Raw genomic sequence first — 216,359 nt, 5'->3', positions numbered from 1 at the left:
CTTTCTGTCATTGAATAGACTTCTCTTCCTGTTCTCCCAGCTCCCAAAATATAAGTGACTCCCCAAGGTCTACATGAGGTGTGTTTTCTCTCGCTGCATTCTCTTCCATAATACTTTCATTCATCCACATGCCACCATTGTCATCTCAGTGAGGCTGGTTCCCAAATGATACTCCAGTTTCAATCTCTCCAGAGCCTCAGTCTATATTTCAAAGTGTCTCCCGGACATTTCCATCTCATCCTACCATCGATAAGCCAAATCCAGCCTGTCTAAATATGAAGCATAGCAGGATCATAATCATAGATATTCACATTGAAACGAGCTGTAGAGATGATCAAATCCAGACGTGCCCAACAAGGGAGTGATGGTACCACCAGTGCACAGTGAATGGTGTGGGTGGGTTCATATCCCTCGGAGAGGCTGGGGCCTCTGGACCAGTTACCTGTTCATTACGGCCTCATCCTCTGATGACCCTAAGAGAGGGGGTCTGATAGTGAGCAAGAGGCCACTGTTGCCAGCCAGATGCAGGGTACACCACGGTATGCGTGGAGATGCTGGACGAGTGTGTGTCCCTGGGGCCCAAGGAGTATGAGGAACAATCCAATGGGTAGGGAGGTGTGAGTGAGTGAGTGTGAGTGTGTGTGTGTGGTGGGGGTTCTGGTACAGGCAGCTTGGAAACTCGACACATACTTTTTATATTGGATAATTTTGTCTGTTTGTAGCAGCTGTGCCACAAATGATGTCCAAACTGGGAGGCGATTGTTCTAATAATGCCTGTGTGTTCTATCAATTAGGGGTTCATCATTACTTTGAAATATTAGCTATGAAAAAGTTCGATTAGATCTAAAATCCACAAGGAAATTTATAAGCACATTTGTCAATGAAAGAAAAAGAAGAGCTTTAAATATAACTTCAGTATAATTTCTACAGTTGTAAATGTTCGAATGGTTGTGAAAGATGGTTGAAAACTTTTTTATCACCTACTGCTGCAGAGTTTCTTGTCACTTAAAGAGATCATTGTTTAAAAGTCTCGATCAAAAGAAGTCTCAATCAGGAATTACATGAGCCATTTGAAACACAAACCTGAGAATATAATGTTAGGTACCAGGATTCAAGTTTAAGTTTCTCATTTAATAAAAAAGGAATTTTTCGGTGTTACAAATTCACTATTTAATATCTTTGCTAATGCTATATATATTTTATTTTAATTTTTTTTTCTTTTTGTCTAGGAGGCGCAGCTCAGTGACCCACACGGGATGGAACCGGCAACCTTGGTGCTACCAGCACCACGCTTTAACCAACTGAGCTAACCGGCCACCCCTTTATGATAGTTACATTCCATAAAGAAAACATTTTATTTTTACCACATGTAATAGGCCCCTCTAATTATTTCCCTGGTTTTCATTGGGTGCTATAAGGTGAAAGGGTTAGAAAATACAGCTCTGACCCAACTCCCTTAAGTTATTCGTGAGGAAACTGGGGCTCAGTCAGGGTTGGGTGACCTGACTAAGGTCACAGAGCTAATCACTTCCTTCCTAAACCAGCTCTCGTGGTGACTATCTGAGTCTTAACTGCAGGTCTGTGATCTATCACTCTCCAAGTTAGCCAAGTCCAAGTCGACTCATGTTGACTTCCCTCTCTGTGTGTTGTATCCCATCCGATCTAATCCCCTCAGATTGAAGGAATCCTCCACGTGATGGGAGCTGAACGCCAGGTATTCACCATCCTGATCTTCCCTGCAGCTCGACCCTGTACTCAGGCAATCCCCTTCAGCCTTCGAACTGGAAGCTAGCAGTGCTATGGAGCAGTGCCCAGTACCCAGGGGGGTGATGCTGCCAGGACAGGCTGGGCCTTGTGCCAGGCAGCAACAGTGTGCTGTCGTCGCTAGTTCTGTAATCTGATTTTGGACACTTCCTGGTTGCAAGCCTCAGAGCCTGGTTTTGGGGCACTCCCAGAGATCCTGTGAGCTTAAAGGACTCAGCATGGGTTTCTGTGGCTTGCAACCAAGAACCAAACTGATACAGAAATTGGAACCAGAGTGGTTGTAGGCCATAGGTCTCAGGGAAATGGGGTGGGGGTGGTCTGTGACTGTCTCGTCTTTTGAGGGTGATGGTAGAGAAAATGCATCTAGTGTTGAGGTATGAGACTTAAACACCCTATATCAACTAGTGACAAAACAATTCAATGAAACACCCGTGTCATTTGGAATTAAAGGCAAGTCTTTAGAAGAGTGAGTGGCTGTAAGCCATAACACTATACTGGATGTGAGGAATTCAAGGACTGTGGGGTGCGGTGGTTTGTGACTGTGCTGGATACTTGGCAGCTCTCTTTGGATTTAGAAGACTACATATACCACATTGGTATGTGCTGCTTTAACCCATTTTCCAAGTGACCTGAAAGCTTGCTAACGTTGAGCCACAGTACAGAGCAGGAGAAGCTTCTTTAGCAGGTCCAGGCTGCAGTGCAAGGTGCTCTGCTGATTGGTCCCCAGGATGCAGTGTATCCAGTGCTCGGTGTGCAGCCACATGCTGGGATGCAGTACAAAGCCCATGGCAAGCCCCCCAAAGAGCATCACTATGATTGTACTTAGGGTTTCAGAGCAAAGCTTTGCTCTCTTTGGCTAATAACCACTCTTCTTGTTATAAACTGTTCTGAAATTGCTCCTGGGCCTGGACAAAGATGGGAGCCCTGACCACAGATGACCAGGTGACCATGTAACTTAGTTGGCTTATTATGAACTGGCTTATTATTTTATTAAGTATCTGTCCCACTTAGCCATAAAATGCCCTGTAGCAATCCCTTCCCCAAGAAGACATGGAATATATAAGAGCAGCTCTGAGTAGGTCCTGGAGAAGGCACAGGCGTGCAACTCCCAGTATGTTCACTCTCATTTTACTGGCACCCCTCCCTCAATTCACGTTATGGAAAACTCCCATGACCAAGTGACTAAGGAAGACATTTGAGCTTGGTTTACAGATAGTATCAGCTGGGAGTGGACTTCTAAGGTGTTATAGCTACACTTGCAAGTGGCCTTGCAAGGGCTGTGGGAAAAGAAAAACTTCCCAGTGGGCAGAGCTTCGAGTTGTTCTCTTACGGTTCTTTTCACCTCAAGAAAGACTAGACCAGTTCATGGGCGAGGTGGTCAGGAACTTAGTTTGGTGAAAAGGAGTTTTGGGCAGGGATGTAGGTGAAACTCTCAGAACAGACCTGGAAAGTGAGAGCAGCTGTGTCCTGTGTGAATACTTACCCTAATGTTCCCACTGCTAAAGATTAATGTTAGGGGACAAGGCCCATCCTATGGAAGTAGGTCCAGCTCCTTCCCTGGTCAGGCCAGTGCCTGCTTACTGGGGTTGTGAACTGATGACGATCACGGGCTTCCCTTGGCAAGGCTGACCTGGCTATTGCCACTGCTGAGTGCCCATTTTGGAATTCATCATTATAGTGGCTCCTCGCTCTCCTGGTGGATACAGTGAATCAACCTCATTGGGAAGAGGTTTTGCTTTTCCCACAAGCCATGCTTTTCCCACCATCCTATGTGAGTTTACTGAATACCTTGTTTGCCATCATGGTATTTTAGACATGGCATCTGTCTCAATCAGTTCAGGCTGCTATAACAAATTATCCTAGCCTGGATAGCTTATAAACATTAGATATGTATTTGCTACAACAAATTACCATAGACTGGATCTTTCAAACAGACATTTCTTTCTCACAGTTCTGGAGGCTGGAAGTCTGAAATCAGGGTGCCAGCATGGTCGGGTTCTGATGAGAGCCCTCATGTGTGTTGCAAAGGGCCAACTTCTCACTGTACAATCATATGGCAGAGAGCAGGGATGGAAGGCAAGCTCCAAGCAAGCTCTCTCCTGTTCTAAGGGCATTAATCCCATCATGAGGGCTCCACCCTCATGACCTCATCTAACCCTAATTATTTCCCAAAGGCCCTACCTCCTAGTACCACCACATTGGGGAGTAGGGTTTCAACATAGGAATCTGGTGAGGGACACAAACATTCAGTCCATCGGACCACAGGACTAACTTTAGTGAAAGAAGAAATTGGCTGTACTAGCAGATTCACTAGCCCCATTGTGGACCCCAATAACCAGAAGCAGCTCACTTTACGGAAAAGGAGAATGGCCCACGGAATACACAGCTCTTGAGCCAGGAGAAGACAACAGCTGGAGAGCTTGGATCCCCTTTATTGTTGGAATCAGCAATTCTGGAGGTGTCCGTATCCTTCTCATGAGTTTCTTTTCTGTTTAGATGAGCCAGGGTCACTTTCTGTTGCTTGCAATTAGAAACTCCAATATACCTTTCATTGTGCCATCTATCATAATTTTTTTTGATAAACAGGTTCCTCCACTATTAGTTTGTGAAGGCAGAAGGCTGTCACCATTTCTTTCTAGTATCTTCCCTATAGTACACGGCACTACATAGTGTAGGATACAGGTTTTGCAAACTTGTAGACTCTGGGCCATATATTTGAACTGCATTTATTTTGATCAATCCGTAGTGTTTATAAAAAATTGACTTAATGGCCAACACTTAAAAACCGTGAGATTTCATTTGCAATGCACATTTCCACCTTCTCTTGAAAAATTTGACAATCTGGCTATTTTAGGCCTACATTCCCACAACTTCCGTCTTAAAACAAAACACAGGCACTTCCATTTGACAAAGTTTTCACCCACTTCATGAAATTTCATTACTTACCTGGTCCCTGAAGGCATATGTTTGTCACCTTTGATGAAATATATGGAATAAATTAATTTAGCAATTAATGCCTGTATTTTCATTTCACACATGCAGAGTCCTTTCTTTCTAATGACTGTAATAAGCCACTTAGTGAGAGGAAAGAAACTTTGGTAGTCGCCTATATCAACAAATATTGTTTATGAAACCTTTCATATCTAGAGTTATCCTTGACCATGGCGAGCTGAGTCCCCCGGGTTCGGTGAGGGGATGGCTAAAATTTCCTCGTCTTGATCCGTCCCCTGGGCTAAGCCGAGACCTGATGATTTGTCAGGTAAAAAAAATTACTTCCTGATAACACAAACATGCATGTTGAAGTAGGTTTTAGGCAAGTAGTCACCCTTTCCACTACTGCAAACGAGAAATCGGGAGTTGTTGCTGTGGTGGCCGACTTTCCAGCGGGGGTACCGGGAAAGGTGGGAGGAGACTGGAACGTAGCTGGCGTTCCGGAGTTTATCCGAGGCTTTTCGGGCGGGGATTCTAAACCAAGGCGTCTCAGAGGGACTCCCTCTGGGTCTGGCGGCCCAGGGCGTGGTTCCTGGCACAGCCCTCAAGCAGTTGTCAATGGCATCAATTTCAGGACTCCAGAATCAAGCCTCCGGAGTTTCACGTTTCTGGGGGCTCGTCTCCCCGTCCCCCTTAATTTCCCTCCGTCGCAGGAGCTGCCCTATCCCCCTCGGTCCCTCGAGTTGCCCCCCCGTCCCCCCGCAATACCCTCTCTGGCTCTTTCAGCATCAGTTCCCCATGGGGGCGGGAGGGGGATACATTTGGGGGTTCCCCTTCCCTCCTCTCCGAGTCGGAGACGGGGGAAGACGCGGGAAGGAGGCCCTGCTGAATTGAGGCTCCAGCGGGGCTCCGTGGAGGCAGTCGTCACCGAGGCCTTTGGCGCGGGACACTTCGCGCGGGGGAGCGACCCTCTGGTCCGTGCCGCCTGCGTCTGTGGTGCAGCCGCACGGCGCGGAGGCGTCCCGGGCTCCCCACCCCCGATCCGGCGCTCCCGCGCTCCCCCTAGCGGCCGCCGCGCGGCCTCGCTCCGTCCCAGGCTCGTCGGCGGCGCAGCTCACGTGACCGCGCTCCGGGCCTGCGGCCGCTGTCGGTTCCCCCAGTCACCGAGCGAGAGGGAAGAAACAAGATGGCGGCTGAAGGCGATCCGGAGTGGGGCCCCAGCAATTCGGATTGAGCCTTCTCCCTCCACCCGCTTCCGCCGGCCGGGCCCCTCCCGCCCGGCCCCGCGGGCCTCCCCACCCGGCCCCGGCGCCCCCCACCGCCACCCCTCCGCCCGCCCCTCCCCCTCCGCTTTCCCTTCTCCCCCCGCCTGGGCTCCAACATGAGGGGCCGGCGGGGCAGGCCGCCCAAGCAGCCCGCGGCTCCCGCTGCGGAGCGCTGCGCCCCGGCCCCGCCGCCGCCGCCTCCGCCGCCGCCCACGTCCGGACCCATCGGGGGGCTGCGCTCGCGGCACCGCGGCAGCAGTCGGGGCAGGTGGGCCGCCGCCCAGGCTGAGGTGGCGCCCAAGACGCGGCTGAGCTCGCCCAGGGGGGGCAGCAGTAGCCGGAGGAAGCCGCCGCCGCCGCCGCCGCCGGCCCCCCCCAGCACCAGCGCCCCGGGCCGGGGGGGGCGAGGAGGCGGGGGCGGCAGGACGGGGGGCGGGGGCGGCCACCTGGCCCGGACCACCCCGGCCCGGAGGGCCGTCAACAAAGTGGTGTACGATGACCACGAGAGCGAGGAGGAGGAGGAGGAGGACATGGTCTCCGAGGAGGAGGAGGAGGACGGCGACGCCGAGGAGACCCAGGATTCGGAGGACGACGAGGAAGATGAGATGGAAGAGGACGACGATGACTCCGATTATCCGGAGGAGATGGAAGACGACGACGACGACGCCAGTTATTGCACGGAAAGCAGCTTCAGGAGCCATAGCACCTACAGCAGCACTCCAGGTACCCACCCAGCCCAGTTGCTGCAGACTCCTTCCCCACCTCCTCTACCCTCCCCCTCTACTCACTCCCTCTCTGGTCTCCCCCACCCGCACCTCCCCCCCAGCAGAGGGGAAATGCGACGGCACATCCAGTGGCAAAAAACGAGATTTACCAGAGGATAGAGGCGCATTGTTCAAAATGGAGATTGCATTGTTGCAGTTTGCAGGCCACACACTCGCTTGCTCTCTTTCTCTACCCCCAACCCCCTCATTTTCCTCTTCAAAATTTGTGCCAGTGCAGTGTCTCCATCGGGCAGGATTGAAACTTTGGCACACATACCCATTGCATTCATTTTTCTCCCCCTTGTTTTGGTTTGGTTTTTTGGGGGGATGAAAGAAGCCTCTTGTTTTGCAAACCTCTTTGCATTTCTAATGTGGTTTCTTTTAGATTTTTATTCTATATCTGTTCCTTAAAAGGGAATTGAGGATTTAGACAGGTTGTGGCACCCGGACACACACATACAACTTGTTTCACTTCACACCCCTAGCACACCGTGTGGTTTTAAAATCGTGTTGAGGAAATGGATCAGTTTGGGTTAGTAGGGGACCCTTATCTGGTCCTGTGTGTTTGTTTTTATTGAGTGCTAATGGGCTCGTGCAACAGTTGCTGGTAAATGGCTGATTAAAAAGCAAAGCAGAAAACCAAACAAAACCAAAACAAACGTGGTAATTCACCCCATTCAAAGTCATTTTGGGAAAATCCAAAATAAAAGTAAGAAACCACCGGAACATGTGTCTTAATTAAGTTTGATCCCTTTGCTTTGCTTGGGAAATGCAGTTTTGAGTCACCTGTTGCAGGAGATGTACAGTTGATCATGCAGACACAATTGCCGAAGATGAACTTTTGGACCAACTTCTAAGTCACACCGCAGAAGTAGGGGGATTTATTAGAAAATGAATTTTTCTTCTCATTCCTTTTTGAAGGATAAAAATCCTCCCTGGATCTGTAATGAATTTCCCCATGGTGACTCCTCCCCTGTTTTCTCACAGAAAGTTTCTCTAGGCTGGTGGTGAGATGCGTTTTTATTTTTTAAGCCACGATTGCTGCTTTGTGTTAAATACATGGTTGAATCTTACAAAATTGTGAAAAAGGCATAACTTGTAGCAATAACCTACAAGATTTTTTTCCTTTATATTTTTGTTTATCTGGATTAACTAAATTAGAACCCAGTTTTAAGAGCATTTACAAAGTAAAGTTTATGAGGAAACAGGATCTTAAGGTGTGTCATTTGTTTTTTTTTAAAGAGACTACGTAGAAGTATAGCTTCTCATGCAGGCAATTTAAATGTTTCCATTTTCTATAAATGATTAAATATTTATTGGCAGAGTATGATGATTAAGCCAGGTGTAGTTCCATTTAGATTGTCTTAACAGCAAATGAAAAAGGTAATTTCTTTTGCCAGACAGTAAGAATATCTGCCTGTCTGTGGGGTGGGGGTGTTGGCAGGAGAATGAAGGGAATGAATCAAGTGTCAACTTTTTTTGTCTTGTCTGTAGCAGGGACGATGCCACTTTTCATTTCTTGCCAATGTAATTTTTGTATGTCTTTTATAGTAATAATTTTTACTTTAAGAAATCACATGTGGTCTTCTCTACCAAGAACCCAGAATTGAAACCCCTGGAAACTGAATTACATTATCCCAGGCAGGTTTTTTTTCAGGTTAGACAGATGTAAGGTGTTTTAGCAGGGCAGTTCAGCTAACATTAACTTCTCTTTGAAGGCCTAGCAAATTTAGGATTGGTAGCTATATATATGCTGAATTAAATTACAATTTGTGTTTCCTTTTTAAAAAAATACTTGTATATTTGTGTACTTACATGACATTTTTTTCTTAAGGACATTTATACTTTATCTTGTGTATACTTGTCCTATCTTTACATGAAATTAAAGATTATACATCCTTATATTAACCTTACATCTCCTACATTTCCTGGCTCAGTGTCTTGGCATGTAGCGGATGCTCATCAAAGATTGGTTGGATAAATGATTGTTAGTAGGTGAGAACTTGTGACAGATGAAGTTTTGATAATGCTACAGTGGATACCATAACTCCAAAATGTTTTGGATTTGGGAAACTGAAAATTGGTCAATTAGATTTTGATAGTTTGAACGGTGAATGTTTTTGTAGCAGAGTTAGTGTGTTTTGAGCTGCTATTTCATATCGCTTGCCAGGCATTTTCCTTCCTTTATTGGATATGATGTTAACTTGTTGGATGTTTTACTTTTTGAGACATTATTTCTCAAGATTACAGTAGAAGGGATGATACATTTTGTGTTTTAAACTTTTAGAATGTATCCACTTTCCTACAGTGAGTAACAATGCATAACAGTTGTTTTGGCAAAGCACTAATTTCATTAGTTTTTTTGTCTGTACTTCCAGACAATAAAGGCTGAGAAGAAGGCTGTCAGTAATGTGTATCTGTATGTATGCTTTGGAAGCAAAAAACGTTCTAGGGCTGGTGTAAGATATCCCAAGAGTGCATAAAGAAGTAGGATTGGTGGATTTGAATCCTGTTGTACGGTCAAGGCTAAAAGAGGAGTATACTTTATTGGTAATTTAGATTAATTTTTGTAGACTAGAATGCTGGCTTAAGTACTAGCAAATTAGTATGAGAAATAACTCATTCATCTGTTGAGTACTTTGTAGGTAATAATAACTGTTGATGATGCAAAAACATTGGTTGATATTAGTAGCTTAATTTTCTAAAATCATAGATTTGAAAAGGTTTATTCACTGGAGATTATATGTTTTCCTTTTATGGAGAAAAGTTTAAGTAAGTATATAAGGTACTCACATGACATGTTACTGTAGGAATGGCAATTTGTTAGCACAAAATTGAAATCATCTAGTTTTGCTTAATCTAAGCATTTGGCTGCATAAAGCTTTTTAAAATTTTTATTGTTAAAATTTAAAGTTATTTCAGCCTATAGGTTTCATGACATGTATTTGGCCAATATTTTGAGAAGTATTGTATAGAAAATCTATTTTGAAGAGGCATTTGGTAAAGTTCTGACAGCACCTTGAAATAAAGTATTTGTTAATTAAACAAATGTAAATTATAGTTGAAATAGAATAGTTCTTGCATTTAACTTGTGTGGGACTTCCTAGAACGTTTAGCTGGAATTTTGACATTTGTACCTCTGATGTCTTCGGAAAGCAAAAGCTCTGGTGTTGCCGTGGGAGAGTTAGTGGTACATGTCCTCTAAGGATTGTGACAGTGGAGATCCGTGGTATAGATACCATGAATGAACTGTAGATTATCTGAAGCAGAATTTGTTACTGGTTTGGCAATATTTATTCCCATCTGTGTGAACCAAATGTCTTTTCAGTATATTCGTAAATCCTGATTACTACAAGTGAGGTACAGAGGGCAGTGGAGATTTAAAGGAGGGCGAGATCATACCCTATTGGGGGAGTTAGTGGGGGTGTATGGACAGTGTATGCTTCCTGGATGGGCATATGGACAGTGTGGATGGACGGGTGGGGGGAGGAAGCAGCATGAACTAAGGCACAGATTTTAAAGTGTGGGCAGTCGCAAGTAATCTGGTTTAGTAAGAGCCTGAGTATTTGAATAGGAAATAAACTGTAAAGCTCCATTGTTGGGCACTACCTAGAGAACCAGGCCTGTCGCGTTTGTACTTTTCTTCCCTCATCGGTGGGGTAAGGGTTGGGCTAGATAGATCCTCAGTCATTTTTCACTCCTGGAACATCCAAGGAATATGTTGGATTCCCATCAGCACCATGCAAGAGCATGAGACAAAACCAAATCAAATCACGATATGTTAAACCACCAGTGCAGCCAGCTCTTTACCCCCAAAATTGAGAGAATGACTGGAGGAGATGGGTTTTGGAGAATCTGCCTGCCAGTCGATTTCAAATCTATTTCATTTGTTGGTTTGGGGGATCAGTCAGGAAATCTGGAAGTGAGACATGATTTCAGTGGGACATTAGGAAGTTTAGCATAGCTTCTGTTCTCCAGGATGGATTGGAAGAGGACAAGATAGCTGGTGGGGACCTGGATGGGTTTTGTAGCCCCGAATAGAAGATCAATTCAACTTAGAATTCTCTAGGCCTCGGCAACATCTAACGTCTAAACACACGAATGCATCAAGTACGCTTCTGTAAGACTGTTAGTGCTTTCAGTAGCAGTAGGGATTCAGGATTATAAGGGAAATTAATGAGATCTGATTTCAGATATCAGTACCTGAAGAAGTTAAACGTGAGAATTAAAAGAAAGAAAATGAGAGCCCAAAGAGTTATTAGAAAGTTGGGCAACATGATGGGTGCGTAGTAAAGAGGTGTGTCTGAGGTATGCAGTAATGCACTGTCCTGTGTACAGTTCACGCTCATCTCTTCTGATGTAGCTTTGGAAATGGAACTATGTATTGAAATGTGTGTGTGCAGCAGGATTTGGGGATTTTAAAGCCAGGAGCTCTGGTCTCTTGTTAGGTCTCCTTTTCTCACTCCTCTCTAGACCCTGTATCCTCCCTGTAACTGCAAATCCTTGGGAGGTGGGGAGAAGACATGCAGGGAGCGAGACGTAGATGGTAGTGGTGGAGGACCAGTAATCTGGGTGACCCATACAGACAGGAGCAAATCTTAGATGCCCTCTTTGCATTGGACAGATGGTTCCCTCCCTGCTCCTTAGCTAGGCTCCAATCCCACTTCCCGGAGAAGTCTTCCCAGAGTACTGCTGCTCACCTTGGTCTCTCCTTTCTCTGAATGTCTGCTATAGCAGTGATAGCCTCAGCTTCATAAGTTAGCACTGGCCCTCATTATCCTGATTTTTTCCCCCCATGCTTTCGGTTCTTTAAATGATAAGCCTCCACAGGCAGAATATTTCTTAAAAAAAAAAAAAAGCAACTTATACTTGCAAAATACACTTTAAGAGATTGAGAGAAAAATCATACAGAAAGAATTAAATGCATAAAAGTGAATATAATTATAATGTTTTAATTGTTTTGTCTACTGGTTTATATCAATTTTTTTTAATTAAAGTTTATTGGGATGACAATTGTTAGTAAAGTTACATAGATTTCAGATGTACAATTCTGTATTACATCATCTATAAATCCCATTGTGTGTTCATCACCCAGAGTTAGTTCTCCTTCCATCACTATATATTTGATCCCCTTTACCCTCATCTACCACCCCCCCTCAAATTTTATATATATTGTTAGATATTAAGTTATATTACTCAAATATTTTTTGAGTGCTGAATGATTTTTAAAAATAGTAACAGTAATAGTTACCATTTATTGGACTTCTAAATTGCTGAAAAATTTTCAATCCATATTTAATAAAATTTCATTTTTAAAATAGCAACTTTATTGAGATGATAGACACACCATAAAATTCATACTTTTTAAAGTGTATAATTAAAGTGTATAATTCAGTGGTTTTTAGTATATTTGCAGGGTTGTGCAACCATCACCAATACCTAATTCCAGGACATTACTTTTTTTTTTTTTTTTTTAAACTTTTTATTTATTTTAAGTGTATGTTTCCAGGACCCATCAACTCCAAGTTAAGTAGCTGTTTCAATCTAGTTGTGGAGGGCGCAGCCCACAGTGGCCCATGCGGGAATCGACCGGGGAAACCTTGTTGTTAAGAGCACCGTGCTCTAACCAACTGAGCCAATCGGCCTTACGAACCCTAAAAAGAAACCTATAGTCCGTTCTCTCCCTCCCCCTTTCCATCACCTGGCAGCCATTACTTTCATTGTCTGTTGATTTCTCTCTTCTGAACATTTTATATAAATGGAATCATTTAAAATTTGTGGTTTCTTAACATAATGTTTTCAAGGCCCATGCATGTTATAGCATGTACTGCTCTGTTATATGGATAGACCATATTTTGCTTCTCCATTCATGAGTTCATGGACATTGGAATTGTATCTACTTTTTGGCTATTATAAATAATGCTCCTGGGAACATTCCTGTGTAGAATTTTGTACAATATGTTTTTGTTTCTCTTGGATATAGCCAAGGATTGGAATTGCTAGCTCATTACAAATACAATTTTAATAGAATCATCTTAACCAGACTTATTTTGTTTGTTATAATAATTTTAAAACCAAGTTCTCTTAGGATGAAAGAGAGCTGGATTACAAGTTGTTAGAAATATCTAAGATTTTTGGATTGTCTTAGGTCGGCTTGGAGAATGAATTCCACGAGGATCTGTCAGGGAAGGACCAGTGTAAGTGGAGTCATACCATTGATTTCCGCACACTGCCAGTGTGAGGAGTGTGGCATGTAAGGCCACCACAACATTTTAGGCTATCATGATGTATGAGAATCTGAGGATTCTAGATAAACGTAGCACGTACCATGTTTCTCCGAAAATAAGACCGGGTCTTTTATTAAGTTTTGCTCCAAAAGACTCATTAGGGCTTATGTTCAGGGGATGTCATCCTGAAAAATCATGCTAGGGCTTATTTTCCGGTTAGGTCTTAATTTTCAGGGAAACACAGTAGCATAAAGATTTAAAGAACGAAGACTCTGATACCAGACTTCATGGGTTTGAATCTGGGCTCTGTGATGATGGGTAGTTTTGCTTAATTCGTTGTGCCTCACTTTCCTCATTTGTAAAATGGAGATCTCATAATACTTAATTCAAGGTGTTGTGAGAGTTAAGTGAGTTAACATATGAAATGCCTAGAACAGTGCCTGGCACGTGGGAAAGATTCAGTAAAAATTAGCTGCTATTTGTTCCTGAACTGAAGATGGAGGGATCTTACTTCCAGTGTGGTGAGGTTGTATTTTATTCTATCGAAAGCTATCAACTGACTCATAAGATATAAACATATTTCCAGGACCACGTTTAAGAAAAAATGTACATTAAATCAGAACTTTATTTAAGATATGTTAAATGTTTAACTTACCCATTTTAAAAATTTCGTTTATCTAACATCTTTAGTCCACCAACTAGAATAAATAACACATTTACTTATTTACGATGGTTAAAGTAGAGAAAGCACTGTTGATACTTCTAGCTCTTTGGTCATTCCAGCTCTTTGGTCATTCCACCATGCCATCTTTCTCTGCCTGTTCCTTTAAACACCAGTTTTCCAGGTTTTTAAACCAGCCATGGCCCTCTTACTGTTTCTCTCCTTTCCCTGATATCTAGTCTCAAGTTGTTTTTAAAAATTGCAATGAAAAATCATAAAAATAGTGTAGAGTTACTCTTTTGGGAAAATAACATGTAATACATAGATGGAAATGGAAAATCCTACCAACTAAAGAGAACCACTGGAAATGTTTTTATGTATTTTTAAAATACCATTTTCTATACCATGTTTTTATCTACATATTTAACAGAAGATAATAGGATCATATTAAACAAACTGATTTTTTTTATTTGCTATATACAGTAAGGTTTTCCCATATAATTGGGTCTTTATCAAAGTAGTACATGAGCAGTGATAAAATGAAATAGTATTAAAGACCCGTAGTGAACAAAAGCAGTTCCCTACTGTACCTCTTTCCACCTGAGACCTCTCCAGAGGCAAGTGCTTTCAATTCTTATAGCTCCCCCCCCCCATAATTACCACAGTATTTTAAAATAATGTGCTTATATTTGATTTATCAATTTTAAACATTTCTCTCTTGACTTTGTTGTCGTAGGTAAGAATTCAGCCCTATTATAATTACCCTGACTTTCTCTGCTCATTATAGTTACTGCATGGTTTTTTGATCAATCATGAGGAATTGGTTACTCTGTTATGACTGTTATTCACGGTTGAATCAAATAATGTGCTATGGTTATTACTTTTTTTGTAACTATTTCCCTGGAATTATTGCCTTATTTTTTCACTTGCTTGTTAGTCTTCTGTGTACTTAGCCCAGTGCACTATCACTTACTGAGAAATATCCCTTACTATTTTCCAAACTCTCAAATGGAGCAATTCCCGTTTTTCCTTGTTGCTCTCCCTTCTGCAGCCCTCAGCATGTCTGCTCTCACCTGAACTGGTTGCCCTGTAGGTCTGGTGAACGTCACACTGGAGCTTCTTTTTGTTGCTCTCCCATGTTGATTCTGTTTTTTGCGTCCTGCATCTTTCTTGGTTTACTTTTTTCAGTACAACTTCTACTTGCTTCCTAAGAATGGGTGCATGAGAAATAATACTCCCCGCCCCCCCCATTTTTTTTCATTACATGAGAATGCCCTTTTCAACCCTAATACTTGATAGTTTGGCTAGGTATAGGATCCTAAATTAAAAAATTAGTACTTGAAAGATTCGTTTTATTGTGTTCCCGCAGCTAGTGTTGCTATTGAGAAGTCTAGGGTCATTCTGATGATTTCCATTATGTCTAGTCAGTTTTTCTTTCTTTCTAAAGCTTTTAGGCTTGTTTCACTGTCTCCAATGTGCTGAGGTTTTACAGAGATAAATCCCTTGATGTAACTTTTCTTCATTCATTGTGCTCTGGGTACTTGGTGTGGGCCCTTTGAATCTGGAGACTCGTGTGCTTTAGTTCTAGGAAAATGTCTTCTATTATTTGCTAATTTTCCCCCAGGTTTGCTTGGTTCTCTTCTTGAACTCCTAGTTAGTTAGATGTTGGATCTTCTAGACTAATCTTACTAAGTTTTTTTGTTTTTTGTTTTTTTTAAATTCTTTTTGTCTGTCCTTTTGGTCTGCTTTCTGGGAGAATTCTTTTTCATTCTCTTCCAAGCCTTCTATTAAATCAGTTTTTATTTCAGCTATCAGATATTTAATTACAAAACTTGTTGTCTCTATTCCTTTTTTATAGGCTCCTGTTCATTTATACATATCTTCTTATATTTCTCATTAATGATAATTTAAAATTTATTTAAAGTACAACTTACATATATAATAAAATTCACCCTTTTTAGTGTACAGTTTTGACTCTTAAGTTTTGGCAAATACATACAGTCATGTAATCACTACCATCATGATATATAGAACAGTTCATCACTCCCCCAAATTTCCCTTATGCTCCTTTAGTCAACCCTTTTCCCTCCTCCTCCTGCCAAACTGTTTTCCAAGGTGGATTTACCATTTTGCATTCCCACCAGCAATGGGTGAGGCTTCCTGTGATCCTGATAGGTGGTATGTTTCATTATGGTTGCGATTGCATTTTCCTAGTGAGCAGTGCTGTTGATCTGTCTGTGAAGCAAATCTTTGGTGAAGTGTCTGTTTAAATATTTTGCCCAGTTTTTATTTGTTACTGAATTTTCTTTCCTTGTTATTGAATTTGGAAAGTTCAGCTAACATAATAATTATTTACGATACACAATTTCCTAAAGCTCTTTTCTTTGTTCCTTTTTCAGAGCATCCTCTTCTTGGGTGCAGCATCCTCTCTTATCTCTTTTAAGTTTGCTTCTGTTTCTTTTGTTTCCTCAGATTCTATTCTTCTGTTTTCTCTCTTTCTTACTGGAGGCCTTTTTCAAATGCCTGATGAGCCTTAGCTGTTCATATTTGGGAGGGAGGCATTGGATAGTGCTTGGTGGGTAGCCGTGGTTTGTCAACAGGTGGGTTTCATGCACAGTAATTTGGCAGTGAGCCAACATTTTTTTGGTGGAACCCCAGATATCAGTATTTGTTTTGTTTCTGTTTATATTTTATTGTTTTCTCTTTCACTCTTTTATTTTTCTCCTAAGAGTCTGTTTGTTTCCTTAAGGGAAGGTTTCTTTAATTTCTTATGTGGGGCTGGGAGTAGGGGTCTGCGACGGGGAATGTATGCCTGATGTCCCAGGGAGCTGGATGAGGGAAGGTGTGGAATCACACTTTACAGTACGCACACTTTACTAAAATGTCTTGTTAGGAACCCTGAGCCACCTTCTATTTATTTTTTAAAAATTGAGATGTAATTGACATGTAATATTGTATTTGTTTCAGATATACAACATGATTCAATAAATGTATACATAAGTCTAGTTAACATCTGTCACATACATAGTTACAAGAACTTCTTTTCTTGTAATGAGAACTTTTAAGATTTACTTTCTTAGCAACTTTCAGATATAGTCAGTATGGCATTATTAACTGTAGTTGCCATGCTGTACATTATATCCCCATGACTTACTTATTTTATAACTGGAATTTTGTATCTTTTGACCCCCTTCACCCATTTCTTCCACCTGCACCCCTTCCTCTGGCAAATCTATTCTCTGTAGCTGTGAACTTGGTTTTGTTTTAGATTCCACATATAAGTGAGATCATACGGTATTTGTCTTTTCTTTGTCTGACTTATTTCACTTAGCATAACGCCTTCAAGGTCGGTCTTACTGTCACAAATAGCAGGATTTCCTTTTTTTATGGCTGAATAATATTGATGTGTTTGTGTGTGTTTGTGAATCTATCACATTTTCTTTATCCATTCATCTGTTGATGGACACTTAGGTTGTGTCCGTGTCTTGGTTATTGTAAATAATGCTGCAATGAAGATGGGGGTGTAGATATCTATTTGAGATAGTGATTTCTTTTCCTTTGGGTATATACCCAGAAGTGGAATTGCTGGATCATATGGTAGTTCTGTTTTTAATTTTTTGAGGAACCTGCATACTATTTTCCATCGTGGCTGCACCAATTTACATTTCTACCTATAGGCCACAAGGGTTCCCTTTTTTCCACATCCTCACCAACACTTGTTATTTCTTGTGTTTTTGATAACAGCCATTCTAACAGGTGTGAAGTGATATCTCGTTGTGGTTCTTTTCTCTTTGTTCTAACATGTTTTTACTTTTTGTATTTCTTTGCTGTCAATTTACCAAGTGTTGAGAGGAAAAAGTATTTGTAACTCATGTTACAAATTTGTCATATATAAACAGAAGTCTCATTTAAATATTTCTTTATAATGTGATTAAAACATTAACAAAATAATTTGTCTAATACTTATAAAGTGTGCAATATACTGTTAAAAGCTTCAGAGAGATGCAGAGATGGATAAAATGGTCCCTGCTCTTAGGACCTTTATTCTTTAGAAGGAATAAATAACACAATGCATAAATAACTATAACACAGGGCAGACAATGATTAAGTGTTTTATAGGAAAAACCGAATTAGGGAGAGAGGTCACATTCTATTGGGAGATCAGAAACGGTGTCAAGAATAAGGTTGAATTTTAGATACACTTTGAAGGTTGGATAGGATTTCTTTAGGAGAATGTTGAACAGGAAGGATTGCAAAATGTAACATATGACAGAAAGATGCATGTTTAGGGACTACATACTTGTGGTTTGAGTGACAAGGAGATAAGACCAGAGAAATGGAGATTATAATTTGGTCCAATTTGAATAAATGCCAGCCTGAGGAATTTGTACTTGTAGGCAGTAGGGAGTCATTGAATGTTTTTAAACTGGAATATGTCATGATGAATCTGAGCTTCTTGAACAATTATCTGGCCTTGGTGGATAGAATTTATTGGAATGAGAGGGGGCTGACATAGTATGACTTTTAATACTACGTAAGATTCCATCCTAAGGCTTTACCAAATAGTTAAGCTATACTGTTATGATTACTTTTAGTGACCATCCTTTCAGATAAATCTTGGTTCACATCCCTGATTTTGTTTTAAGGCTTTCAATACATATTACTAATATGTTATTAATATAAATGTTATATAAGACATGTGTTATGTAATATATAATAATGTATACATTATAATACATATGATAGATCATTATATTACAAATATAATAAATATACTTCCACCAGCAGTGTGTGAAAGTGCCCATTTCTCCAGCACTGGTTTTTTTATAAACCATCTTTGCATTCAGTGGGTTAAAAGTTCTGTTTGAATTTGCATTTCTTTGACTAATAAAATTTAATTCTCCCATGGCCTCTGATACCCAAATCTCTGTTTGTAGTTACGATTTCTTTCCTGTGTTTTAACTCACCAATGGAGGGATACTTCTTGAACCCTTCCACTTAGATGTCCTATAGGCACATCAAATTCAACATGTTGCAAATAGAACTCATGCTGCAGTGACCACTCCCAACCTCCCATTTCCTTCCCCAAGTCAGAAGAGGGGAAGTAACAAACTCCTCCCTATGCCTCACTCTCCAGGTGCAGGCTTGTCACCAGGTCCTGTTCAGTTTACACCTTATATCTCTCTTAAGTACCTTTCAGCTCACGTGTCCATCTGTGCTGATGGCTCCCTAAATCAGGCCCTCTTCATCCCTCACTTGGCTTCCTGAAGGAACAAGCCTGCCTGCCTGGCCTCCCTGTGTTCATTCATTTCTCTCACATCCATCCTTCTACACACTGCTCTGCTCTAAGACGGTTTTGACCACATTGGGCCCTTTCTTAAAAATCTTCAGTGGAAAAATGATTGTGTGCTTTAGTGTATGTGGATAGTCTGTGAATTGGCTTTGAATTCCCTTCAGCCTCATCCTTTGTTGCTTCATTGATTCGTTCATTTATTCAAAAAATACCTATTGAGCACCTGCTGTGTTTCAGGCACTTTCTGGGATGTAGCCACAAATAAATCAGATATGGCCCCTGCCCTGGTGTAGCAGGGAAGGTGGCCTGGGTATCAATGAGAGAAATGTTTCGAAAGAGGGCAAGTAAATTCGACCTGGTCGGGTGGTAGGGGGGGAGTCAGAGAAGACTCCCTGAAGAGGTGACAATTAAGCTCAAAATTAAAGTAGCCAGCTGAAGGGCGGGGAAGGAGGATTCTAGGCCGCAGGATCACCATGTGCAATGGACTGGAGGGAAAACTAGGAGGGATTTTAAGTAGGAGTGATGTGATCAGATTTGTGTGTTTTTTTAAAAAGTCCCTCTGGTTATAGAATAGAGAACAAATTAGAGTGGGATAAGAATTGATGAAGGGAATTAGACTATTGAAGTAGCCCAGGTAACATCTTTTATTAGGTTAGTATCCCTGGGGATGGAGAGAATAAGTCAAAAAATGATTTAGGACTTAGAGTGACACGTTTTAGTGATTGGTTAGATAGGGGGTGAGGGAAAGGGTCAAGGATGAGTCAATTTCTAAATTTCTTTTAGTCATAACTTGTCTTCACCTTGAATTTGATGGTCAAGTAATACTGAATTCTTTGTAGTTCCCCTCACACACTTTATAGTTACTTACTGCTGTGATGATTAACTCCGAGTCATCCATTTATCACTTTCCGCGGCTTGCTTTGGTCACCATTCCCTTTCCCTAGGTGGTGCTAAGTCCCTTTACTTCTCCCCTCCCCCTCAGGACCTGTGCATTTATTTGTATGTTGTTTAGTTTCCAAATATTTGGGGGTTTTCTAAGTCTCTTTCTGTTACTGATTTCTAATTTTGTTTCATTATGTTGCATAACTTTAATTTTATTAAAAAAAAAATTTGAAGTTTGGTTTTGTGCCCCAAAATGTTGTGTGTGTAAGTGAAGATTCCAGGTGTACTTGGAAAGAAGGTGTATTCTCCTGTTGGGTGGAGTGTTCCATAAGTGTCAGTTAAGTCAAGTTGTTTGCAGTGATAAGGACTGTATCCGTGCTGATTCTCCATCTGCTTGTTCTGTTGATTACTAAGAAGTCTACAAGTATTGTTACAGATGTGCCTATTTCTCTTTGGAGTTCTGTCACCCTTCATGTGTTTTGAGGCTCCGTTACTGTTAAACACTTAGGAAGGATTATTTGCCCTCTTTGTCATTGTACCTTTATTTGTTAAGACGTTGTACTGAAATGGACTGTTAGTTATCTGGCAGTCCCCTTCACTAGAACCTACGTTAGGGCAGGGAGGGTTCATTCATCTTCTTAGCGCCTGGCTCCGTCTCTGGTCTGCAGTAGGCAGCACAGGAAATTGTTGAACTGAGTGTACTAGTCAAAGAAAGTCTCTGGATTCTTTTCTGCGCTGTCCAGTGTGGCAGCCATTAGCCACAGGTGGCTACTTACATTTAAATAAATAAGGTGCAAACTTGAGTTCTTCGGTGGCACTAATTACGTTTCAAGTGCCCAGTAGCCACGTGTGGCTAGTGGCTCCTGTGTCGCACCACGTAGATGTAGAACACCTGGGTCATTTCATATCATCACAGAACAGTCTCTCGGACTGACCGTGCTGTTGTAGTCAGTCTGCTTCTGCTAGACGGAGAATTTACCTCGCAGTGCTTTTCCTCAGGCCTTTTATGTTCTCCAAATCCTGCACAGCCTGGGTGGCCGCAGCAGTTTGGCTCTGGTCCTCCTTTGTTGAGATGTCGTTGGCCCAGTGTCATTTATGTATATGATGGCATTGAATTTCTGCACCAAGTCTTGAGATCATCTTCGAGAGGACTGACCTCATTTATGGTTCTTGTGGTCGGGGGAGGAGGTGGGCAGTTAACACTTGGTTTTAGAAAATCTGCCACAGTCCAGATAAAGTTAAGCTAGGAATCACAGATGTCGGACAGAAGGGAAAGAAGGATTAAAACTCAGAGACTTTTGGTTGAGAAATTTAATTTGATAATTTAGAGAGTTCCTATGTTGTAAAAGTTTAAAAGTTGGTCTGTGAGCTGAATTGTGACATACTGGTGTGTCCCAGTGTGTCTGGGTTCTCCTATCTAAAACCTTTTCAGGGCAGATAATTTATTTTTAATTTATAATTTAATAATTATAATTTATTATAATATAAATAAGTAATTTATTATAAATTATCTGGCCAGATAATGTAGCTTATAATTTTCAAGGAAAATTCATTGCTTTTTTTGAGCGGAATTCTTTTGTTACTTAAGTGAGGTTAAATGCCAACTCTGGAACCTCTGGAGAGCTGCTAAGAAAATTAATGTTTAGACTCCTCTCTAGTCATGGATGTGTTCTAGAATTCACACACTTGGGAGACTGCACGGCCAAGTGATTCTTACTGAATGGCCATGTTCAGTAGGTGCAGTTTCTTCTGTATTTTACTGTCATGGCTTCCTGCTTGATTTCAGTGTGTTAACATTGCCTCTTTGAGGTCTGTCTGTTTATAGTATATTCTATTTATGGAACTTAAAAAGTATTTCAGAAATGCACAGATTAATCTGTGCGGAATTTCTCTTCTTGTCCTTTTCCTTCTAATGCTAGTATAGCTATATTGAGACTTGTCTCAGGAAATAGTCCAACATTTAAAATTGCTAATCCTATCAGCATAGTTCTCCATTCTTCTAGACATCAAAATTATTTCACACGCTCCTTGAAGCATAACTCAGTAAGTTACTCTTTTCTCCACCTTATGTTCTTTTCCTCAAGCCTTCCTCTACGTTCAAAGTGTTAATGCAAATAAGAAAAAAATTAAAAAGCAGTTTTACTGTAATTTCAAATACATTTGAACTCTTCAGTCTGAATTATCTGGGTGAATGCCTCAGATTTTTGATCATCTGTAAACTTGGAAGATTGCCTTATTACCTAAATAGCTTAGTTAAGAATCTTCCCTGTGTTTTGGAAGAAACCTAATAGTGGAGATGTTTATGGCCGGTGTCACAAACTTAAATGCCAACAGGGTCCAAGTATGTAAGGTAAAGACCTGAAGTGGTCCCCCCCCATTAATACATAACTGCATTTTCTGTTAATGTTTGCCTTGAAAAAGTAGCCCTGTTGAAATTTTAGTCTCTTTCTGCTTTTACAAATGGTGCTATTCTAAATGTGCTAGATACATCTTAGGTCACCTGGACCGGTTTTTCTATAATGTAGATTGTAGGAGTGGGATTGTTGGGTTACATTTAATAGGCAATTATAAATGAATGGCAAATGTCTTAGGCTGAAGCAGGTTATACACCCATCACTTAATTCTTAAACCTTCCTTAATCTGTGCTTATGTGGCTTTTAAATTAGCTTTTTCTAGACTACCAAGGTTTACTCAGACCTTTAGCAGGCGTTCTTGGATACAGATTAGGCCCAAAGTCCTTTTCCTCATCAATTTATTGGTAAACATACTTATTCACTTGTGATATGAGAATCTGAGGTTTAGCTCTCAAACTGGGGGAAGTGGGTACGGCAATGTCTGTTTTGAGAATTTTCTGGCTAGGTGAGAATGGAATTGTGCGTTGCTCCTTAGTTTGAGTTTGATCTTAGAGAAGTCATTCCTCTACAGGTGTCAATTTACTCATTTGTAAAGTATAAACTGGAGTAGATTATTTAATGGGCCAGAGATTGGCAAACTTTCTCTAAAAGTGCCAAATAGTAAATAGTTTAGGTTTTGAGGGTCTGGTGGTCACTACTCAACTCTGCCATTGTAGCATGAAAGCATCTGTAGTCAATAATGAATAAAACTTCATGTACAAAACCAGGCTGTGGTGGGCCATAGTTTGCCCATTCCCCTTTTTAGCTCTTGCACTCTTGACATCTGTGATTTGGATAATTAGGAAAAAAGCTTTGAATTTTAAAAACAACACTTCTGAAAATCTAGTAAGAACTTTAAATTTTGTTTTTGCTTTTTGCACTTACCTGGAAAGAAATACAGAAAATTTAGAAAGCTCAGAAGATAGTAATATTTTGGTTACTCTCCTTAGGTTACAATCTTTGTGTGAATATGTGTGTATGCATATAAGTGAGTACTCACATGTGTAGAAACATTTTTTAATACAATTGGATAATACATAATTGATTTTGTAAATCTTTTCGCTTATACTATGAAATCTTACTATATGTTTAAAGAACTTGTCTACAAAAATATCTGCTGTCATGGAGCTTCTAGTGGAGACGTCATGGATTTTAAAAGTTAATTTGGATTTAACCACTTATTTTTCCTAATTGTTTCTAATAGCTTATTTGTTGATTGGGTTGGATTTTCTAGGAATAAAATTGTATGATTGGCAAACATGAATCATATGCACGTGCCTTTTTTTATATCTCCTTTTTTTCTTTTCAAATTGCATTGCCTACCACCCCAAAACTGTGTTAAATATTAGTTGTAATGATAGGCATCTTATTAGTGTGCTTTCTCAATTTCATGGAACTGATGTTACTATTTCACTGTTAATTCTTAGGCTGGCTTTTAGTTTTAGACCTTAAATTGTGTTGAGTATATTCACCTATATCTGTTTGCTTGCTTTCTTTTTCTCCCCCCCTTCTTCCACCCCCCCGCCCCCCACCCTCTGGTTCAAGCTGTTGTTTCTCAGTCTAGTTGTGTAGGACACAGCTCCCTGGCCCATGCTGGTATTAGGAGCCTTGCGCTCCCCCCCGGCTGAGGCAGTCTGTCACCAGTCGTCGGTCGGCCACCAGTCGTCGGTTGGCCGCTCACAGCAGCTCACGCTGGCTGCCGGCCACTCATGGTGGCACACGGTAGCCCACCGGCAGCTCACGCCAATCTCCGGCTGCTCATGGCAGCCCAGCTCCAGGGAGAGCTGTTGTTCACAATCTTAGCTGTGGAGGACGCAGCTCACTGGCCCATGTGGGAATCAAACTGGCTACCTGGGCGTTAGGAGCACCGTGCTCCAACCACCTGGGCCACTGGGCCGGCTGGATTTCTTTCTGAATTTTCCTTCCCCCCATCCCCCAGTGTTCTAGCATTTTACTAAATCAGGTAAGAATCTCCACGTTGTCACACACATAGTTTTTTTTTTTTTTATTCATATGTGGCTATTTATTTCATCAGATGTATTCCTAGATTCTTTTGAGGTGATCATACAATTTTTCTCCTATGTTAATTAGTAGAATTATATTAGATTTCATAATATTGCCTAATCCTTAGCGTAAACGTTTGCATAATGGTGTTTGTATGAACAAGTTTTCATTTCTTTTAGGTAAATACCAGGAGTTGGGTTTCTCTGAGTTATATGTTTATAAGAACCTGCCAGACTGTTTTCCAAAGTAGCTACACCATTTTGCATTTTCACCAGCAAATGTATGAGAGTTCCAGTTGCTCCACGTCTTCCTTAGCACTTGATATTGTTAGTTGCTTTATTTATTTATCATTACATTTTAGCTACCCTAATAGGTGTGTAGGGGTATATCATTGTAGTTTTAATTTGCTTATCCCTAATGACTAAAGGAGCTTAAAATCTTTTCATGTGCATCTTTTAATTTCCCATTTATATAGCATCTTTGGTGGAAAGATAAATGAAATCTTTGTTGAAGATGTTTTAACTGGGTTGCTGACTTATTGAGTAGTAAGAATTCTTTATACATTTTGGATATAAGTACTTTGTAATGCCTGTGTGATGTGCGTATATTTTCTCTGTGTCTGTGGTTTGTGTTTCATGCTCTAAACAGTGTCTTTCCAAGAGCAAAAGTTTTCCATTTTGGTTGCAGTCTGTTGGAACTGTGCCATTGTAGCAAGAAAGCAGCAGAAACAATATATAAACGAATGAGAAGGGCTGTATTCCAGTAAAACTTGATGGATATGCAATTTGAATTTCACCTTATTTTCACATCACCAAATATTCTTTGGATTATTTTTTCCAAACATTTATCTCTCGTGGGTTATAGTTTCGCTGATCCCTGGCCAAACTAACCCTAGGTCACAAAGATTTTCTTGGATTTCTTCTAGAAATGTTACAGGTTTCATATTTAGGTGTACAATTCATTTTGAGTTAATTTTTGTATAAGGTGTGAAATAGGAGTTGAGCTTCTGTTTTCTGGCATATGGATGTCCAATTGTTCCATTACCATTTGTTGAAATAAAATCCTTTCTCCGTTGCTTATCCTTCGCATCTTTGTAAAAATACAATTGACCATATTTGTGTGAGTCTATTTTTGGACTCTGTTCCAATGATCTCTGTGTCTGTCCTTTTGCTGCAAGTAATCAAGATTACTTGATTACTGTCTTGTTTACAGTAGCTTTAGTTAACTCTTAAAATAAGGTAGTATGAGTTAGTTGTCCAACTTTCTTTTTTTCAAAATTATTTTGGTTATTCTAGTTCCTGTGTCTTTCTGTTTATATTTTTGAATTAGCTTATCAATATGTATAAAATATCCTCTTGGGATTTTGATGGGGATTGTGTTGAATCTCTTATTTAATTTGGGGAAAATTGACATCTTAACAATAGTGAATCTTCCAATCCATGAGTACATTCTCTCTCTCCATTAATTTAGGTCTTTGATCTTTCATCAGTGTTTTATCGTTTTCAGCATACTGGTCCTGCATGTACTGTTACCTAAGTATTTCACGATTTTTGGTGCTATTATAATTGGTACTTTTTAAAATTTGAGTTTCCAAGTTTATTGTTACAATAGAAATACAGTAGATTTTTGTGTATTGGTCTTTTTGGCCTTGCTAAACTCACGTTGTTCTAGTAACTTCATTTATTTATTTATTTATTTATTTTATGGTAGATTTCTTGGAATTTTCTACATAGGTAAATCATATTGCCTGGCAAATAGAGATGGTTTTTGTTTTTTTGGTAGCAGTTCTCAAAAATAAGTCTTATTTCATTTAAATGTCCACTTTGAGTAGCAAATCCCAGAAGAAAATGCGATTTTTAGGGACACATTCAACTGAAAAAGCTCATGTTTTTTGTTTTGTTTTGTTTTTTTAAATATTTTATTGGGGAAGGGGAACAGGACTTTAGTGGGGAACAATAAAGTTGTGGAGGGCGCAGCTCAGCTCCAGGTCCAGTTGCCGTTGTTAGTTTTAGGGGGCGCTGCCCACCATCCCTTGCGGGAGTCGAGGAATCGAACTGGCAACCTTGTTGTTGAGAGCCCACTGGCCCATGTGGGAATCGAACCGGCAGCCTTCGGAGTTAGGAGCATGGAGCTCCAACCGCCTGAGCCACCGGGCCGGCCCTGGTATCTTTCTCATATACCATTTGCAAATAGGTGGGCAATATTACATTTTCCCCTTTAGAAGCACACGTTGTATGTAGAGTTCTGGGGTCTAAAAGTCTGAAAACACTCTGTAAATACTCTTTTTGGAATTAATACAATAAAAATGTAAAGGCCAAAATGAAAAATCTACAGTGGCATCTGGGTTTTAATCTTGGCATGAACTCAACCCTGGACCTCCACCCTCTGCAGGTAGTTTCTGCTTTTGGGTGTCATCAGTTGAACAAATACCTTTCAGTTACTATAATAACTAACACGTGGTCTGTGCTCTAAAGAAGTTAACAAATGAGCTGGGGGTACATGAATAATTGCCTGTAATATAAATGTGCTCACACTCTAATGGAGAGCTGTACCAAGTGTCAGAGAAGCACAGTGCCAGGAGGCGCAGGAGAGACAGAAGAGGTGACATTTGATCAGGGCCTTGGAAAAGGTCTAGGATTTCTTGCGACTTCAGCAAATTAAGGCAATATCTGTTTAAAATGTAGAGAAGTTTTTTTTTGTTGTTAAAACAAATACAGATCATGCGCACAGTGCATATTTTAAAAACTCAGGCATGTAGAAAAGGACCTCAAGCAATGGTTAACACTTGGTGAGTATTGACCAGTTCTTCCAAAGAGTTCAGAGAGCGTCCCTGTAGGCCTTATTAAGTAGACTTCTTTCTATTATGGAATACAAAAGATGGAAAGTTTTGCCTCAACAACTGCCAGGTCATTTAAATAAAGTATCTGGACATAGTAACATAATTCTCTGTTAAGGTAATAACCTATCAGAATCTTTGTTACTCAGTCAAGAAATTCTCTCCCTTAACCTAGACGATGCTAGAAATTCATTGACAAATTCTTGTTCTTTGGTTCTCTTTATTTTCCCCCAGAATTCAGGCAGACCAATTTCCATCCTTAGCATTTTCTTTTTTGTAGGCTTATTAATGTCTTTGATTAGGCTTCAGCTTCCTTTCACATCATTTCTATTCTAATTACGCCTCCTGAGGCAACCTCTTAGTTTTGTTGCTTGAGTTTCCACAAAAGTCTCTGCTTGGTTGGGGGAATATCCAGTTTCTGTAAAGCAGTATTCAAACTTGGCTGCATATCAGAATTATCTGGAGAGAAAGAAAAAAAAAACAAAACAGAGTACTGAGCTTCACTATGGGTTTTTGTAAATTTGGGTTGCATTTTGACACTACTCTTAACAGCTTGCCGTGTGATTTTGCTGCACCTCCAGTTTTAGGATGGACTGTTTTAAGGCAGCTTCTCAAACTTTAATGAGTATGTGAATCACCTGAAAAATTTGATGAACTGCAAATCCTAATTTAGTAGGCTTGGGGTGAGGCCTGAGATTCTGAATTTCTCTCAAGCATTGTAGGTAATACCAGTCACATTTTGAGTAGTAAGGCTTGAAGGTAACTTCTGAAATTAGTGAATTTCTTCTGATGTGAATTAATTTTTACTCATCTAGATTTCAGAGGAGTAACTTTTCTAATTTCTAGGGCAGTGGTTCTCAAAGCGTGGACTTCAGACCAGCACAATTAGTAGCACCTTGTTAGAATGCAAATTCTGAGATTCTATCCTAGACCTAATGAATCGGAAGCAATTTTAATCAGAATCAGCTTCTGATGTACAGAGTTTGAGGACCACACATTTGTAACATCTACAAATAATGTAAAGACATCATTTTCTTGTGTAATTGCATGGGCTAGCACTTCAAAACAACTATTTCTTTCAACAAATGTACCTTACTGTATGCCAGTCACTCTTCACAGCAATAAGCAACATAGACACAACTCCCTGCCCTTAAGTGGTGATGTTAACTGCCAGTTTTCTCTCTCTCTCTCTCTCTCTCTCTCTCTCTCTCTCTCTCACACACACACACACACACCCATAGCAATAAACTCTCTTGCATGGTTTCCAATTGTTTATCCTTGTGTAACAATTTTTTTGTTTATTTCCTGGTGTTTTTATATTTTAGGATTGATCCACGCTGACATATCTAGTCCTGGATTACTCAGGATTGCTTTTTAGAGTTCTGTCAAATAAATGAATGTTCCACAATTTAACCATTCCCTTGTTGATGCACGTTTTGGTTGTTTGCAGCTTGATTGACTGCTTTTCTGAACAATATTGAATGGTCTGCATATGCATAAGGAAAGCCTCTCTAGAGAAATGTTTTTCAAATTGTGGGCTGCATGTTTTTTTTTGTGTGTTTTTTTTTTTTAAAGATTTTATTGGGGAAGGGGAACAGGACTTTATTGGGGGAACAGTGTGTACTTCCAAGTCAAGTTGTTGTCCTTTCAGTCTTAGTTGTGGAGGGCACAGCTCAACTCCAGGTCCAGTTGCCGTTGCTAGTTGCAGGGGGCACAGCCCACCATCCCTTGCAGGACTCAAGGAATTGAACTGGCAACCTTGTGGTTGAGAGCCCACTGGCCCATGTGGGAATCGAACCGGCAGCCTTCGGCGTTAGGAGCATGGAGCTCTAACCGCCTGAGCCACCGGGCCGGCGGCTGCATGTTTTAAAAGCAGAAAGAGAATAGACGGTATTAGACTAGGATAGAAAATAAATAAGATATTAATATAGTAAGGCACATAGTAAAAGTAGTGTTTCTGTAGAACTTTATTTTTGGATGTATGTGTACTGGATTGAGATGTAAAATGTATATCTTACTTTGGGTCATGGATAAAAAGTTTGCACACTGTCTCAGGATTCCATATACAGCCTTAACCTGTCTCTGACTTGCTCTACAAAGTGGTGGTACCAGTTCATAGTCCCACTGATGGTATACTGGTGTATCTGCTTTTTTCCATTCTTCCCCAAACTTTGTTTTGTTGGACTTTTAAATTTTTGTCCATCAATGAGTATGCAACAGTATCTCATTGTGGTTTTACTTTGCCTTTTCCCGATAACTGGTGAGATTAACGTTAATCCTTTTTTTAAATACAGAAAAATTAATTTATCTGCTAGATATTAGATAAGTGTTGAAAATGGTAATGAGCGTAATCGTCAATGGCATATTAAATATATTTCCATGAATGGTTGAAATTACTTACTTAAACACTAATGATTGACAGTTGAGGCTTAAGTGGTTTAATTTTGAGGTTTCTCTCTACACGATAATCTGTGCTCAGTTCTAGACACTTGAATCTTTGAATTTGGCGTAATGATCTTATATTTGTATTCATACAAGACCATCAGTAGCCGTTAGTACCAGCATCATTTTATTGACTTGAATATTAACCTTTTAATGTTTGATAGATACCTGACCCATATTTTTATTTTAAAATATCATAAGATATATACATGTGATATTAAGAAATTAGTCTTCTTTTCCTGTTCCCCAGTTCTCCTCCCCAGAAGCAACCACTTTAAAAGATTTATATGACCTTTTAGACATACATACTTTATCATTGCTCCTTTTTCTTTTGTTTCTAATTTTTTTCTCAAATGGTATTCTAGTCATTGTTCGGTAGCTGTCTTTTCCCTCCACTTAATAATGTATCTTAAAGATTTTTAATTTAGCACATATGAATTTTACTTCGTTTTTTTTCAACTACTGGATTGGATTCCATTGTTAAGTATTGACGTATATTTAGGTTCAAAGAAAAATACAACACACAAAACTAAAGCTTTTATGAACTGTTGCATTAAGTATTTTTGTACTTAAATTCATGTGTGTGTATATCTGTAGGATAAATTTCAGGAGGTAGAATTGCTGTATCAAAGTGATATTCAGATGGATTTTTGCCAGTTGCTTTCTAAAAAACTGAACCAATTTATACTCTCCCAGTAATGCTTCAGAATGAACTGACCAGTATTTTTGTTATCGTTCAAACGTACTCACATTGTTCAGTATGTACATAGTAATCGTTCGAATAGAAGCTATTTTATGGTTTCCAGCTAGATCATATAGAATGTTTCCAGCTAGATAATATAAAATACAGAATTTTTACTTTTCTTTTTACCTCTGAAACCAACAGAAAACTAACAGATATAAAGCTGAATGAAATGTTAAAAAGTCAGACTACAATGGTTACCCCAAATCTTTCAGAATGTATGAAAGTTGATTGTTTAAAATTAAACATTAAATGAAGTTAGACAATATTCGTGCTACTCCCTTACAAATACAGAGGGTGCCAAAAAGAGTATACACATTTTAAGAAAGGAAAAAACTGTATTAAAGTTGTAATAACATATACCGACAACAAAAGATGAATACATGTCACGTTTGACTTCTGCAATTACAAGAGGTGCTCAGAGTGGTTACCATCAGTGTGATTTTAATACAGTCCTTTCCTTTTCTTAAAATATGTATACTTTTTTTGGCACCCTCTGTAGATATCTATTTTTAAACATTAACTGTTCTCATTGATAGTCTTTAAATAGTAATTTATTGTGTTTCTCGTTATAAAAAGTCTACTCTGTGCAGTGTCAGATACTGTTTTAATCAGTATTCTTATTTGCAAGGAGCAGAAAACTGACATGTTCACTTAAGCAAAAGGGAAATGGTTTTGGTTTATGTGACTGGAAAATTCAAAGGACAAAGGGAAATGGTTTTGGTTTATGTGTCTGGGAAATTCAAAGGACAGGTTCCACCAGGACACGAGTTATCAGTACTTACCTCTCACTTTTGCTTCTGTCACCCTCATTCCCTTTTTCATGAGAGAGGTAAAGGTGGGTTAGTCATCAATAGCTTCTGGCCACCTTCATGGAAAGAAAGTGCTTCAGAGCACTTCTCGGTCAGTGCCTAATAGAAAGTCCCAGGCAGACTCGCTTGTCCACCCTGGGTCATGCCTCTACTCAAGTGATCAGGAGATGGAATACTCACATGGTGAGAAGAAAGGGAAATTGTCTAAAGGCCATGATACTGGGCGAAGCCTTTTGATAAGAGAAATATGTCAAATTTTCTTTGGCATAAGAGTTGGGTGTTCAGCTGGGGAAATGCGGTGGATACTATGAAAACATAACTTATAAGGTAACATATGCTTCAAAGAAGGCTGCAAGAATTCAGAAGTATCATGGCGCGGGGGTCGGGGAGGTGGGCGCGGTTATAATAATCTTTTGAAGGAAAAGGTATAGTTAAATCTCCAGGTGGTAGTTGTGGTATATTTCATACCAGTTGATTTCTTCATAAGTTTACTTTTCTCTTTCTCTCTCTCTCTCTCTCTCTCTCTCTCTCTCTCTCTCTCTCTCTCTCTCTCTCTCTCTCTTTTGTTCTCACAGACATACTCTGAATCCAGATACTTATCTTCCGGGTAATTGTAGAAGATGCTGTGCCTCTGATCTGTTCCCCTGGTCCCAGTCATTCTAGAACATTCTACGCAGTCCCTGCCCTGCTCAGAAAATCTGTGCCAACCCTTATTACTTCCAGAATAAAGTACTGTACAAACTCCTAAACCTAACATTTGAGGACCTCTGTATTCTCTCTCTCTCTTTCCCCTTCTTTTTTTTTAAGGAGGGCGCAGCTCACAGTGGCCCATGCGGTGATCGAACTGGCAACCTTGGTGTTATTAGCACCACGCTCTAACCAACTGAGCTAACCGGCTATCCCAGGACCTCTGCATTCTGATCCTGGAACTGCTTTTCTCCTGCCTTTCTTTTTGTAGTCTTTTATTTGGATTCTCTTTGACAGTGTTTTGCATAAACAGCTGAGAGGAACATGGGGACTGTGTCTATAAGCAGTTTTGTCTCATTGGCTGACTTACGTTTCTTCTGCTCTCTTTGAGGGTTTTCCTTTAGTTTAGTCTTCTCTTATACCTCTTTTCTGATTTACTTCATTTATACTTATGCAGAAGAATCCCATAATTTCCAGAAAACAGTGAAATGGGCTGGATTACCCATCATGAGGCTTACTAGTATGGTAATTTGGTGATTTGGTGATTTAATTGAATGTGTGAAAACTGCACCTGTGTAGATGGTGTCACTTTTGTGAAGTTTACTGAAATGGAGGAGGCTTCTTTTTCACTATGTAGGCTCACCAGCAGTGTCTGGCAGAGTGATCCCTTGGACTTTTTTGTACAAAAAGTAATGGGTATGTGCTTATTTGAGAAATCTACTTCCCAGTGAACGAGTAGTTGAGGTGCATTGTGTAAATTAAAAGATCTTGACCTTTTATATATTCTTTAGCATGCTTTCTTCTCCTGGTACTATGTACCCTTTTAATTTGTCCATGAGAGTAAGGAGAGTGAGTTGGAGGGCAGGGAGAAGGTACCGCATTGAGGGACAGGGAGGAGACAGTTACGATGGTACCAGTGACTCAAAATCATGGTTAATAAAACTTAATGCACAAAAATTAACTTAATGTTAGTTGATCTCATTAAAATTTCTGATATTTAAAAACACATCTCCTATACTGTAAACGTTAGGAGAAACTTGTTTCTTTCAATAAGTTTTCTTATTTATACAGTAGGGCTTATTATACTATCTGATAGACTTGTTCCGACGATTAAATGAGATAATGTGCTTGTTATAAACTAAGCTCTCAAATGCTATATATATACACACACACATATATATATTACTGGGCATCACGTCTCATAAATTGGGGAACAGGTGTCCAAAGTTGCTTAACTGACTGCTAATAAATGTAGACTGTTGTCTGCTTCCTAGGTGAGGCCCCCAACCCCCCTTTCTTCTCCCAGTGTTAGAACTCTATTTCTCTCTTCCTTCCTCCTCCTCACTTCTTCCATTCTGTTTCACCCCTAACTTTTTGCTTCACGGTGCAACTCCCCGTTTGGCTCTTAGGAAGCACTTCTGGCAGAAAAAAAGGGGTGCTACACCAGAGGGCTTTTTGTGGGGTTGTTGAGAGGCATTTCTGACACAGTGTGAGATCTACTGTGCCTGTTATCTTACATGGAGATGTTTTTTCTCATTTACATTCTTGTCAGATCTTTCACAGATGTGTTTTTTTTTGTTGTTTTTTTTAAATCATGGTTACCAGTAAGCCAGTTAACCTCTCTAGGTAATTGAGAGCTGATTATAATTAAAATTTTTGTTTACTTCTAGTTTGGAATGTAATGGGAAAACTTTGAATTTAGATTTTTCTATAGACTAAAAAGATAAAGCTAAATCATTGCTTCTTGGTATTATTTTAACTTGACAGTTATTAGAAAAATAGAGGTATGCTTTTTTATTTTTTGAGGCATGTATCCAAATAGGAAAAACTGGAAAACCCTTCACTTGTAGAAATAATGTATTGATTTGTAATTATACCATTTTTTTATTTACAGGTAGGCGAAAACCAAGAGTTCATCGGCCTCGTTCTCCAATATTGGAAGAAAAAGACATCCCACCCCTTGAATTTCCCAAGTCCTCTGAGGATTTAATGGTGCCTAATGAGCATATAATGAATGTTATTGCCATTTATGAGGTACTGCGGAACTTTGGCACTGTTTTAAGGTTATCTCCTTTTCGCTTTGAGGACTTTTGTGCAGCCTTGGTGAGTCAAGAGCAGTGTACACTTATGGCGGAGATGCACGTTGTGCTTTTGAAAGCAGTGTTGCGGGAAGAAGATACTTCCAATACTACCTTTGGACCTGCTGACCTGAAAGACAGCGTGAATTCCACGCTGTACTTCATTGATGGGATGACGTGGCCGGAGGTACTGCGGGTGTACTGTGAGAGTGACCGGGAGTACCATCACGTTCTTCCTTACCAAGAAGCAGATGACTACCCTTACGGACCAGTGGAGAACAAAATCAAAGTTCTGCAGTTCTTAGTCGATCAGTTTCTCACCACAAATATTGCTCGGGAGGAGTTGATGTCTGAAGGGGTGATCCAGTATGATGACCATTGTAGGGTTTGTCACAAACTTGGGGATTTGCTTTGCTGTGAGACATGTTCAGCAGTGTACCATTTGGAATGTGTGAAACCACCTCTCGAGGAGGTGCCAGAGGATGAATGGCAGTGTGAAGTCTGTGTGGCACATAAGGTGCCTGGTGTGACTGACTGTGTTGCTGAAATCCAAAAAAACAAACCATATATTCGACACGAACCTATTGGATATGACAGAAGTCGGAGGAAATACTGGTTCTTAAACCGAAGACTCATAATGTAAGTAAATCTGGTCTTAATTTTTGTATGTAGTTAAAATTAAGCCAGTTTGCTTCGTGATTGATGTAGCAGAGTTACGCTGCTGATGGGTGCTAAACCTCGTGACTTCATGCGTTGTAGAGTTAAATAATTTCTAACTTGAAGGAATATGTACATTAAAACAGTTTTTAAAATTGTAAAGAAAGAAGAGTATGAAAAAAGCAAAACAGACAGCATTGTATTAAGTATCTAGAATAGAAAGTAGAACGTCAGTAGGCAGAATACCACCATGGTCCTTCCTGGGTTATACAACCTACAGTCCGTCCTGAGGTAATCGCCACCCTCGCTTTGGTGTTAGGATTTTCTTGCTTCTCTTTTTAGTTTTACTAAATCTGTATGTAAAATGGAGCAAAAAAAACAAACCAGCTGTCTAAGGAGAGATCAGTTCTCCCAGTATTGGTTGCAGTCTCCCAGGAGAAGATAAGCCCAGCAGATGCATAGTCATAGTCTGGCTTCTGCTTTCCTGCGAGTTTTCAAGAGGCTCTTCCAGGCAGGTCAGTGGGAGGGTTGGGAGGCGGGTTGGGAAAGTAGAGGGTTTACCTCCGTCAGGGTGTTGGACAGTGTTGTGGTGTGGACTTGGTTTTGGACATCCTGTGAAAATTGGACCAGAGGCAGTGGACTACTTTGTGTTTCCAGCTAGCTTCTAATATTTTCCAAGTCGTCTTCTACCAGCTCAGAATTAGGTCAAATCAGAAAATCTGTGGTGGGATGAAAGGAATGTCAGAGCAGGACATGGAGGAGAGCGAGAGCAGGAACTTCATCTGTACGTGGTCAAGCCAAGCCAGGTATGGTAGCCAGGCTCACCCTTGGTTTTATAAAGATGGTACAGAGTAAGCAGACAGCTTCAGAATTTTGGGCAGTTGTCTTCTTGCAGCTGCTATTGAGAAATTTGAATCCATTCATTGATTCTTTGTATATGACTAGTTTGGACTTATATACAGAGGGTGCCAAAAAGTTTGTACACATTTTAAGAAAGGAAAGCAGTATTAAAATTGTAATACTCAGTATATACCAATAACAAAAGATGAATACAAGTCACGTTTGACTTCTGCAATAACAAGATGTGCTCAAAGTGGTTACTATCAGCGTCCAGACACTTCTGATTATGGTGAATTGTTGCTTGAGCAACGTCGACCAAAGTGTCCAGTTGTATACATTTTTTTTTGCCACCCCCGGTATATGGAAGCTTATAGAATCTTCTCTTTGCCCCCGACGTTCTGCTGTTTTTGAGTGATAGTGTGTGGGTCTGTTTTAATCCACTGGATATTTGGTAAGCACTTCCAATCTGGTAGTTGAGTCCTTTGCTTCTGAGAACTTCTCTTGAGGACTTCTTCCTCTCCTTTTCCCTGTTATATTTATCTTGAGCTATTATTTTATTGAATGTTGGACTTCCTATTTTGGTCTTCTGATTTTCTTATCTTTTCTCTCCAGTTTTCCTCTGTGTCATTTTTCCTCTTTGTGTGTGTGTGTGTTACTATTTTTCTAGAAGATTTCCTTATCTTGATCTTCCAGACTTACTATTTAGTTTTTCTTTTCCGCTATCATTTTTAAAAAAATTTTCTAAGAGCTCTTTTGTTCTTAGAATCTTCCTCCTTTTTAAAAATAATAAAATAAAATCTTGTTTTTGTTTCATTGGATATAAATTTTTTTCTAAGGACACTACTGATGGCTTTTTGTGTTTTTTTCTATCTGTGCATAATCTCTATTTCTTGTAAATTGCTTCTCCCTGATGTTTGTTTTGGTCTGTCTCTTTCTCCCTCAGATGTCCATTAATCCTTAATTTTCTGCTCCTGGTTAATGTGGGGTTATACAGGAGATTGGAAGCTCTGAGCAAGTGGGTAGGCCTTACGAATTTTGAGCTTAACTGTTGGGTTTTCCTAATCTGTTGGGAATCCCTGGTGTCACTCTCCCTGGTGTCCTTCTTGAGCTGGTCAGAAGGCCTAGAGAGGTCTTTTCTGGTGACCTACTTGGAGCATGAGGGTCTGGCTGGCTGAATGGTGGAAGTGGGCTGCACTTAACGTTCATACAGCATGTACTGTATGTATAGCCACTCAGTGCCTTGCTTTTACAGAAAACCAACAAATAGTACCTTTGTTCACACCTGTGTCTTGTGTACCCTGGTCCAGAGAACCTCAGTTTTATCTCCACTAGAGACTAAACCTTTAATGGCTTGAAGAGGATAGGTGGTCTTGGGATCTGCTCCTTAAACAGCTTTCAAGCAGTTCTCTGCTGTACGTGCTGCTCTCATTTTCAGTGCTTTTTGAGGAGTGTGTCAGTTCTCAGCTTCACCTTTTTGGTTTGGGATTGGGCTTTCTTGGCTCTCCGAAGGCAGTTAGTTACCACTTGTCCGTCTGCTTTTCTGCTTCCCAAAATTTTTTGTTGTCTGTCCAATTTTCTCTTTGTGAGTTTATATCTTTAAAATTATGAGGTGTGATAAAAAAACTACAGTGAATGTTGCTGCTGAGTGCTATCCAATGGAAAGGCAGGGATCTTCAACATGGGAAGTGGCACATTGAACCTTAGTTACAGTGTGTGACAAGTTTCAACTTGTTTGGTGCAGTTGGGTGTGAGCTACGGTTCAGAGAAGGTGTTTTAAAGTGTGCTGAAAATCATAGATCACGAATAATGCGTTAACATGAAATGGGCAAATGGTTTCATCCTCAATCAGTATAATGCTCAATCAGTGTGTCACACATCACTTCTGGTATAGGGCAATTTCTGTCAAATAAAAACATTACGGTGTGTCCTCATCCACCTCATTCACCATTTCTGGCACCATGCAACTTCTAGCTCTTCCCCAAAGGCAAAATTACCCTGAAAGGTAAATCGATTCAGGACATCGAGGCAGCCATGACAGTGTAACTAAAGATATTCACGAAAGAGGACTTCCAGAATTGCTTCAGAAAGTGGCAAGAACTATGAGATAAGTATGTTTGAAGCGAGGGGGAATATTTTGACGGGGATTCATGGCAAGGCATCTTTTACTGTAATAAATTTTTTTAAAAATTTGAACATTCACCGTATTTTTTTTATCACACCGCATATTTGTTTAGCAATTTTAAGAGGGTTTCAGGAGGGAGCAGAATTAGATGTGTGGATTCAGTCTATGACCTAAATCCAGAAACTGGTATGAGAAACAGCGTATAAAGTTTTATATACAGTTGGTTGGAATCAGTTACGAGTATTTAAAAATTTTTTGTGTTAATTTCTTTCCTTGCCCCTCACCTCACAAATACCTGGTCATATTGTGTGTGTTTTTTTCTTTTTTCTTTTTTTCCTTTTGACATCTTGCTATGGAGGTGGTAGCATGGAAACTTTTGTTGGCAGAGTCATTACAAATGGTGAGGTAACTATAACCACATTTTGGTTTGAAGTTTAATGCTGTATTTCGTTTTAAGTGAAAAGTCATTGACACTGCCTGTCAGGGAACCTTTTGCTTGTAATTGCTATAGATAGTCAGCAGTTAACACACCACGTTCACTGAGTCTCAAATCCCCTCCCAAATGGGCTCAGAGTAATCAGGATTGCTGTGAACAAATTAGGAAGTAAATGAAATTTATTCCATGCTGTTGTTCTCCCATTCCTATGCTTCCCTTCCCTATCCTGCCTTTCCTTTGGATGTTCATTCTCGCTGCATCTCACTTCCTGTGCTACCCTTTCTGGCTGGACAGAGGCCAAAGGTGATTTATGCACATATAGATAGGCCTTGGCATCTGTAAGGTTTATTACACAATAATCAATGGTGAAGGCCTTGGTTTTAGAGTTTTAGACCAAGGTGGAACTAGTTGGTGATGGGTTAGTATAACTAGCCAACAGCAACATTTATTGGGCACTTAATATGTGCCTCACAAGTGTTAAAAACTATTTTTTAAATTAAATTTAGTGGGGTGACATTGCTTAATAAAATTATATAGGTTTCAAATGTACAATTCTATAATACATCATCTGTATATTGCTTTGTGTACTCACCACCTGAAGTCAGATCTCCTTCCATCACCATATATTTGACTCCCTTTACCCTTTTCTACCTCCTCCTTCCCCCCCTTTTTCCTCTGGTAACTACTAAATTGTCTGTGTTTATGAGTTTTTGTTTATCTTGTTTGTTTGTTGCTTTCAATTTTATATCCCACAAGTGAGTGAAGTCATATAGTTCTCGACTTTTTCTCTCTGGCTTCTTTCGTTCAGCATGATAATATCAAGGTCCATCCGTGTTGTTGCAAGTGGCACTGTTTCATCTTTTCTCATGGCAAAATAGTATTCTATTGTGTATATACCACATCTTCTTTATCCAATCATCTGTTGAAGGACACTTGGGTTGTTTCCATGTCTTGGCCACCATAAATAAAGCTGCAATGAATATAGGGGTGTATATGTCTTTACGGAAAAATATGTTCAGATTTTTTGGGTAGATACCCAGAAGAGGGATTGCTGGGTCATATGGTAATTCTATTCTTAATTTTTTGAGGAACATCCATACTGTTTTCCATAGTGGCTGTACCAATTTATATTTCCACCAGCAGTGTATGAGGGTTCCTTTCTCCCACAACCTCTCCAACACTTGTTACTACTTGTCTTGTTAACAACCATTCTAACAGGTGTGAGGTGGTATCTCACTGGTTTTCATTTGCATTTCCCTGATAGCTAGTGAAGCTGAGCATTTTTTCATATATCTGTTGGCCGTTTGTATATCTTCTTGGGAGAAGTGTAAGTTCAGGTTCTGCCTATTTTTTAATTGGGTTGTTGGATTTTTTTTTTTGTTGAGTTGTATGAGTTTTTTATATATTTTGGATATTAGCTCCTTATCGGAGGTGTTGTTTGCAAATATCTTCTCCCATTTGGTTGGTTCGTTTTGTTGATGGTTTCTCCTTCCTTCCTTCCTTCCTTCCTTCCTTCCTTCCTTCCTTCCTTCCTTCCTTCCTTCCTTCCTTCCTTCCTTTTCGCAGCTCACAGTGGCCCATGTAGGGATCGAACTGGCAACCTCGGTGTTATTAGCACCACGCTCTAACCAACTGAGCTAACTGGCTGCCCTGTTGATGGTTTCTTTTGCTGTGCAGAAGCTTTTTAGTTTGATATAGTCCCATTCATTTATTTTTGCTTTTACTTCCCTTGCCTTTGAGGTCAAATTCATAAGACCAAGGTCCATAAGTTTAGTACCTGTTTTATTTATGTTCTTTCATTAATCCTCACAAGAACCCAGTAATATAGGTACTATTTTTGTCTGCATTTTATAGATGAAGAGACTAAAGCTCAGAGGTTAAATAACTTGTCTTGGGACTTGCCCAAGACTCTATGGCTGTTAGAAAGTGGGACCTGGACTTTTTTTTCAGAACCTGTTCATAAAAATATTTTCAATAACTAATTTTATACAGTAGTGGTTTCCAAGCCATTATCTTGAGAAGTCTACAACTTGCAGTGTTTTAGCTGTTAATATCAGTGCTTATAACTGGGGAGGCAGGGAGATAGTATAATGGTTTTTGCTGTATCTGGGCTGGGTATTTCTGAGATGTTTAAAATTTTGAGACAAAGGCATTTTTAGAAACTATAAAATAAGTCATGTGCCAAAAAAGTTTTGTTTTCTGATAAGTCAGGATCAGTATATAAAACAACACTCAGACAAAGATCTTTTGAATGTGGTTAAGTACAAACCTTTGAAATTACATGAGTCAGAGAACTTAGGAAGTTACCTTTGAAGCACCTGTGGATGGATTTGTGCTACGTTATTGATGAAATGAAATAATCTACTTTTCTAAATTCAACAGTAAAACTCTTTAAGTTATATGTTTGGCAGTGAAACTATTTAAATGTATTTGCTTTAAAATGTTTAATCATAGTGCCTCAAATTGCTTTTCTAAATGCATAATAAAGTACACAAAGTTTAATGAAGATTTCAGACAAATAAGGATATCTTTTTTCATGCTTTGACATTTTGATTATTTTCTTTGTCACGTCAAATGTGAAACTTTAAATATCTTTGTTAGTGATAATTAAGTATTCCTTGTCAATAATTTGAGTAAATCTGAAAGATGTTAACATCTTTATAAAGTTACATTAGAACAGTTTCAGTTTAAGTGCCCCCTTGTGGTAGATTATACGTATACTTCTGGTGAAAGTTTGGAAGCCACGTAAACTGCTCCGTTCATGGTATGTGGAGATTTGGTATAGGCTCTTCCTGGAAGCCCAGAAGCTTCAAAGGATGAATTATGTTCCTGGGGGACGTGCCTGAAACAGTCTTGGGCAGGGCACAATTTTTAATTGTATTGCTGGTAGTTTGTAGAAATTAAGTTTTTCCATTACTGGTTTTGTTTAATATTCACTTAAAAATATGTTTTTTTGTGTAAGTTAGTGAAACATATAATAAAAGAAAGGTTATTTATAGTTTATACTCCATCTGAGGAAACAGAATATTGGATAAACAATTTAGAGATTGATTTTAATCCAATATGTAAGAGAGCCAATCTTTCTTAAATATTGCTTTCATCTTGTCAACGTTTTGCTCTGAAATTGGGACTTTTAGTAAAATAGGAATTGCCAAATTAGATTAGCACCTTTTTCTCTCACTCTCCATTCTGAAGAAAAGTACCTTAGATACGTCATTTTAAAACTGTATTGTTTTCATTTTCCAAGTGAACTAAATCACACTTTTTAACCCACACAGCTTTCTACGTGCCTCTCCCCATCCTAACTGGAAGCTGCCTATTTATTTGCTGGCTTACTTGCCATCACACGTAACCCTTCTGCCCATGTCCAGTTCAGTATGTCCAGCAGCCTCCTGGACATGTCCACACAGCAGGCAGCTCAAACACAACATGCCTAAGTTGGGACTCACCACTTCCCCACTTCCCCCATTTCCTACCCTTCATCCGCTGTTCCCATCTTACGGGTGGTAAATGGGACCATCCTACCCGCTGCTAAAGCTGGAAATCTGACAGTAGTCTTTTGTCCTATATTGTTTGTTATGCCTTTTAATTACCTCTTAAATACTGAATCATTTCTTCTCCATTCTCGCTGTCCCTGCCATAATACAAGCTGACATCATTACGATTAGACTAGATTAGTGGCCTCCAGAGTGATCTGTATATAACTCCCTGTTACCCAATTCTATTTTGTGTTCCATAGCTGGAAGATTTTTGAAATAGCAGTTCTGATCATGTCTCCTTTCCCCCCAAGTTGAGAAACTTCTCAATTATTCCCATTTGCTCTTAACAGATAGTTCACAGGCCCCTGACTTTGTACGTTTAATTATCTTGCTTCCCACCACCCAAAAACAAAATAAAAAGCAAACTAAAACACCAAAAAATCCTTTTGGCTTTTTAACATACCCTTCAAGTCTTGGCCTATTTATTGCCATTTTCTCGGGCTTTCTTTCTGTGAACCTGTCTCCCTCTTGCTCCCTGAAAGACTTCTACTTTTTTTTTCACACCAGTCCTACTTGTAATTATTTGTCTTAAGGAAGAGATCACATACTTCATAAGATGAGGAAAATAATAGCAATTCTGTATATTGCACCCACGAGGGGCTGGTAGTGTTCTGAGTACTTTACATATTTTAACTCAACCCTTCCCAACCGCATTTTATAGAAGCACTGTCACCCATTTTTCAGATGGAGAAGTTGTGGCACGGAGAGGTTAAGTCATTTATCCCATATCACACAACTAGTAAGTGATGGAATGCGGCTTCCGTCCAGACACTCTGGATCCAGAATGTGTGCTCCTGACCTCCTTGGGCTGCCTGACCTAGTAGCTGTTGTCTTTCCTTGCTGAATCCCTAGCTGCGTTAGTTTCCTGTGGCTGCTACAACAAAATACCACAAAGTGGGTGGCAGAAATTTATTCTCGCACAGTTCTGGAGGCTAGAAGCCTAAAATCAAGGTGTCAGCGCGGCTGTGCTCCCTCCAGAGGCTCTAGGAACAAATACTTTCTTGCATTGTCCAGCTTCTGGTGCCCCAAGTGTGCCTCGGCTTGTTGGCAGCATAACCTCTACCTACCTCTCTACCTACCTCCCTACCTACCTCTACCTACCTCTCTCTCCCCAAGGCAGTCTAATCCTTTTCCATCAAGTACCTTACAGTCTTCCAGCCTTTCCCCATTACTCAATTCCAAAGCCACTTCCACATTTTTAGGTGTTTTGTTAGAACAACATTCTATTTCCTGGCACCAACATCTGTATTAGTTTCCTAGGGCGGCCATAACAAATTACCATAAACTGAGTCATTTAAAACAACAAGACTTTATTCTCTCACGAGTCTGGTAGCCAGAAGTCCGAAATCAGGGTCAAAGGATTGGTTCTTTCGGGAGGCTCTCAGGGGACCGTTCCATGCCTCCTCCCTCCTAGCTTCTGGTGGTTGCTGGCGCTCCTCGGTGTTTCTTGGCTCGTACACAGATGCATCCCTGCAATCTGCCTCCGTCTTTACATCGGTGTGTCTCTCTGTGTCCTCTCTTGTAAGGACAGTAGGCATTGAGTTTACGGCTTACATTAAATCCAGAATGATTTCATCTCACGATCCTTAGCTCATTACCTCTGCAAAGACCCTCTTTCCAAATAAGGTCACAGGCTAAGGTTTCAGGTGGACATGACTTTGGGGGACCTACTGTTCAACCCAGTACACTGGTGTTCCTCATTCTTAGTTTCTGTGGGTTTGTTTAGTAACAAAACTCAAAACTTACTGTTAGTCATCAACCTCTTGCTTATATCATGTGAAAGTAAAAGCCAGACTTTAAAATGTAGACATACGTATGTTTGCTCAAAAGTTTATTTTTGGACAAATGTTTTCATGCCAACCTGTCCTTTCCTGCCATCCAATGGGCTCCTTGCGCTGATCAGTATCTGTAGGGAAGCCATGCCAGTTTGGGTGTGCACATGGGACGTTGTAAGCACAGAGCTTCTGTGGAAACCACATTCTAACCCCAAAACCAAATATACGTACAAATCCATGTATATTTATATGAGAAAGCTGCTGTCATCACTTTTACAATTAGAACAAATAATTTTCATTAAGTAAACTGTAAATGTGCCCACGTGCATAAGGATTCAGACAACTTTTCTTTGAAAGCATTAGCAGTTATTGCTCACTTTTTTCTACTTTATGCTTTTAAAAAATTCATCCTTTTACATGTAGCTTCAAGAAGAAAAACAAATGTCAGTGTTAAGTATTACCTTTGAAGAGGAGAATAAAAAATAGTTTTTGCTTGTCACATTTTTAGAGGGACATGGACAAACTGTACATTTGGGGGAAGAATATGAGGGTAACGAAGAATTGGAAAACATGTTGCATGAGGAATGATTCAAGTATTTGAGCATCTTTGACCTGCAAAGGAAACAGTACAATTACAGAAGTTGTGAAGGATTGGAAGGACTGTGTGTGCAGGTGTTAGGTTTATTTCATGTAACTCCAGCAGCCGGACCACGACTAGTGGGTGGGTGTGTTAGGTTTGCACCATCTCATTAAAAAGAAAAACTTCCCAAAAGAGCAGTTCCAGTCTAGAGCAGACTGCCATGTGAAGCAGTGAGTTCTCTGTTAAGATGTAAATTAAGATTAAAATTAAAAGTAACTGTTCTTGGGGTGGCCAGTTAGCTCAGTTGGTTAGTACATGGTGCCAGTAACACCAAGGTCACTGTCCCATCCCCGCATGGGCCACTGTGAGCTGCGCCCTCCTTAAAAAAAATAAATAACTATTCTCTGTTAAGATGGAAATTCTGTAGATGCCAGCATGGACTAAGTCATTCAGCTGTTAGGGACCCTTTCGATAGTCTGTGAGTTGTTTGGAAAAAAAGGGACAAAATGTCCATTAAATTACATTTGTTCCCGTAGCATCTCATTTTCATGTTGATAATCATATGCTTGTAAACTATGTTTTCTACCCAAAAAACATTTTTACGTAGAATGTTTCTCTTGTTCCATTGAAATTTGTAGATATTTCTGAATAAAGAAGAAAAAGCAAACAGTTAAAGAATTCAACATCTTTATAAAAGGGGAAATCCTAAAGATTGATTCTTTAGAACATAAAGAATCAGGCTGTGCTATGACTCTTATAGCTCAGTCAGGGCTCACTAAGTACTTGCTGATTTGATATTGTCACTTAATTAGATTTTTGATTTGGTGTTGCCTTTTGAAAGCTTTTTATTAATTTTTGGATTAGAAGACTCTGACTTCTTTAACACTGTCAATTGGAATAAGACTATTGTCATCACTCAGAAAAGTCAGTAGAAATATCCATTATAGAGTGAAATCTAGAGCTGATTTAAACAACAATTCTCAGAAATTGTAAAAAGCTTTTAACAGAAATTTCCTAACCTCGTATGCCAGCAGATGCTGATCTGAAAGAGAAAAGCTAATGAAGGAACCCTTTATTAATCTTCCTTTCTTTAAAATTTTTGACAATTTTGTTACCGTTTTATTTATCCATGTTTAATATATCCCTTCTTTCTTCGGGATTGCTTAAGGACTCATTCCTGGAATTCTGCTAAATTTTTATTTATTTACTACCTTAATATAATAGGGTATTTTTATTGATCACCAATGATGTGCCCAGGCACTAGGATAGATGTCTTCTTACAATCGCTGTCATCGTTCCGGTTGCCCTGAAGACAGGTACATAAAGTGGCCCAGAGGCTCAGAGAGGTTGTGGCGTGTCCACGCTCTAATATCTCATGAGTGACCGAGCCCATTTAAAGCCACATCTTTCTTGAAGTCCAGTTCCTTCAACTCCATGAGTTTGCCTTTGAGTAGGTGGGAAAGTTAGACTCTTTCTCATCAAGTACCTCACACACACTCCTGAATTCCTTGTGAATGAGAGAAGAAATACCATCACATGTGTTTCTCTAAGTCTGGCCCTAGCCATTAATTTGTCTTGTGTTTTTTATAATAGTTAGTGACTGTCCATCCCTGTTGAAGTCTGTACCTCTGTTCCAGGGTGAATGGGACCCACTGGAGAGACTTAAGTGGAAAAGGAAGCTTCTCTCCAGTCTGAGCTTTGATTGTCCATCAGAAAATACGAAAGATGAGACATTCTCTCTCCATTGAGATAACGCCTTCAAGGACCAGAGCTTAGAGCCTTTATACCATTTTTATGGAAGTGTTTCTCACCTTTATTGTAATGTGGATGGGCCACGTACTGAATATAGTTGAACATTTCTGGTTAAAATTCTGCTCATAGGGGTGGCCAGTTAGCTCAGTTGGGGAGCGTGGTGCTAATAACACCAAGGTTGCCGTTTCATCTCTGCATGGGCCACTGTGAGCTACGCCCTCCTTTAAAAAAAAAAAAATCGTTATAAATTCTGCTCATCACATTGTTCCAGTGGTGATCTGGAAGTTGATTGAAGTGTAACCAAGACTGTCTGCCACCAAGTACTAATGCTCAGAAGCTTGAGGTCCTGTTTTCTGTGTTACGTTTTTAGATATCCTTTGCTGCTGTACTAGTTTCTTTCCCCACTACTACTCATAATTATTTTATCCCAAGCTGCTGTGGGATAGGAAATCAAAATAATTAGAGGTTGTTCAAATGAAATAAGAGTAAGTTGCGTTTGAATGAGACTTGAGGGGATCTCTTGTCTCATATATTGAGCAAATACATTGAGCTTTAGTGCACAAACTTTGTGTTACATATTTTAACTTGCATCGAACAGGTAAAATTGCCAGATAAGTTGCCATTGTGTCTAACATAGCAAGTGTTCCTGTACTTTTTTTAAACAGAGAAGAAGATACAGAAAATGAAAATGAAAAGAAAATTTGGTACTACAGCACAAAGGTCCAGCTTGCAGAATTAATTGACTGTCTCGACAAAGATTACTGGGAAGCAGAACTGTGCAAAGTTCTGGAAGAAATGCGGGAGGAAATCCACAGGCACATGGACATCACCGAGGACCTGACCAACAAGGCGCGGGGCAGTAACAAGTCCTTCCTGGCGGCAGCTAACGGTGAGGGGATGTTCTTGTTTTACTTCTTGTTCTATTTGACATAAACTCTTGGTATGAAATCACTACAAAATATGAACATTATGATCACGTGTGTATATTTTACTTGAATTCTCTGTATTTTGTTTTGCTGAGAGAAGCTGTTCATCCTAATACGAATTAGAGATGCTATTCGTTTTAGTGTATTGGATCTTGGCCTGGTCATTACTAATAGTCCCCAAGTGGTTTGTTTTTAATCCAAGTATCTTTTTAAGCCTGTTTGGGAATCCTGTTTTTAATTATGAGAAATGGTATTGTTTTAAAGTTTACTCTTTGCTTCGTTATTTTGAATAAAACTTTTATTTTTAGAATAGTGTGAGTTACAGAAAAGTTGCTAAGACAGTACAGAGAGTTCCATATACCCTGCCCCAGGTTTCCCGTTATTAGCATCTTACTTTACTGCAGTACATTTGTCATAGCTGATGAACCAATATTGGTATGTTGTAATAAATTAAGTCTATACTTTATTCAGATTTCCTTAGTTTTTATCGAATGGCACTTTTTCTGTCTCGTGACCCCGTCCAGGACATCACATTGTAGTCATCATGTCTCTTTAGGTTCCTCTAGATTGGCACAGTTTCTCACGCTTTCCTTATTTTGGATGACCTTGACAGGTTTGAGGAGTACTGGTCAGGTATTTAGTAGAATGCCCTAAATATGGGTTTGTCTCAGGTTCTTCTCAGTCAGCCTGGGGTTACGCAGTTTGGGGAGGAAGACCACAGAGGGGACGTGCCATTCTCATCATCATATCAAGAGTGTGTGCTGTGAGCATGACTTACACTGACCATGTTAACTTGGCTCCTCTGGTTGAGGTAGTGTTTGTCAGGTTTCTCCATTATAAAATTATCCCTCCCACCCATTCTTTGTTTTTGGGAAGAAAGTCACTGCACAGACCACACTTAGGGGTTGGGGTGTTATGCCCACCTCCTTGAGGGAACAGTTATCTACATAAATTATTTGGGATTTTTCTACACAGGAGGTAAATAAATAAGTTCTCCATTTATTTATTCAGTCATTTATTTATATTAGTATAGACTCAGTGAAAAATAAATCTGTGATCTTCATAATCAGTTTCACCTTCTTTTTTCCAGAGACAACCATTATTGCCATTTAAAAAAATCCTGCCAGATATGCTCTGTGCATGTTTAATAAGTATCATCTGTATTTTCTTCTTTTATTTCACCCCCCTTTCTTCTGCCTCCCACCCCCCACTTCAGTTCAAGCCATTGTTTCTCAGTCTAGTTGTGTAGGACACAGCTCCCTGGCCCACGCTAGTATTATGAGCATTGTGCTCCCCCGGCTGAGGCAGTCGGTCGCTGGTGGGCCTCTCACAGCAGCTCGTGGCAGCTCTCGCCGGCTGCTGGCCGCTGATGATGGCTCCCGGCCACTCATGGCCACCCGCCACTCACGGCCACACATGGTAGCCCGCGGCAGGACACAGCAGCCCACGGCTGCTCACGCTGGCCACCAGCCACTCACGCTGGCCACCAGCCACTCCTGGCAGCACATGGCAGCCCACGGCAGCACTCAGCAGCCCACAGCAGCACATGGTAGCCCACTGGCAGCTCATGCCAACCTCCGGCTGCTCACGGCAGCCCAGCTCCAGGGAGAGCCATTGTTCACAATCTTAGCTGTAGAGAGCGCAGGTCACTGACCCATGTGGGAATCGAATCAGCGACCTGGGCGTTAGGAGCAAGGCGCTCCAAACTGAGCCACCAGGCTGTCCCTGCATTTTCTAATAGTGCCTTTAAATCTTAACTTAGATGAAATGATTAGGTATGACTTTGAAAGTTTAACTGCCTGTTTCTGCTCTTTTACTGCATATATTGTCTGCTAAGCAGATATGCCTTAATTTTCCCCATTCTCCTTTTACTGAAAGATGTCTCCATTTTCTGTTTTCTTAAAGTAGAATGTTTATATTTAAAATAAATATATTTAGCTCATCTATATACAAGCTGATTCTCACACACTGCACCAATTCTTTTGAATTCATTCATATTTATGGAGAGGGAGTTTTATTAATTTCAGAAAGGTTACTTCCCCTCTTAATTTCCTTTCATGAATTATGGTGTCGAAATTGACAAACCCCTTTTTGCTGTCTTACGTTCTCAGCTTTTAGTACCATAATAAAGATCTATGTCCAGTCCCCTAAACAAAGCAACGTGAAGTGTATTTTCATCAAGTATGTTGAATTAGAAATATTTTCTAGAGTGTTTTGTCTGTTTCCAAATTGTATACATAGTATCATCTTAATAAAGAACAAACCCAAAATAGAATGGATAATCAGTGTTTACTGGTCTGATTTAGGGTAATGTAAAAAAATGAAAAAAATGTCCAAAAAAGAGGAATTCATTAATTCCATTATGGATTATCATGTGATAGAACACTGTACATTGGAGAATTATATAAGATACTGTGCAAAAACAGTAGCTGGGTCATTGAGGTACTTACCATGTTTCCCTGAAAATAAGACCTAGCTGGACAATCAGCTCTAATGCATCTTTTGGAACAAAATTAATGTAAGACCCAGTCTTATTTTACTATACTATAAGACCGGGTATAATATAATATAATGTAATACTGGGTCTTATATTAATTTTTGCTCCAAAAGGCGCATTAGAGCTGATTGTCCAGCTAGGTCATATTTTCGGGGAAACACGGTAAATTCTCTTCTTCTTAATAACCAGTTGGATAAATAGACCAGATTTAGAAAACAACCAGTTAGCATAGTAGGATTATAGTTGGTTTCCTTTTTATATTTTTCAGATTTCCTACAGTGAGCGTGTTATATTTCAGTGTAATTCAGCATGTAATGTACTTCTAAATATTAGTTAAACCTTTGTAGTAATCGAAAACAGCAGACAGAGCTTTGAGTGTTAGGCCACAATACAGTCTTAGAAAGTTAGGTGGCCAAAGCTTGTGTGCTGTGAGATCGCCTTGTTTCCTGCAGTTACCCTCTTAATACAGCGTGGAGGTCATTTAAATAAGGTAAACTGCCCCTTGGATTTAATGGTGAGATCTATACAAAAAGTGACTGACCAACTTCCTTCCTTCTTCCTTCTTTCTTTTTTCCTTCCTTCCTTCCTTCCTTCCTTCCTTCCTTCCTTCCTTCCTTCCTTCCCTCCCTCCCTCCCTCCCTCCCTCCCTCCTCCTTTTTTTTCTTTTTTTTTTTGCTCAGTGCAACCAACCTGGTACTAGAGGAGGAGGGATTCACAAGAATTGAAAATTGATGGGAAACAGAAGGGGAAACTAACATTTTTGAGTACCTACTGTGGGCCAGGTGTTCACCTAGATGTTTTACAAGCCTTTAATTCTGTCAACAATTTTGTAAGGAGTGTATTGGTAATGAATTAGACGTTCATATAGAAGAATTCCCCCATTAAAACACTAGGCTGCTACTGTTAACCTTTATTTGCTCTCTCTGGGAACCAAAGTCTTGGCTATGATAGTCAGTTTAGGAGCATCCAGTCCAGGTAAATACCCAAAATAATATCTAGTGGTGTTCTTTAACTTGGGATTTTATGAGATGAAAACAGTAGAAATTACTGGGGTTCTGAAATAGCCAAGAATAAGTTTCAGTGTCATAATTTCAGAATCACAGTCTGTCTTAATGACTTGATATTTTTAACCTCTCAAACAGCATAAATTCTTTGAAATTTAGAACCCTCTGGTTTTTATATACCTACATGTCCGCTTTAGAAGAGTTTAATTCTATTTTTGGTGGATGAATTTTTTCCCCCTAATATTTTATGAAAATTTTCAAATATACAGAAAGGTCAAAAGAATTGTACAGTAAACACCCATATACTCATCATTTAGATTCTACAATTTACATATATTTGTAACTGTAAATGGTTTACTAAATTTGTTTTATCATATACCTTTATGGTAATTGTGTTTAATAATGCTTTATTTTGCTTGTTTGAGGGAAGTTTATCTTTAGAATAACTTTTTTTTCTAAGTAGAGATTTTTTTTTTAAATCTGGTAGGTTAGTTCTTTCAGTTTAGTTTTGAAATATTCCTGCAAAGCATAAGACAAACATGTGCATAGACTATACATGTTATAGATTAGATATAATCTAAACTGATTATTTTTTCTTTCATCCTTTAATGTTTTTCTCTCCTTTTGACTTTTTGGTCTGGTTTTCTCATGGTTATGGGTACCATAGTTTTTTAAACCTAAAACAAGCACATCTAAACTTATAAATATATGTATGCTTGATAGAGTAGTAACAAATAGGATATTTGAAATTACAACCTTTTTAGAAAATCAGAGACCTGTGGTCATAAATCTGGCAGTGGAAGATCAGGGTGGAGCTATGTTTGAAAGTGAGAAATCATCTGGCTCTAAGAAAAGTAGGTAATTTTTTTCTAAATAAAAAGTTCTTTTAAAAAGAGTGATTTGAGATACTTCCGTTGGTAAGTCTGGTGTACTTAGCAAGAGTAAATGCAGCTAGGGTAGATCAGAACTGAAAGCAGGAATGTGAGGAAATAATGTCAGAAAGGATCCTGGGATGACTTGGATGATGAGAACAGAAAATATGCCAGTTGGAATTACCTTCCACTTGAAATTGTTGTCCTGTAGGTGTCTTAGATGTTCGTTGGCTCTAAATTCTTATAGGAATAAGTAGAGAAGGTGAGAGCGAGTGTGAGGAATTAACTCCAGTCAGCTCAGACGTAATCACTTTACCAGAAAGGTATTTTCCAGTGATGACTTTACAAGGTTTTTCTAATCCTGGGAAACATTCTAGACACCTGCAATTTAAGAAATAGTGACGAAAATGAAGTTAAAGAACACTTAAACAAAGGAAATTAAAAAATCCAAAAAGTACCATGAGTACCTGGTTTTAAAAATGTTTCTTGTTCACAAACATTGTCTCTAGTTGGTAAATACAGAAGGGTATACAGTTTATCAATTTTGAAACTACTATGTATACTAATATTGATCAAATAGGTATATTGTAGATAATGAGAACCAGGTTTCTTTTGTCAGAGAAGTAGTTACAAAGAAGCAACAGGGTAGTGAACCACAGACACATAGATATAGAAATAACGTAGATGTATCTATACACGTGGGTCAGTGTACATACATACTTTCCTCGCTCTGTAGGATGAGAGAATGCAGAAGCAGTGATACCCCAGTAGTTACAAGTACACCTAGCACCCAGATCATGGCTTCTAAGTATCATACGCCAATAAAAAAGAACCAAGACTCCTTAGAGTGGATTCTAGGGCTGGGACAGGGAAAACACAAGGGGAGTCTGGGGAGCCTGGAGCACCTTGTAGTACTGGAAAGTAAGGAAGTGCTGAATGAATGAATGGATGAGATCTGTTTAAAGGACACAGGACTCACCTGAAAAATCTCCCAATGGCCAAAGCTTGGACAATTTGAGCAACAAAATAAAAAGTGGTCGTATTGGATCATAACCCAAAGAATAATCTTGTGGTCTATCATTGTATCACTACCCATGTTGAAAGAGGATTAGAGCCCTTAGAGATTTAGTGATTTGCAGAACAGTTCTGGAACTTCAAAGAAAAATGTTTCCAAATGAGCCTCTGTTGTTTCGTTTTACAGTGGACTGAAGGTTAAGTAGCTTGCCCAGGGTCACACAAGTAATTCAAACCTGATCTGCATAGTTTGTGGGGCTCTGGGTTTTGGTCAGTGTACCATGCTGCCCACACGGTGGGCCTCTGTCATGTGGCAGAGCATGTGACAGTCATCTATAATCAAGTCTCAATTTCATAAAGTAGACTAGGTTTTTCTTCCTTTAAAAAAAAAAAGAGCCTATAATTTGCATGTATTTTCTAGAAATGAAGATATCCAAATTGGTTGAGTTCTCTAAACATCAGAATTATACTGATAATCTTGATCCTTATTTCATGGTTCTAATGCTTTTAACATATTTAACTTTAATAACTTGAATTGAAACTCTTAAAAGTGGCATTTGTAGTACTTTTATATTTGGTATGTATGGAAACAAAATTTTTTATTTGTTTTTATTATAGAAGAAATTTTGGAATCCATAAGAGCCAAAAAGGGAGAGATTGATATTGTTAAAAGCCCAGAAGAAATAGAAAAGGACAACAGTGAGACTGAGAATAACTCCAAAGATGCTGAGAAAAGCAGGGAGGAGTTTGAAGACCAGTCCCTTGAAAAAGAAAATGAGGATAAAACACCAGACGATGATCCTGAGCAAGGAAAATCTGAGGGTAAAAAAATTACTTGGTTAAAAAGAAATTTCATCAGTGTTATTTATGAAATCTCCAACTTTACTTGCAAATGGAAATGAATCTTTTTTATTATAAGCAACTACTTAAATAATTTTACATTTCTAAAGAGATAAAGATGCCTTTTCCCCTTGTAACATAGTCACTGTAATGAGTTTTATATATTGATGGATTTACTATAATGTTATACCCAGATCTCTATTTATACGTCCTAATAAGGTACCATTTCCCTGTAAGGTTTGTTGGTGAAAAAAACACTTTTTATACCAGAATATCCACTTTTGTATATGATAAAATATGTTTATTTTATATTAATTACTTAAACATTCTTAATATGTTAAATATTCTGAAATACTCTTTGGGTTACCTACTGCAGAAATATTTCAGAATCTAATTGCTTCAAGATGGCCATCAAATAAAAGCGGGATTTTTTTGGTGATCTTTCATTTTTAGTAGTTGATTGAATGTGGCCATATGTCCTAAAGCAATTCTGAAGGATATCTTTAAAGTTTTATTGTGCATTTTACTGTAGAGCCAACAGAAGTTGGGGATAAAGGTAACTCTGTATCAGCAAATCTTGACGACAACACAACAAATGCTTCTTCAGAAGAGACTAGTCCCTCTGAAGGGAGGAGTCCTGTGGGGTGTCTCTCAGAAACCCATGATAGCAGCAACATGGCAGAGAAGAAGGTGGCATCTGAGCTCCCCCAGGACGTGCCAGGTACAGAGGGCAGTGTATCAATGCCTCTGTAATGGGGGGAATCCTTCCCTTTTGTAGTAAAAGCTGAATGTCACCTAAAACTTAAAGTATATGTTCATTCATGCTGCTTGCTTACATAAGTGCCATCCCTGATTGCTAAATTGTCACCTAACATTTGGAGTTTGACACATGTTCTTGCAGTTAGTGCTTGAAACTCATCATAATCATGCTTTTGAAAGTTCATTTAGCTGTTTTTGTGTATTAGACTTAATTGTATATTTTATCACCAGACCATAGTGGCAGATGTTTTTGGTTTTGAGTACTTACATACTAATGGCTCAGTGTTGAATGATTTGACCATTCCAGTTCTGTATGTGCTAACAGATTAATTTTATGTTTGCATGTGCTCATGTAGTTTTTTAAATAACATTTCAAACCGTAATATAATAGAGAACCATCATCACAGAACATTTTTGTACGCTATATTTGATATAAAAATGTAAGTTAATCAGTAATGCATATTTTAAGCTTTTAAAAGTTAAAATTATGCTCAAAATAAGTTATATCACACCTATAATATGATTATGCCTTTCTTTGTGCCATTTTTAAAATGAAAAAGAACTTTTATTATAGGAGCTACATGTATTTTTCAAAAAACAAATTAGAAAATTTAGATGAGCAAAATAAGAAAAAAAAACAATGGTAATTCCATTAAAGGTAAAGAATTATGGTTAATACTTGGATGAAAATCATGAAAGACTTTTTCTATGTGTTATAAGAACATCATGTAATCCGCCCCCCGCCCCCCACCCAATCTTTATTTTAGCTCTTCTGGTAGGAATGTAGGGATAACTTATTTTGGTTTGAGCTTGCAGTTCCCTGGTGACTAAGGATGTTGAGCACCTTTTCGTGTGTGTATGTATGCATGCATATGTGTATATGTGCATATAGGTCATGTGGATATCTTCTTTTCTGAAGTGCCTGTGGGTTCCTTTGTTCATTTTCTATTAAGTTGTCTCTTTTTTTGTTTGTGGTTGTTTCATGGGAGAGGGTAAATCCAGTCCCTCTATCTTGACTGGAAGCAGTTTCTACGTGTGTTTTTTTTAAGTGTTAACCGAATCTCATATCCTGAAGTAAGTATAATACAACTTGGTCATGATTTGTATTTTCGTTCTTAAATATTGTTGTATACAGTTTATTAATATTTTGTTTAGGATTTTTGCAACTACTTCCATGAGTGATATTGGCTTAGAGTTTTCCTTCTAGGATAATGCCCATGTCAGACCTTTGTGTCAAGTTCTCATTTCTCCTCTTGTCTGCAGTAGTTTCTGTGGCTTGGTGTTATTTATTCCTTAAATGTTTGCTGAAGCCATCTGGTCCTGGAGTTTCCATTGTAGAGAAGTTATTAATTATATTCCATTTCTTTGGTAGTGAGCTATTCATATTTTCTGTTTTCTTGTATCAGTTTTAATACGTTGCATTTTTCTAGGAATCACCCATTTCATTTCAATTTTAAATTTTATTGGCATAATAACATCCTGTGTTTGTAATGTCTATAGGGTCTGTAGTCATGTTTTGTTTTTTTTCAACTCAGAAATTGGTTATCTGTCCTCTCTTAATCTTCTGACAGTACTGTTAGCAATTTTTATCAGACTTTTTAAAAAGTAACTTTCGTGTTGATCCTCTCTCTGTTGTATGTTTTTTCTAGTGTATTTGTCATCTTCATTATTTCCTTCCTGTTTTCTTTACATTTTTTGTAGATTTCACCAACCCCCCCCCCCCCCAAATTTTTAAAAATCAGTTTGTTGAGGTATAAGACATACAAAACGCTGTACATATTTAATATATACAACTTGATGGTTTTGGACATAAATATACACCATAATGTATGGCATAAATATATCCGTCACCTCCAAAAGTCTTAAACACTCTGTTATTTTTTCTCCTAGCTTTTTAAGATGGATGCTTTGATGATTTTTAGTTTTTCTTTTTTCTATGTCTGCTATCAAGGCTGTATGTTTCCCTCTATGTACTGCTGTAGTTGCATCTCACAGACTTTTATATGTTATATTGTCTTTATCATTCAGTTTTAAATATTTTCTAATTTCCATTATGATGTGTGTTTTTTTAACCCATCACTTAATATAGAAGTACATTGTTTTATACTCAAACATTTGGAGATTTTCCAATTGTCTTTTTGTTATATATTTCTAGTTTAACCCACTGTAGTCAGAGTATATTCTGGTGCATGATTTATGTCCTTTAAGATTTGTTTAGGCTTTTTAAATGGTCCAACGTATTGTTAATGTTGATAAATAGCCCATGTACACTAGAAGAGGATATCTATTTTTAGTTATTGGTTGTAGTATAGGACAATTAGGTCAAAGTTTCTTTTTTTTTTTTTAATGGACGCACTGTTGTTGTTTTTTTTAAAGATTTTTTTTTTTTAATTTGGGGAAGGGGAACAGGACTTTATTGGGGAACAGTGTGTATTTCGAGGCCTTTTTTTTTTTTCCCCCAACTCAAGTTGTTGTCCTTTCAATCTTAGTTGTGGAGGGCGCAGCTCAGCTCCAGGTCCAGTTGCCGTTGCTAGTTGCAGGGGGCACAGCCCACCATCCCTTGCGGGAGTTGAACCGGCAACCTTGTGGTTGAGAGAACGCGCTCCAACCAACTGAGCCATCCGGGAGCTCAGCGGCAGCTCAGCGCAAGGTGCCATGTTCAATTTTAGTTGCAGGGGGCGCTGCCCACCATCCCTTGCGGGAATCGAGAAATTGAACTGGCAACCTTGTGGTTGAGAGCCCACTGGCCCATGTGGAGATCGAACCGGCAGCCTTCGGAGTTAGGAGCACGGAGCTCTAACCGCCTGAGCCACCGGGCCGGCCCCCTGTTTTTTTTGTTTTTTATTGGGGCCCATCTCCAGGTTATTTATTTTACCTCACTTTTTTCCTTCTTAAAAATTTCCCTTTTACTGTCAGGTGGAAAAATTACTTTTTTCTCTAAAGTAGTTTTTTGCTTAGAATTTTGTGGGGTTTTTTGTTTTTGTTTTTTAGGCTTTGGTGTTTATGTTCAGACATTGAAGATCAAGATCTATATGTAATTTTGGTTTGAGGGATAATTACAAAAATTTCCCTGTTTTTAGTCATTTACAGTGTCATGACCAATGAAAATAGTATTGTAAATATCAAAACTATACTATTTGCTGTAGGACTAGAACTTACCGACTGTGAGGATTAAAATGTACATGTTGGTAGGTGATACCTTTGTGGTGTTTTGAAGGAAATGCTTGAGATTTTCTTAATCCTATAATCTAATGAAGTAAGGAGGTGAAGAGTTCTAGAAGCATTATTTTAAAAACCCAGAATCGGTGTTCTCAGCCAAATTGGAGGAAAACACTATTTTCCACTTGGGACAAGTTAACAGAAAAGCTATGCATCATGAGTTTCTGGTAGTCCTCAGCTCATTAACACCTTAAAAGTTTAAAAGGATAGAATTGAACTCAGTTTGCTTTCAGTGGATTAATGGTTTGTTTAGATTAGAATACTTGGGTAGGGGACTTATTGACTGTTCTTTTATGAAATACCATTAGCTCCCTGATAGCAGAGAGCACTTTCTATAAAGTGTTTTAAGAGATATATTTATAGACAAAAGCTCTTAAGTTCCTATCCCAAAATTATTTTTCTTGATTAAAATCATACTTGGGTATATATTATGTGGGTAGTTTTTGTGGGCTGGCCTAGAACCTAATCACTTTCTCTTATATTTCTATGAGAAAACGCATTATGAACTCTGAGCTCATAAATGAGGGGATATCTTTACATACTATTTCATTATTTGAGAAAATGATTTTTAGGCAATTATAAATTAGGTATACTGCACTCTACAAAACTAGATCCATAGCTGTAAAAGGAATGATTAGTGAGGAATCTGATGTTATTTGTGTGAGCCACTTCTTTTCTTCCAGTTATATGCATTTTTCCCATAAGAGTTAGTTGATTGTAGTACTGGTTTGTAGCTTTGTAGTTGTCACATTTTAAATTTGCCATTTCTATCTCTCATAAATTTTTTTAATGAAAAATTTCAAACATAAAGTTAAGAGAATAGTATAATAGATCCCTTCCTCATATAGCTAACACTTAGATTAAAACATTATCAAGATTTAGTCATACTTGCTTCACCCATGCTTTTTTTTTTTTTTTTTTTTTTTAAACTCCTTTTTTGTTTTCTTATTTTGGCTCAAATTAAAAACATTTTCTGGGCCTGCTCTGTGGCTCAGGTGATTGGAATGCCCTGCTCCTAACGCTGAGGTCATCGGTTCGAGTCCCACATGGGCCAGTAAGCTGCGCCCTCTACAGCTAAGATTGTGAACAACAGCTCTCCCTGAAGCTGGGCTGTCGTGATCTGCCATGGGCTGCCAGGAGTGGCGAAGAACTGCTGAGAGCTGCCAAGCTGCTGTGAGCGACCCACCCACCGACTGCCTCAGCCGGTGGGAGTGCAAGGCTCATAATACCAGCATGGGCCAGGGAGCTGTGTCTTAAACACAGCTAGACTGAGAAACAACGGCTTGAACCTGAGTTGGGAGGGGTGGCAGAAGGGGGGGGTTTCCCCTTTGGTCCCACGGGTGCAATATTAGATAAATCATAATCTTTAGTTAATTGCATTGGTCATTGTGTAATCCCTCTTAATTTATTCATACAGGTTTAAAATTATCGTTAATAAGGGTGGCCAGTTAGCTCAGTTGGTTAGAGCATGGGGCTAATAACACCAAGGTTGCTGGTTGATCCCCGCATGAGCCACTGTGAGCTGCACCCTCCCTAAATAAATAAATAAATAAATAAATAAATAAATTTATCATTAATAAATAAACCCCAGGAACCTATCACCCAAAACTAAAAGCTACATCCTGCTTTGAAACTAACCTGCATCTAACCATCTCCCAGTCCCATCCCCTGTTCACCTCTCCCCTACCTGAAGTGATTGTCACCCTGGATCCTTTATTCACCAGTAACTTTTTTCCTTCTTCTAAGGGAAACCCAGTAGAATTAACACTGTTGATACCTGAGGGCCAAGTGATGTGTAACCCACATAATCTTGTTTCATTGAGTTCATCTACATTATTTGCTAAAAACTGTACATTTCCATTTTTGTTATTTTAAACTTCATAGCAAGTGTATTGTGTTAAGTATATTTTATTAAGTGTATTGTGTTAAGTGTAACTTTGGAACTTAATTTTTTCACTTTATGTTATGTTACTAATGTTGTATGATGCTGACGTTCTTTCATATTAACTGCATTATAGTACTCCTCTGTGTAACTATATCACAGTTTGTTTATCCCTTTTCTGTTGAGGTGTTTTTGTGTTCTTTCCTACTGCCGTATTTTAAAGCAAATTGCAAACATCATGTTGTATCAGCCCTAGCTAATCCAGTGATCTCTAAAGAATATGGACATTTTCTTACATAATTACACTGCCATGATCATCTCAATAAAATTGACAATTCCTTAATATCCAGTCAATTTAAATTTCCTCACTAAAAAATGTTTTTTTGTTATTTACATTTGCTGTATCTGAAATAACTCCGAATGAGGTCTCCATATGACATAACATTTGTTTTTATATCTCCTGAGTCTCTTAATCTAAAGCACTCCCCCTTTCCCCGACTTTTTTCTTTCCCATGCTGTTGACTTGTTGAAGAATCCTAGTGTGTCCTTTTATGGAATGTCCCACATCCAGGATTTATCTGTTTCCTTCCTTTTGGTGGTGTTTAATTTGTTTCTGAAGGCATGATTAAATTCATTTTCAAGTATTTTTGGCAAAAATACTTCATAATTATGTGCTGAATACTTCATATATCGCATCAAAAGGCTCATAATGTCTGTTCTGCCTTTACAAATGCTAAGATTAATCAGTGAGTTTAGGTGGTAACATTGTAAAGTTCCTTTCAGTCATTAATGATCTTTTCAGAATCAGTAATCTATTTAGAGGTTAGATGGTGATTTCTAATTCTGTAATTTTTTTATATTTTTTTTACCTGGAATTCTTCTGTAAAGAATTTTCCCTTATTAACCAAGGCTATTTGAATACCTTGAAATATAGTTAGAGCAAGAATAAATGCTTAATTATTTCTCTTAAATTCTAATTTTCAGAGTCAGGAGTTGGTGTCCAGTTACCTTCAGTGGTGATTCATGAGTTATATGGACTTTGGGGGGAAGGATGTGGCTTTCTCATTTTAGGTATCCATTTTGAACTCTGGGGTCTTCATGTTCAATTTGGTTCAGTCAGTTATAGTTACCCATTTTGCTTATGTTTACAGTGGAAGCCCATTCGTGTTAGTTTTTGAGTCCTTTTACTATAGCTTCTTTGCTTTTGGGCAGAATAAGATGTCTGAAGTTTATCTTACACATTTCCTATCCCAGACCTGGAATCAGTCATTCTTCCAAGAAGCCCTGGTTTCTTTAGTGTGGAATGATATTTAGAGGCCATAATCTGCGCCTAGGAGTACTTACTGCTCTTGGGCTCTCACTGCCTCCATGCTTTTTGGGTGGGTAGTGTTAAGAAATACTTACTTTTAAAAAGAAAAAGACCATCAATTCATGTGAACATTTCACATTCAGATTGAGGTTTGCATAGTTTCTTTGTTTTAACACTTGTATCTCTTTTCCCTTACATTGAAAGCTTTAGTTCCTAACAACAGTAACTTAATTATTTTTTTGCTTTATACTGATATAGATGTCCATTAATAATAATATATTATTATTATTAATATCCTGACGTCATTAAAATAGTAATAAGATGATTTTATAGATTGTAGTAATTTCAGTATTACTGCTGATAATAAGACTACTGAAAGGCATTTAAGATTTTTTTTGTGGTTCTTTATACGATATTTCCAGTAAGGATGTACAGTGGAAATATTGTGTTCCAGAAATAATTTTTTTCTCTGTGTGGTTATGCCAACAACTTGATATATGGTTAGATTTGTTTTAGTTTGTTTTCAATTTTTAAGGGTTGCATTTTAATTCTTTTAAAAAGTAAAACATTTACATGATTCCAAGATCAAACTATGTAACTGTGTATATGCAGAGAACTTTTACTTTCATCCCTTTCTAGGTAACCAGATCCCTCCCTTTCCTGATAGGTTGTCATTTTTATTAACGTTAGGGTGTTTTCTGTAAATAAAAGCAAAATATATCCATAAATGTATATGTCTCTCCCCTTCTTAAACAGAAGTTAGCACACTGTAAGCCCTGTTCTGCACCTTTCTTTTTACATTTAATCTTGAGATCATTTCATATGTGAACGTAGTGATTTCCTTATTATGATGCGTGATATTTCATCGTGTGCATCATCCTTTATACTACCAGTGCCCGATTGATGGACATTGTATTTGTTTCTGATCATTTGCCATTGTAAATAGTGCTACAACAAATAGCTCTGTAAATGAGTAATTTAGTACTTTTGCCAGTGTATTTGGGATGGGTTTCTGGACATGGATTGCTAGGTTAAGAGTAAATGCATGTGTAATTTTTCTGGATACTGTCAGTTCCCTTTTTATCCTTTTTGCACCATTTTGCATTCCATTCCCACAGCAGTGTGTGGGAGTGCCTGTTAACCCGCTGCCTCTTCACCTGAGTGTGTTGTGAGACTTGAACTTTTGCCAATCTGATAGCTGGGAAGTAGTTTCTCTGTATACCGTATTTTGCCGTGTATATTGCACACTTTTTTTGCCCAAATTTGTGAGGGAAAAATAAGAAGTACATTATACATGGGTAGTACTAACTCCGTTTCCCTGAAAATTTGGGCCAAAATCATGGGTACGCATTATACACTGCAAAATATGGTAGTTTGACTTCACGTTTCCCTGAGTTTGAATTAAGTGAGCATATTTCCATATGTTTTAAGGCCATTTCCATTTCTTTTGTGACAATTCATATAGTTCCCCATTTTTCTATCAGGTTGTTTGTTTTTTTCCCTCAAAAGAAATTTAGGAGCTCATTATACATTAGAGATAGCCTTTGTGATATACTGTCACCCACTTCTTAATTTAGGTGATTGATTTTTAAAGAGTATCTTATTAGTGACAGTAAAATACAGAGGGAGGCTCTCAATTTCTGAACTACCATGGGAAGACCTAGGCTCTCAGTTTATGGTAGTGTTCATTTTGATACTCTTAGGAACTATACTCTTAGAGATACTATTAAATTGTCCTTAAAATTAATAATCAGGCATTACCTTCTAGTTAATTTGGAGGCATAGAATTCAGGCAGAAAACTTTATAGATAAAGAATCCTATTTAATTCTATTTCTAATGCTGCTTGAATACTTTTAGAAAAGTAAGAATATAAATTTCAGATTTTGAGGTATTGTCTCAACATTACTTCTGCAGTATCTGGTACACTGTAAGTTTTCTGAGACAGTTACATCATTTTATTATTCTTTAGCTCTGGGGTATCCGAAAAATTATCTGTTTTTACTATAGACTGAGATGATAAGAGTTTGAGTTAATAGACAGGGAGACTTAAAAAATAACTCACAGGATGTTGATTACAATTTTTTTCATACATTGCATTATTCATACATGAGCAACTTTTCTTTTTTAAAATCTAGCTTTGTAATACAATTGTAAAACAATAAAATGTCTCTTCTGACAATTATTTATTTTTGATGTGATTTCCAATTTAAAAATCAGGTATTCTATTTTTCTAGAAGAACCTAACAAGACATGTGACAGCAGTAACACTAGTGCTACCACTACCTCCATGCAGCCTAATCTGGAAAACAGTAACAGCAGCAGTGAACTAAATTCTTCCCAGAGTGAATCTGCTAAGGCAGCTGATGATCCTGAAAATGGAGAAAGAGAGTCTCATACACCTGTCTCTATTCAAGAAGAGATAGGTAAGATTACACTTCATACATTAAAATGAGCTTTTTACTTTTTTTAATTTTTAATTTTTTAAATTCAAGTTTGATGGGGGTGGGAAGATTCGGATTTCCTTTTCCTTTTTTTTTTTTTTTTTTTTTTTTTTTTAACACATTGCTTTTGTTCAAAAAAATACAAAAGCACACAGGAAAAATAGATCTTTTTCACATGCGCTCCCCGAAGGTAACCACCATCAACAGTTTGGTGTGTAACATTTTATATCTTTCTCCATGCAGTTACATTAATGTATGTATGTGTACAAAAAGTTTTGTTTTTGTTTTTTTAATTTAAACAGGATCATTTTGCATGTAGTGTTCTGCATCTTGCTTTTATTCACTCAGTAATATATGTAGCGAATCTTTTCATGTTATAAATTGAATTCATTCTTCTTAACTGCTGCATGGTATTCCACAGTATGGATGAACCATAATTCATTTACTATTTCTTTATGAATGGACTTTTAGGCTGTTAACAGTTTTTTCATTATTACAAATAGTGTTGCTTTTTCACATTCTCAACATGTATTTTCGTGTACTTATGCAAGTATTTCTAGCAATATAGAAACAGTAAGAATTGTGGGGTCGAATGATAGGCACATTTTAAAAATAGTGATGGCTACTGCTTCATTGTGTGTTAAAAGGGATTTATGCCAATAATTTATATACATATGTATTTCTTCATACTCTCACCTAAATTCAGCATCATCAATTTCTTACATTTTTGCCAATGGTGAAAGTATTTTATTTAAAAATTTGTATATTCCTGCTTACTAAATGTGGTTGAGTTTTTTTTCATGTTTGTTCAACTTTCTGTGAGTTGCTTCTTCATATCATTTGCTCATTTTTTCCTATTGAGCTTTGATGCTTTTCCTTAATGAGTTTTAGGAATGCTTTATGTATTATGGCTATTAATCTTTGATTTTACATATATATGTGTATATCTATGTGTATATCTATGTGTATATATGTGTATATATATATATATGTGTGTGTGTGTGTGTGTGTGTGTGTGTACTTATATAGCTTGTTTTTAACTCTGTTACCTTGGACAGAAATTTTTACACTTCATGTAGTTAAACTTATCAATCTTTTTCTTTAGGGTTTCTCTGGATTTTGTGTCTTACTAAGGAAGACCATCCCTATCCCGAGACTATATACATGTATTTCACAGTAATTTTGCATAATACTTCTATAGCTTTGTTTCTAATCCCTCTGGAGTGTAATTTTGTGTATGAGATAGAGATCTGTTTTAATTAGGACTTTTTCAGTTGCAAGTGACCGAACCAGCTTAAAGTAGCTTAAGTAGAAAGAAAATTTAATTACTCATGTAATTGGGAAGTCCAAGCCATCATCAGGCATAACAGGACCCCGGATATCCAAACTCTTTCTGCCTTCTCCTCTTTGTCTCTCACCTTTTGGATCTGCATGTGTTTGTTTGTTAACTTCATTCTCTCCTAATACAGACAGGCTTTTTCCAAGTGGCAGGGAAGATGGCATCAGCGGTTAATAGTCATATCTTTCCAAGGTCAAAGACCAAGCCCCTACTCCTGCTCCAAATCCAAAGCCCTTGAGGAAGGAATTTGAGTGGCTAATCTTGGACATATTGTTCACACCCCCGTGGCCAGGGCAGGCAAGGTATTATGATTGATGGCTCCAGCAAAAAGATATGATTGGAGTGTGTAGGAATGGTTTTCCAAAGAAAGAGGGATGCTGCAAAATTAAAAAACAGTAAAGAACCACCCTTTGGTAACTCAGCACAAGCTTGTATATTCAAATTCAAAAATGCGTCTGCCTAATGTAGTGCAAAGATCTCACCCACCACTGAAATTTTCAAAAACTTCTTTGCCAAAAGTACATCTAGTAATTGTAATTGTATCTAGGAATTCTGTGTATTTTGTATTATTTTTTATTAAGTCTGGATGTGGCTTATCTTGATCTCACAATCTATGAGTGTTACTACGTATAACACTCGTTACCCTGATTGTGGAGAGCATTCTTTGATAAATCTGCCTACCGTTAGTTTTCTAGGAGGATGGCTGTGGCCGAGAAGTGGGAAGCATATGGGAAGATCTCCCTTTTGGAGGCTGTTCTGCTTCAGCAGCCTAATTCTGGCTGGCAGTTGTCAGGGATGGATTGCTGGGGATTGCTGTAGGTTTGAATAATCATAACTCCTAGTTTGGCAGGTTTGGAGTTTTTTCTAGCAGTAGCATTCCCATATAGATTACCTGGGCACCCAGCGAGTGCCAAATGCCCAGCAACTTGGTTCAGGGTTCCTGAAGGTAAACCCCTTTACTTGCCTACTTTGTCTGCTTAGTAGACCAGTAGCCCTAGTCCTCAGGTGAATAAAGTCTGTCTAGGAGCTCCAGAAGCTGGGGTAAATCTACATCCAGGCTGCATCGAAGTGCTTCACTCCTTTATAATAAGGCCTTTGGGCAGGGGTATTAGATAAGGACGTCCACTCTCAGCCTAGTTCCCTTTCAAGTCTTACCCCTAGGGATGAATGTTCTGCTTCCTTTCCCTTATTTGCACTTAACTTAGCAAAGGATTGACTCTCAGCAATGTTGTGTTATGGGCTCTAAGTTGAAGGATTTCTTTTTAAAAACACTGTGCCATTCCCTTTGTGCTTTTTAGGAAGTCTAGCCTACCTAGACCAAACAATGTCTAAAAAGTCTTTATTGTAGGATTTTATAAATGGTCCCAAGAAGTAGCCGTCATAGTACAGCACTTGGCGTTAAAAACTCCAGCGTGGGTAGACTCATGGTCTTGGGACCCAAGGGAAAATTGCTTAGGGTCTAACCAACTGCTTTGTTCCTACACATCGTAGATTTACTAGTTTTCCAGCCTGGGATGGCAAGATACCCAGCATCCCTACCGCATCTTGATTTAATCAGTGTCATATTTTGGGATCAGAATCTTAAAATACTCTTGTATTATTCAGAATTTATTGATTATAAGTGACAGATCCACTACACTTGGCTTAAAACCGAAAGGGAATTTTGTTGGCTTGTACAGTTGAGAAGTCCAGTGGTGATGATAGTGTCAGGTGCGTTATTGGACCCAGGGGGCCAAAGGAGGTTCTCCCTGGTCTTCCTGTCTTATTCAAACTCCCCACTCCCTATGGCAGGCTTATTGTCTCTTATTATTGGAAGTTTTCTCCATGTTGTGGGGTAAAAGTAGCCAACGTTTAATTTATACCCTTTCTGCTCACTAATACAAAAAGCAAAAGACCCTTTCCCCATCTCCAGATTTTTAAAACTGGAGTAGGGTGCTGAATGGCTTGGGCCACATAAGCAGTTCTGAGACAGTCACTGTGGCCAGCCAGTGAAGTGCTGTCCGGCTAAGCTGGGTGACATTTCTCACCCTGTAGGGCAACATACCTGTTTGCAGCCCTGGCACAATCATATGACTGAAGTGGCGGAAAGCATCTCCTCAAAGGAAAGGAAGAGTGTTGAACACACAAAGTTAACAAATGTGTACTGAATTGTTTTAACTTTTATATTTTTCGGAATGAATAGCCCGTTTTCCCAATCCAATTGTTTTCCCTACTACAAATGCCATATTTAAAAAAAAATTATTGCTCTTTTATTTAATTTCAAGTGTGCATTTCTGTAATACATTATCTATATATTGCATTGTATTCACTACCCAGAGACAGTTCTCCTTCTATCACCATAATATTTGACGCCCCCTTACCCTCTTACCAACCCCCAAATGCCATCTAGATAATATATGTAAATTTTCTGTTTTATTTTTCATTTGCCAGTGCCACACTGTCTTAACCTTAAAAAGCTTCAAGTTAAAAAAGAAAAATGAGGTCTTGTTCAACCATCTAGCCAGTGGAAATTTGATAGTGATGCAGTCGTTTCAGAATGTGTAGAAATTTTCAGCGAAAGTGGGATTCGTGGGAAAGTAGAATTGCTCCTTGACAGTTAAATCTGTCACTTTTTAAAATTAAGTTACTATGAAAATGTGAGAGGCCTTTATTATATTAGAAACAACTGGTTTAGTTGATTTTCACATGTATGATTATCTGCGTATACAGGTAATTACCCAGATTCTTTAGGAGAAAATTCACTCGGCATTTATATTTATAAGGTTTCAACTATTAGGTATTTAAACAATTTCAATAAATTCAATTAATTTCTAAAAATTAATTATATCCTTTACTTTTTGTATAGAAATCCATATTTAATACATACAGCAACATTTTGTTACAGCATTTTGAGTTATTATGTTTGTTACTTGTAAACTTGTAGCACCCCTTCCTGTTTTCTAGATGAGCTTTGAAACAGATAACCTGCCATGTTTGAATTTTCTGTAAAATAATAAATGACTCACAGTAAAATTCTGACATACTTTTCTTTTTAAGTAAAACTTGTAAAAATTAATGCATTTGCTTTGGCTCTTCAAGGACTTTTTTCTGTTTACTTTCTGGATCTTAGATATGCACCGGTTATGAGTTTTGGATAAATAGGGTGTTATTATATATAATTTACTCACTGTTAAAAATTGCATTTGGCTTCTCATTTGACAACAGGTGATTTCAAATCAGAGAAGTCTAATGGGGACATAAGTGAGTCTCCTGGAGGTGGAAGAGGAACCTCTGGCTCAACTCGAATCATCACCAGGTTACGGAATCCTGACAGCAAACTTAGTCAGTTGAAGAACCAACAGGTGGCAGCTGCAGCCCATGAAGCAAACAAATTATTTAAGGAGGGCAAAGAGGTAAAAACAAAAATCTCTGGAATGTAAAATAATTTTCATTTGTAGATCTACTTTGGAATTGTATGTTCTCTACTTCTAAGACTGTAGTGGCTAACTGGAATTAAAGTGTTAGTTTTATACTATGAGAAATATAGTTGTGCACCAAATTTCAGTCCATGCGTAGAAATCCCGTAAATGGGTGGTATACTTTTTGACTATATGGTTAGTTTGCTATTCGCAGGCTTTATTAAGCTGTAGATGATTTAATGCTCAGATTTAGCTGTAATCATGTCATGTGAACCTGCAGCTAAAGAATAGGACTTAGCCCTTGATAGCACAGTGAAATGCATAGAACAGCACAGCATCTCAGCTCTGATTCTGAACAAAAATACTAAGGCTAGGACTCAGTATTTTGCCCCCCAGCCAGCCATAGTGAAGGAATAATGGCCACAACTTGGTCTCCCAGATCTGAGAGGCATTTGCAGGGTAGGTGAGCCAGAACGTATGATGTCCTTTTCTTAACATCATAGGAATTGTTTTCAAGCAACGGCTTTCTAGCTTCTTTTTCACTCTGACCCTCAGTGAGACATTTTCCATAGCAGCCCAGTACACACAAGTTTCCTGAAATAGTATTTTGCCTTACTATGTGGGACACACTCCGGTATTTTCTCTTCTAGGCTAGTCTATTGTATTATATTTCATTTTTTTTAAAAAGAGCTGAATAAGGCCCATTATTGATTTCACAGTCCACTAAATGATTGCAATCAGCTCCTTGAAAATACTATGTTAGAGTAGCCACGGACTCTTGTACTAAAGCTGAAATTGGTAAAAGGAGCAGAAAGAGAGGTATTTTTAGGAATATATTTTTTGGGGAATAATACATATAATGCCCTCTTTTTCTCCCTAACCTATATATTGTAGTCCTGAAATAATGATTGGTGAATGATTTACACAGAAGTTTTGTGTGTATATTTGAGATACCTTAAAGTACTTGATAATGTCTGACATATGACAGGCACTTAATAGAAGTTAGTTTTCTTTCTTTTTGCGGGTATATATTGCTTGTTTAATTATAATCAATTAGCTTTAGCTTTTAAACTTCAAAAGTTCGGTCATACGATGTATCTAAACTTATTTGGAATGTAAAGACAGTCGATCACATTTGCATGTTTGATATGAATAATGGAGTCTTTTTATTTTCTTGGTCAGGTACTGGTAGTTAACTCTCAAGGAGAAATATCACGGCTGAGCACCAAAAAGGAAGTGGTCATGAAAGGAAATATCAACAATTATTTTAAGTTGGGTCAAGAAGGGAAGTATCGTGTCTACCACAATCAATACTCCACCAATTCATTTGCTCTGAATAAGCACCAGCACAGAGAAGACCATGACAAGAGAAGGCATCTTGCACATAAGTTCTGTCTGACTCCAGCAGGAGAGTTCAAATGGAATGGTTCTGTCCATGGCTCCAAAGTTCTCACAATATCTACCCTGAGACTGACTATCACCCAACTGGAAAACAATATCCCTTCATCCTTTCTTCATCCCAACTGGGCTTCACACAGGTAAAGGAAACTGAGGTTCATTTATACTGTGAATATACTGAATGTTCACAAAATGATTATTGCAGGTGCATACTTTAAACAGTCATTAACCAATGAATTGAATGAAGTCAGCAAAACACTGAGGACATAAGGGATATGAGTGTACGTCTAAGTTACTGAAGCAATGCTAACGTTTGGGAGATTTCTGGAAAGCAGAGTCTTTATCCCTGCAATCAAGTGGAGGCCAGACAAAGTTCCAGCACACTGTAGAAGATTTAAGAAGTTGGAGGGCAAATTAACCTCTGGGATTCCTTCCAGTATTCAAAATTTATGATCCTGTGAGGGAGAAACTTCCAGTAGTGGTGTATTTACACCTGCTTAGCCTAGAAACATACGCCCTATAAGATAGAGGCATCATAAATTACAGCTCTTGTGCTTATAATTTAAGGTCAACGAAGTGAAATAATTTTTTTTCCCTTCTGAAATGTAGGGCAAATTGGATCAAGGCAGTTCAGATGTGTAGCAAACCCAGAGAATTTGCATTGGCTTTAGCAATTTTGGAGTGTGCAGTTAAACCAGTTGTGATGCTACCAATATGGCGGGAATCTTTAGGACATACCAGGTAAGTGAATTCTGAGCTTTGTAAATGGTGTGTTAGATTCCTTTTTGGAAGATTACTCTGTTAAGAATGAAAGTAAATGTATTTAAAAGGCCATATTAAAGACTTAACTTCTTGGCCTCATTTTCCTCCTATGTAAGATGGAAACATGAATGAACATTAGTTCTTACTTATGATATAGGATTATATGAAAATCAAGAGATCAAGTTTATGAAAATTTAAAATATTGTCTAAAGTAAGAAGCATTTTTAATGAATGCACTCATAGTTTTGTTTGTTTTTTTGTTTTGTTTTGTTTTTAGTATTTTTTCCTCCTTCCTTTTTTCGCCTCTCTTCCCCGCCCCACTCCGGTTCAGGCCATTGTTCCTCAGTCTAGTTGTGTAGGACACAGCCCCCTGGCCCATGCTGGTATTATGAGCCTTGTGCTCCCCCCCAGTTGAGGCAATCAGTTGTCATTCACGGCAGCTCTTAGCCCATGGCAGCACACAGCTGGCCACTCACGCTGGTCGCTGGCCTTCTTACAGCATAGCCCGGGGTATCACTCAGCAGCTGAGGCAGCTCACGCCAACCTCCGGCTGCGCATGGCAGCCCAGCTCCAGGGAGAGCTGTTGTTCACAATGTTAGCTGTAGATGGCGCACCTCAGTTGCCCATGTGGGAATCGAACCGGTGACCTCGGCATTAGGAGCACAGCTCCAACCACCTGAGCCACCAGGCCAGCCTGTAAAGTTTTAAGAGAAGTCTAAATATCTAACTGTTGCATAATGTTTTTAAAATAATAAATTAGGATCTTTTAGGATAAAATTATAGTCTTTGTTTAAAAAAATTTAAAATATACCTAAATAAATGGAAATATATCTCATGTTCATATATATAAAGATACGGTGTCTTGACAATGTCAGTTTTCCTCATGTTACTATAGAAATTAATTTCAATAACATTGATAATTATAGTTGGGCTTTCTGTAGAATTTGCAAGATGATTAGAAAATTTATATGGAAAGGGGCAATAATAGAAAAGGTAAATTTGAAGGACAAGGTGGAAAGACTTGACCTACCAGGTAACAAAACTGATACTGTCATAGAGATGCAAAGATAAACAAATAGACCAGTGGTATAGAATAAACAGTCCAGAAAGAAACCAGTTCACGTATGGAAATATAATTTATGATAGAAATAGCGTTAGAAGGGATGAACTATTCAACAGAAGGTGATGAGGCAATTAGTTATCCATTCGGTAGAAAATTGGATTCCGTTCTCTATGTCATACAGTGCAGTCAGTTCCAGGTAGAGTAAATCCTCAACGTGAAAAGCAAGACTTTAAAACTTCAAAAAGAAAATAATGAGATTATGACTCTGGAATAAGGACAAGTTCTCTCCTTCCCTCTCTCCTTTCTTCCTCCCTTCCCCTTTGTCTCTTTTCTTTTTATTCCTTGCCTCTCTTTCCTTGTACTCATGTTTGTTTTTCTTACTCCGTCCCTCCCTTCCATACTTCCTTCCTTTTCTCCTTTTCTCTTTGTCTTGTCTTCTTTCCTTCTGTCATTCACGCTCTCCCAAAATGTACCTAAGGCGGCCATTGTTTCTTTTGTTTATAAGCATGTTATCTGTCAGATGAAAGTGATGGGCATGTGTGTGTCTGTGTCTGTACATACTACAAGTGTCTTTCCTTTTTTATGTTTAATATGGTGACACATACATGAGGTTGTATGTCATATATAAGCTATAATGAGTAGTAATAAAATGAACACCTGTGAATTCACCAATTTAAAAACGAGAACATAATCATTATTGCATCTGCTTTCCATTCACATTACCTTGCCTTTCCTGAGAAATAATAATAATTTTTAAGTTTGTGTTTTGTTATACCCTTTCTTTTACTGTATAGTTTTATCAGTAAACAGTGGATTGTTTCCTATTGTTTGACTTTTATATAATAGTAATGTATCATTCTAAAAGATTTAAGTCATAGACTGGTTGAAAATATTTTTGTTTTATTGTAATAAAAAAAAACATTAATATCCACAATGTATTCAAGAATTTCACTTCAGTAAGAAAAAAAAATCAAACAATTTAGTAGGAAAAAAAGGCCAAAGATAACAAACATAATTCACAGAAAAGGAGACACAAATACTCAAAAAACATGAAAAGATGCTTTACCTTTGTGGAAAGGTGGGGAAAATGCACATTACAACTAGGACCTATTATTACCATCAATTGTCAAAACATTTAATTAGAGTATTGGCAAATCTATGACATAATTGGAAGAGAATTCTGATACATTGCTGATAAAAGAGCAACTAGTACAAGGGTTTGCTGCATGCATTTTGGATAACAATTTGGTAAAAACAAAGTTGAAAATGCAATTCTGCTAATTAGGTAGCTTAGAGAAACCTTGCATGTGTACATGAGAAGACACGTAGAAAGCTGTTCCTTGTAATATTTTGTAATGGTGAAATTTGGTAAAGGCCCCTAAATGCCCATAATCAGGCATGTTTACATTGTGGTGGGGTTCTGTAATGGACTACTGTACAGCAGTTGAAAAACAAAGTAGAGCAACAAGTGTCAACGACTTTGAATCTCATAAAAGTACAACAGAGTAAAAACAATTCTTTTCCTAGAAAATACATAATGCATGATTCCATTTATGTAAAATTTACAAGCATGTATGCTAACGTCATGTTACAGTATTGTTTAGGGATATAGACATTTGTGGTAAAACTTTAAAGAAATGCAGGAGCTAAGGGCTTGTATGCTTGAAATGTAAGGAATACATTTCTAACTAAATAAAAAATGGTCAAAGAAAAATAATGGAAACTAGAAAACATTTTGAATTGAATGTTCATGGGAACACTACCTATACTGAAATTTGGGGGATGCAAATAAAGAGTACCTAGGGGAAATTGGTAGCCTTCAGCATTTATATTAGAAAAGAAAAACTGCAAATTACAAATCTCTGATGTGATTATCAGGGAAGGGAAAAAAAGAAAGCACAAATAATAGCAAGAATAAGAAAGGGGATATACCAACCAATATTTCTGATCCTCTGCCGCTGGTGCCAGGTATTTTAAACCTTCACAGGGTCCGATAACAGTATTCAGGCTTCCTACGTCCGCAGGGAAAGGGGCCTACTGGGCTCCTACTTTTGGGTAGGAGACGAGTTGGGGGAGGAGGAGCCCCCTGAGCTCAGTCATTGGACTGAGTAGGTCATAGGCCACACTGTTTTCTCAGGCAGGAAAATGATTTCTAGTTCAGTTTAAAGGCTACCACTGGAGATGGGCAGGACCAGATGACTTCATAAGGATGTTCTGCAGATTTCAAGAAGCAGATCATTCTATTTGAACTCTTATACAAAACAGAAAAAGAAAGAAATCTTGCGTATCATTATTTATGTTAGTATAAAACTTATAAAACTTGATAAGTAGAAATAGATAAATAGAAAATTATGACCCAGTCTCTTTCATTAATATTTACCACTGACTAATAATTAATGGCAAATAGATGTACATTCAAGAAATTTTAAGCAAAACATTAGCAGATATATTCAGGAGTAAATGAAAAGAATAATAAACCACAGCTAAATGGGCTTCTCCTAGGCGTGAAGATGTGTCCATTATTAGGAGATGATTCATGCTATGCTATTTAAGACATCAAAGAAAGAAAACTTGGACCATCTCATTAGATGCCAAGAAGTTACTTATTAACATGGTATAAGTTCATTAAGTTCATATAAGAAATACGATCCCATTGTTTTGATTTACATTTCTTATAAGAATTGTAAATTTTTTTTTTTTAAATGTCTACAGGCCTTTTGTATTTATTTTTCTGCAAAATGCCTGTTCAAATCCTTTGTCTTGTCTGTACTGGACTATTAGTCCTTTTCATTTATTAAAGGTCTTTGTCAATTAAGGAAATTTTCCATTTGTGGTGCAAATATTTTTCCTGTTTGTCATCTGTCTTTTGAGTTTGATTATATAATTATTTTTCCACTCAGAATTGTAAATACATAGATCTACTTTTTCCTCTCTGGCATCTGGGTTTTATATCTGTTTAAAAAGAAAGTATTACAACAAAAACATAAATTCATGTTTTCTTATTGAAGTTTTGTTACTGTTTTTAAGAGTATTTTTTTTAATCTTCATTAATCTGAATGTTTTTTGCTGAGGCAGGGATCTAGGTGATATTTTCCCCAGACATGCCCTCTTCTTCGATATGCGATGCTATCATAGCTACATTATGTTTGGGTCTATTTCTGGATTATCTGTTAGAATTCACTGCTCTACTTCTTCTGCTGTACTATTTATTTATTTATTTATTTATTTATTTAAGATTTTTATTGGAAGGGGAACAGGACTTTATTGGGGAACAGTATGTACTTCCAGGACTTTTTTACAAGTCAAGTGTTGTCCTTTCAGTCTTAGTTGTGGAGGGTGCAGCTCAGCTCCAGGTCCAGTTGCCGTTGCTAGTTGCAGGGGGTGCAGCCCACCATCCCTTGCGGGTATCGAACCAGCAACCTTGTGGTTGAGAGCCCATGCTCCAACCAACTGAGCCATCTGGGAGCTCAGTGGCAGCTCAGCTCAAGGAGCTGTGTTCAATCTTAGTTGCAGGGGGCGGAGCCCACCATCCCTTGCGGGACTTGAGTTGAACCAACAACCTTGTGGTTGAGAGCCCACTGGACCATGTGGAATGGAACCGGCAGCCTTCGGAGTTAGGAGCATGGAGCTCCAACCACCTGAGCCACCGGGTCAGCCCCGGTACAAATTATTTTGATTATTGTAGCTTTAAAACGTTTTCTAATATTGATTCCCCTTTTTGTAATACCTACTTCCCTTTCTTGCACATTAATTTTTCTAAATGAAATATTAGTATCATGTCTGTCAAGCCTCCCTGTCACCAAGGAGGAAAAATCCTATTTATAATGCCAATAAATATTAATTTTAATAGATTATACATATCTAACCATATCTTTTCATTTACTCAAAGTATCCTTTTTTATCTTCAGTAAACATTTAATGATTCCTTTATGATTCTGACTATTTCCTGTTAAACTTATTCCTGGTTGTTTGAAGTTTTTTTGTTGTTTTGGGAATCTTTTCTATCATTATGATTTTTAAGAATATATAGAATGTAACTAGGTTAGGAAATTAAACTTTATCAATAGCCAATACATTGGAAGCTAGTGTGTCCCATCCCCAGGTAGTCATTATCCTGACTTCTGTGTTACAATTCTTTTGCTTTTCTTTATGTGTATATACCTCAAACAGTGTAAAGTGTGGCTTTTGAAAACTCAGTAGCAAGAATAAAACTAACTGCATGAGCAAAAGACCAAGGTTCCCAGGAAAAAATAAACGTGTCTCTGGGTCACAGTTTACAAGTTTACAAGAACCTCTTCAGGTGAAATTGAAGGGTGAGGTCACACGAGCGAGGCCTGGAAGATGTGGGCTCACCACTAACGGGACTGGGCAGGACGTATGTAACCTGGCACACTGCAGAGACAGACCTGAAGAGGGCTGTTCTGTAATTCCTGCTTCCGCACCTTTGGAGGATTCTGTGTTGTAACCTGTGGAAAGTCTCTGTTCTCCCCACCGGCCGTCCTGGTGGCGGGGTTACCTACCAGCTGTCCACCTGCAGCATCGTTTTCAGTTTTACTGCTGCCAAATTCTCTGTTGCTCCCCTGGTCGCTGCGGGTTTATGTTTTAAAAAACTCCTTTTGCCACAGTTTTGGTGGAGTTCAGCAGGGAGCAAGGTTAAATGTGTTTATTCAATTTGTTATTTTAACTGAGAACTCCCATTGTATTGTCTCATGGTTACTGTTTGTATACATAAATCCTATTGGTCAGTATGGCATCCACCTTATTTAATTTTCGTGTGGTTTCTGATAGTTTTTCAATTTTTGGGGGTTTTCTAAGTGTATAATAACTGCATAATAACTGTGCATATATCTGCCAATATACAGTATATGTTTTATTTCTCTTGACAAATTGAATTGGCTAATACTTTTAAGAAACATTAATAATTAGCGGTGATAGTTGACATCTTTGTTGTGTATCACCTAAGTGTTAGTGGGAATGCTTCAAGAGTTCACCAAAAAGCATGATGGTTTTATTTGAAACACATCATTACAAAAAAAAAAACTATTCATCTATTCCTATTTACTAAGTTTTTTTAAACCAAGAATTAATATGAAAACTTCAATAAGAAAGCGTGGATTAATTTATGTTTTTGTTGTAATACTTTCTTTTTAAACAGATGTAAAACCCAGATGCCAGAGAGGAAAAAGTGGATATATGTGTTTAACATTCTAAGTGGAAAAATAATAATATAATCAAACTCAAAAGACAGATGACAAACAGGAAAAATATTTGCACCACAAATGGAAAATTTCCTTAATTGACAAAGACCTTTAATAAATGAAAAGGACTAATAGTCCAGTACAGACAAGACAAAGGATTTGAACAGGCATTTTGCAGAAAAATAAATACAAAAGGCTAGTAGACATTAAAAAAAAGTTTACATCTCATAATTAAAGAAATGTAAATCAAAACAATGGGATAATATGTCTTATCTCTCAGTTGGGCTAATAATTTAGAAGTTTGGTACTAACTTGAGTGAACGTGTGAGAAAGCAGGGTGGCTTTGTAATTGACGGCAGTGTAAAGTATACAATTTGCCACTGTCAGCATTGAAAGTGTAAGAACCTTTGGACTTAGCCATCCCAGCACTGAGGACACTGCCAAGCTGACCAAGAAAGACAGAAAACATTGCTTATTGTACCTTTGTTTGTAATAGCAAACAAACACAACAAAACCCTGGGCACACATGGAGATCAGGAGTGGAGCTGAAGTTCCATCCACTGCCAGTCCGGCTCACAGTGGAACCTGCAGATGTGGAAGGACACCTGCCACCCAGTGCGCCCACGAGTATGGAGCCGCACCTGGAGGCTGCGCAGTCCAGCCTGATGGGGCTGCCTTGCTCGTCGTGGCCGCCAGGCTGGCAGCAGGGGCCCGGCTTTCCACCCAGCCAGGTGGACGTGAACTTTCTCAAAGCTCCTCTGTTGCTGCCTTTTCCCATAAGGATTGTTTTGGTGGCAGTGAGAATAGAATGTACTCTGAGTTAGCTAATATCACCTCAATGGCCTGGTATCCCCATCAAAGTGAAGTCTTTGGTAATGAAAATGGACCTGTTGCCCGTGTTAACACCAGTAGCACAAGCTGAGTGTCCCGCCCAGCCCATCCGGACCCTCCCAGAGGGTCACAGCACTGGTGTCCTCCCCACACAGTGCTCCATTCCTGGGAATCAGCTGCTGTGCTGGACCTGACCTTTCTGAGGTGTTTAAAGCTGAGCCCACAAAAACTCTGCTGAGATGCTACCTGGTGCTGGCTCAATCCTTGCTTACTCTGCTGGGCTGAGGCTGTCACGTGATCACCATGCTGTGCCTGCAGAGCTTGCCCCACTCCCTGGTTCCAAGAGTGGTGGCAATCAATGGTATTTGAATCAGTGACTTAGTTTCCACTGAGAATCCACTTCCTTTCCCTCTCCTTCCATCAATTGTGAGAGAAAGAAGAATGTTTGCTATACTCGTTGTGTGTAGTTAATAAGCATGAGTTCTGTCAGCCTGGGGGAAGCTAGATTCTAGGGTCCTATAGTCCCAGAGACACAAAGCTTTCTTGAAAGTGGAGATAGATAGATAGATAGATAGATAGGGAGTTTTGGTGGAAGGATGGACGTAAAAAGAATTAAATCTCCTCCCATAGCTTACTAGCACCTACTCTCTCTCCCCAAGTTGACAAATGGTCTCTATTCTTTCCACATAGCTGTGCATGCAAAATTGGCTACAACTAGGTAGAGTGTGATAAAAAGCAATCCTACCTCTAGAGCTCTTAGAACCAGGAGCTCCTCTCTCTCTAGGTTTTGGTGAATGTCCCTGTTTATGGAAAATGGTCCCATTCACATCCATCTACACCTTAATGTAGAGCCTAACCATAGGCCTGCCCTTCTTACTGCTGGGTGCAGTGATACCTGGTTTCCTGCCTGAAAAAAGAGTGTGGCCTGCATCCTGTGACTAATAATTGGTGCCTAATCAGTGTGGTCCTTGCTTCGTAGTCCTGCCCCTCACCCAAAAGCAGGGGACATGTGGGCCCTTTACTCTGTGGATGTAGGAAACCTGAATTCCATGTTAGTGGATTCTGTGAAGTCTTTAAAATCCCAATGCTACTTAGAAAGAATCAGAAATATTGGTCAATAAAATGAGAGCTTTTGAATGCGTTGGGGGAAGGAAATAAAGTATTCCCTGTAATAGGGAACTGGTTTAATAAACTATATAGTATGTCCATTCAGTGGTATATAATTCTTTAAAAGCTCTATATATCGTCTGGTATGGCGAGATCTTCTAGTGCAATTATTCATTGATTAAAAACTGGGTAGCTGTGTTTGTGATACGATATAATATAACAATATAATATAACCCCTTTTGTGTAAGTACAGTGTTGATGTATGCATGAAATATTTCAGGCATAAGTCGTAAGTGAATATATTTCTTATGGGGAGGCATGTGGGAAGGATAGCATGTTTTGCTTTGCCTTGTATTGTGCGATTTTTCTTATAGAATTGTACATCTGCTTATTTTTCTGAGGGGATTGTCTGGGTTGGGGATTATAGCTAAACATTCTTTGCTTTTGTCTTCATAATTTTCAGTACTTTATTTTTACAGTGTTTATTTTTCAAAGTTAAATGTAATTCTATCTATCCTTTTATTCTTAGGTTACACAGGATGACATCAATTGAAAGAGAAGAAAAAGAGAAAGTCAAAAAAAAAGAGAAGAAACAAGAAGAGGAAGAAACGATGCAACAAGCTACATGGGTAAAATATACATTTCCAGTTAAACATCAGGTAATTTTTATTATAATCTTTTAAAATGGTGTTAGCCATTTCTGAGATTTTTATTCTGCAACTTAATAATTTATTTTACTTTTGACTCGATCTTTTAATAGTTGGAGTGAAGTAATTTTTTTGGCAATTTTATAAGCATGTTTTATCTTTGGAGAATATAAGTGTGTTATTAGACCAGTTAAAATTGTTATAAAACTATAAAATTGTGTTATACTTTTAATATCAAAGGAATAAGTTTTTTCATAAATCTTTGATCCTGGTGAAAATAAAATAGGTAAATTTAATTACTTTGCTTGCCTGTTGACTTCATTTGATTAAAATATACAAAACCACATGTGCTTTATAAGCAATCTCATTCTTGTTTAACCAGAATGTTTTTATTTACATCAGGTTTGGAAACAAAAAGGAGAGGAATACAGAGTAACAGGATATGGTGGTTGGAGCTGGATTAGTAAAACTCATGTTTATAGGTTTGTTCCTAAATTGCCAGGCAATACTAATGTGAATTACAGAAACTCTTTAGAAGGAAGTAAGTAATTGAAGTTATTTTTCCTGCATAATTGTTTCTGATTTGTATCTCTTACAGATTTATAGTATACTGACCATACTTTGGATAGAACTTTTTCTGAAATTTTCATTAGAATGTGTAAAATTACTAATGTTATTTATTAATTATAAACTGTAATTTTTAAAATTACCTTTACTCAGTGGATTTTGACATCTAGGATTTCAGTTAAAGAAAGATGATAGGATAGAACGTAAAAAAACAGAAAACGAAGGCCTCAGCCACCTAATTATTTTTCTGAAATCTCAATTTCGGTACTACTTGAGAAACCATATATCTGGTAACCAGTATTGTAGCACATGACACAACCAGAAAGGAAGTGATAGGCTTCCATGACACTATCACATAAATGAGGTATTAACTTGATTTACACTCTCGCTGATGACTTTCGTATTTAGAATCACAGAACTCAAGAGGTGAACTGCTCTTTTAAGAGATCTTGTATTTTGAAATTCATGTTATGTGAGCAGATTATTTCATGAAAATGATAAGTGACCTACTGAAGTTCATGCAGATAGAGAGTGATATGGCTAGAATTCATCCCTCCTGACTTCCGTCGCCCGTTTTGTACTCTGCCATGCATTCTCACCCTTGTTATCTAAGTGATTTTCAAAGGCATTTCTGTTCACTGTGCAATATAATTTGCTAATATATGGTGTGATGTCTTTTTTCTTATAAAGCCTATGCTGTAAGTGCCAAATAGGTACTATGTACATACCTAGCTAACGGATTTGGCTTCCTTTTTTTTAAATTTATTGGGGTGACAATTGTTAGTAAAATTACATAGATTTCAGGTGTACAATTCTGTATTACATCATCTATAAATCCTATTGTGTGTTCACCACCCAGAGTCAGTTCTTCCATCACCATATATTTGATCCCCCTTATCCTCATCTCCTACCCCCCGGATTTGGCTTCCTTGTGAATGATACTAGTGAAGTCTGGACTGGTAGATTCTTGGAACTGTTAATTTGGGAAAGTTATCATTGAATTACATTTTAACAGGAAAAAATGTATTTTATAAGGCTCACTTGAATTTATTGTAAAGAGACTAGAAGTGTCTTGTACATAGCCGATGCTCACTATGTATCTATTTACCAGATATTCAATTCTATTACTCTATTATTATATTCAAACTAAATGACCATTATAATAAATTCCAAAAGATCGTTACAATTTTTTATCACCATTTTGTTACTCCAGTTACCCATGTAGCACTTGGAATTATAGAGAGCTTTTGTTTCATTGTATCTGACCTGTGTAATAAAATACAGGTTATCAATATGAAAACTATTCAGGCTTTTGCAAATTTACTTTATATACACTTTGCTTAGCATAGGACTTTCCATTGTCCAAATGCTGGGCCTTAACAGTCAGGTACTAGGTTGGTCTCCTAGCATCTTTTGAGCCTTTCCACCCAGATGGTAGCAGGGAAAAAAAGCAGCAGTGCATATTGTTAGCTTAGCTTAACTACAGAGTAGAAATTACAGTGAAGGCAACAATATAGTTTTATACTGTTTATGTAAATCAGTATAAATTATACTGTGTATCATTTCAGAACTCTGGCCCCTATAATAATGGCTCATCTGATCTGATCATGTGGTAGAGGCACAGATGTGCTGTAAAGCAGAGAGGAATGCAGTTCAGGGAACACTGGACTTCACACCAGGGACCAGAGTATTCGACTTGTTTGACTGCTGACTGTATCTTTCTTTTTTTTTTTTAACTTTTATTTATATTAAGTGTGTTTTTCCAGGACCCATCAGCTCCAAGTCACGTAGTTGTTTCAGTCTAGCTGTGGAGGGCGCAGCTCACTGGCCCATGTGGGAATCGAAGTGGCAACCTCGGCATTAGGAGCATGGGGCTCCAGCCACCTGGGCCAGCTGCCCTATATTAATAGTCTTTTTGTCAAGAAGACCTTTAATGGGGGGGGGAGCCCCAAACATTTTATACTTGTCTATTTTAAATATCAGGAGTGTTGCAGTTTATAGATGGGACTACCAGTGTCATACAAAGCTCTTTTTGAGCAACTGGGAACTATTGAAAATACATCTAGTTGTTCTGCAGTAATTAAAGAAGCATTGAAGAAAGAAAACACCAGTTTAGTTTTTTTTATCCTTATGTTACCTGTAAGATCCAGACACATCCTGTCACCCTTCTGTATGATGCTTTTCTTCTCTCACCAGTATCCTGCTGTCATGACAGATACTGGGTGCATTTTTTGCATTCTTTTCCTTTCCCTCATCCAAACCTTTCTGGGAAGAGCCATTTATTTAAATAAAAAATATGTACATCCTGCTAAGGCCTTGAGATATTTGAGTTCAAGTGAAGAAGAAAATAAAAGGTAGAAAATGCCTCCAAGGCCCAAGAATATTCATTCAGACAATAGGTCTGTTTTGTGGGTTTGATTATTTTTTTTCTTCCCTTCATGGAAAATTTGAAACTACACAAAAATAAAAGAGACTATAATAATGAACTACTGTGTAACCATCATTCAACTTCAGTAGTTATCAAATTCTATCACTCTTCTTTCAGTTGTCACTGCCCACTTTCTTTTCCTGGGGGTTTTTCCAGCAAATCCCCAAAGTCATGTCCCTTAACCAAAACTAGTTAGGTATATATATCTCTAATTGAGATGAACATTTTTTCCTAGTCATCATGCCATTATCACAATCAGCAAATTAACAGTAGTTAATATATTAACCATCATATTCATATTCCAATTGCTGCAATTGTCTCAGAGATGTCTTTTTGCTGTTGGTAATAAACCAGATCCAAACTAGGCCACACACTGCATTCGGTTATTTAAGTCTTTTATTCTTTGATACAGACTTAAGTATTCTTCCCCTGGAGTCCATGGATAAACTTCAAGGCTATCTGGGAATCCAGTGAAATTGATTAACAAAAGTTTGTGTATGTACTTTTTTTTCGGATAGGGTATCTTAACATTTATCTGATTGTAATATGGTTCTGTAGTGCAATGTATGTTAGAAACCACAGGTGCAGACTTTCTGAAGTCAGTGAACAGGTTGAAATAGTCTCAAATGTGAAAGCTTCTAAAGCACATCTAAAATGCAGTCCTTCCTTTTATGCTTTAGGTCACCCGAGCATATAAGAAAGTATATAGGATCTTCAACCTTTTTTTTTTTTTTAATAAAAAATAATGAAGTATATACATTGCTTGAAAACACTTAATAATGTCCACTAAATTAGATACATGAAAGTAAGTTGCTAATATTCAGAACACCTGTACTTAACTATATACTTGGTTCTTTTTAGCCAAAACTAATATGGATGAAAACATGGATGAGTCAGATAGAAGAAGAAGTCCACGAAGTCCAAAAAAAATAAAAACAGAGCCTGATTCTGAGAAAGGCGAGGTAAAAGATTCAGATTCTGCAAAAGGAGCAGACAAAAGTGAAATGGACATTTCAAAGATTACTGAGAAGGACCAAGGTAAGGAGGGTCAAGTGTGAAGGGCAGCCTGAGAGTGATAAGAATGCACTGGATCTAGTTCGCACAGCAGGAAAGGTACTGCATTGTCTATTTGATAATAGCTTTATTGAAATGTAATCCTTACACCACGTAATTTGCCCATTTAAAGTGTACACGTCAGTCACTTTTAGTATTTCACAGAGTTGTTCAACCATCACCACAGTCAATTTTAGAACATTTACATCACCCCAAAAAGAAACTCATACCCATTAGCAGTCCCAAGTCTTCCCTAAATCCCCCGTCCCCCCAGCCCACCAATCTCCTTTCTGTCTATGGATTTACCTATTTTGGACATTCCATATAAATGGAATCATGTAATATGTGGCACTTTGTGACTCGCTTCTTTCATTTACCATAACATTTTCAAGGTTCATCCATGTTGTAGCATGTATCAATATTCCTTCATTTTCTAAATTGCTGAGTAGTATTCGATGGTATGGATATATGCCACATATTGTTTATCCGTTCATCAGTTGATGGACATTTGGGTCTTTTTTACTTTCTGACTATTAGGAATAATGTTAATATGAACATTTGTGTACAAGTTCTTGTATTTTACCTAAGAAATGGGTAAGTACCTAAGAGTGGAATTGCTGGGTCATGAGATAGCTCTACGTTCAACATTTTGAGGAACTTACATTGTGTTTTGTGAAAAGTTGTTTTTTAAAAGCTAGATAAGCTAGATAATGCCATAAGCCTTATGATATTTTATAACTATAAAACACTCCATACAAAATTTTACATGAAGGTACTGGCATATACAATACCTATCACATACTAAGTAATGCCTAGTAAACTAAGGCATTCCATCATTTTTAGATACTAAGAATCAGAATATTTAAATATTGGGAATACATAGGTTCTTTTAACCTTTTATAAAGTTCAGCCTTGTTCGTTGACCTATTTTTAATCATAAGAATTTTGAAATACCTAGATGTTTATATTTAAGTTTTTGAGTGAAAATTCATGGTTTTTAAAATAAAAACATTATGAATTCAACACTTCACACTAAAAATTTCACTTACATGAATGTCTTTGTTTCACAGATGTAAAAGAAGTCCTAGATTCTGACAATGATAAATCCCTCAAGGAAGAACCAATGGAAATAGATGATAGTGTGAAAACAGAGTCACATATAAATTGTCAGGAAAGTTCTCAAGTAGATGTGGTCAATGTCAGTGAGGGTTTTCATCTAAGGACTAGTTACAAAAAGAAAATTAAATCATCCAAACTAGATGGACTTCTTGAAAGGAGAATTAAACAGTTTACATTGGAAGAAAAACAGCGCCTTGAAAAAATGAAGTTGGAGGGTGGAATTAAGGGTACAGGAAAGACCTCTACAAGCTCTTTGAAAAGTCTGTCAGAGTCACCAATAATAACAAAAACAAAAGAAGGGTGTCAAAGTGACTTGCTTAGACAAGAACAAAGCCCTAATGTAAGGAATGATAAATCTGAAGACTTTCTTCGAGGATGTTCACAAAATGAGTCCTCAATTCTGGGAATCAGTGATCCTGATCATACAACAAGTAAACTTTATCCAAAAGATCAAATGTTAGATGACATCTCCATTCAGAGCCCAGGGACAAACTGTCAGAAACAAAATTCTGTTGGAAATGACATAGATGAGAGTCTCTCTGAACCTTACAGTAAAGGTCAGGAACCCAGTAAGAGTAAAAGAAAAGGAAGTGACTTTCTCATCGATGATTCTAAACTGGCCAGTGCAGATGAAATTGGTACTTTGATCTATAAGAACGAAAAACCACTCATACAGGAGGATAATGACACCATTGTTTCTCCTTCCCAGAGCCCTTTACTTCCATCAGTATCTAAAAGTACTGATAATAGAGATATCCCATCTCTGTCAAAAGCAGTGGACTTTGAAGGAAAACTGGGATGTGACTCTGAATATAATAGCACTTTGGAAAATAGCTCTGATACTATGTCTGTTCAAGACAGCAGTGAAGAAGATATGATTGTTCAGAATAGCAATGACAGCATTTCTGAGCAGTTCATAACGCAAGAACAAGGTATCGAAGGCTTGGAACCATTGAAACATGAGTTTGTTTCAGATAAGTCCACTGGAAGCTGTGATGACAGGCTGCAGGGTAAGGTAACTGAAGCAAATGGTAAAAAACCAAGTCAAGAACAGAAATTAGAGGAGAGACCAATTAATAAATGTAGTGATCAAATAAATCTAAAAAGTAGCAACAAAAAGAATAATGAAAATCGAGACTCTGAAAAGAAAGGACAGAAAGCAAGTACCTTTCAAATAAATGGAAAAGATAATAAACCTAAAGTATATTCGAAAGGTGAATGCTTAAAAGAAGTCTCTGAGAGTAAAGTAGTAAGTGGTGATGTTGAACCAAAGGTTAATAATATCAGTAAAATAATTCCTGGAAATGATATTAAGTCTTTGACTGTTAAAGAATCTGCTGTAAAGCCATTCATGAATGGTGATGTCATCATGGAAGATTTTAATGAAAAAAACAACTTGGAAACAAAGTCATGTTTACTGAGATCTTCAGATGCTGAGGGTGACTACCAAGATGGGCTAGAGACCCTGCCATCAGCCAAAGAGTCTGAGCGTGCACCAGCTGCCACATCTCCACCATCTTGTCTAGAAAGCAGTTCAACAAATCAGGTAGAAGATATGGAAATTGAAACCTCAGAAGTGAAGAAAGTTACTCCATCACCTATTACTTCTGGAGAGGAATCTAACCTTAGTAATGATTTTGTTGATGAAAATGGTCTGCCCACCATCAAAGATGAAAATGTCAATGGAGAATCGAAAAGAAAAACAGTCATCACAGAAGTCACCACCACCACATCCACAGTGGCCACAGAATCAAAAACTGTAATCAAAGTAGCAAAAGGCGATAAGCAAACTATGGTCTCCTCCACAGAGAATTGTGCCAAATCCACTGTCACAACCACCACTACAACAGTAACACAGCTTTCCACACCCTCCACGGGCAGTAGTGTGGACATCATCTCTGTGAAGGAGCAGAGTAAAACCGTGGTCACAACCACTGTGACAGACTCACTAACCACTGCAGGGGGCACTCTGATAACATCTATGACCGTGAGCAAAGAATATTCCACAAGAGACAAAGTGAAACTCATGAAATTTTCAAGACCCAAGAAGACCCGTTCAGGTACAGCTCTACCATCTTATCGCAAGTTTATCACCAAAAGCAGCAAGAAGAGCATATTTGTTTTGCCTAATGATGACTTAAAAAAATTGGCCAGAAAAGGAGGAATCCGCGAAGTCCCTTATTTTAATTACAATGCTAAACCTGCCTTGGATATATGGCCATATCCTTCTCCTAGACCAACCTTTGGTATCACGTGGAGGTATGTACTTTAAAATGTATTTAAGGAAAGGAGAAAGTTTAAAAGAGTTATCTAATAAGCCTATCTCATTTTTTAAAATGAGAGAGAGAGAAGACAGTAAGCTTATACTTAATGGGCAGTGTTAATAATGGAAACAAGATACAGAGAGTTTTGAACTCAGCCAGCCGATAGATACTCATTTACTTAGGGAAAAATGTTTGAAGACTGAAATGTAAGGGAAACCTTTAATATGAAATTCAATTTTACTTTTCACAAGACAAAAAGAAACATGTCAAATAGTTTTTGTGGTCCAACTAAGTTATTGCCATGTGTTTGATCTGGGCATGAGACAATCACAATATCGGATAATCATCAATTTTCTGGAATGTTTGTACAATTGTCCCTAGAACAAAGCAGGAGTTAGGGGCACTAACACCCCCCCACCCCCCACCCCCGCACCCCCCACCCCACCCCCGTGCAGTCAAAAATCCGTGTATAACTTAAGACGCCCCCCCACCCACCCCCACCCCTGCATACACGGATTCCCGGTCATGGATTGAGAATCTATTTTGTTTCTATTAGGTGATTCATAAAAACATAGACATGGGAAACTTGCCTGTAAATCACATAAGATTCATCATAATGTGGAAATCTTCCTAATGTAATCCATTTGCATCATAAACATTGGTTTTGGAGTCCTCTATTATTTATGTGAGTAAAGGTAGTGTCTGAGATTCCTTAGGGATTTTTTTAAAACCCGGAAATAGTCTTAATTTAAAATTTCCTGGGCATTAAGCTTTGGGGATGAGTCATAAGTATGTAGTGTTGGGGGTTGTAAGATCATGCAGTCATATTGGGAAAGGATCTTCTTTTCTTTTCTTTTGTAGACTGGCCACAGAGGGACGAAGTTAGGAATAGTGCCCAGTTTTCCTAAATTCCAATGAGTACTTCATCTGCTATATCACATTTCACGTATTTATCCTTGCTTTGTCCTTTTTCATGTCCTTGTCTTTTTTTACCTTTTCACTCTTACAATTGAAAAGAAAGGATGAAACATAAACATTGAAAACAAAGAATTCTATGGGGCATGCTCAGAAATTAGAAGCGATCTCAGTTTTAGTCATGTTTTGCTAGAATCCTAAAATTGATGAATTCAGCAAGTTACTGAGCAGACTGCATTTTGCTTTAGGCTTTATTTCTGTGTGTCTTTAATATGGTCCCAGTTTCTGTAAGTTAAAACCATACTTTTTTGTTTCCTTTTTATTACAATTAGCTAGTATTATAAAAGACCAAAAAAAAAAAAAAGATTGTAAATGAGTATTCTCTATAAAGGAATTAATGACCAGTCATAGTTGGTTTGACCAAGTTTTTAATAACTCATCTTTTGATTTGAATTAAAATATCATCACTCCATTACACATTCAATAGAGACAGCTGAAAAGTCCAATTTCTCTGCAGGGCCTGCAATGAAGGATTTGCAGAATCCTGCAGGGAATCAAGGAACTCTTCATTACAGTTCATGGATTTGTAGGATTACTCTGCTCTTTTCTGCTTTCTTCATTGAGAGCGGTCCCAAACTGTATCCTTGAATGTCCTGCAGGTAACTTCTTTCCCACTGGAAAAGTTACTATGTACAAATACTTTCATTAGAATGACCGGGCAGTTGTGAAGGCCGGCCTTTCTGCTCCTTTCTTTTTCGAAATGGAAGGTAGGCTCGATTGGGAAGCATTTCCTCTGAACCAGTTCTTACCCAACAGGTGTTGAGCCAAGGCCCTTACCCGCACAGCTGGGTTTCAGGAGCCTTGTATTGTTATGTTTTAATATGCACTGTGGGCACAATTTGTATCTGTTTAGTTAACTTCTCATTTTTTAATGGAAGGAAATACCTTTCTGTACATTTTAAACAGATAATTGCCTTCATATATATGCTAGCATCTTAATTTGCTGAAGTTGAGAGAAATATAATCCCTTCTGTCTAACGGAGGCATGGGTAAATATGTAAATTATTCCTGACTTTAGAATGCAATTTTTGGAATACGTATAGCTATAAAAACATGCATGTAAAAAAAAAAACACACACACAAATGTGAAATGCATTTTTATACTCCCACTTGAATAAAGTATGTGTGATGCTTAGAGTAGGAGCTAAGACTGCCAAAGGTGCATGTTCAGTCTTTATGAATTTAATGTTAAGTCTGAGCGGTATTGACTAAGTGAAACTTGTCTCATCAACTCACAGGGCTTCTTTTCCCCTGCACACTGTCCATTCCCTTAGTCCCTTTTCCTCAGGCCCTGATTCCGTGTTTCATTATCACTTTGAACTTGTAGTTGTCTCCACGGTGCTACTGGATCTATCCTGTGACTATTCTGACTAAGCTGAGCAAGCATTTAAAGGGGACATGTTAACTTCTGCAGGGCTGAGGGGGAAGGCGTTTGCCACCTACCCTTACACCACATCTGTGAGAAGTACTTCCCATTATAACCCGTTCAGCGCTGGATAAATTTCAGAGTCCTTGATATAGATTGTCTTTAAGGCTCTTTACTCCTTCCATTGGGTGCAGCACTTTCTGGCTCTGCCTTCCTCTCGTGTCGGCTTCATCTCTTACTGCACCTCTGCACCCCTTCCCTCCAGCCATAGCACACTGGGTGTGGTTTCTGGGAAGAAGTGTGTGCTCTTGTACACTTACCTCCTAAGCATACGTGTGCCCCTTGCCCTCAGTCAGCCACCCCCACATTCTTGTTGTTGGAGAATCCCCATCCGTAAGCCACATCAGGTGCCCCTCCCTTTTGCTTTCTTCTGTTAAAGCTCCTGAGGACACAAGAACAGATTATGATTCATTTCTGTGTCCCTAACTTCTTTCACTGAGTCTAACACATAGAAGGCGCTCAGGTATTTTTTGAATGAGTAAATGAATGAACAGGCTGATAGCACACAAAGTGTGTTCCCTATCTGGTGTTTTCATTGTAAAATAGAGATGCTTTAAAGTTGTTTGAAGAGACTGATTGGGGGAAGAAGAGAGACCATGAAAATTATTTCTTTCACAATAAATATTTGTTTTCTCTCATGAGCCCAGAGTTCCCTAGGTATTTCTATAGGGTGTGGTCTGAAAGTGACACACATTTTCCCCTTCCCAGGACATCCCTGCACTAGTTAACCTTTGCCCTCTAATTTAAAAATTATTCTGTGCATGTCAGAGGATTCACAGGGCGATAGGTAGCAGCACAGCGAAGAAAATAATGGTGTCACAGGTGGAGATGGGAAGTTAAGTTGCAGCAACTTTTTGACTAGAGCTTTCCCTTTCTCACATCGTTCATTTTTCCAACTTAACATTAAGAATAGAAAGTACTGCCTTCGAAATACAAGTTAGTCTAAGATTTACCCTCTACCTGTGTTAAAAGAGGAAATTCTTTAAGTTTTATAGATTTTCTCTACACTGCAGTCATTTAAGTGTGTGGAAATGTCAACAAAGTAATTGCACAAAGATCGTTAATGGGGAATTTACAGCCTAGAGCTGCTTTAAAATGTTTTATGGTTAATTCCATTTTAGAACATGATAATCATTGCAGTTGTAAGTTCATTTTGAAATGTGTTTTTAATATTATTTTAAAGAAAATATCTAAAATGTTCTTTGCACACAATATTTGGAAAAAAACAGGTTCCTTTCTCTCCTGATGAGTAACTAATACAGTATTGTCCTTGTTTATTATTCATTGTATTATTCATTGTATTGTAGGATTCCCAAACTACACTAATGTTTTTAAAGTATTATTAGTATTAGTAGTCATCATCCAGGAGCTCATGCTTTGCGGAACCACCATTTGGATACAGAATTTTCTATCCATTTGGAAAGGTCTTATTGGATTTGCAAGGTCTTTTTTTGTTTTGCTTTTTGAGAAAATATAAACATTTCCAGTTTGTTTCATTAAAAATCCATTAAAACTTTAATCCTTCAAAACTCATCACATTTGTAACACATTTATTTCTCTATATTTGCTCTCCCTCATAATTTTTCTGACACTATTTTGGAATTAGGCTAAATTTATAAACTTTTCATAAATTGTTGCCATATCTATCTTGCAATGAAACCTGCTCTTGTGCAAATTTATATGGCACTTGAAGTGGCTACGGCCCCTTTTTAAGTTGTGAGATACATGGTATGCTTAGGAACAAATAATTCTTTTATTAAGGAACATGTACTAGCCAGAGTGCTTACAAAACCATGTTATAAATATTGACGTCATCAGGACAAGGAACAATTTGTCAGTTTAGTAGAATGTATATGTGTGTGTCTATTATGTACACATCTGGGATTTTTCTTGGGTGTTTCTTTCAGGTATAGACTTCAGACTGTTAAGTCCTTGGCTGGAGTGAGCCTTATGTTGCGGTTACTGTGGGCAAGTCTGAGGTGGGATGACATGGCAGCCAAGGCGCCTCCGGGAGGAGGGACGACACGGACAGGTAAGAGGTTTTGTTTTCTAGTTTAAGTTTACAGAAGAAAATCACTTGACAGTTTGCTTACTTTTAAGCATATCTGTTATTTATTAAAATACAGTGCTTGTGTTTTAAAAATACAGCCATGTTAACGTTTGGTAGCACATGCTGTAAAATCCTGGGGGCAGGATACGGGGGTTCTGATTCACAAGGTGAATTCACAAGGGGTTCACAAGGTGAGGCATTTATATGGGAACCAGTCTGACTTTTTAAAAGATACTTCTTATTGTGGAGTACAAATCATTTAAACTGGGACATCTGGAACACTATGCTTACTACTTCCCTCCTAGTGTTTTATTATTTTGGCTGAGTTTTGCCACCAGGAACTAAGTTGCCCCCAAACAGTATTTTGCTCAGTTTAGAAATTTTCAGTGAGGAAGAAACTCAGTATTATTGCATTTCAACAGTGATCCTGTAGTCATTAATTAATCAAATGTTTCCAAAAGTTTATTCCATGTGTGTCTTCTTTTTAAAGCAGCAGATATCATACCTTTTTTTTTTAAGGAGGGCTCAGCTCACAGTGGCCCATGTGGGGATCGAACTGGCAGCCTTGGTGTTATTAGCACCGCACTCTAACCAACTGAGCTAACCAGCCACTATCATACATTTTTATTCTCTGAATTTTTTAGGTGGTTATTAATACTTTGTGAATTAAATCCCCATAGAAACATCTGAAACTGAAATCACAACAACAGAAATCATTAAGAGACGAGATGTTGGTCCTTATGGTATTCGATCTGAATATTGTATCAGAAAAATCATTTGCCCCATTGGAGTTCCAGAGGCACCAAAAGGTAAGGAATAGAAAGAATTCTGTTCTTTCATTATTGACTTGTTAGCCACATTTTTTTTATCAGTTGAAGTTTTATTGTAATTGTTTCTTTAACTCTTTATTCAATAATGTAAAAAAATATATATTTTTTATTATAAACTTTTATTTTCAAAATGATCTTTAAGTAGTAAACATAGCAAGATTCCACTAGGCATACACTGATGCCTATAGGCATGTGTGCCAAGGACGGGGAGGGTACAAAGAGCTGTAATAATACCTCTTAAAATTAAGGTGTGGAGCAGTGATTGGCATCTCCATCAGCTCCAAGAGGGCAGCCCCTGAGTCTGTCTGATGTATTGTAGTCCTGGCGGCTGTCGCAGCAGCTGATACATAGGTGGTCAGTGGAGATCTGGTCACTCAAGGGTTAAAGCTACTGGGAAATACTTGAGTGCCAGGGTAGAAATACTCTAAGAGACTAAAAAGTTACTCAGGGAACATTTATAGAGCACCTACACGATAGGCGCTGGGCCTGAACACACAGAAGAGTGAGCTCCAGCCCCTATTTGCAAAAGTTCAGTAACGTGTCCAGATTCAAGATACACAGACAAAAATCAATAATTTTATTTTATATCGCAATAAAAATATTTATGAAAAAATCTACTAAGAACTGTGTAAAAGGAAAACGCTGCCCTTACATTTAAAAATGTATAAATTTAATTTTCGAATCTTGATTGAATTAACTTGAAAGTTCATCCTGGAGAATAAATGACTGGGAATGGCCTTTTTGAAAAGAACAGCAATAAGAGGGGTGGCTGTCCTAGTAGATGATGAAATATGAGCATAATTAAGACGTTGTTGTCCTGGAACAGTATCAGATAGCTCAGCTGACAGGCAGCGAGACCCAGATGGAAGAAGGCATTCCTGACCAGGCTTCAGGCTTGACCCACAGCCGTCATGCAAACCACTGCAACCTCCTTGAGTCATTTTCTTTGGCTTCTATCACTGTACAACCCAGGGCCTGCTGCAATTTCAGTTTCCTTCTGCTGCTTCCCTGTTCCCTGAACATATGGGGCAGTTCACTGCTTGTCTCTCTCTCCTTTTTATTTTTAAAATTTTTATTGTTAGGATATTTTATGTATTCTTACTAGTTTCAGATCCCTCTGTTATGTTGGTAACTCACAAATCCCCCTTCTCAGTGCTGTGAAGGGGAACTGCAGATTGCCAGAGTCGTGCATGGCGAGGAAAGCCAGCCCAGCTGGGGAAAGAACAAGCTCTGCTTCTTGAAGGAACCTGCATCCTTACTGGGGGTCTGAAGGATAAATAGGTGTTAGTGAAATGAGGAGTGGGAGGCTAGGGTTAGTGTCCCAGGCAGAGGGAACAGTCTATGTAAAGGTTCATAGGCCTTTTGTGTTAGTGGCCAGCAAACCGTGGCCCATGCACCTGCTTTTGTTAATAAAGTTTAATTGGAACACAGCCACACTTACTCATGTATTGTCTTTGGCTCCTTTCATGATACAAAGGCAGAGTTGAGAAGTTATAACAGAGACCATCTGGCCCCCATGGTATTTACCATATGGCTCTTTAAGAAAAAGTTTGCCAAACCCTGTTTTACATGATATATAAGAGGAGATGCCAGAAGTATTGTAATTTTAGAAGCTATATTGCTTAAAATATTCTGATTTCTTTTTCATAGAAACACCTACACCTCAGAGGAAAGGCCTTCGATCAAGCGCACTGCGGCCAAAGAGACCAGAAACGCCCAAGCAAACTGGCCCTGTTATTATCGAAACCTGGGTAGCAGAAGAAGAGTTGGAATTATGGGAGATCAGGGCGTTTGCTGAGAGGTAAGGGAATAGTTAACACATTATCAGATATTTGAAAGTTTTATCACTTCAGAACTAAAGAATTACCCTTTTAATATTTTATTCAATGTGTCCTAATTTTATTCTACCATTGATTTTAAGAACCAGCTATATATCGCTAATTAAAGTCCTGTTTCTAATTTTATCCATTTGTCAATTCCTAATTATCTTAATTTAAATGTTTTCTTTTTAAATCAAAATAATTTCATACCACTGTGTGATTGGAGAATCCACCAGATTTCACTTAATATTAGATGCCAGATGCCTAATTGTTTGTTTCTGATAAGTTCCTCCTTTGTTTTCCTGCAGAGTGGAGAAAGAAAAGGCACAAGCAGTTGAGCAACAGGCTAAGGTTAGTGAACAGAAGAAGGCAGAGGACCTCAAGGCCCAAATGGAGGCTCACCTCAAACAGCAGCGCTTGGCTGCCCAGCAGGTGGGGGAGTTGGTACCAGTCCCACCTGGCAACGAATTGACATTTTTAGCCAATTTCATGCACACTAAAAGCACAGTAATTATATATTCATGTGGTCTTATTTTTAAGTGTATCTCACGTATATCTTAATTTCATTACTTGAAAGTAGCTTGTGGATACACCAAGCCGTACTTTTACAGAAAGTGTACATATCTGAAGAACGTGTAAAATAAGATTACTTACTTTTTATGTTTATAATTTAGAAGCTAGTTTCTAAAGGTAATTTTTTCCTGTAAAATTCCAATCCGTAAAATCTGTGAAAAAGCAAAATGTACTAAAACTCTGTAAGAGTGTGTTGTAATTGATAATCATAAAGCTATAAATAATGTCCCATATGCACCTGAATATTAGGAACCCACATAAAAGATGATTACCCCTTTTTTCTGTTAAGAAGATGCTATAACAGTTTTTAGCTAACTTGGATGTATAAGTGTTCAAGATATAGGTGAAATAGATACATGTCTATTTTTAATATCAGTAGCATAAGTTACACATAACTTTAAAAATTGCATATTATTTAAACCAAACTGTTCATTCCAAACTACTTTTTTCCTCTCACATTTTATGAAACTTTTTAAAATTCTTTTATATCGGCTTATTATAGGTTAGTATGTTCGTTTACATCAAAGTTTGAGATATAGCACTTTTGGATTCTGTCTGTTCATACATAGAAAAACGGGCTAGTTTTCATTTTATGCAGGTCTCTAGTCACCTTTACACTGTGACCTAATGTTTTACTTTTAAAAATGTCTTTAACATGCTTATTTACAAAGATAGTCAACATGTCTAATTTTGAAGGTACACCCCTAGGAAATAACTGCTAAATACATGTTCGGTTTTTTTAAATCCTTTTTTTACTGGTTCAGTCACATGGCTTATCTGTGTATCCAAAACTAAACTGCTTTTTTCCTGAGGAATGAGACATTATGTGAAATACCTCACATTACGTTCAGGCACAGAGGATGTGTATAGCAGTAGTCCTGAGAAGACTGGGTGCGATGTCATTGGTGAGCAGTTTCCAATTGCAGAAGATAGTTCAGCACTGGAATTTGATCTTAGTACATATCTCAGCTCCACCACTAGCGAGCTCTGTGGCCTTGGGCCAGTTACATACCCTCTCTGAGCCTGTTTCCTCATCTTTAAATTACAATACCAGCAACTTGATTGGGTTAGTGTAGTGTCAGCATTAAATAAGATAATGAAGGCAAAGCATCTGCCATCAGCTTTGCAATCCATGCCACCTGTTTTTACATGTGTAAGTTTACACCATCACGTCTGTAAGCTGTCGGGAAATATTAGCAATCCATGATAAAAAATACACAAATTTTCTTTAATATGGTAGTCTGAAAGATGAGATTATACCACTCTATATAAAACAGTCTAACGTATTTTTCTGTAAAATATGTTCAAACTGAAATTTATAAGAAGTTTAGAAAAATTGTTTTATAATTTTCAGCTTGCTTGATTGCAGGTTTGCCAACTTGAATAGTGATATTTAAATATTGATGTGGTCTTTATGATTGGATAATTAGCCTTACGGTAAACTGAAAACCTTTTACAGTTCTTATCATTTGTTATCTGCTCTACATCCTGCCATTGAGCAGCAAGGTATCCCTGTTTCCACTAAGATCCCCCACGTCTCTTACTTTCAGTCTGAAGCGTGGATATTTCTAAGGGCTGGAAAAACTCTATTGTTTTTTGTTTTTTTAATTACGAAAAACTACTTTTAATAAACTATGTGTGACTTAGAGTCATAAAAATATTTTATGACTTAGAGTCATAATCATGTTTTCATCAAGAAATTAAATTCAAGGCAAATTTATATGGGCATATTTTTAGAAGTAAAATATTTTTTGAACTATGACGCTGTTTCTTAAATTGGGAGAAATTATAGCTGGACCTCTTGCAGGATGGTATTATTTATTTAGAACTATTTTCGTTCATGTTTTCTCTCCCTGACTTTTCTAGAAACGATTGGAACAGCAGAAGCCTACAGTAATTTCAGCTTCCACTACTTCCCCAACAAACAGTACAACTAGTACCATCTCTCCAGCACAGAAAGTTATGGTGGCCCCCCTAAGTGGCTCCGTTACAACAGGAACTAAAATGGTACTAACCACCAAAGTTGGATCTCCAGCTACAGTAACATTCCAGCAGAACAAGAACTTCCATCAGACCTTTGCTACCTGGGTTAAGCAAGGCCAGGCAAATTCAGGTACACAGCTGTGAGGAAATAAAAGATGGTTTTCATTTAAGAAAAAGAATTTCAGTACATTATCTGCTGAAATAAAACATTTCTTTAGAAAATTATATTTCTTCTGCAGCTGACTGAGCAACCAAGCTGTAACAGTTGGTGTGTTACAGATAATATTCATAATATTACATTAGCAAAACTCCTCTTTTACATTATTTCACTTTCAACATTTACATAGTTCACTTATTTTGAGTGGAAAGGAATGTTTTTTTTTCGTTTTTGTTTTTGTTTTTTAATACAAAATGAACCACATTTCATGCATTGGTGCCCTTCCTAGAAATCACTACGTTGCTGGTTATTTTAAATCTAAAGCTTATTAAATGTCTTATACCCCATTAGCCACCAGCACAGCTGCCACATCTGCTACAACCATTGCCAGCACAGGTCAGACGTTCCAAATTACAGGCAATCCAGTCACTATGGCAGGAAAAGTAATTACCAAACTGCCACTTCCTGCAAACAGCAAGATTGTCGCTGTAAATGTGCCAGCAACACAAGGAGGTAAGGGAAATGTGAAGAGTTTTAATTCACATTTGCCAGATCATACTGTTGCCATTATTTTTCATTTCCTTTTCACTGATTTCAGTCCTCGGATCTCACATTCTATGTAGTCCACTATAAAACCCTGCCACACGTAGTTTCTCCTCAGAATCCAAACAACACCTGATGCTTTTTATTGATGGGGCAGACATTAATTACTTCTTTATCTTTCTTTTTTAAGGTGTTGTTCAAGTACAGCAGAAAGTCCTGGGTATCATTCCATCAAGTACAGGTACAAGTCAGCAAACCTTTACTTCATTCCAGCCCAGGACAGCAACAGTCACAATTAGGCCCAATACCTCAGGCTCTGGAGGAACCACAAGCACTTCACAAGTAAGCATTCTTTACAGTAAGGCTCATTTTGTTTTCAAGTGTTCACCATGTCAGCTTTTTAGAATGGCCTCTTCCAGGATTAATCCAGCTTCTAATTTCCCTTTGCCTTTTACTTAATCTGTGACAAAGTACTGATTTTTTACACACTCTGTTATATTTCTAAGTAAAAAAATGACACATGAACTGTTCATTTTTAACATGTAGTTAATAGCACGTTAGTATAGTATATGAATCATAATAATTGCTTCTGATGCTTTTATATAAAGGAAATCCCTTTATATAAAATAATGGACAGCACTGGACCACCCAAGGAAACTTGTTATGCAGCTAAGAAATAAAACAAAAAATGTAATCCACAGCACAATAGTTTGTAATCAGCTGATATGCACACGTTAGAGACATCATTTCTTTGGCCCTAGTATTATGGAAAAAGTTTAGTTTTGCAGACTTGAAAATGTTCTGAACCTAACTATAAAACTGAAAATAACACGTTTTTTGTCTCTCCTTTAAAACTATGAAAGGACATTTGGTTTCTGATCTTAACTCTTATATTCCCTAGGTTACAGATACGGATTGGAGCTCAGGGAAAACAGAACTCAGTGTTTTCCTGTGAGCAACTATGGTGGTTATAGATTAGAGCTTCACTGTCTTGTTCCTTCCATCTGTAGGCTGTTCCTTGTATCAGTGACAAAGAATTGCATATGATCTCGTTTGAATGAAATTTTCTTCCCTCAAAATTCCATCTGGATCCTGATGCTTAATATAATTTAAAATGTAATTTCCAAGAGCCTCTCTCATTTCTGTAGATATGTTTATCAATATAGAATGTTTAAAGATCTGTGTTCTAAGTCCATCATGCCATAGTCGTTTAAAAACATTTTAATTCATTGTCTTTTGTGTCATTTATAGGTAATCACAGGGCCTCAGATCCGCCCTGGTATGACGGTGATTAGAACACCACTCCAACAGTCAACCCTAGGAAAGGCAATTATTCGAACACCTGTGATGGTACAGCCAGGTATTCATCCATCCTGTGTTATCATTTTACATCCAAACAGCCAGTCCAGGAAATCTGTAATACGCTGTATTTGTCACTCTACATACTAGAAAATACCAATTTGAATTAAGACTTCAAAGCATACTAAATTTCTAATGCATCGTGGGATGCATCCATAGATATTTTTTCATATCTGGCATTGCAAAATAGATCCAAGTATGCTTATTTAATATGTTTTTTAAACTTCTAATAAATGGAATACATGCATTCAAATCATGGAAATAAGAATGAGCAAAGAAAATAGTCTTTGTGTTAAAAGACGGAGATAAGGAAACGGCTAAGAAGCATTTAAACGGAAAGCATAAAACAAGATTACAAGGACAGTGCCAGCCCTTCATTAATGTGAATAGGTTAAAGCTCCCATATTAAAAGTTGAAGACCATAAAGATTAAATAGGAAAACAAAATCCAACTATACATTTTTGAGAAACATACCTAAAATCAAATTACCCCCAAAGGTAAAAAAAAATAAAAAGATGGGTAAGGATACATGAAATAAAGACAAAAAAGAAAGAAGGGGACAGTGGGGAGGACAAGGATAATCCTAGTAATTTTGTACAGAGTAGAAGTCAGTGTTTTAAAAAAATGTTAAATAGGACAAAAAGGGTAATATTATATTGGCTTAAAGATACAGGTTGCAATGAAGATCCAGTCTTGGATTTTTATGAATTAAATATCACTGAAGTATAGAAAGCAAAAACTATTTGAAATCAAGGAGGGATTAACAGAGGCATAGTAGACCAGAAACAGACAGTGTATCAACTTTTGTACCTTTAGGAATACACATTGGTTTTAAATATTTGTGGACAATTTGTACAAAAATGGTCATATAATGCATCAGTGGTAAAACGTCGATGGGTTCCAAAAAGTAAAATCTGTATAGGCCACATTCTATGTAGTAAAGATAGAAATTAATATTAAAGTATTATAGTAATAACCTTTACTTGCTTGGAAATTTAAAAATGTATGTTCTCATAAGTGATTTTTAGTTTAGAGAAACATGAAATGGGTAATTACAGACAGATTATCAAATAGCAACTGAGCTGTGCTGCTAAAGATGAACTCAGAGGCAAATTCATTCATTTAACACATGTTTGAGCACCTATTCTAGGCAGTTGAACTACATTGGTGAACAAAACAGACAAAACGCCCATATTCTTAAATCTTAATCAGAAGTTAGAAAAATATATAAAACAAGTCTTAAAGGAAAACAGGAGAGAGAAAGTAAAATAAAAGTACAAGTACTAATTAACAGAAAAGGCAAATATTAAAACAAACCATTTTTTTGCAAGTCTAATCTTGAGAAAAGAGAACAAAATGCTAGTTTAGAGAATTTGGAATGAGAAAGTGCTATAAAAACAGAATGAACTTTTTTAAATCAAAAGAGAATTGTGTGGGCCGGCCCGGTGGCTCAGGCAGTTGGAGCTCCATGCTCTTAACTCCGAAGGCTCTTGGTTCGATTCCCACATGGGCCAGTGGGACTCCTCAACCACAAGGTTGCCAGTTTCAACTCCTCGAGTCCCACAAGGGATGGTGGGCAGCGCCCCTTGCAACTAAGATTGAACACGGCTCCTTGAGCTGAGCTCCCTCCCGGATGGCTCAGTTGGTTGGGGCGTGGGCTCTCAACCACAGGGTTGCCAGTTCGATTTCCTCGAGTCCCACAAGGGATGGTGGGCTGCGCCCCCTGCAACTAGCATTGGCAACTGGACCTGGAGCTGAGCTGCGCCCTCCACAACTAAGATTGAAAGGACAACAACTTGACTTGGAAAAAAGTCCTGGAAGTACACACTGTTCCCCAATAAAGTCCTGTTCCCCTTCTTCCCCGCCCCCAAAAAAAGAGAATTGTGTACAGGTATCCTTGAGTTAAGACTTTGAGAAGTCTCACTATTTATACTCAGGAACTAAATCTATTTGAATAATGAGGAATAATTATGTACTATGCTTATAAATTTCAAATCTCAATGACTCATATCAAGGAAAGAAATTTAGAAAGTTACTATAGTATTACCTACAAAAAACAATTTCACACCTCATGGTTTTATGGGTAAAATTCTTCAAAATGGTTAGGAAACAATTCCTTATAAAAAAAGTTTCAGAGATAGAAAAGATTAAATCTTTTCCTGTTCATTTTACAAATTTAGCACAATTCTAAGAAGAAATATAGCATCCTTTTCTTTTTAAAGGAAGTCTTCTGATGCCTAAGTCGTATTTATCCCAGAAAAGAAAGTATGATTTATTATTTCAGTTAATGCTACAGGGAAAATTGTTAAAATTCAATATCTACTCTTGTTTAAAAATAGATGCCAATTATGCAGGTAACTAAAAGGAAAGATAATGTAAAGGAGAAAAAAAAATTATAGACGATAAATTGTAATGTACTTACAAAACTGAAAAACGTGGTAATTGCAAGATGTATAGAGCCTGTGTTCCTTAATGCCTTATGTAGCTGCAATTGTATGTTTCACTTGCATATGTGAATCTGTAGCTTCACAAATAAGTGTGTCTGGTGTGGAAAGAAAAGCAGGGTGGCCAATGAGGCTGATGGGGCCCAAGGAAGATGAGAAGAGTCACAGCAGTTGTGGTCGGACAGATGGAGGGTGGGTAGATGTTTGCACTGTCTGAGGGTGCACAGAGCAACTTAGCGTTTCCCAAAATGGAATCCACAGACTCCCGTGATATACAAAACTTTTTAATTTTTGAATTTGCATTTTGATGATAATCAAAAAATAACATGTGCTATTGGGGATCATCTGAATGACCATCCTATAATCAGTTGGTACCAGCCCTTTTATCCATCTGTGTTTATGATGACACTATATCAGTACCAGGTGATCAACTACAGTAACTTTTCATGCATTGTTCCTCGAACTGCAATATGAGAACATACTGTTAAGGTTCAGAAGTTCTCAAATCCAAGCACTTGACTACACGTGCTGTACTGTGTTTTTGACTCATCTTGAAGAATGAATGGGTAAGAATAGCCAAGTAAAGTTTAGAAGAAAGAGTAGTGACAGAAAATTTGCAAAGCCAGTTTTGAAAGTATATTTTAAGCCTCCAGAGTTAGGAGTGTGACAGCAAAGGAAACTAGACCAATAGAAACCATTAAGGAAGCATTATATGTGAGAATTTGCTGTATGACAAAGGCATCATTTTGAATCAGAAAGGAAGGACTGGTTATCAGTAAATGATACTGGAATAATCATTTTATAGTTGGGGGGGGGCAGAAATAGACTTGCTAATATGTACCATGACTGAGAATATACTTGGAAAGATCTGACTAGATCATGCAAGAAAACTTTAAAAGCAATAATTAAAGCAAAAAAAAAAAAAAAAAATCCACGTAAAAAAACTTCAATAGGTTTACAAATAAATGAAATTAAAAAGCAAACATCAAAGTAGGAAAAATTCATTTTCATAATTTAAATCTTTAATCTGTATGAAGCGACTATATAAGAGAATTCACAAATGAAGTATAACGACTTGAGATGTAAACACTGTAGTAATTGAAGAAATTCAGGCCCCGTGATCATAATCTTTCCGATTGCTGGAATATTTTACTTTAGTGATAATACCTACAGTTTCATTGTTCAGTAAAATGGGCACTCAGTGGTGGTGGGAGTATGGATTGGTATAACCTTTCTAAAATTCCGTTTAGTACTGTGTTCCTACTGTGAACCCAGTAATTTGGGGATTCTAAGGAAATAATTGGAAACACATAAAAATTTATAAATAAGGATTTCACTATGGAGGGTTCCTTTTAAGTTTATTGGGGTGACAACAGTTAGTAAAGTTACATAGGTTTCAGGTGTACAATTCTCTAATAATACATCATCTATATGTCACATTGTGTGTTCACCACCCAGAGTCAGTTCTGCTTCCATCACCATATGTTTGATCCCGTTTACCCTCATCTACCACCCCCTCCCCCTTTTCCCTCTGGTAACCACTAAACTATTTTCTGTGTCTATGAGTTTATGGAATTATTTAAACCAAAGAAAAAGGAAAGTATTCTAAATGTCAAAATAGGTTCAGTTTTATACATATGCAGTAATATTTACACCAGTCATTAAAAGAAATATACACAGAAATATGTGTTCACAGAAGGAAAAAAGTGAATATAAAACTTAGAAAATGTGATCTTATTCGCTAATTAATAATGAATTAGGACTTTGTAAATGCAAAATTAGCTACCAAATAATTACTGTTAGAGACTATTCCACCAGGGAAAAATATCCCACCTTGTTTTTTCTTCCAATTTCAGCAAGTTAAATGAGAAACGTAGTTTTTAGAAGACTGTAGAGCCATTCCCGTTGACTGCATTCATTAGATAGTTATTGAACAGTAACTATGGAAGCATTCTTTTAGCATTTTGCCCTAGTACAGGCATACCTCAGAGATATTGATGGTTAGGCTCCAGACAACTGCAATAAATCCAGTATCACCATAAAACAAGTCAGAATTTTTTGCTGGTGGAGGGTCTTGCCTTCAATTTGAAGACAACGTAACATCTCTGAAGCTCAGTAAGACAAAGTGTGCCTAAATTAAGGATATAATGATCCTTCCCCTCTTGGTTCTCCCAAGCTATCTGGCACATAGCTGTAAGAAAAGTTTATTTATAAATGTAACTAGCCCAGTGTATGTTTCAGTATGTTTTCTTTAAAATTCATGAATTAATTTTATATTAAATTTTTTAAAAATAGCATATTCCTAAGGAAAGGCAGCCTTATACGTGGCATATTTTACACGTTCTTTTCTGTCTTCCCTCTTGTCCATTTTGCTTTAGGCATTTAGGAAGAGTATTGTTTGTTCACTCTGCTACAGTTAGCAGGAACTGGAGAATGGTTGTCAGTGAGCTGGTTGAAAACAGGCTCACTGACAATGAGGTGGGTCCTTTAGGTGTGGGTATATGTCTGCATGCATCCTTGGGCTGTTGGCATCCCATAAGTCTTTTTTGAAAATTGAAAAGAATACATTCATCTGATGTGTTGATGAATATTTCATCTCAAAATACTGCCGAGGGCATGTAAGTATTTGCAATGTTTTGCCGTCTGCATTAGGTACTCCTCAGCAAGTGGTGACTCAGATCATCAGAGGGCAGCCTGTTTCCACTGCCATCTCTGCCCCTAATGCAGTTTCAAGCCCTGGGCAGAAAGGCTTACCTTCAGGACCATCCACTGCAAATCTGCAGTCGTCAGCCTCACAATCCCCTCGTCCCCAGCAAGGACAGGTGAAGCTTACCATGGCGCAGCTCACCCAGTTAACACAGGGCCACGTAAGTACCGAGACTTCATTTCAACCTTAGAGGTGATCTCATTTATTTATCTTGCTGTAAGTTTAGAAGCATGTACTTATTTTCAGAAGTTAAAAAAATACACTTAAATTTTAAGAAATGGTGGCTTTCTAGGGTTAAACAAAAACACTTAAAGGCGCAGGATATACTAAACCTCAAATATCTAGAGCCCTCAGACCATGCATGCTATAACAGCGAGAAGGTAACATTTTAACCACCAAAAGGTATTGGTTGGCCAATTTCCTAGGGAAAAATAGAATTTGGGTACATTAAGCTGCTTCCTTGCAAGACTCATTATTGTCATCAATTTTTCTAATAGTAATCAATAGATTGAATGCAGTTTCCATTAAAATCCTAAGAGATATTTTTGTAGAACTTGACAAGCTGATTTTTAAAATTGATATGGAAGTGCAAAGGACCAAGAATAGCTATAACACGTCTGAAAAACTAGAGGATTTGCCCTATGTGATAATCTGATATCAACTTTACTATATACTGCTTTATTAGTTAATACAGACACAAGGATGGCTAGACCAACAGAACAGTAAAAAATGCAGAAAGTGACCCATGCAGATGTGGACACTTGTATGCGAGAGGTGGTATTGTAGATCGTTCAAGAAGGACAGACTTCAGTAAATGGTGCTGGGACAATTGAGAGTATATGGGAAACTATGAAAATGGACATGACCTCACTCAGTCCTCATAACCTAGGGTAGGAAAGGAAAGGCTTTATGAACACACAGAAAACACTAACCATGAAGGAAAATTTTGTACATTCAACTACATTATAAAAGACAGTGAAAAGAATGAGAGAAGGTATAAATACAATTAACTAAGGAATATTATCCAGAATACATGAATTACTACAAATCAGAAGGGGAAAATCCAATAGTTTATTAGAAAAAAGGGCAAACAACCTAGATGAGAAAAGAGGAAATCTAAATGTCTAAAAATCCAAAAAAAGAGCTGTTGAACTTTATTAGTAGTGAAAGAAATGCATATTAAAACCATTTGCATAAAAGGTTAGTATAAATCCAAATGTCACACAAAATCAAGGGTTTAAAGATATGGAGCAAAATGAACTCTTCATGCACAACTGGTTTAAACATTTTGGAAAGTTGAAAATATGCTTTCCCCTGTCCCAGTGGTTCCTCTGGTTCTCCTTCAGGTGTATTCCCTAGAGAAGTTCTTGTTCATGTGAGCACCAGGGAAATGAATCTTCATAGCAGCACATTGTTCGTGGGTCAAAAACTGGGAACGACCCACATGTCTGTAATCAATTAGATAAATAAATTGTGGTATATTCCTACAGCAGTGAAAATGAGCAAACTAGAGCCACACAGAGCTACATTGTTGAGCTAAAGAGGCAAGTAACGAGCAAACTTACATCGTGATTCTACATGGGTGTAATTCAGAAACAGGCAAAAACGGCCGTATTGTGTAGGGACACAGGGCCACTGCATCGTGTCCCCTCCTGGAGGGGACACCATTCCCATCATCATCTTCGTGGATGGTGCTCCTCAAGTTGTGAGCCTGTGGCCGATAAAGTGCTGTTCCTAAGTAGTAGCACTATGAAGAAATGCAGCGTTGTCATAACAGTGAGAATAGTGGTTACCTTTAGGGGAAAGGAGGGAATTAAGATCAGAGCAGGTCATATGGACGCTTCTCAGGCACTGGCAGTGGGGACCTGAGTGCTGGTTTTATACATGTTCACCTTCTAATTATTCTTTAAACCATACGTGGTGTTTTATGTATTTTTGAGTATACACACAAAAAATAAATTTTAGAAAAGCAAGAGTAAATAAGGGACTCATGAGTAAAATATACATTGCTTAGATTTAGTACGTGAACTTTGTAGCATAAGTTTTCGCTTTTGGGAATTTGGGGTGGGTTGTTTTTGTTTTGACTTTCACTTTCTAATTCTCTGCCATATTCCTGGTAGTTAAGGTTACTAGATTTAATAAGTCCTGACAGAAGAGACAGTACATACAGAGTTTTTAGTTCCTGGTCCCCATTTTGATAATTTCTGGTGACCCTCCTGACTTGGTATTTGTATTCCATGTCTAAAGCCTAAGCTCTTTGACTTCAACACACGCAAACACACCAGAACTAGGTATGTGCTGAAAAACAAACTAAGAGACCTGGGTTCCTCATTTTATCTCACCTTTAACTTGGTCTCTAACTTTGGGCAAGGGACTGAACTTTCTAACTTGAGTTTCCTATTTGGTAATAAGATTATAGTAATATTTTCTCTCCCTACTCCACAAGGTCACAAGTCCATTGTGAGAAAATCAAATGAGGCAGTATGTATAAAGATGCTTTGAAAATTGCAAAACAATATAAATATCAGATGATTTAAAATCAGAATTTTGTGTTGACGTTAGTCATTCCCTTCATTGCCCTTAGAGTAGTTCCCCCCTATCTGTGGAGAGTACATCCCAAGACCCCCAGTGGATGCCTAAAACCCTGGATAGTACCGAACCCCAGATATACTATGTTTATTCCTATACATACACACCTTTTCACTTAAAGGAAGCACCTTACGGCCTGTCTTTGGCATGTTCGAATTGCCAGCATCACTACCCTTATGCTTGGGGCCATTATTAAGTAAAATCAGGGTTACTTGAACACTGCAAGCACTTCCATTGCATGACAGTTGATCTGATAATCAGGGTCACTAAGTGACTGGTGGGCGGGCAGTGTATACAGTGTGGAGACACTGGACATATTCATATCCCGAGTGGCTCGAAGCAGTAGGTTCGAGATTTCATCACACTACTCAGAACAACATACAATTTAAAAATTATGAATCATGTATTTCTGGAATTTTCTATTTAATATTTCCATACTGTAGTTGGCCATGGATAACTAAAACTGAGGAAAGAGAAACCATGGATGGTGGAGGGGACTACTGTATTTTATAATTTGGGAAATTTAAATCTGGCTCCCCAGGTGGAGAGCTTGGATTGGAACTCTGGATTGTTCATGGTTTTTCCACTAAACGGCATCAGTCTTTTTAAGTAAATATTTTAGCTTATCTGAATTCCTTCTGCTGCCATTCCATAGACATTCAGTTATATATTTTCATTACATTGCAGGATCTTTTCAACATAAAAATGGTATTCTTACAGATAGATGCTTTGATCTCTGTTTGCATGTTGTGTGTTTTTTCCATAGGGTGGCAATCAAGGTTTGACAGTAGTAATTCAAGGACAAGGTCAAACTACAGGACAGTTGCAGTTGATACCTCAAGGGGTGACTATACTTCCAGGTCCAGGACAGCAGCTGATGCAAGCAGCGATGCCAAATGGTACTGTTCAGCGCTTCTTGTTTACCCCACTGGCAACAACAGCCACAACGGCCAGCACCACCACCACCACCACCGTTTCCACTACAGCAGCAGGTAGAACTTGGGCTTTTATCGGAAACGCCACACATTATTACCACAGCTGCTGGGCTAAGAGGGGAGGAGAGGACCAGTGCTTACCTTTGGGAGGATATACCTCAAGCCAATAAGCCTAACAGCTGACTGGTCAGCTGCACAAGATCTGAACAAGATATCTTATTCTTCCAGACTCCCTGTCACCTCCATCCCCCCATAAAAAACATAGGAAGGGGGTAGGGCCAGCAAAAAGTAGTGGGTATTATGGTAACTGTGCCTACATTTACTCCTTGCCAAGCCTTATAGGCACTGAGTCATGGAGTTAATCTCAGGGTAGGTGGACATATCCAGCTCATAACCTGCAGGTGAGAGCTGCAGGTCCAGCACCATTTTGTTAGCCTGCTACTGTAAGCTGCTGTCACAATCTGCCACCATGCCGTAGGAGAAAAATGAGGGTTGCTTAGCCTGGACCAGAAGACCTGGCTGATTTCCAGAGACTACGCCCTGCTTTGGAAGCCAGCTTTCTGGAGAGTCAGCAAAGTGTGCAGAGGGTGGCCCTGAAACAGCTCAGGTTCCCCAATTTAAGAGAGTCCTAACCCACGTGTATCTAAATGGAGCATTTCCAAGGCATCAGTGTTCTATACTGAAATGTAGAATTCTCACCTTTAGAAAATCCTCTTCAAGTTGTTCTTTAACCTCAGTCTTATGTTCTAGAGTAATAGATTATTTGGTCTTTCCTTTTCACAGGTACAAGTGAACAAAGGCAGAGTAAATTATCACCCCCGACACAGGTGCAACAAGCCAAAACCCTGCCACCAGCTCAGTCCTCAAGTGTGAGTCCTCCGGAAGCCCCACCACCGACTGCTCAGCCTTCAGCTCAGCCCCAGCCACAAACCCAGCCCCAGTCCCCAGCTCAGCCTGAAGTTCAGACTCAGCCTGAAGTTCAGCCCCAAACAACTGTTGCATCCCATGTCCCTTCTGAAGCACAACCCACCCAAGCACAGTCATCCAAACCCCAAGTTGCAGCACAGTGTCAGCCTCAAAGTAATGTCCAAGGACAGTCTCCTGCTCGCGTCCAGAGTCCGCCACAGACTCGAATACGTCCATCAACTCCATCCCAGGTGTCTCCTGGACAGCAAGCCCAGGTTCAGACTACAACCTCCCAACCGATTCCAATTCAGCCACATACATCTCTTCAGATACCTTCCCAGGGCCAGCCACAGTCACAACCCCAGGTACAGTCTTCACCTCAAACTCTTTCATCAGGACAAACGTTAAGTCAAGTTACTGTTCCACCCCCATCCCGTCCTCAGCTACAAATACAGCAGCCACAGCCCCAAGTCCTGGCTGTGCCTCAGCTGCAACAACAAGTCCAGGTTCTCTCTCAGATCCAGTCGCAGGTTGTGGCTCAGATACAGGCTCAGCAAGGTGGTGTGCCCCAGCAAATCAAACTCCAGTTACCTATTCAAATTCAGCAAAGCAATCCTGTGCAGACTCACCAGATTCAGAATGTGGTCACAGTGCAGGCAGCCAGTGTGCAAGAGCAGTTGCAGAGGGTTCAGCAACTCAGGGATCAGCAGCAAAAGAAGAAACAGCAACAGATAGAAATTAAGCGGGAACACACCCTCCAAGCTTCTAACCAAAGTGAAATCATTCAGAAACAGGTAAAGTTATTAAGTAAAAGCAGCATGTTCAGTAGCTTGAATTATTGTGCTGTGCGTTAGACTTAGTGTTTGGTTGTGTTAGGTTTCCTAAATGAGACAAAAGTCATTGATGTTTCGATTTGGAAGCAGCACTGGATTGACCAAAAACTACTGAATGACTACTGTGGTTTGGAACTCTTTTTCGGCTATAAACAGTCAGTGCTTATTAGAAAAACTACTTGTATCGTGGGAAAACTAAGATGGGAAGCATGGAGTTAGGAGTTTAAGTATCATAAATTCAAAGCTAGAAGATTTAATGAAGTTCTAAAGCCACTTCGGGCATCATGGCAATTTGTTTGAAGTTATTTACAGATGTCGTCCCTTAGTTTGCATGTAGACTAAGCAAATTATAGACAGATTAAACTCATTTGCATTTCTAGCTACACCTCTATAAACAACTTTTAAATACCATTATTCCATAGCTGAAGTAAAAAAGTGGCATCATGCAATAGCATGTTAGTGAAGTAAGGTAATTTAGGTAAGTAAGCATTATTCTACTTAAAATGAAGTCACGTGTATGATGACCTGCAGCGTTACTGGGAAAACATTCTTTGCATCTACAGCATGTACCGCTTGGCACTAGTTAGGGGTTTGAGTGTGGATTTCAAGTGTTCCCATGTCATGAGACCTGCATTCATCTCCTGGGTCTCCCATTCACAGTCCATGAAATTGACTTCTCTGAGCTATATTCTCACTAAAACTTCCTCTCTTTCCAGCCTCCCGGGATTATTGTAATGATTAAATGAGTTCATGTATGTAGAAGCACTTTATATTTGACATATAACATTCTGTAAATTTAAGGTGTACAACATGTTGAGTTGATAATTTATGTAGTGTAATATGATTGCCGTTGTAGCAATAACTTAACACCTCTATTGGGTCACATAATTGTCATTTCTTTTTAGTGGCTGGAATAATTAATATCTAGTCTCAGCAAGGTTGCTGATTATAATACAATATTGTTAGAAGCACTTTTCGAACAACAAAAGGATTTTAAAGATCTATGGTAATAGTCTCATAAGATTGACATCATGTATAATATGTTCAAATGCATTGTGACCCAGCTTGGAGTACTGTATAGTCTGTAAATTGAGAATTATGTGTTACAGTAGCTGTCTTTACCCGAATCTCTTCACCCCATCTGTGGGATGGGGGTGGGGGAATTCTGAAATTAATGCCTGGGAAGCGAGCATAATGTGAATAGTGTGGCCTTTGGAGAATGATAGCTAGCGGCAGGCTCTAATTGCAGCCGTATTACTGTGTCTCAGTATCTTATTTATAAAATTATTCTTACCTTTCAGTATTGTTCTGAGAAATAAATGAGGTCATGTCAAGTGCTTACCTTAGCACAGTGACCAGGACATGGTAAACCTAGACCATATAGTAGCTCTAATTTTATTTGTATTGTGATAGAAAATTCCTAGTTTCTTTGGGAAACACATGCTTGTGCTCCGATTGCTACTATTACCTGTATGCCAACTTGTGGTCATTATAAAATACGCACTTTTGGATTTTGTTCTGTCCTGAAGGTGGTGATGAAGCATAATGCTGTAATAGAACATTTAAAACAGAAAAAGACCATGACTCCAGCTGAAAGAGAAGAGAATCAAAGGTAGGGAGAAATGCTTATAACCCAATAACACAGGGTCTCACTGTGTGTCGGTCTGTTCTCTTTAGCGTGCACAGGCACAGGTTCTGAGTTTGTATTTTTTATCTTAACTGAAGTTCATTAAATGAGAACTCCTGGCTCTAATGGGTTCTCATTGCTGGTTGGAATCACTCTTTGAAGCTTTCCAGTCATCAAAAAATCATGTCTTAAGCCTTTCAGAATGAAATGCCCAGCATTACATAGGTTGTGTATTTCTCTCTAGAATGATTGTCTGTAACCAGGTGATGAAGTATATTTTGGATAAGATAGATAAAGAAGAAAAACAAGCAGCGAAAAAACGGAAGCGCGAAGAGAGCGTGGAACAGAAACGTAGCAAACAGAATGCTACCAAGCTTTCTGCACTGCTCTTCAAACACAAAGAGCAGCTCAAAGCTGAAATCCTGAAAAAGAGAGCACTCCTGGACAAGGACCTACAAATTGAAGTGCAGGTGAGAAGGGGTTTCCTTTCCTTTTGTGCCCACTATTCAGCATCTCATTTCATTCGTTTTCCCTGTGAAATTTTGGTTGAGCTTAAAATTGCAGCTTGTTTTCTAGAATTTACATTTTTGTACATTGAGTAAAAAGCTGTGGGACACATGTCTTTTGAAACAAGATAGCGATTTTATATCTAAATATATATTGTAATATCTAAGCTGGACTGACACTGGAAGAGGTTAGTCTATTAAACATTTGAGAAGTCTCCTGGGAATCGCTTTTTGTCTCTGATACAGTCTTGCCGGAAGTTATTAGGAGCCAAGTTTCATGAGAAAGGTAGACAGAGAAACTGCAAAATAATGTTGAAAGAATGAAAAATAAAGTGTGCTCATTAAGTAAAACCACATTTCTTCCTTGATTTGTGACCGATGTGGCAGGCTTTGCCAATCCTCTGCTTACTTGGGGAATTTATTGAAAAATGAAAGAAAACATCAATTCATACAGCAGCTTTTACAAAGAGAAGTGGGCTACCTAAAGCATCTGTAAAAGTACATGGTATATTTTAAGAGGTGAGAAATATTAAAATATTGATCAGCCCCAAAAATCAACATTATGCACAACTCTAAGACATTAGAGATCTTCCCACAAAAGTCAGACACCAGATGATAATGCCCCAAATCTCCATTATTATTGAGCATCTCTGGAAATTCTAGCTAATGTGTTAAGCAAAGAAAAGAAAGAAAAAGATGAAATTGTTAACTATACAATAAGATTATTACATCAAAACTCCAAAAGAAAAATTCCTCAAACTTATGAGCCAATTCAGTAACTTAGTCACTAGATAAATATCAAGACTATCACCATTGTCAAAGTGTAATAAACAGAAGAGCTAATTCACAGAAGCAACAGAATGTATAATATACTACCTTCCACCTTAAATTAAGACACATTTTATAGGTTAGAATTTTAATGTAAAAAAGGAAACCACAAAAATAACAGAAGAAAACACGATTGTCATTTTGTAATCTTGGAGTGGGAAAAATCACTCCTAAGCCTAACAAATTCCAAGTGCCACATGGGAAAAGAGATTTGATGGCACAAAAAGAAAAAAGTTTATATAGGGAAAATAAATACCATAAACAACATTGAAAAACAACAAGAAAAAAATTAGAACATTAATGGCAGAATTAATATTCCTAAAATTTAAAGAGTTCTTTAAGAAATAAGAAAGACTAACACTAATTGACTAGGTGAGGGGAATACTTTCACAATATATATGTAAATCAAATCACTATAATGTACACTTTAAATATCTTACAACTTTTTTGTCAGTTATAAACGTACATGGTATATTTCAGCTTCAAAACTGAAATTTTAAAAAAAACTCTAGTAGAAGATTGTATAAGACATAAAACCAAAGTTTTCAAATCTAAAAATGTCAAATATTAATAAACAAAAAGATATTCAACCTAACTACTAATGAAAGAAATGAAAATACTGTTTTTTCTAGAAAAAATATCATGTATTTCTAGAGAACCGTTTATCAATATGTATGAGAAGATTGTAAAATGTAGATACACTTTGATGCATAATTTCACCTCTAGAATCATCTAAGATATATGAGAAGGACATAGTGAATGTTAATAATAACAACAATCTGGAATCAGCCCAAAGCCCACAAAGAAGAGATTAGTAATCAGTGTTTCTCATCAGGCACACTCTGGGCCCTTTTGACGGGCTACTTTTTTGCACAAAACTACCAACTTTAAAATTGGTTTCCAAAGGCTAGTAGCATCTTCTTCATTGTAACAACCAAAAGAATGACCTTGTCCCCTTCACATACATTCTCAAATACTCTCTAGAGCAGGGGTGTCCAAACTGCGGCCTGCGGGCCAACTGCGATCTGCAATCCATTGTTAATTGGCCCGCAGCAAATTCCAAAAATAGATTTAGTTTGCTTAAATAAACCAGGTGAGGCAATACGTACTTCTCCTAGAGTGAGTGGCCCGGCTGTTTGTGTATTTTACAGCATATGGCCCTTGGTAAAAAACGTTGAAAAAAGTTTGGACACCCCTGCTCTAGAGGTACCACTACCACCCTCAGTTGAGAACCACTGGATAAAATACATTTTGGAGTGTCCACACAATGGATGCCATTTTAACAAAATGGTGAGTGTAGGATTGGTGCTTTTTCTGTTTTTAATTCGTTGAGGAAATTCTCATGATAAATATTTGATGAAAAGTACCGGTTGCAAAATAGTATTTATAATGTGAGGTATCCATTCAGTTCACTCAACAAATGCTTATTTAACATTTAAAGTGTTTCACCTACTGTTCCCACTCCATATTCTACACAAAGTGGGGAAATTTTGTAGTTTATATTCTTTATATATAAATAAATTGCCTCCAAAGCAATTACTTTTAGCCAACAAATAAAAATAATCTGTAAGTCCATTCTCCCAAAGATTACCATTTAAAAATAATTTTAGAATATATCTTGTATATATTATTTTTAATATGGGTATTCACATAAACAGATTTTATTCAAAACAGAATCACACTGGAGACAACATATACTGAACATTTTTCTACATTTATTACACTATGCAGCCATTTTTAAAAGGTTATTGCTACTCTAAATACTCTATTGTAGTGATGTGTTCTTTTTGACAATGCATTACTTATCTAATGAGGAAGAAAATTACACTTTAGGAATATAGTCCACATTATTTTAACTGGTAGAACTTATTGCTGAGCTAATTTGCTTTGAAGGACAACATTCAAATGTGTATGTGCTAGCATATTTTAAAAATAATTTTTAATTATAATGATTTTATTTTTTATTTTCAACATATGTGATCAGTCCTTTATATCTACTTGTTCTTTGTCGTTTCTGCTTGTCTTTTTAAAATGGACTTTATTTTTTAGGGCAGTTGTAAATCTACAGAAAAATTGCACAAAAGATAGAGCGTTCTCATATCCTACCCCCCACTCCCAGTTTCCCCTATTAATTAACGTCTTGCATTAGTATGGCACACTACAATTAGGGAGCCAATATATTGATTCATTGTTACTAAGTGAAGTCCTTAGTTCACGTTAAGTTTCACTCTTTGTGTTGTAGTTTTATGCCTTTGACTAATGCATATCATGTATCCATGTTACATAGAGAATATAGGATCGTGTCATTACAGTGTCATACAGAGTAAGTTTCACTGCCCTTAAAATGTCCTGTGTTCTATCTTTTCAGCTCTCCTCCATCGTCCTCTGCTTGTCTCTTTGATAAAATAATTTCTTACTCATTTTTGAGTAGAACTTACACCTTCATTTAGCTCTTTGAATATCTCAAACATACATACTAATAGACATACGTATTTAAAAATTTTTGTCAAATTGTTCTATAAAATTGATTTCATATGGAGTGAATTCAGATTTGGTTATTGCTTTTGTTGGTAGTCTTTTTTTCACATTACATGTTTTCATTTGGTATGTTAGTGGAGTGGTTTTGTGTTGTTTTGTTTCCTCTCTTGAAGCCCAGTGTAGCCCAGCCAACCCTAACACCAAACGGAAGCTGTCTTGTTTCCTACCTTAACACCAAGCGTGTTGAGTCCCCCTTTTTCCTGCAGAAACTATTACTGTTGTTGGGCTACCACTTCCTGCTTCTGGATCTGGAGCCCAGCAGGCCTGCAGCTTCGGCCCTGTTCACAGTTTCGTGTTTCCATTCCATACAGACATTAATATTGTATTCAAGCATGGCTGTGTCTTCAGTTTTCTCCTTTTATGTTTTACTATCATCGGTATGTTCTTGAAGGAGAGATCAAAGTATGTACCCACTACACTGTCTTAACGATCTTGATTGTCCTATGGTCTATTTCATTATGTTATAAACCCATATTAATTACAAATGAAACTCAAAATTTACTTTCTTCCCTAGGAAAAAGTTCCAACTTTTTTTTTTTTTTTTTAATTTTTATTGGGGAATATTGGGGAACAGTGTGTTTCTCCAGGGCCCATTGGCTCTAAATCGTCCTTCAATCTAGTTGTAGAAGGTGCAGCTCAGCTCCAAGTCCAGTCTCCATTTTCAATCTTAGTTGCAGGGGGCGCAGTCCACCATCCCATGTGGGAATTGAACCGGCAACCTTGTTGTTGAGAGCTTACGCTCTAACCAACTGAGCCATCCAGCCGCCCTCCAACTTTCTTTTTAAATAGAGAAGGTCTGTTGAATGTCACAGAGCCTATCTTCTCACAAGACTATCTAGACTACATGGAAAAAAATATTGATCCAGGACCATTCAGGTTTGTTAGAATTTTTGTGATGTTTAAAAGCTTGGTCATAACTATGGTTTCTTTACACCAAGTTTGTTCATGGATGCCAATCATAGTGGTTTTTCTAAGAATAAGTTGTAGCACTGGTAGCAGCGGTGTGTCTGTAAAGTATTTCGTATGGAAAGCAGTAAGGATTTTAATTTATGACAAAATCTGTGTTAAGAAAATGCTCTCCCTGCCGTCTTAAATTCTAGCCATGGGAGCATAATAAACAAGGCAGAGCTCTCATTCTACTCTGGGCTGATCAGATCATATTTTGAACATCATGTTTAGTACATGTTCATTCTCACTTGAAGGACACAGGAGTGGCCAGAAGAAAGCAGCCAGTGGGTGAGGACACTTGAAATCACACCCTGAGCGACGACTAAAATAACCAGGACATGATGAGGGCATGCTGGGAAGGGATGTTCTTTTTAGACACTTGGGCATCTTTCTGTCAGATCTCCTTTGAGGATAACTAGCAGCTTTCTAGTTGTTACGTAATCTTCACTTTCTATGTCTAATTGTTTTAACTGGGTTTAAGGCATAGTAGGAACACTCTACTCTTGTTTGGAATTGCTAAAACTCCTTCACATTAGGCTGAACTTTGGAGCTACTTCGACAAGGGAGGTAATGTAACATCCTGTGGCCTGAGCGTGCATTTACGTAAGTCAAATGATAGTCTTGTATTGTCTTTAATTGGCAATAGGAAGAGCTCAAGAGAGACCTGAAAATTAAGAAAGAAAAAGAAATGGTGCAGGCCACAGCAGTAGCTGCCACTTCCCCGCCTCCGGCCCCCCCGCCTTCGCCTCCACCTCCGCCTCCCCCACAGCACTCAGGCCCTCTGGCCACGGCCACGGCCACGCTGCCTGCGGCTTCCCAGAAGAGGAAGCGAGAAGAGGAAAGAGACTCAAGCTCCAAGTCCAAGAAGAAGAAAATGATTTCTACTACCTCAAAGGAAACTAAGAAGGACACAAAGCTTTACTGTATCTGTAAAACGCCTTACGATGAATCTAAGTGAGTAGATCCTTTTGAGCTCTAGTTTATTTTCTTAAAGTTTAGCTGTTAAATCTCTAGTTTTGAAGAAAATGAGTATATTGATAGCAATGTAAAGTAAAATAGTTAAAAGAAAGGGTAATAGTGTTTCATCTGTGGTGTTGCATCTGATATTCTTAACCTTGACACTAGAAAGTAAAAACATTACCTCACGTGTTCATGGTTCGTGTTTGTCCATCATATTCTTTTCTGTCAAAAACAAGCTTTCTGTTGCTCCTTTGCTTTCTCCTCTTCTCTGGATTAACTCCAAATCAATCAGTCGTGCTGTCTGGAGAAGGAGGTTTATGATTCTTGCTGCCCAGAGTTGAGCGCATCCTTTCTGGAATCTTTGCAACCCTATGATTACATCAAATTCTAGAGACTGTCTGAGTATGAATGGTGCAAGAGGTTTCGCGTTTGCGTGGCTTTGGTTTTTTTATTGTTTAATTTTAATTCTGTGGTTTTTGTATTGGAATACTGTAACGATATTATTTTTTGTCAAAGTTCCCATTTTCTTGTTGGGGACAAAAGTCAGAAAAGCACAAAAAGTGTTCCTTTTACCCATTCCTCAAGTAAGACACTCCAAAATTTGATAAACATGGCAGCTGGAAACTGTTTTTGACAGTTGTCACTTGTATTTGGTGATATATAAACATTTTAGAGATACTAATCTATAAATGTAGTCTCATTTTTTGAAATCATTATTATCATTCAACTGTATTTAGCTTCCATTTTAAACATTTACATGTAGGCCAGCTTTGTAAAGCCAAAATAAACCATGATATTTTTACAGTACTGAAAAGTTTATTTGTGCTATAAAATATGATCATTTGGTATTGGTAATGCTTATTGTCTACCTTAAATGGATGCCTAATCAATTTCTAAAATAAAATTGTGATCTCTTTAATGATGTGTAAGTTGCAACCTTGAAGCTGCTTTGATGGTGCTATTTAAATTATAATGTGCTAGATCAAAACTTTTTGTTGGTAGATTTAGCTGTGTGTTGAATTCAACACAGATCAGTTTAGGCATCTTCACTTTGCATTGTCTTCCTTTATTGGGAATTACACATAATGTAAACAGTGGAGCCCTATTAACTGATTTTTCCCTTAGTCTAATACAAGTGTGCCTCCCTTTAAGCAAAATAAACTAAATGATTTCTAGAACAAAACAGAACCATGATTTTCTTTCTGACAAAAGATCTGCTTGTGAAATTTCTTTAACAGTCTTCTTTGGCATATTGAAAATGCCCAGATCCCAGAAATGTGTACGTTGCATAAAACGAGGCACACATGGACATGTACTCATTCTGTTGAGATTGCCTCATCATCGTGGATAGTTCATGTTTTTCAGTTTGTCATTATTAACATTTCAGGATACCAGGTTCATTTGAGTTAGTGGCTATTTAGGAGTATTTTATAATTGCTTGTACCAGACGTGGCTGGTTTGGGAATCTAGTGAGAGTGACTAAAACTTGAAATTCAGATCCTCAGCTTACTTACAGAACATACAGCCCACCATTTGGTGAGGGCAACATACAAAAATACCTTGAAGGCCCACACCTCTGGCATTGAAAATCATGCAAGAGTCATATTCAAAAGAAAAAAGTTAGTGGTAACAAAATAAACCACACAGCATGTATTCCTTAACATTCATAAAGCAGGTTAGTTTGAAGATTGAGAACTACTTCCGTTTCTCTAGGTCAATCTACCAAGAAACACCTTGCTAGGACCAGTGGCATCAGCAAAGCCAGTCTGGTTCCCTGTGATTCATACTAATCTTGCTATGACTTTGGCCTGGCCATCCTACACAGTGCCCGCCCACACTTTCAGATAAGCGGTGTTTGTCATAGAGATACTTTTCATTTTGTCACTGGGGATCTCACATTACAAAAGCCTTGAGGGTTAACCGTACCTGATTAACCCCCAGTTACACACTCACACAGCCCCACCCAGCCAGTTACTTTAGAACCTCTCACTGTTCTGGATAACTACCCTTACATTGCCCTCCACACCATAGTTTTGAATTGAAGCCGTTCCTTACCAGTTAATTAGCATGACCACTCTCTGCAGTGTCACACACATTTTAGTAACATTATATTAACTGGCCCATGTCATCATCTGTTACAGTTAGATTAAATTCCAGGGCTTATTTAGAAAACTTGTCAGAAACTGAATTATTCCATGTACCTTTCTTAGTTTTTCTTCTTCATATCATATTTTGACCATTTATCTTCTACACCTGGCTGACCTGCATGTTCCCTGTAGTGTAACTTCTACTTGGTGTTTGCGCTTTGCTTTGTTTTCAAATTTAAATTGTGCGATACATTTTCAAACCTATCTAAGAAATAGCCCTGATTTTGAAATGGCTTCTGTGGCATAGGTTTGACAGATGTAAGTCTTTGATTCTTTGGCTTTGGTTTTTGTGCCTGTTACAGTTTTACACACATTCATTAAGAAGCAGACATTACCATCAGTGTGTTCTTTATTTTTTTCAAATTCCAGTATGTTTTTAATGACCCATATTTCACTAAACAGTGTATTTGTTGAAATCGATGTCAGTGACTTTATGTTTCCATACTTGATACAGTGTCAGATGCTGTAGTTTGCCAGGGTTAGGATGGTTGGATTCAAGGTGTCTAGCTGACTCATTGCAGAAAGTTATCCTGTAAGAAAGTGAATCAGCGCAGGGAAGACAGATTTAAGTACCATGCAGCTCAAAATGACAATTACATTGTCATTTTCATTGTGAATACTTTTAGGTTCTATATTGGCTGTGATCTTTGTACTAACTGGTATCATGGAGAATGTGTTGGCATCACAGAAAAGGAGGCTAAGAAAATGGATGTGTACATCTGTAATGATTGTAAACGGGCACAAGAGGGCAGCAGTGAGGAATTGTACTGTATCTGCAGAACACCTTATGATGAGTCACAGTGAGTTCTGATAAGAGCATCATATTTAATAATTTAGGAAGCCAAATTGCTCTGACTGGTTATTTATTTTAAAATAAAAAGCAAGATATTTTTCTGCATATATTATACACTTACATTACAAATTCCTTTCCAGTTTTTTTCTCTTTTTCCCTCTTTACCTCCCCTTCAAAATTTATGTTGCTTCATAGTGAATGTTTGAGATTCATTGGAAAAAAATATGGTTTAATGGTAGACTTGATTCTTCAACATGTAACATAGAAATTAATGAGATTAAAATAGCCTGACTTGTTTGGACTTCATCAGTGTTTGAAATGGCTTTCTTGTAGGTTAGAAAAACACTAATTTGGATACAAGCTCTGAGACTGTTATTAGCTTATAGGCTTTTGAACTCCCAGTTGGGTGGTTAATATCAGCTTCCCATTTGATATGGTACTTGTTGAAAGATTTTGGGCTTTATTTTGTTTTGAGCTTTAAAGTCAATTAAAATGTTTTACTTTTTTTGTATTGGTTCTCTAATATTATAGTGTTCTTAATAAACTATTAATGCCTGTTCTTAACATCAGAAATACTAAATTAACACATAGGAACGTCAATCTTTAAAAGTATTAAAACAATTATAATACTAAATGTTTTATATCCCAGGGTTAGAATATTTTCAGGTGCATGTTTTATTACTTTTAAAATAAGTTATAAGTAATGTGATCCCATCTGTTTTGAACTCACATTTCCATTTCGGACCTTGCAGATTCTATATTGGCTGTGATCGGTGTCAAAATTGGTACCATGGGCGCTGCGTTGGCATCTTGCAGAGTGAGGCAGAGCTCATTGACGAGTATGTCTGTCCACAGTGCCAGTCGACAGAGGATGCCATGACAGTGCTCACGCCGCTGACAGAGAAGGACTATGAGGGTCTGAAGAGGGTGCTGCGTTCTTTACAGGTGAGAAGCCACTCTGTGTGTAGTGTTTGAAGATGAAGTCAGCCAGTGTGACTTGGGAAACACTTCTAGGGCTGAACTTGCCAATCTTGGAGTACCTGCTATTTACTGACTCCCAGCCAGTCTAGCGAAGTACTCCGCAGACTTCAGTCCTCCACATGCCAATGTCATGAGGCTCACCAGATCCACACACTAGCCGCACTGTGGTTTACCTAACACTTGTACTTTAAATGACTCACTTCTCTTAACCTAAACTTGATCGCAACACCACAGATTGAAAAACAGTTTAATTCAGTTCTACTGAGATACAAATGCTTATCTAAGGTTTTGAGCCAAAGCCTTCCCTCTCTTATTAAAAATTTAAAGGGGATGGGATGGTGTACGAGATTAGCAAATGTTAGAGATGTGTTCTAGACATACGAGTGCTAGGTTGACACTTTCTCCTGTTGTAGTGCTAGTCACAACTGAAAGCACTGAAAGGAGATCAGTAGTCTCAATATGTGGTTGAGTGTTCTTTAACATCACATCTCTGCCACCTCGTTAGCCAGTAGTGGTAACCATTCCACACTTGGAACCCATCCCACCCCCAGTTTTACAGATGTGCCTGCAGTGCCAACGTGGCTTAATGGGCAGGTCATCAGGGGGAGCTAGTACTCCACCCTCCCTCCCCCCATGCCACGATCTTCAGACAAGCCTTTGAGAACCGTTATTATAGTGCGCTCATCTGAGATAATTTGGGACCAGAGCAAAAATCACTTCAGTATAAATATTTTACCTATCCAGTTTAAAACTGATTTTTGGAGTTTAAAGTTTGTTTGATGTAGTAGCTCCAATGGGAAACTTAAATGGAATTGGTGTTTTCACCTGACAGTAATGATGCTTTGTTTTTTTTCCCTGTGGCAGGCCCATAAGATGGCCTGGCCTTTCCTTGAGCCAGTGGATCCCAATGATGCACCAGATTATTACGGTGTTATCAAGGAGCCAATGGGTAAGTACTTGGGTTGAATGTGGAGTTTTTTCAGGAGTCTGCAGATAATAGTCATCCATAAAATTATATCATGAGGATATGTTAAGCAGATTTGGTAGGAGCATAAATTGGTATGGTAACTTGTAGGATAAACTAGGAGAATGTATTTACAACGCACATGTGCATAACCTTGGACCTAACAATGTCATTTCCTAGGATTTACATTGGCACAAGTTCATTGTTCATCACAGCAGTGTTTATAATTGCAAAAATACTTGAAGTGAAATAAATAGCCACCAATAGAGGAGCAGCTAAGTCAAATGATATATAAGCAGAGAATTACACAGCTGTATAACAGAATGAGTAACATCAGTGAATGGTCGGGGTCTGTCTGAGCCTCTTGTCCTTTCCTGTGAACTCTTCCTTATCTTTTCCTGAAGGAGAGCAAGTGTGATGGACCCAGAGTAGAGATCCAAAAGATGTAGCCTCATTTCCTGGCTAAAGAAGGGGGCGGATAATAAGTTACAGCTACAAGTGATTGTATTAAAATGGAAAGCTACAGTGATTCTATTAAAAAGTTTATCTGCAAAAAAATTTATAAAGTTATAAAAGCTTCCAAAACTGACAAAGGATTAGCTGCAGCTGATGAAAGAAGTGTTCTAAAAGCCAGCTAAGCATTTTATAAATGCAAAGGGTTTTATTGTATATTTGAAAGTTGCTAAGAGAGTAGATCTTAAAAGTTCTCCCCACAAGAAAAAAAAATTGTAACTATGTGTGATGGTAGTGTTAACTAAATGTATTGCGGTGATCATTTTGCAGAATATACACATATCAAATCATACTGTATGCCTAAACCTAATACAATGTTAAATGTCAACTATATCGCAATTTTTTAAAAATTTTTATTGGGGAATACTGGGGAACAGTGTTTTTTCCAGGACCCATCAGCTCCATGTCAAGCTGTTGTTTTCAGTCTAGTTGGGGAAGGCGCAGCTCACTGGCCCATGTGGGAATAGAACTGGTGATGTTGGTTTTATGAGCGTTGTGCTCTAACCACTGAGCCAACTGGCCGCCCCCAACATTTTTCTAATAGGAGGGATTTGTGTTTGATGACAACTTTTCAAAGAGAAGAAAACGTAGAAAAAATTAATGAGGGCTTAGTTAAAAGTATCTTTCAGAAAATAAATAAATAAATAAATAAGCAATCATTACCTCTGTTCTCTAGATGTTGAAAATAGAAGTTGAATCCTATTTCAGATTTGTATAATCTGCTTTGAGAAAGTACCTGAGGGGGGACGAGGGATGGATGGATGGATAGATAGATAGGTCATTCTACTTCTAAAAATAACACAAGTTAATTATAGAAAATTTAGGCAATAAAGAAAAAAATAAGAAAAGATAAAATGCCCTTTCATCTTTTCCTCACTGAATCCCATTACATTTTGATATGTTTTTGTGTGTGTGTGTTTAAATTGAGACTATAGAATGATCCATCTGGCACACATCTTCCTGTGTCATTAATCTTCAGTAACGTGATTTTACTGGCTTCATATACTCTGTAAATTGAATATACCTTAAATTAGTTAACCAAAATTCTTTTCTTGAAGAGCTAGGCTGTTCTCCTATCTTACTTTCTTTTTTTTAATACCACCCAGATAAACATCATCTTATGAATGTACATAAACATAGTCTAGATCTCCATAAATATAATACTGAAAGAAAAATGAACGTTACAGAATAATACCTAGGTTTTAAGCAGTAAACAATTATATATTTTCTAAGGGTACATAAATAACTTTGGAAATATATAGAAAATGTCTGGAAAGATATAGACTAAATTGAAAATAGTAGTTTCTTTTGGAGTATTTTATAAAACAGAAATAGGTTACATGAATTATCGTGTTTTATAATATACTTTGTAATCTTGTCAGTACCTTTCTCACATCAGCTGTGGTGTAGACTTACATTGTTTTTTAATTACATGAAATTTAGGTAATTTATTTAATCATACCCCCCCATTAATGGATTCTTCAGTTGTGTGCAGTTTTTGCTACTATATAAACAACACTTATGTGAATATCTTTGATCATGCATCTGCCTATGCTTGTTTGTTTTCTTAGGAAAAATTCCTAGAATTAGAATGTTTGCGTTAAAGGGTATATGTACTTTTGAAGCTTTTCATAAATATTTTTAAATTGCACTTCAACAAATTGAACCAGTTTCCACTAATAGTGTGTATCTGTACCCATATAAACTGAAACTATCAAACTGCACACTTGGAAACACTGAATATTATCACTCTTGTGAGGGGAAATTTTTTCATTGTAAATATTTATTTCAAAATAATATATCTGGTATACAAATGCAGATGTTAAAGAATGGTAGAGAGGGAGAGGGAGGTGAGCGGAGGTAGAAAAGGGTAAAGGGGGTCAAATATGTGGTGAAGGAAGGAGATTGGACTTTGGGTGGTGGACACACAATACAATATACAGATGATGTATTGTAGAACTGCACACCCTGCACACCTGAAGCCTATATAATTTTATTAACCAATGCCCCCCCAATAAATTTAATAAAGCTAAAAAGAAGTGTAGAGAGTAAAATGTAAAATTTACTGCCACTCTTATACTCTGCATTAGAGGTATTGTTAATAGGTTGATACTAAAATTTTCAATTTCTGCTAATTTGGCCAAAGAAAGAGGTTCTTTGGCTTTGCATGATTTTAGTAACTAGTGATTACTTTATTGTTTAAATATTTTCTAGGTGAATTTCCTGTTTGTGGATTCTCTTGTGACATTCATATTGTTAATTATTTAATGGCTGTTTATATAGTAAGGACATTTAAAAGTTTTATAGCAGCGTTTTGAAGGGGGCATATGATAGTTTTTAACATTTTTGGATTCACATGTATGAATCATTATCAGTTCTGCCTTTGGAGTCATGCTTTTCATGTTTTTCCCTACCCAAGTTTGTAAGTACTCACCTATATGTTCTCCTAATACTTTTTTTCTTTTAAGGGATACCTAATTAAGTTGGAATCATAAAATGTCCAAGCACTACTCATATACTTTATTAAAACTAGTCAGGCGTAAGTACCCAGAATTGAAGTATGGAAACAATAATATCCTGGTGTGATGTGTTAAACGTTCACTGTTTCCTGTACAACCTCTATAACCCAGATAAACTAGATGTGCCCAAAGCGTGCTTGGAACGTAAGCAGGCTAGGTGCATTTTTGCAGTTGTTCTTGTTTACAGTTTTTCTTCTACACGTATAAACTGAAACTATCAAAGAAGTGTGCCTGTGTTAAAATATATATAACATAAAATTTGCCATTTTAACTTTTTTTACATGTACAATTTAGTGATTCATTACATTCATAGTGTTATGTCTCTTAGTACTTTTAATAGTTTTAATTTTTGCTGTAATATTTTAATCCACCTAGAATTATTTTGGCTCACAATGTGAGATTAAATTTTTTTCTTTGGATATGTAATCAGTTGCCCCAGCCCAATTTTTTAATGCATTCTTCCTTCCTCTGCTTATTTGAAATGACGTCTTCAACATATATGAAATTCTTAGGCTTAATACTAGGTCTGTTCCTATTTTGAATTCGGTTCCATTAATGTTTGTGTCATCCTGCACAATGCCACACTTTTCATTATCACAACTTTATAATATTTTTTTAATGTCTGGTAGATTAATTTTTCTCTCATTACTTTTTATTTTTAAAGTGTTTCTTAGATATTCTTGAACTTTTATTTTCTGACTGAACTTTAAAATCATTTTCTCAAATTCTAAAATAATCCTTGAGATTTAATTTAGAATTGTGTTATGTATCAATCAATCCTAGAATGATTTGAGATCATTGGCCTTTTACTTTCCCAAATTTTTATGTGAAATTGTATGTGGCATTTTCCTTCAAACACAGCTTTCTCCTAGGACCTAATGTTATTTCAAGTGGATTTAGCTCAGTATATTCCAAAGCAGTTACCTGTGTCATTTTTGCATATTACCTGTTCTGTTGATTTTTGTTTTTTCTGCATGCTACCTGTACTGTTACATACTAATATTTTTATTCATATCAGCTAATATTTTCCCCTTAAATTGATTTAAATATACCCTTTAATCATTACCACTGTAAGTGGTGAATCACTTGTCACTAATATAAGGCAACAATAAAAATGAATAAAGAAAACAAAATGATGTTTTTAAAGTCTGATACAAGTATTACAAAACCACAGAGATTTTGTTCTTGATTCTGGATATCCCTCTTTTCTTTGTACATCTAATATGCTTAATTTTTTGCGTGTGAAAATGTATTATACTTAGATATGTATTATCATGTTGGTGTGGTTTCCTTTATTTCAAACCAATTGAATAAAGAGCTATTCTCTGTAGTTAACTAAAAGTTAAAAAAAAAAATCTTAACAGTAGGCAAGATTCATACATTAGATCCCCAAAATCAAACACAATATTGGAAAAGTGCTCCTATTTTCTTCATGAATTGCTAAATAGTTTTCAGTGGTGAGCCAGCTTGGTTCTAGGACCGCTTGGGCAGGAAATGTATATTCTTATTACTCAGCTCTATGGGCACTATTCACATTGGAACAACCTTAAAGCTTTGAAAATGTTTTATATTTTGTATTTTTAAGACCTTGCCACCATGGAAGAAAGAATACAGAGACGATATTATGAAAAGCTGACGGAATTTGTGGCAGATATGACCAAAATTTTTGATAACTGTCGTTACTACAATCCAAGTGACTCCCCTTTTTACCAGTGTGCAGAAGTTCTTGAATCATTCTTTGTACAGAAATTGAAAGGATTCAAAGCTAGCAGGTGAGCAGATGTGTTCATTGTTCTGAATTAATTCAGCTCCTCAAACTTGTTACACTGTTCTGAGGAATCAACCAATGCAGTTTATTGTAAATTTGAGGCTTCAAATCAAGAATCCTAAGAAAAGAAAGAAAAAAAAAGAAAAATCAAGACTAGCCTAATGATATACTGCCAAGGATAAGAGGACAGACTCATAATGACAAATTGCTGAGTTTTATGATTTGCTTAAAATTAAAGGCATTTTTTAAAATTCAAAGAGCATTTATCAAATGTTTACAGAATGCAAGGTGCTACCTTAAAATACCATGGGGCACATGCAGAGGTAGTAGTAAGTAAAATCACGTGCTCTCGTTGTGTTTACAGAAGTATAAAAATGTTCTGTAGGGTAGAGGGAGGGGAGGACCATAAGGGGGGCATTTAAGTATTTTTGCCTTATTTCATATTTGCTATGTCTTTGAAATCTTAAATCGTTTTATTTTTCTGGATATTTTTTTCTGTGGGCAAATCTAGACTTTAAGCCCACAGACCTTTTCTTTGAAACCTGTGGTAACGTAAAAGCATTGAATAACTTGGCGTGCTATTCAGATACTATGACTTTTGTGACATCTGTTTCTGAACCTCAGCCCCCACCTTCTCAAGCCCATGACTTTCTTCCAACAGAAGCCCGTCTTCCATTCCTATGGTAGTGGCCACCACTCCGCAGCCCCTGAGATTCATTATACACCACCCCCCATCCACCAACCCACAAATTTGAATGTCCTTAGATATTCAGATTGGGTAGATCTTGGCTGGGTTGGGCTTGGGCATCTATATTATCTAATGAACTCCCAAGGAACTGCATACCAAAGTGTAAGAACCAGTGCTCTACTTAGTAATTTTCCTCAGAGGAAAATATATAGGCTGTTTTGTCTGTCTCCTCCTGTAGCAAGGTAGATCAAGAACTGCATTTTAGAGTCAGTTTACGTAAACTAAGAGTTAAGAACAAGCCCAACCGAAGTATCCAATTACCTTCTCAGCAAAAGAATCAAAAACTGGAGGCAAGGAAGAAAGGAAAGCAGGTATGGAGGCAGTTAGGCTATAGACCCAAGAACCAAAAAAACTTTACAAAATCTCTAAAATTTTCCCATTTTTATAATCCCCTATCTGTTAACCCATTAGCTGTAAAACTTAAAATGGAAGAGGACTTACTCAATATGCTAGAATCATCAGGAAAATAATAATAAAGGGATAAGCTCAGAATAGTGAAAAGAATATGGTACAAGTTAGCTAATGAGATTTCAACCAATTCTGGAATACAGTAAGCAGATGGAAGAGGATGGATTAATGAAGCCTGGCGAGCCACGGCCCAGCCTCCCTCTCGAGGGCTCTTCAGCGGAGGTGACAGCTTCCTGTTCAGTAGAACCCCAGAGAGCCTCCAACACGGAGATTTGGAAATAAAATAGGCAAGAGAAAAGGAAAAGGAAAAGGGAGGGATTAACTGAAGATCTATATAGATGCTACACAACTTTTGATGGGGTTATGTCCCGATAAACCCATTCGTTATAAATTGAAAATATTGTTAAGTTGAAAATGCATTTAATACACCCAACCTACTGAACATCATAGCTTAGCCTAGCCTGTTTCTACTGAATGCATATCACTTCCACACCATCGTAAAGTTGAAAAATCGTAAGTTGAATGATAAGTTAGGGACCAGCTGTATATATGAGCTGGCCACCTTCCCAAACCCCTGTGTGCAGGCCTGTATAGGAAGCCTGAAGAACTGGAAGAACACAGGACAGGGTTCTCTAAAGAAAAGGAATAAACTGTCTGCAGAGAACTAGAGTAGACAGAAAAAAATTGAACCCAGAGTAAAGTCCCCTGACCTCTGAAGGGCCAGGTCCCCAGCTGCCTTATTCTAAACTTGTGGCTCTCAACAGGGATAACTTTTCCCCCCCCTGCACTGCCCCCAAGGGATATTTAGCAATGCCTGGAAACTTTTTTTTCTGTCACATTTGGAACTAGGAAGTGATACTGGCATCTAGTAGGTAGAGACCAGATATGCTACTAAACCTCCTACTATGCATAGGATAGCCCCCTACAACAGAGAATGATCTAGCCCCAAAGTGTCAATCTGTACTGAGATTGAGAAATCATGATGAAAAGCAAAACCTGCCAGTCAGTATGCCTTACACACACACACACACACACACACACAGGGCTCTCCAGGCACCTATCTAGTCTGTTAACTTACTTAAGTGTGAACAGACAGCCAGATATGTAAGGAAAGCCTGCAGTGTGAAAGAAAAGCCAACAACGTGGAGCAGAAAAATGGATTCCAGAGAAAATAGAGAACTTTAAAAAAACAAAACAATCCTCTAAATCACGGGCCGAGAGAAATGTTAGAAGATAATTGCATCTAAAAAATGTGAACATGATATTAGGAATAAAGAGCAATCTGAGAAAAAGGAGTGATTGGAAAAAATTTAAACTGATTGCAAGCAGTGAAAGTTAAAATCAAGGAACTCTCTCAGTGTAAGGAACAGAAAGACAAAGAGATGAAAAATATGAAAAAAAATGTTTTAAAGTACTCAGTATTCACTTAATGGAAATTCCAGAAAGAATAGAAAGACAGAGGAGAGGAAGTTATCAAAAAACTAATATAAGAAAAATTTCCTGAGCTGATGAGAGTCACAAGACTTCAAATCCAAGAAAAACAAATTAATTCCTTCAGCATATGGCGGAGACCCTGCTGTGTGTCAGATATTGCATATAGCAGTGAGTAAAATCAAGCTCCTGCTCTTTGTGGAGCTTACTTTTTTGTGGCGTAGGGAAACAGGGCAGAGGGGCCAGGGGTATGTGGGATGATGAGGACAATTGACAAACAAACATAATAAGCCAGCTGGACAAATGGAAGCAGCTCCACCCCTCATATACATCACTGTAAAATTTTCAGATGCCAAGGATGAAAGAAGCTCTTCTGAGAGCTTCCAAAGAGGATAAAACAGACCGCCAGTGAGAATTAGACAATATCAGACTTTTCTCTAGCAACATGGAATGGTAGAGATGATTATGGAGAAATAAATCCAAAAGTTTGAGGAAAACTTTTCAGCCGAGAAGTCTGTGTCCAGCCAAACAATCAAACAGAGGCAGAATAAATACATTTTTAGTCACGTAAGGACTCAGGGCCTCCTTCCCATGCATCCTTTCTTAGCAAGTTATTTTAAGATGTACATTAGCAAAATAAGCAAATCAAGAAAACAAGAACTTGGATCCAGGAAACGAGATTCAGGACAGCAGTGGGAATTACTCTGGCCCAAGGTGACATTTGCATGGGCAGGCCTATGTTATGCAGCAAGCAGCCCAAATTGGAGAATGGAGCACTCTTCTGAGGGAGGTGTCTGGGGGAAAAAAGATAATTTGTTTAAGACTGTAAGGGGAAAAAAAATGAAAGGCAATTGGAAACTATGAAAAACAAAAGGTTGTGTAGGAATGCTGAGAATGCCCTCTTAGCAAAGGAGTGAGTGCTACAGGGAGAAGTATTTACATAGTCATAATAATGTAAATACTACATTGATTTTTCAACTTATAGAATCAGCCTGTAGACAAAGCATAGAAAGATTTAATTTAAAATTATAGGAAAATAAAACCTGGACTCAAGAAGGGAACTGGTTGCATGAGCTCTGTTTTGCCATAACAGATTTTTAAACTATAAAATTGATAAAACAAGAAACACCAGTACATTAAAGCTAACTACCTAAGAACTGAAACGTCAAAAAGTAATTGATCCTAGAGAGTCTGGACCTCAGGTTAAGACAGGACAGAGGACCACAACTCACTAGCCTCTCCATGCTTTCTGATTTATACCTCCTGCAATTACTCCTCTGATTAAATTTTTTTAATTGCTTTTTTTGTTTCAATTGGAAAGGCTCTAGTCTTTGGTAACTGTGAGGTGGAAGCTGGGGGGTTTGAGTCCCGCCCTGCTGCCAAGCTTGCAGGCAGAACCCTGAGTGGAAGTGGCAGCTGCTGTTCAAGGAGAGGACAGCTCCTGTGGGCCTGTGCAAACCAAAGTTGGGGGAGGGGCGGAGGAGGCCTGGATGCTGGGTCTGCACAGCAGAGGGGCCGCTGGAGAGCTCGCCACCGGCTTATCTCATGCAGCTTTTTCCTATGTTCCAGTTTACATAGTTCCCATTACAGAACATGGGTGCCAGTTGAGAAGTTTGCTCAATTCTACTTAAATAAATAAAATTGAAGAGGTGTTAGGGAATTTTTGTTGATTTCCAGATTGAAGGCAGAATGAAACGTGTAGTCCATCATTGAAATTTGATTTATTTATGGATTTCCAGTATTTCCTTGGCCATATTTTCTCCATTTTTAATTTATGATCTCCAGCATTATTTGCAAATTATTTTCATTACTGTACTTTGTTATAATTCATCATTTATACCATCCATGTTCTTTCTTTTCTTACAGATTGTGATATCTTTAGTCTGAATTTTTAACTGGAATCAAAACTGGATGTTGGGGTCACTCTTTTATTGTACCATGTGATTACCTAATTCAAAATTGCCCCCCCCAAGTTCAGATTAGTTAATATAATTTTTTAATGTTAAAAAAAGATGTATAGTAATAAACAATTTATTCTAGCAGCCATGTTGAACAATGTATATAAAAATTGTAAACTCCTAAAATTCTGTATATACACCATTGCCGTAGAAAGTCCTTCGACTTAGTCCTGGTAACTGTACAGTAATTTGGTTTACTAACGAAAATTGTGAATAAAACTGTGAAACTAGAAAGGAGACTTTCTGGATTTTAATAGAAAAATGTGATTTTAATACTGCTATTTCTCTTCTTTTAACATTTTTCTTCATAGTCCTCAAATCAATGTAAATAAGCGTGCACTTGTGCATGCGCGCTTACACACACACAACACACACACACCCCTTTTACCACAATGGTAATGCTTCTGTAAATGTCTTTATTTGTCCCCTTGGCTAAGAATGTAATTTTTATTAAACACATATATATTTTTAATATTGGCTTCTTTTCAGTGAACTAGCTGTCATGTTTAGTGTACAGTGAAGATTTTTAATATTATAGGTTAAAAAATTCTGGTTCTCATACATGTGCTCACCAAGGATCAATGAAAGAACATGGCTGCTTCCCCCAGACAGACTGACCTTGGCATCCACATAAAGAACATCATATTTTCGAAAATGAAGGGTGCTTAATTGTTCCCTTTTTTCTGTATTCTGTAGGTCTCATAACAACAAACTGCAGTCTACAGCTTCTTAAAGTTCAGCGTGTTAACCTAAACATAAAACACAGCAAGAATCTGGTTGTCTGAACTATTTTAAATTAAGGAGCCAGATGTTTTTAGTCAGGTTATCCTGACAAGACTTGACCTAAACTTCGTTTTTATTGGTCATAACAGTCCAATTATATTCTTGACCAATTTTGTCCAACGGACAAGGGAAAAGCAAAGTCAACGACACCATTATCTTGTCAAGATCAAATGGTTTTATTGTTGTGGCAGAAGCGGGAAAACTTTGTTTATTGAAAAAAAAAGAAAAAAGGAAGCAAGAAAAAAAGATAATATGGGGTCAAGTGTAACTCCATGGAAATGCCACGTCTGCTCTTCAGTGAAGAAGCTGGTTTAGAGTCTCACAGAAAACTTTTGACTGTATTTATTTATTGTTGCAAAAAAGACGCTTTTTTATTGCTGCCCTCATTTGTCAGCTAATTATTTTTTCTTATAAAACTCAGCCCCGGTTACATGTAATCCATTCTGTATCTTATCATGATTCCTGTAGGTAAAAGTACAAGACGACCTCTAGATGTCTTTTCTTTCTATGAAAGGAGCTGCTATGTACACATGTGCACACATACACACACACACACACACACACACAACTGGGAATCAACAATGCGTTCATTGTTCATGATAGATAAAAATTAAGCTTGCATAAAGGTTGGGCTAAGTGGTCCTGGACTACAGACTCTCTTGCCTTGAATATAACAGTACAATTTGTCATTTACTCTGCACCAGGCTAAAATGAGTAAAATCTATTTGAAAGTATCTTGTTTGTAAACATTTGTCAGATTCTAATTTTTTTCTTTTTGTATTAAAATTCAACTATGGATGTATATGAAACAAAATAAATGGAGATCATTTTTCTCCCACAGATGGTGTCTTTGAATGTGCGCTAATGATTATCTGTAAGCCTTTAAGGGGAAAGGGAGGGCTGCAAGGTAAATAAAAGGCAGAAGAATCTATTGGGACCTGGATCTGTCCAGGATATTAGTGGCCCTTCAGTTTACAATGCCCAGCCCATTGTCATCACGTCAGAGAAAAATCTTCAGGGGTGCTAGTTCTGTTGCATCAATTGATCGTACTAGTAAAAATGGTAATGTGACAAAACAGACATTGCCTTCACCTGTGTATTATATGCTACCAGGCAAATAAACAGTTAGCTATTTATGTTTTATGAAGGGCATTTTTTTTAGATGACATCATCTTTTTTTGTATTTTTTGTTGGTTGTGTTGTTTTGGGTATTTTTCCACTAAGGAAAAGTGGTGTAAGCAGTAGGAAAAAAGATGGAAGCAACGGAGGAGGGTGTATTTTGCATGTTTTTCCTTTCAGTGTTCTAACCTTACACTTGTATTACGGCATTGTAATAATAGCTTCTAGAAGATCTTCCATGGTTGGTTTATGCAGCTTTGCAAAAATTTGACTAGATTTTGCACTAATTCATATTAGCTTTGTCCTGCCAAGTTCTAGAATTTACCTAATTATTGTTTTTAAAAAGTTTCCTTCTGTTTAATATCACCCTGCTATGCAAAACCTTTCCCAGACCATAGTTTCTCAAAAGAAAGATATTGCTACAGTTCCCAATTCTTTCTTATTACAGGCTCAGGTGTACAGGTTATTCTGTGTTTTTATCTAAGGAAGCCCATTTTTGTACATAAAAATGTCACTTAAACCTATGCTTACAAACTAAAGAGATTAATTGCTCAATATGAAAACATGGAAACCGTTTTTGCTTAAAATATTAACATGGAAGTAGTCAAATATAGGTTATTTTGTCCTTTTACTTTTTGAAAAATGTTACATATTGTATGCACTGTGCTGATGCAAGAATGCTACATTTTAATGAATTATAAAATTCTGCATCTCATCACATCACAGTATTTCTGTACTATTTATTCATATATATATAGATATAGATATATATGGGCTTAATCATTTAAAACTTGTTGCGGCAAGAACTTTCCTACCTGTAGGCAATAGATTGCTATGTTTTTAACAGATTGTGGCAAATTCTAAACAGCTATTCTTTTTGTACGTAATAGGACATTTCATCCTAGAAAAATAAAGTAATGTTTTTGACATTGGATTTGGTGCAGTTTCTAATGAAACAGTGGTTGGTTGATATATTTTCTGTAGCTGTTGGCCTTGCCAGATTGTACAAAAAAAGAGGATTTTATGGTAATCCTCTGTCCGGGAAGATGTTAATTTCATATGTGTATTTAATATTATAAAGTTTTGCAATTTCTATCACCATATAAATACATAGACATTTTATAGTTTTATCAACTACGGAGCTTTAGTCTTCCAAAAGTAATTTTTGAAAAACATACATTCTTATAACACGTAAGGAGTTTCCAAAGCTGCTTTTCTATGAATATTCTTTGACAAGCTTCTGCTATTCAATAAAATACACATATTACAGCTATTTTGCTTTCAATAATCCAAGTAGTAGAATGCACATTTGTGATACGGTTAGGATTTTTCTACTCAGTCTTTGGGCTTGTAAATAATTTGCATTACTGGATTTCCTTTGCTAAAGGTATTTTCAATGCTTGTGTTTCATCTGCCAAATTAACAATCCTTAAACTACTGCGTTTCCCGGAAAATAAGACCTAGCCGGACCATCAGCTCTAATGCATCTTTTGAAGCAAAAATTAATATAAGACCCGGTCTTATTTTACTATAAGACTTATAGTATAAGACCTTTACTATAGGTCTTATAGTAAAATAAGACCGGGTCTTATATAATAATAATATTAATATAATACCCGGTCTTATATTAATGTTTGCTCCAAAGGACACATTAGAGCTAATTGTCCAGCTAGGTCTTCTTTTCAGGGAAACACAGTATTTCATAAAAAGTATTTTCATAATATTGGCAAGGCTTTTTTTTCTCCTATCCAAATTCTGCAGGATTTGTATTTCAGTTAATATCCTGCAGTGGGTTAAAAAAACTTGCATTTTTAGAGCTATTTTCTAAAGTAAAACAATTACCTTTTGATACTCGAAATGGCCTGGAGTGTTATTTACAGACACTGACATTTGCTGTTGTTTGTCATCTACCTTCCTAGAATCTGCAAATAAAAGTTCTTTCCTCTTGATTTCTGTTAGGCAAACTCCCTGCATCTTTGTGTGTTTCTCATAATCGAGAGCCAGCCTGGTGACCTTTTAAATCTGCACTTACAGACTTATTGCAGCACTCACCCTTTTCATAATTGAGGCTATTACCCGTAAGTCTTAAGCTTTCTAGTCCTTAAAATGAGAATGGTGGTATCTCATGGGCAAAGTGATGTTTTTATAAGTACTTGGTGGAGACAGAGCCAGCTGAGAAGTATTTTTAATAATTTGAAATCTTCAGCGGTACTTCCAGATACTTAGAATAAGATACCAAAAAAGACAGTTCTTAGAAGATAACACCCCACTTCATCCAACTTGGACCAAATTCAACTGAAGAAATAAGCCACATATTTTAAATGATAAAGTCCTTTTCCTGAAGTTGGGTTGTGCATTATAGGTGTCAGGTCAGTTTTTAGGTGTTTGCATATACGTGTGTTTGAGCCACCTTAAAAATGATTTTAAGAGAAATATATAAACAGTGCCAAATGATACCTTTAAAAGAGTGACAAGCTAGTACCAAAAAAAAGTGTGTACGTTTTATAGACCTTTCCCTACCAAAAGAAAAACAAGTACTTTTTTGTTGTCGAATTCTAGCAGGTTAATTCGAAGGAGAGATGCTAATGAGTTCCTCTCAAAGGCAACTGAATATTTTATTGATGAGGGCCTGTTAGGTGTGCAGAGTCCTTACTTTGGAGCACAACAAATCCATGTGCTAAGAAGTACAATAGCATAAAAGGATTAGGAACTACAATGAATTTGCTAATAAAATTTGTCCATAATATTCAAGATGGTATCCAAGGTACTGACTGAATATTGAAAAGCAGATTCTTCACCTCTTTTGCTAACCTGGAGTTCCCAGCCTGTTATTCATTGCCTCCTGTGCACGGCCCCACGCCCACCACAGCTCTACCTCTGAGCCTCAATCGACTTCCATTGCAAACCTGGTCTTAAAGGATGGCCTGCATTTTAACGAGGAACTTGCTAAAAAGGTGGCCTGCTTGTGTGTGCTGGGGTGTACCTATTAACTATATGGCCAGGCATCACACAGATCACGCAGTTTGGGCACTTTGTGTTTCCAAAGCTCAGAAACTTGAGTTATTATCAAATCAGTCTAATCAAACCCTAACCCTCCGGCTATGTATTATGAAAGTGATTTTGCCCCCTCCCTTTTAAACCAGAGTTATTTCTAACTCTACTCTTCATGCTCAAACATCTGACCATCCAACCAATAATTTACCCGTTTGGCCATTTCATTTTCCATGTTATTCAAGGTTACCACTTAGCCTTGTGACATTTGAAAATTTGGCTTTGACTTTTGTGACTGGTGCTACTTACATTTGAGTTAATTTTTATCTTAAGAAAAACTAACCCAGAAGCTCTTCACTTGCTGCATCCTCTGCTGTTGATAGTTTGTGTAATAATGTCGCTGATTTCCCAAGAAGCAATTCTAATAAGTTTAGGCCAAGACTCATTTTTGGAAAATTCTCTAAAAATCCCTCAGTAATGCTTTAACCACAGAACAGTCAGAACCTCTCAACTTTTATTTTACCTCTTGGCCCCCTGTTTGGGACAAATAAGATAACAATATCTCCCATTACAATCAGATGTTATATCTTAGGCTGTTGCTAGGTCCTGTCCTGGCGTCCTTTAGGTATATTCAGTGCTTCTGTATGGCCATTAAAGACTGTGTGCCATTACAGGCTAAAGGCACTTGCCTGAGTGCATCTCCTTTAAGACCACATAGGCTGTTTTTCTCTCTTCAGTGCAGTTGTTTTTTATCTTTAGGCCGTAATCTTCAACCATAGATTATCAGTGTCTCTATTCACAGTGTTTCAAATGAACTTGTACAGCTTGGTCTTATGAAAAAATTTGTTAATATCTGTGGAGTCAAGTATAAAATCAATATTAAATTCAGCTAGTGATTAATCCTTTTTCAAACCAACTGGAAAACGCTTAAAAGTCACATGCTTGCAAGCTGTCGTTGAATATTGGTTCCAGGGTTTTTGGAGTAAGTTTGAGAAAGGCTTTTTCCCAAACCTTTGGGGCTCAGTGAGGCTAAAAAAACCAGGTGCATCCAAGATCTGATTTCAAGGCAAGATTTACTGCTTTACAAACACAAACATGATACTTGGTCTTAATAGAAAAATGACATCAGATACACCCAGAATATGTTTAGCATTGGGATAACTGCCAGTTCGGCACAAAACATACGTTTTCAGGAGCAGGGAGACATGAAAATAAACTGTATCTTACATTTTGGTACATCAGAAACACTTGTTGAAAAAATATTTTGCTTGAATTAAGCCCTTTAGTATTCTTGAAGTGTAAAACTTTATAACTTGTCTTGGGTTCTGACCCTAGTGTTTGATCTATATGACATTTCATACATGTCTGACTAGTGCACTTACTGTTATGTACAGAATTTTAAATGTGATGGTTTGGGTATAAAATTTGCTTTGATACGTGATATAAACTATTCAAAGTTGTATATAAAATCAAGGAAATGTTTTTGTGAACTATTTCTACTGAAGAATGTATTTAAATTAAAATAATTAAAAATAAACCACATGAAGCAGTGATCTGTTAACCGGACAGGTCAGTTAGCTGTGTGCATAACTGGTGCTATAGTTGAATAACTTTGTCACGGAGCTCAGAAGCATACCATTTAAGAAGCATTTTGCAAATAAAGTGAGAACTTCAAGATTAGAGTTGGAACTATGCAGCTAGTTCCTAAATGAGCATTGGGCCCTATTCTAAAAGAAGATGCCGTTAACATGAAGATAGAGCTTTCCCATCTTGTTGCTGAATTCCAAGTCTCTCATGATCCAGAAATGCCAGGATGGTACAATTCAAATGCATTGGGTGTGAACTGCACCTTGAACTTGCCCATCCCTTTTTCGGTTAAACCTGTTCACATAGCTGCTGCCGCTCCAGAGCAGCCCATCTCCCGGTCGGAGGCGCCCTCTTAGGACCTGGAGCAGAGCTGTAGGGAACTGCCGTCTCTTGTGGTAGATGTGGCCCATCACAATATACCTGCTGCCTGAAAAAACAAAATATAAATTCATAGTGTCTTTTAAATGCCACAAAACAAGAAAATGTAAGAGCTTTCAGAAATGCCTGAGCTTGAATTTACTATTATCTTGACTCTCAGACATTTATCCCTCAGAAAACAAGTGGAAACAGTCTAGGGAACCTTTAGAACAGGGGTGTCCAAACCGGCCCGCAATCCATTGTTAATTGGCCCACAGCAAATTCAAAAAAATATATTTAGTTTACTTAAATAAACCAGGTGAAGCAATACGTCCTTCACCTCGAGTGAGTGGCCCGGCTGTTTGTGTATTTTACCGCATATGGCCCTTGGTAAAAAACGTTGAACAAAGTTTGGACACCCCTGCTTTAGAAGATAAGCATCATCAGCCTGTTAATAGTAAACATTAGAGAACAGAGGTCCTAATCACAAGTATCAGCAGGAGTTTCCAGAGCACATCTCTAGAAACGTGGAAGTGGGTATCCGACATTCCCCGCCCCCATGACATAAACTCAGTTTAAACAGAACCCCTTACGCATCCCTTCTGGCAACGGTGTTTCATCATGCACTCCATTTATCGACAAGTATTTCCTGAGTGCCTGCTTTGTGCCAGTCTGTGCTATTCTCACCTTTAACCGGAGGCGCGGGAGTGGGGGGCTGATGCAGCTTAAATCACAGTGGCTGAAATATCTGTCATCTAAAATCTATTCATTTTCCAATACCCCTCTCCCAAAAAAAGGTACTGGGGTGACCAATTGAGACCGAGCTGTGGCACCCAAGTTACAAATGGTGACATAAAGTACATATGGAAAGGTGGTCAGATCAGTTTCAATACCAGGTTTAAATTCTGGACATGGCTTATTGCAACTGGAGGAGTCTAGGGCTAATATGTGGACTCGGAAGAAAAAGCCGTCCGGAGTGATGTACAGGCGGTTCATCTTGTACAGCCCGTCCCGGTCCACCAGCAGAGTCACCAGCTGGATCCCCGTGCTGAGCACGTCCACATCATGCACGATTCCGTTCACTGCTGCTTTCAAAAACAAAGAGTTTGGAGAAATGCATAACGCTCATTTCCTCTTTCTTTCCCCAGTGCGTTTTTAACAAATCACGACATAGTCCACACGAGTGTGGGGTCTGCAGGATCGAGTGGGTGGGTTTCTCTAGAGTTTGGCTTAGGGTGTCCGCGAACACAGCCGGGCGCTCTCGGCTCGGAAGGGCTCGCCCGGCGGCCTGGGTGGGCGCTGCAGCCCGAGCCCGAGAGGAGCTGCGGGGCGGGGCTCACCGAATTCGCTCGCGCAGTAGGACTCGCGCTCGTCCAGGTCCGCCCCGCAGGCGCGCGCGCAGGGCTCGGCGCTGGGCTCTGTGTCCCTCCGCGGGGGGCTGAGACGCGGCGGCGGTGGCGGCGCGGCGGCGCGCGGCCGGTTTGGGTGAGCCAGTGCGGCGGCGGCGCGCGCAGGCGGCCGCGCGGCTGGGAAGCGCAGGGCCCGGGCGCGCGCGCGCCGCGATGTGTCCTCCAGCGCAGGCACGCGGTGCGGTGACGCGCGGTTCTCGGCCTGCGGGAGGCGCGGGCTCGGCGGGCCGGCGGGCGCGCGCGCGGCCTCCCGGAAGCCGGCCCGGTTCTCGGCGGGCGGTGGGGGCTTCCGGCGCCGCGGGTCCGACCAGGCTCGGGGAGCGGCCTCGAGGACCGGCTGCGCCCGGGGCCCTGGCATCTCCGCGCTCTGGCCGCCGCCGGGGTCGGGCTTCCTGTTGTGGGGCGCCGAGGCTGTAGGGAGAGAAGAGGGGAGGCGAGCAGAGCTGAAGCTGCGGAGGGGAGGAGAGGCCGATGGGGAGAAAGAAGACAGGGGAGGGAAAGGAGATGGGGACGATGTAAACTTAGCAAGCACCTGCGAGAGGAGAGATGGGGGAGCCAGGAGACCTGGAAGTGGAGAAAAGAGAATGGAGGGGGAGAGGAAGGCGGAGGGTCAAGGGAGGGAAGCCGCCTCAGCTTCAGGTCCGTTTCCTAGGCCCCAAAGGAAGACAGAGATGAGGGGTTTGCCCTCCAAGAATGAGGCCAATTGAGAAAAATCTTACCACATGGGAACATTTCATTTTAAGGAACCTTTTCAAATCTATAGCTTTAAAGTTACAACCACCTATTCGTTCTAGGACTAAACATAACTGACAACTCTTGTTAAATAACAAACTCTTTTGCCTTTTCTCTAATACATATGTGTACATATATGTATAAACATCCGCCTTTTTGCTGTGTACAATTTGTTGAGAAAGTACCCAGAGCAAACCCCAGGGGGAGAGGTCTCATATTACAGGTCCTTCTAATTGTTTAAGCGCCCCTGACAACAGAACTATTTGGTTTTCCCATCCGTGTTTACACTGTCATCTGGGTCTGCAGAATCGAGCATTTGTGAGTGGATTTTTATCTGGCTTCTTGGACACCACTTACTGGTAAACCACAGCTAAGAAAGATTTTTAAAGCCTGGCTGGGAGTTAGAGGCCCCTGGTTAAGTATAAAAGCACACACGTCGCTTACATTTTCCCCTCCTTTGATGATGGAAAAAAAAACTCCAAATAGTTTATATCATGAAAACAATTTTTTTACATTATTCATGATTTTCCCTGGCTCTGCATACAGGTTGGTGAGCACACTTCAGCCAACTTGGAAGCTGGGCAACTTTGCATGCCCAGTTACACCATATCAGCTCCCCGTTTGCCTGGGTCCCAGTGCCTTCCGAATAGGCACAAGAACCCGTCTTGAGTTTTCTTTCTGTTGTTTGATTTAATGGCTGGTGGTCAGCATTTCTCTCCTCTTGCATTGAAGAGCTTGGTCAGCCTATTTGTAGCTCTTGCAACGCTTCACTTAAAGTGATTTATCTTTCCAAATTGACAATCTTTAAAATCAGTTTTCACCTATCAATAATAGCCGGTTGTAGTTCATGTTGTTGCAAAGAGATTGAATCTAACTCATAGTGGTCAATGTTGTCCCATACACAGCTGAATAAAGTTCTGGTGGACAGCCAACTCCTGACTGTCAACTGTTGACCTCACAACTGCTCCCCCATTGATATCACCATCTGTTGTCATGGGAAAGATTGTCCGATATTTGGGTTAAATGCCACTGAAGTCATTCAATTTCCGTGTGGAAAAATAACCCAAAGTAAATTGCCCTGTGAGGTGGGGAAGCTATTTTTCCCAGAGATAGTGAGATCGAACAGAACATTCCCCTCAACAAACCAAAAAAACAAAAACACCTCCCCACAGAAAATCCCTTATTTTTTGATTCCCTCAGTAACTTATCTTCACTTCATGCATGAAATTCTGTGTGTGTGTGTGTGTGTGTGTGTGTGTGTGTGTGTGTGTTCGACTCAGGTGTCGCAGGGCCATTCGTTGGCTTTACAGGGAGAAGGGAGAAACGTCTGATTTTCGCTCCTTTCACCCTGAGCCCTGGTGGGCTGACCCGGGCGCGGGCGCAGGGGGGACCCCGCGCTCCTCCGGGCGCCTGCCACTGCCGCGTCCTGCGAGCCCAGCCCGCGCGGCTCCCGAAAGGCGCGCGGCGACCCCTTCTGACACTTTCACTGCTCTGTGATGGAGCAACTACTTAACATGCAAAGTTTTCTCCAGCCTGCCTGGCTCGCTCGAGATCATTTCAGTAGCTGAACTGGCTTCTTTCCGAAAAGGCTGCCAAGACACACAAAATCTTGGGGACACATTTTGCTCCCTACGAACACGGACCCGGGGTCTCCTCTCTTACAAACTATGACCCCTTTCTCCTCGCGTCCTCTCCCCAGGTCCCCCCCACCCCCGCCGGATCGCAGCCCCTCTCCCAGGGCTCAGCATTTCATCGATCTTACCTTTTCTCTCCGCCACTGGGGCTTGGGGAGATGATCCAATGATCAAACAGAGGAGCCAGAAAGCTCTAGCTGTCATTTTTGTAGACACGGTTCCCAGGCTCTAAAACTGAGCCTGAGCGTTTTGCTCTTTCTCTCCCCCCACCCCCACCCCCGTTCATGCTAATGAGGGGCAGCCTTTGGGGAAACAGGAATCACTCACTGGACAGACCATTGGAACAACACGGAGCCGCGGGGGTTTCTCCCACTTCCTAAGGGGTACGAGCGCATGGCCTCCCAAAGTTGTCCCCGCGAATGTCTGTCCTGCGGTGTGTGGACAATGATAACCTCAAGTCCTCAGCTCTCAAGCCTGTGGGTTTGCGGACTTGGCTGGGGGGAGGAGAGGGTAGAGAGGCAAGTGGGGATAATAAGGGTGTTTGGGGCTGAGGGACAGGGTAGGGGAGAATTCGTGATGGGAAATTTTTGTCTATATTAAGTCTACAACAAATAGGCAAATTAGTGCTAAGACAGTTTGGGTTTGTGGAAGGGAGGGGATCTCAGATGACAGAAAGTTCATCCCAGAATGTGTCAGGGATTTGAGAGAAACAAGTCACTGCATCCTAGGTTTGGTTAAACTCTTTTACTATATAAACAATATTTATATTCTAGAACCCGAAGGAAAAAAAGCTTTCAGCAAAATAGCTTTTCTTCTCCCTTCCTTCCCTCTTCCCACCCCCTCAATTGAAATAGATTCGTCAAGCCTTTTACCCACCAGGTCCTAGATGAGTAAGACACCTTCCCAGCTCTTTTGTGATGGCTCATGAACTCTAGAAAGGTGAACATTTTTTTTTTTTCTTTCAAAGAAAAACTCTTTCGCTGCTTAGGTCTGAATTCTTGAAATGGCTCTATATATTGATCCTGAGCTAAGGACCCACTTCCTCAGATTGAACAGAAATGGCATTCACCAAAGGGAAAAATAAGCTCAGCATCGTAAACCCACAGCCTTTCCGACATGTATCCCATTTCAACAGCTTCAAATCCAAGAGGAAAGGGAAATGCATTGAGATGAAGGCATTTTATCTGAAGCATCTGAGCCAACAGTGAGATGCAGCTGCTAAAAGAAATAACAAACTTTTGCTGCACTAATATCTTCTGTCTCGAAAATAATAAAGTTAGTGGACTGACCAGATTCTGGGGGAATCTTATTTTCAAGAAAGACCCTGGAAAGCTAGAAGGAGAACAGTGGGGTGGTGAGAGGACTGAACTCCATCACATTCAAGTTCTTTTGGAGGAACTTAGGATAGACAGCCTAGACACCCAAAAACATTTGTTACATTTTATGAAAGAACCCGTAGGTAGAAATTATGAAGTGACAGGTTTCATTGCAATTGAAGAAAGAATATTCTAAGAGCCAAGATCTCCAAGAAAGCAGATTCCTTTGAAGGGTTGTGACAATGAGCTCCTGAGCATTCAGGGCATCCAAAGACAACATCATTCAGGGATACAGTAGAATTTTCCTGAATTAGGTGTGCTGTGGTTTGAGGGAGACAGTGAGGTAAATATGTTTGTCTAGAGAAAAGTTGGCTGTCTAGTCACAGGCTGACAATATGTTGGAGGGTGTCCTCATGTTCTGTAGTCTGGTTCTCAACTTCCTTCAGCTTGAAAGGCAGTTTTGGCAATGGATCAGATTTGTGGGGCCGACTCATGTTAACCAAACTCACAAAAAGCAGATGTATATATCAGAATGTCATTGTATTAATATGCAATGGAGATAATATTGTAAAGATGATTTAGAGGTCTAATAATTAATCAGAAGTTTGCAGGTTGAGCACGAGATTGAATTGAAGCTGAAGGTGGGCTAATCTTCCTCATTCAGGTTTTAGAGAAGCAAATTCTCTTATTTTCTCCAAAAAAAAATAAGTCTTCCATCACTGCAAGGCTTGAGCACACCAGAGTCTCCAGCCTCTGGCCAGGACCAGGTAAGTACCGTGAAATTCATGCTTTGGGAGCTTAGGTTATAGATGTCCTCAGATCCCCTTCTTTCACATGCTCTTTCTTTAAGTCAAGTGGAATAAGATTAATTAGACTTAAGCTTTCTCAGTTACAACCACATCTCAGACGTACCTCCTTGAGATTATATTCAAGTCACCCAAATCCAATTTGAGGTGTTCCCAAGACTCTTCTGTTGCAGGGATGTGTAGAATGCCTTGTCCTGAAGCCCATACCCTGAAATGTAGAGGCAGAGAACCAGCTGGATGGTTGCCATGGGCTCCTACAGGCTCCGGGGTGGCACCAGCCTGGAAGAACTTGCCTCGGCCCAGAGCAGCATCCGACTTGCAGGTTCAGAAACCACACAAATGGTGGAAGGCACAAAGAGGTCAGAGACTGATCGATGTGAGTCAGAATGCCACTTTACTCATTTACAACAAGAAATCAACTCAGGTAGACGTGCATGCTCGTGTCAGCCTGGCTAGCATTCTCTTTCTTAAACAAGTCACGTGGGAAGCCAAATTATCATCATGGTGCTTGGTAATATAAACCAGAGCACGGGGAGTCCATTGTGTGATTGGAATGTTTAATCGTTTCTCATAGCCTAATGTGCCCGTCTCCACAACAGGTCTATACGAGTACACTTGTCAGGTGGCAGGATCTAAGAGCCTACCTGTCTTCCACTTTCCTACCAATTTCTGGTATTTTTGAGTGTATCTTTCTGTTCAGCAAATATTTGTTGAGCATCTACTGTGTGGCTTTGTGTTGTATAATAAAGAACTTGTGCTAGGTTCCTGGCATGAAGCTCCTAAAACTCTTGGGATTTCCCAAGGGATAGAAATGTCTTTGTTATTCCTGGGCTTCCTGGATCTCACCTGAGTTTATACTAATGAGGTGACTCTTGAGCCCCTTTGATAGCTTTGGGACAGGGAGCTAATCAGCAGAAAGACCAACCATGGGATTAGAGGGCCAAGACTTTGAACCAACCCAACTCCCAGGGAGGGGAGAGAGACCAGGGATTGCGGATGGCTCGTGAGGTAATCCATCATGCCTACTGGTTTATTGAAACCCCAGTGAAAACTCAGTGGTGCTTCCTGGTTGGTAAACACATTGATGTGCTAGGAGGGTGATGCACCCTGATCCATCGAGAGAGGATGAGGTATGCCATTGGGCCTTCCCACATCTCACCCTATGTGTCTCTTCATTTGGCTGGCCCTCATTTGTATCCTTTATAATAAAGCTGTGATCATAAGTATAGCACTTTCCTGAGTTCTGTGAGTCATTGTAGAGAACTATCAAACCTGAGGGGGATTGTGAGAACCCCCCAGATTTGCAGCCAGTGGGTCTGAAATGAGGGCAGTCTTGTTATGGACCAGTCCTTTAATTAATGGGGTCTGCACTAACTCCAGGTGGTTACAGCCAGAATTGAATTTGCAGTTCACCAGTTGGTATCAAAATCTTATGGGCCAAGTACTGTTTTAGAAGCCAGAAATACCAGTCGTCATCATTCTTCCAAAAAAATACAATACAACTGCTTTGGTTCCCATTAGGTAAATTAGGGTAACATCCTAGTTCTGTTTCAGGACCATCTTGATTGGGGCCAAGGTCTCCCCAAATTCTTCAGACTTTCACAGACAGTCCTTATAAGTTTACTCCCACACGCACTGGGCCAGGTCCTGGGATATTAGGACATAAATCCTCCCCTCAGGTGGCTCATAGACTACTGAGGGAAATACATTCAATCACGGTGTTAAGTAAGATTTGAAAAAGCTGTACCTGTTAGAGAGAAAGCATCTCCACAGGAGATGGAGGTCAAGTAGAGGTTGCTAGAGATGGCACATAAAGTCTGGTTTGAAGAATGACTGGGGTTCACCAGATAGACCAATGAGGGCAGGCACTGCGGCTTGAGACAACAGCACGCACAGACACACGAGTATATGAGAGGCCTGTGACACTACCCAGGCGTGGGAAGTATGGCAGCACGCGGGGAAGGAACCCCAGTGGGAGAAGGTGCTGGAGAGCCTCCGTGCCCTGCAGACAGACTCTCCCACAGACACAGTGAGCCCATGAGTGGTCGTGAGTAGCTGCATTTCAATTCTTTATTTTCCTATCACTCTACATTATTGTAATGGAAAACTTGAAAAATGAGAAAAGTATAGACATAAGAACTACAAAATGGAGGCCTTGTCTCACCATCCTCCCCCCGCAACAATCACTGTAACATTCCCACTCTGTCTTTTCCAGGCTCTTAGGTAGTAGTTTTATACAAGTGCATTGTCAGAGTATCTACACTGTTTTGGATCCTGTGATGTTCACATAACACCACGACAGAAGCGCTTCCCCATTTTATGTTTTGTGTATACAATTTTGTATCCAGCTTTTAGTAAATTAAATGCCGTATGATATTATTACAAATTCTTTGTAAATGAGAAATCTTATAACTGCCTAACATGTTCTCATTTAGACAAGCCATAATTTGTGAACATTTTGTTCACAAATTTTCAATATTTGCCGTTGTAAAACTTTCTGTGTCCCCATCAACAGAGGAATGGCTATCGTGTGACACAGTGTAATATTATAGAGCACGGTTTCCCAACCTCGGCACCATTGACATTCGGGGCAGATAATTCTTTGTTGTGCATTGTAGGATGTTGAGCAGTATCCCTGGCCTTATCCACTGGATACCCATAGCACCCCCCACCTCCATTTGTGACAACCTAAACTGTCACCAGATGTTGCCAAATTGTCTCCTGGAGGCAAAATCATGAACCATATTCATTGCTAATACAGCAATGAAAATAAATGAGCGACTATTACAAAAGCAAAATATAAATGATTCATATAAAGATGATATTAAGTAAAAGAAGTCCAACACAAAAGACTGTATACTGTATAATTTCATTTCTATAAGGTTCATAAATAGCCAGAACTAATCTGTGAAGTTAAAAGTCAGGATAATTGTTATCCTTGGAAGTAAGTAGTGTGACTAGAAAGAATACAGAGGGAGGGAGGGTTTGTCATGTTGAAGTTGTCTAGAGCTGGACCTATTAATTTTTGATATCTTACATTAAAAAAATGTTACTTGTTTATGTAGTCAAGTCTCTTGGGGTTTTTTTGGTGACATCTTCCATTTCTTTATAAAAGTCTAAATTTATACAAGTAAAACATATTCATTCCAAACTTATTAGATATTACAGATAAGAAAAAAGAAAAACATCAACTATAATCTTATTGTCTAGAAGTAACTGCTATAAATATTTTCGTGTATCTGTTTCCAGACTTTTTTCTACACATATATATACATGTAATATACATTACATAATTTCTTTATATAAAAGTGGGATGATGGTGTATACATATTTTATGACATGGTTTTTAAATTTTTAATGATATGTCAACATCTTTTCACTTTTTATGACTGAATTCCTAGACATCGAATTTGCTGAGTCAAAGGATATGGTAATGCCAATGTTTTTGCTACATATTGCTGAGTTGTCCCCCAAACATGCTTTATCAGTTTACACTAATCAGTAATCAGTGCAGGCATGCAATAATGGCTATTTCTACACATTGTGATAGCAAATCATCATTATTTGATATCCTTGCTGTCCTGAAGTTTTGTGGTTTTTTTTTTAAGGTTTCTCTTTGTGTTTATTCACATTTCTTTGATTGCTAGTGGATTGTACAGTTTTTCATGGATTTCTTAGCCATTTGTATTCTTTTGTTTGTTTCCTGTTCATATTCCTTGTCTATTTATTAGGATGTTCATATTTTTCCTTTAAGAAATATTTATAGCCTAAGAATTTTAACCCTTTGTCCATTATATATATTGCAAATATTTCCTCCCAGGATGTTGTTTGATTCACTTCTCAGCCAAATTTTGACCATAGAACTTTTAAATTTTGTCTGGTAAAATCCATCAATCTCTTGTTTAACAATATCTCTGGTGTCTTTTTTCATGCTTAGAAAGACTTCCTCTGACTCAAGTTTATATATGTATTAACCCATATTTTTCTAGTGCTTGTAGTTAAATCATGATTCCATCTGGAATTTATTTTGGTATGTAGTATGAAGTAAGAATCTAATTTTATTTTTTTTCTCAAATAACTAGGAAGTTGTCTAACTCAATTGGCAAATAAATCCATCCTTTCCCAAAGTTGCGATGTCCCTTTAACATAGAGAATGTTAGCTTATAATAAACATAGGTTTATTTCTAGACTTTCTACTCTGCTCTCTTACTTCATCTGTTTCTTCCCATGCTTAACTGCCCCTAGTGGAACATTGCTATAATTATCATGGTGTTATATCTTTTCAAAAATCGTTTTGGCTAGTGTAGTGTTTTATTCCAAGTGAAGTGTAGAATTATTTTGCTAAATTTTTAAATCTTGTTGGATCTTTTCTTGAATTTTCATGACATGTCTAGCACTGAGACACTGAGGCCTGCCAATAACCAGCCAGTGAGCTTGAAAGGGAATCCTCTCCCAGTTGAGCTTTCAGATAAGACGGCAGCTCCAGCCCACAGCTTGACTGAAAGCTCCTGAGCAATGAGCAGAACCAGCCAGCTAAACCATTCCCAGATTCCTGCTCCAGAGAAAGTGTGAGTAATAAATCTTGATTCTTTTAAGCTGCTAAATTTTGCGGTAATTTGTTTTGCAGAAATAGGTAACAACACACAGTTGAGGGCCCCTTATGCCCCTCCCTCAACCATTTTCCTAATCTTCCCAGAGATAATCATTATGCTGAGCTTGGGGTTTCTACCATTCTCTGAACCTGGGGTTTTTTTCCTATTATGATTATGCCAACTACTATTGTAAAAAATATATAATAAATTAATTTGGAGGGTTTTAAAAAAAATCTAATTCCAAATTTTAGAACATTCAATATAAATATGTACTTGTAGTTTAATAAATGATTATTTTACATTTGTGCGTAATTGGGACACTTTTTCTTTCACAATTTGGGTACTTCCTTGTCTAAGGTTACAATGAAATGAGAAAGAAAATCTATTGTCAATAATAATAATGATTATAATAGCTGGCACCTATTGAGCACTGTTCCAAGTATTTAAATCTTTAAATCAAAATGAGCTTATACTTTTATTATCCCAGTTTTACAGATGAATAACTGAGGCACAGAAAAGTTAAGTAACTCGCCCAAGATTATACAGATATAATCAAGTGATACCGAAACCAGTAGGTACTACCAGTGCCATCTATATAAGGTAGGAAGAAAAAAAGAAGGGAAAAGAGCAATTAACATGAAACATAGCTGTTAGAGGCTCCTCAACAATTGGCCATGAGGTCTAAGCTGATTATTATAGCTGCCTTCTTCCATCACTTATTCCACATTTCTCTTACCTGCAACTGGGCAGGTCTCTACGCCTGGTAGGGAGACCCAAAACTGTATTCCTGTAGGAGCTGAATTCTTGATAATCCTGTCTTTATTGGATTGCTGTACTTTCCCATTAACCAGGTCTTTGGGACAAGGGCACACTAAAATGTGCCCCCAGTGAATCTTCGGGTTCCAGACATTGCCTCCTTCCTCCACTAAGTAGCAGAAGAGTTTCCCCCTTGGTAACCACATCAGTCATGCAGTCTTAGCTGGGGCTGCTGTAACAAAGATGGCTTAAACAACAGACATTTATTTCTGGGGCTGGAAGTCCGAGAGTCCAAGATCAGGGTGCCAGTATGGTTAAGTTCCGGTGAGAACTCTTCCTGGCTTGAAGATGGCTGCCTTCTTGCTGTATCCTCACATGGGGTGGGTGGATGGGGGAGAGGGAGGGAGAGAGGGAGAGAGAGAGAGAGAGGAAAGGGCTCTGGACTCCTCCTTTTACAAGGACACTCATCCCATCATGGGGGCTCCACCCTCATGACCTCATCGAACCCTAATTACTTTCAACGGCCCGCCTCCTAATACTACTAATACCATAACATTGTGGCTTAGGGCTTCAACATATAGATTCTGAGGTGACGTAAATATACAGCCCATAACAGTGACCCCCTTCTCCATGTCTATGGATTCAGCAGCATGAGGAATCCGAATGGCCAATGGGTGGCCGCAGCTTCCAATGAATGGAACCATGATGGTATTCCTGGTTTAAACATTTCTCCCTTGGGCACTGGAACCTCTGGACCCACTAAGTCACAGATCACGGGCAATGAAGCACAAAGTTCTTCCAGTGAATTATTAGTGGTCCGAGTGGGAGGGGCCACTCCTACATCCTCTCGTTGGTTCCTGGACCCGTGCATTCTGGCAGTGTCTAAATCCCGGAGTGGTGGTGCCAGCAGAAGCCCTGCAAGCAAGGAAAACACATCCATACCCAGAACGCGGGACTGTCCCTGTGAGGAGGCGGCGCTGTCCGCACCCCCCAGTCTTGTCATTGCAAACAAGGGATTATTATTTTGCCTCTCCGAGTGATACCCTCCCCTTAGAGAAGCGCCCTCTGCTGGCCTTTCCTAAGATCTGCGGCCACGAGCGTCCTTTTCTAATCCTCTACCTGGTTCCTCACGGCTTTAGGTAGATTTTCTCCTTTTATGGGAGGGGATTCAGATGTCTCCTACTTTTATTAATGGTGTTGTTTGTGGTTCTGCTTCTCATCCTCCTGTGTTATTTTTTTGTGTGGGATTTCCGACAGGGGGAGAGAAAAATGACAACTTTACTGTAGTTTTATACTGCAACCTGGTAAATTTTAAAGTATGATACTTCTGTATGTCGGTATTATTGGATTGCATTTTAATATTAATTCTGATGTATTTGCTGAGATTCTTAAATGAGTTTTAAAAATTTGAACTAATACAATACTAATAAATGTTTGTATTTATTCAAGCCTTAAAAATTGAAATTCCAAAGTGATCCAGTACAGAATCAGGCAAAAGTAAATGATGCTGTTAGAAATAAGGCTACTGGCCAGCCTGGGAGGAGGTAGAGGTGGGAGGTGGCTCGGGGGGTGGGGGCTGTCTTCTGCCATGTTCAGTGTCTCGTTTCTTGATCTGGGTGCTGGTTATACAAGTGTGTTCAGTTATGTGAACATAAATGAGCTGCACACGTATGATATGTGACTTTTCTGTGTGTCTCTTACATGTTGATTTTTTTTTTTTAGCCTCAGAGTAAACAGCCTATAATTAAAAATAAATCATGATTCTAGTAAAGACCTGATGTTCATCTGGCTCAACTGAAAGGAAAAGGAGAGTCTTATGCAAAAACTTCAAATGTCTGAATTTGGACATCTTCTTTCATTAATGAAGGATTCTGTCTTTGATGATAGGTATAATACATCTTTCCTGTGGGGAAAATGGGTTTCTCCAAATAACTGGGTCCACAGACATACTGAGGTCCTGCCATTGTTTGTCTCCTCACACGCCATCCTGCCTCCCGTGGCCATGTTAGGGTTCCAGAACCAGGCCCTCAACTCAGCAAGACATGCCTTAAGTGCAGCTTTACAGCCAGCTTACCTTGAGCATTCCCAGAATTCTGTTTGCAAGCACACTTTGACCTACTCCTCACTTTGTCCTTGAGACTGCTTGGGGACAAAGCAAAGGTGATAAAAACAGGACAGGGACAATTGGTGAGACCCTAACATGTTTTTTTGTGAGGCCCCCTCAATAATATAATCATACCATTCCTGTTTGTCAAGCATCTAAGGCAATTCCTACACGTGGGTGATGTTGACATTTTGGGCCAGATAGTTCTTTGTTATGGGGACTGTTTTGTGCCCTGTAGCATCCCTGGCTTCTACCCACTAGATGCCAGGAGCACTCCCCCAGTTGTGACAATAAAAAATGTCTTCAGATAGGCCAAAAATCCCCTCAGGGGCAAAGCTGACAGAGTTGAGAACCCCTGCTCAAAAGGAAGCAAAACTATCAGGACGAAACATTCACCTCTACCATCTACCATTCCAAATTTCTGTCGTGGTGATTTGATATAGGAGAGCATTTTTAAATCTTCAAGTTGATTTTAAACCAGAGTTCAAAAATGTTATGTATTATTAATATACACCAGGGGTGCCAAAATAATGTATACAAGTGGGCACTTTGGTCAACGTTGCTCAAGCAGCAGTTCGCCATAATCAGAAGTGTCTGGACGCTGATGGGAACCACTTTGAGCACCTCTTATCATTGCAGAAGTCAAACGTGACTTGTATTCATCTTTTGTTATTGGAATATATTGAGTATTACTATTTTAATACAGTTTTCCTTTCTTAAAATGTATATACATTTTTTGACACCCTCTGTATTAGTAATTTTATCTTTCTTCAGCCCATAAATAGTAAATGTGATACAGCTATCACTACTTAAAAGCTGTTAATTTTATTCCAAGATTTAACACCTTTGTTTATTAATAATGTCAAGTACAGACACTTTATATGCTGAAATGTAATGAGAGTCTGTTAATCCTGAAAAATTCACGGTATAGTTTCTTTTTGCAACAGGCTTGCTGTTAGAACACAGGTGAAAACCACTGCTAAATCTAAGCCGAAATGGGAAAGGAAGAGACTCACATCAACATCATTGTCATCGGACGTGTATATTTGGACAAATCTGCCACTACGGGCCATCTGACCTACAAATGTGGTGGACAGAACGAAAGAACATTGAAAAATCTGAGAAGATGGCTATTGAGATGGGAAAAGTTCTCCTTCAAGTCTGCCTGGGTCTTGGATAAACTGAAAGCTGAACGTGAGTGTGGTACAACCATCGATATCTCCCTGTGGAAATTCGAGACCAGCAAGTATTATGTGACCGTCATGGATGCCCCATGACACAGAGACTTTATTAAAAGCATGATCACAGGCACATCTCAGGCTGACCGTGCTGTCCTGATTGTTGCTGCTGCTGGTGGTGAATTTGAAGCAGGTGTCTCCAGCAATGGGCAGCCCCGTGCGCATGCCCTTCTGGCTTACACAGTGGGTGTGAAACAACTAATCATTGGTGTTAACAAAATGGGCTCCAGTGAGCCGCCTTACAGCCAGAAGAGGAAAACGTTAAGGAAGGTAGCACCTACATTAAGAAAACTGCCTACAACCCTGACACAGTAGCATGTGTGCCAATTACTGGGGGAATGGTGACAACATGCTGCAGCCAAGTGCTAACATGCCTTGGTTCAAGGGATGGAAAGTCACCCGTAAAGATGGCAATGCCAGGGAAACCACGCTGCTTGAAGCTCTGGATTGCACCCTGCCACCCACTCATCCAACTGACAAGCCTTTTGCCTGCCCCTCCGGGATGTCTACAAAATTGTTGGTATTGGTCCTGTCCCTATGGGCTGAGTGGAGACTGATGTTCTCACACCCGCATGCTGGTCACCTTGGCTCCAGTCAGCGCAGCAACTGAAGCAACTACAACTGAAGTAAAACCGTAAACTGTTGAAATGCACCATGAAGCTTTGTGAGAAGCTCTTCCTGGGACAATGTGGGCTTCACTGTCAAGGATGTGTCTGTTGAAGTTGTTTGTCATGGCATTGTGGCTGGTGACAGCAAAAATGACCCTCCAGTGGAAGCAGCTGGCTTCACAGCTCAGGTGATTGCCCTGAACCATCCAGGCCACATCAGTGTTGGCTATGCACCTGCCTGGATTGTCACACAGCCCACATTGCTTGCAAATTTGCTGAGCTGAAGATTGATCGTCATTCTGGGAAAAAGCTGGAAGATGGCCCCAAATTCTTGAAATCTGGTGATGCTGCCATCGTTGATAGGGTTCCTGGCAAGCCCTGTGTGTTGAGAGCTTCTCTGACTACCCTCCTCTGGTCTGTTCTGCTGTTCGTGACAGGAGACAGACAGTTGGTATGGGTGTCATCAAAGCAGTGGACAAGAAGGCAGCTGGAGCTGGCAAGGTCACCAAGCCTGCCCAGAAAGCTCGGGAGGCTACATGAATATTCTCCCCAATACCTGCCACCCCAGTCTTAGTCAGTGGTGGAAGAACCGCCTCAGAACTGTTTGTCTCAATTGGCCATTTAAGTTTAATAGTAAAAGACTTGTTAATGATTATGATGTATTCTAAAACTTTCAGAAGAAAATGAGAATGTTTTATGGACCATTTCTGTGTGTGGCAGTTTTAAGTTGTCAGTTTTTAAAATTGGTATTTTTCAATGGAAACAACTTGACCAAAAATCTGTCACAGAATTTTGAGACCCGTTAAAACAAAGTTTAATGAGAAAAAAAAAATCCCAGTCTGCATCACCTAAAGTCAACAGTGGTGACAGAACAATTAATATGGATTACCAAAAGTAAAATGTATAAAATTTGTGCTGAGTAAAGGTGCTGGTGTTTTCCATGGCTAGTGAGCATTTATGCCTCTTCTTCTTTTTAAGGGAAAAATTGGTGGGAGGCTAATTCCTCTATGGCTCCATGAATCAACAGGAGAAACATCCATGACCCAAGCTGGACCAATTGTAAGGTTTTCCCTGGAATCTTGATTCTGGAGTGAGTAGCCTGGGGATGAAGAAAAAGTACCGGAGGCACTGATTGCAGCTCTAGCTGCCTGACATGAGGCAGTGATGGCATCCTGACCAGATGTTTCTGGATCTGAGAGTCGTGCTTCTAGCTTCTTGCTTTTGGGGGAACCATTGGTGTGTCCTTGATTCTTGTAGGTTCCCAAGCCTGTTCCTCCAGCTTTGCCCCATATTTCCACCTCCTTTCCCCCAGGTCTTTCCAATGAACCGTCATTTGCCTTGCTCAGGTTGGGCTGGTTTTGTTTCCATTGTTGGCAACAAGAGGAAACTAGCAAAGGAGATTGAGAAGTTGTTCTGAGAATCACAACAGAGAGATTTCCTGGAAGCCTGGGAAAAGAGTGTTTCAAGCAGGAAAGACTGGTCAAGAGTTTCAAACTTCAGGGCGAGGTCAAGCAAGATGAGGACTGAAAGATGTTTCTTAAATTTGCCAATGAAGAGGTCACGGTCAAGGAGGAGTGTGCCGGGCGGCAGGAGAGTGACGACAGCATGGCAGGGTGAGAAAAGGAGACAGTGGACACGTGGAGACCGCCCTTGAAGCAGTGTGGCTGCGAGGAGAGAGCTGCCCAGGACCAAGGGTGACCTTTTAAGGGATGGAGAAATGGTAGAATGTTTTCGGGCTCAGAGAAAAGAGCGAGTAGAGGAGGGAAGCTAAAAACACAAGCAAGAGGGGAAATTAATGGGCCTATACCGTTTGAGTGTTTACTAAGTGACAGACAAGTTTCCTGAGGAGACAGGGGATGGGTTCAGAGAGAGGGACTGTGCTAGCACTGAAGGAGGGACAACTCTTCATCTGACGCGGGTAAGGGAAGATGACGGAGATGAGGGAAAAAGAAAATGTGGAATTTGCACCAAGTGAGCTGAATCTGGGGTAGTCATTCGGCACTCAGTACATGTTCCCTGACTTCAGATGAGACCCATGATGAATGAGTCACAAAACATTTACAGGAGAGAGAGAGCCGGGCTGAGAAGGAGGTGGAAGGAGAGGAATGAGGCTGGGAGAGTCAGGTGAGCCTGCAGGAGCCCTGGGCAGGCCAGTCAGAAATCCTAAGGCAGAGAACGCTGAAGAATCGTGTGCCTTTGGGGACCAGGGAAACATTGTCACTGTCCATTGTCTCCAGATGCTGCCTAGCGATAGGAGGCAGGAGACAATTCAGTGCAGATGTTTTGAACACCTACTGCATGCAAAGACCTAATGTGTCCACCAACTCTGAGATACCAGGAATGGAGCTGGAAATTAACCCCTGGTCTTCATTTGTTAATGCGTCTGGTTTTAAAATTTCAGCACTCCATTCCTAATCTTAAAAAGGGGGCGGGGGTGAAGGTATTAGTTAAATTTCTCCATTGGTTGCTTAGTTGTTCTTTTTTTAAAATAAATTTTTAATTTTGGAATAATTTCAGCTTCATAAAAAAGTTTCATCGATCGAGCAGAGGGCTCCCGTGTATCCTTCTTCCCGTTGCCTTTAATGTTAACATCTTCCATTGCCATGACATTTGTCATCACTAAGAAATCAACATCAGTACATTACCAGTAACTCAACTCCAGACTGTACTCTGATTCCACTAGCGTTTCCACTAACGTCCTTTTTCTGTTTCAGCCTCAAATCCAGGATACTACATTGCATTTAGTATTTGGTAGTTTTTAAAGAGTAGGAAGTAACTCAATGATATGCTTCTTGTACAAGTTTTGCAAGAGTTTAAACTTTTCAAGATAGTCGATTGAAGCAGTCTGAAAAGCTTAAACTGATTGTATTTCTTTATTACACTAATTTGCAAATGAAACGCCCACACACCCAAAAAACGTTACGTTCTCTAACTACAATTTGTTGTTCATACTAGTTTAGGGACAGAAATCATAAATTATGTTTATTATATTTGTGTGTCGTAACAGCACAGTTGCTTTTCTATAAACTCTCTCTAGTACTGGAAAAAAATGTTTGAAGCCAGCACAGTTGGATCTGCTCACACACCCCTTGGGATAAAAATGGGGAGAAAGTTTTCCATGTGTGGCTGCCATGGTGAAACAGTACGACACGGAAGACAGAAAAAGAGGTGATGCCATGTGTCTGGTCGGCTTGTTTCTTTTGAAAGTCAGTAAAAGTTAAGCAAGAAAAATGCTCCTCTTTGGAGTCAGATCTTAGCTCTTTCTCTTGCAAAGTTTCAACTGTAGCGTTTTTAAAACGCGGAGATGCATTTCCTAATTGTAAATACAATGGTTCTCGAGCTCGCTAGAGACGTGAAATAACCACATTTCAGAATCTACCTTTACTGTTTCACTGCCCATCATCGTCTCTCTCTCCACCAAAACAAAACTCCGTGCGACCCAGATGGGACTCGAACCCACAATCCCCAGCTCCGGAGGCTGATGCCTTATCCATTAGGCCACTGGGTCACCACAGGATCCGGGTTCTCGCACCGTCTCCTTACGCGATGCCATCATCGCGCCCCGCCCTTGCGCTCCGCGGCTTCGCGTCGGGCGGCGAGTGTTTTGGGAGCCACCCCCCCCAAGCGGCGGCAGCGCGCGCCTGCGCCTTCCTACACCCTTGACCCAGACAGCAGGCCGACCCCGGCGCGCGTGCGTGTGGCTCTCCTGCCCCCCTTCCCGGGACTCATGCGGGCGGCGTTGTGCCTGCCAGCTGGGTTCTTGGAAGGCTCTCTGCCCTCGTTGCACATTAGGCGTTTCTGGGAAACTTCAAACAAAATTCCAATGACTGTACTCCCCCCGTTGTATCTCTTTTTACCTGGGCGAGCCCGGGCGTCTGCATTTTACGAAGCTCCCACGGACCTTCTTCCGCTACTGGCCTTAAGAACCACTAGCAGAGCGTAAGGTCCTCCCGCAACCCCGTCCCCCAACCTTCCCATCCCTTGTAGCCACTTCCCTCTCTTTCTTGCCCGCATGTATTCCACGTTCACTAATTTCATAGCCTATTATGTACTGTGGACTGTTGGGGGATTCCAGGGTGAACAGCCTTTTCTTTAAATCTGCCTTTCTTACCCCACTCATCTACATCTATTTTCCTCCCCATCTCCTCTTTCCCTCCGGATTAAAGGGAAAACGGATATAACAAGGTTCCTACATATAATACAAAAAAAAAAAAAAAAAAAATATATATATATATATATATATATATATATATATATATATATATATATATATATATATATTTCTTTTAAATCCTAAAGCTTGGTCTTGGATAGATTTGGAGACTTTCTGGTTCCATGCATAATAGCTTTATGCTTGTTGCATGTAAAGATGCTGATTTGGGGTTTTAAAAATAAAAAATTTCACTTTCTTTTTAGACACGTAATACCTGTTCATTCAAACTGTATAATATATGGGTAAACCAAATGAAGAAAACTGACCACAATTCTACCATTCAAAGTTAAGCACTATTAACATTTTGGTGTGTATCTTTTAAATCTTAGGTGTCTATGTGTCATGTCACTGTTTTGTTAACTTGTGGGCCACGAGTCATCGAGTCACCCAGGAAATGTTTTTCATGAAAACTGAGACATTATTAGTAAATAATAATTAATGAATCATTTAGCATTGATGGTGCAGAAGCAATGGTACGTAAAACTGCCACGTTAGTGAATCTAGGCAGTGGCACCAAACAGGTAACAGTGGTATTTTCACCTTCCTGCACTGGGGATGGCGGGGTGGGGGGGATCCAGCTTCACGTAAGAATGTCCTGGACTATGTTATAAGAATCATTAGTTGAATTACGTCTTGACTCGAGTACATGCTTAAATATTTTGTGTGACAAATGGGAAATATGCATACTCATTTCTGCATACCAAAATACAGTGGTCTCTGGAGGGAAACATTGGTGCAGTGTTTCAGTTGCAGGCTAAACTAGCTACTTTTTCACTGGCACACAGTTTTTACTTGAATGACTGAGACAAACTAAGATTATTCAGATTTAGGGGTGGCCGGTTAGCTTAGTTGGTTAGAGCCGGGTGCTGATAACACCGAGGTTGTGGGTTGGATCCCTGCATGGACCACTGTGAGCTGAGCCCTCCTTAAAACAAAAACAAAAACAGCGAAAGTTCAGACTTGGTCACATTTGGGTTTGCTTCTCCAGAACAACTGCATTCTCAGTCTCACATCATCACAGCACAGGATCACAGCACAGTCCTGTGCCAGAGAGAGGTTATCTCACTCTTAAAGGCCTCAGTAAACATTTTATTGCAGTGTCACTGTGTTAAGGCTTCATCACCAAACCAATCCCTGTGTGTGGGTGTGAGGGGCGGGGGTGGGGTAGAGAATGTACTGATTGACCTAGGCCTAGATCTCCAAACTACAGTAGTGAAGAGTGGAGGATGTATGGTTCCCCAGGGCAACATTGTATATTTCAAAGGCAACTTTCACTTTTGACACTGTATTTCTGTTTTAGGTTGTTTTCAGGTACAAGTGCAGAATACTGGTTGAGAGCATGGATCCTGGAACCAGACAGCCTGGGTCTGAGTCCTGTCTCTGCCTTTATTGGCTGTGTAAACTTGGACAAGTTACTTAACCACTTATGATTCAGTCTTCTGTAAAATGGAACAGATGATAATACTAGCTCACAGAATTGTGAGGATTAAATGTGTTAATATATATAAAACACACTTAGAATACTTCTGGGCGTATAGTACTTAATATTTGCAAACAAAAGAAAACTCAATTTAGCTGAAACAACAAAAGAAGTGTATTGGATGACATAATTGCAGAGTCATAATTGCAACCATCAGAGGTAGGGCAGGCTGTTGATCAGAGCTTTCCTGGTTTCTCTACAACTGTCCTAGTCAAATTTCTAGGACACATATCCTTCAGCTCCGAACAGCAAACAGCACCTGCTTTCCCACTTCCAATCATTAAACAAAAGGCATTGCCTTCCAAACTGGATGAATTTAGGTGACATGCCTGCCCCTGAACCATTCACAGTGGTCAAGAGAATACCCTGGGGTGACTGGTTTAGGAGTAAATTCCTTTCATATTTTTGCATTTAGAGGGATGGGATTCTGCTGATTGAGTAGGTGGGAGTAGAATCAACCTCCTATGAATCCCATCGCTGCTACACAATGAGTGAGGCTGGCATAAATCCCTGCAAGAATGAACAAAGTTCAATGTTTGAATTTATAGTAAAAAAATAAATCGCAATATAACTTTTCTAAAAATACACTTTTTAGAATACAGAAAACTTGCATAGAGAAAGCAAAATGGCCCATAATCCCAATGCTCTAATAACCATCATTGATACTTTAAAAAATATACGTGGCAAAAATACAAATATTTTATTCAGAAATGTGTAAAATACAGCATAGAACATTACTGGAATGGTTGGCAAAACTTGAACACGGATACACACGCACACACACACAGCAGCAAATAGCAAATGTGGCAAAAATGTTAACATTTGGCAAATCTGCGTAAAGATTTGCAATTCTTCTGTATTTGAAATCATTTAAAAATAAGATTGTCTAGAGAAACAGGCATAATGAACCTTTCGTTACCATATTTGTGGTTTCTATGCAGTCTTTTATGACGCAAGTTTTAAAAAAAAAGAATTTTTTTTTAAGCCACGCGAATGTGCCATATCCCTCTACTTCATAACTCCATAATAGCCAGAAACCACTGCCAAGTTTCTTCTGTCCTATCAGGGAAAATATGCATAGCAATATGTTTCTATGTAAACATTTGTGAAGGACATGATTTTGGGAATCATTTGTAGTACTTGGTTAATCAGGGGAACGACCAAGAACTTCAAATGCGCAAACCCTTTCAAAGGCCACAGTCTCGGGCCAAGGCTGGGCTGACAACCCGTCCTTCGTGCTGCATGCCGGGATCTGAAGTCTTTCCACTCTAAACTGCTAGGTGCTCTGGGATTGCCCGGCCGCTCCCTCGTCTCGCGATGCTATCCTCTTTACGGCTAGGCCGTACGACCCCCGCTGCAACGTGTTTTTTAAATCCACCAATAGACGCACAGCGTAGACTCGAACCAGCCAATCAGAATGCGGAGCCACCGGGAAATTTAAATCGCGCCGGCCGGCTGCTCGAGCCACACGGTCGTCTGGCTGATCCGTGGTGTTCGTTGCGGAGTAGCGGACCCGCAGCCTGTGCTCCCCTGCGCCGTCTCCTGTGGAAGCCTGAGCCGGCTGTGTAGGTACGAACTCAGGTCCCAGCCCGGCCCGAGCGGTAACGGCTGACCTGCAGGCCGCGTTCTGCTTACGGGTGGCGGGAGGGGAGGCTCCGGGTACACGCCCGGCCTGGCTTTGGCCTCCTTGGTTGACTAAGCCTCTGGGGCGTCGTTTGTTGACGAAAGGGCTGTTCCGCGAAGTGAGTAAGTCCTTGGGCTTTAGGCCGCCGAAACTCGGTGAGTCTCATCGAGATCCTTTGCGCATCGCGGCTCGGAAAACAAGAGTGAGGCCGGAGGGCCCAAGTCCCGGGAGGGGGCGGCCGATTAGCTCAGTTGGTTAGCTTTCGTGCTGGTGTTCCCAAAGTCCCGGAGTGCGCCCAGTACCTCTGGCCCCTCTGGCGGTTACCGGCTGTGTCTTCCCCGGGGTGGGGGGCAGGGGAAGGGAATGGAGATGGAGGTGGCAGTTGGAGAAACTATCTCAACACGTAGGCCTTGGGTTGGCTGTGTCAATTTCGTAAACGAACATAAGGGAATAAAGATAAACTGTAAGGCGCTCTTTTACTTTTGTCACCTTTTGGAGATTGCTCTTAAGTATCTTAGTCACAATAATGTCCGCCTAATTAAGTGCATTTACTCGAAATTCCTGGAAATGAAAATGTAATCGAGATGCAGAATTGTGTCGCAAATTTTCAGTGTTGACAAGAAATGTTATGGGAGACTCCATAATGTGATAATAATGAACCAAATTTTTCTTTTATTTTTCAAGTGTGGAGAATATGCCTATTTTGGCCATTTAAAGACAATAGAGAGAGCCTCCAGAGAATCTGAATGTATTTGCGCCTAGGACATAGATATTGACCGTAAGCTCAGTTCGCCTACTTTGTCTTCAATTAACTATTTACAGACTCTATATAGTGGAGTCTAGAGCCACACTGTCCAGTATATTAGGAAAGGCTTGTGGCTAGTCCGAATTTTAAATGCTGTAAGGTTAAAGTACACAAAAGATTTTGGAGAATTAGTATGAAAAAAGTGTGAAATACCTATTAATGCTTTTCTTACTGACAAAGCAAAATGATAAAAGGGACATTTTTTTTCTCCCCCCATCTTCTAGCTTTCTCCCTTTGTCTCATAATGATGTCCACCAACGAGAATGCTAATTCACCAGCTGCCCGGCTTAACAGATTCAAGAACAAGGGAAAAGACAGTACAGTGAGTACTTTCTGTTGCTTTTGTATAGTATTTTTTGAATGGAAAACTATTTGGGAAGGGGTCAAAACTCTGAAGGAATTTGGAAAAAAATGCCCTCACTTTCTAACAAAAACTGAAATGTTAGGTGAAATGGTATGTTATCTTTTCCCAAGGAAATGAGGCGGCGCCGAATAGAAGTTAATGTAGAGCTGAGGAAAGCTAAGAAAGATGACCAGATGCTGAAAAGGAGAAATGTAAGCTCGTTTCCTGATGATGCTACTTCTCCACTGCAGGAAAATCGCAACAACCAGGTAAATATGTTTTAGCTTATAATTGTTTGAAAACATTCCTACCTTTATGGTTCTAACTATAAAATCTGTGAAGGTTTCATTTTTGCTCTGAATCAGTAATTCTGATGGGTTTTCTTTCCTGCCCATCTTCATAATCTATTGAAGCTGATTCCAAGGTCTTCTGTAGCTTTGATCTCCCTTCAAGTTTCCCTGCTTTTACAGCTGCCAGCTCAGTACCTTGACCTGGCCATTCCAATACCAACCGAAAGTGTGTCCAGAACCAATTGCTTTCTGGATTATTTCTACCTTTTGTTATTCTCTATTGTTTGTACTTGTCACCAGTTTTGTTCATGTCTTTTTCTTCTTGAAATATTGTTAGTATTCTCCTAATTTATTTTCCTTTTCATTCTCTGCCACATACTATTTACCTACAAATTTTCCTAAAATACTGCTTTAGACATATTCTTTCTTTGTTTAACAACTTTGATGGTTTTAAATTGATATTTTTTGACGGCTGTTTTTGTAAATTAGACCCATCTTAGATTTTCAGAGTTATCTCTTGTCTTTCAAAGATAATTGGGCACTTAATTTTTTTACATTATGCTTTCTTTTAGTGCTCCCCATTCTATCATTCAAAATTGAATACTACTTGTGCTATTTCTAGAGTATTCTACTTAAATCCCATCTTATCAAGTTAACTATAGCATTGTTTCTCAAACCTTTCTACTGTGATCACAACATAAAACATCTTTGCTGCACTATACTTGGGAATGTGTTGATTACAAGGTTAGATAAGAAAATCCCCCAGCACATTGCTTATAACTCCATCCCTTGTTCCCTAAAAGCGTATCTGAATGTAAGTGATTGAGATTAATGTCGGAATAACCTTCAGACTGCTGTAATTTTTTAAATTGTTCACAGTCACGTTTTTTAGTGACAAAATGCTGGGATACTCTGCAACTTGAGACTCCAGTAAGTCATGACACCAAGTTTGAGAACTGTTCTACATATAAAATGATATTTAATTAACAGGCAAAGTTAAATATAGGGCTAATACACATTTAGTAACTCATTATAAACCTTAAAATGTCTTCACAATGGCAAATAGGAATTTTATTGTATTTAATCTTACAAAGGATAATTCCATTGTTTTTGTAGGGCACTGTAAATTGGTCTGTTGAGGATATTGTCAAAGGCATAAATAGCAACAATTTGGAAAGCCAGCTCCAAGCTACTCAAGCTGCCAGGTAAGTCTTGTCTGTTATACATGGGTAACCTAAGAACAGAGCCTTTTTAGATTTTTTTGGTTGGAAAGAGATAGGTGGTGTGGGTAATGGTTAAGCCAGCCATAGTCCTATGTTCATTAGAATCTTCCTTTGGTGAAACTATAATTTTATATCATGCCTAAAATCCCACCCACACCCCATGATTACCACTATTAAACTTTTGGTATACTTTAAAGAAAAGATCAAAATTTTTATGAAAGTGGCATTTCAAGTCATTGTCAGGGAAAGGAGAAATTATTCAGTAAATGGGATTGGCACATCCATTTAGAAACTAAGTATATTTAAACTTTTATCTCTCACCATACACATCCATAACAGAAAGGATTAATAATTTCTGTAGCTTGACAGTGTAGAGAAAATCAAATGACCAACGAGCATGGAGAAGATGTTTAACCTCACTTGGTCAGAGAAACACAAATTAACAGTGACAGTGTGATTCTGTCAGATTGACGAGATCTAAAGTAGATTTCTGTAGGGATGAAGAGAGGAGAGTAATTAATCTACAAAACTGGAAATAGTTTGATTTTGGAAAAAGGTGGTTTAAAGACATCTCATATGATAGCACCATGCAACCAGTCTGTTCAGCTCCTTTTAAATTCCAGGATATCTGAGCATTTAGTGCTTTAGTTCTAAAGTTGTAAACTCTTGAGTTGCATTTTAAATTGGTTTTTACACAAACTTCATTTGTTAATCTCTTTCACCTTTTGTTTCTCTTTTTGCTCACTCTTAGGAAACTGCTTTCTAGGGAAAAACAGCCACCAATAGACAACATCATCCGGGCTGGTTTGATCCCCAAATTTGTGTCCTTCTTGGCTAGAACTGATTGTAGTCCCATTCAGTTTGAATCTGCTTGGGCCCTTACTAACATTGCTTCTGGAACATCAGAACAGACCAAGGCTGTAGTAGATGGAGGAGCTATCCCAGCATTCATTTCCCTATTGGCATCGCCCCATGCTCACATCAGTGAACAAGCCGTATGGGCTCTAGGAAACATTGCAGGTACTTGCGTTTTAAATTCTTTTGACAGAATGTCTCTAATTTTGCTGAGGTTAGGAGATGTGCCTTGTCATAAATAACAGTGTCCTTTGTGTCAAGTTTTGAAATTGCTTCCAGTGCTTATTGGGGCAAAAGTGGCCTCTAAGTTAGGGAACTTCCGATATTTTGTCTTTGCATTATAACACAGGTGCTCTCAGTCACTGAACATTGATGGTACTAGAAAAGTAGATAGGATTAACTTTGTCCTTTTTTCAGGTGATGGTTCAGTTTTCCGAGACTTGGTTATCAAGTATGGTGCTGTTGACCCACTGTTGGCTCTTCTTGCGGTTCCTGATATGTCATCTTTAGCAGTAAGTTACTAACATAGTCAAGTTACTCACTTGTTGATTCTAATTTTTCTCACCCCCTCAGAAAACAGGACCTCTCATTGCATTTTTCTTTTTCCCCAGTGTGGTTACTTACGTAATCTTACTTGGACACTTTCAAACCTGTGTCGCAACAAGAACCCTGCGCCCCCGTTAGATGCTGTTGAGCAAATTCTTCCTACTTTAGTTCGTCTCCTGCATCACGATGATCCAGAAGTGTTAGCAGATAGCTGCTGGGCCATTTCCTACCTTACTGATGGTCCAAATGAACGAATTGAAATGGTCGTGAAAACAGGAGTCGTGCCCCAACTTGTGAAGCTCCTGGGAGCTACTGAATTGCCAATCGTGGTAAGTTAACTTTTGGACAAGACTGTACGTGACACGGAGCATGATCAATTGATACTAATGTCGACCTACTGCCTGTTTTAGGCCATGATGAGCCTCTTTTAGGGTACAGAGTTTTTGAGCATGTTGGAAAAAAATGAAAGATAACTGCCAACATCAACCACTGTTTTTCTTTCAGACTCCTGCGCTAAGAGCCATTGGAAATATTGTCACTGGGACCGATGAACAGACTCAGGTTGTCATAGATGCGGGAGCACTTACTGTCTTTCCCAGCCTGCTAACAAACTCCAAAACTAATATCCAGAAGGAAGCCACGTGGACAATGTCAAACATCACAGCTGGCCGCCAGGACCAGATACAGCAAGTGGTGAACCATGGATTGGTCCCATTCCTCATTGGCATTCTCTCTAAGGTGATGAATGAAGTCTGAGACCTTAATCCAAGGATGATTAGTAGTTATGGATGGGCATTTGGTAGAGCTGTGCGTAACAAGATTCTTGATGTGCCAGTGATGGGTTGCACTTGCAGTCCTGTGCTAAAGAATAGCCTGTAACCTTTCACTTAACCGTTCGATGGAACCAGTTGATAGTTTTAGTCATTGTTTATCTAAAATGGCACTTTTGGAATGTTATTTTTACAACCATTCTGAAATAAACCTGTTTTCTTACGTTTATTAGGCAGATTTTAAGACACAAAAGGAAGCTGTATGGGCTGTGACCAACTATACAAGTGGTGGAACAGTTGAACAAATTGTGTACCTTGTTCATTGCGGCATAATAGAACCATTGATGAACCTCTTAACTGCGAAAGATACCAAAATTATCCTGGTTATTCTGGATGCCATTTCAAATATCTTTCAGGTAAGTCTTTGAATTTGGGCTTGATGATAATTAGCTTACTATTTAGACTAGATGGGGCAACTTAGTTTACTCAGCAGGCCACAGAATTAGAAAGCCTGTTTGTGTGGGCCACACTCTTGATGGATGCGACAGGCGAGTAAAAGAGGCAAAAAGGAGATGACAAGTGCCTGATGTGACCTGAATTGAAGTCAAATTCATATGTGGGCACGTCATCCCTGTCAAAAATTTTAATTCCTCAATTTCATACTGAATTTTGGTGAAACTAAATTTGAACGACTTACCTGATTATATTTCATTCCTACTTGATCCAAGCACGCTAGTGTGTGGCACTTTGTCACAGTGATTAATGGTAGGTAGGTCCTAGTCTCCAGCTCTAAACTTCTGGTTACGGCAATTTTTATGTACAAAAGTTGAGTTTAGTATAATGATCCCTGGTATATTCATCACCCAAGATAAATTTGTCAACGTTTGACCTATTTTCCTATTCCCCCTTACTTAAGCCTAAAGTATTTTGAAACAAGTAAATTGTTTCATCTGTAAATGTATATGTATCCTGAAAGTTGAGAACTTAAAAAATTTAACCACAATATTCTTATACCTAATACATTTTTTGATACCCACAAATAATTTAGGGAAATTTGTTTTTATGCACCATAGGCCATCTTTGCCTTTAGACAATGGTTCCCATCTGACTACACTTTGGGATTATCTGGGGTGCTTTTACAAAACAGGAATTTCCTGCTCCTGTCGCAGACCAATTGAACCTAGGTATGGTGGCCTTTTTAAAGTTACCCAGGTGATTTTGACGCACAGAAAAGGTTGAGAACTATTTGAGGATCTCTGTGGCCAAAAGATACAGTACTAGTTGCTAAGAGCAAGTGCAGATCTGATCACCTTGAATTTTTAAAGAACGTAAAATGAAGATACAGATTTTATCTCCTAGGGTTGTTGAAGGAATTGTCAAGTATTTATTTATGTCTTATATGTATTAGTACTTAAACATAGACATTGTTTTCTTCATTAAAATCAAACATCCAGAGTATATAGGCCAATAAACTTGGAATTTTTTTTTAGGCTGCGGAGAAACTAGGCGAAACTGAGAAACTTAGTATAATGATTGAAGAATGTGGAGGTTTGGACAAAATTGAAGCTCTGCAAAACCATGAAAATGAGTCTGTGTACAAAGCTTCATTAAACTTAATTGAGAAGTATTTCTCTGTAGAGGTAAGTAACATGGTGATGTTAATAAGAACTTAGAAAATATGCATTTAAGGTCAAGCCCATAAGTTTCTTTATTTATACTTTTTAGTGAGTCTTGTACCTCTTGATAAATATAGCAAAATATCAGTGCAAATAGGACATGATGTACATATTTGCTCCTCTGATGTTTGGCTTGATGATAAAACAGTCTTTTTAATTTGAGATTTTTTTAAATTGCCAATTTACTTTTAAATGAATAGCCTTGGGAATCGTGCAGTATCTTGGGAGTAAGTTTGTGTAGGAGTTGGTAGAGAGGTGTGCCAACCCCATGACCAGACTCTGGGCCTAATTAGCAGTTTTTTCCTTTCCTATTAAAGTGACAGGTGGAGAAGAAAAATACTGTTATTGTAGTAGCATTCTTTAACCAATTGAGAACCTTCCCCTTCCAGACACTCATGAATTGGCATGTTTTAGCAGCCGTCTCTCCCTCCCTCCACTATTTCAAATATTGAAATACGATACAGGATTAAGTGTGAAATACTCAGATGAAGACCTTAAGAGTACATAAACTAAGCAGGCTACTGCTTAGAAATGTGCCATATTTATGGGATTAATATTTTTTGTTTTAAAAAATATTTCTAGGAAGAGGAAGACCAAAATGTTGTGCCAGAAACTACCTCTGACGGCTACACATTCCAAGTTCAGGGTGGCGCTCCTGGGACCTTTAACTTTTAAATTGTACAGCGGAGGCATAAAACTGTTGTGTGCTATGGTATGAATTTGTCTTACTGTTTCCCTACTAAGAATTCTTTTTAAATGTGGTTTGTGATTGTAGCACTTTTTACAACGAAACTATACTTGAACAGTTCCAAACTGTACATACTGTACGAAGCTTCTCCTCTCAATGAATTTCTTATTTCTATGTGGAATTTCATATCTTGCAGTGTCCTGTAAATAAAGATTCAATTCCACCCTTTCATTACTTCACCATGCCTGTGTTTTTGCTTTCAAATTTGGACCTCTTAGGTTGCAAATGAAAGGTAATGGAATCACGCCGATGTGACTAATTGGAGGTGTAGTTCTGGTTATAGTGCGGTTTGTGATGTCATCAAGGATACGGGGTAATAACTTTTCCTTCCTGCTTCTGTGTTCCAGCTTTGCTCTAGGCTGCTTTGCCTCTTGGTGATAATGGCTGTTGGCACTGCCAGAGTTCACATCCATTTCACACAGCCAGAAAAAAAAATTTTCAGAACTTTTCACAGAAGAATGAATAAAATTTCCCAGAAGCCCTCAGCCAGTCTCCTTAAGCTCAATGGCCAGGGAGATGGAATAAAAATCTTAGTTAATCGTGAGTCTTTGGGAGCTACAAGTGAAATGCATCCCTCCCAAATGTCAAGGCTGAAAGTGTTTTCAAAGCTTACTTTGGCATCACCTGCCAAGTTTACCCCAAAGTTAGGTTTATTTGGTAAGGGGTGGGGTCCAAATATCTCTTTTAATTGAATCCCCAGGTGCTGCTGCTATGTAGTCTGGGTTGAAAGTCACTATTCTTAAGGAGTAGCTGTACTGTTCAAATAGGAAATGGATGGGGGTGGCTGTTAAATACAGTACTCTGTAAGTCTTTGGAAAACAATGAAATGCATCTTAAAAGTACACTATTGTCTGTTTATGCTTTTTTGATTAGTGGAAAAAAGTGATGAGCTAAGTCTCCCCTGCTGAAATCCGACAGCTTTGCCAACCTTTTTTCCCATACAAGATAAACAGCTATGGTGGCGGAAGCTAGGATTTGGGTTGAAGACTGAATTTAAACTTGATTTATGACCTTGAAGGCCTTCAAGTCAGCAATATGATGCAACAAACTTCCACTTCTCTCATTGGGTATAAATGTAAGGATGTTCCTTCAGTTCGTTAATCCACACTAAATACATTTTAACTTTTGTAGGTAATGGGCTTTTAAAATTCCTCCATGAAATAGAATGTTTAGTGCTTATCTTGTTCAGGTGCAGAAATAGTGCTTTAGCTAATGCTTATTTAAAGCTCCTGCCACAGCCAGGTTCCTAACCTGGACCTCTAAACCATGTTACATGTAGTCCCCCTAAGCTTAGTGCATCTTGTGAGGAGCCCTGGTCTTTTTCTCACTTCTCTGTACAAAGGCATCCATGAAAGGGAGGGAAAGAGAAGTAACAAAACCGGTTCTGTAGACTGCCCTCCTTTTCCCAGCTACTTGCTCCACGCCCCTTTTTGCCTACTCTTTCCCCAAGGTAAGTCTCTTGTTGGATGCTGGATCCAAAAGTCTTTAACTTAAAAGATCTTGTGGAAGTAAATCTGGACACTAGGCTTTTGCTTTAAAGATAGATGGAGCTTAATGGCCCTAGAGGGACTAATGTAATATATGCGTTGATAAACTAACGTCTAGATTTGTTAAGAGGAAAAGCATGACTCATTGTGAAGTAATGGACAGGAGACAGCTGATTTGAAAATTACATGTTCATCTTTTAGATAAAAACTTTATTATGTTAGTTCCCTTGGAGTTAAAATTCATAGAGGCATTTGTATGTTTTTCTGTCATTGAGAATGAGTTTTCATAGTATCTAGCCACCAACTTTTCTTTCACAGTGTTAATGTCTAAATTGCTTTTATTAATGCACTACATTTTTTAGCTCCTAGCAGTTTTAAATCTCATTTAAAACTTTAATAAATTGTACGTCTTTGCCTGTAACTTTCATTTTTGTATGAGTTATAGGTAAGGGGTTATAGGTAAGGGTCGGAAGGTAACATTTTCATGAAGCAGATATCAAAGTAAAAACTGCCAGCACTATTTTGCTTGTTGCAAAAATCTTTAAAGAGTAGCATTATTAAAAGACTGAACATGAGTGTTAAACATATCACAAAGTATTGATTTTTTTAAATTTTTATCTTTTTCAATTATAGTTGAAATTCAATATTTTATATTAATTTCAGGTGTGTAGCATAGTGGTTAGACGTAATTTACGAAGTGATCCCCCCATTAGTCTACTACCTGGCACTATACATAGTTATTACAATATATTGACTATATTCCTATTCTGTACATTTAAGGCTTGACTTTTTAAATCAATACTTTGTTATATTGTATCAGCTTTAAAGTCCAAGCTACTGACTCTTTGGAAAAAAGGAAATAAACATTCCATTTCCTAGGGTGGTTTGATTCCCCCACACCCCCACAACTTCAATCTTTCTGTAGCTGCATCATCACTGAAAAGATAAACTTTGGAAAAATTGTTGTTATAGTAAATCTTCATTGTAAAATAAGGTTTTTGATTCAGCATTTGGCTTCTAAAATTGCTTTTTTTTGAACTTCCAGAACCAAAATTATGTTCACCAACGTGGTATATTCCTTTCTATCCTATCAATAGTGGTAAAAGCAAAACCTTGTTTTGTTTGTATGGGCAGTTAGAAAGCTTGTGAGATACAGGACCCCAAGTTCAGAAGGCCATTAAGAGGAATGTAGCTGGCTGCTTCTTGCCTCCCTCCACCCTGCTGAAGCCTGCCAAAACCCAGCTGGCTGATGTTGGAAGCCCCTGAAATATGTCACTAATGGTGCTTTCTTTTGACATTGGGCTGTTGACCTAATTTGTGATTAACAAAACCTGGCCAAATCATGCAGCATCCCCCTTCTCCAAGGGAAAGTGTTAGTGAAAAGTGTTTTAGCAACATCACTGATAAGTGTCATAACCCCAGCTAATAAAGATAAAAAACACTCAAGCTATCAAGTAGGGTTTTTTGAGGGCAGACGAGCAATTTAATTTTGAGTATTGTATGTTAAATAGCATGTTGGCATAGTTTGAAAGCATAATTCTGGTGTCTATAAACACCCAGTTCCTCCTAAATATTTGGGACAGTTTCATAATACTGTAGGAGTTGTATTCACCAAACACTTTTAAACTGATCGGTTTATGCATTCCTCTTAGGTTTTTCACAATCATAAATGTCTTTTCCCATCCTTGTTATGGGATGTGGTGCGTGGATGGACTAGTAATCAGGTGCCAGGCCTACTGTTCAACTCCTGTGTGATTAAGTGACCTCTCGGCTGTTAAAGTAGCACAATCTCTGGTATAAAATAAATACTCTAGATATTAATTACGATGTAATATTAATATCCCAGATAAGTATTATAACCATAGAACAGCTATTCCCAACCTTTTACCAGCAAAGACGTAATTCCTCCACACACCTCTATTTTGATATATTTTACTTTATAGACTAACTTTATTGTTACTTTTTTTTCTTATCAATCGCATATAAATCAACACAACATCACTACATGGTTTGTTTCTATATTCAACAATAGGATTCTATCCAAAAGTTGGATGTTTTGTCAGCCTTTAGGCCTTTTCCAGGCTTGACAAAGATTTTTGAACAGTGGAACTGGCCCAAGGCCAACCAGCTTTTAGCCTTTGCAGCTATCTGGGTGACAGCTCTGAGTTCTCTTCCTGTGCCCACTGTTTCCTTTTCTCTTAATTCTATTGGACAAAATATTTGGAGCACCTCCTCATGTAACTTTTCACTGACTTATGAGAGAACAGCCACCCGAGTCCTGTGGTGACTGGAAGCTTCTCAGTATAAATGACAGATAGGCCTTTACTTACTGGTGATACGAAGCTCCTTCAATGAACAAACACTTGACTGAGAGCAAAACAAAGCTGTATTTTCTACTCTGAAAAAGGTTTACTGTTTAGAGCTTGAACAGGTTCAGGCAGAAATATTGAAAACATCCACTAAAAGGGAAGATGAGGAAAATTGGGGTGAAGAAGAAAACTTGGAATTCCTGATTGCAGCTACAAATATATACAGGTAACCCCCGTATAATATGGCGCATCTGTAACGGTTTCGCTTTAACACGGTTTGAGAATTGGGGAAACCCCTCATACAAAGCATCCTAGAACAGTTTAACACGGTTTGAGAATTAGAGAAATCCCCGAACAACACAGCGCATAATAAGAGCTTTTAAGAGCAAAAGATATCTCATTTGAAATTTTTCATTCGAGTGTGGATGTCGTATCAGATTTCACTGCAGAATTTTAAAATTTATTAGAATTTTAAATCCATTTTGTTTGTGTTAAGTTCAGAGGGTATTAAGTTCAGAGGATGAAGATAACTTGTCAAAAAGAAAATGCCCTCAGTTAATGGTGCTTATTAGTGAGGACGAAGAAAACATTATTTAATACATATTAATGTTATACTTTTGGTGCAAGTTGTTTTAATAAAGATAGTTCTCTTTTTTGTAAAAATATAATGGTATGTGTTTTTTTTTAATTTCTGGAACCTAACCCCCTTTTTTGTACTGGTTCTTTGTTTCATATAACACGGACTCACATAACACGGCATTTTAGGAACCTAACAATCGTGTTATACGGGGGTTATGTATATCTATAGATAGATCTATAGATCTATAGATCTATATATACAGCCTGTTTCCCTGAAAATAAGACCTAGCCAGACAATCAGCTCTAATGCGTCTTTTGGAGCAAAAATTAATATTTAAGACCCCGTCTTATATAAGACCCAGTTTTATTTTACTTATTTTACTATAAGACTGGGTCTTATAGTAATTTTTGCTCCAAGAGACTCATTAGAGCTGACGGTCTGGCTAAGTCTTATTTTTGGGGAAACGTGGTGTATGTATGTGTATATATATATATATGATATATATATATATATCTCATATATATATCTTAGCAAAACTGTTGGAATAGCTTAGTTTCTACTTATTTTTTCCAGTTATTTTCTACATATTCATAGTGGGGTTTTTTGTTTTTTTAATGTCACCACCTCAGCTTGCTTCACACATAGTTTAAGACCTCCAAGCAATGAATTTAGCTATAATTTGACCAAAGAACTCCAGTTGAACAGGAGCTGTAAATGCTATTCCCTAAGTGATGGCGTTTGGTTAACATTCATTCCAAAAGCGTGATGAAGCACATTGAGAATGTGGTGCCTTTGTGCCCAGAAACAAGATGGCAGAAACAAAGATCCCTTTGGCATCCGTTGGGCTTCTCTGCAGGCCCTGGTGGGTGGGCGGTAACAACATACAACGTGTTGGGCTCTTCACCCTCCTGCTGACAGCCAGGTCTCAGAGGCAAATCACACACTTATCAAGTGTTGGGTCCTGAGCCCTGCTGGGGAATGGTTCCTAGCGGTTATGAGGAAGCAGGGAACTTGCCTGGCCTTCACTAGCATAATCAGGTCTGTCATTCTCGTCAGGAATTGGCTTTCTTTTTAGGTCTGTTCTTTGCTTTGGAGGCAACAACTGCCGTTTTCCTCTGGTATTTCTGCTGTGCTGATCATGCTTGCCCTTCTCATAGGAGACCAGAGGAATTTGCTAGCCAAAGTCACAGCTGGCTCCCAGATGGCTCTCTGTCCCGGGATTCCCTCCCCCCATCCCCAACATCCCAACATCCCAACATTGACTTGCTTGGGAGGTTTAAACTCTGTAGAGGTGGGATGGGGCTAATCAGTTTCCTTTTGCTGGATATTCTACAACCTGCCTAAAACAGAAGTTGACCTCATTCTTACCTCCTGTCAAAGATTTAGTGAGGATTAACTAGATAACTAGCTAGCTATTACTGACATTGGTAAATGACCTGGTGAAGAAAGTTCATTCATTCATTCATTCATTCATTCATCCTCTCTCCTTCCTTCCCTCCCTCTCTGTCTCTATCTATCTATCTATCTATCTATCTATCTATCTATCTATCTATCTATCTATCTATCTATCTATATATATATATATATGATATGCTAGAAGAGTTCTCCTCCAGGGTATGTTCTTTAGGACACTGAGTATGACATCAAAATTATCTAAGACGATTGTCATCTCCAGTTCCCAGGGTGAGAGCATTCACACTGTTCAGGTGGAAATGGGCAGCAGGACTCACATAGTTTCTTGTTGCAAAAAATTCTTCGGCGTCTATTTCCTGGAGATAATGTAGAGAATGCTAGCAGGTTTCTAACATGCTTCAGCTGTTCAGGAAATACTTTACATAATTTCCTGCTCCAGAGAATAGGAGGAGGGCCAGAAAGTTGGAAAGTATTACTCTCTTTCTTTACGGTCTCAAATGCTCTTCACCAGGACTCTTTCACTATTCATATAAGCTCCTATGAGCTCTTTTCTGACTCTCTCAGCCTTTTTCTGCGGGAATGTTCTCTTTAAGAGTATGGCGAGAATCCTAGTCATTTGGGCTTCCCATAGCTCCTGGCCTGAGCTTCCTAAGGAACCTTACAAGTGAGAACTAATTAAGCTTGGAAAGCCCCATGAAAGTCCTCCCAGCCATTATTGAAATGCGGCCAGCTCTGAGGTGGACCGGCCACTGTTACTGCCCGGAACAGGAACAGCAACAATTCAAACCATGGAGAGGAAGAGACGCCGACTGCCACACGCAATTGAAACTGCAGGGAAGAAGTAAATTAGGCTCCACTTAATTGCCTCCTTGATTTGCTTGATTTGCTTTTGGCTGCATTCAATGGTGTTTAAATTGGGTCACTTAGAGTTTTCAGCAAAATTTCAGGTAACTGAAAAAAAGAACAAGTTTAAGATTAATTTTTACCTAAGGCAGTGGTTCTTAATCAGGGGCAATTTTGCCCCGCAAGGCGAAATCTGACAGTCTGGAGACTTTTTCTTTCTTTTTTTTTTACAGCTTTGATATTGTTTTATCGATACAGCACCATTTGATGTCCCAGAATGAAACACAGAGTAAAAGTAGCTAATGTTTGCCGTCAGCTCTTCCAGGAGATTGTTTTGTGTCTAAAAGGTGGTGGGTGACCAGAGCCGTGGTAATATCCTGGTCACTTGGAGAGTTAGATGCAGGACTAATGCCACTTGCATCGCACTTGCTCCTCTCTGGGCGAAGGAAATCAGCATTCATAGTGGTGTTGTGTCCATGGCATTAGTCAGCTTGCTGTTTTGTTTAGCAGCCTGTCGTGCAGGCTTTTACAGTAGCGTCCTGTAAAAATGAACACTCCCAATGGCATTGGAGACTTTTTTGATTGTCACATCTTGGGGAAAGAGTGCTGCCAAACATCCTGTAATGCACAAAACAGATCCCTACAGTAACAATGATCTGGTCCAAGTGCTGAGGTTGAAAAATCTGGGTCCAAAAGTTCAAAGCGATTCAGTGTTGGCTTGCGTCCTCTCTCTCAGCCCCAGATTGGTTGGTGACCCCTGAGCCCATTCAGATCTAGACTCTAAGCTCCTGGGAGCACCCTGGGTTCCTGGCTCAGTCCTGTGGGTGATGACATTCTCCTAAGGCATGCGGTGTTGGAGCCTCGCCTCTTGTCCCCTGGGAATCAGATGCATTTTGCATCTTGTGAGTGCTTTTTCTGGGAAAGGAACTTTTTGCACAGTTCTGGGTTGGGCCCTGGGAATTTTGAGAATCCTGTTTTTGCAGCAGTGAGTAGAGTGAGGCTTTGCGTTTCTCGGACAGGGTCCATTCAGTGAGCAGCTATTTATTTTCTCCTTCCTCAAGGCCCAACTACCAGGGAAACTTGTGTCCTCATCTGTTAATGTGGAAAATGGCCTCCCGCTCACGGGGTTGTTGTGAGGCTTAATGCAGTTAAAATGATTAGAGCAGCTCGGGGCACAGGAAGTGCTCAGGACCACTCAGCTGTTAGCAGCCTGGGGGGTAGTCTGCCTTCTAGGATTTCCGCAGGTTCTTGGCAAACGTCACTCTGAGAACTCTGATTCAGAGGTGGAGACGTTTAGAAAAGATAAAGGAAACACAGTATCTCTGTCCTTGTAATGATTTTATTTTACCTATTTGCAAGTTCACCTCCCGGGTCCACACACTGACTCTGGGCCTCAGAGCCCTGTCAGTGGGCCATCTCTCCTACTCACTCCTTTGCCCTTGCCTTGGGCCGTTTCTTCGTCGCCTCCACATTATTGGGTAAAGAGTAAGGAACCAAATGCCCCATCAAACCTTAATTCAACCCATCCCATCCAGATCCCATCAGCTCTGTTCTAATCTTCTAATTAAAGGGGCCACATTTGCTCCTAATCCCACCAAATAGATCAAACCTATCCTCCCCACCAGGACCCTCCCCCGCCCACAACCGGCTCCCCACCCACCACACAAGGAAACCAACCTCCAAGGCCAAAAGCTTTCGCTTGGAACTTGGAAAGTTTTAACCGGAAGAAAATAAATCTGCCTTCTTGCCACCGAAACAGCGATATGAAGAACGAAGATGTTTCTAAAACTTTGGAGATGCAACCTACCCCAGCGTTCCCGATCTACCCGTAGGTGTCAGAGCAAGTCCCCCTCCCCCCCCCCCCGCCCCCACCTGGGCCAGGCATCGGCACTTCCCCTTACTGGACTCAACCTGCGGGGCTTCTAAATGGCTTCCGAAGTGCGTTGAGTGTTGACAGTGCGTGAACTCTTTTGGTCTTACAAAGGAAGGTAAGAAACCATGCTTTCCTTGCAGTCGTCGAGAGTCAGAGAAGGCGGAAGGTGCTGGTTAAAAGAACACCAAACCAATGTGTTGTTGGTGGTTTTTTTCCCTCATGGTGGGTTAATATTTTATGCATGTTGAAAATGTGAACACAGGGTGTGGGGTTTGCTACGAAAAGCCACAGGAGAGACACTGAGTTCTGTGCGTTGTGGGCCAGGGCAGTAGTAGGGTTTGTGAAAGCTGTGGTTGCCTCCCGACTGGAAATCCGCCACAAGGAGGCAGTAGGAGCTCAGTGGTTAAGGGCATGGGCTCTGGAATCAGACTTGAGTTTGAATTCGGCCTCGGCTACCTACACAGCGGTGTGACCTCCAGAAAATTACTTAACTGCTCTCGGTCCACCTCAGCAAAATGGGGATAAAACTTACATCTAAGTCCTAGGGATATTTTAAGGGTGAATGAGATAACCAGCTCACAAGTAAGCGCTCAATTGGTGTTAGTTCAAAAAGCAGGAGACTGTATTGCGTATTTGGAAGTTGTAAGACAGTGGGTCTTCAACAGTCTCACCACAAGAACAAATAGTTTTCTAACTACTATGTCTGGTGATGGTTGTTAACTAGACTTGTGATCATTTTGCGTTATATACAAATATCAAATCATTATGTTGTACACCTGGAACTAATATAATGTTTTATGTCAATTATACAATTTTTAAAAAGTAGAAATTTAACAGAAGGGCAACACATTTCTGATAGATGACAGATAGATTTTTTTTTTTTTGAGAGTACACAATTTTCGACCCAAATACCTCTAAACCCAGTGAGCCTGTCCCCAGTCCTCACCTACAATCACATCCTATTCTGGAAGCAGATTTAAACAACTGCGACCCTCCACAATGTCATTCTTCTAGCTCTTGTCATGAAAAAAATGTGGAATTTGTTTCATTCCACTCTTGAGGGTGACTAACTTTCTCTTAGCCTTTGGTTGGGTATACACACACACAAGTGATCTATATTATATAATTATTTTGTTAATATATAATATTGCTATATTACATAACAGTATATTATATATTATAATGATAAATTTAATTTCTCTTTGTTTTTTTTTTATTTTGGGCTTCTCATTTAGGATGTCACAGAGGTGGGAAAGGCTGCTTTTTTCTGCTCTTTTTCTTGGTCAAGGTTTCAAAGAAAACTTAAAGTGAAAGCTTTCAATTTTGTGTGTTGGTTACACTGAGCAGTGTCCAAGTTAGGGGCTGGATAGTTATATCATGGCTGGTCGTTAAACGGGTAAATTGTGCAGGGGACTGAGACAGGAGGAGAGGGGTTTACTGAGTGTGTTGGGATCTGGGTGATCAAATGAGAGGAATTTAGACTTCATCACCTGATTGTGCTATGGTTCCATCTGAACATTCGATTGTCTGGCTGGTTTATAGGAGTGGGTTAGATTTTGGTGGCACAGATTCCTCACTAGTGACAGAAACCAAGTGAGAGACTGTCTCTCTACCCAGGAGCCCTCGGAAATCAGAGTTGAGCTTGAACCCTGATGACTTCTGAGCTGCTCAGGAGGTGTTATTTAGAGCTGGAGAAATTCCAAATGAGAGCCAATCATCATAAGAGTGAACATTTACTGAGCACTTATTATGTGCCTGGCACTGTGCTAAGTACTCCCCCTATGTACTCAAACCTCTCAGGCAAGCCTCATCACACTCTGTAGGGTGAGTAGTGACTATGAGCCTCAGGCACGAGGTCAAATGATTTGCCAAGGTGTATCCAGCTTCTCCGGTTTCACCTTCTTCTCCAAAGGACTAAAGGAGGAGGTGTTCCAGAACCCAGACTTTGCTCTACAGACCTGGCTCCTGGCCAAGGGTCCTTGCAATGGGCAAGTACGCCCATGGAAGCTGCATGGCTCCCCAAGAACATCCAGGAGGGCACCAGAGAAGACCAAGCTGATTGCATCTGGCAAAGGGGCAATGTCCTTTCTATAAGTTTGAGGACTACAACAGGCAAAACCAGGGGAGGAGGCTGAAGCCTCCAAGAGGCCCTGGCCGGGATACGGGGCCTCAGAGATCTTTCCCTAGAATGATTCAGCTCTCTTCTGGCTGCTGCCAAGTTTTGAAGAGGAAAGAACTAATGCTGGGCAGAGAAAGGGTCAAAGCCGGATGGTTTTAAGAGACACTTCCCTGTTATGCGTCAACCCAACAACTGTTCTTTGAGCTTTGAATATGAGCCTGGGAAGGAAAAAAGTTTATACCACAAACCATCCCCTGACATGCATTACCTCTCTCAATTTTCACAAACACCTGGGATGCAGGGGCAAAGATTCCACTTCTACAGAGAAAGACACTGAGGCTCAGAAAGGTTAAGAAAGCTTCCTAGAGTCACACAGCCACCAAATAGCAAAACCAGAAAATGAGCTGTTGTCTGTATATCCCCTGCCTCATACTGCCAGGGATGGTACTAATTGCTGGGGTGCAACGCCTGGAAGAAAAAGTCTTCCCCCCCCCCCAATATTTTCACTGTTCAACAGAAGGGTAAGACTGGTATCCAAATTACCAGTAGGAATGGTGGGCATTAATCGAGGCTTTTTGGAGCGATGACTGTACTTTCTATTCAGTAGCTCTGATAGGGTAATCATGGCCATGTGAGGAAGGGATTGTGCCTATTTTACAGATTGAGAAATGGGGGCTCAGAGAAGTTCAGAAACTTGCTCAAGATTCCATAGCAAACAGTTGTCCCTTCCCAGCCAAGGGAGGTGCCATGAGAAGCCCAAGCCCTGTGGGTGGAGGTGGTTATGTTTGGTGTATGTGCAGCTCCAGCCTCATTCCAAACCTAACAATGAGTCATGTGCAAGTGACAGAACCAGCCCCTCTGGACACATGATGAGGCTGTTTTGTACATTAGGCAGAGCCGGCCCCAGAGAACGTGGTTCTAAGCAGAGAAGACGGCCCCATTCCAACTGCATCCTTCCACAGGCCCTTGGGAGCTGGCCAGGCCCGGTGACCCGTGGAAGAGGTGACGCTGTGCCTTGGTGTCCAAGCAGCACTCAGCTTGGCCGAGTTTGCTGGGTTTCTTCCCTCCCAGAAACCCGTTGGCTTTTTCCCTTATATGCGAACCAGATGTGGGGCACCTCACTTTGCAGGGCAGAGGCCACTCCGGGAGGCCCTTCACCATCCGCCAGCTCCTCAGCCCCTGGGGAAGAGGTAGCCCAGCCCCCTCCCCTCTCTCCTGCTTGCCTCACCCCCACATCCCATTCCTTTTGGGCACCCCCTGTGTCTTCCCTGCCCACCAACAGGAAACGACACTGGACAGAGCTCAGAAGTCCATATGTCCTGGGCAGTCTCTCTAGGAATTTTCTGGGCCTCTCCTCTGCTCCATGTGTCATATCCTTTCCACTCATGGCATTTTTTTTTTTTTTCAATCAGAAAAAGAAAAATGACTGTGAGTATGCTTCTTCCCCCAGTGCTACCTTACCCGCTGTGGTCTTGGGCAAGTAATTTATTGATGTCCTCACGGACCCATAGAGTCAATAAGTTATAATCCATTATTTTCATGACTTATTTTGTTAATTAAATCATCCCCAATTTGACCAGTGGGAGCCCATTCAAGCTAGTTGCTTTGTCCTTTGGCCATGACGTGTCATTCTTTGAGCTTTCTAGTACAAACTGTTCTAGGCTCATCTTGTACTTTTCCTGTCCCAGCCCTGGAATCAGTTGTATCTCCAAGGAACCTGGTTCATTTCAGTAAAAACAGTATTAGAAGTCAAGATCTGGATGCTGGGTTTGCTCACTGCTGCTACGTAGAGCAAGGTTTCCCAGTCTCTCTCAGTGGACAGAGCTGGGGAATATAGGTGTGTATACACACACACACACACACACACAACACAACACACACAATCATTTACGTCTATGCTTGTTTATTATTTTTAAAAATTGCGGCAAAATACACATAACATCAAATTTACCATCTTAACCAATTTTAAGTGTACAGTTCGGTGGCGTTCAGTACATTCACGTTGTTGAACAACCATCACCACCATCCATCTTTTCATCTTGTAAAACTGAAACTCCCCTACAAACTCTCATCTCTATAATGATTTTTTTATTTATCTGTATATGTACTGAAAGTCATGAGTTCACGCTGCTATGTCCAGTTCCCATCCAACACCACAAGGCTCTTCAAGCCTTCTCCCTTGCCATATTTGTCACTCCCTTGTGTGACAGCCATGCGTTCCCCTTTCTGCTCAGGCTCTGCCTCCCTGTTCAAGGCCACGTCCTATGGGGACACTCTGCTTGGGCTCTGACTCCTTGTGTCAAGCTTCCCCCTGTGGGGCACCCACCCGATGTCACCATGGCTCCCCACTTCTTTCCACGGTGGGCACCTACCTTGCTCGGTCCTATCTAAGTTTTAGGACTGAATTTTTCAAGAAGGGAAGAGGAAGGGGAAAGTGATGTGAGGAAGAAGCACTATTAGTCCTGTGAGCTTTAAACCTAAACTACAGATTTTGTTCAGATCTCACCAGTGGTTCTACTAACAGCCTTATTCGTCCCAGGGTCCCATCCAGGATTTCATGTTGCATGGAGTTGTCGTGTCTCCTTAGTCTCCAATACGTGACAGTTTCTCAGTCTATCCTTGTTTTTCTTTATCTTGATACTTCTAAAGCGTGCCCAGATATTTTATATAATGTTCCTCAATTTTAGCTCGTCGGATGTTTTCTCACGAGTAGACTGGGGATGTAGATTTTAGGGAAGAATACCAAAGTGATGAAATGCCCTTCTCATTATATCAAGGGGTGCGTGATATCAACATTTGTTAGTTACATTTTAAAGATGTAGACACTAGGATTACAAAGCTGTCACCTGCCTAAAGTCACGCAGCTGGGAGGATTTGAAACTGCGCCATTCTGAGCTTTGTTCCATTTCCTTAGTTTGAGAGGAAGAACTGTCTGGGGAAGGAGATTACAAAAGGCCCCTGGTGTTGAAGAGAAGGGTGGGAAGTGGGGAGACTTTACATCCATATTAGGTCCTTTCGCCAGGGCTGATTCACCACCGGCGGCCTTTCCCCCAGGGCCCTGTCCAGTCTTGTCTTAAATTCCCTCTGTCTGGTGCAAGCGGCAATGAGACTCCTCTTCAAATAGATCTGGCAAGATCATCTTTTGTCCATTAGATGAGATTGTCTGGTCTTTGTGCCTCTAGCGCCAGGATGAAAATAATCCAATTATTCAATAAAGATGCATTTTTCATGAGGGTTCAAGTTATACAAGAATCCTATAACCAAACCAGTTAGCAGTTAGAAGGCCACCTGTGCCCCCACCCCAGACTTCTGAGTTCCTTCTTGCTCTCTGGGCCTATCCCAGGGGGGTGCCTGCAGGAGAGGCCATCCAAATGGAATGGGCTCATGGACGTTGGTGACACTGGCTTTCCTTTGCCTGCTGGTGACCTCTTTGTTTAGCAGTTATCAGCACCACCACTGTCAATACATTAAAAACATCCTGAAGTTTCAGCATAGAAGTTCTAAACATGACCTTGAGTCAGTGGTCAACCAGCATATGTGTTTTGTTTGGCCCTCACTTAATTAAAAAAGTTTAAAATTTGTCCACAACTTGAAGAAATCAGGAGCTCATCACAAAAGTCTAGATTCAGGCTTCTCTTGAAAAATCAGATGTGGCGATAGATGGTCCACATTCCTACCTGGCAGCAAATGGCCAAGACTGCCCCTTTAGATGTGGCGTACACAGTCCATTTCACTCTCGGCCTCAGCACTCCCTACTGTTACCATCCCCAACCTCATTCATTTGTGCTGTCTGCCTGGCCTCTGAAGGCATTTGAGTCCACACCCTCTAGATTCCTGCAGTTCATTCATTCACTCAACAAACACTAACGGAGACCCTACTCAGGCCAAGTTTTGTGCTAGGCTCCAAAATCAATGGCATATGTACTGGTGTACTGGAACCGTGTGGTAAGTCCCTGATAAAGATGGAGTCTGTTGATGTGGGAACATTGAAGGGAGGCCCCTCGCTCAGCCTGGAGGGAGTCAGCAGAGGCATCCTGCAGGAGACACACATCCTTGAAAACTTGGTCACCATCTAAATTCCAGTGAGGTTTATAGGGGAAAGTGGCTCCCTTTATTCCAGGACCTCTGACCCCAGGCTGGGCCATCCGCCTGTTTGGCCTTGTCCTGTAGTTTGCTCTTCAATGGCCTCACCTCTCTGCTGATTCTTAGAGTGTATTCACAGAGGGGGATTTTCTGCGTTTATGTCAGGACCCCAGGTTCCGGGAGTATGAGGACAAGTGCAGCTGTGGCGTGAGATGACATCAGGGCTGGAATGACCTGTTGTGTGAGTAATGGAGGCTCCATGAGGCAGAGGAAAGGGCAAAAGGCTTGGAGTCAGACAGATTAGGGTGCAGTCCTGGTTTTGCCCTTTACCTGCTCTGTGATCATGTGTAATTACTTACATTCTCTGAACGTCTGTTTCCTTCTCTTTCAAGTGGGGACAATAGTGTTTATTCACAAGGTTACTGTCAATATCATGTGTAATGTATGTAAAGTTCCAAAAGTAGTGTTAGGAACATGGTACTCCCTGAATAGATGCTCTTCAACTTTTTTAAAACACATGCGCTTCTTTATTATTACTATTATTATTTTGGTGTATAGGTCTATGAAATTTTATCACATGTACAAACTCAAGTCACTGTCCCCACAGTCTGGATAAAAAACTGTTCCATCACTACTAAGAAACTATTTTGTGTTGCTTCTTAATAGTCACATCTTCCCTCAAACTTTAACCGCTGGCAATCACTGATCTAGTCTCTATCACTACAATTTTGTAACTTCAAAAAATACACCATTTGCAACTTTTTTTTTTTTTGCAATGAACATATATTACTTTTATTACCTCAAAAAAAAAGGGAGCAAGAACAGCTTAAAGGCAGGGTTTAGTCATTATTCTTTCTTTTTCCTCCCCAGTTTTATTGAAGTATGATTGACAAAAATTGCATATATTTAATGTGTACATGTGAAAAAATATATATATATATGTGTATATATATTATGACCACAATCAAGCTAATTAACACACCCATCACCTTCAGTATGTAACCTTTTGAGCTTGGCTTTTTTCACTCAGCATAATGCCCTGAGATCCTCTCAAGGTGTTCCGTGTATCAATAGCACATTCCTTTTTATTGTTGAGTAATATTCCATTGGATGGATATACTACAATTTGTTTATCTATTCACCTGTTAAAGCACATTTGACTTGTTTCCAGTTTTTGACTTGTGATGATTAATATTATGTGTCAACTTGACTGGACCATGCGGTGCCCAGATATTTAGTCAAACCTTATTCTGTGAGGGTGTTTTTGGATGAGTTTAACAATTAAATTGATAAACTGAGTAAAGCAGATTGCTCTCCCTAATGTAGGTGGGCCTGGTGTAATCAGTCGAAGGTATGAATAGATGAAAAAGGCTGACCCTCCCCCAAATAAGAGGAAATTCCTCCTGCCTGCCTGACTTCAGCTGGGACATTCTTTTTTTCCTGCCTTCAGACTCCAAGAGCTGAAACATCTGCTCTTTCTGGGTTTCAGGCCTTTGGACTCAGACTGGAACTACACATTGGCTCTCTTTGGTCTCCAGCTTGCCTACTGTAGATCTTGGGACTTGTCAGCCTCTATAATCACATGCACCAATTCCTCACTATAAATCTCTTTACATATAGGAGGATATATATGTGACTATTCCATGTAAAGCTGCTATAAACATTGGTATACAGGATTTTGTGTGAACACAAGTTTTCATTTCTGTGGGATAAATACCCAGGGGTGTAATTCCTGGGTCTTATGGTAAGTGTATGTTTAACTTCATATGAAACTGCCAGACTGTTTTCTAGAATGACTGTACCATTTTACATTCCCACTGCTCATCGCTTTTATTGTTTTAGTATACTAGTTAAACTACTTAACTTTGAAATGGGCTGGCATTTTGAAGCCTGGTCATGCAGGGAGTTTTGCCCATTTGTATTATAATCATGGCTATCACACGCATCCTTGTTTTAACTTTCATATTTATTAGCCAAACACAGAGGTCTGCAGGGTTAAAGATTTGAAATAACAAATCTGGCTGCCTCAGATTTTCTTGGCTGGCACCAGGTCTTGCCAGGCCTTTGAATCAGCTGGGTGCAGGGAAGGGTCACCAGGAAACTCAAGCTGTCGAACCCGACAGGAAGCGTGGGACGAAGCTTACTCTGGGTCTGGCTCGTGGTCAGCCCTGCTGGGGCCCGAGGCTTCTAGGCTGGCTCGGTGTGCACCGTCAGGAAATGGCCCGGGCTCTTGAAATCACCCCACCCCTGAAAAAGAAATTCATAAACCAGGAAGCTCTGAGCTCCTTCCTTTGAAAAATAGCATCTTAAAGCTTGGAAGAAAATGGACTTGCAAAACAATTAAGATACTGTGCTCCTTGAGCTCCAGACACCCATAAGTCAGTGACAAGTGGCTTTGGGGCTCTTTTCCTGGAGAAGACAACTGTAGAGTTATTTACTAATGCTTACTACCATGACCTCTCCCTTCTCCCCTTCTGCAAGCCCTCCCCTGTGTTAGCATGTACAGAAGTATTTGTCTTGCCGATGGTTATTAATGCCTAACACTATAATTTTAGTATATTGCATTTGGGGGTTGATAAATAGATTCAACCAGACATCACAGCTGTATGGACTTTTATAGTTTTATGCTATCTCCCCAGAGTCTCCTAATAACTCTGTGATGTAGGCAGGTGAACTGTTAACTCCATTTTATTAGGAATTTCCCAGGACTAGGAGTGAGATTCACAACTATGAAGGCACTTTCCACAGGTCCCACGGCTTTAAGAGGTGGAGCTGGGGCTGGAAGCCAGGGGCCAGGGCCTGGTTCAGAGCCTTGCTCCTCCTTCTACCCCGGAGCTGTCCTATACAGAGCCAGGAAGCCATGGGCCACATGTGGCCACTGAGCCTTGAAATGTGGCTAGTCCAAACTGAGATGTGCTGTGAGTGCAAAATACACATCGGCTTTTGAAGACCTAGTATGAAAAAATAATGAAAGTAGAACATCTCATTAATGATTTTTGAATATTGTTTACAAGCTGAGATGACGTTTTAGATATGCTGGGTTAAAAAATATTTTGTAAAAATGAATCCCATCTGTTTTTTGTGTGTTTTTTTTTTCAATGTGACTACTAGAAATAAAAAATTACATGTGTCTCACATTGTAGTTCTCAGGGACAGCGCTGCTTTCGACCACATCACAGGGAGGTTTTTTTTTTTTTTTGCTTTTTTTTAATAGAGGAGAGTTTTAGACATATGATCTCATTATCTTGTAAAACATATTCATCTCCAGTGTCTGCTTTCTGGATGGCATTTATGCAGATTTCTCTTCACCATCTTTAAAAGTCACCCTTCTCTGATAAATTGTATGTGCCATATTTTGTTTATTCATTTATCTGTTGGGTTGTTTCCATCTTTGGGCTATTTTGAATAATGCTGCTATGCACATGGGTGTACACATATCAGTTTGTGTTCCTGCTTTCAATTCTTTGTGGGTACCGTGTTTCCCCCAAAATAAGACCTAGCTGGACCTTCAGCTCTAATGCATCTTTTGGAGCAAAAATTAATATAAAACCTGGTCTTATTTTAGTATAAGACCAGGTATAATATAATACAATATAATATAATAATACCAGGTCTTATATTAATTTTTGCTCCAAAAGATGCATTAGAGATAATGGTCTAGCTAGGTCTTATTTTTGGGGTAACACGGTATATATCTAGCATTGGAATTGCTGGATCATATGGTAATATTAAGCTTAACTTTTGGGGGGAACCGCCATACTGTTTTCCACAGTGGCTGGATCCTTTTATATTCCCACCAACAAAGCACAAGGATTCCAAATGAGTGGTTATCTTTTAAAACATCTTTATTCTAAGTTCCAAATTGATGCATACTCATTGTAACAAATCTAAACTATACAGGAGAATAAAAAGTTAAACGTTACTTGGCGGTAACCACTGAGAGTTTGCTCTGTTTCCATCTGACCTTTATCTGTGCTTGTACGTAGAAGGCTGGTCTCTCTGCCTCCATTCCTGTCCCCTAACACTTTATCCTCTGCACACAGGCACAGTTGGCTTCTTAATATGAAGCAGAACATATGGCTTCTCTTCCTGAAATGCTCCATGGACTGCCCATCTCACCTTGCCTTTATGCCAAGTCCAGCCAGTGGCATCTAGTCGTAGCTGGCACCTGGCATCTCTCTTTGTCAGCATAGCCTGCCTCATGTGATACTCGTATATGATCATTTTTGGTCTCCCTGACTAGGATGTAATCTCCATCAGAGTAGGGGCCTTTTCTATTTTGTCCATCTTGTCTCCCCAGTTCCCAGAACAGTGCCTGCCAAGTAGTAGATGCTCACTTGTTAGGTACATCTCTTTGTGAGATGGATGGATAAATAAATGAATAGACACGTATAAAATACACATATTTCTATTTATAAATATTTAAGATATTTGAAATACATGTGTATTCAGATCTGCTTGCAAAACAAGTGAAAATGACTGCCGTTCAAGAGATTACTGCCGATTATTGTGACATGACTATAGCAGTCCTATAAGTAAATTCAAGGCAATTATGCAGGTCAAAATATGCAGTAACTTTAAACCATCATATTCACCCCAGAGCTCATTTGTTTCCTGCAATCAAGAGCATGTTTTGCTTGGCTGTAGGATAAAGTGGCAAGCAGTCTTGATGCCACACTGCAGCCTGTAAAACTGGATTCTGACACAGGGCTCCAGCTTCATTTCCTCACAGTCTTCGTGGGAGGACAAGCTTCTGAGCAAGGGCCAAGTCACACTCCCATATGCTGTACTGAACCCCCTCCAGGGAGACAACGGGGGAGGGACAGAGCAGGCCACAAACTCCAGCGTCGGAACTTCTGTGTGTTTTCATAAATTGAGGTATAATTCATGTACCATAAAATTGACCCTTTTAAAATGTATGAGTCAGTACTTCTAGTATATTCAGAGTTATGCAAACATCACCACTATCTAATTTCAGAACATTTCATCACTCCAAAAAGAAACTTGTACCCAATTAGCAATCACTCCGCATTTACCTCTCCTCCCCAGCCACAGACAACCACTCATCTGCTTTCTGTGTCTATGGATTTGTCTATTCTGCACATTTCATACAAATGGGATCATACAATATGGTGATTTCTGTGTCTGGCTTCTTTCACTTAGCATGATGCTTTCTAGATTTATCCATGTTGTAGCATGCATCCGTTCTTCATTTATTTTTATTGCCAAATAATATTGTATTGCATGGATATGTCACATTTTGTTTATCCATTCATCGGTAGATGGACATTTGGGTTTATTTCCACTTTTTGGCTTTTATGAATAATGCTGCTATGAACATTTGTATACAAGTTTTTATGTGGACATATGTTTTTAATTCTCTTGGGCATATAGCTAGAAGTGGAATCGGGCAAGTCTACATCTGAGATTTTGAGGAACTGTCAAGTGCTTAACAAAGTAGCTGCACTGTTTACATTCCCACTAGCAATGTATGAAGGTTCCAATTTTTCCACACCCTTACCAGTACTTACTATCCATCTATTTGACTATAGCCATCTAGTGGGTGTGGAGTGGTATATCATTATGATTTTTATTTGCATTTCCCTAATAACTATTGATGTTGATTGTATTTCTACATGCTTATTGACCATTGGTGTATCGTCTTTGGAGAAATGTCTTTTCATATCCTTTACCCATTTTCTAATTGGATTATTTGTCATTTTATTGTTGAGTTATGAGAGTTCTTTGCCAACACTTGACATTGTCATTGTTAAATTCTTGCCAATCTAAAGGCCTCTCAGGGTCATGTGAATTTGCATTTACCTCTAAATGAATATTAGGATTCTTTCCACACAGGTTTTTGACCATTCTCTGAATTTCCTGTTAAAATCCTTTGCCCATGTTTCCACTTGGTTTGTCATTTTCTTTTTGCTTTTATAGGAGTTCTTTATATCTTCTGAAAACTAACCCTAAAGTCTGTAGCTTTATTTTCACTGTGACAATGGGCCTTTTCTTTCTTTCTCTGGGTACAGAAGTTTTTTGTTTTTTTTTATAGTTTATCCTATTTGTGTCTTACTTGAGAAATCTTTTTCTACCTAACACTGTAAAGGTAATCTGTATTTTTTTAAAAAAGTTTTAAAGTGTTCCTTCCACATTGTGGTCTCTGATCCATCTAGAATTTATGTTCGTGTTTGCTATAAGGGAAGGATGGAACTATTTTCTCCCATTTGAATAACTAATTCTCCCAGCACCACTTTTGAATAGCCTAGCCACCTTCTTTTCACCAATTTGTAATGTCTTCCTGTCATATTTTGTTTTCATATTTCATGGGTCAGTTTCTGGCCTCTCTGTTCTGTTCCACTGGTCTTTTGGTTTCTCCCTACACAAACACCACACTGTCTTAATTATAATATTATTACAGCATTTGGAAGGGCAGGTCCTGCTACATTGTTCATCTTCAGGTATTTCTTAGCTTTTGTTCTTTTTTTAACTAAGTTTGATAAGAAAACCTATTTGGATTTTTGTTAAAGTTGCATTATAGATGATAGGTTCTAGATTAATTTTTTGGGGGGAAATGACATCTTTACAATATTGAACCCTCTCATCTCTAAACGCATTGTATTTCTCCATTTCTAGATATAGGTCATCTTATGTCCCTCAATAATGGTTGGAGATTTTTCTCCATAGAGGTTTTGTACATATTTTGTTAGATTTATTCTTAAGCCTTTTAGAGCTTGTGTTGCTATTGTAAATGGGAATTTTGTTTTGTTTTGTTTTGAATTGGTTATTCCACTGTCTAGGAATGCTATCAGGTTTTTGTATTTTGATATTATATCAAGACACCATTCTGAACTCTTATTTAAATTTATTGTTTTGTCCAAAGTTTCTCTTGAAGTTTTCTATGCAGATCTTCTGCAAATAAATGCTGTTTGTCTCTTCCTTCTTAATTCTTATAATTCCTAATTAACTTTTCTTATCTATATTGTATTTCCTAGACCCTCCAATAGAATGTTAAATAGAAGTAGGGACAGTAGACTTTCATTTCTTGTTTCTGGTCTCAGTGCTTCTGCATTTTCTTTTTCTGAATGTGTTGGTAGAAAATTTTCATCAGGTTAAGGAAGTTGGCAGCTAGTCTGGTTTCCTATGAGTTTATTATTACTCTTGTTAACAAAATGTTGAATGTTTTTTCTGCTTTTATTTAGATGATGATATGTCTTTCCTCCTTAGTCTATTAATGTTGTGGAGTACTTTCATTTTCTTTATTATGAAATACATCAAACAGAGAAATAGAGAATAAGCAATAGAGAAGTGGAGAATAACCAATCAGAGTTCCTGGTTACAGGACTCAGGAATCAACTTTAGCTGATTTTGGTAGAAAAACAATTCATGAGGAGGAGAGTGGCCTCTCTCAGAACTGCAGGAAGACCGGGCCTTTGAGCTCTAAATGCTGCAGGTTACATTGCTGACACATCAAGCACTAAATGCTGGTGACCCCATCAGCAGCACTGCCACAGCTACCCCGGGAATTCTGTCCTGCGCCACTAGAGGTGGAGTTACTCATGGCCTGTGCAACACTGGGCTGAATGTTTTTGAATGGCTGAGCCCAGGTCATATGCTTGTACCCCAGATGCATAGGAAGAGGGTTCCGATGTTGGGTGGCCAAAAAGAATGAGAAATGTCCTCTACAATCAAAAACACTCATGTACCCACCAGCTAGCTTGATTATTAAGAAAAGCAGTTTAGTGAAGTGGTTAGGAGCATGGATTCTGGAACCAGCTCCCATAGCTCAGTAGCTGTGTGATCTTAAGTTACTTAACTTGTCTGTGCTTCAGTTCCCCATATGTAAGTTATGAATAAGAACAATAGCTACCTCATGGAGTTTTTTGGAGGATTAAATGAGTTGGTATATGTAAAGTGCTTATACCAACGCCTGGCGTATAAAATGTGCTACGTAAGTGTTAGCTATTGTATAAGTTAGGGACCCACCCAGAAACAGACTGCACCTTCAAACTGGGTAATTTGAGGAGAGTTTAATACAGGGATTATTTACAAAGTTATTCTCCAGAGGAACAGATCAGGGAGAGAGAGAGAGAAAGAGAGCGAGAGAGAGAGAGAGAGAGAGACAGAGAGAGACAGAGACAGAGACAGAGAGAGACAGAGAGAGAGAGAGATGTATTATGAGGGATTGGCATTACGGAGACTGAGAAGTCCCATAATCTTCCATCTACAAGTTGGAAGCCCAGAGAAGCTGTGGTGTAGTTCTAGTCCCAACCCAAAGGCCTGAGAACCAGGAGAGACAATGGTATAAGTCCCAGTTTGAGTATAAAAGCCTGAGAACCCAGAGCAGCAGCATCTGAGGGCAGGAGAAGATGGACGGCCCAGCACAAACGGAGAGAAAATTTGCCCTTCCTCCGCCTTTTCATTCTATTCCTGCCCTCAATGGATTGGATGATGCCCACCCACACTGGGGAGGGCAATATTCTTTACTCAAGCTACCAACTGAAATGCTAATCTTTTCAGGAAACACCCTCACGGCCCCACCCAGAAATTGTGCTTTAGCAGCTGTCTGGGCATCTCTTAGCCCTGTCAAGTTGACACACAAAATTAACCATCCCAGTGGGGGTCAGTTGTACAGTACCTCAGGGTTAATAACAATGGGTAGCCTTTATCACCTGTAGGCCTGAAGGGGTAAGAAGAGGGGCAGTTACTGGAATCTAGATATAGAGAAAGCTGTGTGGATTGGAACTCTCGGCAGGGCATTTGGGATGCAGCCAGGCTACCAGTGACCCGACAGGGAGACAGAAAAGGGAATGGGTCTGGTAAACCCACTTCCCTATTTCTTGTGGTCACTCCCTTTGGCCAAATCTGACTGGAAGCCAGCTTCTTTCGGGTGGCGGGACGTGTGTTCAGACCAGTGAATTCTGTGGATGTGAGTCCATTGCTGTACGCAGTAGCAAATGAGGACCTGCTTTTCAAATGGAGAATAGTCATTGGTAGAAGACAGCATGACCTTTCTCCAAGAGGATGCTTGTGATGGCATTGGGATAACATTATTCAGGATAATCTCCATATTTTAAAGTAATTCATTTGTGATTACTTTGTGATTGCATTGGGATAGCATTATTCAGGATAATCTCTGTATTTTAAAGTAATTCAATTAACAAACCTAATTCCATCTGCTACCTTAATTCTTCTTTGCCAGTGTAATGTAACATATTCCCAGGTTCTAGGGATTAGATTGTAGACATTTTTGGGGGGGACTTTTATTCTGCCTCCCACACTAAGTGTATGCTTTCCTTGTATACATTCAGGGACTAGGGAAATAACCAAAGGACACTGGACTTGGGTCAAGATTCCATTTCCACGTGATCTCCATAAACTCTTATTCTGACCAGTAGACCACTGTGATATTTTGAGTCTTCAGAGACATCAATTCAGAGCCAATGCCTAAGGACCCCTAGAAAGTGTAAGTGTTTCTTTATCCCTTGTGCACAGCCACCCCGGTAAAAGGCCCTTGGACCCTCCATGGAGGGTTTGGGAAAAGATGCACAATATATACCTGTGACTGCATTGCAGACCTCTCCCCAAAAGGGCCCTCAGTCAGTGGGACCTGGATTTGTGAACTGGTAGGTTTGGGACCTGCATAGGAGCCCATGAATCCCTGTTATGGCAACTCGAGTTAGATTCCTGCCCACCAAACCTGGAATTTTTCCTCCTTCTATGTGAAGTAGTATCTTACAAGGTTACTCATCTACTTAATTCCCAGGAACCGGTGATCAATGGCCACCGTGTCAGATCCCCACAAGTCAGTACAGTCTGACTATTACTCCTCTCTGCTGTTTATTAAGTAACTGTGCCATGTGGTATCTGACAAACACTCACCTGACTTCTACTCTTCTGGAGTCTGGTTAGTCTCACTGAGATCAAGGACTCTGATTTCTTTGTGGCATCACAACGTCACCTCCAGCCCCCAGTGACCGTCACCACAGAGCTCCTGAAGGATACTGGTGACCCCATCACAATGCATTTCTTAGGAAAAGGAATATCCTCGAGGCCTTGGGGTGGAGGAAGGGAGATATGGTTGGGAGTGGCTGAGAGGTCATATGTAATTGACACACTTAAACATTTCATTTCTTTTAGCTTTCCGACTCCTTCCTCTATACTCAGCTTGCCAGGGAATTTTCGGCATCTCAACCTCATTCATTTTAGGTCACTGTTAAATCTAGTCTGACTTAGAATTAGTCTCCTTCATTGTAGGAGATTATTTATGCCAAACTCCAAAGCCCAAACCCGGGCAAGTATATCCATGTCCATGAATTCAGCCCAATCAATCCTTGCATTTATCTTCCATGGGCTCTAATGCTTTGAATCTATTCCCATACATGCTCCCAGGACTCGATTTAAATTGGCAAGGTCCTGCCACTCTTTCCGTATATAGATCCTCTCCTTCTGGAGCAGGGCTTGTATTTCGCCATCTAGGCTGTGTTGGGATCGAACTCTCCTTTTGGGGCTGGAGGATTAGGAAGGAAATTTGTCATCCCTTTCGTGAAGCAACTGTCCTAGGTTCCTAGGTATAGTCACTGAAAGGCTCCGAGGCAGGGATAAGTTGGTTTCCCCAGACAGAGGTGGGACTCTCTGAGATGACAAGGGAGGTTCAGGAGGATTTGAGAGTTCAAACTTCTCAGCCATGTCTGCTGCTTCCCAGATGCTCCCATTGTAAGTCTTGGTTCTTCCACTTCCCCATTGGGACCCTCCCTGAGCATTTAATTGGAGCTGCGTTTCTGCTACCTGTGCAGTGAGGCTCTGCGCTCAGTCTTCAGTCATACATAGGTCAGACAATTAAGTTCACTGTGGAAAGTTCGCGAACTTAATTCTCCGTCCTTCGTGTACTGCAAGGACAGGGGACGAGGGCTTCTTCACAGCTGCCACCAAGCCTTTCTCACTGTCCACTCCATGCACAGTTTGACATTCACAGCTTTCAATTTTTCCTTTTTCCTATGTATTCTCTAGTGACATTAAGAGAATGCAAGTGACTCCATCATCTTTATAATGACCATTATTGCCTTAGTATCGAAGTACCTAAGTCACTCCAAACCCTAGTGCCTTATCCTCTACCTGCCCTTCATCCCATGCCACTCCTGATAAGTTGAGTGATTATAATGCCACCTACTGCCATTGATTATACCAGACCCATTCCCTACCCACCATTCCCTTCACGGATGTTACCACTGCTCTCCTCAATTATATACGCAATCTAATCACAGAATTTTAATTTGAGAGGCCACCCTTGGCCCTGGGCCACCTCTACTCCTGGTACCAATCACTAGCAGGAGACAGGTAGTGTACTCAAATTGGGTAATTTGAGGAAAGTGTAATGAAAGGAAGGTGAGTAAAACAACTAGGAATAGTGCAGTAGCCCAAAGGTAGTAACAGAGGAATGCTTTGCCACGCCTGGTCCTAAAACGGACAGGGTAGGAGTGGTTACTGAAATCCAGAGACGGAGAGCGCTTCAGTCAAGGGATGCGGTGGTAGCCTAGTGGCAAGCTGTCAGACGGACAGCTAGAGGTATCAGCCTATCAGAAGCCAGGGTGAGGAGGGAGATGGATGCCGTCCTTGCAGGTCAGTCTCCAGGGACGTAGAGCAGGATGGGGAGGGGTGAAGAGTGGATTTGGAGGGGCAAGTGCCCAGCGAGGCTATTATTATTATTATCATTATAATTTTGTTGTTAACAATCATTGAGTTCCTGAGATGAATCTTAGTTGATCATTTTATTTCTTATTCCCTAATAAGTTCAATGGGCAAATATATTGTTTACAATTTTTAAATCTCTGTTGTTGTTGTCTAGCCAACTAAAGGAAGGGTTTCCCCAGTTGCAATTAGTTTGGGGACAAATGTCCTCGGCCTGAGAGTAGATGGACCTTGTCCTGAGGTTCTCCTCCTTAGTACTCACGCCACCCCCACACAATACCATGAGAAGGATTCCCTATTCTTGGTCCAGACTCTGTGCTGTTTAGTTATAGTCTTATACGTCAGTGGAACCCAACTTTTGCACATCACATAGAAAGTCACAAGTTTACATGGAATGCGAGAGAAATACACCAGGCTGCTTGCGGCGGGAGACACCCACCAGGCCAGGCCTCCCCTGGCTGCCTGAGGAGCCGAGGGGTCACCCTTTCAAACTCACCTGTCATCCCTTTGCCCTGATGTGGCGGGCTCTTATGACTATGTGCTAGTCTCTAAAACGTGAGGAGAAATGATGTGTTCAACTCCCAGTTTGTACCCTTTCTTTTACATGATTATTTTAAAAAGTACAAGCAATGGAAAGCACCCGTGGGTCAAGTGCGGACCCAGAGCAGGCAGCCTGCAGCTCTGAGGCGATTCCTGATGAAGTTGTAGGGTTGTATTAAAAGCCTGGGCGTTGGAGTCTGACAGTCTTAGGTTCAAATCTGATTCAGCTAATCCCGACCTGTGGTCCTAGGGTGAAGAATTTAAGAATGGGTCTGGGTTTTCTTATCTGCAAAATACTGTGAGGATGCAAGGAACCGTGGTAACTAAATCTTCTAGCAGCGCTCATTGGCCCAGAACAGGGCTTTAGCAAACAGGCGCTGCCTGTCACTGCTCCCTGTCCCTAGGGCTGCCTTTCTTTTCCCTCTCTGCCTGTCTTTCCTCCCCCTCCTATTTTTGCTGTCCTGTTCTTTCTTTGCTTTCACTTCCTAGGTTGCTTCTGTCTTGAGCTGAACTCAAAAGACCACTGGCATGTTTTACCTACAGCTGCCTTCAGGAGCCCAGCCGGTCTCCCTGGCTGACCTGTTATTCATTATCCCTCCTTCTACAAAGATGCCTCTTTAGCCCATTAAGAGACCTACCAGGCCATCCCTTTGGTGCACCACCCCCCTTCTCTTCCTCTACTTTCTCTTTTTTCCCCAGAGAAGCCCAGGACAGGGCGCTGGTGCCATGGGCCACCAAGCTAGTGACGAGGCACAGCCAGCAGGGGGAGAGCTACAGCCAGGACTGTCCTGAACCTGAACCTTTGATATGTCAGGTCTTAGATACCACTTTCCTCTGTGTTTCTCTGGGAGCTTGTTCCTGGGGTTTGCAGTACATATTTAATACTTCCTTGGAAAAATGTATAGGGGAATAAAAGAAAAACAGAGAGGGAAGTAAAGAGGAACCAAAATGCCATCTATCCCATAATGGAGCTGAGGCCCCAACTCAGTCCCTCTTTTGGCAGCGGGGCGAGCCTAGCTTCCTGTGGTGGCCTCGCTTCTCAGGCATGAGTTACACCCCAACTCCGAAGGTCCCCAAACACTTCACCCCTCCCTGAGAACTCAACCTCTTGTGCAGCCACATAAAGGTAACCAGTGTCTGGTGGCTGCCTGGGACAGACTTGTAGGGACTTCCTGTCTTTTGATGCATGCCATTCCCTTGAGCACGGCTGGGCCTCTGAAGATGAGAGAACCCTTTACGCTTCCTGAGTGTCTCAGCAGTCAGCCTCTTGGGGTTTGTGGTCTGAGACTGGTATGAACATTGTGTTCTATAAAATGTGCCCTCTGGGTCCTACAATGTTAACAAGCAAAGCTTTGTGTGAACCACCCCCTAACCAAATTGACCAAGAGGGTCTGAAAGGCCCTTGACCTTGCTGACATTGGGGGAGAATGAGTGAACAGTTGGATGGATCTGGGCGGATAAGGGGAACTGCCTGGGTGAGGGGGTGGTGACAGCATGACCCTCTGCTGAGAGGTCCCCTGCACTCCACTTTGGCACCTCAGAGCTCCCTCCAAATCAGAGGTTTCTCCAGCACTTGCTCTCAAGGGGCAGACATATGTCACCACACTCTAATCCTCTTCCCACTTGCAGATGAGGAAACTGAGACTCAATGAGGTTAAGTGACTGCCCCAAGGACACACAGAGGTGGATTGGAACTCAGATGCAAGCTCTTCCTGCCTCATCAGACTGCCTCCCACAGTGCTAGAGCATGCTGGCAAAGTCAGGAAACATAGGACAAACTCTTTCTTCTGAAATCTGAAATCACCTGGCTGAGATATTTGTCAGATTTCTCCACTGTGAAGTTACAACCCCTGCTATTCTGCCCCTTCCCCCCCCCCCCCCCCCCCAGCATCTCTTTCCAGACTGTGCTCTTAGGAAGTCGTTATTCACAGACCAGGCTTAAGGACCAGGGAGTTCTGCTCCCCTCCAGGAGTGTGCAATGCCTGCATAAATTACTTGGAATTCTTCTTCCTGGGAGATTTATCTTTTGTCCTTCCTACCTTCATTTATTTAATCATTTAGTTTTTAAAGTGTATGCTACTTACCTTTTCAAAGAATAAGCTCATTATGTTTTCAGGGGAAGTACCTTTAAATCGAAATTATTGGGTCCAGTTGTTAAGCTGAGAAAAGTATAATAAATGCACCACAGAATATCCAGAAAGTCTGGAAACACAGGGAAAGTCTTGTGTATTTTCCTGATTGATATCCAGACCCACTGGTTTAAACATAGAGGGATTTCACCTGAAAAGGTGTGAGGAGGCTGAATGCAAAGCATGTGGCCCATGTTATTTCAACGTGTTCCTGCATATTGCTGAAACGTAAGTTTATCCTGGTCTCAGTCTTCGCTGGCCCTGAGCAGTGTCTCCTGTGGTGACAGTGAAGTCCGTTCTACCTGTTAGCAGCTCGTCCTCTCATGGGGTCCATCGGATTCCCATCCGCTACTAACACTCAGATGGGAGGAAAAACCTTAGGCCTCCTCCCTGGCTGATCCTTTTCCTTATGCTATGGGCTGGGAGGGGGAAGGGCCTGGGAGCCATTTCATTTGATGACAAATGGAGGACTCTGGGGAAAAGCTGTGGCTGGCTTCAGACATCTGAAGGCTTTGCAGAGTGGAAATGGTCAGAGTACTCAGCTGACCCCCATTCCTGGATAGTTCTGCTCTATCTCCCAGGTATCCATCCCCTGTCCTGGGGATTATTTCCAGGGTGGACCTAAGCAGGCGCACAGCAGGCACCATCAATGAGAATCTCTGAGTGTACTTTCTGGAAACTTCCAACTGACCTTGGTGGAACTGTGACGAGGGGATCTCCAGCAACCCAATCAACATTGATCATGCCCCCACCCACCCCAATTCTGGGAATAGGGTGACCAACACCTCTGATTTTCCTGGGACTGTCCTAGTTTTAAAAAAGTCCCATGTCCTAGGAAAACCCTCACTCTCAGGCAAACCAGGAGGGTTGTTCATTCTGCCAGGGAGACTGTTGCTTTGCTTTCCATCTTCAGCTTCTAGAAAGGAAAAAGTAAAGTGAGAGCAAGGTGAGGGGAAGTTGTAGGAGGGGAGAGGTTAAGACAGCCAAGAGGAAGTAGTCTCCCACCTGACTGTCACACAGAAGAGGAGGTTCAGACAAAAGATGACCGGTTTCTGCTTAACAGGAGAAAGGGCTGATGTGATGAGTTAGCTCCTCCTGGGGAAATGTTTAGTAGAGCGTTCAGCAGAATGGAGGTCTGCTTTGGGGCCCACTTCCAGGCCATTCCCAAGATGGCTCCATCTCTTCCATTGAGGAAGACCCCTTAGTTTCTTAGTTTACAGAAAGCACATAGAAGGATGTAGCTGTATATACATCAATATGTGTATACGCATCATAAAAAAAAGCTCACAATTAATTGGTGAAGCAAAAAAAAAAAAAAAAAAAAGGTTGCAGAATGCTTTGCACCATGTGAGTTCTTTTCTGTAAATAAATAAGTTAGAAGCAGCCAGCAAGGATGATGACACCTCCTGCTATCTCTAATCTTTTATCTTTTATCACAAACAAGCTTAAAGATGCTTGTTCTGGTTTTTAGGGAAGAAGAAACAAAGACTGCAGCTTTTATTATAATAATTGTGATGCTCATGATAACATTCCCAGCTTTGAGCTGCTCACTGCACTTCACCATAAACATAAGGCCCAGAGCTTGTCTGGAGATTGCTGGGCGTGTTTTCTTGCTTTTTCTGTTCTTCTGGGAACTCGAATTAATGCATCTGCCCATTTCCATGCCAAGCACTGCGTTTGTGGTTCTTTTGTTAAACAGCCAAGTTGTTTTTCATCAAAACTTTGCTGGTATGGGTCTTATGACATTAATGCCCATGTGGCCAAATGCAGAGTCCAAATTTTAGAGCCCACCAAGGCAGAACTACTGTGGAGAGTATGTAGGAAATATTCCTCTCTCTTCTGGCTGCAAAATAAGACTTTGGGCCTCGGCCTCTGGAGGTCTTGAGGCTGCAGTACCTCAATTAAGCTGGGAGACCCCTGTGATAGGGTGCCTGAATGTGAGGTCCCAGGGCTCGGTCAGGTTAAACTTGCTTCCTTGCCCACTCCTGGGGATGGTACAGAAAGCAGGTTTCCTAGAGAACCCTGGGCAATGGCCTTCTAGACTTTCTAACCTCAGACCTCAAATTAAGGAAGACAAGATTGGTAAAAGGACCTGCTACTCCCTTTGACAGTGTCTGCAGAGCCTTAAACACAGATGCTCTTTTCTCTCTCTGGCACTGAGTTCGGCCTCCCTGCAGCGGCAGACACAGCACCAAGCCTTGCCAAGTGCTCACTTCCTCACCCACATCTTCCCCAGGAAGGTGCTGGCACAGAAGCAGGGTAAACTCACAGCCCACCTGAGCTGGCTGGGGGCTCGGCATGGGCATCCTCTCCTTGTCAGCATCCAGTTACCCAAGCTGGGAACCCCAAAGGAGGAAACACCTGTACGCCCTGTCTTAGGGATGGGCTGTGAATTCCCCAAGATACAGAGTGAGTCACCGCGGGACGTGGAGCGGAATTTACTCATCCCCCAGGAATGGACCCTTGGAAGGCTCCAGAATGACTAGCCTCAAGTGTTCTGTCTCAGGCACAGGGCATTTTCCCCCTGAACCATGTCTACAGTCACTTCCTCTCTGGACACATCCTGTTTCTGGGATCAGGCGACTTGCCAGGCAGATCGCAGCCTCTGCTGCTGGGAGCCGACGGGCGGAGACATCCTTCCTCTAATTTCTAGTACTTAATCCCATCTTCCTTCCCAGTCAGAGATATCAATCAGGATCTCCGCTTTTCCCAGGTCCCTGCACGCCAGGAAGGGAGTATAGGAGGAACATGTTTCTATTGGCAACACTAGCTCACTGGAGGTGCTTAGAAACCACTGCTTCTCAGGCACAGGTAATGAATGAGGAAAAGATCTAGGGCAAGGATCCATCCACCCATTCACTCATTCATACAATAAATATTTATTGAGTACCTACTATGTGCCAAGCCCTAATCTATATGCTGGGCTACAGAGGTAAACAAAACATAAAAATCAACGTCCTCATAGCAATTATGTTCACTGGGAGGGGCAGCTGATAAACAAGATAAAAATATAAAATATTGGGCAAGCCCGGTGGCTCAGGTGGTTAGAGCTCCATGCTCCTAACTCCGAAGTCTGCCGGTTCAATTCCCACATAGGCCAGCGGACTCTCAACCACAAGGTTGCCAGTTCTATTCCTGAAGTCCCACAAAGGGATGGTGGGCAGTGCCCTCTGCAACTAAGATTGAACACCGCACCAGATCTGAGCTGCCTCTGAGCTCCCAGATGCCTCAGTTGGTTGGAACGCATCCTCTCAACCACAAGGTTTCTGGATCGACTCCCGCAAGGGATGGTGGGCTACGCCCCCTGCAACTAGCAACGGCAACTGGACCTGGAGCTGAGCTGCGCCCTCCACAACTAAGACTGAAAGGACAACAACTTGACTTGGAAAAAAGGCCTGAAAGTACACACTGTTCCCCAATAAAATCCTGTTCCCCTTCCCCAATAACATCTTTAAAATAAATAAATAAATAAATAAAATATTATGGCATGTAAGAGTGATCAATGCTAAGCGGAGAAAAAAAAAAAGCTGGGAAAACAAATACAAAATGTCTGGTATGAAGGGAAATGTGAAACATTAAACAAGGTGGCTGGAAAAGGGAATTTGGAGTAAAGACTTGAAGGAAGCAAGGGAGCAAACAGAGGTAGCGAGAGCATTCTAGGCCGAGGGTACAGCAAGTGCAAAGGCCCTGAGGTGCGAGCGTGCCTGGACTGTGGTGAACAGGAGAAAGGCCAGTGTGGCCGGAGTGGAGTGAGGAGGAGAGAGGCACAAGAGTTAAAGCCAGAGAGATTAAAAGGAGCCATATCAAGCTGCCATATCAAAGGGGAACCATATCAAACTTGTGAGTGGTAGTATGGACTTTGGTTTTCACCCTGTGAAATGAAAGCCACAAGAGAGTTTTAATAGGGAAGTGACTGGATCTAAATTATGTTTCAGCAGGATCTCTTAGGAAGCCGCACAGATAGTAGCCTGAAAAGGCCGAGGGCAGGATGTGGAAGCTGAGAGACCCTTTAGGAGGGGACTGCAATAATCTAGGGGAGAGATAATGGTGGCCTAGAAAGACAGTGGCAGGGGGTGTGGTGAACAGTGGTTCCAGAATATTCTGAAGATAGAGCTCACAGGATCTGCTGATAAACAGAATATAGGGCGTGAAAAAAATGCAAAAAGACAGAAATAACACCAATAACACCAATATTTTTTACCAAAGTATATGGAAGAATGGTGCTGCCATTGACGAAGATGGGCAACTCTGTAGAGGGAGCTGGCTCAGGGCAGAATATCAAGAGCTTGGTTTTGGCCATCGGAAGTTGGAAATGCGCATGAGACATCCATGTGGAGTTCTCAAGTAGGCTTTGGAAACATGGGGTCTGTGGTTCAGAGTCGAGGTTCTGGCTGGAGATGTAAATTTGGAGTCGTGTTTTTTGTGTTGGCACCATCAGTGTGGGTTTTATTTCATATGGTGAACATTTTGAAAATGTAATCTTAAAAAATTTCTAGTATGTGATTCTTTAAAGAGGTAGGCCAGATTACGTAATTTCTCTACTTTTAACCCTTTAAATGATTTCCCTTTTCACTCAGATTAAAAAGCGAAGTCTGAAGACAGTTCGGTACTATCTACCAAAGCAAAACCTGTGTCCAGTGAACACACTCCTGAATATATATCTACTCAACTGAAGTGCACACTCATGTATTCCAACGATACAAACAAGAATGCTCATAGCAGTATTATTTCAAATAGCCCCCAAATTGAAAACAACCCAAATGTTGATCAGTGATAGAATGTGGTTTATTTCTATGCAGAGAGATAAATTGTGGCTTATTTATACAGTGCAATACTACACAGTAGTGAAAACAATGAACTATGACTATATACAACAACATGGAGAAATCTCACAAACATGACATTGAGTGAGTAAAGCCAGACACCAAAGGGTAATACTGTACGATTCCATTTGCATGAAGTTCAAAAACAGGCAGAATTAATCTACGGTGATAGACACTGAACTAGTGGTTATCCTTGGGGGACAGTGACAGGAGGCAGGGAAGAGGCTTCAGGGTCGCTGGCAATGTTGTAGAGCTCAGTCAGGGTTACACAGGTGGGTCCAGTGGGTGAAAATTCATTGGGTTGTACATTTATGATGTGTGTACTTGCTCTGCATGTGTTATATTTCCGTAAAAAGCTTACACAAAGCCCTTATGTATAAGGCCCGGAATGATAATGCCACTCCCTCTCCCCAATCTCCATTTCTGGCTGAACCCCAACTTTGCTCACTCCACTCTTATGACAATTTTCTCTTTACTGTTCAACATAACATTGTGGGTTGTTCCTCCCTTGAGGATTTTGCACTTACAGCTCCGTCTAGTCCCAGATATCCCCACAGCCCACTCCCTCACCTAATTCAGGTCTCTGCTTGAACTTCTTACCGGAGAAATCTTCCCTGCGGAATCTATGTGAAATAACATCCTCTATGCTCTTCTCCCTTACCCGTCTTAATTTTTCCTAAGCACTGGTCACTGCTTTACATGCCATGGATTTATTTGTTCATTTATTTATCATCTATCTTTCTTACTGAATCTAAGTTCCATGAAAATAGGTACTTTATTTGCTGTTGTATCTCCAGTGCCTGAATTGGGACCTAGCTCAGTAAATATTTACTTGATGAATGAATGCAACATACAGCAGCAAATAAGACAGACATGGCTCCTGCTTTTATGGAGAAAAGAATGCTTAGATCTTTAGAAGTTGTATAAATAGTCAGCTAGCTCTGACGTAGGAGATGTATTGCTTTGTATTTTCATAGGTTCTAGCACAGAGACTGACTTACAGAGTGGATTTTTCAATAAATGGTTGTTGTGGTCCTTAAAACTATATTTATGGGCTTAGAAATTCATTCTCTTAACAAAAGAATAAAGACAATTGATAGAATGAATTAATGAATGAATATTTTTAGCCCCGTCTGGTTTCCAAGTCATAGAAAAGAGACCAGATCCAAGCCCACCAGCAACTTCTTGAAATCAGGTGTGTGTGTGTGTGTGTGTGTGTGTGTGTGTGTGTGTGTCCCTCCTGAGTAGATGTAACTGCCAACACCATCAATTTATTGGAGATGATTAAATTGTGCCACATTTCTACATCTTGACAAGACCATTGCATTCTGAGCAGCAACTCTAGGGCATTGGAGTTCCCAGTCTGTGTATGGAGACTGGGCTTGTGATAAGTAGGAGAAAGGCAGGGCAGGGAGGGGCTCTAGATGAGCGCTTAAGTCAGGCCTCCAGATCTGGGGAGGAATAAGAGTACTGAGTGGGGGACCAAGGAGGACATGTCACTAGCTCTATAGGAAGTAGCTGCCCAAAGATGTGCCTGGGCTGGTGCCCCAGCTGGGACTCTCACATTCATTTATATCTTCACAGTTGGCCAAACCTGCTCTGTTCTTACAGTGACGTGAGCGTTTAGCCAAGCCTGAGTTACAGTGCACCTGCTAGAAATCCGAGTCCCTGAGAGGATCACAGGATTTAAAGGGTTACATGGCTGGGAGTAACCCTCCTCCTGCCTGTTGGGTTTTTTATGCCACCAGCTTACATACCTTCTCAAACAGTAATTAACCTCCCTGCAGCCCCAAGTGGAAGCGAGAGATGTTAAATACAGTGCTCCTTGTTCAGCGGGGAGAAAAGAGGCAAGAGCACTTCTAAGTGTCTTGGCTCAAGGGCATACACAGTGAGTCAGCGACGTCTCCCAGGAGGGGAGTCTGGAGTCCTGTCCACAAGTGACATGTTTTATTTTAATCACTACCCCACCCAGCGTCTTCTGGTCGCTTCTTTTGCAGCTCTGTGGTGTCTGTTACCACTCCTCCATGAGCTTGCCCTCTCCCAAATCGTATTGGAATTTTTCAACTATGAGATCTGTCTCCTTCCTCTGTGTGTGTGTGTGTGTGTGTGTGTGTGTGTGTGTGTGTGTGTGTGTAGGTTTGTAATCTTTCTATTTCTTTACTATCACATTAGTGAGGTCTCCGGAGGCAGAGGAGAAAAATCTAGGTGGACAATCTGCCATTATTAAAAAGTAAACTTGAGAATTATACTGATACCACCACTTTACAGAAAATTCAGGGGGGGAAAAGGTGGGGGGAATCTCTTGTCTCTCATTTTAACAAAACCACTATTATCCTTCTGATGTATTGCTCATGTGGTTCTCTGCGACGCATTTTGCTCATGTGATTCTCTGCGACGCATGTTTTCAGAATGTGGTCATTCTTGGTTTGCATAAAACTTATATCCTTTCTTTCTCACTTGACATTTGCATCATAAGCATTTCCCCCATGTTTTGACAATCTTTATAATCATTGCTTTAAAGGTTGCACAATATTCCATCAGGGAGATTTACAAAAATATACTTTAACCAGAATCCTATTGTTGGACTCTGTTCCCAGATACTTAAGGTGTCCCTGGTATTGATTTATAAATGGGGACAGGGATGAAGTAGGGTGACTACACCCACTATTTTTTTTTTAACTAGAAGAAGCTGTCATTTGAATGTTGCCAATAAAATTGAGTATGTGATAATGGTGTATAAATTAATGGGCTAATATATAGAATTAGAAAAAATAGTATTGGGGACAACTGAGCAGCCATTTTTGGGGAAAAAACTTGGATCCATATTTTTCACTGGGATAAATTCCAAATGCACCAAATATTTAGATGTTAAAAAAAAAAACCACTATAAAAGTACTTGAAACTCCATTGGAGAATTTTTTTAGTATTTTATAAATGGAAATTTTGTCCAAGTATGAAACTACGTCCAGAATCCATAAAATAAAAAATGGATAAATATGATTATATAAGAGTCTAATTCCTTCATGGCAGAAATTACTATACAAGCAGTCAAAAGACAAATGACAAACTGGGAAATACATTTTCAATTCCAAATACAGAAAGGACTAATTTCCCTAATCTATAAAGAGTTCCTACAGATTGGTAAGGAAACAAGCCAATAACCAAGTAGAAAAATGGGCAGACTATGTACAGACAATTCACAGAAAAGGAAACACAAATCATTCTTAAATACTGGGGCTGCCAAAAAAATGTATGTAAGTGGACACTTTGGTCAACATTGCTCAACATTGTTCGCTGTAATCAGAAGTGTCTGGACACTGATGGTAACCACATCTTATAAGAGGCAAGCACCTCTTGTAATTGCAGAAGTCAAACGTGACTTGTATTCATCTTTTGTTATATATTGAGTATTATAATTTTATTAGTTTTCCTTTCTTAAAATGTGTATACATTGTTTTGGCACCCTCTGTATTTTTAAAATGTTCACTTTCTTTCATTGTAAGAAAAATTCACATGAAAACATACTACTCTTTATTTCTAAGATTGGCAAAGATCTGATAGGCCATTTCAGCTAGTGGTTAAGAGCCTGAATTTTGGCTCAGAGGACCTGGATTTAAATTCAAGGTATACTGCCTCTAGGTTAGGTGAGTTACTAAACTATGGAGAGCAAATTGGTGATGTCTACCCAAAATTAAAGTATATATGCTCTTTAGCTGAGCATTTAATTCAGTAATTTATCACAAGCAATGATGCTTCTGTGATATTATGGTTTATAATAAGGAAAATATATTTGGTCTTTCTCTCGTTTTTTGGCACAGGGCTACTAAAAAACCCTTGGCATTCCCTAAGTGATGAAAGGGATAAATGTCTTTTGTTATGTTAATAATGTGACTTTCGGCCTGCATCTAAGGATGGGGCCTGGTTGCCAAGAGACTCAAGCATGTGATTGGAGGGTTAGAACTTTCAGCCTCACCCCCAGACCTTCCGGGAGAGGAGAAGGGCTGGAGGTTGAGCTCAGTCACCAATAGCCAGTGATTTAATCAATTATGCCTGTGTAGTGAAGCCTCCATAAAAACCTGAAAGGAGAGCTTTCACCGGGTTGGTAAACACGTGGAGAGGAAGGAGTGGCCCACCTGAAGAGGACATAGAAACTCTGTGCCTTTTCTGCCTACGGTACCCTATGCATCTCTTCCATCTGGCTTTTCCCGAGTTGTATCCTTTTACAATAAACCAGTGATCTAGTAAGTACACTTCCTGAGTTCTACGAGCGGCTCTAGCAAATTAGTCAAACCTAAGGAGGGGGTGGTGGGAACCTCTAACCTATAGCCAGTGTCAGAAGCACAGGTGAAGGTGGGGGGGACAGTCTTGTAGGTTGAGTCCTTAGCTTGTAGGGTCTGATGCCATCTCTAGGTAGATAGTGTCAGAATTGAGATGAATTGGAGAACACCCAGGTGATGTCCAGAGCATTGCTTGGTGGTGTGTGGGGGACACCCCCCCTACACATTGGTATTTGGGTACAGGGTACTTGTTGCATTGTTGATTGATGAGTAAAAGGTTGGAAACAACCTAATAAGGTATTGATTAAGTAAGTTATGCTATATCCAAAATGAGCACTGATCGGGAATGATAAACAAGGTGTGAAAAAAGATTATACATTATCAGTTTCCATATTGGAATCTTGGCTAGTCTCTAATATTGTCCTTAAGCAGGTGTCAGGGACAGGATTGGAGGATATCTTTTCACTGTGTACCCCGCTGTGTTTTTTAAAATTTTTAAGTGAAATTTATTTTCTCAAATTTATTGAAATCTATTTCTATTACTCATGGGGAAGAAAAATAACATTTACATTTAAAAAATGAAAAACAGAAACTGCCTACAGTGGGGCTGGTCTTTAGGAAGACACCCCATTGAGTGGCTCCTTGCAGTTAGGTAGATGTAAGGCAAAGAGTACCCCATCACTGGGGGCTTCCAGAGCACGAGCCACTCCACCCAAACTTCTTGGAGGGCGGCGCTCAAAAGTTGTTGGAGTGGTGTGGGAAAATCTGCCCTTACAGAAGCTTAATGGTATTAGAGCCTCGCTGACCCTCACTGAGGTCATCTGAAGGACATGGGGGATTGGAGCAGGAAGTCCCCGGGAACTCAAAACTTACCCTCCTGGGAAAATGAGCAGGGTGCCCGAGTGCCCAACAGCCTCCTTCCAACAGTGATTCTGTGGGAGAGCCACTCCGGTAACTGGCAGAGATGAGCCCTTTTGGAGACTGACCGATTTTCTCTTTGGAAAGAGCCTCTTGGAATAAAAGAAGGACAGCAACCTATCTTCAGTCATTTCAGTTATAAAGAAGATGGTTTCTCATTTTTGCATCTTATGTGGGAGAAGCAGGACAAATTGGTTATGCTTAAATAACATCACAATTAGCAACTTTCTACTTAGTGCTTTCCCACATTGTGTATTTATTTATTTGAATCAGATTCTGAGAAGTGGCATTATAGAGTTAAAAGGAAGGGATGTTTTATGTATGACTTTGTCAAAGCGTTGCATGCAATTTATAGATTTCCAGCTGTGTAAAAGACAATGCGTTCTTCCACGTGAAAATGTATATATGAATGTTCATAATCACCAAAGAGTGGAAACATTTCAAAATGCCCAGGAAATGATGAATGGATAAGCAAAATGTTGTCTAGCCACACAATGGAATATTATTTGACAATGAAAAGGATTGAAATACTGATGCATGCTACAACATGGATAAACCTTGAAAACATTATGCTAAGTAAAAGAAGCATGACACAGAAGAACACATATTGTATTTGAAATGTCTACAATAAGCAAATCTATAGAGGCAGAAAATATATTAGTGGTTGTCTACAGCTGGGGGAGAGTGGAGTAGGGAGTGACTGCTAATGGGTACAGTGTTTTCCTCTGGGGTGATGAAAATGTTCTAAAGTTAGATAGTGATAAGGTTGTACAACTCCGTGAATATACGAAAAAATACTGAATTGTATACTTTAATCAGATAAATTGTATGTGAATTATACCTCAATAAAATTATTATAAAAAAGACAATGAGTTCTACGAAACTCTGACTAATATGAGGTTATATATTTATTGTTATATTTTTCTAATTCAATTAATGAGAAATATTTCAATATTTTTAAAAGTTTTTGTAATATTAAAAAATTTTTTTTGACAAACTGTATGTGCAAGTGCATTAATCTTTTAACCTTAACCCATTAATCTTTTGGGTTAGTGGGGTTTTCTTTTCTTAGGAATTTATGTTCTCTACATAATAAAAATATTAAAACTTTCCTAATTAGGTTTGGGAACAGAATGTAATCAGTTTCTTTTACTTTTGTGTTAATTTTTCTTGGATATGCGTACGTTTAAAAAATAATTATATATAGTTAAATCCAGATTTTTTTCTTTTGTAATCATTTGTTTTTTCTAGGCTTCGGAAGTTATTCTCTGAAGAACTAATAAAAGTAAATAAGAAGTCAGAAATAAGGTTGAATTGAAACAAATCGAAGGATTGATTCTTTGAAATATCAAAATAATCTGATGATCTAATTAAGCTATAAAAGGGGGGGAGAACCCCCTTCAATAAGTAGAATTAGAAATGAGAAAAAGAACATAATAATAGATGGGAAGAAATTAACATCATATTTACTATTCTAGTAAATCTGTTCTTAATGAAGTAGAAAGATTTTCTGGGAAAATATAAATTACCAAAATGGATCTATGAAAAAGTAGTGTATCAGAATAAGCAAACAGGTGTGGAAGAAATTGAATATGTATGTCATTAAAAAGAAAATTAATTCCAAGAAAATGAGTCCAGAATTTACCAGTCTGCTGTCAGCTTTCGGGAAAAGAAAGGCTGGTAGGCATGCAGTGAGATGGTGAGTCTCACTTTTCTGAAAAAGGGTCATACCTAGAAAGAGTTCATGTCCTTTGACCTCAAGGTAACTCCAATTCTAGGACTTATTCTAATAAAATAACCAGGGATTTATAAGCAAAAGTATTCATTATAGATCTAAATTTGTGAAAAATTTGAAACAACCAAGATATTAGTCAACATGTAAATAGGCAATAAATCAATTATATTTATAGGTTAAAATGTAATACAGCCACCTAATTTGTGTTCAAGTAGTATTTAATGATTTGGAAACAATCTCATGATAAGTGAAAAATCTGGATATAAAATTGATTTTACAAAATAACCCCATTGTTTTACATTTATGCATAAAAACACAAATTGGATAGAAATATTAATAGTGATTATGTCTAAATATTTAAAAATTTCTCCTTTGTACTTTTCTGATTTTCCAAATTTCCTATATCAATCAGGAAAATAATTATCTAAAATACATAGTTTGCATAGAATAAGGAATAAAAGGAAACACTATACCAAAATGATAACAATGGTTATCTTTGGGTGTTATAATAAATTACTTTTAGTTTCTCCTTTTAGTGTTTACCATTTTCCAAATTTTATAATGAGCAATTATACTTTTATAATAAACATTTTTTAAAAAGTCTCCATAGGCTATACAACGTTTTAATTATATTTTTAACTTTTTCATAATCATTTTTAGGTTAATAGTGTGTATGGTAAATCTCACATCGTGTATGTTGTAATTTGTTTTCCCTTAATGTAACAGTATTATGAACATTTTTAATGCCCTTAAATATTCATCTAAAATTTCATTTTTAATGGGAGCATAACATTTTCTTATCATAGTTTTTACCTGATTTAATTATTTTCTTTTTGCTTTTCAAATTCAAACTCTGCTTCAGTGAATACCCTTACTCATCAGTCTTTCTCAGATAGTCCTCCAGTTTGAGTCCTATACAGTCTCCTGAATAAGAGTATCCCAGATTTGGATTTCTCCCTAGAGTAACAGGGTACTCTTTCCCCCCTCAGGGGGCAGTCCAGACCAGTGCCGCTCCAACCTCAATGTGCATTTGAATTGCCTGGCCATCTTTTTAAACTGCGTGTTCGGATTCAGTAGGTCTGCACTGGCCCTCGGATCCAGCACTTTCCAAGAAGTCACTGCTCTGGTTCCACGGACCACACTTTGAGGAGCAAGTTCAAGGCCAGTATAACTTCCTCCTGTCTCAAGTTCTGTCTTAATAGAATTCCAATCCTAGCTCCAGCACACTGGTCATAGCTTCTTCCTGCAAAACCATATGAACAAGTTTAATTCACCTGAATGTGACAGCTTGTCAGTTATTTTAAGGCAGCAGATGTGTTCCTCTGGGATTTCTTTCTCAGCTTCTCCAAGCATTCCACATGGGACATGACTTGAAGCCCCTCAGCATTTTGATTCCTTTCCCCCTTGTCCGTTTTACAGTATAGCACCCAGAACTGAAAGTATTGCTTGTAGAGGAGGCTGATTGGCTGCAAGTAGAAAGGGACCATCATGACTCTCATCCCCAATAGAATCCTGCTCTGAATTCAGCTAAGAGCCCATGTCCCTGCAATGACTCATGCTGAGCCCATTGTCAGCTAAGAGCCTGAAGTTCCACAGGGGCTGTTGTTGATTCACATCTCCCTCAACTTCTACTTGAACCCAAGTGACTCCTTGAACCCAAGGAAGCCCTGTTAAGTCTGTTTTCTCACTTGAATTTGGCATAGAGCTGTCCTTGTCTCAGAGAAAGATGCTATGACCACAGGAAGGGGGCAGTGTTGAGTCAGGGATCCCCATTTGGACCAATAAAAAGGTGTCACTGGTGTTTGCAAATTACACCTTTATCAGCTTCATGTATTAGGAATCCTGTTATTGACAACCAGATATTTCTGAAGAAAAAAAATCTATAGCAGTAGATGATAATGCAGTTTTCATTTTTAGTTTATTGAAGTGACCTTTCTCTTAACTGGGTAACCACTTCCTTTCCCCTGCCCATTCATCCAATATGGGGTGAAACAATATGTAGCAGTAATATGTAATACAATTTTAACATATGCTCTTTGTGGAAAATTCAGAAAACATTAAAGAGGAAAATGAAAATCCCATAAGATGCCATTATCTAGTGGCAACCATTGTTGACATTTGGTATATTTCTTTCATTCTTTTTTATTTGCATATTTTTATCTTGCTAAAACCCAACATTTTAACTGTTTAATCACATAAGTAATGTTCATTAGAATAAAAGTGGAAAATACAAATAAGTGAAAGAAAAAGAGATAATGAGATGTTTAAATCTACATATATTTTTCTGTTAAGAAATGAATTTATACAGTAAAATTATATTATAAAGATTTTTTCCACTTGATATGCTTAAAGCAATTTCCCATGGCAAGAAATAGACATATTAATATTTAATATATATTTTATATGCTATATATAATAAATGCATTTCTATAATATTATTTTAATGGCTGTATTAAAATAATATTCCATAGTATGAATGTACCATCATTTATTTAACTGATCCGGTATGATTATATATTAAGATAGTTTAAAATTTCTTGCTGGAATACAAACTATAAACAGAAGCACTCCACTAGGTCACATTTTTTAAACTTGGTTAATATATACTACTTGATGATACCTAAGTCAATGTTCTTAAACATTTTTTAAACTTAACTGTATACAAACGTATATTTTGGTGTATCAATGTAATTTACCTACTTGGCATTTTTAATGGCCTGTATGGCTCTCTATTAATTGAATATATTATAGATTGCTTAGCTGTAATGTAACACAAATGTCACATTAGAAATTGCTATTTTCAATAAGAAAATTCACAATGAACATGAATACAGTAGATAGCTTTTGTCTTTATTGTCTATATTTCTATATATTGTATATTTTCTATATTCATATTCATGAACATTTTCTATATCCATGCCTCTTCTCAAGCCTGTCGAAGCTGAGAGAACTCGAGCCAACAGAACCTTCTCCTTTCAGGCCACTCTACCGTTGGTGGCAGGCAGATTTCCTCTTGGTTTGCTCAGAGTTCTTCCTTGCATCTCCTGCATAATGACGCAGGAGAGGAATTCCCTCCAGAGTCTTGACCGGTTCAGTCACTTTTCATGGCTTTGGTTCTTTGGAAAACTATTTTAGAGAAAGTTTACTGAACTCATTCTGTATGTTTTCACATTGTGAGGATTTACTCTGGAAGAATATTATTTCACCTGTATTTAGAGAACTTTGCTTGTTTTGGCAAATTCCTCTTTTGTTCTGAGAATTCACATGAGCCAATTTCCACTTTCAGAAATGCTGTGGGCTGAGCTTCATGCTGTGTAAGTTCATACCTAAAGACTGTAAATTTCTGAATGGGTTCATAAGATGAAATACAACTTACTTGTGCTTACTGCCTTTCCTTAGACATTCGTTCTAGAATGTTTTAAATGCCTACATACAGTCATAGATGTAAGCTGCTAATGATACCAGTGAATAAATTCAGAAAAAAAGCCATCAATCCTTTCAGGCAGATTAGACCACATGTTTTGATAATTTTTCAAATAAAGAAATTCTGATATTGAGGAGAAATTCTGATATTGAGCTTCGTGGTCCCTATAAAGGTAACACAAGTCGTTCTGAAGACAACAACTTGATAAGTACGAATTTAGTTTATTTCATGTTTGACAAGAATTTGGCACAATAAATATTTGATGAATGAATCTATCACTTATATTTACTTTACCAGGATAGTAGAAAATATGGCTCTGATCTCTTAATTACCATATGGAATATGTGTTTTTGTTTTTTTTTGGTTTTTTTTTTGTGGGGTGACACAAATTGATGGTATAATTTTGTCGTTGGGTTTAAATATTTGATTTGGTTTCCAGAGGTTCTCCTCATGTTTTCTCATCCCAGCCTCAATCCATTGACCATGGCTGCTTTTCTAACTCTCTATACTAAATCCATGTCTCACCTATTCGTGTCACCTGCCAGCTCTCGTTAAGAGTCCTTGTCCTCTGGGAGTATAGGTGATGTGTTGACCAGGAAATAGGCCAACCTATTTCCTGTTCACTGTCTGAACTACAAACATAAGAATGGGCATAATGTTGTACAGAAGTGTTATAGCATCTATCTTTCTGTGGAATGAGAAAAAAAAATCCTTTTTCAGCTCATTCCTTAATCAAAAAGTAACTTCCTAATCCAAGCTAGGTCTCAAGAGACCTTGCATATTTTCACTCTTGCTCTTGGCACTTGGCTGGAGGATGAGAGACCACGTGGAACAAAAGTATGCCATTGCAGCTGAGGCCATCTTAGACCAGCCAGTCCCCAGTTGATCTGCTAGCTAACTGGCAGCTGACCAAAGATGCATGAGTGAGTCCAGCTGAGACCAGAGCCCAGTCCAAATTGCTGACCAATATGATTGTGAGCTAAATAAATTATTGTGGTTTGACACACTGACTTAAAAGGTTGTTTGTTATATAGCATGAGCTCAGTGGTACACCCTGCTAGGGACGTCTGGTCACATCACAGGTTTAATAACTGACTCGACTTTACTTGATTGTGAGGCAAACTTGGGAGCTATCCTGCTCTTCCCTAACACCTTCAGCTCTAGCTTCAGCACTTTAGTGTGTTGGTTGAGGTCTTGGGCTCTGTAGTCACAGGACTAGGTCTGAATCTAGTCTCTTCCACTTATTGGTCATATGACCTTGGGCAAGTCACTTTCCTTTCCCTGAACTTTATTTTCTCATCTGTAAAAATGAAAAATAATATCACTTGTGGTTGCTTATTCAATATCCATTCCTGGCTCCCATACTTCCTTCCTGACAGTACCCTGATTTTTTTCAGGTTTTAATACGTCCTTTACATCATTCTCTGTACTCTCTACATAGCCTAGAGTAGGGGGTAATTTATGATTAGTATCAGCTAATCTTGGAAATATCATTGTTCTTGACAATGGTTTACTTAAGAGTGGGTATATGATTAAATTCTGACCAATGAGAGAAAAGAGGGAAGATGCTGGTATGGAAGAGCTTTGTGGAAAGATTTCTTTATTCCTAAGTAGCAGACAGGAGGAGATGATCTGTTTCTTCTGAAGATTGTTTGGTCTGGACATGGTGAGGCCTGGGACTGCTGTGGCCATCTTGGTCATGGAGGGAGTTACTTGAAGGCAAAGCCAAAGCCCTGAGGAAGGCAGAGGCATGAGATAGAAAGAACCTGGGTCCTTGAACATATTAGTAAACCAATGATACTCCAATCATGGATTCAATCCTATCTCACAGCTACTTGTTATATGAAATAGCACATCTCTATTATTTCAGTTTGTTGGATTCAGGTTTTTCCTTGTTAATCAGAGCATCCTAAATCATATGTTCCTTAGCAAAGCATCTAGCACATAGTAAGTCCTCAACAAATATTAGTTCTTATAATTATATTGGCTTCTTTCCCTCAACTATTAAATGGTTTCAGATTTCACAGATCTGGAAATCTGAATCCTGTTGACCCTTTCAGGTATGGTACTGTTTTCTTTATTTATGGCTCTGGATCTAGAGCAGGGGTTGGCAATATGTCACATGGGCCAAATCTAGCCCACTGCCTGCTTTAATAAATAAAATTTTATTACAACACAGCTACATCTGTTTATCTATGGCTGCTTTTGCATTACAATATCAGGGTTGAGTAGTTGCAACTAAGACCCTATGGCTGGTGAAGCCTAAAGTATTTATTCTCTGGCCACTTGTAGAAAAAGTTTGCCAGTCTGTGTTCTCAGGCCAATTCTTCACCTCCTCAATGATAATTCACGGGGAGGACCTAGTTAATAATGCAGACAGCAGCTTCCATCCAGAGATTCTGCTTCACTGGATTTATTAGTTAGGACTCTTGTAGGCAAGTGACTGAAAACCTGACCCAAACTACATGGTGGCTTTAGGAATGGCTGGGTACAGGACCTCAAATGGGATAATCAGAATCAGATTCCACTCTCCATCTCTTGGCCCTTCTCCCTTTGTGTTGACTTCAATCTGAGACAGTTTCTGCCATTGAGGGCCACACGGTGGCACAGTAGTTCCTCTCCTTCGTAGTTCATGTCTAGTGGGAAAGAGGTAAAATCTTTCTCAATATTTTGGGTAAAACGTTGGAGAATCACTGTGATTGATTTGACTTAAGCATTGAAAATACACTCTAGGAAGCAACAGACAATTCCCTTCTTACCCTTTGTATGTGATGTCTTGTTTCCTTGTTGGTTGTCTTCCTCCACTAGATTACAATCTTTAAGAACAGTGCTCAACAGCTGGCGTATGCTTAGTACATAGCATTTTGAATGAATGTATATTTATTTTAGAATTGGAATTGGGATCATTCCTCACACAGATTTTTGTTTTCTGCTTTTTAAAAGTTTCTATATGTAAATCGTGAGCATTCCTTTATGTCATTAAAGCTGTTTGGATTGGCTTCTAGATACAATGAGCAGCCATTGAAGGTTTTTAAGCAATGGTTGACATCGACCCATTGGCTTATGAGCCGTGTTGATCTCATTTTGGCCCATGTCCTCTGCATTACCCATGAAGACTGCATCATACAAATATTTCCACATCTCCTCCCATCCCGCCCTTAGAGAACCATGTTGTAGCTACTACAGTTCTTATTTTGAAGATGATTGGATATGACTTCTTTTTTGAGCGTGGTCATGTTGCTCCGTTGTCCAAAGTAGTTGCAGTTGAGTGATGCGCCCGCTCCCTTTCCCCTGGGGCTGGGGCTGCTACCTCATCCTGAAAAGAATGTGTTGTTTCATGATATCAGCTTACAGCAAACCATGCACAGATAACTTTTCAAACATTTAATTGTAATACTTCCCTGCTTAAATCACCAAATTGGCTTTGGAAAATATGTAATCTCTTCAAATTATATTCTCTTTTAACCCAGAATTCACAATATAACAGGACAGTCGGTTAAGACATTTGGAAATGAGTGCATAAAAACGGCTTAGCGTTACAGGATTTTCTATTTTTTAAGAAGCACAGTATTGCAAATGCCACAAATAATGAAAATCAGCCATGCACTTTTTCACCTGTATTGTATATAATATAATTGGGTATGGAAAGGACTTAGAGGTTGTATTAGTTTCCTGGGCCTCCTGTGACAAAGTATCACAATAGTGTGGCTGAAAACAACAGCAGTTTATTCTTTCACAGTTCAGAAGGCTAGACATCCAAAATGAAGGTATTGGCAGGGCCATGCTCTCTCTGACACTCTGGGTAGACTCCTTCCTTGCCTCTTCCTGGTTTCTGGTGGTGGTCAGCACTCTTTGGCATTCCTTGGCTTGCAGCTACACACTCGAATCCATCTCAGTCATCACACAACATTCTTCCTGACTGTCTCTGTCTTCACATGGTATTTTCCTCTTGTTAGAAGGATACTAGTCATATTGAATTAGGACCTATTCTGTAGCTTTGTCTTAACTTGATCACATATTCAAAGACCCTATTTCCAAATAAGGTCACAGTCACAGGTACAGGGGATGGAGTATAGGACGTCATCATATCTTTTTGGAGGACATTCCTACTCTCACTAGGGTGAGATAGTTGCTGTCGAACTGACCTAGCTGTAGAAATTGGTTGGAGAGCAGAGTGGGTAAGAAAAGGTCTAAAGAGGGATGCAGGGAAAGTCTGATGTTGGGCAGAGCCCAGAGCCCACCGGTCAGGGGATCCAGCTGGTGGCAAACATTCTGGAAATAGGTGGATGGGACGGTCATCATTGGCTAGATCACCACCGTTCCACAGACGTATACAGTGAGTCACATTTGTAGTTTCAAAGTTTCAAGTAGTCATGTTAAAAAAAGGAAAACGAAATGGGGACATGAACGTTAATAATATATTTTATTTAACTCAATAGATCCCAAATATTACCATTTTAATATGGCATCAATATAAAAAATATTAAGCTATTTTTGTCATCTTTTTTCCCATACTAAGTCTTCAAAATCCAATATGCATTTTCAAAATCCAACTTGCAGCAAGCACATCATCAGTCATATTTCATGAGCACAATAGCCACATATGTATTAGGCCGCTCTAGATTCTAGAAGTGTCTGCCCTTCAATGGTGGATGCAAGCCCCAGGCTGCGTTGCACGTGAGTCTCAGTTCTGGGGAAGCAAGGCAGATAATCAAGGATGTTTGGGGAAGAGCGTAGGACATGCCTGAAAAGGAAAAGGTGTTCTAAGTGGAGACAAAGTGAATGCAAGGGACAGGGACCCACTTAAACTTCCTTAAGTGTGGGGTGGTTATTCTGCACAGTGAGATCCCTTGGAAATGAATTGTAAGAAGGCACACTTGAGCCAGGAGTCCCTGCAGGAAATATGTCAGACAGTCACTCTCTTTGTCTCTCTCTTTGGGGTTATGAAGCCTCTTATCTCTTCTCTCTATCTGCTTTTTAGTATCTTTCTACACACTTATTTCCTCTTTTATTTATCTACCTGAATGTTAAAATGGTGTCCTCAACTGCTAACTCTGTCATCTCTCAACCCAGCTCCCCACCACTGTCTCCTAGTGTCCCCATTTCATGTTCCAAGAAGAGAAAATCTGATCGGCCTCTTGGTCAGCCATCCACCTTTGGGATCAGTTAGCTGAGGTCGAGCTCATCCAGGACAAGCAAGGCCACTCATCCCTGGTGTAAGGCAATGGTTTTCAAAGTGGTTTCTCCCCACCAGCAGCATTAGATATGCAAATTCATGGGCCCCACCCCAACCTGTTAAATCAGTATCTCTGGGATAGAGCTGAGGACACTATGTTAGAGCAATAGGTGAGGGCAGATTCCTTCAGAAGGGGAATCCGCCTTAGTGCACCAAGGTAGAGGCCGAGAAGGCAAGAGGTGAGGTGAGTGGCACGGGGGAGTCCAGATCTGGAGAGACACAGGTCCCAGATGTGACCTCAGCTTCCATCATTGGGGACCAGGTCTTCTGGGAGGGGGTCAGGGAAGGGGTCATGGAGAATAGCTTGGAATGTGACCTAATCCTAAACCATGTCAGGACAGGACTGCCCATGGGGGTCTTTAGTGAACCTAACTTTGAGGACATGGGAGAGGCAGAGGAAATAGTGGAAATGGGGGAGGAAGGGTCAGCTTGACAACAGCAAGTACATGGGGGTGGTGCTGGCTGCTTCATCACTTATAAGCGAATTCGGAGGAAGCTAGAACTAAATATTAAATTCAATTCATGGTATTCTAAAGATTAAAGAAAGGTGAATTTTAAGCAGGGGTGGAAACTGCTGAGTGCCTGATATTTGCTTTTTCCATGGCGCATAAACTATTAAATTTGAAATTTATACTACAAAAATAGCTTCACATTATTACCATAACCTTACCTCAGACAGATTTTTTATTACTGGAGACAACTCTTCTGTGTAAAAAATATATTAATGGCTGGAGCGGAAGAAAAAAATACCAACTACAGATGGTAAGCATTTTCTTACAAAGTCATATGAAATTTAACATTAGCCTTGGAAAACAGAAACACGTTTTAAACAAAAGATTTTTAATATTCTTATAACTGGGTGTTGATTTTTACCTCTCGTCTAGGATACCATCATAAAGAATGCAACATTAAGTGGTTAGAATATGTTAATGAGAAAATTTAAAACTTTTGCTCAAAAATGCTATTTAATGAGTTGTTACAGCATTTTCATTGGAAGGTTCTATTTAGCCATATTGATAGAAAAAAGCATTTATTGGCATGAAATAGGTGGAGTTAGTATACTTGAGTAGATGCCTAAAACAATGATTTG

The 216,359-nt window shown here is 39.4% G+C and overlaps 3 protein-coding genes, 1 long non-coding RNA gene and 1 other non-coding gene across 23 annotated transcripts; 3 read left to right on the top strand and 2 right to left on the bottom strand.

The window, feature by feature from the left end:
• The first annotated feature begins 5,812 nt into the window (after positions 1-5,812).
• Positions 5,813-130,810, top strand: BPTF (bromodomain PHD finger transcription factor). Of its 16 annotated transcripts, none has more exons than XM_074319895.2 (32): positions 5,813-6,683; positions 33,598-34,420; positions 46,148-46,371; positions 52,414-52,617; positions 53,168-53,356; positions 62,040-62,228; positions 66,790-66,977; positions 68,166-68,521; positions 68,991-69,122; positions 77,872-78,001; positions 78,392-78,530; positions 81,846-82,022; positions 83,108-85,415; positions 89,729-89,853; positions 90,552-90,680; positions 92,352-92,502; positions 92,830-92,953; positions 94,961-95,207; positions 95,586-95,747; positions 95,968-96,119; positions 97,029-97,137; positions 102,233-102,447; positions 105,643-105,868; positions 106,595-107,511; positions 109,080-109,162; positions 109,422-109,647; positions 114,644-114,951; positions 117,731-117,904; positions 118,650-118,842; positions 119,743-119,827; positions 124,460-124,646; positions 129,096-129,877. In XM_074319895.2, the coding sequence occupies exons 1-32, from the start codon at positions 6,077-6,079 to the stop codon at positions 129,100-129,102; spliced, it is 9,486 nt and encodes a 3,161-aa protein (XP_074175996.2). In that variant the 5' UTR covers positions 5,813-6,076; the 3' UTR covers positions 129,103-129,877. The 16 variants fall into 16 exon arrangements, with proteins under 16 accessions (XP_074175996.2, XP_074176001.2, XP_074175995.2 ...); XM_074319894.2 differs by lacking the exon at positions 129,096-129,877 and adding an exon at positions 129,884-130,810 and having other exon boundaries at positions 5,814-6,683; positions 62,043-62,228; XM_074319893.2 differs by lacking the exon at positions 129,096-129,877 and adding an exon at positions 129,884-130,810 and having other exon boundaries at positions 5,814-6,683.
• A 4,326-nt stretch (positions 130,811-135,136) lies between these two features.
• On the bottom strand, positions 135,137-140,240 carry C12H17orf58 (chromosome 12 C17orf58 homolog). Of its 2 annotated transcripts, none has more exons than XM_019733033.3 (4): positions 140,127-140,240; positions 137,365-137,844; positions 136,918-137,109; positions 135,137-136,094 (listed from the first exon to the last, which is right to left on the bottom strand). In XM_019733033.3, the coding sequence occupies exons 2-4, from the start codon at positions 137,789-137,791 to the stop codon at positions 135,904-135,906; spliced, it is 810 nt and encodes a 269-aa protein (XP_019588592.3). In that variant the 5' UTR covers positions 137,792-137,844; positions 140,127-140,240; the 3' UTR covers positions 135,137-135,903. The 2 variants fall into 2 exon arrangements, with proteins under 2 accessions (XP_019588592.3, XP_074176006.2); XM_074319905.2 differs by having other exon boundaries at positions 139,928-140,219.
• Positions 140,241-140,374: 134 nt separating this feature from the next.
• Positions 140,375-153,660, top strand: LOC109448074 (uncharacterized). Of its 2 annotated transcripts, XR_016022974.1 has the most exons (5): positions 140,375-141,882; positions 142,095-142,297; positions 146,316-146,489; positions 148,992-149,156; positions 150,321-153,660. It is a non-coding gene; the product is annotated as an uncharacterized LOC109448074 (long non-coding RNA). The 2 variants fall into 2 exon arrangements; XR_016022973.1 differs by having other exon boundaries at positions 140,383-142,297.
• A 994-nt stretch (positions 153,661-154,654) lies between these two features.
• TRNAR-CCG (transfer RNA arginine (anticodon CCG)) lies at positions 154,655-154,727 on the bottom strand. Its single transcript has one exon. It is a non-coding gene; the product is annotated as a tRNA-Arg (tRNA).
• A 3,615-nt stretch (positions 154,728-158,342) lies between these two features.
• KPNA2 (karyopherin subunit alpha 2) lies at positions 158,343-165,963 on the top strand. Of its 2 annotated transcripts, XM_019733063.3 has the most exons (12): positions 158,348-158,481; positions 159,221-159,314; positions 159,566-159,663; positions 159,816-159,953; positions 161,091-161,179; positions 161,949-162,217; positions 162,470-162,564; positions 162,664-162,927; positions 163,103-163,336; positions 163,602-163,784; positions 164,859-165,008; positions 165,627-165,963. In XM_019733063.3, the coding sequence occupies exons 3-12, from the start codon at positions 159,586-159,588 to the stop codon at positions 165,717-165,719; spliced, it is 1,593 nt and encodes a 530-aa protein (XP_019588622.2). In that variant the 5' UTR covers positions 158,348-158,481; positions 159,221-159,314; positions 159,566-159,585; the 3' UTR covers positions 165,720-165,963. The 2 variants fall into 2 exon arrangements, with proteins under 2 accessions (XP_019588621.2, XP_019588622.2); XM_019733062.3 differs by lacking the exon at positions 159,221-159,314 and having other exon boundaries at positions 158,343-158,481.
• Positions 165,964-216,359: the final 50,396 nt, after the last annotated feature.

This window comes from Rhinolophus sinicus, chromosome 12 (assembly GCF_057876585.1).
Source record: "Rhinolophus sinicus isolate RSI-liver-muscle chromosome 12, RSI-T2T, whole genome shotgun sequence".
NCBI lineage: Eukaryota > Metazoa > Chordata > Mammalia > Chiroptera > Rhinolophidae > Rhinolophus > Rhinolophus sinicus.
Note: the sequence above shows the minus strand (reverse complement) of the source record. Positions and strands in the feature narration are given on the sequence as shown.

Coding starts and splice junctions, on each gene's coding strand:
- BPTF (XM_074319893.2), top strand. CDS start 6,077: ATGAGGGGCCGGCGGGGCAGGCCGCCCAAGCAGCCCGCGGCTCCCGCT. Junction 68,522..68,990: donor CCCAACTGGGCTTCACACAG/GTAAAGGAAACT, acceptor TCTGAAATGTAG/GGCAAATTGGATCAAGGCAG. Junction 105,869..106,594: donor CGTTTCCACTACAGCAGCAG/GTAGAACTTGGG, acceptor TCCTTTTCACAG/GTACAAGTGAACAAAGGCAG.
- C12H17orf58 (XM_074319905.2), bottom strand. CDS start 140,003: ATGACAGCTAGAGCTTTCTGGCTCCTCTGTTTGATCATTGGATCATCT. Junction 137,110..137,364: donor CTACTGCGCGAGCGAATTCG/GTGAGCCCCGCC, acceptor TTTTGAAAGCAG/CAGTGAACGGAATCGTGCAT. Junction 136,095..136,917: donor ATGTCCAGAATTTAAACCTG/GTATTGAAACTG, acceptor TTGTTTTTTCAG/GCAGCAGGTATATTGTGATG.
- KPNA2 (XM_019733062.3), top strand. CDS start 159,586: ATGATGTCCACCAACGAGAATGCTAATTCACCAGCTGCCCGGCTTAAC. Junction 159,954..161,090: donor AGGAAAATCGCAACAACCAG/GTAAATATGTTT, acceptor TTGTTTTTGTAG/GGCACTGTAAATTGGTCTGT. Junction 162,565..162,663: donor CTGATATGTCATCTTTAGCA/GTAAGTTACTAA, acceptor CTTTTTCCCCAG/TGTGGTTACTTACGTAATCT.